Source organism: Equus przewalskii, chromosome 11, assembly GCF_037783145.1.
Source record: "Equus przewalskii isolate Varuska chromosome 11, EquPr2, whole genome shotgun sequence".
In the NCBI taxonomy this organism is placed as follows: Eukaryota; Metazoa; Chordata; class Mammalia; order Perissodactyla; family Equidae; genus Equus; species Equus przewalskii.
Window position 1 is genome coordinate 26656040 of NC_091841.1, and position 249503 is coordinate 26905542.

The following is a 249503-nucleotide window of genomic DNA, read 5'->3' on the forward strand; positions in this document are numbered from 1 at the left end:
AGTGCCTTTGTGCAAGTTAGAAAGAGTCCCACCCCCACTCCTGGGGAGAAACAGCTTCACAGCAGGAGGCACGGCTTGGCCAGCATCCCATGGATTTCAGCACCTCATCTCCACCCATTTGGCCAGGCATCCTTGCTCAGTGAGCAGCCTGCGCAACTGCACCTGGAGGTTCTGCTTAATCACTAAACATTAAGCCGTTCTACAATAGGGGGAAAGCAATTTGGCTGGCTTAACTCAAATCCTGGGAAACGTACTGATAATTCTTAAAACCTCACAGTGATAATTACTTTTAAAAAAAAAAAGGAGACGTTAACTTAAGAGAATCTCAGGAAAATTTCAGGTTATATAAAGTGAAAAAAAAATTTAGACAAGACCCAGAAAGATATATGGGCAAAGGCACAACAGAAGGATAGACGATGTGGTCTCTAGAATCGGCTAGAGGTGAGTTCAGACTCTGGCTGCGTGATCTTGGATAAGTCCTTAGCCTCAGTTTCCCCATGTGGAAAATGGAGGTGATAATGTGTACCTCACAGGGCTATTCTGAAGATTAAAGGAAGTAACACTCTCTCAGCTGATACTGAGCACTTCTTATGCACCAGGCACCGAAACACAACTGTGAATATACAGTTCTGTCTGTGTGTGTCTAGTGTGAGGTCAAAAATTATATAAAATTTCCTTTAGGGGGCTGGCCCGGTGGCGCAAAGGTTAAGTTGGCACCTTCTGCTTCTCGGCGGCCCAGGGTTCGCCAGTTAGGATCCCGGGTGTGGACATGGCACTGCTTGACAAGCCATGCTGTGGTAGGCGTCCCACGTATAAAGTAGAGGAAGATGGGTGTGAATGTTAGCTCAGGGCCAGTCTTCCTCAGCAAAAAGAGGAGGATTGGCAGCCGATGTCAGCTCAGGGCTAATCTTCCTCAAAAAAATAAAAAAATTTCCTTTAGGATAGAGTTCTGAGAGGGTATGATGGAGGGTAAGTGACCTGGTCAGGTGGGTTGGGGATAGTGTCTCATGGGTCTATGACCTAAAGACAGAGTGGGTGCTACCAGGCAATGAGAGGGGCAAAGAGAGACCCAAGCAGAGGGAAAAGCATGTGCAAAGGTCCTGTGGGAGGAGGAAGCTTGGCTTGTTCATGGAAGCAAGGCCACTGGAGCTGCATCACAGAAATCAACGGGAAGAGTAATACCAGAGAAGGCTGGCGGGAGGTAGCTGGGGACAGACTGGGCAGAGTCTTGAGGCCTCGATAAGGATGTGGGTCTTCATCCTATGAGCAATGGGAAGTGAAGGACGGGTCTTATGCAAGATGGGGAGAGAGGGGAGAGGAGGCACGTGTGGCAGGATTACTTCGCTTTTTTAGAGGATCTCTCCGTCTATGGAGTAGAAAATCAATTGGAAGGGAGCCAGAGTGGTGTGGGGACCAATTGGTAGGTCATTCCAGCCATCCAGGCAAGATAGGATGGTAGCCTGACTAGGATGGTGGCGATGGAGAGAGGAAAAGGGCTTTCACTGGGGAGGGAAGAGGGAAATAAACTGGATGAGTAATGTGGCGTGTGGGGCTGGGAGCTTTGTCCAGGTGACTCCCAGACTTCTGATGTGTGGACCTAGGTGGACACTGGTGTCATTCGCTGGGACAGGCAATGCCAAAAGAGGCCCAGGTCAAAGGGGAAGACCATAACTGGGTTTAGGGGACGCTGACTTTGAGATGATTGCTCTCCAAAGCGGTCACCAAGAAAGCAGCTGTGGCTGCACCTCTGGCCTCAGAGGAAAGGTCTGCGCTGGTGGTGAAAATCCCTGAGTTATAACCAACAGGACCTCAACAAAATAAATAAATGAATAAACTCATGAGTGCTCCGTGCAGAGGGGGCACCCGAAGCCACAGCTGTGGACCGGGCCGCCTCTGCCCCACTTGGATCGTTGGTGAACTTAAAAAATCCTATACCTGCTTGTGTATTCTTGTCCTATATTCAAAGCACCAAAGAAATATTTTAAACTTCTTATTCTGCTCCTAAAGATTTTCAATCTCTGGAAGTATGGCAAGAAGTCCTCTGGGGGTAAAGGGACACGTATGTATGGTGACGGATAAAAACTAGATTGTGGGTGGTGAGCATGATGCAGGTGCTACAGAAACTGAGATATAATAAGGTACACCTGAAATTACACAACGCTATAAGCCAATATGACCTCAATAAAATAATTAAAAAAAAAAAAAAGAAGTCATCCAGCCATGGAGGACGTGAGTTCAAGAGAAATCTCTGGAAAGTCGAATGTCCTAATTTCACACGTCACACCTGGTCTCTTTCACCACATTCTATTCTCTAAAAACGAGTCACTAAGTCCAGGCCATGCACGATAGGAGAGGTATCAAAGAATTTGTGATGTGGACATGTTTTAAACCTCTATGCTGAAATTACGCAGTGGAATTCTTGCACGTCAAACAGCTCCCTCCTCTGGGGTTCTCCGTGGCCTTCCACATCCAGGGCGAGTGGACGTGGCACCCATGTCCACGATTCCCCCAGCTCTTCAATAACTACCTGTTGTTAACCCAGGGCTTTCAGTTCATCCTTTTCAGAACAAAAAAGGTGAGATTTGGGGGGCTGGCCCCGTGGCCGAGTGGTTAAGTTCACATGCTCCACTGCAGGCGGCCCAGTGTTTCGTTGGTTCGAATCCTGGGCGCGGACATGGCACTGCTCATCAGACCATGCTGAGGCAGCGTCCCACATGCCACAACTAGAAGAACCCACAACAAAGAATACACAACTATGTGCCGGGGGGCTTTGGGGAGAAAAAGGAAAAAAAAAAAAAAAAAAAAGGTGAGATTTGAGTTGGGAACCAACTCAATAAAGGCCTGGCTGTTTCCGCTGGTTCTCCGTGGGCTCCTGCACCTTCCTCCTCGGGTCTGGGCCTCAGCTCTGCACATCTGCAAACACTACACCATTATGTCCTCAGGGATGGCCAGGCTCTGGGACAGTGGTCACATGGCCACACTTGGTTGCAAGGGAGGCTGGGAGATGCGGTCTTGATTCTGGGCAACCATGGGTACAGCTAAAAGGCAGGAGTGTCTTTGTATAAAAGAGAAATATGGAGGGAGGGGCCAGCCCGGTTGCACAGCAGTTAGGTTCGCGAGTTCGGCTTCGGTGGCCCCGGGTTCACCGGTTTGCATCCTGGGTGTGGACCTGCGCGCTGCTTGTCGGGCCATGCTGTGGCAGGCGTCCCACACATAGAGGGGAGGAGGGTGGCTGCGGGTGTTAGCTCAGGGCCAGTCTTCCTCAGCAGGAAGAGGAGGATTGGTGGCAGATGTTAGCTTAGGGTTAATCTTCCAAAAAAATTAAAAAATAAACAAACAAAAGAGAAATATGGAGATGGGGCATCCAGCGGTTCCCACGTCAGAGTTCTGTCTCCTGCCTGCCCCCTTCACAGTAAGGATCATTTCTGTTTATCAAGGGCGTTCTCGGTGCCAAGCACCGTTTGAGGGTTTGACTTGCATTGTCACACAATGTTCACAAGCCTGTTACCATGACAGAGCAGTAAACTGAGACGCAGAAATATCGGCAGATTTTCCCAGCCCACCCAACAGGACCAGACAGAGCAGCATTTGGTCCCTCAGCTAATTCCACATTTAAACAGTGACCCAGAGCATCGTCGTCCATTGGAACCATCAGGCGAGTCATAAATGTGATTTCAAGTTTTCCAGCGGCCACATTTAAAAAAGTAAAGAGAAATTCATTTAAAATATACATTACAATAAAATATAACATATCTTATTGAACCTAACAGATTCAAAATATTATCATTTCAACATGTAATCGATAGAAAACATTATTCATGAGATGTTTTACATTCTTTTATTGGTCTCTACCCAACACGCCTGGAATGTGTCAGCTCATTTCATTTTTACAGCCACCCTGGGCTCCAGCAGTCCTTCCACACGGGTTTATGCCCATTTGATAAGCAAGGAAACTGCAGTGCAAAGGTCAGGTAATCTGTCCAAGGCCTACGGAGGCCGAATGTGCACCCAGTGGAGGCCGCGTTCTCTATTGACTGCGGGGCCCTAAGCATGTCCCTCCAGCTCCAGCTCCTTCTTTCTTTTGTTCAGTCAACAAGCATCTTCCGAGCGCCTGCCGTGTGCCAGGAAATAAGAACAGACGTGTTATCTGCCCCCGGAGCTTACAGAGAATGACAGGAAGAAATGTGAAATTAAAGCTGTGATAAGGGCCGTGAAGGAGAGCCCCTGGGGGTCAGGGAAGGCGGCGCTGAGATGAAAGATGAAGGAGGAGCTGGAGTCAGCTCCCCGAAGGTGGGGGGAGGGGTGCAAGAGCATGCTGGGGGGGGCGTGCAAGAGCATGCGGGGGGGGGGTGTGTGCAAGAGCATTCGGGGGGGGTGCAAGAGCATGCTGGGGGGGCGTGCAAGAGCATGCTGGGGGGGCGTGCAAGAGCATGCCGGGCGGGGCCCCAGTGGGGACAGGAGCCGCGTGGCAGGTGGACCGGTGTGGCCGGACAACAAAGGCTGGGCCTGGGGGTCAGGTCGAGAGGCTGGATGTGTATCCTGAAAGTGACAGGAGCCCACCGAAAGCGTTCCAGGCAGGGGGTGGGGCTGACACGCTCACCTCGGAATTTCAAACCGGTCACGAGATGGCGAGGGGAGGTGGGCAGCAGCGCGGCCACGCGGGGCCGCCTGAGCAGCGAGGAGGCAGCAGCACGGCGCCGCCCGGGAGGGCGCAGGGGGTCCCCGCCGCTGTCATCGCGCCTGGCGCGCGCCGGGTTCACGGTCCTGGAACCCACCCTCCGTCCCCATCTCTCCGCCACAGGTCCAGCCCAGAGCCTCGGACACGACAGTAACTCAATAAACAGTAGGTAACTGGTTCAAGGGTCATAGCTATGTTTATTAAAACCTTGCCTCCCCCCAATCCAGAAAGCCTGAGTTTCCCACGGCGTGTGTGGAATCTGGGAAGGAGAGACGAGAGTTTGCACAGCAACCCCGAAGCTCAGGCCCTGGGACTGCGCCGCACTGCCGCCACCTGGTGGCAGCGTGCCTACAGTGCTGAGCAGTGCCCCCAGGCAACGTTAGTGCCAAAATAGATCACACTAATTAACTGTACACTTAAAAATGGTTAAAATGGTCAATTTTGTTACATGTTTTTACCACAATAAAAATAATTAATAAGGGGCTGGCCCCGTGGCCGAGTGGTTAAGTTCCAGCACTCCCCTTCCAGCCCAGGGTTTGGCCGGTTCAGATCCTGGGCATGGACATGGCACTGCTCATCAGGCCACGCTGAGGTGGCATCCCACATGCCACAACTAGAAGGACCTACAGCTACAATACACAACTGTATACTGGGGAGATTTGGGGAGAAAAGGCAGAAAAAAGAAAAAGTTTGGCAACAGTTGTTAGCTCAGGTGCGGATCTTTAACAAATAAATAAACAAATAAAAATAAATAATGAAAGGGTTGGGGCCGGCCCGGTTGCACAGTGGCTAGGTTGACGTGCTCCGGTTTGGCAGCCTGGGGTTCAGAGGTTCGGATCCTGGGCTCCACATACACACTGCTCATTCAAGCCATCCTGTGGGGGAGTCCCACGTACAAAATAGAGGAAGATTGGCACAGGTGTTAGCTCCAAGACAATCTTCCTCAAGCAAAAAGAGGAGGATTGGCAACAGATGTTAGCTCAGGGCCAATCTTCCTCACCAAAAAATAAATAAACAAACGTAAGTAAAAAATAAAACTGTAAAATAAATTAAATTAAAAGCATAAAATAAGTCCTTTCTCATTTGACTTAGGATATAAGCCTGCTTATCATGGGATTATGTTGTAGCACTCTCAAATTTTACTCATCACTAATACAAATTACATTATTATATGACAGTTCAAGGTATTTCTGTCCTATCTCTACACTTCCTTCAAGCTCTTTAAAATTTCTCTTTGGCATCCTTGGGGTGAGTGTGTGTATGTGCACAATTACATACTATTATATATATATTATTAACTATGTTATATACTACATAAAATAGTGTATATAGATATACTTTTTTTTTGCTGAGGAAGATTGGCCCTGAGCTAACATCCATGCCAGTCTCCCTCTATTTTGTACGTGGGACGCCACCACAGCATGGCTTGATGAGCAGTGTGTAGATCTGCCCCTGGGATCCGAACCAGCAAACCCCAGGGCCAGCAAAGTGGAACATTAGAACTTAACCACTATGCCACCGGGCCAGCCCCCAAAATAGCATATATTTATATATACTGCTGCTATTTGATTCAATTCTCTTCATTCTCTCTTTATTAAATTTGCAGTTTTCAAACTCATGAGTTCTCAGCACCAGTTCCATCTGATTTCCACTTTGTGTCTGCTCCTGCTGGGGTACAGAACACATGTGACCTGTCCACCCCGTGTGTGCCCACACCAGGGTGCAATGGCCCTGCCTTAACCCTTCCTATCATTTCTAACAAACATGAGGTCTAAGAGGTCCCCATTTGCAATCAAAGTCCAGGAAACAAGTGACAGGAGCAGGTTTTCCATCTCCCCTCATTGTTCCCTGGGAGCTCCCCAAAATCGTTTCCTTAGGCCTCCCACAACTGCAATAAATATAAAAGAACTGGTCTGTGTGACCTCCAGCAAATCACCTAAACTCTCTGAGTTTCTGGAATCAGTAAAGTGGGATTAACAATGTCTTTCTCGCAGGAAGGTGCTAAAAACAAAATGACCAAGTATAGTAGAAACATTGGAAGTTGTAAAGCACTATGCAAATGTTGTATTCCTAGTTCAGATGGTGGGGTTTTCTGGGGGGAGGGGTGTTTGTTTATTTGGTTGGCTACAATTAAAACATGGACTTGGGGTGCAGACCTGGGCTGGACAGGGTCTGCCTCTGCCGTTCAGCAGAGGACTCTCCCCAGACACAGCACTGCCCTCTCCGAGGGTCCGTATTCACATGTGGGAAATACAGGTACCACCACCAATAACTCACGGATTGTGCCATCATGACATGACATGGCAAAAGGCAAAAAGGTGTCCCAGAGCAGGTGCTGGTCTGGAAGCCTCCGCAGGGAGGGGCCCCTTGGACCAGGAGCTGGCCCTCCCTCCACCCTAGGCAGCCTGAGGTTTGGGGAGAAGAGCACGTCACTACACAGGACATTACTCGCATTTTATTCCCTGACCAAAGTGTTCCTTTGAGATGACAAGTCGCACGAAAAAATAATGACAAACCCTCCCCAGCCCAGCCCTTCAGGATAATAAGGTTTATTCCTGGCTTAAGAGGAATTATATTAATTATATAGAATCTCATTAAAGAAAAATAATGAACATCTATATTGGACTACATTGCTTACAAAACACAGCCACATGACCTTTTTTTACAGAAACAAGTGGCTGGTGGAATGTGGCCTAAGGTCTATGATCTAGAAAGACCTTCTGCAACTTGGTAAGAAAAGCAAAAGGTGTAAACACACAAGTTGCACAAGAAGAAATCCAAATGGTCACTAAGCATTTGTAACAGGATGTGGAATGAGATCGTTCCTGTCATCTGAGTACAATATATGACAAATAATCCCACATGCTAGAGAGAGGGTCTTGACATGCTCTTGAAGTCTTTCTAGAAGAGACCAGAACAAGCCCTTTGACTATCAACCCCCATCACCCACCTCCGGACAATAACTGACAACTCATAATTCAGAAAAAGATCGAAAGAGGGAGGACGGTCAGTGTCAAGCCAACCCTACTCGACAGCCAGAACACAGGATTTTTTTTTAACTCTCTCTCCTCTATACAACTATTTCTAGTAATTACCATGAAATGAAAACCATATCCAATATTGAAGGCGTTACACCTTCCAAAATAGATTATGCCATTGCTTCAATAACTTCCTCTTTTGCTTTTTATTTTTGTTCGTTGTGCTCCATTGGAGCAAGGTCTTTTTGTCTTGGGACAATGCCCTCTTCATACGACTTTAGGCACTGCTGCAAAGGAATTTTCCGGATGTAATTATAGTCCCAAATCAGTTGACCTTAAGAAAGGGACATTATCTGGATGGGCCTGACCTAATAACACGACCTCTTTAAAAGTAGTTTCTCTGGTTGACAAAAGAAACCTCTAGAAAGGAATGCAGCTTGGCCAACATCTTGATTTCAGCCTTGCTGCGCGGACAACAGACAAGCCATGCCCAGATTTCTGAACTACAGAACCATGGGCTAACAAATGGGCGTTGTTTTAAGCCACTAAGTCTGTGACAGATTATTACATAGCAATAGAAAACTAATACACCCTTTATTGCCTGTCCCCAGGTGGACCACTCCCATCCTCCGCCCTTGGTATCCACCAGTAAGAGGCCTTGGGGAGAGTGAGGTGGTGTTCCCTCCCCATCCTGCCCCTCATTGTGGTTAATAAGCAAACTACGCCCTACTCCACCCTGCCTGATTGACGCCAAGACACGGGTGCTCCCCTTCCGCCTCACCCCTGTCCCTCATTGCACGCCCTCAGGTGTCTCCTAGAAGTCTCTGGCCTCTTTGGTGCAGTCTTGAGAATCACCCTTTGGTAAATATCCACACTCTCCTTAATCAGTCCCTACCTTTGGATGTTCAGTTTCCTTTTTTTTTTTTAATTGTATGGTATTTTTAAATTGTAAATAAGACCACAAAGAGTATCTCTGTTCATAAAATTTTGTCTGGATTTTAACGGCTAGTTTTCTTAGGATAAGAAATGCTGAGTCAAGGAGGATGAACATTTTGAAGCTCCTGATATATACTGCCCGTCTGTTTTCCAGAAAGACTACCAGTCTATCCTCACATTAGTGGAGTATGATGCCTAAGGGCATCTGATGTATTATGAGCCAGTGGAGATTTTGACTCAAAGAATTGGGAGATATTCCAGGGGGAAGTCTCTCCCCCTTAGTGACCCTTCTTCATTCCTAAGCTTCCAGTCGCCCACTGGGATCCTCTACGTGGAAACCTCAAAGGTACATAAACCAAACACGTCCAAAACGAAGTCATTTGTCACCTCTTCACCCTTTTCCCACCAAAATGACCCAGATCCAGAAAATAGACCTATCACTGTGGCTGGGAGCAAGGCAATAACCTTGACAACCGTGACAGCCAGATTCCCTAACCAAGCCACCCTTTTAAGACGAATCGAGGGCACGCCGAGCGCAGAGATCACGAGGGGGACAAAGAAGGGACGACACGCTCTTCCCCTCGCGCGTTGAGCACAGAACGTTCGGGACGTTCGCGGGCGTGTACAGGACAGCGCCTGCGCCCCCAGGCACACGACCGAAGGACGACGAACGTGCGTCACGGAGCTTCGCCTGGCAGGCGGTACCTGCAAAACAGGCGGTGCACAAACGCGATTTCGGCACGCGCAGCCACGGACGCCGCGCGCCCCAACGCTGTTTTCGCGCCCTGCGGGAGACAACTGCGCAGCCGCAAGCAGACTGCTAGGCGCAGGCGCGGGAGCGGGCGTGTCAGCGTTTGTGCGCACGCGCCCTCAGACGCGCGTGCGCGCGCGGAGTCGGAAACCCTGAGAAGGAAGCGGAGGGGAAGGGGTGGGCTTAAACCCGCGTCTCGCGCATGCGCGCGCTGCGCAAACCATTTGGCGGGTTTTTCTTTGCTGATCTATTCTGTTCCCGTCATTGAGATGCTCAGCGGTAGCTTTTAGGAACCAGGACGTTCTACCAGGGGAGCGACTTCCCGAGATTTCTGCTCCCGTCCTTCGGGCGTTTGGGGGCTTCCCCCACACTAAAAAAAAAAAGTGTTTCTCCGTGACTGACGGCTGGGCCTTCTGGCCGCTTGAGGTCTTGGGCCATTTGGTCACCTTCTGTCTTGGTCCCCCGGAGGGTGCAAAGATCAGAGGGACCTCGTCGTGCTCATCGATCTCCACTCCCGTGATTTCTTGGACTTGGGTCGGAGCTGGCTGGGCCCGGCCCCCAACTGGGTCGCCATGGCCGTGTCGGCCCAGCGCCTGCTGGAGGAATTGCAGATCTTCGGCCAGGACTGCGAGGAGGAGCTCATCGAGAAATGTGAGTCCCTCGCCCCCTCCCGGACCCCAGCCCGGGTCCACGCTCTCGCTCCGTGTTCCCAGCGCCTAGAACCCAGAGGGGAGCGCTTCCACCTTTCACCTCCCCTAGGTCGGACTCGGTGTGTGCGAGATGAGCGGTCAAACTGGGTTTTGGGATTAGGGATGTGGGGGCTTTGAATGCTCACGGGGTGCTGCTTGGATCCCAAGTCAAAGATAAGAAGACGAGGGACGATTTGAAGTCAACGCAGTTCCAGAAAAGGTGGGATTCGGACGTGCCAGGTTCACAACAGACCTGGCGGCATCTCCAGAGTTGGGAAATTAAGCCTCATAACAGAGCAAGAGATGTTGGGATTTTGAAATGGAGCTTTTTACTCCTGCTCCTCGCTTTGCAGCCTGTCCCTAAACTTCTGCTAATCCATCGCTTCTTATCAGAGCTGTGGGTGGTCTGTGCAAATAGGAGGCCCTTGGGGTGGGTTCCTAAAATTGAATTTCAGCTTTGGAAGGAACTTTAGGGAGCTTGTGAGCTGTTTACAGATGGAGAAACACACAAGGACATAAGAGGCTGAGCTGGTCTGTGAACCCACATCTCCTGTCCCGGAGTCCAGTCCTATTAGTCAGGCTCTGGGGCAGCGTAAGGAGTTGTTGGAAGCAAAGTCCTGGGAGACGTGGAACTTCTCAGCTTTAGAATCAGGATAAATGTGCACCTGCCTTAACTGTTCATCAAGTTTGAACTTCTTTTTTAATATATAAAACCAGAATGCAAACAGTTAATTTCTCATGAGAGATCAAAATACTTCAAGTTCTGATGCCCAGTGCATTCTCTTCCTAAAAGGAAACTTAAACGAGAAGCCCAATCATAGTCAGAAATTTATTCAGTGGGCCTAAAATCAAAACAAGAGGAATTAGTTGTGTGAACCCAGTTTGTGAAGGCTTCAGTCCAAGATGCCTGTTGCTTCCATCTCACATAGGACCGACATTGGCAGTGGCACCGGAATTCTAGATTTTGAATTCATAATCACCACCCTCAATGGGACTTGGATATTGCCCGACAGTCATACCGTATTTTTCTGGTCTTTTCACTCTGAATCTTCTAGATGATTCTTTTCCACATTCTCCTCCTTTGACATCCTTCTGTCCCACTCTCACTCTCGGCTGATCAACTTACTTCCTGTTTGACTGACAAAATAGAAGCAATTAGAAAACTTCCATAAGCTATCACCGTTACTTCTTGCCACCTACCTGTATCTGTGCCATATATTGCGCCTTTCTTCCTATTACAGGGAATGAATTCTCCATATTCTTTGCAAAAGCCAAACCCTCCACTTGAGTCCTAAAACCCATTCCTTCTCACCTTCCTAAGGACATCACTCCGGTAATTCTCCCTTCTTACAGATTTACTATTTTCCTCTCTATAGGATTTTTTTCCCTAACAGCATAGAAATGTGGTTCTTACTCCCGCCTTTAAAATACTCTGTAGACCCCACTTCCCACTCCAGTTCTCTCCTTAATTACAGCAGACCTCCTCCAAAGGCTTGCCTGTACTTGCTATCTTCAAATTTTTCCTCCTTAAACCCATTTCTGTGGGTTTTTCATCCCCACCACTTCCCTAAAACTGCCCTTCTCAAGGTCAGCAATGACCTTCACTGGATAAAGCCAGTGGCGAACTTTCAGTCCTCATCTTGACTGATCAGCAACATTGACGCCATTCATCATGTCCTGCTCTTTAAAGCACGTTTTTCTCTTCGCTTCTCGAACACTACTCCTAGTTGTCCTGCCTTGCTTGTCACCACTTCTCAGGCTGTGCAGATTCAGCCTCGTCCTGAGCCTCAAGATACACTTGCTCCCTTGGTGATCTCACCTGGTCTCATGGCTTTACATCCTATGTCTTTGCCGAGGAGTCCCAAATCTATATCTTATCCCAGACCTCTTGCCTGAACCGCAGGCTGGTCTGTCCATCTGGCTACTTGACGTCTCCAGTTGGATGTCTCATTGGCATCTCGAACTCTGCGTGTCTAAAACTCAGTTCTTAGTGTCTCTTCCATCTCCTCAGAGTAGCTCTTCGGGCTGTCTTCCTCACCTCAGTTAACAGCAGCTCCACCCTTCCAGGTGCTCAGGCAAAACCCGCCAGCATCGTCTTTGACTCCTTTCTTCCGTCACACGTCACGTCAGCAGATCCCACTGGCTTTACCTTCAGGGTGTATCCCTTCCGGAGTCCAGCCACTTCTCACCCCCTCCACTGCCTCCGCCTTGAGCCAAGCTACCCTCACCTCTCACCTGGATTTTGCCACGATTCTCTTAATTGGTCCCCCTGATTCTGCCGTTGTCCCCTTCAGATAATGTTACGGTTCTGTTCAGACCCTCTAGTAATTTCCCAACTTGCTCAGACTGAGTACCAACCAGGGTAATCACAGTGGCCCACAATCTGCACCCCCTTTACCCCTTCGACTCATCTTCTGGCTCCTTCCTTGCCGCATTCCAGCCACAGTGGCCTCTTGCTTCTCCCTCAGGATCTCTGCCTGAAAGTTCTTCCCCTACACACTGCATGACTCCCTTCGTCCTTCAGGTCTTTACTCAGATATCCCCTTCTCGATGCAGCCTTCTTCCCTAATCACTGTCTTTAAAATGGCCACCCCCTCCCCCAACTCTCTGATCCCTTTCCCGGCTTTATTTTCCTACATAGCACATTTAGCCATCTAACATACCTATTTTACTTATTTCTTTGTTTTCCGTCTCCCCCCACTAGTAAGCTTCATGAAAACAAGGATTCTTCTCTGTTTTGGTCACTTTTGTGTTCTCGTGCCTAGGACAGTGCCTGGCACTAGTAGGGCTGAATAAATATTGATTGAAGAAATAGAGGATTATTTTCTCTTTTCAAAAAATAAACTAAGTTCTCACATGTGCAATTTTCCTCCCACACACAGTGTTAGAGCTGTGCGTCTACTATGGACAGAAAGAGGAGGACATGGTGGATGAGCTGATCGCCTTCTGCACCAGCACACATAAAGCTAACATTACCTCAGAGACCCTGAACTCTTTTGAGCATGAGGTAAGAACAAAATGTGAGCGATCGAATGATAGAATTCGCCATTTCTGTTCTGTAGGGGAGGCGGTGTGATATCGTGAGAAGACAGTGGGCTTCGGAATCTCAGGCCTGGATTCCAGTCCCAGTGGGAGCTTGGGGAAGCTACTTAACGTCTCTGGGCCTCAGTTTCCCTCCTGTCAATGTGTCTAGTAATCCATATTTTTTATGATTATTGTAATAATGAAATGAGAATGGATATAAATCACCTAAAACTGTGCCCAGCAGGTGGTGGGTCTTCAAGAAATAATTGGCGTTATTATTAGAATTGTTATGTGTTGTAGAGAAACAGTCACAGGATAAGTATTTTTAGCCTAGCGTGTGCATCTCTTAATTCTTACTTTGAGGATTTGATATCTTTGATTATATTTCAGATGCCTGTTATTACCTCATGGCTGTGGAACATACCTCCTCTATTACTTGCCTATGGAATAATATATTTGTTATCTTTTATTCCTCAGTTTCTGAGCAAAAGATTGTCCAAAGCCCGGCACAGTGCCTCCAAGGACAGTGGCCATGCGGGAGCAAGAGACATCGTTTCCATACAAGAGCTGTATCCTTTTCTGTGGAAGGTCATTGCATCAAGCCACATGTCGTATTTTATAATTTTTCTAGAGTTCCATGTGTAATTTAAAAACAAATAATAAAAAGTACCTAATATTCAGATTTCTTATTTAATCAGTCCTTGTCTTAGATTTTGGGTGGAAGTTTATTGTTTTGCTCTTTTTTTTTTTTTTTTTTTTTTTTTTTGCTGAGGAAGATTTGCCCTCACCTAACATCTGTTGTCAGTCTTCCTCAGTTTTGTATGTGAGCCCGTCACAGCATGGCCACTGATAGATGAGTGGTATACATCCATGCCCAGAAACCTAACCCAGGCCACCAAAGCAGAGCACATCAGACTTAACCACTAGGCTGCCAGGGCTGGCCCAGTTTATTGTTTTTCTTAACCAGTGTTTTTAGAATTGAAGTGGAGGAAGAAGAGGAGACCCTCTTGAACTCTTATACCACACCCTCTAAGGTGAGCCTTCGGTGTTTGGAAATTGCATTGTACAAGTAGGATTTTTTTTTCTTTATTCTAAAAATATTATCACAGCATTTCAAGTTCTGAGGGAGAAAATTAACCACTCATACAGTTGCGACTATATTTCACTTATGTGTCGTCCTTTCCGATCATATGCGTAAATGTTTTTTTGCTTTTTGGGTTTTTTTAAATTGCTTGTAGCCCCCAGAATGCACCACACTACCCTTGCAAAGTCGCCCTTTATTTGTAGATTTTTTTTTTCTTTAAGATTTTATTTTTCCATGGTTGTATATTTTTAGTTGTGGGTCCTTCTAGCTGTGGCATGTGGGACGCTGCCCCAGTGTGGCCTGACGAGTGGCACCGTGTCTGCACCCAGGATCTGAACTGGCGAAACCCTGGGCCGCCAAAGCGGAGTGCACGAACTTAACCACTCGGCCACAGGGCCAGCCCCTGCGTAGATGTTTTTACGTCACAGCCGTCCTGTGAACACATATCCTGCTTTTCTCAGTTAACGTATCATAAGATTTCTATAAATACACTTTCTCCACAATTACTCTTTTTAATGGTTGCATAGTTTTGTATCAAGTGGAGATCATTAATTGAATAATGCAGTTCTGGCGTTGGACCCCAGCGTGAGAAGTAGGGTAGGGGAGAGGAAAAGCATTGCCCTCAAAGGCTGAGTCAGAAGGCCTCGGTGATCTTGGGTGAGTTGTTTTCTCTCTCTGAGCTGCGGTTTCCTTAGCTGTAAAATCAGTATTCGTTTGTTGGTTTGGTGAGCAGCTACTATGGCCAGGTGCTGTACCAGACACTGGGCAAACGGTGGGGAATGAAACAGGCGTGGAGGGGCTATGCTCTCAAGAAGCTCCCAGGAGGGCTTGAAGATAAAATGAATAGGTCAAGGGCCAGGCCCCCAGCAAAGCGCTCAGTAATAATGGTTACTCCTTATGCAGAATAAACTTATGGAAACCCATATACATGGCGTAAGCCTTAACTTTTCAAAGTAAATGACGTGAGAAAGAAGGTAAGCAGTTTAGGTGTGCCCATGGAGAGCAGGAAAGCTAAAAATGTGCCCTATGAAGGTGCTAACCAAAACCAGGTGCGCATAATATTAAAGGGAAGAATGAGAGTTCCCTTAGCTTATTGAAGTTGGAGACAGTATAAAATGAACACTTGATTTTCACCTTAAAGTGGTCCTTTCCTAGAATCTGCATCTCTGTAAAGACACCTCCGTTCTTCCACTGCTCAGGCTGGGACCCTTGGAGACCTCGAATCGTCCTGTTCTCTCACACCCCACATCCAACGTATATGCTGGTCCTTTTGGGCCTCTTTTCAGCATCCAGGCCCTCTCATCACCTTTCGCTGCCACCACCATGTCCCCAGCGCCGTCGTCTCCTTCTGCATGAGTGGGGCAGCCTAACTGGTCCCTGGCTTCTTTCCGTCTTGCCCGCCTCTGATCGATTCTCCACACAGCAGCCAGAGTGCTCCTTGCAAATGAAAGGCAGGCCAGGTTTGTGTTGCTCACGGCTCTCCCTGGCTGTCCATCTTCCCTGGTAATATTCAGAGTCTGGACCAGGGAGTCTGAGGCTCTATCTGAGCTGGCCCTGCTCCGTCTGTCCTCCTTCCACTTTCGTCCTTACTCTGTCTCCTTGCTTTTCTTCAAACACACCGAACATGTGTCCACCTCGTCAGTCCCCGTCAGAGGGAACAAATCTGTCTAAAATAGCAACCCCCTCCTCTCTCCTTCCTTCACTTTCTTCTTTTGCTTTATTTTTCTCAAGAAAACTTAATATCATGAGACGTCTTATATGTTCTCTGTTTTCATCTGTCTCCCTGCATTAGAATGGAAGCTCCTTGAGGCCAGAAATGTTGCCTTATTCACTTCTGTTTTCCCAGTGCCTGGCACGTTAATAGTTGTTGAAGGACAGACCTTCCTAATAAGGGCAATTGGTTGGCTCTCTAGGTAGGATCAAGCAGAATTGCAATACCTGGTGGGACTACCACAATGTCGATCTGATTGACAACTTCACAGCTCCAGAATTTATCTGATTTGACTGTCAGTCCAGGGTTGATCATATTCTTGGGGACTGACTCATGGTAACCCAGCTCTCAGTAGACTGATGCATAAATCAGATGCAAATTTACTGTGGAAGTGTAGACCCTTCCAATGGCTGAAACACCTTATTGAGGACACCCCATTCCTGCTACAGAAGTACTTAGGTGGCTCGATTACGAATCAAAGTTTGTGGCCAGGGAGTCAGAGCTAAGTGAGTGGGATTGAAAGGAGCAAACAATTTGAAATATGTGTCTGGAGTTCAGAGGAGACGCAGTATGGGTCCGGGCTAGAGATTTGTAAAATGCTCAGAACGGTACCCATCACGAGGAAACTGCTCCGTCGTCGTTAGGCCAGGCATCAGTGGCAGCATGATAAGAGTCATGCCAATGGCCTTTCCCAACAAACAGTGCCACGGTGAGGTTGCCCGAGCCTTGTCAGGTCTCAGGGGCAGGTGTCCCTCTTACAGAGATGAATGTGTCAGCGGCCTTAGCTTATCACCATGAAATATTTGACGTATGCAATCGGCAGCTCGTCTTTTGCCTCCATCCTCCCCGTGTAAATCTTCTGGTTCTAACTTGGCTTTCCATGTGAAAAAAGAGAATCTGAAGATTTGAAGTTCCCATGCCACTGGCATTATATTTCTGGTAAATTAGTAAGCTGGCATCCGTGGCCATAGTTTGTTTCTGGGTGGTGTGAGAATGTGTTTCCCCAGCATGTGAGAATTTGGTCCGTTCGGTGACTGTGTTTCTCATTACGAATGAATAAGCTGGCGTGTGGTGTTAATCATGGGTCTCGTGAGCTTGGTTAGAGGGAGCACATCCCCAGGGAGCGTGACTGCAGTTGGCTTGTTGACCATCAGGTTTCCCCGCGAGGCTGTGGACAGCGCCCGAGACCGCACGGGTCCCAGAGCACCATCATCTTGCCGAGTCCTGGGAGACAGACTCTTTCTCTGCAGATACCCCTCCCAACATTGGCCCGAGGGTTCTCTGGCCCACTGGATATTAGAAGCGTCTTTTGGGAGAATCATTTGAGAAAATTTATCAAAACCATAAAATCTTTTCCATCCTTTGGCCCAATAATTCTCCCTAGTACGAATCTCTCCTAAGGAAACAATCCAAATTATTTGGATTCTTATTGGGAAAGTTAGATGCGTGAAGATGGGCATCTCAGCATTATTTATATTTATAGTCACCCAAAATTACAAGGAGCCTATACGTCCAGCAGTAGAGAAGTAGTAATGTAGTAATAGTGTAAATTATTATATATCAATTTAATCAACACAGCTACTGTAAAGGATAAAGATTGTGACAATGTGGGAAAATGCTCATAATTAATATAGAACCAAAAAATCAGTATATGTAACACTTAAGCAAAGGTTTATATTAAAACTAAGATTGTATCTATTAGAATTTGTAACTATTAGAATTTTTGAATTGGAAAAATGTTATAATACTAAAAAGAAATATTAAAAAGTAGCTATTGTCTAAGAGTGGTGGCATAGGAGTCTCGTGTAAATCCAGTTTCCATTCCAACTGCTTAAAGATGGTTTTGAATCTCCCGCAGTCGTGGCCAGGAGGCCGCTTTGGTGGCATAACCGACCTACGCAGCCAGGGGGAGCCCAAGAGCAGGGAAAGCTCTGCAGACCAGCCGGCGTCCTGGTTGCAGTCCGGGCAAGGATTTTGTCTTTGCTTTGCCACAGTCAGTTATCCGAGACTTTGGGGAGGAGTAGATCTCTGAGCTGTGGGTGTCCTCCTCCATCCTGGGCATATCTGTGGATTCTTGTTGATGAGCAAAAACCAGAAAGCAGAAGTGACCCTCACTGAGGTGTTTGCTGGTCACTCTCCAAGTATGCGCTCAACCGTGTTATCTGCCTGGAATCATTCCCTTCTTTAATTTTGAAAATGTGTGGTAGACTTTGCCAAAATTACGAATCAGAGTTTGTGACCAGGGAATCATGGTCCCGTGCCTTCTCAGGAAATGTGTCCGTGCAGGTCAAAACTGTAGGCAAAACCCACACTCTCTCTAAAGCAGAGAGAAGCAGGGAAAGGAAGGGGCTGCAGGAACGATTTGACAGGACAGCTACCTGCTTTTCAATCCTTTTTGGTGAATGTTGGGTTACAGCTGCTGAAGATTTCTCTGTGGGATTATGCGTGGAAGATGGGGCCTGAGGAAGAGAACCAACTGAATCCGACCTCACGCCCTCCATTTGGGCACTGTTCCCCCTTTCTTCCTGAGAAATTGTACACTTAATTGGCAACTGGAGTCTTGAGTGACTGGGATTTCGTTTCCCGTTTTGTTTCTAGGGTTCTCAGAAGCGAGCTGTCATCACCCCAGAATCCTCCCTAACAAAAAGGAGGGTGTCTGCTCGGAGCCCCCACCAGCTCCTCTCACCGTCGAGCTTCTCTCCGAGGTATGGATCAGAGTGAATTCAGCTGCCAGAAAGCAGGCTGCCCTCCCCTTTTTCCGGTTACCTGGCAGAGACTGACGACAGAGTGACTTTTGAATGTGTGCACATGATACCTCTGCATGACTGGCTGGAAAGTCGAGTGCTCTCTCCCTCCTGCCTTCTCTTCCAGTGTGGAAAATTACTGTTTCTATGGTAATTAGGGAAACTCACTTTCCACCCACTTTTCTGGGGCTCGTTTCGTAGATCAGGAACTGATATCTTCTACTGAAAACAACTTGTCTATTCAGAAGTCTGGGAGTCCTGAGTCTTACCAGTAGAGGCAAATAGGTTTTCACCTGTTTCTGTTAGTTGGTGTGTTGTTGGGTTTCTCCTTTTTGTTTTTTTTTTTAATCTAAAGTATTTATTTTTTAAAACGAAAAGCACGTATCTTTGTTCATAATGTTGCACAACGTGTTTATTGTTCCTCGCTCGGGTTACAGCTAGTTTCTGAGGGTTTTCTTGTCGCTGTGAATCCACACTGACTTAATTGGTGTTTTATCCCTGCCGCCACCTCTGCACGTAAATCCACAACGATGCCACGTGGTTTTTTGAAATCTGTAAATGACACGTCTCATATTAGAGAGTTCCACAGGCGAGGGCTCTGCCGAGTAGAGGAAAGGTTTTTAGGTGCTGCCACATCAGGATGAGGCGAAGGAAGAGTACTGTTAACCATTTAGGGAAATACTAATGCCAGGGGTCACCACCTCAACTATGGATCGCTTCTTCTAGCCTAAGCAGAGCTCAAGCTTTTTCAGCTCCATCGCTTTCATAAGGAGATGATAGCAATCCTCCAGGATGAGTGGTCATTGGATTCTGAAGGACAATTTGACTTTAATTGGTCCACTCCTGCTTTGGGGAGTTCTCAAACTGTTTTTGGAAACGAGCTTTCTAGACTTAGAAGGGCATCTTTGAAACCTGGTGGATAGAGATGGTTCTCACAGGTGTGCCAGGCCTGTTACAGCAGGATGTTCCCTAAACATGCCATGCTTTGAAAGCTGTGGATGTGTTTACAGCTGACCTCGTGTGAGTGGCTCATCGAGTTAAGGGCCGGCTGTAATGGATGTCCCACGGGGCTTAGTGGAGCGGAGCCTGGGGAAGTTGGCGATGGGCTGCCTCATCATTTTTAAACGCACACTAATAAAGCTGACATCAGAAGGTGGCTTTGTAATTTATGAAAGTAACTTGTAAATTATTCAGGTAGAGGCTGCACTGGAGAGAGAGAGAATTAATTGAGCTCATTTTCTGTAGCCTCTCTGTGGGAAGAAGGACGATGGCACGAGGGTGATGGTGCCCACACAAAACTGGTTCCTGGGAGGTTTGGGTGCATTAAAGGAAGCCTGTTTTAAATAGCCCTCTCTGTAAGTTGCGTTCACAGCAAAGGATTAGAAGCCCTCACTGTTCTAAGCAGATAGCAACATCTGAGTGTTCCTGGAGGTGTAATTTACCAGTCAGCCAGTGGAAACAGGAGAACATGACAGTTGAGCCCCAGAGAATGGAAATGCTTGCCCCCCAGCTCACTGAATTCATTACATCTCCACCGCCATGGACACTAGGAAGGCTGCTTAATTTCATTTAACTTCATTTCCTTGTTCTTTCTACTGTACACTGTATTGTGAGCTATTGTATATATGCACAGCGGCTTTTGGCTTGTCCACAGTTCCAGGCTCTGGTGACGTTCCAGTAAATACTCAAAATTCATAAGAAAGAAAAGAAAATGGTACTTGAAGCTTGCTTTGTAATCAATTCAGAGTTTGGGTTTTGTTTTGCTTTGTTTAGTTTTAAGCCAAGAGAACGACCTTTTAAATATGTCTCTGTCTCGAAACTTCTCTAAACACATTTGCTATTCCTCAGCCTGGTATTCCTCAGCCCCTCATTCCTGAAATTCCTTTCAGGTCTGGGATGTCCAACCCCATTAAGCTGATTAGATTTATAAAATTCAAGGCCAGCTTGACATTTCTCCAATCCCCATTTCTAAGAGGTAACCTCATTTTATTCCTCTCTCCCTTTAGATATGAATACAGTCATGTTAATCTGTTTTGCCTCCAATTAGTGCTACTCCTTCTCAGAAGTACAACTCGAGAAATAACCGGGGAGAAGTGGTCACCTCCTTTGGCTCGGCACAGGGAATGTCTTGGTCTGGGAGAGGAGGAGCCGGTAACATCAGCTTGAAGGTCGTGGGGTGTCCAGAGTCCCTCACCGGGAGCTACAAATCGATGTTTCAGAAGCTCCCAGACATTCGAGAAGGTAATTATTTGTCCCTTTCAAATTCTGGAGGCTACAAAACCAGCTGGAAGGGTTTAGAGTAAGTCACGAAGCTTCAGCTAGGGCTGGTGGAACGAGCTCCGAGGTAGCCTTTGAATAGAAGTTGGTAGATGTCCTCCAGATGCCCCAGTTAGTGAAGGGACAGGAGGTGATGCTCCGAGTGATTCTGCCAGGTCACATCACTTTGCTAAAGAAGAAGCACATAACCATCGCTGAGTAACAACCGCTCGAACTATGTAAGGGAAGCCGATTCAAGTACAGAGGGAAGTGAGGACATTTATGGTTTCTTCCTGAAGAACTGGACACTCTAGGGTGGGCTTGACTTCCGTAAATCTCATCGACGACCTGAGTAAAAGGAAGGCCGGAGGGTGGGGTCCGTGCTGGCTCTCTGGGATTGTGCCACCCAGGGGTCCCCTGTGGCCGAATGGAAGGCCAGATTCAGCCCCCACATGCTGGGAAGTCGGCTGGGGCTTTAGAGAGTATAAATCAGCCAGATGTCCTCGGCACCCTTCCTGCTTCTGGAAGGTGACTGACTGTACTGTTTTACAATGTGCTGTATTTTCTCTTCTTGGCAAGTGAAATGTCTGAAACACGCTTTCCCCCCTGGGATTTCAGTTCTGACCTGTAGGATAGAAGAACTTGGCAGTGAACTCAAGGAACATTACAAGATTGAGGCTTTCACTCCTGTTCTAGCCCCAGCACAAGTAAGAGTTCTTCTAATAGTCCTTCCGAATTGCTGTTGTCTTTTTAAATCGATGGTGGAAAGGCATCCTCTTGCTTCCTTTTTTCACATCTTGTCTGGGTTCTAGTTAAAACATCTGTCTTGGTTGAATTTGGTAAAATGGGTCCTTCTAAAGAAAGACTTATAAGTGCTCTCTGGTTTGGTGACCAGAGAGAGTCATTTTCTTTGCACTTGGATGAGGGTCTTGCACATAAGCAAAGACCAAAGGCCTTAAGCGTCCAAGTGTCGGGATATGACGACAAGAGCAGGGATAGGATTTCCAGAAACAGTGACTCAGTCTCTCCCCTAGTTTGGTCTCTGTCGTTACGGACCAACTGCTGCCAATAATATCTTTAAATCAAGATTTAATCTGGCATATGTTCCAGTGCTTTCTCTCTAGAACGTTTTTTAATCGAAGAGGAGATGTGTTCTAGAAGATTCTGTGAGGTTCCTCTGTCATATGTTTGCTTTCAGAGAAGAATGACCAGTTGGGGAAGATATGCAAAACCACGTGATATAAGGAGGTTTTGGAGGAATTGGGAGGAAGTAGTGGAGGGGAGGCTGGGATGCACGGTCTTGTAGGAAAGGATTAGGCTTCCTCAATTTGCCCCCAGGAGTGGGAACAGGACAGAGGAAGCCACGGGGAGAGAAATTTCAGCTCAGTTTAGCCAAGAACTTCCTGTTAAGAGGCAGCGTGGTATGTGGTTATCAGGTCATGGCTCTGGAGCCTAACTTCCGACCTTCCAACCCAGGCTTCACCCACTGTTTGACCTTTACTAAACGATCTGACTTTTCCATTGCTCATTTTTCTCATCTGTAAAACAGATACAACAATAGTCTCCACTCGCAGTTGTGAGATTAAATAAGTTAATGCATGTAAACCTTTAGAACCAAGCCTGGTACTTAGTAAGCTCAATGAATGTGAGCTGTTATTAACAGAGCTGTCCAGAGATGCATGGGCAGCCGTGGGGGTGTGAGGGCAAGGTCCCCTTCGCTAGAGATACACCAGCTTAGACAGCCACTTAGGGGGCTCAAGCATTGAGGGGTGGGCAGACTAGATGCCCTTTAAGAGTTCTCACCCCCGAGAGTCACTGATGATGCTTATGGTCACTGCAGACTCAAAATGGTGCCCCACCAAAAAATGTTTATTGTTGTTTGGGGTTTGTTTTGCTCTTCACTCCGTTGACTTCAGATTTTGAGCTCCTATCCCAAAGACTGTCGTTCTTATGTTGCACCTTTGGTAGGAGCCTGTCATTCTGCTGGGCCAGATTGGCTGTGACAGCAACGGGAAGCTGAACAGTAAGTCAGTGATTCTTGAGGGGGACCGGGAACATTCCTCAGGCGCTCAAATTCCAGTGGATTTATCTGAACTCAAAGAATATTCTCTGTTTCCTGGACAGGTGAGATGCATTCCAATCCCCACGGGCTTGCAGCCATGCCGTTTCTAGTGTGTATGGTGGGCTGTGGCTTTAAGAATAAGCATTTCATCACTAGCCAGCTGCTTTCCACCTCTGATGCCATGAGGTGTGGCTGGAGCACAGGCCCAAGAGCAGACACTGGTGTAGGGATTCTGACTGTCCCCTGTACGCCCTGACCTGGCTCTGGGACCTGCTGCCCTGGTTCACATCCTAGCTCCACCACATGAGGTGTGACTATCGCTATGTTACTTAACCTCTCTAAGCCAGAGTGTCATCATCAGTAAAATGGGAATAATAATTTTTCCCTCATGGGTGTGTTTTAAAAGTTAGATCATCTGTGGAAAACATTATTATGCTAACGCAACTGCCTTAATTTGTTTTCTAGACAAATACCCTTAAGTTTACAATTACAAAATGAGACTAGCTAGATGATACTTTTGACCATATCAGAATCATTTATTCCAGCCCTCGTTTATCGCCCCTGTTTTGCAATCCTTTTTGCATCTTGTCTTTCAGGTTGTAATAATGGAAGGAATCAACACAACTGGTAGAAAACTTGTGGCCACCAAACTCTACGAGGTACCACAGTGGCCCCCCACCTTCCCTCCTGGTTTGCTGCAGGCCCAATATGGGCAGTTCTGTCTGTCCTAGAAACCAGTCCTTTTTAAGAGTTTGTTTGTTTGCTTCTTGATTCTCTCTCAGTAGAGTGAGAACCTACCCCTGCGTCATGGGTTCGCACACTTTCTGCAAAGGGCCAGACAGTAAATATTTTAGGCTTTGCGGCCCTTACAGTCTCAGTCACGATGACTCATCTCTGCCCAAAGCAGCCAGAGACAACCTGTAAACCAGTGAGTGTGGCTGTGTGCCGGGAGAGCTTTATTTACGAAAACAGGCGGGAGGCAGATTGGTCCCCGGGCCGTGGTTTCCCCCTCCCTGCTCTAGGCGGGAATCCTCCACAGATTTTCACAGGATGCGAGGAGAAGCAGCGGAAACCCTGTGCTCCCATCCTTTCCCAGAGGGATGCTGGGTGTTCTGAGTTTAGCCGTCACCTCCCATTACTGGGTTTCTTTGCCACTCTGAGCAGTGGAGCAAAATGGCTGGTACCATCAGCTCTGTGGGCTTTTAGCTTCAAGGTGCACAACCAAGCTAGGGAGCTTTCTTCCCTCTCTCTCACCCCTCCGCCACCATCCTCGCACGCACACCTGCAGACAAGCCTGCATTCAGGCCGTGCCTGGGGCAAGACCTCAGTTTAGCTTTTCTCCTGTTTTTAAGGGTGTGCCACTTCCATTCCTTCAGCCCACCGAAGAGGACAGAGGTGAGTTTTGGTTCCAACATTGTTTTGCCAACACTGGGGTGGTGGACAAGGGTCCAGGGGTGCGGTTCCTTAGGCCCCGAGAAAGCTTCCAAAGCTGTTTGAGAGCACAGTGACAGAGCGCTAAGGGTGACAGCAGATTGGTGGGGTCACAGGCCTTTGGTGGAACGCAGGGCTCTGAGGCTAGTCAGCTTTGTCCGTGTTCTCACCAGGTTCTGACTTCATGGCGCCTGTTGTTCAAAGATTAATGTTTAACAGGTATTGAACGTTGCTTTGAAAAAAGGAAAGACAGGAGCAGTTTAAGAAAGAATTTCTTTAAGTGCAATGTGGTATCCTGGATTAAATTTTGGAAGAGAAAAGGGACATTAGTGGGAAAATGAGTGACGTCCAAATAAAGTCAGGAGTTAACAGTAATGTACCAGCATTATTTCCTTAGCGTTGACAAAGGTACCACAGTCATGTAAGCTGTTAACGTTAGGGGACGCTGGGTGACAGGTGTACATACAGGAGCTCTGTAGTATCTTTGCAACTTTTCTACAATGCTAAAGTTATTCCAGAATAAAAAGTTTATTAAATAATCGGACAAATTTCTATTTGGTAATAAATCTAGATGGGAAAAGACAAAAGGAAATTTTAACAAACTTCACTTCAAAATAATTCAAAGCATTTTTGTGAGCAAAGTAGTAGACTGTTAAGGCTTAGCAATGCGATGGCCAACGCTGGCATGCTGTCAACACCCCACACACGTTAATACAGTCATGCGTCGCTTAATGACGGGGATGCGTTCTGAGAAATGCGTTGTTGGGCGATTTCGTCGTTGTGCAAACATTACAGAGTGCACTTACACAAACCTGGATGGTGGTGCCTACCACCCCCCGGCTGTATGGTACTAATCTTATGGGACCGCTGTCGGATAGCGGTCCAGCGTTGACTGAAACGTCATCATGCATGACTGTGTCGCGTGAGGTCGTTCTTAGAGACGGCCTGGAATCAGGAATGAAATTTAGGAGTTTATGACATTGCACGTTGTCTCAGAGAATATGTGTTTATGGCAGTAAGAGTGGTGATATTAGATCAACTCCGGGTAATGACAAGACTCGAACACGGCTGAGATGCCCAGGGCCTGAGCTGCGGGCCCAGGAAGCCTTGGAAGCAGCTGGGTTGGTTGTTACCAGACGTCCTGTGTGCGAGGTATGGGGCTCGGTGCTCAGGGAGACACAGAACAAGATGTGGGCTGTGCCCGCCTGCACTTGCTGTTTACTCTGGGGTTTGCATCTCCTGTAGGCTCCTCAAGAACAAGTTCAACTTTCTCCTCTCCCCAGCACCGCATGAAACTTATTCTTCTTGAATTTTCTCTCGGTTCGTGGTATTGCCGCTCTGGTAGATGAGTAATGGCCCCTGATCCCTGGAACCTGTGAATGTGTTACTTTATATGGCAAAAGGGACTTCTGAGGTGGGGAGAGTAGCCTGAGTTATCCAGGTGGGTCCGCTGTAATCACAGGGTCCTTGTAAGAGGGAGGCCGGAGGATCAGAGTCAGAGATTAGAAATGTTAGGCTGCCGGCTTTGAAGCTGGAGGAGGGACCGTGAACCAAGAATGCAGGTCACCCTCTGGAAGCCAGGAAAGGCAAGGAACCAATTCTCCCCTATAGCCTCCAGAGGGAACGCAGCGCTGCCAGCCCCTTGACTTTAGGACTCGGAGCTCCAGAGCTGTATGATAAGGAAGGTGTATTGTTTTAAAGCACAAAGCTTGCGGGCCTTTGCTTCAGCAGCCGTAGGAATCTGGCACAGCTGCGTGGAAAATCAGGGATCTTTGGATTCTGTTGTTGTGAGCTGCAGAAACTGGTTCAGACTAACGTAAGACTAAGAGGATTTGTTGGGGGGAATGCAGGTGGCTCACAGACTGGACAGGGCTAGAAATCCAGGCTTAGAACCAGGAGGAGGACCTAGCAACTCCAGGTTCCAGGTAGCAGGAATTCCCCAACCGTCTCATCTGGTCACCTCTGCTGGAGTAGGTCGGCTCCAGCCTTTTTTCTGTCGTTGGGTAGTTCACCTTGAGATTCCAGAACCCAGGAGGAGAGGGTGAATGGTTTAAACTGGATCCCATGCTGGCATCTTGGCTAGGGGGGGACAGTGCACCTCACTCCCAGTCCCCCTAGACTGCCTTTTGCAGGACGGGCAGCTTCTCCAGAAGGAAAGCAGACGCTGTGAGGAAGAGGGCAGTGCGTGAGGGCGGCCCAGCAACAACGGCGCCCCTGCACCCCGTCCCAGTCGCCTCCAGTCCAGCCTTGCGCCCCAGCCTGTGTTTCTGCGCTCCCCAGATAGCACATTCTGCAGCCCCTCTGGACCACTGATACTCCCTGTCACCACGCCCTCAAATCTCAGCGCTCCCCAGGCACCTGCCTTGCCCTTGCTCCCAGAAAATTCTCCTTACAAGTGTAAGCAAAGTGAGATGAACCAGTCACAAAAGGACAAATGCTGGACGATTCCACTTATATGAGATACTTAGAAGTGTCAAAATCATGAGACAGTGAATGGTGGTCGCCGGGGGCTGGCGGGGATGGGAGGTCAGCGTTTGATGGGGACGGTTTCAGTTTTACAAGATGAAAAGATTCCTGGAGCCGGGTGCTGGGATGACTGCACAACATTAGGAATCTATTTAATACCACTGAAATGTTTAATTAAAATGGTTAAGGTTGTCAGTTTTATTTTATATATATTTTACCACCATAGAAGGCACATCTCACTGATCAGTTCTCTCCTGCCGGCCGCTTCCCTCTCTCACTTATGCACTGCTAATAAAGCGCCTGTCGTGTGTGCCAGCATCCTCATACTTACCTGCCTGTACCAGCCGGTGGAATGTTCTTTGAGGATGGGAATGAGGTCTCATTCATCTCGGATTCCCAGCATTGCACACATGAAGAAGCTCTTGACTAATGTAATCCTGTGTCATTTTTCCCTAATTGTCCTTTTTTACCACCATCCCAGGATCTTCTAATCAACACTCTGATCCTTTCTGTCTTAGATTTTGAGCAAAGCATGGTCCTGGTGGCCTGTGGACCATACACCACATCTGACAGCATCACGTATGAGCCCCTGCTTGACCTGATCGCAATCATCAACCGCGACCGGCCGGACGTCTGCGTCTTGGTAGGAAGCCCTCCTGGGGCCGCTTCGCATGGGGACGCCGGGGAGTCGGCCTTAGAAAAAGGTCCACCGTGGTTCTACATCTTTAGGAAGCATGCCAGACTCTCCTCCTTTATATAAATATTTTTAGTTCTTAGTTGCGTCTTTGGGGGGAGTACATGGTCTGTAGGCCTTTGCTTGACCCCAAAAAGCCCAACATTTTTCCCACCCTTCACTGATTTTGCAGTCTCCTTGCCTCTGTCTCGTTGCTCCAGCCCCTGAACTTAATCTCTTTTTAAAGCTCACTGTCCTGCTGTGGGTGGCAGATTTCCCTCATGGGGTTTAGAAGGGCAGAAGAAAGCCCAGGGTTGTAGGAGCCAATACGACTGGTTGTGGGACCCTGGTGGCCTCCCTCCGTCCAGCTCACGTGCTTCTGCCTGTGATACAGGCTGGGTGCCCCCACCCATCTGCTAACCGTCCCGGGCTCTACAGGCAGCCTGGGAGGGGCAGGGGACGCTGGGCAAATGACTGCTAAGAGAGGTTCTGTGAAGGCCGCCGGGACACGTGTGGTTCTGATTTGTTCTTCTGGTACCTTTGTTTCTCCCCTCGGGCTTATTTGCAGTTTGGACCTTTCCTGGATGCTAAGCATGAGCAGGTGGAGGTAAGCGACGGGGTTGGGAGGGGGAGGTACTGGAAACTTGCATTCAGTTGAGCCCTTGCTGGTACTTTCATATCTCAGCGTTTATCCTGCTTCTGTAACAAACCTAGATTGATCCCTGTAGCAAATCAGAAAAACGTGGTAGCAGGGCATTTTTGATAAAGATACTGAATTTCAGGCCTTTGTTTCACCAGAATACAAGGCCATTTGGAAGCTCAGGGAGGAAATTCATATATACGAGTCCTCATGTTCCTTTGTGACGCTTGACGCTCAGGCACAGGAACACTGGCACAGACGCAGGTGCCCATGGGTCACGGAGCTGTGCATGTGACCGTGCCTCACCTGGCTGCTGCCCTCTGTGCGAGGACCCCCGACTTGCTGTCCTTTGATGCATAAAACACCAGCTCTTCTCCGGACAGCTGCCCTTTGTCTCTGGACAGTTTACCTTCCACAGAAAGGATTTCCAAATGCTTCCTTTGAGTCTTTCTCTCAGCTGACGTTCGAGAGCATTGCTTCTTCTCCATCTCCTTTCCTGCCCCCGATTAGGCTCAGCTCTCGGGGCAGAGACCGCGTCTCTTTCATCGGTGCATCTCCTGCGGTTCCTAGCTCAGCCGCTGGCACCTAGGGTCCTCTCACAAACGTTGGATCAGAGAGCCACGCCAACACCTCCCCTCTAACTCTGCTCTCTGTTCTCACAGAGCTGTCTCCTGACGAGTCCGTTTGAAGATGTTTTCAAGCAATGTCTACGCACAATCATCGAAGGGACACGAAGGTCAGAACTCAAAATGCTTGAGCTTCCTAGGTTTCTCCAGGGCCCCCCATTAAGAAACTGAAACTGTTCGAGTGTAGTGGCGGTTCCGATCCTTTCATCCTTTTGAACTGCGGAGATCGGACAGAAGTCTTGAACTTCAAGTGCACAGACGCCGCGTTAACAGGCATCTTTGTAAAACACAAACATACTTGAAAGGAGCGGCTGCGTGCCCTGTCGCCCCTCCCTTGCTCTTCCTTTACTCCCTCCCTTTTCACTCTCCCTTTGGTATAACTCGTGTTCCATGGGAATCTTCCCGATGATTCTGAGAAGTGTAGGATGGCTTACATCACAGAATCCCAAGAGGCCCCAACCATCGCGTCGTGTGAGTGATTGTTTTGGGGTGAGCCCAAGTCCTTCCCTGAGTCAGTGCTTCCCCACATCTCGTGGGGCGTCGGCAGTGGCTGGAGCAAGCCTGGTGGAGAGAAGCTCAGCGAGGGTGGGGATCTTGACTCCTTGCCAGAGGCCGAGGGGAAGGAACTCTGAGAGGCCACAGCGGTGATGAAAGAGACGTGCGGTTCTCATTTGAGAGAAAGAGTCCAGACTTCAGTGTTCCAGGAAGTCTCCAACTACAGTGAAGTTACTCAGGAAGCTGACGTCCTCTCTTCCTGTCCCTTTTCCTCTGGTGCCAGCGTTTGGGAGAAATTGGTATAGGTGGCGGAACTTCCCCTCTGGGATCTGCTGACCTGGAGCTGAGCTCATAAAAAACAAACACTCCTGAGGCTAAGCTTTTAAAAACAAGTCTATAACAAAGGTGGTTTTTCAAACATGAGGTATAATCTTCCGCCCGTTGGCCGTGAGAACTGATCCCAGAGTCGATTAGTGGTAATACTACCTTCTCGAACCTCTAGTGAGGGCCAGTAGGCTAGGCCTCGCGGACTGGGAACAAATGCCCCTTAACCTACGCCAGAGTCGGGGGACTTGCATGATACCCGTGGCGGCCGGTGGCTGGACCTGCCCTTCTTCTCTCCCTTCCTCTGGTGCAGACCACACCAGCACCTTCCCTCCTGCCTCCCAGGTTTGTTGTGACCCTGAACGAGCTCATCAGACCTGGAGGGCGCCTGGGGCTCCTCAGGAGACAGACCCCAAGAACCAGGAGCAGCACTCGTGTCCCTGTTTGTCATCCCTCAGAGCTCCTCGGGGACAGGCAGGGCCTGGGTAGCCGCGTCCCAGCGCTGGCTGGGTGCTCTCCATTTGAGATTGGGGTCTGTTTTTGGTTCCTCACCCCGTGTGGTATTGACAGCAGTGGTACAAACAAAGAACAGAGCAGGCATTGTTCCCCAGGGTGAGCGCCCAGCACCACCAGGCACTTTCATCTGCGCCCAGTGTGTGCCTCGTGGGAGGGGAGCTGCTCCACCCTTCCCCAAACAGTATATACACGGGAATTTATTTTTATTCCTGAGAGGTCAGAAATGCAGAGCATTCAGCTGATTTATCAGTAAAAGCCAGAGCCAGTGAGGAAGCGCCTCCTCCGTCGAGGAGCTGAGCGGAGCCCGCCGAGTTCTCGGCCCGTTTGAGGGAGCGGCCACGAGGACCCTCCCACCGCGATGGATGAAGTTGTGCAATGCTCAGCATAGTTGGAATTTTCTTTCAGATCCCTCCCCCTACAGCCGGTCTATAACCATGAGCAGGAGGCTGTTTCCTCCTTAACCATTGCTCTTCTGGCACCCACACTGGAACAGAGCACATCTCTCTCTTCACAGTGGCCAGTTGCACGTCTGCCCTTTGTGTCCATCACAGACAGAGCCCTTGGGAGCTTTAGCACAGACTGTCCCATTCAGGCGACCCTCGGCCTGTTTGCCAGACTCCAGCACCCAAATTGGCAGACTTGAGTAATTATAGTGAACTTGTCAGTGTCAGAGGGATTATAACTAATGTGCAAAGTGCCTTTGGGCTCAAGATTCTGGTTTTCTGCTGCAGGAGTCTCAGTTCACACTTTCAGAGGCATGACAAACAAGTAACAAGTGTGACAACAATCACCACTACCTTTGTCCCATATGAGAGGCAGCCACATATCTGTACCTGCATCTGGGAAGGGCACACATTTTAAGCAAGAGAGGGAGCTGGAGTGAGAGCTATTGGTGGATTGTAACCATGTCCCCAAAGTAGCACCTTATGCCTGTTTGGTTTATGATGGGCCCCACTCTGCCAACCACAGCTGAGGGAACCGAGGAAATAGGACTTTTTTCCCTTTCCTCTTTCGTGTGGCTGGGGAGGATAAACCGTGCCCCGAGAGTTAAAGGTTTCCTCTTCACTATATGCTGTAACCCTAGAGACTCTCTTCCTGCCTCCATCAAAGGAATCATCTGCCTTCTCTGCTTTTACTCTTGCTCTTAAATATTTCTTTCGTATTGGCAAGACGGTCTGCTGGGAAATAAAAACTGAGGGCACCTCTTCCCTAGGTGAGAGGAAAGGGACTGGCTCTGGGAGAAGCCAATTGTGTTTGCCCATCCCTCGAAGATGTCTCTGCCTCCGTTGTTGTGATTGTGACCCGGTGCTTGGTTAGTCAGGAGCTCACAGTGTGATCTTCTAAATATAAAGGCGGTCCCCAGATCCACTGAGCATGCCCAGACCCTCCCCGGGAAGGAGCCCACCAGGGAGACCCTGTAACCAAGGCTATAGCCACATCAGTTGGCCAAGTGTGAGGATCAGAACATTGGTTTCAACTCTGGCTCTGAGGTTCTGATTCTTTGGTCACATCCTTGTCTTTCTAGATTTTCTCTATCTCAGTTTCTTCTCTTTTTCTACCAAACAACAGTCGCCTTCCACTTGCCAGTGGAAATCACACAGAGCCAGGAGGAAGTATGTCCTGGGCCACCTGAGCCTTACCGAGGAGGATGTGTGTCAATCAGAACAAATTGTCCTTCACTCACGGGGTCCCCTGGGAAATAGCACCTGTCTTCATGGAAGAGGTCAATTCTGAAATTCTCCCCGGAAAATCAGGTCTTATACCAAGCTCTGACATTCTCAATCTGGCATCCAGCTGTTCTGACTCAACTGCACTCATTTCTCTCCCCCTTCTGATGATATTTCGACAACGTAGCTCCGGCTCCCACCTCGTCTTTGTCCCCTCACTGAGAGATGTGCACCACGAGCCCGTGTACCCACAGCCACCTTTCAGCTACTCTGAGCTGCCTCAAGAGGACAAAAAGGTATGAGCGCCCCCGCCTTGAGCAGCAGGCAGCCAGAGTGAGTGTGCCACAGGTGACCCAGCTCTGTCCCCGAGGGCAGAGGTGCCTTTTTAGGACATGCTCAGGGCCTGAATCTTAGGCTTCCTTTTTTTTTTTTTTTTTTTTTTTTAGTTTTTATTTTTTTTTCTTCTTCTTCTCCCCAAAGCCCCCCAGTACATAGTTGTATATTCTAGTTGTGAGTGCCTCTGGTTGTGCTATGTGGGACTCCGCCTCAGCATGGCCTGACGAGCGGTGCCATGTCCGCACCTGGAATCTGAACTGGCAAAACCCTGGGCCACCGAAGCGGAACACGCAAACTTAACCACTCGGCCACGGGTAGTAAATTTACAAATGTGTTTGTAATTTACTATGCGTTGGTTCGGTCCCCCCTTTCAGTGGTCTCCCCAGCCCTTGGAGGCCCCCCACTTTAATGAGGAAGAAGCTTCCAGTTTTGGTAGGCAAAGGTTTGCCTCGACTCTCTTCCATTTCAGCGAGTCCACTTCCTGTCCGAGCCCTGCAGCTTCTCCATAAACGGCGTGATCTTTGGCTTGACGTCCACGGACCTGCTGTTCCACATGGGGGCCGAGGAGATCAGTAGGTAAGAGGTGTGTCCCTGTCCAGCAGGCAGCGAGGCTGGCCCTCTGGATCCTGGTCCTTTCCTTGGCCAAGCGGCTGCTTGACATTCTTGACCGAGGAGTCCGTTATGCCAAACCCTTGGGCCATTTGAGTTTCTCTGTACCCAAGGGGAGCGGTTGACACATTGTTTCTCTCACCACTTGTCTCTACAGTGTTTGAGGCCCCAAAGAACCACATCCTTTCTGTCTTTGCATTTAATTTACAGCCACAGAAGTTCGTCTACTTTTCTTCCCTTCCCTCATTTGTGACCTAATCAAGAGTGGGTGTCCCTGTTTGTGGAGGACGGACTGTAAATTTGCTCCTAAGGGTGTTCGCCTTTTCAGAACAGCATGTCGCTCTGCAAGGAGCCAGAGCCAGCCCAGTGTGGCGTTTAGTTCGGCAGGTCAGCTCTCCCATCACCGCCGACGGGCGGGGGTGTAAAGCAGTTCCTGTGCTCAGTGTGATGGGTGTGTGCCCGTCGGCTGAGGTGGGAAGTGCAAGTGTCACCCGAACTACATGCTCACCTCGCACTGGGACAGACTGTGTGCTCTTGCACAATGCGGGGCTGGCTAATGGCCTGCCTTGGTCTTGATCTCAGGGACTCCTGCTCTCTCCCTCCTCCACCCAGGGTCCCGCTCCCTTTCTCATGTGGGAACAGACCAAGCCATCTGTGGGCGGGTCTTTAATCTTCCCCGGAGCCACCCTCTTGTCACCGAGCCTTGGCCGTGGAGCTTCTCTCCAGTCTATGAAATCCTCTAGTCCTCCCCGAAGAGAAACGGGAGCCGAAGGACAAGGTTCTACATTCCCTTTCCTGCTTCTCTTCCTTCCCCAGTTCTTCCGGAACGTCCGACAGATTCAGCCGGATCCTCAAGCACATCCTGACCCAGAGAAGGTGAGCTTGCTCGCCGGAACAGCCAACCCCACGGAGCGCTTTGGGGGCGCAGAGCTCTGAGAGATCTGAGAGCCTTCCCCAGGCCATGAGCAGGGAGCTCCACCTGGATGACAAGCCCGCCTTCTGTCCCCCTGATGCAGAGAGGGGAGGAAAAGACGGTCTGTGAAAGCCTGGGGTCAGTGACAGAGAGGGGACCCAGCAGGACGGGCGTCCCCGAGCCAGCCGCTGACTGTTTCTCTCCATCTCTCTAGCTACTACCCGCTCTACCCTCCCCAGGAGGACATGGCCATCGACTACGAGAATTTCTACGCCTACGCCCAGCTGCCTGTCACCCCAGATGTCTTCATAATCCCGTCAGAGCTGAGATACTTCGTGAAGGTCAGTTTGAACTCTGCTTTTTCCCAGAAATGCCAGAAGCAGCCCTTGACTTTCCCTTCCAGACCACCGGCCCTCTGTCTTTGGGGGTCCACTCATGGGGCTGGTGGCCTCGTTTCTTTGGGGGAGGTGGTGGGACGAGAACAGAAGTCTGTGGTCAAACGCTTAAGTTAACAGCTCTCCTCAGACAGCCCCGCCTGGGAGCCCCGGAGGCAAGTGGGAAGGCCCTCAAACAGTGGTTCCAGAACACCCCGGGCCACGTCAGAGTGGCAGGACCTTCACACAGCACTTGCCTTCCCCCCTCCCCCCCAACTCTGCCGTGCCTCCCAGTGGGCTCAGCCTGAGAGCTCTGAGGAAGCGCTTGGGTCATTATCTCTGCCACCCGAGGCCCCGCCCACCCGGGGATGGGGGATCGGCTCCCAGTCCCCACAGGGAATCCACCTGCCAACCCCCTCTTGGCAAACCAGACCCAGTTCAACATCGAGAGGTAAACTCTGCTTCTCGGTGGGAGACAATAAACAGATCGGGTTTGTCTCCAAGTTTGGGAGCTGACTGTCTCCCTGCCAGGTCACCTTTGTTCTGTTTCAGAGACTCAAGAGGTTTCCAGTCATAAGTTAACCTGTTGACTTAAGATGCGTTTGGTTGCCCACGTTTCCATTTGATAAAGCCCTCTTTGGGGTCCAGCCGTTAGATGATTCCAGCATTTCCACCTCAGTCCCTTCCCAAACCCACGGTCTTCTCCCTTCCCCAGGACATCCTCGGCTGTGTCTGTGTGAACCCCGGGCGCCTCACCAAAGGGCAGGTGGGGGGCACCTTTGGCCGACTCTACCTCAGGAGGCAGACTGCGGAGGGCGAGGGGAGGCGGAGCCCCTGTGTGGCCGCTCAGGTGGTCCGGATCTGAGGATCCGGTCCTTTATCGCCCCCCACTGCAAGGGCCCCCGCAGACGTCCGACTGCCCCGGCGTAGGTCTCTGACAAGATCCCAACTGTTGGAAGGTGAAGGAGAGGAGGCAGCCAGCTGGGGAAGAGGCCGCAGGGAGGGGGCCCAGCAGGGAAGGCCTCGTGCAGCTGGACCCCAACTCGGAGTTGAGCTTTTCTGGAAGAAAGCTCTTGTTTTTTCATGGAGACGCGGAGTCCAGGGCAAACTGGCTGTGGATGCAGCATGCTCAGAAAAGGCAAGAAGGCCTCGTGATTTTTTACATGAATCAGACACAGAAACAGCTTTCGGAGAAATAATAATAAATTCTGAGTGTGACTTCGGAGTCTGAGCTTTCTTGCCCTCTTTCTTTTTCCTGGTAGCGAACAGAGAATGTTGTCACCTTGGCCTATGTGCAGAGGAGGCAGAGCATCTGTCACACTGGGTTTCTGGCCAGCCCCAGCCCCAGTCCCCCTTAGGCCACTCCCAAGGCCCCCACGGCCTCGAAGCTGAGGAGGTGCTCTGGGCTTGGGCCACGGGGCTGGGCTGCAGAGCGAGCAGCTGGCCGCGTGCCTGGCCCTCCCGGCGCGGCCCTCACATGCACACTGTGGTCCCAGCCTGACCTCCCCATCTGGAGGGGGCGGCCTCACGGAACTGTGCCAAAGCTGGATTCCCTGGTGCTGGCCCTGCCAAGTTGCGCAGCAGCCCGGGGCTCGCCTAGAGCCCAGAACACTTGGACGAGGCCAGGCCTTCTAGGGCCCCCAACACATCTCCGTGCCTGTGTGTCCTGGCATCTGGCTAAACGTGGAGTGGGTCTCTGCCCTAAGCTGGCAGGCTGTCCTACCTCACATGCCAAAGCCAAGACCAGAAACCCCCAGCGGCTGGGCCCGGGGAAGTGTGTGTGGGAGCAGCAGGTGCTGACTCGCCTTGAGTCAGAGATAAATAGGTAACCTAACAGTGTCCAACCTTTGCCTCCCACCTCCCGCGGTGACGTGGAATGGATGACGGATCTGACCAGGCCTGGGTGGGACTGGTCTCCCTCTGAAAACAAGCAGCTGCTGTTCTGTTTCATTGGTTTCACAGGCGCCTCCTCTGAAGACAAGAACGAGAGACAGGGCCCAGCTTGGGGGGCTGATTCTCTCTCCTCCCCGGCCTCCCCCGCACATCAAGCATCCAGGCGCGGTCCGAAGGGCCATGGGACCTATCAGCCTCTGGATGTGGCATCTTGGGAGCCCGGGCCCCTCTTCCACAACCTGATAGAGTTGCCCTCGTTCGAGAATATCATTTGTATTTCTCCCAAGCCAAATGTCAGCTACAAACCCGCCCCTCCCTGCCTTGGAAAACCCTTGTCTGGGGAGATTAACCAACAGGCCCTCAGCCACGATAAACAAAGCTCCAAGGCCTTATCGGGGGAGCCCATGTGTGGCTCTGGGAGCCCCAGCTCTTGGCTCTTCATGTTGCTGCTAAAGATGCCTTGTGAGGAATGGTGACATCCTGGTCCCCCCTTGGCAAATTACTTTCTCCTTATGACAGACTCAGACCCAGAAGCCCAGGGGGGGATGGGGGCCGGTGGCAGAGGGGGAGGAAAGACCTGCATCCCGGGGGGGCCGGGGAGGCATGTGCAGGGCAGCGGGAGGCAGCTGCACGACCTCCCAGGAAAGACCTCGAGCTCAGCATGAATGGGAGCAGAGCCCGTTGCCTGGATACGAGCCGTGTGACTGTTGGAAATGATCCGGGAGGGCCAGAGCAGGCATTTAAAACTCAAACAAAAAGGAAGCAGGATGCGAACCCCAGATTGTAGACAGGTCTAGTGGACGTGCCTCCACCACCAGATGGTTCGCTTTTGCTCCCGTCAGGAAGTCGTGCCCAGCGACTGCCAGCTGACTGGTCCGAGGCCCCTCTTCAGCTGGGTCACTGGTTTCCTGCCCTGTCATCCCTCTTGCTCAGATGAGGCTCTTGCTTCCACCTGTGCCGGGGCTCCTGACCTTTGAAGCAAGGCTCTGGGAGGGCAGAAGCCCCTCTGGTGGCATCTATCGGGTTCTGGTCACACCCTGTGCCCTCGACACACAAGCCCAAGGGCAAAGCAGGTGGTTCTGAGGAAACTCTTACCTAGTTGGCCTTCCACGCCTCGATGCCCAGCCTGGCCCAGCCCTGCCTGGGCAGGGTGACCGCCTCTCCCTCGCTCGCCTGCCTGGCACAGCCTGAGGCTGCCTGCCCTTAACCCCCGCATGGCCGCCCTTGAGGACTCAGGCTCTGTCTCCAGGAGGGTCAGGGGAGAGCTGCCTAGGGGAACAAAAGCCCCTTCTCGCTCCCCTGTGTGGGAACCCAGATGGATGCCAAGAACGAAGCTGGGGGATTCTGGGGGTGGGAGGCACCCGGCGGATGAGGGCAGGGGGTGGGCCACGACTGCTTCTCCAGCACCTCCATCCTGCTCCCCCTCTGCAGCCACTTCGGCCTTGGCGTTTCCTTTCCCTGACCTAGGGTCACCCAGCCCAGCACAGCCCAACCCTGCTGCTTCCCCTGGTGCTGGGAGGAGCCATTTGGCCTGACTTTTTTTTCCCTTCTCTGTGTGACCTACATTTCCTTTCCTCTGACCCTGAGGCTCCTAGCTGAGCCACCTGAGAGCCAGTCCTGGTTGGACACACGTGGCTTCTCCCTCTAACTAGAGGTGAAAGGATTTGATGGTCGGGGGGAGGGGGGGGTGTTGGATTTTTTTTTTTTTTTTTTTGCTGAGGAAGATTAGCCCTGAGTTGACATCAGTGCCAATCTTCCTCCACTTTATATGTGGGTCGCCACCACAACATGGATGACAAGTGGTGTAGGTCCACGCCCAGGATCCACACCCGAGAAGCTGGGACACCTAAGTGGAGCATGCTGAACTTAACTGCTATGCCACAGGGCCAGCCCCTGGATTTTTTTTTAACACTTTAAAAATTGTTATTAAGATATAATAACATAAAACTCATCATTTCAGTGTGTACAGTTCGGTGGTTTTTAGTATATTCACAGTGTTGTGCAAACATCACCACTATCTAATTCTAGAATATTTTCATCACCCCAAAAAGAAAACCTCATACTCATTAGCAGTCACTCACCATCTCCTCCCACCCCCATCTGCCAGAAAAGATGAATCTACTTTCTGTCTCTACAGATTTGCCTATTCTGGGAGTATCATATAAACAGAATATATAATATGTGACCTTTCGTGTCTGGCTTCTTTCACGTAGCATAATCTTTTCCAGCTTCATCCATGTTGTAGCCTGTGTTGGTGCTTCATTCTTTTTTATAGCAGAAAAATATTCCATTGCACAGACATACCATATTTTGTGGATCCATTCATCAATTGATGGGCATTGGGTTGTTTCCACTTTTTGATTACTGTCAATAATGCTGCTATGTCCTGCAAGACAAAGGAAACCATGAACAAAATGAAAAGACAACCCACCAACTGGGAGAAAATATTTTCAAATCATATATCTGACAAGGGGTTAATTTCCAAAATGTGTAAAGAACTCACACAACTCAACGACAAAAAAACAAACAACCAGATCAAAAAATGGGCAGAGGATATGAATAGACATTTTTCCAAAGAAGATATACAGATGACCAAAAGGCACGTGAAAAGATGTCCAATATCACTAATTATTAGGGAAATGCAAATCAAAACTGCAATGAGATATCACCTTACACGTGTCAGAATGGCTATAATTAACAAGACAAAAAAATAAACGTTGGAGAGGGTGTGGAGAGAAGGGAACCCTTATACACTGCTGATGGGAGTGCAAAGTGGTGCAGCCACTATGGAAAAGAGTATGGAGAGTCCTCAAGAAACTAAAAATAGAACTACCATGCGACCCAGCTATCCCACTACTGGGTATTTATCCAAAGAACTTGAAATCAACAATTCAAAGAGACTTATGCACCCCTATGTTCATTGCAGCATTACTCACAATAGCCAAGACGTGGAAGCAACCTAGGTGCCCATCCACTGATGAATGGATACAGAAGATGTGGTGTATATATATACCATGGAATACTACTCAGCCATAAAAAAGACAAAATCATCCCATTCGCAACAACATGGATGGAACTAAGGGTAGCATGTTAAGTGAAATAAGCCAGACAGATAAAGACAAACACTATGATTTCACTCACATGGAAGATAAACACATGGACAAAGAGAAAAGATTAGTGGTTACCAGGGGGAGGGGGGTGGGGGTGGGCAAAAGGGGTAAAGGGGCACATATATATGGTGACAGATGAAAATTAGACTATTGGTGGTGAGCACGATGCAGTCTACAGAGAAACTGATAAATAACTTACACCTGAAATTACACAATGTTATAAGCCATTATGACCTCAACTAAATAACTGAAAAAACATAATGCTGCTGTGAATACTCGTGTACAAGTTTTTTTCGTGAACATATGTTTTCACTTCTCGGGTATATACCTAGGAACGGTGGGGGGAGGGGCTTTAGATTTATGGAGGAAGGGAATGCAAGGGAGGGGAGGGAGAGGGAGAAAGAAAGAGGGAAGACAGAGGGAGGGAGGGAAGGAAAGAATGGTGGGCCTGGAACGGTGCTTTGGCGCCAGACTGTGGGGTCTAGGATGCCTTGCAAAGGCGTCTGCACTGATTCTGTGCGCCCCAGGGAAGGCTTCTGAGGAAAGCACTGGTGGTGCTGCAAGGGGCAAAGGGAAGCTGGGGGAGGCTGGGGACCAGAGACAGTTTAGGAACTGTCACAGGACACAGCCACCCAGCACCCACTCCCCGTTCCCATGGAACAGTGCCCCAGGAACCACCCCACCTCCACACGCCTCCCTCGCCCAAACCAAACAGCACATTGCATCTCCCTGGCCTCAGTGATTGGCCAGGGATACGCATGACCTCAGACAGTCCAAAGGCAATGACTCCAGGGCTTCTGCTGGAGTGGTAGAAAAGACACAGCTGCAAGGGTGGAGCTGCTGCAGCCATCCTGCCACCAGGAGGGGAAACTCGTCCTGAGTCTGGACTAAACCAGAAGATGTAGAGCCAGGAGGTGGAGAGAGGGGTCAGCACCAGGCCACGTTGTCTGAGCTCTGGTGAAGCTAGCCCCCTGCCCTTGAACCTGAACCACAAATACCACTCCTGCTTTTTTTCTTACACTAGTTTGAGTTGAACTTTCTGTCACTTGCAACCAAAATGATGAGGTCCTTAACCAGGACAGCAGGATTAAGCTGAGCGCCAGGGATGGACAGGGAAAACACTGCTCAGGTAGGAAAGCACAGGAATGAGCATTTCTTTTTTTTTTTAAAGATTTTTTTTAAAATTTTTTTCCTTTTTCTCCCCAAAGCCCCCCAGTACATAGTTGTATATTCTTCGTTGTGGGTCCTTCTAGTTGGTGGCACATGGGATGCTGCCTCAGCGTGGTTTGATGAGCAGTGCCATGTCCACGCCCAGGATTCGAACCAACGAAACACTGGGCCGCCTGCAGCGGAGCGCGCTAACTTAACCACTCGGCCACGGGGTCAGCCCCTTTTTTTTTTAAATTTTTTTTAAAGATTTTTTTTTTATTTGGGAATGAGCATTTCTGAGGACCTACCATGTGTGCTTTAACACTGAGATCACATCAGACCCTCCCAACCACCCGGCTGGCAGGCTCCAAGAGGGTCGAGGCCACTGGCCTAAGTAAGCAATGGGGCCGAGATTGAAACTCCAAACCCCTTGTCTCTCCACCTTGCCATGCTCACCAACTTGGCCACCCAAGACAGACTTAAAAGGAGTCCCAGGGTCCCAGGGCAGCCCCAGGGCCTGAGCCCAGGGGAGGAGATGTGGTTGAGGAGCAGTGCCCGGGGAAATGCCTGGGACTGTGGGGACAGGTTGGGGTTAACGGGGCACAGACCCCCGCAGACCGATGAGATGACAGGAACAGCACTGGTCAGAGGTGGGGACTGGAAATGTTGACCGAGGGGCTGGCCCTGTGGCGCAGTGGTTAAGTTCGCATGTTCCACTTTGGCGGCCCGGGTTTCGCCGGTTTGGATCCTGGGTGCAGACATGGCACTGCTTGGCAAGCCATGCTATGGCAGGCATCCCACGTATAAAGTGGAGGAAGATGGGCACGGATGTTAGCTCAGGGCCAGTCTTCCTCAGCAAAAAGAGGAGGATTGGTGGCAGATGTTAGCTCAGGGCTAATCTTCCTCAAAAAAGAAAAAAAAGGAAAGAAAGGTTGATCGGGCAGTCACCTGGGGAAGGCTCATCACACTCAAAAGCCACAGAACTGGCTGGGAGGCCAGCCAAGGACAGGGAACACCAGAGATGGAGCTGACACTCCTGGCATGGTCCAGAGGTCCCCGAGGCGGCTGTCTCTGAGGTGGGACTCGATCAGCTGTGCTCAGGTATTTGGGTCCCTCCGTCACTCTGGCCTCTGTCATTTTGGGTTTCCTGTCCTGAGCGGCCAGGCCTATCTCTGCTCCCTCTGAGGCTGCCTGGGAATGCCAGGGCCCCAGGGACCAAGGGGCCAGCTGCCCTTGGACCCACCCGGGCCCCCGGCCAGCTCCAGATTCTCCCACCCAGACCCAGCCTCCTCCCTGGGCTCCTCCCCGCACAAGGCCCGCCTGACAGCTGAGGCGCTGCAGCTGCCTGGGCCCGGCAGCCCCTAGAGGTCACAGGAACAGCTGCTGCCCTGTGACCTCGCTGACCCCTGGTCCCTGCACACTGCTTCCTGCAGCCCAGGCGGCTGCCCAGCGACCTGCAGGGCCCAGCCAAGCCCCATCTCCTCGGCCCGTCCTGTTGCTCCCATTGCTCCCAGATCTTCCCAGGGTCTGAAGCATTTCGTGCTGAGAAAGAGGACTGAGGCCAAGTCAGCAGGCCCCACCCAGAGGAGCGGGAAGGGGAGAGCAGGGCGGCGAGGCAGCCGCAGCCCAGGATCTCTGCTCCAGGGGCAGGAGGAGCACTGGACCAAAGTTCTAGAAGGCTCGGCCATTCCTGATTCCCCGCAGGCTCCTCCCGAGGCCCACTTTCCCCTCAAGACTTGAGTCCCCTTCCGATGTGCTGCCCCTTAGAATCTTTCTGGGACAATGGTTTACCTCTGGGGATGGGGGTTGGAGGGCTAGGGGCCAGGGGTTGGGGGGGCTCGAGAATTATTGTCGTGTCCACTCTCAAAAGGTTTGAAATCTTTTGTGATGTGCATGGATGATTTTAAAGGAAGGAAAATACATACATATGTGCACATAACTTGCCAGCCCGCCGCTCCTCAGCCCTCCACATCCTGTCACCTTGGTGATACCCTCCCTGTGAGTCAGTCTCAGAAGGCCCGCTCCCTCAGGACAGAGGTCCTGTCTCGGCCCTGCAGAGCGCCCGGTGCACAGCAGGCCCATGAGAGATGACCGCCGAGGGAACGCCTCGTCAGGATGTGTCCTCCTCTCCACCGTCACAGAAACAGGCGCTTAGAGAAAAGGAAGCAGGGGCCCTGGAGCCATCTGCCTCCACGCTTGCTCTGGTTCACAACCCCTTGCTGCGAGCCGCTCGTCATCAGCATCGGATGCAGAGATGAACCAAACAGACAGAATCCCGGCTCCGCACGGAGCTTCAGCTCCAGCACAGAAACTTCGAACACCGGAGTGCAGAGAGAACCATGTTGGGGAGAGGGGGCCGGGGATGGGTCACAAGCGGCTGCCATGACTCACAGAGGGCTCCCGACTCAGGCTCTTTAACTTCCTAATCCCTTTTCTCCCGTGGCCCCCTTCTTGCTATCCCCAGCCTCCTGCCATTCATTCGTTCCTTCCTTCATTCATTCATCTGGAACCTTCTGTGTGGCATGCACTCTGGAGAGAGTGGTGGTTACAGTCCAGTGGGGGATGGACATGAGTTATAGGATGATGGCCCAGAGACGACAGTGGTCCCGAGTTTCCCCGAGGGAACTTGACGTCGACTGGGGGTCCAGAAGGCTTCCCCGAGGGGGGACACTGCTGCTGAGAGGTGGCCAGGTGAGGGGAAGGGAGAAGCGTGTGCAAGGGGCCGGTCCCTGGGGGCCGGGCATGGCTGATGGGCCGAAAGTCCCGTGTCTGGAGCAGAGGGAGCGGAGAGGTGGCCTGAGGCTGGAGAGGCCAGCAGGGGCCTGCCCAGGGTCAGCGGGCACTGAAGTGCGAGCAGGGGCACGAGGCGATCAGACCGGTGTTTTTCATCACCCACGATGTGGGGTGGAGAACGGGCAGGTAGCACATGGTCTTCGTCCCCCAGAACCCCCCAACTCCCTTGGTGGCCCCACCCCCCTCCCTTTCCTCCCCTGCCCCCCCCATCACCCAAGTCATCACTCTGGCCTGGCCTGACCCCCCTTCTGTCCCACTGTGGCCCCCATGGCAGATCTGTCACCAAATTCCAATCTTGCGACCTCATTGCCTCCAACTCCGGCTTTTACACCACAGATCAGGGCCAGTTCTGTCTCCCTCCTGAACCAACTGTCCCCAGAGTGGCCCCTGCCTCCAGTCAGGTCTCCCTCCAGGGTCCCCTCTCTAAAGAGACCTTCCTAAGCGTAACGCTGCAGTCAGTTCACGGGAAAGGAAATACGAAAGACCCTGAAACTTAGAAAAGATGGCCAAACTCACTCGTCCGAAGAGAAATGCAGACTAAGATACGCCGAGGCCCCTCTGCCTCGTGCGGTGTTTACCTTTCAGACTGACGACGATCAGAAAGTTCAAGAACCAGGGGCCAGTGAGGCTGAGGAGAAATGGGCCCTGTGGTCCGTGCGGGGGGCTTGGTACCTGGCACCTGGCACATCCCCTGAGAAGGACGAGCGGACAGAGCTGACTAAACGACAACTGTGTGCGTCCTTTGACTCCCAAATGCCTAGGGATTTATTCCACAGCCGCCCGCAGACATGCGTGCAGCAGCACTTGCACAAAGTGACACATTGCTATGCTGCTTGTCACAGGAAAGGGGTGGGGACATCCTAAACATCCATCAGCTGAGACCCACTTACGTCGATCATGACACACTGGAACACTACGCAGCTGTAAAAAGTGAACCGAGGACACACTCTGTGGACTGATATGGAGCAGTCAGAAACACAGTGTCACCTGAAAAAAGCAAGACGTGGGACAGTGTGAATAGCAGATGCTCATAAAATGTCATTGTCCATGGCCCCCGCAGAGTTACTCCGACTGCCGCCAACACGGGGTCTGCCCTCCCTCCACCCCCACTTGCAGTACTTTGGGGCTCTACTTGTCTAAATATTGCCATTGGTGTAAAAAATGGGAAGGGCTTTGCTTGTACATGCAGAGACTATCTCTAGAAGTGTTTACAAGAAACTGATAACACTGGTTGTCTATGGGGAGGAGAACGGATGCCTGGCGAGCCAGGGAAAGAGAGAGACTTTTGCTTCTTGTGTCTTCTGAATTTTGGACCACATGAAAGCATTACTGTGTCAAAAAAGTAATTTACATGAAAAAAAAAAAAGGAATTCTGATCCAGTTGCACCTTCACACAGATCCTTCATTCCCTTCCCATAGCATTCAGCAGCTAGCAGGAGCTCCTGCCTGCCTTTAATTATTCTTTAATGGGCAAGATCTTCAGTGGCAAGTGATAGAAACCCAATCCAAACCAGATTAAACATCAGTTGTAATTTGTTGGTATTTATAATGAATATCTGCTTCAGGCATGGCTGGATCCAGCAGCACAAGCAATGTCATTGAGAGTTATTCTCTTGGCTTTGTTTTTCTTCATGAGGGCTTTATTCTTAGGCATGCTCTTCCCTCAGGGTGGCAGAGCTGGCCGCCAGCAGCCCTGGGGTGACATCTTGGCATTTGTAACCCTAACAGTCCCAGCAAGTCCCCAGGCTGAAGCTCATTGGTGTTGTATGCCCATCCCTGAACCATCCCTATGACTCAGATTGGCTAGGCCTGGGTCTCAGGTCCACTTTTAGAGCTTGGGAATTGGGCAGTCACACTTGAGACTAGAAAATTGAGGAGTGGTTACCAGAATAAGAGGGATGAACTCTGGATGAGGAAAACAGTGCTCACCTACTCCTCTCCTGGACTTTCCCCCTCTCCCACGCCGCGGTCTACTGGACATCTCTGGTTTCCCGATCACACCGTGCATCTACCTGCACTCCTCTTGGCCTTTGCCTCCGCCTCTGCCTGCTCCCCCTGGAATGTCCTTTCCTGTCTCTGCCTGGCAAACTCCTACTCATCCATTCAGATCCTGCTCAAGTATCACCTCCTCCTTGAAGCCCTCCTAACTCTCCCTTCGGCTTTCCTACCTCTAGCAGAACTAATGTTTCTCACTGCTGTTCTTTTGGGCTCTTCTTTCAATCCACAGGCACTGACTGAGCCCCATCCTCACTGGGCTGCCATAGACAGAGGTGAGTCAGAGCCGGCCTCTGCTGTCAATGGCCTCCATGATGGTACAGAGTGTGCTGTTTTCGAATTGGTTCTTTGCTTCCCTGGGGGTTATCTGTTCCCTGAGGGCTGAGGCCCAGCCTTGGCCATCCGTGTCTTCTCAAGTCCAGCACAGCCCAGGCACAAGGTAGATGCAAATATGAGTTTTCAAAATGAGTCCCAACAAGGCGCTTTGAAGGGGTGGGAAGTGTGGAAGATGGTTCCTGTTGATTCCATGTTCCCCCGGGCAAAGGACAGCCGTGCGGCTGAGATACTCCCAAAGGCCTCTGGGAGGAAGTGCCTTGGGCCAGTCCCTAGGACAGGGCCGTCACCACTCTGGAAACCCCCATGGCCCTGGGCCTGGGCCAAAATCAAGACCCAAAGGAAAGTCCCCCAGCAAGGCCCAGCCACCCAACTCCCAAGGAGGGGTCCCAGGCAGAGGCTGGGGGCGGCTCCCAGGGGACTCCCATCTCGAATCGCAGCTTCTGCCGGGTCAGAGTTCTCTGAAGGCCATGAAGAGTGAGGAGGGCAGGGCTGGAGCTGGCAGGAGCCCAGAGGAGGAAGGAAACAAGAAACAATCAAGGAAAAAGCTGACCCAGGCCTGGGGTTGGCTCAGGCCACAGGGCCGCAGGCTGGGCTCAGACCGGGATGGAGGACACTTCCCAGGGGCGGGTGGAGCGCCTACCCAGCTCCCGGATGCCTTGTGGCCCAGAGCGGCGGGTTGGGGTCCGTCCAGAGACCTTGCCTGGCCAGATGCCCCCAAGAGTATCACCATCCTTCTCTTGTGACCCTTTTCTCCCAGACCTGCCCCCAGACTCCTGGTCCCCATTGTCCCACCTGCCTCCAGAGCCCTGGGTCCCTGGTGGGCAGGGTCATGGAGAGCTGGCTCCAGCCTGGGAGTTGTTGCCTGGCTGTCTCCCCATCCTCCCCAGCTAACCTTGGAGAAGGGGGCTTCCCGCTCTCTCCCCCAGGGGAGCTGGGGCTGCTGACGTGGGCGATTTCCAGGAAGAAGAGGCTGGGAGAGGAAGGAAGGGCTGAGTCAGTCCCTGTGTGGCGATCACAGGGTCCTGTGTTGGGGGAACAGCCGAGCGGTTGGGAGGGAACCGACTGGGCTCATCCCAGGGCTGGGGAGAGGCTCCAGGCTGAGGAGAAGGAAGCTGCATATCCCTACTGGGCATTCTTCCATCGCAGCCTTCCTCGCCCCTAGCTCCTCCCAAATGTCCCTAGGGTCCTGCCCCCTCCGCCACCAGGGTGTCCAGGAGCCCTTCCAGCAAGAACAGCCCAGGCCCTGGCTGAGGCACCAGACCCTGGACACAGGGTGCAGCCTGGGCGGGGGGAGGGTGGCCCAAGCGTCCATTGGGTCAGAAATGCAGGACGCCCCGGCCGTCCCCTGGCTCAGGATCCCAGCCTCCCCACCCACACTCAGGCCCTTACACACAGTCTGAGAAGTTGCGTAAAAAAGCCAATTTTAGTAAATGAAATCCTGTTTTAGAAATCCTCATTAATTGCAGGGCTCTCACGGCGCCACCGGGTGTGTATGCAAGATCCCGTCCGTTCAGCAGAACCACGAGGAGCCGGCAGCAGGCTCCCCAGGGATTCCTCTGGCCCCGGCCTGGCGACACAACCTCATCTGTGAATGGGGACAGTGACTACCTGTCTGAGCACTTGCAAAGCACAGACCCCACCACCAGGCACAGATCGTGTCTCAGATCTGGTCTTTGGGGGGGCCCCTTGTTGTGGCCAGTGGCAGAAGTGCACCGAACGCATGGGCAGTCAGCACTAGGCGGAAGCTTGTCACATCCAGGCAGGCTTACAGCAGTCCTCAGAGCGCAGATGGCAGTTCCTGTGGCTTTGGGACCTGGTTGGGAGCCCCAGCCTGGCAGCCAGGCTGGACATATCACTAGAGGCTGAGGGAGGGGAGCAGAGGCTTGGGCCAGGCTGAGGGGTCCAAATCTGCTGCTCTCCACCCATCCCCAAGCGCTCCCCAATGGGCCCCCGACCCTCTCCCAGGAGCCCTGAAGTTGGCCCTGGCTTTATGAGGCCCTGGGTGACAGTCTGCCTCTCCAGGCTTCCACCCCTGCAACTTTCCATTTTATCACTAGCTCTGAATGGAGCTCCTGAGCCTTTCCAGGCCCCTCCTCCAATGGAAGACTCCGAGCAGACGGGCAGGGGGTGGGGGCTGCACCTCAGCCACATTCCTGCAGGCTCAGGGGGCTTCATCATTAGAGCCATTCCAGGCCAGTTGGCAAGGCCAGCCGACCTGCCCCCAAAGCTCCTGTTACAATGCTTTCACGAAACGGCCGCCTGCAGGGCTGTGTGTTCCCTTGTCCTGTTTGGGACCCACTTAACTCCCATTTTACAGGCAAGGAGGCCCAGAAAGGGACAGTCCTGTGCCTGTGGCCACAGAGCAAGTCAGCAGCAGAGCCAGCTCAGAACCTGGGTCTGTGGCCCGAGGCAGTGTTCAGGGCTTGGTGCCGGGCTGTCCCCTCTCTCCCAGGGCTGTGCTGTAGGAGGGAGGGAAAGGCAGGGTGACTGGCTGGCGAGAAGCCTGAGTAGGGAGGGGGCTCAGAGCCCGTATGCGTTGCACTATCAGGCTGAGCAGGCCACGGTCAGTACCTGGAGCTGAGATTTCCATCTCTGTAAAGAGGGTCAGTGATGCTGGCTCTGCCCACCTTGCTGGGCTTGAAGAAGACTTGAGGGGCTCAGGGACAGGAGGCACTTGCTAAGGGGCACAGGCAGGCCTGGGTGGGCGGGTGCCTGCAGAGCACAGGTGGCAAGAGCAGGCAGAGGTACAACCCCTCCCCACCACATCACGACTTGGCCCAGGGCTACCATGCCCCTTCCCTCGACTGTCCAGGCCACTTTTCCTCTGAGCCACTGGGCCAGTCCTGGCAGAATCCACCTGACTGAGGCTCCCTGGGGGACTGAGGGAGGGGCAGGGACCACTCAGGGTTAACACCCTACACTTCCCTGTATTCATTTTCCACGGCTGCTGCCACAAATTACCACAAACTTCGTGGCTTAACACAACACAAATGTATTAACTTACAGTTCTGTAGGTCAGAAGTCCACCATGGGTCTCACGGGCCAAAATCGAGGTGTCAGCAGGACTAGTTCCTTCTGGAGGTTCTGGGGGAATCTGTTTCCTTGTCTCTTCCAGCTTCTACAGGCCGCCCGCATTCCTCTGTTTGTGGCCCCTTCCTCCATCTCGAAGGCTGCAACACAGCATGTCTCGGGCCCATCTTCCATTGTCACATCTCTTTCTCTGACTTCCTCTTCTGTCTCCCTCGTCCACTTTTAAGGACCTTGTTATTACACTGGGCCTGCCCAGCTAATTCAGGATAATCTCCCTATTTTAAAGTCAGTTCATTAGCAACTGCAATTCCATCAGCAACTTTAATTATTCTTTGTCATGTAACAAATATTCATAAGTTCTGGAGACTAGGACGTGGATGTTAGGGGAGGCCATCATCCTGCCTACCCAGCTCCCCTTCTGCGGGTCCTTCCCTCCCTCCTGACTTGGCCGACCCCACCCACCCCCAGCAGCCTTCCCTCTTTCAGGACGCCTTCCTGACCTTGCCCCCTGGCAGTCCCTCCCACAGTCACGGTATGGAAGCTTTCACCATCCTGGTCACACTGTACTGTCATGGCTGTCACCCTCCAGAAAGCAAGGTCCCCTCCCCCATCAGGATCCACCCTTCCTCTGTCCCACTCTCCCCAGCACCTGCCCGCCCTGGAGGCTATCCCGGCGTACTTGGTGACTTGGGCTTCCTCCTCCGTCCCTTCCTTGGACTGTAGGTCTCAGTCCAGAGGGGCTGAATCCTCAGCGACAAGGACAGCATCCGGCACCTGGCAGATGCTCAGCAAGGATCTGCTGAATCGTTGAATGCAGCGAGGGCAGTTTCCTGCCCTCTACCTCCAGCTCCCGGTGTAGGGCCTGCCCTTGAACCTTTCTAGTACTGTATGAATGAACGAATGAATGAATGAACCAAGCAACCAACGTTGGAATGTGTCTAAGCACGGGTCCCACCCCCGCCCCGGAAGCCACTTAGCCTGACGGCAAATATGGGCGTGCCCAGGCCACTCAGCTCGCACACCCTCAACGCCCTCTTTTCTATGGGGCAGTAAACTCCTGAAACCTCTTGCAAGTTTGTAATATTTTAATGTAGGGGCTTCCAAGGCCTCATTCATTCCCTTAGTAGCCACTGAACACCCTGGTGCGGGAGCCTCCCCGACCCGACCCTCCAGGGAGGGAACCGGTCCAAGGGCGCTCTGCGAATTCTCAAGAACTCGGTCTTCCGGCTGCCGACCCTTCGGCCTTTCTAGAATCGCAAGTTTTGGCTCCGAGGGGCATAGCCGGAGGCCGCGGAGTGCAGCCCGGGCACCCGACGCCGCCTGGCCCGCGGCCGCCGGAGCCTGGACTGGACCCTCGGCCCCCGCGGCTGCGGCCCCCGGGCGCGGCGCCTCCCCAGGGGGAGCCCAGGCGGGGCCCGGAGTGGGCGGGGCTTGGCTGGGGCAGCCTCGGCATTGGCTCCGCGGGCCGGGGGCGGAGCTTCAGGGGCCACGGTTCGCACAGTAAGTTCCCCGCCGGGATCGGGTCGGAGCGCCGCGCCGTCCAGCTCTGGAGTTCTCGCCGCCCGCGGGCCGGCCGCCTGTGCGCCTCAAGGTGAGTTCGGGCCGGGACTCTGCAGCCCGTGTGCGGCTCCGAGAGACCCCTCGAGGGGCCCATCCCTGTGGCGCCGCGTTCCAGCTCACGCCCCGGCTCCCGTCTCACCTCCGCGCAGGTTCTTTCCTGGGAGCCTCGGGCTCCACGGTGTTTCCCGCCTGCGCCTCGGTCCCGAGGCCACGCCCGCGCCCCCCTCCGCCTGCGGGGCGCAGCGCATCCCGAACCCGAACTCCGGGTCCCGTCCTCCAGCCTGAGCCCTAGCCCCTGCCCCACCCCGGGGACGCGAGAGCGCCCTCCCGCCGCCCAGCGTCGCCGCCCGGGCTGGGGGTCGTATTTTTAGCCGATGGTGAGGTGTTCTCCTATCTTTAGCCACGACCGCGAGTGTCCTGAAACGGATCCGGGCTGGGCTGGGCTGCGCGCGGCCAGAGGGCGGAGAGGGATCGGCGCCGGAACCCGAGCTGGGGCTGAGGGGCCGGACCCGCGGGAGCCGGGGGCGGGGGCCCGCACGCCCGAGCTCTGGCCCTGCGCCGAGCGGACACTCGGACATCTCCCAGCCCGGAAAGCACGGGGGAGGCTCCTCCCAGAGCTTGGAGACCCGAGCAGGGTCCCCAACCGCCCCATTTTCCCCGCCGATTGTCTAGTTTTGAGACCAGACCCCCGCCCCCCCCCACGAGAAGAAGATCCCGCGGACAATCCGCATCTGGTACGCGGGCACACCGCTCCTTGAGGGGCGCCTGCTTGGAGCTGAAGGCGCGCTGGAGACCCCGGGGCGCGCCTGACTCCTCCGGGATGCGGGGCGAGAGAGGGAGCGCGCGCGCCACCCAGCGGCCGCGGAGGCGAGCACGGCTCCGCACCGGGATGCCCGGAGACCCTGTGGCTGGAGAGGGGGTTCTCTGCGCAGGCTACGTCGGGGGGTCAGGAGGAGGCGCACGCTTCGGGCCAGGGCCGTTCATTTTTGGTTTTGTTTGGAGCACTGTCCGTGGAGAGCTAGAATGTTTGACGAAGGCCCTCTAGCTATTTGCTGAATAAATGACGGGGCTGACTGTGACCTCTAACCCCTTCTGTTGCACATGGCGTTCCCACGTGCAGTATCCCAGTAGGGTCTCCAGGAGCCCTCTGGTGATGACTTGTCAGCGCATTTGATAGATGAGGAAGGTGAGGGCCAGAGAGGAGAGGTGTCTCGCCCAAGGTCACAGAGTGAGTCGCAGGTGGAGATGGACTCAAGGTCAGTCTCCTGATTTCAAGGTCGGGGGCGCTGCTCTTTGAACACCCCTGGTGGGGCGTGGCCTAGCATTCCTGTGACTCGAGGGGCTCTGCCTCCCCGAAGTCATTTTCTCTGAAGGAGGCCCAGCGCTCCTGTCCAGAGCAAGCCCACAGAGCTGGGATGGCTCCCATCTGCTCCTAACACTGCTGCAGGCCTTGTCCTGATGGAGAGTTCACTCTCGTATCTCTGGGACACTTGCAAGTTGTGGGGGGGGGGGGGTCGGGCAGCCAAGAGGGAGGACTTAGATAGAGGAGGCCTGGGGACCCCGTGCCCCAGCCTAGCTGGGAGGCTGCTTCTCTCCTGCTCCCCAAGGAGATTGTGGAGGTGGCGTGCCCCACTGCATCGGAGCCACATGGAACCCGCTGGGTACCAGTGCCCACTGTTCCCCTTACTAGCTGGGTGACCTCAGCGAAGTTTCCTCACATCTCTGAGCTTCAGCTTCTGCCTCTGTAAAGGGCAGTAGTGAAACCCACCGCGCTGCGGCTAGGAGCATTCGAATGGAGCCTGGGGTCTTGTGGTTGCCAAATCTGAATACTTAGGGCTTCATGGTTGGAATTCCCAGCTCTCCCCTGGGTGGTTGACGCTAGCCCAGCCCTTCCCCATAGCCTCGGTTCTCCCCACATCTGGAATTGGGCGGTACATCTGGCTCAGAGTGAGACAGCTGTCAGGGACGCCCGACTTGTTGTGGAAACACTCAGGCTGTCTTGGCGCCCCTGTGTGATTGGGGAAGGGCGGGGGACCTGGCCCAGGCTCTGCGCAAATCCCACCAGTCAGCCTCACTCTCCTTGAGTGAAAAAGGAAGGAAAAGCTCCCGCAGGACTTCTCGCCTGCCAAGGGCACAGATAGGATGTGTGTCAGCATCCCCCCAGGCCTGTCATGGTGGGCACCAGTAAATGAACCGGAGCTGGGATTCCAAGACCTCAGGGCGCCCACTGCTTTCTCCACTCTCCTCCCAGCGCCTTCCAAGCTGAGCTGGAATTCCACCTCAGGAGAGTCACTCTTTGGTTTCTTGTTGAGCTGCAGGTGCTCTGGGAGGGGCAAGATGTCCGCTGTCTCTGTGGCTCAGCACACTGACCTAGGGTGTTGTCCTGGGGTGGGGTTTCCTGAGTGAGGGCCTGGGCTGGAGGGAGGAGCTGAGACTCCGCCTCTCCTGCATCCTCCTGCCAAGCCCCAGGATGCAGAAGGGGGCCGAGGAACCGGCAGAGACCTGCCCGCTGCATGGCCCCTCCCAGCGATTTCCCACCTGCTCGGCCCCTGCCAGCCTGGGAGGGGGCAGTGGGAGAAGGTGGGCTCATCTGATTACCCGCTGGTGACCTTGGACGAGTTTCTTTCTTTGCCTTTTGTTCTCTGATTGTACATCTGGGCTCTGGTTTGTCCACGTATCGGCCAGTCCCCCAACATGGGAACCAGACGGACTGCTGTGAATGCTTCCTTTTTCTGGGGGAGCCTCCAGAGTGTATTTATTTTTTCCGCATTAATAATAGTTTTATTTTTTCTGATTACATAAATAATATATGCACATAAATAATACATGCTTATTGTTAAGAATTTGAGCTTGTAAAAGTGTGGACAAGAAAAGGAAAGTCGCCTGAAATTCCACCCCCTCAAGAGAACCACCATCAACATTTTGGCGACCATCCCTTCACATGGATGTATCATGAGCAAATACTACAGATTGTTATTTTTATTGAGGACAGCTTTGCTCCCACGTCACTGAGCCCACACCCCATCCCAATCTAAGTACCCATATGACACTCTGGTGCTGGCCTTCCATATTCTTCTCTGTTCTCATGTCGGGTTTAATCCTCTGCAGGCCTGTATATGTAGGCACATACATGCATATATGGGGAGGCTGGCTGGGGCGCTGCTTGACACTTTCAATAAATGGAATCTTCTTTACTACATTTTTGCTTTTTTCTTCTCTCCCTCTGCAATGCCTTGTGGGAATTCCTCCAAAATGTCTTAATAGCGCTAATTTTAAAATGCGAACAATAGGAGGAGGGTTGTGTTGATTAAATGAGATGTGTTTGCAAAGAACTCAGCAAAATGCCAGGCACAGAGCAAAGCCCCTGAAAAATTTGTACCCCCAGCTCCATCTTCCCCTTAGGTGCTGGGGCAGGAAAGAGGGACAGAAAGTACTTTAGACTCAGCCTCTGCCCATAAGGGACTGCTCACCCGGAGGAGGAGAAAAGGAAACTCCCAGAAAGCGACGTCACTTCCAGGTGGGACATGAGTGGAGGTGTCAGTCATTTGGCACCATTGGCTGGACATCTGCTGTGTGTCGTCCAGCCTGTGCCAGGCCTGGGTGGACGAGACAGGTTACAAGATCTCTGTCCTCAGTCAAGTAGGGAATCAAGAGAAGTCTGTGAGACCCCCGCACAATTGTCACCTGTCGTGTTTTAGGGCACCGTCGATGTGCGGTAGGGGTTGAGTACCCGGCCGTTGGTGAGAAGCAGAGCTGGGGACCCAGGGCAAGAGACCAGAGCCAGGACTCTGTGTGCGATTTCGGGCCTGTCACTCGGGTTCCCAGGCCTCAGTTTCCCCACTTGCAAAGGGAAGGGCTTGGCACTGGTGACCCAGGCCCTAAGGCGCACTGAGTCCATGAATGAACACGATTCTTCCAGGGCTCCCCCAGGACAGCGGCCCCCCTTGGGCTCCCAGGGCTGACACAGGGGATCCAGAAATGAGACAGATGCTTCCGACTTTTGTCTTCTGTCCCTGACTTGTCCCCTTGGTATTTCAGCTCCTCAACCACGGACCAGGAAGATAGTCACGAGAACAGAGCAGAGAGCATTGCTGCCGACGAGATCTCTGCCTTTCTGCTTCCAATTTTCAGAAGCGTTTTCAACTCTTTTGGGAGAAAGTGATTTTTATTATCTCGACCCCTCTGACTTCATTGATCATTCATCTTTCTTTTTCTAATTCCTTGGGCCGACTCTGGTCATACCCCACACGCTAGTCTTAGCCCCTTTGCAAGTTTTGGTCCCTGAAAACCACCCTCTGGGGGTTCCAGGTCAAGGGTGGTGAGAGGAGGCAGCAGGAGGCTGTGAGCTCCACGGTGGACTGTCTTGGCTCCAGCAGCCAGGCCTGGGTGGTGAGGTCACGATGTCCACCAAGGTGCCCATCTATCTGAAGCGCGGCAGCCGCAAGGGCAAGAAAGAGAAGCTTCGGGACCTGCTGTCCTCAGACATGATCAGCCCGCCGCTGGGGGACTTCCGCCACACCATTCATATCGGCAGTGGAGGCGGCAGCGACATGTTTGGTGACATCTCCTTCCTGCAGGGCAAGTTCCACCTCCTGCCCGGGACAGCGGTCGAGGGACCTGAGGAGGATGGCACCTTCGACCTCCCCTTCCAGTTCACCCGCACGGCCACGCTGTATGGGCAGGAGCTCCCCGACGGGCCGTCCCCTCTGCTCAAGAACGCCATCTCCCTCCCAGTCATCGGTGGGCCCCAGGCCCTCACCCTGCCCACAACCCAGGCCCCACCCAAGCCCCCTCGCCTGCACCTGGAGACCCCTCAGTCTTCCCCACAGCCTTCCCCACAGGAGGCAGGGAGTGTGGACATCTGGAGAATTCCGGAGGCTGGCTCGGCCCACAATGGGCTGACCCCTGAGTCGGGGGCAGAGGAGCCCTTCCTGTCTCATGCCAGCTCCCTGCTCTCGCTGCACGTGGACCTGGGGCCTTCCATCCTGGACGACGTCCTCCAGATCATGGACCAGGACCTGGGCCATATGCAGATCCCCACATAGGAACCGAGGCTGGCCAGGCTGGGCACCCAGGCTGGGGTGAATGGTGGGAGGCAGGGGGTGGACACAGCCCTGAGCTAGAAGTTGGAATCCCGAGGTCCCACCTGTGTGGTCACTGGCCAGCAATTTCTCACCTCGCCCTTTGTTTCCCCCTCCCTACCCACTCCCCGTGAGCAGAGCTCGCCTCATTGCTTTCCCCTAAAACCCACCAAGGACATGTGCAGAAGTCAGCCCAAAGTGCCCTGAGCATCTTGGGCCACCTGGTCCCCCACCACCAACTGCTCCTCCTTCCTCAGTTCCCTTGGATGAAAGGTCTGCTGAAATGGACTCCCCTTGGTCTCAGCCCCGTCGGACGCCCTGCCCTGATTCGGGGGGCGGGGGAAGGGCAGGGCACAGTCAGCCAGACCTTTCATGTCCTGGACCGGGAACATGGCATCAGTACCAAAAGTCCCTCTGCCCCATCCCCTCCCACATGACCAGGGATTCTGGTCGCAATAAAAGTTGCTGCTGCTATGGTTGTGTTCCCTGTCCTCTTGTCCCAGGTTTCTTCCTGAAGATGGGTGGGTCTCTGAGCTTGGCTGGCCCTTGGGGAGACCCTAGCCCCAGAGGGCTTTGTGCAGGGCGGGCCCTGCCCTTCGGAAGATGGTACCTGATTCCGAGCCCATCGTGAGAATGGAGCAGGAACCGACCGAGTGCCAAGTGGGGATGTTCCAACATCGATCCAGGTGTTTGGCAAGAGGTGGCTGGGCACTGGTGTAGGCTAGGCGCTGGGGTCTGCCGGGGGAGACCCAAGAGTGAAAGGATAACCACAAGGCCTAGTGCAAGGGACTACCAGCATCTCCAGTGTCAGAGGGCTAAGGGAGCAAGCAGGAGGGAGGGCCGGGCCGGGGCTGGGAGGGATCTGACAGCGCTCATCGCAGCCTCATCCCATCAGTGTTGTTACTGAGCATCTACAGTGCCCTTGGCATGCTCCACGTGCTGGGGATACCAGACAGATAGGTCCTTGCTCTTCCGAAGCTTACTTTTTTTTTTTTTTGAGGAAGATTAGCCCCGAGCTAACATCTGCTGCCAATCCTCTTCTTTTTCCTGAGGAAGATTGGCCCTGAGCTAACATCCATGCCCATCTTCCTCTACTTTATATGTGGGACGCCTACCACAGCATGGCATGCCAAGCGGTGCCATGTCCGTACCCAGGATCTGAACTGGTGAACCCAGGGCTGCTGAAGTGCAATGTGTAAACTTAACCACTGCGCCACCGGGCCAGCCCCTGGAGCTTACATTTTAGTGGAGAGAAGAATATTAAATTTGTAAGCAAGTAAGATGATTTCCAACAGTGGTGAACACTATGAAGAAAACTGTGTGGGGAATGCCTGGGACAGGGGTGTGGGTGGTGTCAGGGCACATTAGAGTGATCGCATGTGATTCTGAACCAAACCTGAGGGCTAACAGACTTATGCTCATGCATATGCAAAGGCACTGAGGCAGCAGAGTGAATGACAGAGAAGAGTATAGATCTGAGTCTGACCTCGCCTGTGTGAGACTCAGTTTCTCCTTCTCTAAAATAGAGTCAGTGATACCCACCTTGCAGGGTTGTTGAGAAAATTAGAGATAATGTTTACCAATTGCCACATGGAAAGTATTCAGAACTGGTCATGGTGTGTGACATAAAGGAACCTGGGGCTCAGGAAAGGCATGGCCGGGAAGCTGGAAAAGCAGGGGCGAGTCAGCTTAAAAATTGTTTGCCAGCTGAAGCTGAGCAAAGGGGAGCTGCCAGAGGATTTTAAGCAGGAGAGACGTGGTCAGATCCAGGCTTTAGAGAGGTCAGCACCCAGGCCATGTGGGAGAGGGACCGAAGGCCAAAGAGGAGGAGGCCCTGGTAGGATGAGGATTGGATGGGGCAGGGAGGGTGGCGACAGAGAGGAGGGGCCTTGTCGACGTGGGGCTTGGTGCCTGAGTGTCACAGGCCACGTGGGCAGCTGGAGGCAAGTTCAAGCCTCACTGGGCCCCTTCTTCCATCTCCACTTGTTCTTTTCCATCCTTTTGACCCTTCAGTTCCCAGACCCCCAGCCCTTCCTGCCTCCAGCCCCTGGGCCAGATTTCTTAGTGGAGGCTGAATTTGACCAGGACATATTTTGTTTGGCAATGCAGCTCTTTTTTTCCTTTTTTTTTTAGATGATGCATTTTTTTGTTCTGATAAAATATATATAACATGGAATTTACCATTTTAACCATTTTTAAGTGTACGCCTCAGTGGCGTTAAGTACATTCACATTATTCAGCAATCATCACCACCATCCATTTCGAGAACTTTTTTCTTCCCAAAGTGACACTCTCCCTATACCCATTACACACCAACTCCCCATTCTCCCTTCCCCCAGCCCCTGGCAACCACCATTCTACTTTTCTGTCTGAATTTGACTATTCTAGGGACCTGACATAAGTGGAATCAGACAGTGTTTGTCTTTTTGCAACTGGCTTATTTCACTTAGCATAATGACTTCAAGTTTCACTCGTGCTGTAGTGTGTGTTAACATTTCCTACTTTTTAAAGGCTGAATAATATTCCATTGTATGGATACAGTGCCACATTCTGTTTATCCATTCATCCATCGAGGGACACCTGGGTTGCTTCCACCTTTTGGCTATTGTGCATAATGCTGCTGTGAACGTGGGTGTACAAATTTCTGTTTGAGTCCCTGCTTTCAGTTCTTTTGGGTGTATACACAGAAGTGGAATTGCTGAATCAAACGGTCATTCTGTGTTTCATTTCTTGAGGAACTCCAGTACTGTTTTCCACAGCAGCTGCAGCATTTTACATTCCCACCAAACTTTTTATTTTCATAGGAAATTTTTGCCATCATTAGAGGTTAGGGGTTCACTATATAGTGGGATTTGAACCCAGGTCCGTGAGACCCCAAAGCCTGTGCTCACCTGCAACCCTGCCCCCCGACAAGGGTTCAGCTGCAGGACCTGCTACAGGGCGAAGGCAAAGGGTGGGCGCTGAAGGGCCAGCACCTTCCTGCCTGCAGGCTCCCCCGTCAGCGCTAGGGTGCTTGTCCCCGTCTGCCTGGGAGGAGAAGACGAGAAAAAAGGACACCTGCCGTAGAGCTTCACCCAGCTGGAAGGCAGCCGCTCACCCTGGACCTGAGCTGAGGCCATGGAAGGGGGACATGCTTGTCCTGGGTCCCTGGAACTGCTCCCCACACGCCCTGCGTCAGGCACCAGCCCAAGGGTCCTGGGCAACCAGTCGGGGCTGCAACGTCAGATGGAGACAGGGAACTCGGCAGGGTACCTGAAGCATCAGGTTAACTAAACTCAGGGTACCTGCTTACACCGGGGTAGCCGGGAGCCGGGGGTGGGGGGTGACGATGATACACAGGGACCTTCCCTCTTCAGCTCATACAGTGGTGTCCAGGCGCCATGTCCCACAAAACCACCCACAGGAAGGACTTCCCCAAAATAGGAAGAGAAGTTGTTGTTGGACAGCCAAAAACCTGACAAATATCTCTACAGTCCACTGTTTTCGATGCCCAACATCCATGCATGTGCTTATTCTAGTATTTACTCTGAAAAATATATATATACTTTTTTATAGGTTTTAAAATACATTTTATATATTATATATTTAATATATGAAGAATAAATATTTATATATTTTAATATGATATAATATTAAAATATAGAAATAAAATTAAATATATACATGTATTAAATAAATAATATATAAATATAGTTTTAAATATAAATATGTATCCTACTAGTATAATGCATCTGTTCCTCTTCCTGTCAAAAATACTTTCACTCTTTTTCCAAAGGGAGACAACTCAAAATCTCGTCAATTACCACATCCGCTTCCAAGTCCAGATTTCTAGATGATGTCTTCCTCCTGCAAGTCCTTTACCAGCCCATCTCAATATTTTGCAAACTGTGAACTACACAGTAAAGTTAATTACCACCAATACACCCTATATACCAGAGCGGAGGGAAAGAAGAATGGGAGAATTAAAATATTTTAAAAATATACTTGGGGGCTGGCCTGGTTGCATGGTGATTGAATTTGGCACACTCCGCTTAGCGGACCTGGGTTCACAGGTTTGGATCCTGGTCGTGGACCTACACCTCTCATGAAGCCATGCTGTGGCAGTGACCCATATACAAAATGGAGGAAGATTGGCACAGATGTTAGCTCAGGGCCACTCTTCATCACCAAATAATTAATAATAATAATAATATACTTGACACAGAAAGAAAAGAGCTATATGTAGAAACTATAGTCTTTTTCTACAGCAAAGCTGTAGCTGATATGAAGAACTTCCCTCCTTCGCTACACAGTTCATGTTCCCTTTGCCTTCAACTTGCATCTTGGCTGTTCCAGGGCGCTTTACCAGGTGACAAGTCCTAGACCTTCTTTTTAAAGAATCTGAGCCCTTGGTGGATTTCCCTGTATAGAATTTACTTTTTCCCCAAACTCTTTATTTTGAAGCATTTCAAACTTAACAGAACTATTGAAAGAATAGTACAATGTACATCCATATATCTTCATCCAGATTTGCCAGTTATTACCATTTTGCCTCATTCCCTCTAACTCTTTGCATGTGAAAAAGCTTTTCCCTGACCTTTTGAAAGTAAGTTGCAGACATCGTGAAATGTCATACCAAATACTTTAGCTTTTATTTCCATGAAGCTTGGGATTCTTCAACATGTAAATGAGTGTCTCTCATCATCTGGGGTAAATGATCAGTCATTTTCTCCTTAAATATTGCCCCTGCCCCTTTCTCTCTCCTTGCCCTCTGAGACCCCAATTCAATATATGTTAGATCTTTCTATATCCCCTGTGTTTCTGCTCTAACTGGGTATTTTCTGTTCTTTCGTCTTTCCATACTGTATTAAGGACAATTTCTTCCAGTTTACTTGTCCTCTCTTCAGCTGTGTCTAATCTGCTTTTTAACAAATTCATTGTGTTCTTAATTTTGGTTATTGTATTCTTCAGTTCTGGAAGTTCTATGTGATTCTTTTAAAATTCCATTGTGGCACTTCTTACTAGGTATTTGTTCCCTGCAGATTTTTTTTTTTAATATTTTTTTTTTTAAGATTTTATTTTTTCCTTTTTCTCCCCAAAGCCCCCCAGTACATAGTTGTATATTCTTCGTTGTGGGTCCTTCTAGTTGTGGCATGTGGGACGCTGCCTCAGCATGGTTTGATGAGCAGTGCCATGTCCGCGCCCAGGATTCGAACCAACGAAACACTGGGCCGCCTGCAGCAGAGCGCGCGAACTTAACCACTCGGCCACGGGGCCAGCCCTTCCCTGCAGATTTTTTTATGCTTGTCTTTTACTTCTTTAAACACAGTAAGTGGTGTTACTTGATGGTCAGTATCAGAGAATTCCACTATCTTAAATCTTCATGGGTCAATTTGTGTTTTCTGTTGTTTGTTTCCATTCTTGCACAAGGTTTCTTGTTTCTTTGTGTGCCTGATTATCTTTGATTATGGGCTGGATATTGTACCTGAAAAAATAGTTTTAGAAATAATTTGAGGCCTAGGATGACAGTACATTCCTTCAGAAAGGATGTTGCTTGGTACCAAATATGCTTGCTTCTGCTGGGTGATGAGGGGCATTATAAATGGGTGCACTTTTTAAAAAAACTTTTTATTGAGATTATGATAGTTTAAAACCTTGTGAAATTTCAGTTGTACATTATTGTTTGTCAGTTGTGTTGCAGGTGCACCCCTTCACCCTTTGTGCCCACCCCCCATCCCCCCTTTCCCCTGGTAACCACTAACCTGTTCTCTTTGTCTACATGTTTAACTTCCACATATTAGTGGAGTCATACAGAGATTGTCTTTCTCTATCTGGCTTATTTCACTTAACATAATACCCTCAAGGTCCATCCTAAGTGGGTGCACTTTAATCTAAGTTCAAGGCTTGAGCTTCCCTGGACCACCCAGATAACATGATTCTGGGCTACATGTCCCTCTTAAAGTGTGTATGTGTCCCTGGTGGGATACCTGACTTCCTACCCTGATCAGGCTCTGGGTTTTTATTTCTGATCCTCCCCAGCCAAAGACTGCCAAACAACAGCTCAATTTGACAGTTATATCTTTCAGATCAGTAAATACCCCCAGAGCAAAAATTGCTTTGGAATTCTGGGCTTACCTCTTTGGGTTTTAGCCTCTAAATGTTGGCCTAGTAATTCTTCACTTTATCAGTAACTTTTCAATACTTTTAAGATTTTTTTTTCCCTTCCTATTTTTTAGTTTGTCTTTAGTGGGAGGGTTGGAACAAAATACCTAACCAGGAACCTCTCTCCCATTAACTACCTGAACGTAATATTAAGAAGATTCATATCTCTATCTATCTGCCCCTGCTGAGTAACAGCAATCCTATCTACCCCTGACAATTAAAATCAATCACCCCAACCAACAGTGGCATCCTCTTTTCACTTTCTTGCCCTGTGGCAGGTGGACTGCAAAATGGTCCATTGGCAGTCTCAGCTCCTAATTTAGAGAAATCATTATTGTGCCCCCTGGTGGAAGCACTCCTTCTTTGCATCCTGAAGACTAGATCAGCCAGAGACCAGAGTTGCAGGAACAGGAAACAAACATTTTACAAAAGAGTCATTAGTTGAGATAACAGGAGGCTGAACCCCTACTTCCACTCCACGGTTCTTGTCTGTAAGAGAAACACTATATATACCGGTCACTGGTTCAGAGCATATAGAGTATCTATTGTTCAGGGATGGAGCATTTCTTAAAAGAATCCTAAAAGAACAGAAAGCCATTGATGCTGGGTTCATAAGCTGCCTTTCCAATTATACAGAACTAGCCTACTTATTATTACTAATAATTTTATTGAAATATATACATGAAGAGAAGCACACAGATCTCGTGTAGTTCAATGAGTGTTTACAAAGTGAACAAACCTGTGAAACCACTACCCGGATGAAGAAAAGGAACATTACGAGCACCTCACTAGCCCTCTTGTGCCTCCTCCTTGTCACTATGCTCCAAAGGTGACCCCTGTCCTGACTTCTACCCCCATAGATCAGGTGTGTGTTTATGTAACTTTATAGAAATGGAATCATACAATATGTCCTCTTTTGAAACTGGCTGCTTTTATTCAATATTTAGTTTTTGAGATTCATTCAAGTCATTGTGTAGCAACAGTTTGTTCCTTTCATTGCTCTTTAATTCATTCTACTCCTGTGGGGATTTGAATCGTTTCCAGTTAGGGGCTGTTACAATTAGTGCTGCTGTGAATATTCTTGTGCATGCTTTTTGGTGTATATGTCCCCGGATGGAATTGCTGCGTCATAGCGTAGGTGGATTTCAGCTTTAGAGCCAGCATCCTGTCTTAGCTGGCTTAGGCTGCTGTAACAAAATACCATAGACTGGGGGCCTTAAACAACAGGCATTTATTTCTCACAGTTCTGGAAGCTGGAATTCCAAGGTCAAGGTGCCAGCAGATTGGGTTCCTGGTAAGGGCCCTCTTCCTGGCTTGTAGACATCTGCCTTCTTGCTGTGTCCTCACATGGCCTTTCTCATGGAGAGAGAGAGGCATCTCTGTCTTCCTCTTCTTGTATGGTGTAACTTCAATATATGAATTTCGGGGGGGACACAGACATTCTGGCTGTAACACATACATCTGCCAAACACGATTTTAAGGCACAGAGATGGTAAGATGTGTCCTGATTCTGAAATACTAAAATCGGAGGAGGGGGCGGGGAATATGTACACCTTGGAATTGATCGAATAAGGTATATGACAAGGACCAAAGACAAAGCCCTGGGGACTCCAACACTTATAGGTGGAACAGAGGATGGACAGCGAGCAAAAGAGGCTAAAGGAACCACCAGTGTGACGGGAGGACAGCCAGGATGGCGTGTGTCTCAGAGACCTGGAGCAGAGTTTGAAAAAGGAGGGAAGGATGAATGGTGTCATGCAGGTTGATAGGTGGATGAGGACAGAGAAGAAATCTCTAAATCTTTTGAATCAGAGGTCACGGTGACTTTGTTAGTCCTTTCGAGTGAACTGGAGAAAACAAAATCCCCATTAAACTGGGCAAAAGGAAACTTGGAAAAAAGTCAACAGAAATAGGGAGTATAAACAGAATATTTGCTCTGAAAGGGTGAAAAGAAATGGGGTGATACTTGAAGGCAGACATGAGCTAAAGGCAGGGCTCTGATTTTTTTTAAGAGGATATTAAGCCATGTTTGTACGTGAATTGCACGATTCAATAGTGAAGGAGAAACGAATGGCACAGAAGAGAGAGGGATAATCGAAGGAGGAAGGTCCTTCAGAACCTAAACGGAGGGAAGGAGCTTAGAGATGAGTAGGAAGCAAGAGAGGAGAGGTGGGTACCAGTGAAGGTGGTGGCTGGGTTTGGTGGCAGGAAGGTAGGTAACTTTTGTCAGACCCGAATATTCAGGCCAAAGAACTGCCCAGTTCTGGGTGTTAATTTTCCTCTCCCTAAAATGGGCACATGTTTGGGAGCCTAAGTGGGCTGTGCACCCCTCACCTTCGCGATCCACCGACTCCCGCCCGTTAGTAAGGGCAAAAGATTTACCACGACGTTAAGGGTCGGCCAGGTACTAGGACGCATGCGCTCCATGCAGCTCAACTTTCACCACCCTGTCGCCTTCCCATCTCTGGACCACGCCAGAACCTCCCTTCCTTTTCTCGCTCCTCCAAATGGAAGAGGCGGGGCTCCAGCGAGAGCCTTGGGGCGCGCGCCCGTGTCCGCCGCGCCTGCGCACAGGGCTCCTCGGCTCCGTGGCCCTCGCGAACACGCACGAAGCTCGGTCTCCGTCGCTCGTTCTCGGGCGCGCGCGCGCGGGGGCGGCGCCTGCGCAGAAAGACAAGGAAACTGGTTCCCCCGAGCGGTCCCGGCGCCTGCGCGCTGCGGGCTCCGGGCCTCCCGGCCTGAGGGAGAGGAGCAGGGAAGATGGCGGCTGTGGTGGAAAATGTAGTGAAGCTGTGAGTGGTCGTTTCTTTCTCTCCTCGGCCGGGAGGTCTTGTGAGCGGTCTGGGAGTAGGGGGCGGTGCGGGGGAAGGACGAGGCGGAGGGAGGGACGTGCCCGGAAAGGCCGTGTTGCGACTTCTAGCGGGGAGGGCAACAGGAGACTCCGGAGAAGACGCTGCGCTTCTTTGGAAACTTGTGAGGCCGTGAGGGGGACCCCCGGGAGCCCGGCGGGCGGGCGGGCTGGACGCCTCCGGGCCGGCGGTGTCCAGAGTAGGGCGCCCTTGCTGCCTGCGGGAGCCACGGCCCGGGACCGGCCCCTCCGCGTCGGCCGCCCGCAGCGGCCCGGGAGCCAGGCGCGGGGAAGGCCCGCGGGGTGTTTTGTTCTAAACAGCCGGTGACGTGGGCGGGGGCGGGGGCGGGGGGGTCTTGAGTATCAGGTCCCCAGGACCAGAAATACTGTCGGGAGGAATTTGTTGAGGAGCAGAGACAGGGAGAGAACTTCAGGGGCGCGGGCCTTTGCGCCTTCCCATCATCCCAGCCATCCAAACGCGGGGCCGGGACGGAAGCGGTCCAGGATGTCCCTGCAGCCCCGACGGGCGGCGGGGTCGGCCGGCCTCGCGCCCTGCGGTCCTCTGGGCTGGGCAGCTCGCGAGCAAAGTTGGTGGTGGTTGGGGAAATGGAGAAGGGCCTGTGAGCTGCGAGTTAAAGATGCTTTGGGACCTGATTTCCGCCAGCTTCCTCCCCGAAGGGGAATCTGAATGAGTACTGAAATGGGTTCATGCCCCCTGGGCGAATAGAGCAAGCTCCTCTTCATGGGTAAATTGCGCTTAGTGTAGGGGTAGGAAAATTGAAAGGCGGCTAGCTGTCCAGTCTGAGCTTCTGGGTTTTGAGTGGATGACAAGATAAATAAAGGTTTGGGAACTGTTGTAAGGGACTCAGGGCTCCTCATCTGCCTTTGTGGTGGGCTGAGCCCCACTCTCCTCCCCAAGTGCCTTTTTGCAGAGTACATTGCTCCCCCGTCCTCCTGCCAGGAGCCTTTTCTTTGAGAATGCTTTCCCACTTCCATTAAGCTAAGTGCCTTCTCTTCTCCTCTTGTGGCTTTTTTTTTTTTTTTTTTTTTACTTGCTTTCAGCTCCATCCTGCTGCCGCTTTCAGCCACCCCTCCTCCCAACACTATTATCTTTCTCTCTGATCTGCCCACTCCAGTTTCCCCAGCTCTCTCTTCAGGCTGACATTTCCCTCAATTTAGAAATGACGCTGTTGATCTGCCATTTATGTAGTTATCCTTCCTGACTCAGATGTTCTTTCTTTGTTTCCCCGCCTTTCTCTTTGTTGACTCCCCCCATCCTGTTGTAAGGGGAGGTTTTACACAGGTTTCTTGCTTCTCGAAAAAGAATCAAAGCTTCTACCTTGGAAATCTTACTTTACTGGGGGGATGTCAGACTTGCCTAGGTTTTGAGAGTTCTCTGTAATGGGATTCTTTATGGTGGATGACTTTCTTCAGGGAAATAGGGCTGCCACCCCTTTCATGTCGTATTAGAAGTGAGGGCTTCCCCATTTAAAGAGAGTATGAATTCTTATTTCTCTTTAAAGAGCTGTGGAGATTGTGAGGGTCACCAGCCACTGGTTCCTGAGTACCGTTCTAGCAATGAGAGACCAACTTGGTCCTCCTCAGTTCTAGCTGCAGAGGGTCGTGGACCACTATTAATACTTTCTCCTACAGAACTTTAAAAAGCGGCTTCCATTCTTTCTATACCATTCTCACCTTGGAAAGAGGTGCTTTTCTGGTGCTTCTCTTGATCATGGTGTGCCTTGTTTGCTGACAGCTGAGGTTACACATTGAGGTCAGGACTCCTAGCTCATCTTTTCTAACTTGCATCTTTTTCTGGGAGAGGAATTTTCCTTTTTGTAATTTCTCTTTCTCTCTCAAACGTGGTGTCAGAATTTAAGCAGTCTTTAAAGGATCTTACTGGGGTACAATAGTATAAAATAGCTGGCGCTGCTGACTGGTTTTGAAACCTTCTGAGTTAGGTAACAAGATACAGAGAATAATGTTAGCTTGAAATTTCTTGCGATAGGAGCCTTCGGTTCTTAAGAGCTCTCTCATTCTCTCTTGCTCTCTCCTCATCACATCCTCTCTCCCGCCAACTTAAGTGTTTCATTCCCAGCTCTCTTACTCACAAGACTGTTTGCCCCACCTTCTGAAATCCTGCTTAACTCACAAGAACTTTTATAGAACCTCTCTGATCCGTTCCCCACAAACCATTTCCAGCCTCCTTGCTCTGACTTTGCAGCTCTCAGCCCGTCTGGCCCTCCTTCCATTTGACTTCCAGTGTCAGTATCAATTCACATCAGCAGAAACAAAGGAGCTGCTGCACTCAGCCTTGTTTATCCAGTTTTGCTCTGTGTAGTGAGGACATGGCTGCCTCCTAAAGGCAAGCAAATGTGAGCCTGTTCCCTTCTCTCCACTCTGCAACACAAGATTCATGCCTACCTCAAATTACAGTCATTACAGCTCATTGACTCAAGCCCGGCTGTCTTGTGGTGTCACCGCCTTGTGTGTAGTATGTGTCTTTCTCAGTTGCTGGGAACATGCTAAGCTGCGCCTAAGTGGTCTATTGTGGCTGCTCAGCAAAAGCCCCCCTCGGATTCCAGAACAGGGTTTGTTGGTGTGTCGAGTTATGGAGATAAGCAACAGAGACTTACGCTGTCCAGCTTCCCATGCTAGGAGCCTCCCGCTCATGGAGTATGTCCCAGCTTATCTAGGCCAGCCTCCCCTGTCTATAGCAGAGGAACCTGAGGTCCACGTGGGTTGACTAAATGTCCGTGTTTATGTGGTGACTAGCAGCCAAGCCAGGTCTTTTTACTCCCAAGTCAAGTCAAGATGTCCTAGACATTTATGGGTAGCAGGATACTTTGGGAAAGAAATCACCTCTACCTTGTTTGTTTATAATAAGATTGACCAAATATGTGAATATGAATTTTTATGGTTAGTTTAAGCTCCAATACTAAAGTACTTGTTAAACCCTGAAGGATGAGAACAAGATTGGTTCTATACACATGCTGCTTAGAACCAGAAAACTCCTGGCACTGTGCAGTTTTCCAGCTTTTTAAAGCACTAAAAGGTTTACCCTTGATTCACAGTTCAAATTGAGTCTTTTGAGTCCAAGAAGGTTCTTTCCTATATAATTTAATGGTGTGAGAATGGAGAAGGGCCTAGGGTGGGCCTTTGAACAAATAAGTTTTGTATCAGTACAATGGTACTCAGTGAAAAGTAGGCTTCAGGGAAATTCAAATGCTTTCAGATGTTTTCCATTGTCTGTAAAATTAGTATATAGAATTCATTAGTTGGCTAAATACCTAGTTCAAAATTCAAAAGATGTAGAAGGGCGTATAGGAGAAAGTCCCCTAGTTTTTTCCCTGGAGGCCTACAGTTTCTTGTTCACCTTTTCGGTACATAAATGGTAGCATCCTACAACACCTCTCAGCACTGTACCTTGCTTTTTTTTTCTAATTATCTTGGAGATTGTTTAGTATCAGTGCATGAAGAGCTTCCTTCTTTTTTTATGGCCAAATAGAATTTCATTGTATAGGTATACCATAGTTTGCTAAATATATTTTTGTAAGTCCCCAGACCTTGTTGAACTCTCTTCCTCGTTTGCAAAAAGGAGCTAACCTCTGCTTCTCAGGGTCATGGGGGTCAAGAGAAATAGCATCTTGCCTAGCACAGGGCCAGACTCATAAGAGGCAGAGAATGAACATTAGTTGCTTTCCCTCTTTGTGGGTTAGACTTAAGTCTGGTTAGATACATGATGAATTATGTGTTCCTGACAGTAATTTATTTGTAAAGTGCCTTTCCTCATAATGGCTTAGTCAAGGGGCTTGGTGTCCCATGAGGCAAAAATGGAGGCAAGTAGAAGCAAAGTGACAGTCTCCTGGTCCCTGGAGCCTTCTAGAGAAGCCAATGGCAAGGGAGAGGGGTAGCTCAGCACCCTTAACCCTGTGCCTCCAGCCCACACCCCAGCCCCTGGTTTTGTCTCCCTGCAGCCTGGGGGAGCAGTACTACAAAGACGCCATGGAGCAGTGCCACAATTACAATGCCCGCCTCTGTGCTGAGCGCAGCGTGCGCCTGCCTTTCTTGGACTCGCAGACCGGAGTAGCCCAGAGCAACTGTTACATCTGGATGGAAAAGCGACACCGGGGTCCAGGTGAGGGTCCAGACTCAGGAGCACAGGAGGAAGACGCTTCCTCATCTTAGGTGACGCCAGCTGAGAGGGTTTTCCTTAGCCCAGGGAGGATGAAGCGGACAGGTTCATACCAGCATCTTTGTGTCTGCAGGGCTGTCCTGCTGAGGCTTTTACGGGCTTCTGGAGAGCCGTGTGTTGGCCAGGGTCCCTGAGCTTACATCTCTTTCTTTTCCATGAACTATCCCTCCCCTTGCTCCCAGGCCCTCACTGTCCATATTCTTCCCTTGCTGTGGAACTCAAAGTGGGGCCGACTCATCTAGAAAGTGTTTGATACTATTTTCTAGGACTGGGTTAGGGCTTGACTTCCCTGTCTCTCTCTTTCTTCCACAGGATTGGCCTCTGGACAGCTGTATTCCTACCCTGCCCGGCGCTGGCGGAAAAAGCGGCGAGCCCACCCTCCTGAGGATCCAAGGCTTTCCTTCCCATCTATTAAACCAGGTAAAGCACACTCCTCCCTGAGCAGGGGCGTGGCCTGCCGCCTGGTAAGAGGCCTGCTAATCAGCTGTTGTACCAGGCCCAGTACTAGATCCTGAAGATACTCAAATGAATAAATAAGATGTGATTCCTTCCTGTAAAGAGCTCAGTCTAAGAGGAAACAGGTAAACAGTTAAGTTATGGTGCCAAGTGAGCTAGGGCATCTTGGTTCCTGGGCAGCCGGAGACCAGAAGACAGTGACTGGCCTGTGGCTGGCCCAGCACTGTGTAGACCCGGAGCGGTGTGCTTTCAGCCCTTCTGAGCCTCGCCCTGTCCTGACCTTGCCTGCAGACACAGACCAGACCCTGAAGAAGGAGGGGCTCATCTCTCAGGACGGCAGTAGTTTAGAGGCTCTGTTACGCACCGACCCCCTGGAGAAGCGAGGTGCCCCAGATCCCCGGGTTGATGACGACAGCTTGGGCGAGTTTCCTGTGACCAACAGTCGAGCACGGAAGGTACACGATGAACACTGTGGCTAAGGGAGCTTGGAGGGAAGCCAGCCTCTTCCTCAGAGGCCACGCAGTGATCAGAATGGGAGCAGAAGCTGCGGGGCAGGAGACAGGCCCCTGGAGTTCTGTTCTGCTTCATTCCCCGGTTGGCACCGGGTACTGACTGGCCTCACTGTCAGTCTCTCCTGCTCCTTTCCTTCCAAGTACAGACTCTTACTCATTCATCTTCTTTTGTCACAAAAGTTTTTTGGTGCCTGGGGTTACACAGGTGAAGCAGACCTGGTTCCTGCCAACAGGGAAGATAAAACTATACATAAAAATAGTAAGAGCTAAATGTCTGCCAGGCAGTGTGCAAAGTGCTTTTCCATCATTTTCTTCAGTCTGTACCACCTTATCAGGTTGATCCTGTGGTCCTCGTTTTACATACAGGGAGGCTAAGGCGGAGCAGTGAACAGAAACTTCCACAAAGGAAGCTGTAAGCAGCAAAGTTCTACTTTAAGTTGAGGAAGTGAGGTGTTGGAAAGGAACCACCAATAGTATGCTCCCAGGGCAGCAGGTCAGAGGCAGGAGAGGGCACGGTTACTTGGGGATCAGAGAAAGCTTTATGAAGACATGGCATTCGATTCGGCCACTTGGAGATGGTGGGAAAGGCATTCCTGGCTTAGGGAACAGCATGAAGAGAAGCAGAGGCGGGAAAGCACAAAGCATTGAGGGAGATGGAACCGGATCATAGGGTGAAGGGTGGCAGTGAGGAGTGAGGCTGGAGTGGAGAGCCGGGTCACAGAGGAGGTGCTGGGCGGCCTGGGCCAAGCCCGTTGCAGGGGAGCTTTTGGCTGTACGATATTTCTGCCCATCTTAATCCTCCTGTCCACTCAGCGGATCCTAGAGCCGGATGACTTCCTGGATGACCTCGATGATGAGGACTATGAAGAAGACACTCCCAAGCGCCGGGGCAAGGGAAAATCCAAGGTGAGGGCCAGAGTGCTGCCTGCAGCCTTTGGCGGGGCCTGCAGCATTCGCTGTTTTGTTGCTTGTCATTGCCATTTTCCCTCTGGTGTGAGATTAGTAGCCGCTTCCAGGAGAGTTTAACTGCTCGGAGCGACACACCTTAGTAAGGGCATCTTTTTGCTCTTTTTGGCAGGGTAAAGGTGTGGGCAGTGCCCGTAAGAAGCTAGACGCTTCCATCCTGGAGGATCGGGACAAGCCCTATGCCTGTGACAGTGAGTGCCTCACGAGTGGGTGGGTAGTCCTTGCCTTGGACCAGCCCCTGCTCAGGATGTGAGAGGAGGGAGGGCTGTGTTCTTTCTAGAGTGGTAAAACAAGCCTGCACTCTCCTTCTGCCTGCTGACTGGTTCCCTCTGAGAGCCCTGGGAACCTGACCTCTGCTACACGACGGGGGGACCTGCATGCTGTGGGAGAGATGTCTGCTGTCCTCTGGGGTGGGGGTGCCAGTAGGGGGCACACACAGCAGGCAGGGTTGGCCTCTCAATAGATGGCATCCAGGTCTGCTGGCCCCAGTGAAGTCAGGGCCCCAGGAGTCCAACACCGAGTTTTTCAATGTCTGTTCTCTCTCCCCCTTTTCTCTGACTTGCCCCACTTCTGTCCCTCCACCCTGGGAGCACCATCGCCGCTGGGGTTTCTCTCTCGTCTGCTCCGCTTTCCTGCTGCTGCTGCTCCTGTCTCGAGTGTATCAAGGCCTCCTTCTCATGACTTTTCTTTCTGTCTTTCAGATAGTTTCAAACAAAAGCATACCTCGAAAGCGCCCCAGAGAGGTAGCTCTCTCGACTTTTCAGACTTTTGGTTTCCTATCCCTTTTTCCCTCCTTCCATGTCCTCCTGCCTTTCTCATTTCCTGTGATGCTAGTTTAAATATCTTCCAGATGGCGTGGGGATCAGAGCAGTGGACCTTCCGTTGTGCTCTGCTCCTCACGGTCCTGGAAGCTGACTTTACCACTGCTTGTCCCCCACGAACTTGCTTCTAGGGCTGCTCGGCCCACTGCATGGGGTGGCTTCAAAAGCATTATAAGGAACCCGTAACAAACAGATCCCTCTGCTCTCCCTTCGCCAAAACAGACACTTGGTGGTCACCCAGTGTTCCCCACCATCCTGCCACCTCCTCCTCCCGTCCTCTCCCCACTCCTTTCCTGCTGGCCCCTTGCTCTTCTTGGTATCACAGCTCAAGAGTCAAGATGCCTGGGGATCTGCTTTCCTTGCTGGTTGGTGGGGGTTGGGCAGGGCAGTGATGTGGGAGTGGCTTTGAATTTCTTTGGGGGCCAGCTACCCTAGCAGACACAACTGATAGGTTATCCCTAAGAGATCCGCCCCCAACTCTTTTATCCACATCGGGCAGAGATGGGCTCCGTGGTGTATACAGGGTAGCGTGAGCTCCTGCATTTACTGAGAGGTAAAAAAGTTTGGAGTCTCTCCCTTACCTTCTCTCCTTCCTGCCATATTTCAAGACTATAAAAATTCCCTTCCTTCCTGACCTGGAGCTCCTCAGACTATTCCCAGGGCAAGTGATAGTGGGGTAAGGGCAGTCTGCCAGACAGCCAGTGTGGACGAGTGGAGGGGCCATGGGCCAGGGTTTACTGGGGAGAAGGACCACAGAGGCTGAGAGCCCCAGGGCTTGATGCTCCTGGCCAGGGAGAGAGAGCAGTCACTAAAGGCCTGTCCCAGAGCAGAGCTGATGGGGGCGGGGATGGTTCCCTCTGCCTCAGGGGGAGCCTCACAGCTTAGAGGGCAGGGATGTGGCACTCTCCAGTCCTGACACATTTCTCTGCAATCTTCTTCCCACTCAGTTTGTGGAAAACGTTATAAAAACCGACCAGGGCTCAGCTACCACTATGCCCACTCCCACTTGGCTGAGGAGGAGGGCGAGGACAAAGAGGACTCGCAGCCGCCCACCCCGGTCTCCCAGAGGCCTGAGGAGCAGAAATGTAAGCTGAGGGCTCGGAGGTGGGACAGGCAAGAGTTGCCTGCTTATGAAAACCCTCCTTGCAGGGAGGAGAGGCCCCGAGGCCCCCGTGGGTATCATCGAAGTTCTCTTTCTGCCTGTAGCTAAGAAGGGTCCTGATGGATTGGCCCTGCCCAACAACTACTGTGACTTCTGCCTGGGGGACTCAAAGATCAACAAGAAGACAGGACAACCCGAGGAGCTGGTGTCCTGTTCCGACTGTGGCCGCTCAGGTACCTCCCCCCGGGGGTAGGGCTGCCCCCACCAGCACCCCATCCCCGAGGGGCTCCTGGCTTGCCAGTGTCCAGTGGCTGTCAGTCAACCCGGACGCGTTGCTTCTCCCCCGTTTCCCACCGCCGGTTCCGCTTGCTCCCCCCAGGGCACCCGTCCTGCCTGCAGTTCACCCCAGTGATGATGGCGGCCGTGAAGACCTACCGCTGGCAGTGCATCGAGTGCAAGTGCTGCAACATCTGCGGCACCTCTGAGAACGACGTGCGTGCCCCGCCCCCGCCCCCGCCCCCGCCGCCCCGCCATCCCTGTCGGAACTCTGATTTGTCCAGCTGGTGTTTCCTGGGCACCTGCTTGTGACAGACCGTGTTCTAGGCACTAAGGACACGAAACCAGACAGACCTACTTTCATGACTTACATTCTTATGGGGACAAGCAGTAAGCAAGGAAATGAGTGACGTTTTTGTGATGTGCCGTGAAGACAGTGAAACCAGTAACATGGCCAAGGGAGGCTGGATGACTGATTTAGAGAGTCAGAGAAGACTTTTCTGAGGCTATGGTAGTGGTGTTGAGGTGTGGATGCTAGAAAGGATCCAGTTGAAGAAGATTTGGAGGGAGAGCATTCCCAGGAAAGGAGCAGTGAGTGCCAGGGCCTGAGGCAGACAAGCCAGGTGTGTGTGGGCCCGTGCGGCAGGCCGGAGCCTTCCCGTGGTGGGAGAGCTGGTAGAAGATGAGCTTGGAAGGCTGGCACACCAGGTCTGAGGGTTTAATCAGGGGAGTCATGTGGTCTGTCTTACATTTTACAAAGATAACTGGCTGCTCTGTGGAGAATAGACTGTAGGGGACGCTGGAACCGTGAGATCAGTTAGGCAGCTGGTACGGTCCAGGTGGGATGACAGGGACTCGGTGTGGGTGGCCTTGGACAGCACTGGTTTTCTATCCAGAGATTCCCACGTCTGTCCTTACCTGCTATCTACCTCGCCCCTCTTGGAAGTAGCAGCAGTGTCTGCACAAGCCCTCCTTCCTCCCTTCCTGCCTTCTTTCCTTCCTCCCCACCCCCAGTGGCCTACCAGGCCCATCAGTCACTTACCTCCCTCTCCTCTTCCATCTTACGTTCTCCAGGACCAGCTGCTCTTCTGTGACGACTGTGATCGCGGCTACCACATGTACTGTCTCACCCCGTCCATGTCTGAGCCTCCTGAAGGTAGGTGGCCCCGATCTCTTACTCAGAGCACTTATTTCATTAGTGACTTGGAAAATTATGCATCCAGTAAGTGAGTTCTGTTATCAGTGCCGTCTTCTTCCAAAGTAGGCAGTAGGCACTGAGCCTTCACTCAGTTCAGAATGCCACTCAGTTCAGAATGCTTTCCTAGCATGTCAACTTCAAGAGTTTACTGTTTGCACTTTATCGCCAGATGCCTGAGAGAAAACAGATGCTGAGCAGAGATCAGTTACCAGAAGGAGTGATTTGTTTTCCACCAACCAGTCCAGGAAACTCAGTTCGTAGCTTGTCCGGTGTGAAGCTTCAGTATCAGCTCTTCAGACTTGACAGACCTGAGTGTAATTTCCGCCCAGGCTAGAAGAGAGTTGAACCTGGAGCCTGAATGGGTCACTCTGCCCCTCTAGTAGTTTGCTTAGTAATGCTCCAGGTATATGGAGCTCTTTGATGAAACCAGTGGTGGCACCAAAGAGTGGCTGCCTCTCCACAAGTCCCCTTCCAGCCAGACCTCTGTGCCAAAACTCCTCCTTTATAGAAATTCGGAAGCTTACTCAGAAGCTATTACTGTGCACGGAGGATGTAGGCCAGCATCACAGGCGAGAGAAAGTGGCTCACTGTGTGGTGTAAGCTGACTTGTAATATAGGTCAGACTGCTGTCACCCCGTAGAGAAGGAGGCCACTAACAAAACCTGAGAGTCTTTTAGCAGCTGCAGGGGAGCAGTTAGCTCTTGTCATCTGTCATGCTGAGTTTATAAATCTACGTTGGGGACACGTAGTGTGTTTTATTTTTTTATAACCATAAAATATCAATTTACCAACGAAATTCTACGTTAACTGTAGAAGGGCTTTCCTACTTTCCTGTTGAAGTACTGTCAGACCCTGAGTAGTGGAGAGCTGCACGTGGCTGAGGGGGCTCTCTAGAAGCCATCAGATGGTCCAGCGTCGCCGAACGACCCACAGGCCAAATCCAGCTGCAGCTATTTTATATAGCTCCCAAGCTACGAATGATTTTTGTATATATATATTTTTTAAAGATTTTATTTTCCCTTTTTCTCCCCAAAGCCCCTCGGTACATACTTGGTATTTTTAGTTGTGGGTCCTTCTGGTTGTGGCCTGTAGGATGTCACCTCAGCATGGCCTGATGAGTGGTGCCATGTCTGTGCCCAGGATCCAAACCGGCAAAACCCTGGGCCGCCGAAGCAGAGCACATGAACTTAACCACTCAGCCATGGGCCTGGCCCCTAATTTTTGTATTTTTAAAGCAAGTTAAAAAAAAAAGATGTGGGGCTGGCCCCGTGGCCGAGTGGTTAAGTTCGCGCGCGCCGCTGCAGGCAGCCCAGTGTTTCGTTGGTTCGAATCCTGGGCGCGGACATGGCACTGCTCATCAAACCACACTGAGGCAGCGTCCCACATGCCACAACTAGAAGGACCCACAACGAAGAATATACAACTATGTACCGGGGAGCTTTGGGGAGAAAAAGGAAAAAAATTAAAAATCTTAAAAAAAAAAATAAAAGATGTGACCGAGACTATATGTATCTCCTGAAGCCTAAAATATTTAATACTCTTTCTGGCTCTTTACAGAAATGCTTGCCAATCCCTGTGAGTTGACCTTTGGGTTGGAAAGGACCTTCTTAGATATTTGAGAGTCACCTATCTCTGAGGAGCTGAAAAAAGCTGTGGATTCTTTCCCCTGGGATAATGTCCAAATACACATGTGTACAGCTATGCTGATAATTGAAGGCATTACGGGCTACTTTTGTTTCTCAAAAAAAGTAAAGAAGGATCTGACCATAGTGTATGAACCAGTTATTTTCTTATAAGGGACATTATTTCATGTTTTTCTGTGAAACTAGACTTGGGTTGTAGCAAGGTGGGTCATCATAGTTCACCCCCTTTTCCTCTGGTTGGGTCCTCAGCCTCTGCTCGAACACCTAGTGATGGTGGGGAGCCATTCTCGTCTTTCCGTTGTTTTCTCAGAAAACTGTCTTAGGTGGAATCAAAATTGGTTTCGCTAGAGCCTCTATTCATGATCTTTTTTTTGGTAAGGAACATTCGCCCTGAGCTAACATCTGTACCAATCTTCCTCTTTTTGTGTGTGGGATGCATGGGATGCCTCCACAGCATGGCTGATGAGTGGAGTAGGTCCATACCCAGGATCTGGACCCGCGCACCTGGGTCGCCAAAGTGGAGCGTGTGGAACTTTAACTACTCGGCCAGGGGGCTGGCCCCTATTCATGGTGTTTGTTCTAACCTTTGAGGTCTTGGTTCTTCTGTAATCACAAGTCTAAAGCTGGGATGGTTTGAAAAACCATATCTGCCAGGCCCTCCTAGAGATTCTGATTTAAGAAAGGGCCTAGGAGTCTATATTCTGAAGTAGTCCTCCAGGTGATTATTTCTTTCATCTCCATTGGGAATTATTTTTCATAATATTTGAAGACCTAGAGCTCAGGATAACCGTGAAATTTGCTACTGCAGAACATCTCCCATCCTGCCTGCTCCTGGAGGTGACGTGTGGGGATGGAAGGACAGCAGGTCAAGATTGTGGGGACCCACCCTAACCCCTCTCTGCTTCTCTGCAGGAAGTTGGAGCTGTCACTTGTGTCTGGACCTGTTGAAGGAGAAAGCTTCCATCTACCAGAACCAGAACTCCTCTTGATGTGGCCACGCCCCTGCACCCCCATACACCCAGAGCTGTTTCTCTCCTCCTCTCTTGTTTTTCATACCCACCTTGCCCTTCCTCTTCCTCTCTTTCACAAGTCCAGAGAACCTTGGGGTGGTTGTGCCAACCTGCCTTTGGCAACAGCAAGCTGAGGTGGCAGCTCTGACCGCCTCTGGCCCCAGGCCCTCAGGGAGAAGGGAGCAGCACACTGCCCCAAGGCGTACCTGTGGGCCCAGCTTCTCACTGCTCTCCAGGAAGTGCATTCACTCTGCCTGCCTTGGGCCCTGGCCCTGGTGATCACAGGGTTCAAACCGTCCTCCGAGAAAGAGTGGGAGAGCAGCTCGCTCCTCTCAGCTCTGCCTCTGCTCTGCTCCCAGGGTTTCCCTTCCCCCGGAGGTGAGCCGGGCCGGGCCATTTTGCCAGGAGCAGCTGGGAGTGAGCAACTGAGCAAGCTGCGGTGGCGCTGCAGGGAGCTTTCCATGCCCTTCGTGCTGCTTAGCTTTGCCGCCTCCTTCCCCCAGAGTGGCTCTGTGGCCCTCTGTGCCTGCCACCCGGATCCTTTGCCCGAGCCAGGATGCTCCTGGTCACCTCCTAGTTCTGCCCTGTCCTGCTCCGCCCCACCCCAGGGGGAGCAGCAGCTTCACCCTGATTCTTCCTCATGCTCGCCTGGCTCCCTCTCACAGACGGTTTCCAGTGACTGAAGCATTCCCCACCCTTGGCGTTTCCTATCTTCCGCCTCCCCTTCTTATTCCCTTTGGTTTTGTGGGGAGAGGGGAAGCATCAGGGGGCCAGGCCAGCAGCCTGGGGGCCACAGGGAGACGTTGGATAATGTGCCTGTTTTTTAACTCGACGAAAAAGCCTACCTCCGAAACCCCCTTTTTGTTCTTCCTGGACCTGGGCGTTCAGCTCCTGCCCTTAACTGAATCGGGAGCCTCTGCCTCCTGCTCTGTGTCTCCTGGCTCCTGGATCACGGGGAAGCCACGTGGACGTCCCTTTCTTCTCTTGCACGCTCGCTAGCAGCTGGTAAGGTCTTCACACCCTGATTCCTCAGTTTTCTGTCTGGTGACACTGACATTAAGTAGTGGGGGGGACAGTCCATTCCAGGACACCCTGGAGTGGCCTTCCCCTTGGCCGTGGGCAGGCCCTAATTCACTGTCGATTTGGAGTTGAGGTGTCTTTTTTTTCTTTCTTTAGTTCCTGTATTCTAAACGTTAGTACAAATAAACGTTTTTACACAGAGCCCTCTGCTGGATGGTTTATCTCCTGACTCCATTACCTGGTTCAGAAGGCCACTTCATCCTAAAACTTGTCATAGGACAGTGGTTTTTAAACGTTTTGGAATACAGCTTTTCCCCCAAATTAAATTTTTTGCTGAACCCCAATATGTAAAATTGGGTATTTTGTTACTTGTAATATCGTACGTAAATTCTAGTTATAACAATTCCTTATTATAAAGAAGGAAGTTTTTTGTTTTTGTTTTTTTGAGGAAGATTAGCCCTGAGCTAACTATTGCCAATCCTCCTCTTTTTGCTGAGGAAGACTGGCCCTGAGCTACTTCCTCTACTTTATATGTGGGACGCCTACCACAGCATGGCTTGCCAAGCGGTGCCATGTCTTCACCTGGGATCCGAACCAGCGAACCCTGGGCTGCCGAGAAGCGGAATGTGCGCACTTAACCACTGCGCCACTGGGCCGGCCCCATCAAGTTGTTTTGATAATACAAAATTTGGGTGAAAAGTCAGCTTTAGCATCCTGTTTACTTCTGTGTTTTGGTTTGGAAGAAATTCTGCTAGACTTGGATACATAGATGCAAATAGTGGCAGGTTTATAACAGTTGAACTTGCAATTTCAGATACATAAAATGGGTCCAGAAGCTTGATTATTATATAAATTTAAAACACAATTAGTGACACAAGAAAACTAATGGTGTCATGATGGGAGACGTGAAAGCTTTTTGCACGAGGAATGAGCACAGGCAGAGGCTCCTTGGCCTTGCTTGCCTGGCATTTGTTGGTCTGAGTGCAGCGTGTGTGGGAGCAGCGCTCCTGGGCCTGCACCGCGGCCATCCTCAGGGCACGTTTTATGTGCACAAAAATGAGTTTGAATTTCCCTTACCAGCAGCCAACATTTTTTTTTCCCCTTTTTTCTCCCAAAGCCCCCTGGTACATAGTTGCGTATTTTTAGTTTTGGGTCCTTCTAGTGGTGGCATGTGGGACGCTGCCTCAGCGTGGCCTGATGAGCGGTGCCATGTCTGCGCCCAGGATCCGAACTGGCAAAACCCTGGGCCGCCAAAGCAGAGGGCGAGAACTTTAACCACTCAGCCACGGGGCCGGCCCCGAGCAGCCAACATTTTGACAGCTTCCATAGTAGATCTTAAGTATCTCACCTAAGTGTGTTTTGAAGTCCTTGAACTATTTTTTTTAAAGATGTGAGTCAATCAGCCCCCCGAAGTATCCTTAGGATTTTCTGGAACAGTCTGAAAGCCACTATTACAGGAAGGCTGAGGCCTGGGCCATGGCCTTCAGTAAATAAGCAGGCTGCTCTGGGCTGGGGGTGGTGGTAGGAACAGCACAGCCCCTGTCCTCATGCTTTTACACGGCAGAAGGCCAGGAGCAGAGTGAAGCCATGATCCTTGGGTGATTGAGTAGTCTGAGGTCAGAAAAGACGTGTAAAAAGTGAGAACTCTTTAGCAGGTGCAAGTGAGAGGAAATTTGGGAAGAGTTTGCGGGAGGTGGGTTTTAGAATGGGACATAGAAGGATGGAAGAAGGATCAGCCGGCAGGATTGGGGTGGGGAGAGAAACCGTGAGGAAGGCAGAGAGATGGGGACTCTGGTCTATGGCTCCAGCCTTCCAGTCAGATCTGTGAGAGGAGGAGGGCAGCGAGGCTGGAAAGCAGGTGAAATTGGGGGTGCGGAGCGCTGGGCGCAGGTTAAGATGTCTACGTTTAACTGCAAAGAACAGGCACAGGCCAGACGGAAGGTCGCCACGGGAGGGCATGATCTCACATCTTGAGTTTAGGAACCTGAATCTTGCCAACAGGTACCAAAACTAATAAACGTTTGTCCTTACTCGCCCTAAATCGGACCCGGCCCCAGGCACGCCGTTTGTAGCGGGCCGATGGACGTGAGGCCAGCGCTGTCCATGGTGACGGCTTTTGTGTAGCGTGACGCTTGCATCCATTTTCTCAAAACCGCTCGTGAGGGGCATCAGCCCTCTCGGTAGACGAGGACGCTGAGGCTGCCTTAGGGTCACGGCCGGGAAGGCCTTGCGACGCCAAGTCTGCTCTCCGGCCGCCACGCTGCCCCGAGGCTGTCAGGCCCCGAGGGCCAGCGCCCAGCCGCCCGCAGAGCTTCCGGGACTCCCGCCGGGTCCTGGCTCCGCCTCGTCGCTCCCTCGCGCTGGGAGCTCCGCCCCCCGAGGGCCCGGCGAACCGCCACTTCCGCGACGGCCAATGAGACCTAGCGGAGGGCGGGGCGGGACGCCGCTGAGAGCCAATCCGGTGGGGGGGCGGGGCTGCGGCGGGTGGGAGCCGAGCGGCCGCCCCGCGGGCTTCCCAGCCGGGAGAGAGCCCGGCGCGGGCGGCGCGCACGGGGCCCCGTTGTGCGCGCGCCCGCCCGCCGCCCGCCGCCCGCGCAGTCCCCCGGCCGCTCCGCCCTCCGGGTCGTGGGGCCCGTCCCTCTCCTGCTGTCCTGTCGCCGCCCGGACAGGGGCTCGGGAGCCGGGCCGGGACAGGGGCGGGAGCCGCGGGACGAGCGCCTGAGGTGGGTGCCGAGCGGGAGGCCGGGAGGTCGGGCGGGCGGGCGCCTGGGTCTGCCCCGCAACGGACCCCGCTTCGAGGTGGGGAGAGGCCGGCCGGTTGCGGAGCCCGCCTCCCGGCCTGCCTGCGTCCCGAGCACTGCTGCCCGCGCCCTGGTTCCCCTCCCAGGCCAGCAGCCTCCCCACCGGGGACACCCCGCCCCTCTCGCTGCCCGCAGCCTCCTCACCCCTCTTGCCCTTTGTCGCTGTGCACCTGCCCCCTGGGCCCTGTGCCCCCACTCCGCCTCCAGGCCGACCCCAGCCCAGCCTTACCTCCTTAGGACCCAGCACCAAATTACACTCGCTCCTTCAGCCCCCATCCGTCCCTCTTTGTCGTCTGTACACCTGTCACCTCAGTTCTGTTCATCCACTCCACCCCATCCCCCAACATCTTCATCTCAATCCAGCCCAGGCCATCATCCCCTCCCTCTCCCTGGGACTATCCCCCACACCTGCCCCACTCAGTCCCAGCCCCACGTCCTCCCCATCCTACTCCTTTGTTGTCTCTGCAGCTGTCCCCTCGGCTCCATTCATCCTTCTCCCCCAATTATGCAAACCCCAGCCCAGTCTCCCATCTCCTTTTGACCAGTGAGCTCCCCCTCCCCAGCTCTGCTCTGGCATTCCTGGGGATCAGTGCCCAGCCCGCTGCTCCCTCAGCCTAGCCATTTCCCCTGCTCTTTGAGCCCAGCCCGCTCACCCCCTCCCCAGGGTGACCCTGTCCCCCTCTCCCAGCTGGTCCAGTCTTCCCTGCTCTCTCCCACACACAGCCTATCTCCCTATCCTCATGGATTCTCTTCTTACTGTGCTCCTCTCCCATCCCGCCTGGCCTCAGCTGTCTATACCGCCCTCGCTCCCCCACAGGTGCCTGTGGAGACGCCATGGAGCTTAGCAGCAAGAAGAAGCTTCACGCCCTATCCCTGGCTGAGAAGATCCAGGTGCTGGAGCTCCTGGACGAGTCCAAGATGTCCCAGTCGGAGGTGGCCCGGCGCTTCCAGGTCTCTCAGCCCCAGATCTCACGCATCTGCAAGAATAAGGAGAAGCTGCTGGCCGACTGGTGCAGCGGCACGGCCAACCGGGAGCGCAAGCGCAAGCGCGAGTCCAAGTACAGCGGCATCGATGAGGCTCTGCTCTGCTGGTACCACATTGCCCGGGCCAAGGCCTGGGACGTGACGGGGCCCATGCTGCTCCACAAAGCCAAGGAGCTGGCCGACATCATGGGCCAGGATTTCGTGCCCAGCATCGGCTGGCTGGTCCGCTGGAAACGCCGAAACAACGTAGGCTTTGGGGCCCGCCATGTACTCGCGCCTCGGTTCCCCCCGGAGCCGCCTCCTCCGGTCCCCACATCCCAGGCCCAGCCACCTCTTTCCCTCAAGGACTTCTCCCCAGAGGACGTTTTTGGCTGCGCTGAAGTGCCCTTGCTGTATCGCGCCGTGCCTGGCACCGTGGGGGCCTGTGGCCACGTCCAGGTGCTGCTGTGTGCCAACAGTAGGGGCACAGAGAAGCGGCGGGTGTTGGTCAGTGGGCTCCGGGCCGCGCCGAGCTGCTTCTTTGGGGTCAGCAGCGAGGCTCTGCCTGCCTCCTACCACCCCGACCTGGGCATCCCCTGGTCAGAGTGGTTGGTGCAGTTCGACCGGGACATGGGGCGGCAGGGCCGGCAGGTTGCCTTGCTGCTGGCAGCCCGAGTGGTGGAGGGGTTGGCGGGCCCGCCCAGGCTCCACCACATAAGGCTCCTGCCTCTGTCAGCTGCCAGCACCACGCCTTCCCTGCCCACCTCTGTGGTCCGGGCCTTCAAGGCCCATTACCGGCACCGTCTGTTGGGCAAGCTGGCTGCCGTGCAGAGCGAGAGGGCTGGCACTTCGCTGGCCGAGGCTGGGGCAGGGATCACAGTGCTGGACGCTGTGCACATGGCAGCGGTCGCCTGGGCCAAGGTGCCCCCTCGGCTCATTGTAAGCAGCTTCATTCAGGAAGGGCTGGCCCCAGGCAAAACGCCTCTGTCCCCGGACAAAGCCTCTGAGATGCCACCAGTCCCCAGTGGGCTGAGCCTTGAGGAATTTTCCCGCTTCGTGGACCTGGAGGGTGAGGAGCCCGTGTCTGGAGTGTGCAAAGAGGAGATGGGCCCTGAAGACGAGGAGGGGGTCAGAGAGGATGCCTTTGCGCCCTTGCCCACCAAAGCTGACGCCCTCCGGGCCCTGGGCACGTTGAGGAGGTGGTTGGAGTGTCATGGCACCTCCCCTGAGCTGTTTGAAAAATTCTACGCCTGCGAGGAGGAGGTGGAACGGCTCTGCTGCCTGTGAAGGGCCCCCCGCTGCTCTCCGGAGCCCCCTCTCCTGTTTCCCATGGAAACGCCCTCTCGCAGAAAGCAGATTGTAGGCTGGTCTTTTTCCCGTGGAAATGGAGCTCTTGTGAAAGGTGGAGAAGAGAGACAAGTTGGGAGACCGAGTCTAAGCTCTGAGCGGAAGTTGTCCCAGCCCTGAGGAGAGGGGTCCAAGACGGGGCGTCGGGGGAGCGAAGCTGCGGAGTTTCTGAACCTCCAGGGGGGCTGGGACGTGGGAAGGTGGAATTTGGGCTTTCCAGACAGGCTGATCCCGTGAACTCTGTCAAAAACAGATCTGCTTTTGGAAATAAAGTTTTTAATCAAAAAAGAGGCGTTATTTTCATAGGAGAAAGGTGAAAACTTTCAACTCAGATTCTTTAAATGGCTTGCTGAGGGTCGCTGCGGCGCAGCTGTCTGCTGCTGACCAGTAGGGATCTTCGTCTAGAATTCCAGCAGGCCGGACTCCCGGGGATAGGGCCTTTTCATCAGCGAACAGACAGATCCCCAGGATTGCCCCAGACATTCTGCTGCTCTGATAATTTCCCTCTCAGATGGGGGGGGGGGGGTGCATCAGGCAGGACGAGGCCGGCTAGGGACATTCTAGGACAACAGAAAGGAGCCAGAACTTGGAATAGTTGTTTATTCATTTGATCATTTCACAACATCTCTTCAGCAAGGCCTCCTGTGTGACAAGGCTGTGACAATTGTGTCCCTGCTGGGCAGGACCTTGCGGACAATGACTGTGGAGCGTGATTAAGGGCTGTCACAGAGGCATATGCAAGGTCCTGTGGCCCCCTAGAACCTGGGGAGACTCCTGGAGGAGGTGAGCCTCGAGCTGCCGCTGGAAGGACAGACAGGAATGGGAAGGACAGTTCAGGCCAAGGGGCGGCAGGCGCAGGCCGACTGGGAGTGAAGGAGCCCAGTGCAGCTGGCAGAGGCAGGTAGGCCCGCCAGCGCACAGCGGGAGGCTGGGGGACAGGAGGGGTCTTTAGCCTACCGAGCTCAGTGGTGGGGCACCCCAAAGAGTTTCAGTCAAGGCGGGGACAGGTCATGGGTGGAGTTCTAGAATAGCTGAGAAGTGGAAGGTGGGTCAGAGCTTTGAGCCCTAGGTTCAGAGAGACTCCGATGGGTCCAGGTGAGAGATGGTGAAGCCCAAGCCAGATCGGGGAAGTAGGGTGTGAAGAGGATGGTCTTACCTGGGAAGCGTCTGGACTTTGCATGCAGACAGACTCTGGATCATAGGGAATCCGGCTCGGGGCCAAAAGCCTATTGTGGCCTGAAAGGCAATAGCCCCTCAGAAGCCAGCACTTCTGGAGGGCACTGCAGCCGAGGATGCGGGCAGCTGCGCACATCTGCATTCCCAGCCGTGACACCTCCTTACTGGGCCTCAGGCACTTCCCAGGTGCCTCTGCTGAGATGTCCTTATTAGGAGCGTTGGAGGGGACACTTTCTCCACTTGGACGAAGTGCCTTTCACTCCTAGCCCTTCTCTCTCTCCCTTCCCCCGTCCACAGTCCCCAAAGAGGCAGGGGACTTTGATTTGGGGTTCCTGACAGAAGGACATTCCCTGATCTGCACCGCATGTCATCTGCCCTCCCCCAGTGCTGCTTCTTTGGGGAAAACGGAACCCTGGGAGCCGGCGCCCCCCTGCCTCTTGCTTGCACTCTCACTGTGAATAAAGGCTGACTGTTGTTCCGGTTTGGCTCATTGTCCCGGTTGACCACCTCCACACCTGGCAGCTCCCCAAGGACGGCTGACTTTTAAGGAGTTCTGAAGCCGCCTGCTGGTCTTCCATTTCTAGGCAAAGATTCCAAATCATTTAGCCTTTCCTCACAGCTTCTGTTTTTCCTACCTGTATTCATTTAAAGTGTCCTTTGTCTGAAATCATTCCAGTTCTGACGTATCTCTTTTTAAATGTTGAAACCAACATTACGCAATCCCTAAAGGCCTGATGAAAACAACGAAGAGGGGACCGGCCAGCCCTCTGCTCTCGGGTGTCCCAGTCCTGTCACAGCAGCAACTCATTGCGGACATCTTCCCAGAGCTTTTGTTTCAAAGCCACAAGTAATCTCCTCCTTTCTCGCAGTGTTCTCACATTATCACACCTTGCCTCGTTGTAGGTGACTGCTACGGCTCATTCAGGCCATGTTTCCTGACTTCTTTCTTGTGGAGCAGACCCTGGGCTGGGCCCCCGGAGCTGGTGCAGAACAAGACAGAGAGGACCCTTTCTCTCAAAGCCCTCACTTTCTAGTAGAGGGACATAAGAGGAGACAGGTAAACAAGCAATCACCATCATTCCGGATAGTGATAAGGGCCAAGATGAAAATAAAATAATGTCAGAGAGAGCAACTCGGGGAGGGGAGTCAGGGAATAGCCTTTGGGATCAGGAGGAAACACCCCTTCTTCCGAAGGAAGAGCATTCTCTGCAAAGGGAACAGTAGGTACAAACATCTAAGGGTAGAAACAGCTTGACAGGTTTAAGATCAGAGAGCCATCCTGTGGCTGAAAGCGAGAAAGAGAGACAGAGAGAGAGAGAGGGAGAGAGAGAAAGCCACCCAGAGGAGGAGGGCAGGGGGTGGGCGGGGCACTTCCATTTCTGTCCAAGTGAGACAGAAGGGATTTTTTTTTGGAGGGGGAGATTTAGACAAATTGGTGTGTTTTATGTTTAAAAAAAATCTAATTCTAGTTGCGGTGTGCAGAGCAACTGGTGGGACTTCCTCGTGGGAAGGGCATAGGTATGAAGGGGTGAGAGGAAGTGGAGGGGACGTCTGCTCTTCCCACGGATGGAACTGTTTACCAAGGGCAGGTGGTCCCGTCCAAAGGTGCACATATCGCCAATTCAAAGTGGGAAGGACCCAAAGAAATGATGTGCATTCTTTCAGTTTATTTACAAGCTTGTAAGGAACACCCTCTGTGGTCAGAAGGCATGCAAGGCTCCAGGGCAGCAAAGATGACTCAGACAGTCCCTGTGCCGGGGATGCACACAAACCAGAGGGGGAAATAGACGGGACCTGTAACACAGCTCAGCCGTGAGGATTGACCAAGTGAATATTTATGGAATGCTTACTCCTTGCCAGGCACTGTTTTAAACACTATGCATGTGTTGGATATTATTGCTGTTATTATTATTATATTCAGCAGCAGCAGCGTTCAAGAAGGTGGTGGACTGGATGCAGGAAGATCGCTTCTCATCTTCTCGTCTCTCTGCATTGCACTCTGAGTCCTTTCTTCCCGACGACCTTCCAGTTCTCTCCAGCTATGACAGTTCTTTTGTCTTTTCAAATATACATAATCATTTTTATACTTTCTGGTTTCTTCTCTTTTAATTCTTTTATATAGTATTTAAATATTTCATGTATGGTTATTTCACATTTTTATATCGATCAATCTAATATCTTAAAACTTTGGCGGACTAAATCTGTTGCTTTTGTTTCTACTGATGCTTGAATTCAGGGTGGCTTTTTACCTTGTGGGTCTGGTAATTTTTTGATGTGGGAATTTTTTCATTGGTTGCAGTTAATCTCTGGAGAACCTGAAGATCGTGTAGAAAAACTTGTAGTTACTCCTACCAGACACAAGGGGGCGCGCCTACCATGATAAATTAACTTCTGGGCCGAAGGTGTCCCAGACTGAAGGTAGCGTGGCGACTAGGCCCAGGGTTCGTGGTTCACGGGGGAGCCCATCTCATTCTTCATTTTTTTCCACTACAGGGAGAGGCAGGTTTCTTTGTGCGTCCCTTTACCAGTGGTGGACGTTTCCAGTTTACCTTTTCACTAAAGGTGCAGCCCCTTCCAGCATTTTGACTTAAGTTATGAGTCTTGGTTCGGCTCCCTGCGGTCTAAGGTCTAGTCTTCTGTTCCCTGTGGTTCTGTTCCAGGCGGATCTCCAAGGGGGCAGCGTCAGCGTTTGCCCCAAGGGCGGACTCTTTCCGACAAGTGGCTTGCACTCACTTCCTTGTTTCGAAGGGGTCTTTGGGAAGTTCCCTCATTTCTTGCAAAGTTAGCAATGGTTTCAACATCATGCTTATTACAATGGGTCTGGAGTCTAGGTGCTATATAGTAGGAGGGCTCTGGGGAAAATCCCGAGCGCCAGCCTGCCAGTGGGGAAGTCGGGAAGACCAGGTCTCTTTCCTTCATTTAGTCATTGGTTCAACATGATTTATTGAGCACCTCTGCATGCCAGCTAGAGTTTTGATGATGAGCAAAAACAGTTGCTTCTGGGAGCTCATAGTTCAGAGGAGAGACAATTATAATCAAGAGCTAGACAAATGAAAGTACATAATTAGAGACTGGAGCAGGGGAATGACATGAAAGCACAAGCCAGCGGTCTCAAACTGTGGCCCATACCTGTAGCCCCAGCAGCATCTGGGAATTCAGTGGGATGCAAATTCTTGGACCCTCCCCAAACCTCCTGAATCAGAAACTCCGGGGTGGGACCCAGCAATCTCCATTTTAGCAAGCCCTCCAGGTGATTCTGAACCATTAGCATAAGTGAAAGGAACCTGACCTAGACAGAGGAGCTAAGGAAAGTTTCACTAAGAAAGAGATGCTGAACTGAGAGCTGAAGGGTGAGCGGGAGCTACATAGGCAGTGAGAACAGCACGTGCAAATGTCCTGTGGTGGGAGAGAACCTGGTCTTTTTAAGGAACCAAGAGAAGGTGGACATCCAAGCGCCTTGGAGGCTGTGGAAGGAGCTTGCTTTGATCCCTCAGAGTAATGGGAAGCCATCGAGGGGGACAAGAGGAGTAGGGTAACTTGATCAGAATTGCATTTGAAAAAGTGGAGTTATTTGTCCAAATTTGGGACAGGATCAGGGCTGTAGGATTAGGAGTGGAAAAAAGGGAGTGACTCTTAGAATATTTTAGAAACAGGGCGAAGAAGAGTTGGGAACTCCTGCGCTGTGGAAGGAGGGCGGAAGGAGAGCTTCTCTGAGCTGTCTGGCCTGGGGGTGGACCTGGGCTGCAGAGCAGTGCAGCGGGAGCAGGAGGAGGGGAAACCCCAGGTGCCTTGGGATGCTCAAGGATCCGTGACCAGAGATGGTTGGCAGCGTGGGCCTGGAGCTCAGACGGTGGTCAGGATGGAGACTCTTGTCACTCCTCTTGGTGCAGCTGTTTAGCAAGTCTGGCAAAAGTGGTTTGACCCAGGATCATCCCAAGGTTGTGTCATTGCCCCCTTTCCTGGCACATGTAGCCTTAGTGTCACTACACACATAAGTTAGTCTCCTGTAATTTCTCTTCCTGCGACAACTGATATAAAAATAACCATGACGTTTGGCAGCATGAATCCAATGAGACATTATTTCACAGTTTTCCCAAGTTATGAGCCCTTTACGTGCGACCCTCAGACTCCACCCCCATTTTTAACCTCGAAGCAGGTTCATTTACTATTTCCTAGTTCTTAGGGATTCAAGTTCTCAAAAATCATGCTGACCTGGGGCTGGCCCCGTGGCCGAGTGGTTAAGTTCGCGCGCTCCACTGCAGGCGGCCCAGTGTTTCGTCGGTTCGAGTCCTGGGTGCGGACATGGCACTGCTCATCAGACCACGCTGAGGTGGCGTCCCGCATGCCACAGCTGGAGGGACCCACAACTGGGAATATACAGCTGTGTGCTGGGGGGCTTTGGGGAGAAGAATTTAAACATAAAAAGAATGGCAACAGATGTTAGCTCAGGTGCCAATCCTTAAAAACAAAAGAAAATCATGCTGACCTCTAATAGCATCTGTTAATTCCTTTAACGTGTGTCCCTTGCTGATGTGAAAACATCCTGCTTTTAAAAATATTGTCAGTCATCTCCTGCCTTATCTTTGTTTGTCTTTCCAGCCTCCTTTCCAAGAAGAGCGGGGTGTTTTCTCACTAATCACACCAGCTTCACCCTAACCTCGCCCCAGCCTGTTCTCCCAGTCCAGCGAGCAGCCCTGCCCGGGGCTAGAGGAGGAGCTTGGGCCCAGAACTGCACGGGCCCGGCGTGCGGCCTGCCACACTCTCTGGTTCTAATGAGCGTAGAGGGAAAAGCTCTAGCCCCCTCTGGAGATGCCTCTGGAGAGAACCACAGAGGGACACCGGAAGCCCACGCCCAGACTGTGCAAAGGCAGCCTTACAGGCGTAGTTACTACCCCAAAAAGGACTTAATGAAAACAAAACCAAAAAAGGATTTTAAATTTGATTCTCTTGCTAACTGGTACTGTGGTGAGAAATGGCAAACTCCAGAGGACCACTCTGACCTCCTGCTCTTTTCTTGGTCCATTTCTAAGAGCCAGCTCCCCTTTCATGTGCATACTGTTTGCTCCCTTCCAACCACTGACTGCCCCCAGAGGTGTTCCAACGGCTGCTGTACCATCACCGCTGGTTCCAGCCTAAAATCTCTGGCACTGCAGTGGTGCTGGACGGTCACTGGAACTCACGGACTGACCAGTTGGAAGAGATCTCAGAGGAAACTGAGGCACAGAAAGGGCAGTGACTTGCTCAGACAGACCCTGTTTTTCCACAGCAGGAATGTAAGCTTCGTGAATCTGTGCCAAAGTGGAGGCTGCTAGAACTAGGAGTTCAAGTCACTTCCACCAGACTCACAACTTTCTCAGCTTGAAAGGGCAGCACGTTTCTGCTATTAGGAGCAGCCAGAGCGCCATTTCTTAACTAGCGTGTGTAAACGTCACAGGAGACCTTTTACAACACGGATTCCTAGGCCCCAGCCTCAGAGACTCTGATTCCATTCCGGGTGGGGCCTGGGAGTCTGCATTTCTAACCAGCTCCAGGAGGGCCCGAGGCCGCTGACCCACGGACCACACCGGGATCACTCCTGACCTCGAAACTCGCATTCCCTTACCAACGACGTTAAGTTAGGGTGAAGGCAAAACTGTTGCAACAAAGAGATGTCAGGACGCAGCAGCCAAGGGGGTCAGGTGGGCTGTGCCCCCAATGTCACCCGGGTTCCTGGCCAGCAGAGCGTCTCCTGCATCCACAGCAGTGCCTTCCAGGTCACCATTTCCAGCCAACAAGTGAGGCATCTCCTTTCAAGCAAGCGATGGGCAATCTGCCCGCATCCCTTCTGCTCACATTTCTCCAGCAAGAGCCCGTGCACAGGCCCCGCCGAGCTGCACGGGAGAATGGGGAACACGGGCTGGCCCAGCGGCCATGCTGACGATGCACACGGAGGGGCTGACGCTGTCACGCTTGGCTCAGGGGCAATTTGAACTTAGGTGACCCGTGGGAGACTGTCACAAGCCAGGGAGAGCAGCATAGCAGAGTAATTGGGCTCTGGAGCGGAGGCTCAGATGCGTCCAGGCAACTCGTGCGACATACCAGCCATGTGCCCTGGGACGAATTACACACCGTCTCTGAGCCAACGCCACCTCCTCTGTGATAACAGCATTGTGCTGGTTTCAGAGGGAGCCCCCAGTAAATGGCAGGAAGTCCAGGCATTCTGATCTCAGACCAGATCAGGACATTAGCGGGTACAAATTCTGCTCACTTTATTGTCAGTTAAATGAACCCTCTTAGTCAGTTTTTAATTCCCACTTAGCAGTCGAGATGGGTAAAGAAAACAAGTCCCATCGGATGGGAGTGGGCCAAGTAGACACCCTTGACTCCTGGACCTCCACTGGAGACAACCTCGAGAGGGGCCCCGGGCAGGGCAACCTCTCAGAGATGGGGGAGCAGGACCAAGGAAGCAGGTGGGGGGCTGCAGTGGGAGGAGAGGGGTGCGGAGTGGAATCGGCACTTCATTCAACAACCATTTACCGGCAGCTTATGCATCAGGCTCCTTCCTGGGAAATGATCAGAAGACCCCAGACTTCCAGGAGCTCCGGGTCCAGCGAGGACAGCAAGAAGTCAACAACCTTGATAAGCGCAGGCGAGGGCTACGAGCAAGGCATGTGGGCGGCGGGGTCTGCAAACCCCACACTCAGTCTGAGGCAATGAGGACGCGAGCTGAGGAAGGACTCCAGGAGACAGTGGTCGGCCTCAGGGGCTCAGCCAGAGGGACGATGGAGTCACCCTGCGGCCACTGTTGGCCAGGAGGGAACAAGCCTTCCAGGCTGAGGGTGACGGGAGAACACAGCTTGTTCTCCACGAGCGGGGCTGGGCTGCCAGGGCCACCAAGGGGGAGGAAAGCTAGTGGGCAGGGAGGGCCCAGGAGCTGGGAGAGTTCCGGCTTTTTCCTGAAGGTGACGGGAGCCACTGAAGGACAGGCAGAGTCGTAAAGGCTGCTCTCCAGCGGTGCAGGGAGAGGTGTGGAATGAGGTGGGGTGGGGGGCCCACCAGGACAGGATGGCATCACAGGAATCCAGGGCCTGGCTGGCGCTGAGGCTGCCCAGCGGGGCCTCTGAGAGCTCTTCAAGGAGTGACGTCACAGGATGGGGCCGGAGTGTCACCAGCACTGCTGGCTAGTGAGTTCACTTCACAGACTCGGGAAGGAAAGGAACCAAGGCAAGGGCTGCCAGCCTTGGATTCTGGGCTGCGTCCAGACGGGGGAGTCCTGGCCCGGCTGCCGTCTCCCCAGCCCCCTCTGCCTACGCGAGGCTGGGAGATGCCCTGATGAGGAAGGGCTGAGCTTCCTGCATCCATATCGGAATCACAGCTGGTGCTTTCAACTTGGCCTCCGGTCCAGGCAGTTGGGCGGTGGTCTCGCTGGGGAGCTGCCAGCTTTGCCTGGCCAAGCTCATTGCCACAAGTGGAGGAGGTATTCGTAGCTGAGGAAGGTGACGGCGTTGACAGGGAAGGCGCGGGCACTGTTGATGGTGAGCCCCCGGAAGAAGACCCCCAGTCCTTCCTGCCGGGCGCTGCTTACTATGCAGTCCAGCACCCCTCGGTGAGCCCTCTGGTTTAGCCCAGCCATCTGCATCCGGGACTTGATCACGTCTAAGGGGGTGGCCGTGACCCAGGAGGTGATGCCGGCAAAGCCCCCTGCCACCAGCACTGTGGCTGAGCCTGGAGTAGAGGAAGCCCAGGGTGGGAGTCAGGCTAAGGCACAAAGCATCCGCCCCCATCACTAGCCTCCCCCCCCATCCTCCACTGCACGGCCAGCTCCCCTGCCTTCCCCCTCTCTGTCCCGCACCCTCTCACGCCACTTCACTTACTGGGATTCTGGCCCTCTGGCGTGGACTGGTGACAGAGACATTCGTAGGTGATAAAATAGATCCCCATGGTGGGGGTGTCCCTCAGCGTCAGGGCCCAGGCCCCTCGGAACAGCCCCCGGGGCCCTTCTTCCTGGAAGATGGAGGTGGCACAGTGCACAGGCCCCCGGTACCGCGGTGGGGGGCTCCCTGGCTTCGCCCTCGGCTCTGTCTGGTTTTGCAGCCGGACTTTGATGAGGTCGAAAGGGGCCAAGAAGTAGGCCTGTAGGGAAGGAAGCGTGAAGGCCTCAGGTGGGGCCGTGGGCAGGAACAGTCAGCTCATCTTAACAAGAGACAAGCGGTGGGCAGAGGGGCAGCATCTTCCTGGAGGACGTTGCCGGCTCTGCTGCCAGCTCTCAGCTCTTGCAAGAGCAGCCGGGGATGGTCCAGGGCCACCGCCTTTAGCGTCAAGACCCTGACAGCGAGCAGCACCGCCCCTCTCCTCGGGCAACAGCACCCAACTTGCCTGGCATGCACATGGCACTTGGGGACAAGCCAGGATTGTTTTTCCAGGGGTGGGGGTAGGTTGCTAGCCGCCCGAAAGCAGAGATGAGCATCTGCAGGGACTGGGTCTGGAGAAAGGGTTCAGTCTGTGCCCACGAAACAGCAAAGGACTAACCTCTCCCCAGGGTCAAGGAGGCCACCTCGTTAGTGTTGGGGACTCAGCTTCATGGGGTCTTCCTCTTAGGGCCCCTGGGGGGGAACACAGGCCAGCCTTTCCTGCCTCTCACAAACTCCCAACCACTACACTCCCAACAGAAGGTGGGGGACAGGGTGGCACCTGCAGGTCCTAGAACTCTTATCGCCTGGCTGAGGCAGAGGGGGGCCACAGGTCTGGAGCTGGGGCTGTGGGGGGAGGTCGGGGGAGGGGGAGGTGTGGGCCAGGGATGCAACCAGGTCAAGGCGAGCTGTTACTGTTCAGGTGAGAACTGAGGCCCAAGCTGAGGTTAACATATCATTTGGGGCTCATGTACTTTTTTCTTCCTTCCTTCCTCCCTTCCTGTCTTGCTTCCACGGAAGGTATGTGAGCTCAGCTCCCCAGCCCTGGAGAAGGCTGATGGCAGAGGATGCTGGCGGTTGGCCCTAGCGGTAATCTTTAGAGGGTGGCAGGCTAAGTTTGCCTACTTCCTTCCCGCAGGCAGGGCAGTGGGCTGGGGACCCTCCCCGTGAGATGGGACTCTCCTGTCACCCTCCGGAGCCTGTGGGTGGTGCCGAGCGGGCTTCTCCAGAGGGTGTTCTCCTGAGCCCCGACCAAAGGTGGGGTGGCAGGCAGGAGCTGGTTAGGCCCCTCCCCTCCACATCCCGTGCCCATGGGGGCAGTGGGGACATTGGACATTACAGCACCATTTGATGGGGTCCACCTAAGCCCAGCCAAAAGCAACTTTTGTGCACACAGAGGCTGTCAGTTCCTGCCCTGTGCTAACAAGAATTACTTCCCGCCTCTTCCCCCGGTCTCCACCCTATAACTCATTTTCTTTTTTCTTTTTCTTTGAGGAAGATTAGCCCTGAGCTAACATCCATGCCCATCTTCCTCTACTTTATATGTGGGACGCCTGCCGCAGCATGGCTTGCCAAGCAGTGTGCAGGTCCGCACCCAGGCTCTGAACCGGCAAACCCCAGGCCACTGAAGCGGAACATGCAAACTTAACCACTGCGCCAGTGGGCCAGCCCCTGTAACTCATTTTCTGCTCCAAGACCCTGTGAAACCGAAGCCACGGGCTCCAGTTTGTCCCTGGACCCAGGCCCCATCAGTGACTCTACAGTCCCCAGTTCTGCTATCGGTTCTGCTTTCTAAAGAGCTGGAGAGGAGGGTGACTGAGGAGCTGGGCCTGGCTAGGCCTGAAGCAGGCCGCTTGGCCTGGGGGCTCAGTTCTCTCCCTTGTTTTTGTGGGGTGCCAGGTCTCGAGCCTTGGGAAATACACAGGCATGAGTCCCACACATGAAGGGGCAGGAGAAGAGCCAGGCCCTTTGGGGCCTTATGAATCATTAATTCACTTGAGTGAGCCTCCTGACTCTGTCCTTTCTCCTTGCTCTCTGCCCGGTGAAGTGTGTCAGGAGCATCAGAGCACGTGCCAAACAGATGGTGACCTGAGGTCCCTGGCTGGGGTGTGGGACAGAGCCAGGCACGTGTCCCTCTGCCTCTATGCCCAGGCCCCCATTCAGCTGGGGTTCTCCCTGGAGCCGGAGGCCCCTCTTCCCTCCACCCCACCCCTCAGGAGCTGGTACTTAATTGCTGAGAACAAAGACCAAAACCAAATGATCAGAGTCACTTAATGATTAACACCCTGGGCCTCTCCCAGTGAGGTCTGTGGACTGGAGCCCGGTAAGGCTCACCGACTGAGGCCACCCAGAGGCTGCAGGTAGAAGGGCTGAGCAGGGCAGAGGCTAGGTGAGTGCCAGGACCACATCAAGATCAGAGGGCTTGGGCTCAGAGCTCTGTGGGGGCTGTCAGTTCTCCAGGGTGAAAGGCCATCTTGGAGAGAGGTCATCCCACAGCCCTAAGGCTGGCAGACCGCTCTGGAGGTGGGCAAGCCCTCAGCCTCAGACTGGGGTGTTGGCTGCTTCTCCATGGGTCCTCTTGTCACCCTCCCCTCCCCGCCCCTGAGCTCTCTGCCTTTGCCTCCTCTGTTCTCCATGACCCTCTGCTCCAGGCCTACAGCCTGGAGGGCCACTGCTCAGTCTGGCCAGGTCATCGGGACCAGCCAGGAGCTGGCCACTTCCCCACAGCTCCTGATCTTCTGCCTGGGGAAGGCCTGGGGCCTGCAGCTGTGGGTCGCCAGAGGGGGCTGGGAAGAAAAAGAGGGAACTGACCATCATTGCATCCATGTGTGTGTGCACACGTGCACCCCCAGGATGCCTTCTCACCTGCAGGAAGCCCCCAGTGCAGCCGGCTATGAAGATGTGTGTGTAGCTGGGCGGCTGGGCCCGCCGCTCCTGGTGGGAGGTTGCTGTGAGAGCCAGCAGGGTATTGCTGTAGATCCCGAAAAGGACGGAGTTGACCACGGCGATGCTCGCGATGGGGAAGCTCATCCCCTTGAAGAAGCCCAGGAGCTGCAGAGAGACCAGGCTAGAGTGGGTAGGGGGCCATAGGGGTCCCCTTTGCCCTTTCCAGCCCTGCAAGGGCCTCCTCTGGCTGGAAACCACTCCCGAGCCCAGCCACAGGGCGGTGGACTCAGGGTGAGGCTGAGGATGGCCTCAGCTCCACCCTGGGGCACTGAGCTATTACCGTGCCCCCCATTGCCCCAGACTTGAGTCTTCTCTCTTCCAGGGGCAGAGCTCTGCCAGGGGGTGGCAGGGAAGGAAGCTGGAGCTGACTGACTGCCCTTGATACCTCCCACCCCAAAGCCCCCAAAGAAGCAGGCCACCCACCGACTCATGGCGGTAAGTCTTGACCATGCAGTCGACGATGCCCCGGTACGTGGTCTGGGTCTGTAGCCGCACCTGGGTGGGGAGGACAGAGCTGGAGGGCAGGCTGGGCTCCCTCTGCCCCTTTGAGCAGGATGCCAGCAGGGCAGGAGAGGGGGGAAGGGGCCTTGTCAGCCAGTTCCTGCTCTCAGGGCGCCCTGACATTTGGTTCCAGCGACATTTTTCATTCTTCAGGTGCCTCCCCTAGACTCACCTTTACAGTGTCAAAGGGGTATCCCAGGACCAAGCCCAGAGCTCCTGTGGTGACAAGAAGGTGCTATGAGTGAGGGCCCTCGAGCCAGGCCAAGGAAACAAGTCTGTGCCGAGAGGAAAGAGAGTCAGGCAGGAGGCAAGAGGGCAGGGCCGTCTCAGACCCCTGAGTCCAGCCTTCCTGCCAGACCCCAAAGAAACTCCAGCTGGCCCCCTTGCACCCTCCTCCACACCAGGCACTGGGGTAGCAAGGCATGGGGACAAGGGGACAACCAGAGGGAGCCCCGCCCTGCGTGGAGGATGCACATGCAGAAGGGAGGAGAAACCATAGACACGCTGTGTCCTCACTGGGAGCTTACACCCAAGTGCCTTGCTGGCTTATGGGACCCTGGGACTCTGGAACAATCTCCAGTGCTCCTGCCAGCTTTACTCCATCCTTCCTTCAACTCACAACTTCTGTAGAGGGTGGGGCCTTGATCCAGACCAGGCCCCGCCCTCCTAACGCTCTGCCCCCATCAGCAGGCAAGGGGTCCTTGGAGGAGTCTTGCTGGTACCAGGGAAGGGGGCCTGCCCCCCCCCCCCCCGCCCCGGCCATCTCCCCACTTCCTGGTCTTGCCCTCCCTGGCACAGGCTGGTCCTGGAGCTCTGGGCGAGATCATATCCCCAGGAGGCAGGTTCAGAATGTCCTTTTCTTTTTCCTAAGAGAAATGTCACCCAGAAGCTGGCCTGGGCGTGCAGCCCATTGCCAGGTAGGGCAGGGCCCAAAGGGGAACTCAGGACAGCAGGTGAGGTCAAAAGTGAACTTCCTTTCTGAGCCCCACAGGGTGGGCCTGGAGAGTGGGGTTCGTGGTGCAGGTGCTGTGGGTGGGAGAGTGCTCACCTTGGCTCCCTCTCTCTGCAGGTGTGGGGCAGGGTGGCCTTGGGACACAGCCAGCACCCTCCCACCTGCTCTTCCTTCTCCTTCCCCTCAGGCAACTCCCAGGAGGCTCAGGATGGCTGGCTCTGAGCCTCCAAGGCAACTAGGACTTTGGCCTCAGCTTCTCCTATGTCACTCCCCCCTCCACCGCTTCCCCAGGAAGTGACCCATCACTGGGGATAAGGTGACAGAAGGAAGAAAAACATCTCACCAGAGATCCAGCCGGCCACAAACTCCTCCACAGGCATTGTCAGGCAGGGCGGGTACCCGTGGCTCCAGCAGAGGAGGCGCTGGTCAAAGTGAGATTCTACCCTCCCTCTCCCTCGGACCCTGGACTGATAACCTGCCGCTAATGTTTAACCGTGGCGGGAGGGTGAGCAGTGGCCCGGTGCCCAGGAGAGGGGAGCAAGCCAACTTGGGTGGCCCTGACGGGCCGGGGAGGTGTGCAGAGTGTGAATCTCATGGGGCAGGAATGATGGCCCACGGCGACTTGAGCCCCTGCCAGCCAACACGGCCTTGCAGCGTGACCAAGCGGGGCAGCCGGGCTCAGGCCCCAAGTCAGGCCGTCCAGGGCTGCCTCAGTCAGCTAAAGTCTAATAGGCCTGCTCCTTGCAAGGCCCCGCCTGCCCAGCCCAGCCCGGCCCACCTCCTATTCGTCCCCACAGCCCTACGTACCAGGTGGCCCACCCTCCCCGGAACAGGCAGCGACGCCAGCGAGAAGGAGCATGGCCACCAGGGGGCAGGCCCAGCCCGCAGTTGCAGTTGCCTGGGCATCGGGGAACCGCCCCAGTCCAAGGAGGGGAAACAACCCCCAGGGGAGTGACTCACCAGGGCCCGAAGCTCCACCCTCTCCCTGGCTTGTTTACCACAATGACAACCCGTGTGAGTCACAAACAGCCTCCTCTTCTCCGAGCCTTTTTCCCAGGAGAAAGCTGGGGATTTTGAGTGTATAAAGGGTGGCGTGTCTCTCTGCTTGGGGCTGACCAGGTTGTGACTGCCCATTTCTCTTTGGACAACTACTATCAAACTATCAAACTATCAGGACAGGACCTGAATCCCTCTCCCTGGAGGACAGCGGGAGGTGGAGGCACAGAGGAGGGGGTCCTTCTTTCGAGGGTAAATAGATCCAGTGCGGAGGCGCCACTGCCCGAGGAATGCTAGGAAGGCTTCAAATGGGGGCGCCAACCCTTGACCCCTGCCTTTCTCTCACACCTCACCTAATATTAATATGACCTTCAAAACACATCCCAAATCCAACCACTCCTTGCCTCCTCCACAGCTACCACCCTGGCCCAAGCCACCATCACCTCCACTTGGATTCCTGCCCCTCACTGGCCTCCCCTCTTGCCCCTTTCCCGTCAGTTCTCCACACAGCAGCCAGAGCGATGCAGTGGAAATCTAAGTCAGACCATGTCTCCCCTCTGCCCCACACCCTGCAATGGCCCCATCGTACTCAGAGTCCAAACCAAAGTCCCTCCTAGGCTCCAGGAGCCCTCACACTGCCCCCCCCCCCCCCCACTCCTCTGATCGCATCTCTGGCCACGCCCCTGCTCGCTCTGCTCCAGCCACCCTGGCCTCCTCTTCAAACAGGCACGCGCCTCCAGGCCTTTGCACTGGCTGTCTCTTCTTCCTGTTGGCTTCCTCTAGCCTGGGCTCAAACGTCACCCACGCAGAAAGCCCACCCTGACCATCTCTTTGGATATTGCCCTCTGCTCCCCCGCCCCCACCTCGCATTCCTCGTGCCCCTTCTCTGGCTCTACCTTTGCTTTCTCCCATTGCACACATCACCTTCTGACACGCTGTGGTTAACATGTCTGTCTGGGCAGGGATTTCTGGCTGTTCTCTTTACTATGTGGCACAGAGTTGGCACCAATAAATACTTGTTGAAAGATTGAATGAGTGGACAAGTCAGGGAGCAGCATTAGTGAGCAGGCCCGCAGCCAGCCCTGGGGCTCCTGTTCTCTCTCCCCATCTCCAAAAGGGACATACCCCCCTCACCCTGGCATTCACCCCCACCCCCAGCCTCACCTGCTGTGCTCTGACTGCCCCGGGCTTCCCTGGGGTCCTAACCATGCTCCTGCGGCTCCCGATGCCTGGAATGCCTTCTGGAATTTCCTCCAGTGCCCCTCCTCGCCAGACCTGGGTTGCCGTCTCCTCACCCTACCACACATCCTGCCAGATGTCAGCCTTGTTATTTAACCTTTCTGATCCTGTTTTCTCGTCATAAAATGGAGATATAAGACTTACCTGTTAGTGGTTATAAGGATTGAAGCGCTTAGGAAAAGTCTGGCACATTGTGTGTGCTCCACAAATGGCAGCTACTATTACGCCTATTTCCACTGACGGGGTCCCCGGGGATGACAAGAGGAAACACACGGGAAAGGCCTGGACACAGTGGGTGCTCAGGAATTGAGGACCCTTCTCTTCCTGCTTGTAGCAGTTTATAGCTCTTAAGGCAATTCTCTCATCTTATGTAGTTTTAAACATGCATTTCTCCTGGGCTTCTTTCTCTCTCCTCTCTCCCTCCACTCCCCAATTAAAGCAGAATATAAGCTTCCTGAGGGCAGGGGCCGTGTCCCACTCAGGTCTCCATCCCCTGCGCTAGCCTGGGCCCTGTATCTAGCAAGTACTCAACAACACAGAACTATATTCCCAGCTGGTTTAGGGAGGCCACCGAGACATTGTGTCCTGCTCTGAGGGGCCCAGGGCTCAGAACTCAGAGGGAGATGCCTGTTCCCACTGCACACTCTTCTCTCCGGCTCACGTCTGAGCTTCCTCGAGCCCTTAGGTCATGCTAGGAAGGAAGACATGATGTAACGGGCTCAGCTGTGGGCAGTGTAGGGCTGGGGGGCAGGCAAAGGGCTGTTTGAAATATTGAGGAAACTTGGACTAGGTTAGGACCTGGAGCTGCCTTCCGATGCCGGGGAAGCGGAATGGGGTGAGCCCACTTCCCCCTCCCGACATCCCTGGTCTGATCGCCCACCCACTGTTGTCACTTGGAACAACCTCCGATTCCTCTGGCTCAGGAAGGTGCCCACGGACCCGTTTTTCTCCTTGAGATCTACACCTCAGGCACACACAGGCTAGTGTTGCCAGGACATGTTGGTGCCCTGACTCTGGGGACAGGTGGGTACACACCCGCCTCTTCCAGCTGCTACAACTCTTCCCCTCCTGGGAATATTCTCAAGGTCTCAGGTTGTGTGCCTAAGACAGCGAGGGCTCACGTGAGTGCTCCATGGAAAAACAAGTGAGCCTGGCCTGGGTTTGTGACATATAATTTGAGGGTCCTTGGAGGGTATGGAGTCCAACCTCCTCATTTCACGGATGAGGAAACTGAGGCCGGAGGAGAAGGGGCTTGTCCAGGATGAGTCAGGACAGGGACCCAGTCTACTGACCACAGCGGCGAGCCCATCACCCCCACGGCCTGAGGGCGCTGCAGTACAGGCCGTTGCTGCGTCTCCTTCGCCCGGGCCCAGATCATTGTGGATCCCTGACACGGCCCAGGAAGCATCTCCATTCCACGGGTGAGGGGTCCGGCCCCAAGTCACACGCAAAGGAGTGCCGGAGCTCGCGTCCCTATCCCCGACTGCCTTGAACCTTCGCCACACCCTGTTACAGGCCATCAGTCTGGGCCTGTGTGTGGGAGCCATCGCCCTCGGTCACTGGGGTTGGTGGCGGGGCCGCTTCGCAGCGCGGCCATCCCTCAGGCGGAACCAGACGCAGACTAGCGGATCGGCGTCCCGGGCATGCGCGGGCCCGCGAGGGGCGTGAGCGCGCGGGCGCGGCCAGGGCGCGTGCGCGGCGGCGCCGCGCTCCGATTGGTTCCCGCGGGCCGGGGAGGCGGGGCCGTGCGCGCAGCGCTTCCTCCGCCCCAGCTTCCGCGTCGCAGCCCCGGGAGCTGGAGTCCGGGCGGGAGCCAGGGGGCGGCGGGGCGGGAGTGAGGGGTCGCAGTCAGGGCAGAAGCCCGGGCTGAGGCAGCGGGCTCTGCGTCTCTGCGAGGTGAGAGCGCGATGGTGCCCTGCCCGGGCTCCCGCCCCGGCCGGGGGTGCGCCCTGCCCTGCCTGCATCCCGGCAAGCCGAGCTCCGACCCCGCTCCTGACCACCGCGGCCCTGACCCCTCCTGTCAGCCCTGACCTCTAGTCGGCTGTCACCCCCACTCCCACCCCCACCTCCCTAGTCTGCACACTAGTGCCCCCGGGCACCGTGGTTCACCTTCGCAGATCAGTCTAGGACCCCTCCCTCCCTGAGTGAGAGCTGAGGGGCTCCCCAACCTCGCATCCCCAGACCCCAAGTCACTGCTCTTTCTCTCCCTCTGCAGATGGACGGCACGGAAGGCAATGCCGGGCAACCTGGCCCCGCTGAGCGGTCCCATCGAAGCAGTGTGTCCTCCGTGGGAGCCCGAGGTGGGTCCTTGTCCCCATCTCCTCCTCGCCATACTCTCCTGGGGCCCCAGCCCTGGGGAAGTGGCCCTGGCTTGTCATCTCTTTCACCGAAAAGAATTTTCTGTATTCATTAACAAGTAAGGTATGTTGAAGCGTGAAAAAGTGACAGAAGTCATTCAGAGGACCTAGGTTTTGTCATTAGGCGCTGACCAAGTTGGGGACTCTTCTTGAATCTCTCTGTCCTCCTTTGTAAAATGAGCGTGTCTCACGTAGCTGAAATTCAGATAGAATCTCATGAATGAAAAGTGACACACTCCCTTTCTTTGTTTACTTTCTCACAAACAGCCTTTTGAAAGCAAGGATTATTATCTTCATCTTATGGGAAGGAAATTGGGCCCTAGGCAGGTTAAGTCACAGGGTACTGGAGCCTTCCATGCCTCAGTTTTCCCTACTTGAAAAGTGGGTCTGAATCTCAGCCTCCTGGAGATTATTTTGTGATCTCTCAAGAAAGTAGCTGTGAGAGCAGAACAGACTGGACATCTGAAAAGCGCCCTCACTTGTGTTAGTGATAAACCCCACCGTTGCCTTTCACAGGCTTCTCCTCATTTGGTTCACAGCCATTCTTTGAGGGGAGGAGTCTTAGTGATAATCTACAGATGAGGCAATTGACATACTGACTTGCCGAAGTCAGCCAACAAGCGGGAGGCCAGGCCAGGATCGGAACCCGAGCGTCCTGGCCTCCCAGCTCAGTGCCCTTTCACGGCACCCACAGTTCCAGGGGATTGAATCTGGCTGCTCTTCCAAGGGTCTCCCTTTGCCTCTGGGCTCCAAATAGGAATCCCACAGGCGGTCACAAGGGATCGCTCAGCATTTTGGATTGTACTTCTCCTGGCCGGTTTAAGACTGTCCTGAAAGGCCATGGTACTGAGTCCTGAGCCTTGAAAAGTCCTCAGGAAGCTGAGGCCTGGAACTTGCTTTGCCCTGAGAGGACTCTAGGAATCCTGGTTCCATCTTAGCCTGGGCCAGAGAGAGGCAGCGACTTGGCTAAGGACAGTGGGTCACTAGCTCTCCCCGGTCCCAGGCTGGTAGGGGTTAGGGTGGGGCCAGAGTTGCTGGGTTTCTGCGTGGTTTGAGGGTCTTGAGTAAGTCCTAACAGACTGCACTCTTCACAGGGTCCTTTGGGGACACCAGGACTCTCCCTCTGGAGTTGTAGCCTTGGTCACCCCAAGGGGTGTAGGGTGGGGGCTCCAGCCCCGGTGGAGGGTGGAAGGTGCCTGTTAGTAGGCTTGTGCCTGGGCGGTGGGCCCAGCTGACCCCGCCTGCCTCCATTGCAGCAGCTGACGTGCTGGTGTACCTGGCGGATGACACGGTGGTGCCCCTGGCCGTGGAGAACCTGCCCTCGCTCAGTGCCCACGAGCTGCACCGTGCTGTCCGTGAGGTCCTGCAGCTCCCGGACATCGCCCTGGAGGCCTTCGCGCTCTGGCTTGTCTCCCCTCTGCTGGGTAAGGCTTGGCAGGTGGGAGGGTTGGAAAGGCGCTGACCACTGGGCAGGGAGGGGGCAGCTTCCAGAACCTCTGGCCGCTCTGCATCAGGAGAAGATGGGATTTGTGTGTGTCCTGGAGCCGTGCACCACTTTCAGGACCCAGAGCCCTGAGACAATGCCCGGCTCCTCTGCCCCTTCTTTCTGCTGGTGGCAGAGGAGGCCCAAGCCTGCCCCTCAGGCTCAGTGGTCCTGGACCCAGGTGCGTCATCAGGAGGAGCAGGACTGGGGGGCAGGGAGGGAAGGGGTCTGTGTTCACTGAGCACATGGTCTGTGCCACAACCTGAGCTGGCCTTTGGAGAGCAGACTTTCACCTGATGCCCGCGGCTCAGCCTTGTCTTGTAGATGAAGAGGCTGAGGTTCAGAGTGGTGGGACCAGTGAGCGGCAGGACCGAGGTCAGAAGGGAAGCTGGCTGGCCCCCCAGCGGGCCTCTTTGAACTGCATCCTGCTCTTTGGGGACAGGGAGGAAGAGGGGACCAGACCCAGGAAGCAGCCACCCCTGAGGAGGAGGCTTTTCCTGAGGGTAGGGAGAGCAGGACACGTGGGAACCCGACTTCTCTGGTTTCTGGCCCAGGGACCACTGTGTCCTGCCTTTTGGGCTGAGATCCCAAGGCGGGGATGGGGTGGGAGTCGGGGCCATGGTTCTCCAGACTTTCAGGCCTGGGGGAGGCGGAGGGTGGGAGCTCCCTGAGGCCTCTGAATAGGGTTTCTAGCCTGCTACTTGGACAGGAAGGGGGCCGGGGAGAGGATGCTCCAGTTGGTGCCAAGACCAAACATGTTTTCGGAGCTTAGATGTTTTCCTGCCTTACAGAGGAACAGGGGCAAGAAGAGGACGACGGGTGCCTGGGGCCCCTAGTGGTTCTGTCCTCTCCCAGGGCCCCTGGGGCTTGTGCTCCCCCCTGGGAGGAGGATACCAGCTGGCTTGGTGGGAGAGGGAGCGCCTGTCCCCCACCCCCACTGGCCAGTTGGAGCTTCCTGCCCAGCTGCTGCTCTCGCCCACCCTCTTCCTGCTGACCAGTCTCCTCCGGCCGCTCCCCCAAGCTCAGCTGCCCCTCCTTCACCCTCTCGGCCGTTGCTTGGGGCCGTGGCCCCTTTGGCCTGTGTCTTTGGAAAGCTGGGGGTGGTGTCCCGTGTGCTGCCTCAGGCTCCTGGTCCCTCCAGCAGGCAGTCTGCGGCCTCCTCCCACTTCCTCTGCCCCCACTCCCTCCTCCTCACATTCCTGCTCCCCCCTCAGGAGAAGGTGAATGGACTGCCTGTGTGGCTTGCTGGGTCACCCTGGGGCCCCACCCCCTCCAGTCAGTGCCCACTTTGTTCCCAGGCTGGGTTCAGAAAGGCTGAAAGGCCACTTCAGCTTTGATTTGGACCCTCAGAACGCTTGCCCCTCACCCCCCCAGAGTGGGTGCACCAGTGACAGATGCCCCAGGGCTGTGAGGCAGGGAGGGGGTGCCATCGCTGGAGCCGCCCTTCAAGCTGATGTTTGGGAGGGTTTGACCTTCTCAATGCCATTGTCACTCTGCATGGAACACGGCTCCAGGGACTGCCAGTCTTGTTTGGGTGACAGCCTCCAGGCAGGAAGGCCCCATCTGGATGTGTGTGGGACCACACACTTCTGATAATGGGAGTCCTCTGAGCTGCTGGGGCTCAGGGTTTAAGGCTGGTCAGGGCTGGGCCGTAGGCGGAAGGATGGGCACCCTTGTCCCGCATCCACCTCCCCCACAGGGTGTCAGGGGTCCCCACTAGTCAGTTACCTGGTTCATCTCACAAGTGTGTGCAGAGCCCCCCTCATGCTGGGCAGCGATCTGGACGCTGGGGATAAACATGGAACAGGACTGAAGGGATCCCTGTGCTCAGGGACCTCCCAGGTCAGAGCGTGTGCAGGAGGCTGGGCAGGTGGAACTCTGGTCCTGGTTTAGCCGCTCCTTCTGGTGGCCGCGAGCGGGCACTGTCTTTGGGCTTCAGTTTCCCACCTGTAAAGTGGATGCCCTCCTAGCTCTGGTGTCCTGTGAACATCCAGATGGAAAGAGCCTGCAAATGGCACGTTCCCCTCCTGGCGAGTGGTGAGGCAGGGGTGGCGACACATGGCTGTGGCCAAGGATGTAGGTTGGAAATGAGGGCCGCTGGGAAATCAGGATCAGAGAAGTGACGGGAGAAGAAAGGAGTGTGAAGAAACTGAACATGGGGTTGGATGGAAGAGGCTGTAGGCAGGGAGGGCGGCCAATGTGGAGGCTGTGGCTGCCGTTTTGGGTTAAGATTAGGGTCCAGATGGAAACCCAAAGAGCAGAGGCCAGGACCCTTGGCATCAGGCTGGCGGGACAAGGTGTCTGGCCCTCTGATGGGAGGACGGAAGGGGTAAAGGGGAAAGAAGGGTCAGAAGGCAGTGGTAGCTGGTACATGGCATGCATATGGCCCTTCCCCCTCCTGCGCTTCCTCCCCCGCTCCGGCAGCCATCCTCATTCATCACCAGATGGACTTGGAAATGGCCTCCGACCTCTCAGACCAACCGTGGGCGCTGGTGTGTGAGATGAAAACAGTTGTCATTCCTGGCCTGGGGACTTGAGTCCTGGGGCTGGCTGACAGCCCGGAGTTGAGGGGTACATTCAGTCGTTCTGCGGATCCATGGTAAGGGTCGCGACAGGTCAGGGGCACAGCAGTGAACAGGACAGAGCTGCTCCTGGATGGTGAGGCAATGTCAGCTAGTGATAAATGCTGTAAAGGCAATCACATGAGGGTGCGATTGGTGTGACAGGTGATGAGGAGAGGCTGCCTTAGTTAAGGGTCCAGGGAAGGTGACGTTTGAACTGACACCCATGACAGCCAGCCATGTGAGGATCTGAGGGAAGGGTGTCTGAGGCACGAGGAACAGCAAGTGCAAAGGCTCCATGCACAAACAAGCTGGGAATGTTCAAGCAATTGACGAAGGTGCGAGTGGCAGGAGCAGAGTAGGAGACGGAGTGAGAGAAGGCAATGAAGCGGGCGCTGGATGGCATGCTGCCTGTGGGCCATGGAGGCAAGGAGCTTGCAGGATGGAGGGTCAGCTAGAGCTCCCAGGGGAGATGCTGGGTGGGCGTTGGGGCTGGCGATGGGGAGGCCCAGGCTCCAGCAGGAGCAGGAGAGAGCAGCCCCTCGGGCTTTGGCTCTCAGTTACCAGCTTCGGGCTCTGCTTCCTAATGGCACCACGGTCCCCCCAGCACCTGTCTGCCACAGCCTCTCAGCTCCAGCCCACCCTGGGCGCTATAAGGAACAGTCAGAGGCTGGCTGTGCCTGGAGTCTGACCCCTCTCACTTGCTGTGTAACTTTGGACAAGCAGCTTGATCTCTCTGAGCCTCATTTTTTCCTATGGGTGAAATGAGGATAGGATTGTTGCAGGGCAAATGCACGAAAACCACCTGAAATGGTTTTGGACGCTTAGTGCCTGCTCAGTTAGCATTGGCCGTGGCTGCCGCTGTCGTCATTGGTGGGCGGCAGTGGCGCTGGTCAGAGGCCGCATGGGCCGCTTGCCCTCCCTCCCTGCAGAGGTGCAGCTGAAGCCCAAGCACCAGCCCTACAAGCTGGGCCGCCAGTGGCCAGAACTGCTGCTGCGCTTCACCGACGCCCCGGACGACGACGTGGCCATGGGTCAGTGCTGCCGCCTGCGTGTGCCTGTCTCGGGGGTCCCCTGGGCCCAGGGAGGAGCTGTCCCCCAGGCTCAGTCAGCCGCTCCTGGCAGGGGAGCGAGGGATCCCTGAGGGGAACCCGGGAGAGGGAGGGCCGGGGGGACAGCGAGCACATGGAGACAAGCCGCGCAGCCCCCTCTCTGGACAGCCCTCGGGCTTTCTCAGTCGTGGTGGGTGAGGGGTGGGGACTGGGGACTGGGCCAGTCGGGAGAGGGCTGGCTGGCTGAGCGAGGCGGCCAGGCAGCGATCCCAGCCTCTCTCCCCAGATGAGCCTGCCCTGCAGTTCCGAAGGAACGTGTTTTTCCCAAGGCGGCGGGAGCTCCAGGTGAGGTGGCGAGCCCCAGGCAGTCCCGCCCAGTCTGGGGCCCTGTGTCCAGCCTCCCCTTGTCCCCAGACCCCTGGACACTGGTGCTGCGGCCCAGCTGAGCGGCCTTCCCTGCCACCCCGGCCCGCAGATCCACGACGAGGACGTCCTTCGGCTGCTCTATGAGGAGGCCAAGGGCAATGTGCTGGCTGCTCGGTACCCGTGTGACCTCGAGGACTGCGAGGCCCTGGGCGCCCTGGTGTGCCGTGTGCAGCTCGGGCCCTACCAGCCTGGCCTGCCCGCTGCCTGCACCCTGAGGTGAGGGCCAGTGTGAGCTGACGCAGGGGCACAGTGAGGGGGAGAGTTGCCCCGGAATGCTGCTTACAAGTGGTCTTGCAAGGTCCTGGAGTCCAGAGGCCTCAGCCTCAGGGCTGGTGGACACTGTGTGACCTTGGGTGAGTCATTCTGCCTCTCTGAGCCTCCTTTTCCTCATCTGCTGTGGGCTGAGGGCCTGGGCAGCAGAAAACTTGGTGAAGTGACATCTGTGAGAGGAGCCCCGGATGTGCGTGAGGGTGGAGCCCAGCCTCCGTCTGAGGTCAGAAGGGAGTTGGGCTTGTTCTTTTGGGGTCATAGCTGGGGACTGACCAAATCCTCACCCCCAGTCACCGGTGACAGTGCAGCTTAGTCCCAGACTCCAGAATGACGCTCATTCTCTAGACACTCCAGCATCCCGGCTCTGCGCTTCCGGCCCCTCCCTCAAGAAAGAGAAACCGGGCTCTTTGCTGTGTGAATTGGCAGGGCTCTGGGTCACGAGGATTCAGTCTGCCCCAGAAACAGACCAGGCTGGGCTCTCACCTCTGTAGACGATGACCCTGAGGTTTAGATATAATTCCAAAGAAAATGAACTTTCAGCCCAGCCTTTTTCTAGACCCCAGGGGAGAGGACGTGCAGAGACAGGGCCCTGTGCCTGGTGACTAACCGCTGGGGCCCAGTGGGGACTGCCCCTGGCCCAGTGGAGCCTGAGGGCTCTCAGCTGAGCCTGCTTGAGACAGGTGGCCTTGGGGATGCTGGCCCTCGTGATGGGCATGTCTCTTCCTATTGCAGGTGACAGCAAACCAGGTCCAACTGTTTGGATTGAGGGACCTTGTCAACTCGAGTAATGGACAGGTCCGGGGTGGTTGAGGTGCAGGGCCTCCGGACCCCTGTCCTTGCTCTCCTCACCCACCGGTGTGTCCTCTGTGGACTAGGTTGTACTCAGGTAGGCTCTTGCCTCGCAGTGGCCAGGTGGCCGCAGCAGTTGCACATTGGCAAGGAGAGGCCTCTTTCCTTATATGACCAGAGCCCTCAGACTCACTTTGATGACTGGATGGCTGGGTCCCAGGTCCACCCAAAGGAGACACAGTGACCAGGGCCCTGATTGGCTGAGGCCAAGCTCCTCCCTTGGGGCCCGCCATGAGCTCAAAGTGGGGAAGGCTGGATTTCCAAATGAGAAGTGAGAGCTGTTGCTGGGAGAAGGGATGTAGGGGGACAAATGATGAAAATGCCAACAGTAGCCCTAAGGGGGATGGGCAGCCTCTGGACACCCGACCTCATGCCACTCTACAGTTGCTCCCCTCCAGGCTAGCACAGGTTCCTTCCTCGTGTCAGCCTTCCCGCTGGGCCGTTGCCCTTCCCCATGACATGCAGTGTTTGGTCCTCCAGAAGCCCAGCAGGGACCCCTCCTCTCTTCAGTGAAAATGACAACCTCAACTTGTTTGATGCCAGGTGCATGGCCAGGCACATGCCAGCCCTTCCACATGAGTTGGGATTAGTGTCCTTATTTTATACATGGGGAAACTGAGGCTCAGAGAGGGTGCTCACTGTGCAAAGACTGAGTGTCCAACTGCAGTTCACCTGGAACAGCCAGTGCTCGGCCCGCAGGATCACTGCGCTGCCCGCGATGGGGAAACTGCGGTTCCACCAAGGTGCTTTCCTAGTTTGTGTGTGGGGGGTGGAAGATGCCCTTGCTTTCATGAACCTGTGCTGATGGCGTGGAGGTTGTGTTTTCTTTACATCTTTATTTGGCAGAACAAAACATGCATAGCTCTAGCTCACTTGTCCCAGTTTTTGGTTGTGAAATTCCACTGGTTCAGAAACCAAACCTTCCCGACTCAGTGACACAGACGTTGCTCTGAAGCCCTCCTGCCAGTCTGGTCCCGGGCTGGGCCTGGTTTCCACTCTTATCTCTGTCTCCCGACGTTTCCTTCAGGCCTCTCATCAGCCAAGCATGCCGCTGGGAACGTGGGCAGTGGGGTCCCTGGCGGGCCATGTCCACACTTCACCTCCCCTCCCCTCCCCTGTGAGCGTGGCCGCACCCCCAGGACCTCGGTGGCTCTGGCCAGCTCCCAACCTTGGGGCCTCTCATGCTGAGCGCCCATCTTCCTTCCTCCACAGGGAGAAGCTGGACTCCTTCCTCCCTGCCCACCTCTGTAAGCGGGGCCACGGGCTCTTCGCTGCGCTCCGGGGCCGGGGGACCAAGGCTGGGACAGGCGAGCAGGGCCTGCTGAATGCCTACCGCAGGGTGCAGGAAGTAGTCGGCGAGCACGAGGCCTCCCTGAGCACCCACTACCGTGCCTACCTCCTCAAGTGCCACGAGCTGCCCTTCTACGGGTGAGCCGCTCCCTCGTGTCGTCGTCATGGCAGCCACAGCCCTGGGTCTCCTCCATCCCTTTCCCCTGACAGCCCAGCAGTCTCTCTTGGCCTTTGCTAGGACAGGCAGCCAGTGAGCCCAACTCTGCCCCAGCTGAGCTCTGTCACGAGGTGTGTCGTAATGTCAGCACCTCAGGCCCCACGGGTCCCAAGCTGGACACTTGTCCTCTGCTTCCTCCTGTCACAGGCCAGGACACCCCGGGCAGGTCCTCTCCTTCATCTGCCCCAGTCACTTGGTCATTGGACCTGCTGACCTTCCCCGCAGCCAGCTCTCTCATTCACGCAGTCAGCGTCCAGCCCACAGCCCTTGTGTACCTACTATGTGCCTGCACTGTAGGTGCTGGTGACACCTCAGTGAGCAAAGAGACTGTAATCCCTGTCTGGTAAAGCCATCGTTGTAGGGGAGAGGGAGACAGGTGGGTGGGGGCAGCAGCCTGGTGACCAGTGAGGATGGTGTGACAATACTCCAAAGGGGCAGTGTGGCTCAGGCCAGGTGGTGATGACATAGGAGGTGAGACGTGGTCAGATTCCGGAGACGCTGGGGGCAGAGTCAGCAGAATTTGCTGGATGGATGTGCAGTGGAAGAGGTGAATGAGAGGGGCAGGGAGGACTCCAGGCTTCTGGCCCGAGCAGCTGGAGGATGGCGTTGTCATCAGCTGAGATGAGACCACGCCGGGTGGAGCTGGCAGGGAAGGTCGGGGGCTTGGTTTTGGATGTGTTGATTTTGGGGTACTCGCCATATACCTGGGTGGTGATTCCGAGTGCGCATTTGGGTTTCTGGGTCCAGAGTCGGGCGGTAATTGGTGTCTTCAGCACGTGGATGGAGTTTGAAACCGGGAGCCCCAGGAGATGGCCAAGGAGGCGAGTGTGGACCAGGCGGGAGAAGGACCCCAGAGCAAGGCGGGAGGGTCTGTGTCAGCCAAGCGAAGGGAGATGTTGAGGAGGAATGACCCAGCGTCCCATGCTGTGCTCGAGGTCAAGCTCAACATGTCGTGTGTGGCTGATGGTTGACCTTGGCTCCAGCACTGTGAAGGTGGCCGTGGGTGGAGGAGAGCGAGAAAAGGACTGAGACAGTGAGTGCAACCCACTCTTTCGAGGAGCTGCGTGGGGAGAGGGAGTCAAGGTGGAGGAGCAGTTGTGGATGTGGTGGGGACAAAGGTGTTTGCTTTCCGTTGGGCAGAAGGTGCCCGTGCTATAGGGACGATCCAGTCAAGAGGGATAAATTGAGATGAGGATGGGCCAGTGACTGCTCTTCTGGTTCCATCAGTTTCCTTGGGGACACAGGAATCCAGTCCCAGCCATCATGGAGCCTGTAGAAGTCCAGGCGCAGGGACAGGAGTGGGGCTGCTCTCGGGAATTGAGGTCGCAGGCGCTGGTCTCCAGGCCTGTCACGCTGCGCAGGGGCAGGCAGTCACTGCTGGGCTTTCACAAGGCCTCTGGCTTAGCCAAGTGCAAGCCGGGAGAGGCCAGGGCAGCCGCAGGAGTGGGAGAGGACATGATGGGGCAGGAGGGAGAGGGTGGCAGCTCAGTGGGTTGGCGTCCTAAGGCCACTGCATCCCTTTCGCCGTCTCAGTATTGAGCCCTGGAGCTGCTTCCTTGGGCAGCCCCCACGCCCTCTTGGGCCCCAAGCAGGGGCAGCCTTGACCCTCTCGCTGCTGAAGGGTCTTGGCCTGGCGGGCAGTGGGCAGCGGGGCTCTCCCAGCCCTGATGTGGCCTGGCCACCTCCAGAAGCCTCAGCCCCAACCCCTGGAGCCCCGAGTCCTTGGGCTCCTGGCGGTCCCTGCATGTAACTTGCTCTGTCCGACACCCCATTCATGCTCTTCCCTCTGCCTGTGGCGCCTGCCCTTCTCTGTGCCACCCCATTCCCCCTCCCACCTGTTGAAACGCTCTTGTCCTGCACGACAAGCTCAGATGCCACCACCTCCACGAAGCCTCTCTCTCGTCCCCACTCAGTTTCTTCCTCGTCTGGGATGGGTTTCTGTTTAACCTCAGTCACCCGAACAGCTTCAGCCTCTCAGCTGCCTGGGACAGGGCCTGGCCGGAGCACTCGCTGGAGGGCACGGGCTGACGCCACCTCCTCTCCCCAGGTGTGCCTTCTTCCATGGTGAAGTTGACAAGCCAGCCCAGAGCTTTTTACACCGGGGCGGGCGAAAGCCAGTGGCCGTAGCCATCAGTCTGGAGGGCGTGCATGTCATCGACAGCAGGGAGAAGGTACCTCCGGCTCCTCCAGGGTGGGACCTGGGGGGACCTCAGTGGAGAGGAAGGGAGTGGGGTCCTTACGCAGGCCTTCCGGGTTCCCCTGGGCCTCTGGTTGGCCTGGGGGCAGGGCAGCGTGGGTGGCCACTGTCATCCTGGGGGCTTCCCTGGGACTGCTCTGGACCAGCTTCTCTGCCCAGTGTGCTAGGCAGGGGGATGGCCAGGGTAGGGGGAGGCCGCAGCTAGGATTAGCGCCTCTGAGTGGAGGGAATCTGGCAGGGCCTGGTGGAGACTAGCTGGTGGTTTTCCAGAAAAGCCCCACGACTGGGAGCCCTTCTGGGCTGTCTCTGGGCTGCCCCTGTAGAGGTTGATGTCAGCAGCCCACCCTGTGGGGCAGCCTCCTGCATCTGGGCAGGAGTCCCTCCTAGACCAGCAGAAAACTTCTGGATGACTTCTGGTTGTCCCCAAAGAGGGACCTCAACCCCTCCTGGGCATCTGTGCCCCAACATCCCGGGCCCAGCTGAGCCTCCTGGTGAGATGCTGCCCAACTGATCTCACGGAAAAGCTCTTCTCCCCACCTGCTTCTTACCCCATGTGACCGGCCCAGCGGTCAGGGGCTTGACCCGCTGACGAGAAGTGCTGTGGGTTAGGGGTTCTCGGCCTCCCTGGACCACAGCCCCCTTTGGATAGAGAAACTCACACACAAACTTAGAGGTAAATAGCCTAGCCAGGTGTCTCCTCCTGGTGGCAACCGAGCGAGATGGGATTGGGGATCAGGCCTCTGCCCAGGGAGTCCAAACTCTGCATCTCCCGCTGGCCAGCACGTCCTGCTGGGCCTGCACTTCCAGGAGCTGTCATGGGACCACACCTCCCCTGAGGAGGAGGAGTCCGCCCTGTGGCTGGAGTTCGACGGGGACAATGAAGGCACGCCGGTCAACAAGCTCCTGAAGATCTACTCCAAGCAGGTAGTGGTGGGTGTGGCCCACGCCAGGGGTCGGGGAGGCTGGGCTCAGAGGGTCCCAGACCGATGGAGGCTCCAGGCTGGCTGGCAAGGAGGTGAGAGGGCTGCTGACCAGGGCAGCTGACCTCTGCTGACCAGGAGCCACCCTGGCGAGTCGGGAAGGCCTGGTCTGGAGACACCACATCAGGGCGGTGGCAGCCGCAGTCAGAGAGCTGCTCGTGGTGGGCTCCTGGTGCTGTGCGGGCAGCCCGGACTGGCTGCCCGTCCTCCAGGCCCCTGTGATCCGTGCTCTCAGAGGAGGAGCAGGCATGGAAGGGTTAACGTGCCTTTGTCCCCCCTCCCTTGGTCCAGCACCTGATCCCGCTGCAGCCTCCACCCCGCCCCTTCTCCTCCCGCCCTGGTCAGGCCAGGCCTCCCTCCGACCCGGCCCTTGCAGGACAGTTCCTGGCTCCTCTCCTCTCTCAGCTCATAGACACGCTCCAGAGACTCCCATCTCCCAAAGCACACGTCCCCTCCTGCCACCATCTCGGGTCTCTAGGCCCCCCACAGCCACACTTCTCTCTGCTCTCTCTACACCTCGCCCCTTCGCAGCCAGCCTCCACCCCTGCACTCCCCGAGCTCCAAGCCCCAATGCCCAGCGCCCTCCGTCCCAACTCAGCCTGACCACACGCTCCTGGAAACGCCCCTCCCGTGCCCTGTGGCGGCCCCTCCAACCTCCAGGCCTCTCCCCAATTTCCCTTGCTGGCCCTCTTTCCCGGGCCTCTCTCGAGGGAGTCTCCCTGCCCTGCGTCCATGAGCTTTTCCCTCTCACGACTTTGAATACTCAGCTCTCCTCACCTTTATGCTGATGACTTCATAACTTTGATATCACTAGTCTGGGCCTCTTTTCTAAGTAAATGTTTATTGAATTACATGTACAGAAAAGTTCCCACATCCTAAATGCATAGCTCAACAAATTTTCCCCAAACAAACCCATGTAACAGCTTTTAGATTAACAAATAGAACCAGGACCCCAGGAGACCCCTCAAGCCCCCTCCCAGTCCTGCCCCCCAAGAGTCACCCTGTGCATGCTTGAACCTTAGAGCGGTGGGTCCCCACCGCATGGCCTTGCTGTCTGGTTTCCCCCACTCGGCGTCCACTTCTTGAGCTCCATCCTTGCCGCTGGCAGCAGCGGTTCCATCTCGCACCACGCTCTCTGGTGTTCCAGCGCCTGAATTTGCCAGGCGTCACTCTTCCATCCTATTGCTGAAGGGCACTCGGCTTTGCAGTTTGGGACTGTTGCAAACAGCGCTGCTCTGACCGTTGCTTTGCAGCTCCTCTGTGCGCACGTGTGGGTGCACACCCAGGGGCGGAATGGCCGGGGCACGGGCAGGCGCTTGCTCAGCTTTAGTAGACACGGGTTCCCGAAGCCCTCGCCGTTTGCACGCACCAGCAGCAAATGAGTGCTCGTGGCTACATATCCTCTCCACCAGTTGGTTTGCTAGCATCTTCCATTTTAGCCACGCTGGTGAGTGAGTAGCGATAGCTCCTTATGTTTCTTTCCTTTATTTTTTAGTCAATTTCACTGAGGTATAATTTACCAGAAAATGTACCCATTTTAAAAGTGAGTTTTGACATGTTTACACACCCTCGTAACCACCACCACCGCAGTCAAGGGGTGGAGCGGCTTATGTGCTATCCATGTATCTTCCCAGAGGTGAAATGTCTGCCCACATCCTTTGCCCTTTTTCATTGGCATTATTTCCACCAGCCTTCAAACGTCTGTATAGTTTTAGTCGGCATTTCCCCCCAGCTAATGAGGTTGAGTACCTTTTGTGTATTTATTTGCCATCTGGATATCCTGTTTGTTGAAGTTTTTGGGCAATTTTTCTTTGGGATTGTCTTTTCTTGTCTTGTACATATTTCTTTCTTTTTTTTTTTTTTAAAGATTGGCACCTGAGCTAACAACTGTTGCCAATCTTTTTTTTTCTTCTTCTCCCCAAAGCCCCCGGTACATAGTTGTATATTCTAGCTGTGAATGCCTCTGGTTGTGCTGTGTGGGACGCCGCCTCAGCATGGTCTGATAAGCGGTGCCATGTCCGCACCCAGGATCTGAACTAGTGAAACCCTGGGCCGCCAAAGCGGAGCGTGTGAACTTAACCACTCGGCCACGGGACCGGTCCCTACATCTCTCTTCTGATTTCAGACTCATCTCTTCACCTATTTGACACCTCCTCTTAGCTATCTCTAAAGTTTTGCTTTCTCCAGGATGTCATATAAATACACTTATCATACAACTCCTACATATTTACCCAAGAGAAACGAAGACATATGTCCACACCAAGACTTGTGCTCAAATTTTCATAGCAGCTTCATTTGTAATAACCAAAGAATTGGAAACAACACAAATGTCCATCACTGGTGACAGAGAAACACATTGTGGTCCAACCCTGCAGTGTATATTCTGTGTGCAGCCTTTTGAGACTGGCTTCTTCCACTAAGCTTCAGGCTCTTGAGAGTTGTCTGAGTCGCGTGTTGTATCGTCAGTTCATTCCTTTTTACTCTGGAAGGGTCTTCCGTTGTGTGGGTGTACCACAGGTTAGCTCTTCACTCACTGAAGGATGTTTGGGTTGTTTCCAGTTTGGGGCTTTTGAGAATAAAGCTGCTGTAAACACTCATGTACTGGCTTTTGTGTGGCCATATGCGTTCATTTCTCTTGTGTAAATACCTAGGTGTGGGACTGCTGGATTGTATGATCGGCTTTATTAGACACTACCAAGCTGTTTTCCACAGTGGCTTTTTTACCATTTTGCATTCCCACCAGCCAGGTCTGAGAGTTCCGGTTGCTCTGTGTCCTTGCTCAGCACTTGGTATTGTCCGTTGCTGTCTGTTTGCCATTCTGATAATCGTACAGTCGTGATATGTCATTGTGGTTTGTTTTATTTATTTAGTTAGTTAGCTAGTTAGTTAAAGGTATCCTTTTTGGTGAGGAAGATTGGCCCTGAGCTAACATCTGTTGCCAATCTTCCTCTTTTTTTTCTCCCCAAAGCCCCAGCACATAGTTGTATACCCTAGCTGTAGGGCTTTCAGGTTGTGCTGTGTGGGACGCTGCCTCAGCATGGCTTGATGAGCTATGCTGGGTCCACGCCCAGGATCCCAACTGGCGAACCCCAGGCCGCCGAAGCGGAGCACGTGAACTTAACCACTACGCCACCGGGCTGGCCCTCATTGTGGTTTTACTTTGCATTTTCCTAATGATTACTGATTTTGATCTTTTTTCCACGTGCTTATTTGCTACCCATATATCTTCTTTGATGGAATGTCTGTTCAAATCATTTGTCCATTTTTTACTGGCTTATTTGTTTTCTTACTGAGTTCTGAGGGTTCATTCTATGGTCTGCATACCAGTCCTTTATCAGGTACGTGTTTTGCAAATGTTTTCTTTTAGGCTCGGAATTGACTTTTTCTTTTCTTAACGCTGTCTTTTGAAGAGATGTTTTTAAGACTTCTAGTCCACTTACTTGTATACCTCCATTTGTTTGTCTTTGATTTATATGTATATATGTATGTGTGTATATATATATATATATATCTTTTTTAGGAAGATTAGCCCTGAACTAACATCTGCTGCCAATCCTCCTCTTTTTGCTGAGGAAGACTGGCCCTGAGCTAACATCTGTGCCCATCTTCCTCTACTTTATATGTGAGATACCTACCACAGCATGGCTTGCCAAGCGGTGCCATGTCCACACCCGGGATCCAAACTGGTGAACCCCGGGCCGCCAAAGCGGAACATGTGAACTTAACCACTGCGCCACCAGGCCGGCCCCTGTCTTTGATTTCTTTCACTAATATTTTATAGTTTTCAGCATACAAATCTTGTTCATCTTTTATTACATTTGTCCCTAAGTATTTTTCTTTTTTTTTCCTTCCTTCTCTTTTTGCTGCTACCATAGGTGGCACTGCTTTTAATTTCAGTGTCCGGTTGTTCGTTGTGGTCTATAGAAATACAGTTGGTTTTGTGACCCTTATATCCTGCTCCCTTGTTAAACTCACGCACTAGCTCTAGGAGCTTTTTGCAGATTCTTTGGGGTTTGCTCAGTAGACAGTTATGCAGTCTGGGGACAGCTGTCCTCGGACTTCTGGTCCGTGTGCCTCTCGTTCGCCTGGCCTGCCAGCAGTCGCTTAGCCCTCCGGTACAGTACAGTGTTGCCTGGTGCGAGCGGATGCCCTTGACTTGCTCCTGCCCTCGAGCAGACGGCGTTTAGTCTTGCTCTAAATAAGTGTAGTCTTAGCTGGGGGGTTTTGTAGACGCCCTTCATCAGGTTGGGGAAGTTCCCTTCTCTTCTGGTTGCTGAGTTTTATCGTGAATGGATTTTTTTTCCCCTTCTCTCCAAATCCCATTCCCTTCTCGCCAGCACATAGTTGTGTATTCTAGCTGTAGGTCCTTCTGGCTCTGCTGTGTGGGATGCCACCTCAGCACAGCCTGATGAGTGGTGCTAGGTCTGCGCCCAGGATCCAAACTGGCAAAAGCCTGGGCTGCTGAAGTGGAGTGCGTGAACTTAACCGCTCCGCCGGGGTTCGGCCCCTTGAGTGGATATTTAGTTTTGTTGAATGCAGCTAAGTTTTAACTGCAAGCTCCCTGAACCTCAAAAGCATCACACGGCGTTAGAGGAATTTAGAGGGCTTCCCTCTGGTGCTCACAGCTCAGGACCCTCACCCCCTGGCTGCCCGCCTGCTCATCAGCCCCCTCCCAGCTTGGTGGAGCTCCCCCAGTGAGGAAAGGGGGCGGTGTGGAGACCGGATGCTGGCTCTTCCTTCTGGGCTGGGCACAGTTCCCTGTGCATCTCCCCCTCCCCAGGGGCGTTGTGTTGCTTCAGAGAGGCCTCGGGCTGCAGTGTGGGTGGGCAAACACCTGCCACATCTCCCTTGCCATCTCCATCGCTCAGGGGCCATCCCCCCATTGCCCTGGGGCCACCTCCTGAGCCTCTGACCCCACTCCCCGCCGTGGGTTCTCTTCTTGGCAGGCATTCTGTCCGCCTCGGGCCCCACTGCATCCCATTGCCTACAGCAGCAGCTGGCACAGGTGGGCAGTCGATAAATATGTGTTGCCTGACTAAGGGACGCCACCCACTGACAGCTCTCTGTGAATCTGTCAGCCCCTGGCGTCCCGGTCAGATGGTGCCCAGACTGTGCCCACTGATATCTGATCACTTCACCTTTTTTGTCAACATGCATCACGCTTAAAATTTGTTGAGAAGGCATCACTTTGGAAGAATGCTTGCAGAGGGAGCCACCCCTACCTCCCCCTACCCCCCGTGACCTCACCACCACCCTCTTTGTGGGCTTGCAGGTTCTTCTCTCGACCAACACACATGCGGTTCCTTCAGCCCAGGAAGCCCTGCCCGGACCTTCTTCCTCCCTTCCTTGTCCTCCCTGTAGCAGCCGTGCTTCTTTCCCTGCCTGGCCTGACCACTCCAGCCCACTGCGGTCAGCCTTCTGGGCTGTGCCTTCTGACTAGAATGCTCTTTCTTTCCCACCCCACCCCCTAGACCTGGGACCCCTACTCCTCCACCAGGACTGACCTCTGAAGCCACCCAGATGGGCCGTTTCCCTTGCCCCTGGCCCACAGAGCACCTGCCACCTCCCTTGTATAAACGTGTTTGTTTCCTCATCTGCCTTCCCCACCAGAGGTTCATCTGGCTCTGCAGGGGTACAGGAAGTGGGCGTGGGCCGTGGCCCACCCTCCAGGCCTCCCCTGGCCCCTCTCTCCTCTCCAGGCTGAACTGATGAGCAGCCTCATTGAGTACTGCATTGAGCTGAACCACACCGCCGAGCCCGCCGCCACCCAGGAGAGCGTGTCTGGTCCCACCGCGGCCCCCGGCTCCCTGCCACCTCCTGCTCAGCGCCCCCAGCTGCGGAGGCAGGGCAGCGTGGTGTGCAGCCGGATCCAGCATCTTTCCACCATTGACTACGTGGAGGAGGGTGAGTGACCCCTACGTGGTATACACATGTGCGCACACACGTCTACATGCGCACACGCATGCCCCGGGGGAGCTCCGGAGGGTAGGGAGATACAGAGCAACTCCAGACACGGTGTGTTAGCCTCCAGCCGGCAGGACGTGGCTGAGAGACGGGCTGGGGGCTGAGTGTCACATCTTCTGAGCTCTGTGATCGGGACTGCAGGCCTGGCGCTAGGAGCCCTTTGCTCCCTTCTCACTGCTGCGTCCACAGATGTTCACTGCAGCATTGTCCAGATGGAAAAACTAGAAACTCCCAATGTCTGTTATCAAAGGTGTGGGTGCAGAAACAGTGGGACCCCGGCTGTGGAATCAGGGCAGCTGGCGAAGATACCTTAAATGCAATGTGGCCTCTCGGATCCGGTCCCGGCACAGCCAGCGGGCCTTTGTGGAAGAACTGGTGAACCCCAGTCCGTAGTTTAGTTAATAGTACCGTACTGTGTTCATTTCTCAGCGTGCACAAATGTACTGTACTTGATTGTCACACACGGTGCAAACATCATGAGGATACGCAGGAACTCTTTCTATTACCTTTGCAACTTTTCCATAAATCTAGACTTATTGCAAAATAAAAAGCTTTTTTTTGGGTGGCCGGCTCTGTGGCCGAGTGGTTAAGTTCACATGCTCCGCTGTGGCGGCCCAGGGTTCGGATCCTGGGTGCGAACATGGCACTGCTCATCAGGCCACGTTGAGGCGGCGTCCCACATCCCACAACTAGAATGACCTGCAACTAAGATATACAACTATGTATGGCGGGTGTGTGGGGCGGGGGGGGGGCGTTCGGAAGATAAAGCAGAAAAAAAAAAGTTTTGTTTTTTTTTAACACAATAACAAATATCTACCTTTAAATGGTGGATGTAGACAAAATGATACTGAGTAGAAAGAACCAGGTAATAAGTTGGCACCATGCAAGACTGCTCCGCGGGGGGAGCGACGGAGGGGTCCCAGTGTGGGGATCGCTTGCTGTAACTTTTCCTTTTCTCTTTGTGCTTCTCTGTAGCATTTCAGGCTTTTACCACAAGCATGTCATGTTTATAATCAGAAAAAGCAAAATAACTTTTCTGTAACAGAATTGGTGTTGGCACCGTTGTAGACTTTCTCAATGTGGTTGGCGCACACGGTTGTTTACACCCAGTCCCTTCTTGTCGGACATTATAGTGATTTCCGGTTCTCAGCTACTACAGACAGCATACCTGTAGCTAAATCCTTACTTGGAATCTGAACCGTCTCCTCGGGTTAAATTCCTAGATATGGGGCTGCTGGGTCAAAATGTGTACCCACTTGTACCCCTTGCAGAGGAGAAGATGACATCCACCTTCTGTACCCACTGTGGATCTTAACGTCCTGAGAGAGAGAGAGAGAACTTGTTTGAGTTGGTGGTTGAATTCTAGTGAAGGTGGACCATTTTTGTGTCCTTGATCCTTTCTAGTTTCTTCATGGATTACTGTTCTTTTCTTTCTTTTTTTTTTTTTTTTGAGGAAGATTGGCTCTGAGCTAATACCTGTTGCCAATCTTCCTTTTTTTCCTCCTCAAAGCCCCAGTACGTAGCTGTATATCCTAGTTGTAAGTCATTCCTAGTTCTTCCGTGTGGGATGCCACCACAGCATGGCTTGATGAGCAGTGTATAGGTCTGTGCCCAGGACCCAAACTGGTGAACCCCAGGCCGCCAAAGCAGAGTGCATGAACTTAACAACTCAGCCACGGGGCCAGCCCCCAAATACTATTCATTTTTGTTGCCTGTTTTTCTTTTGTTGCTTGATTTTTTTTAATTAACACCTTACATTAATGTAGTAGATTTGTGGGGCCGGCCATGTGGCACAGTGGTTAAGCTCTCATGCTCTGCTTTGGAGGCCCAGGATTCACCAGTTCAGATCCCAAATGTGGATGTATGCACTGCTTGGCAAGCCACACCGTGGCAGGTATCCCACATATAAGGTAGAGGAAGATGGGCACAGATGTTAGCTCAGGTCTCTAATAAATAAATAAATAGGTAAAAAAAAAAAAGTAGATTTGTTACAATTAATGAACGAATATTGATACCAATATTGGTACAATATTGAACAATGTTAATACAGTATTATTAACTAAAGTCCTTAGTTTTAACTTAATGTCCTTTTCTGTCCCAGAATCCCATCCAGGACACCGCACTACATTTAGTTGTCCTGACTTGAAGGCTCCTCTGGGCTGTGACAGTCTCTCAGACTCTCCTTGTTGGATGACCTTGACAGCTGGGGGAGTCCTGCTGGGGGAGGTTATAGGATGCCCCGTTACTGGAATCTGTCTGATGTTTTTCTCCTGATTAGACTGAGGTTCTGGGTTTTTTGGGGGAAGATCACAGAGGTAAAGTGCCATCGTCATCACCCCCCCCCATCACAGATGTGTTAGCAACAAGATTCATGACCGTTGACATTGACCTTGATCACCTGGCTTGAAAATTTTAACTTGTAAGAATATTCTCCTGATCTTACCGAGGCTCATCTTCAGTCAGTCATCTGGGTTGAGGAATTTTGTTTCTTTGGTCTGTTCCTGAACAGATTTTAGCAAAGATCCTCAGACGCCACAACCGGCTAGCATCAAACCCCGATTTGCCTCTGATGTGGAAGCCTGGCCACACCACACGGCCCACCCACGTCACTGGTGGGAGTTAGGGTCGGGGGACTGAGGCTCAGAAAGTTGGCGGGTGTGAAGCGGGGAGCTTGGTCTGCACGGGTTCCGGAAGGAACCTCTCACTGGAGCCGGAACCCAGGCTCCCAGGGGCTTGGGTCCCCTCGCCAGGGAAGCCCTCTCTTCAGCGCGTTCTGCTTATTCCCTGATAGGCGAGAAGATCAAGCGGGTGAAACCAAAGCGCACCACGTCCTTCTTCGGCCGGCAGCTCTCCACGAGCCAGGGGAGCTACACCGTGGTGCAGCCCGCCGACAGCCTGGAGCAGGGCTGAGGGCGGCAGTGCCGGGCAGGAGGAGGGCACAGCGAGCCCCCCGGACCTGGCCCAGCGCTGTCCTCCCTGAGGGGCAGGGCCAGCCTGTGGCCCTCATGTTGGGAAGGAGGGCTTCCTCAGCGCGTGGACAAGCGACTTCTGTGGCCGGGACGGTGCCTGGGCTGTGCAGAGCTGGCCGGGCCTTCCGCAGGGCCCCTCCTGCAGCCTGCCTGTCGTTCCCCTGGACTCTGGGCCCCACTGCTGTCTCAGGACCATCTGATCAGTCCCCGCCCACCCCCTCCCACCCAGGGACATGCTTTTGTGCCCCTCTCACTGTGCCCCTTAAGGGACATTGTCCCCTGCTCTGAAGTGCCCGGTGGCAGCTCTGATGGCAGGTAGCTGAGGAATAGGGCTCAGGACCTGCAGGTCCCACATGCGTCTTTGGTCTTTTCCCCGGACTTGGGTGACAACATCCCCGCATTCCTTCTGCTGGTATTCCACCCCATGCTGCCACACTGGGCCGATGCTCTGTGGGGGCGGGCAGGGGGCTTCCCTGGATTGAACTACAGCAGGAACAGAGAAGACAGGGCCCCCCACCCAACCCTCCCTGGCTGGATGGAACTGGAGGGAGCCAGGCAGGACCCAGCTCCCCTGTGCCCGTACTCAGGCCTCTCCTGCAGGCAGGAGACACTGACCAGAAGGAAGGTGCCTTTTTGCTAGCCTTTGGCGACGTCACTGTGCTGGGAGGTGGCTGTCCTATGGACCAACAAGCCCACCAGACCCACCCTCCAGAAGCTCCCAAACCCCCTTGGGCGTCAGGTTTTAGTTTTGTTTTTTTCTCATCTGCTTTGGTCCCGTGAAGCCTGTGAACTCTGGGGCAACTCAAGAGAATGCCGGCTGTCTCAGCTGCTGGCTTTCCCCCGGAGACAGCGGTGTGGTTTCCATCTGGCCTGACCCTGGGCCACCCATGCCTGGGGCAGTCCCACCATGAGAGCATGGATGAGGTAGGAGGTTGATGTGGCACGGGTCGTGGCTGGCCCAGGAGCGGGCTCCTCCGTGGTGGGTCTCACTGGCGCGCCTGGGGCTTCCCCCCCCCGAAAGAAACGCTGGCTCAGCACAGGGCTTTGCTTTGTCTCCCGCTCCCAGCGGAGAACCGTGGGAGAGGAAACGAGAACCTCTTGTCTCCAGATGCCAGAGCCCACTCACCTCCTCCTCCCTTTGGTGACTTTTGAACACTCCAGATGTTTTGAGGTGGGCTTGTCTTCCAGCAGCAGGGACTTTGTTATTTGTCATAATAAATAGGTGTCCCTGGCCTTTTGGAATGTCGCAGCCAGAGGACCTCTGGTCTGCCCTCCTGGTGTCACTCGACATCGCTAGCTGCCCAGCCCGTCCACTCCCAGCCCTCTGGGTCTCTCCTCCCACTCACTGTTTTGATTCCAGGTGAATTCTTATCCGATGTGCTGATGGCAGCCTGTATGTGGGGTGTCTGTGTGTACACACAAATCACTTGTTTTTATTCTTCAGCCTCTTTCTCCTGTTTTCTAAGCATCCATTGTGCCTTAACCTTTTCTGCCTGCCCTTTGGGACAAAGCAGGATTTTACTAAGTGCCCTTTGAATATTCTCATTCTTTTATATCACGTGATTTATTAATAATAAAATCAGTTTCCAGCAGACTTTGGTGCGGTTTATGACGTGAAGTAACAAGAGTGTTAATTACAGCCTGGGAGTTGATGACAGGCTGCGCAGTTGCTGTTAACTCTGCATCAAGGGATGCGGCCCTCCGGGCTCGCCCGGCTGAGCGTTGATGGAGAACCCGGGTGAAGCTCTCCTGTCCTGGTGGTCGGTCAGGGACTCCCAGGGTACGAAGGCCCAAGAGGGGTTTGGAGTTCACAATGGGAACAAACAGGAGCTCTGTAGGGAGGCAGGGGCACAAGGAGCCAACAGTGGCACCTTCATCCCTGTCCCTAACCTCAGCCACACCCCCCTCTGCCTGTTAGACCTGGTGGGTCCAGGTTCCTTCTCACACCTGGGGCTGGAACACAGGGCACAGTCCGGAAGCCAGTGCCCCAGGGGAGAGACCAGAGAAACCAGGAGGTTTGGGCAGTTCTCTGGGGCTCTTTTTGTCTTGGGCCCGGCCGGGAGGCAGTTTCTTTCCCACAGGTCCTGTTGGGGGTGGGGGCACAGGACGGGGACAGGACAGCATCAGACCTGACCTCCGGAGCGCTGTGGGCCCTGCAGAAAGCCACGTAGCACATCACCATTTGGGGATTAGAGTTCACACTGTGGATGTTTCCGGAGCTAGAAAGAGCAAGCCATGTGTCCCCACAGCAGCACCGTCCTGGGACTAGGGCCTGTCTCCTCAGGCATCGGTGACAGTGAGTGGTGCCTGTGGGGTCCTCTGCTGGTGAGAAAGCATGATGCCATGACCATGGCCACTTATGTGAGGCGCTGACCTTGAGCCTCCACTTCTTGACCTTTAAGATGGGAATAATAATAGGGGCCACCTCACAGGGTTGTTGGGGTGCCTTAGTGTCTGGTGTAGACTATTGGGTGTAAGCTACTATCGTCTCTAAATGTCCTGTGTCTGGAAAGCTGGGAGGAAGAACGGGGCTACCTGAGAGGCCAGGGCTTGCCGATGGCAGAGACACCCCCTCTGGTAGGATAGGGGGCACAGCCTGGGGCCGGGCAGACCCAGAGCCGCTCCTCCTATCCAGGCCCCGTCTGCCTCCACCACCTGTGGTAGTTTCCTAGAGCTACTGTAGCAGGTGACCACAAGCTTAGTGGCTTAAAACGACCCGCATCCATTATCTCACAGTTCTGGAGGTCAGAGGTCAGAAATGAGTCCCACTGGGCTCAGATCAAAGGGTCACCAGGGCTGCATTCCTTCTGGAGGCTCCAGGGAGAATCCATTTCCTTTCCTTTTCCTGCTTATGAGGCTGACTTGGGGACCCCCTCCCAGCACCATCCAGGAGCTTCCTGTCGGGCCAACCTTTTCCGTGGCTCACTCTGCCCCGGCCTCCTCCCAGGAGCACCGCCCGGTCTCCACTGCTAGTTCTCCAGTTGTTTCACGGCCCTAAGTGCACGACGTGTCTCCCTAACCGTTTAGGTCGTCAGCGGGCTCTCCCCCCAGGGGGGCCTTCGTGCTCTGTGCCCAGTCATCCCAGCACAGGAGACCGGGAGAGGGCGCCACCTGCCCCGACCACGTCTCTGTGTCAGCCCCCAGCCCCATTCTCCTGGGCCGAGCCCAGTCTCCACTGCACAGCCTGCATGCTGGCCATGGCCATGTGCCCCAGGTGCAGCTGAGCAGAGACCAGCTGACCCCTGGAAACGTCCCCTTGTGGCCTGTAGAGCAACTCGGCAGAGGGAAGGGGGAGAGGCTGCGTGCTGGGGATGCCTCTTGGTTCTCTGAGGGCCTGAAGCCCAAGATCCTAATTCCAGGCACCCATCAGATGGCCAAAGAGGGACAAGGAGGGAGCCCAATTGGGAACCACATCCTGGTGAGGAGCCCGGCTCTGCGCGGCCAGCAGGGTGGCTGCTGGAAGGTCCCCTCGGAGTGGGCTTCCTGGTCTCCTCCTCGCAGGCGCACTGGGGTGTTTTCCCACCGCCTCCCCCATGGGCACCCCGAGGTCGGGCCCTAGTTTACACATTTCCGTGAGGTGGCACCAGCCCAAATCCAGGCGCTGAGTGGGTGGTCAGCAACGTGAACTCTGGCCCGCACCCCACCCTCTGCACAAGACATGCCCTGGCCCAGAGGCTGACTCATTTGGAATGAATGAAGGTCAGGATTCAGGGCCCAGCAGTGGGTTCCATGGTTTTCTAAAATTTGAAAAAGTAGGATTTAAAAAATTATTTTCCTTTATTATTTTTTTTTGATTGACACCTGAGCTAATATCTGTTGCCAATCTTTTTTTTTCTTCCTTCTTCTTCCTCTCCCCAAAGCCCCCCAGTCCATAGTTGTATATTCTAGTTGTGGATCCTACTAGTTGTGGGATTTGGGACGCCTGATGAGCGGTGCCATGTCCATGCCCAGGATCCAAACCAGTGAAACCCTGGGCCACTGAAGCAGAGTGTGCAAACTCAACCACTCAGCCACGGGGCCGGCCCCTAAAAAATTATTTTTCTTAACATAGGCCCATAAAATTATTTAAGCTTCAGGCTGCACAAGTGCTGAATTGATCCCTGCCCACTACACATACTGGCTCCACTTGTTTCTGGAACACACCCTTGTGGGGGCCTGGAATTGGCCACCCCAAGATATGTCTCTTTGGCATGAGGATTATTTAGGGCTAGTTATTTTGCAGACGGGAAAGCAACTGAAAAGTAGAATTTACTTACCCTTTGTAAGAGACATTTACACTGTAAAGGAAATCTCCATCTGTAAAGATATCTCCCCCTCTGTACCAGGAAGAAGGGGAGATGACCTTACCCCTAGAAACTCTTAATCAATGGGGAAGGCAAGGACTGAAATCTGCATTTGTTTACTGTGCTTGTCTGGTAACTTCCTGTAACTGACTTCCCCCACCCCCAACATCCTCCTTTGTCTTCAGTTGGATATGATATTTAGGGTGGTGGTTTCAGCCATTTTGGCTAGTTGCTCAGCTTGCCTGAGCCTTTCCCATGTATACATTTGACAAATAGAAATGGCAAGCAATAGGATATATTGGAGTACATGAGGAAGCCATTTGGTGTAAACCTAATTCAGCCTGACTTTGTTTTTTTCCCAAAAGGGCCTGACTGTGGCCATTGAGCACGCATTGTATATCTGCTTTAAAACATCTACTATGGCAAGAACAAATGGCCTTAAGATAAAGGTGCAACTCCCCCCCAACCCCATTGGCATTTCCTTAAGGATAAGCATCTTTCCTTAGGCTAGGAACTGATTGCTGCACTCACCTTTGACCACCCAGCTCAAGACAACAGACCTGCCACCCTGCTGTGTTCACCGAGACAGCAGACCTATCTACTGTTTCCATCAATTGCTGTGCCGACAGAGCAGTCTCACAACTATTGTAAAAGGGACATTTCAATCCTATGTGAAACATCCTGTTTGGGGGTACATAACCACTCTATGCACCCCACTTCTTCAGTGCCCTTTCTTCCTTCGGGAAGAAAGGCCCCGGGCCATGGTCCTCAGAACATAAAGCTTTGTTTAATTTTCTCCTGCTATTCTGTCTCACGTGAATTTAATTTGTTCTCTGGCCAGACAAACCCAGAGAGGGTAGAGGAAATGTCTTCCTGCCCTACATCCTGCAGTCTCCCCTTTGCTCAGCATTCTTGGACCCCCTCCCCAACTTGGCTTCCCAACAGGCACCCAGCCCACATCCCCCTCACCCTAGCCTGTCAGACTGCATGGCCATCCTCTCTGGGACAGACCTGTCTCCTGGAGGGCCAACACCCTACCCCTGGTCTAGCCCCCCTCCCTCCCTGCTGTGTAGCCTTAGGCAAGTTATATCACCTTTCTGGGCCTCCATTTCCACGTCTCTCAAATGGGGATGGTCATACCTGCTTCTTCAGGTTACTGAGGGCTATGGTGCCTGTCTGATGACTTCTTCCCAATCCCAAGGGCAGAGCACAGAGGTTAGGGGTGACACTGGGTTACAGATGGGAAAGCGCCTGCAGCCTGCGATGGCCGCATCTGTGTGCCATCACGACAGGTTTGGTGAGTCACTCGTCCCTTAAGACCCCCCACATTCCAGAGGTCATTTCCACGCACCCCTGTTCCCACCTGCATTTGTTTCCTGGGGCAGCTGTAACAAAGTACCACAAACTGGGGGCTTAAAACGACGGAAATGTAATCTCATAGTTTTGGAGGCTAGAAGTCCAAAACCAGGGTGTCGGCAGGGCCACGGTCCCCCCGAAAGCTGTAGGGGATCTGTCCTTGCCCCTTCCTAGCTTCCGGTGCCTTGTTGGCAGTCTGGGATTCCTTGGCTTGCAGCTGCATAAATCCGATCTCTGCTTCGTTGTCACCTGGCTTCTCCCCGTGCGTGTCTGTCTTCACACGGCCATCTTCTTATAAGGACAGCAGCCATATTGGATTAGGGACCCACCCCACCCCACTTCATCCTCCCTAATTATATCAGCATCGGCAATGACCCTATGTCCAACTAAGGTGACGTTCTAAGGGTGGGACTTTAACATATCTTTTGGGGGTGACACAAATTCAACCCATGATACCACCCACGTGGTTTACTGCCTTGGTCTTCTTTGGGGCTTTTTAATGCATCAAAGGTTGTTATTTTGAAATACCAGCTGCCCTTGGGTTGCTGGGAGAAGCAGGAGGCTGACCCCCGCCAGCCTGGCACACGGCCTGGCTTGGCCAGCACCTGGCTCCAGAGGCCCCCCAGGCCAGAAGAGGCCCTGCCGAGACTGCCCCTGGGGCTCAGTGAAGTGGGACAGGCTCTTCAAGGCCCCCAGACACCCCCTAACTCTTCAGAATTCTGGTAGCAGAGGTCACTGGAACAATCAGCACAGCCAATCCTGTTGTCCCTCCTGAGGCTGGGGCATTTCTGGGTCCTCCTCTGCCACTTACACATCGGGACACTCCTGCAGGCCTTCCCAATCCTGGCCTCTCTGGGCCACCGGCACAGGCAGCTCGTGCCACAACTGCGGCCCACAGGAGGCCAGCTCAGGTCCACAGCAGGGGAGCTCGAGCTCTGTGCTGCTGTGGCCAACAGTGTGCTGACCCATCAGAGACCCCCCAGGGGGCCAGAGGCCCTGCTGGCCTCAGAAAACTCCAGCAGGGCAGCCGAGAAAGCTTTCCCGCTCAGGTCGAGGGACACATCAGACAGAACTGCAAAGGAGCGGCTCGGAGTGACGGCGCCAGGGGGCAGGAGTTCTAGGTGCCCCACACAAGGAGTTGCAGAATTAATGCCCAAGTTGCCCAAGAGGGTGTCAGCTCAGAGTCTACTCAGCTTTTCAGGGGACACTGGGGATGGGAACACAAATGACCAGGAAACAAGCCGCTCTATATAGACAGGATGCCTCTGACAGATGAGCTGGCTACATCCAACACGAGACAAAGGGGAACAGACAACAGATGGCAAAGGGGGGTCAGTGATCAAGGAAGGCTTCCTGGAGGAGAGGCCCTGATAGGCTCAGTAAGATAGAGGCGAATGGAGCAGAGTGAGAGGGCGTGGGGGCAGGGTGGGGGAGCCAAGCAAAGCCTGTGACTTTGGGCCTAATGGACACGGACAGTCCTGAGCCGAGGGACGCGCAGATTCTTACTGCTCCTCCTGCTCCCAGGCCAGGAGGACGCTTTAAAGCCACACGGCACTTTCTCCCTGTCCAAATCAGCCACACCTTTCAGAGAAGGCAGGCAGATTACCCAACATCACCCAAAGCGAGTGGCAGGGCCAGGCCTGGGTCAGAAGTTCAGTTTTAAGCATCACATCTGGTGCCCTGTGGTCAGCTGCTTTGCTTGCCTCTACTGAGCTGACAATTTTGGGCTGGCAGGGGTCCAGGGGGCGGGAGTGGGCAGGGAAGGGAGAGGTGAGTTGGCCAAGGTCAGCGCCCACAGGTTGCTGGTCCGGCTGCGGCCGGCAGGGGGCAGCTGAGCCCTCCCTTTCCTTCTCCAGCCCAGCTGCAGAGGTGGTGAGCTGGCACCTCCCGCCCAGAGCTATGCAGCCTGGCCCGCAGGGCAGAATCTGGGCGGCCTTTGTTCTGGCTCTGCATGCCCACCCAGTCTCAGAGCCGGCGCGCTGCCTCCTCACTGCCACCAGCTACCTCTGGGCCATGACAGAGCAGAGACAGGGTTTCCCACGAGGTTCCCTGCGTTGTGATGAGACTCACATTTTCCAAAGATCAGGATCCACATCCTGAAAACACATTCTGCTTTGGAGTTTTTTGTTTGTTTTTCTGTGAATGACAACCGAGTCAAAATATTTAAAACTAGGGCTATTTGGGGAAATCCAGGAGGTGCGGTGGGCACACCCTGGGACTAGTCACCTTCCTCCTGCTCCACCCTGTGGTCTGCCCCATACCCACAGGAGCTGACTGTCCCAGGCCCCCTCCCCCTTCTCAGCTGTCCTGGCCCCTCTCTCAGCACCTCCCTCTCCCACCCATACTGAGCCCTCCAGCTATTTTAAACTATTTGTCATAAATATAATTTGCGAGATGATGAAGAATAGTCCCAGCTCTTCTCTAGGACTTCTGTGTCCCCTGCCCATTTTGACCTTGGCGTGTGGTGGACGGGGTGGCGGTGACCGCTGACGCTCTGGCCAGCGAGAGCACAGGCCTCCCTCACAGTGCCAAGGTCAGCAGCCTCCAGGGAGCGATGGAACCACTCAGAGGGTCTCCGCTCTGCCTGGTGAAGCCTGGTGCCATACACACCTCGCTCACGGATGCCACTCAGGCGGGCCAAGGGGGTCAGAGCAGAAAACACTCCTTCAGAGGTTCAAGGGCAGTCTGAGCAACCAGTGCTCCGGTGGGATCACTGCAGGAACAAGACAAGGCTCGGGTCTGAGGACGTTCCCATCCGCAGGGCCCCAAGTTTAAGAGGGAGGCTCTGGCGGGCCCTGGAGAAGGGAGAGGGTTTCTTGCCAGCTGTGCAAACCCAGGGGTGGGAGGTGGTGGATGTCAGCACTGCCCAGCTCCCTGCCCAGAGGAGCTGTCACCAGGATTCCTGATGGGTGGGGCTTGGAGAAAGGCTGGCAAGGTGGGCACAGGCCAGAGGCGGGGCCTACAAAAGCTGGGACTTGCTTAGTGGGGAACAGAGGAGCCTAGGAGGTCTGGGGACCACTGGTGGAGCACAGCAGTGGTCGAGGGAGGCAAGGCTTGTGGGACCCGGTCAGCCCCTCGTTGCACAGGCCTTCCCTCTGCTGGGGGCTGGGGAGCCAGGCCAGGGGTGCTCAACACAGGGTGGGGAGCAGGTGGGTTTGGGGAGCACTTAGGAGCAGGGGCTTCAGGACAGAGGGAAGTGACCGTGAGCCAGTGAAGGAGTTGGCAGGAGAAGGGTGGGGCTGGCTCCAGGCAGGAGGCCAGCTTGGGCAAGGCTCAGGGAAGGGGGGCGGTTCAGTAGGGCTGGGGCACCGAGGACCTGATGCCCAGGAGTTGGAGGTGTATGTGGCAGGGAGTTCCGGATCCAGATGCAGGGGACTGACACCATCAGAGTTATTTCCTGGAGGCATGGCCCGAGGCCTGAGGCCTGGCCCTAGGAGGGGCAGGCCCCCAGGAAAGGGCATCAGGGACCCAGAGCCCACAGGCCCTGCACTCCCCGGGGGAGACAAAGGTGAAATGTCGAGAAGCCCTCTCCTAACTTAGGATCGCCTCCCCGCTTCCTCTCCCTCTTTTTGGCCCACGTGGGCCAAGGACACGGGAGCATGAAATGCAGCTGGGCTAGCCCACCTCCTCCTCTGGCTTAGCAATCAGGGTCGGGGGAGTCTCCACCCCCGACGCCCTCTCCCCCAAATGCCTTCTGCCAGCTCTGGCCGAGACAGGCTCCCTGGTTCCTTAGCGGCCGTCCCAACATTCCACAGGAGCTGCTGGCCCCCTTTCTCCTTGTCTGCTGACCTGGGCGCCCAGGCCTGGACAGAACCCCCAGAGCTGGGCCTGTCATCGAGTTTGTGGAGCTGCGGCTGCCCTGGGAACTCAGTTCCTTCCTTCAGCCTGTCCTCAAATATTTACCGAGAGCCTAATAGTGGACAGAGTGACCTTTACAATACACAGACCGGTCAACACATTTACTGAGGTCGGCTACGTGGCAGAGACTGCGGGTCCAGTGGATGACAAAACAGCGGGAAACCCCTCCCTTGAGGAACTCAAGTCCCACAGAGGACGGCTCACTGTGAAGGTGACCTCCAGGCAGAGGCCTGAAGGAGCTGAAGGAGGGCTGGGCCAGGTGGCCACTGGGTGGAGAGCCTTCCATTGTCATAATCTGACAATAGTTGTTTTGATTATGACGTGGGGTTGAGGAGAGCAGGCTGGGAAAGGTTAAAGATGTGCCCAGGGTCATGCTGGGAGGTGGGGACCAACCTGGCAAAGTGCCTGTGGGGGCTGGGGTGGGGGTCCAGGTTGTGGTTCCTGATGGGCTGCTGTGAGGTAAGCCGGGGCAGGAGGGTGCCCGGCCAGCACACGGTGACTGTGCAGTTCCCTCACCCAGGCCCTGAGACAGGGGGGCCTCAGGACTCAGAGGGAAATGGCCCCAGTTGAGTATCTCCTGTGAGTGGAGAGCTCAAGGTGACCCAAGGCCATAGCTCTGGAACTGGACCTGTGGGGGATGGGAGGGGTGGAGTTCTGGCACATTTTCAAACAGTGGCAGCAATACTGTCATTGTCCTGCCCTTGGTGTGAGCCTGAAGTACCACCCGGTTCTTAGTCCTCTTCTCTGCCTTTCCCAGCAGCTCCTGCAGGAAATCGCCCAGGTCCTTTCCTGGGCTGGTTTGGAAACAACAGCGCTGGGCTGGTTTCAAAACAAGATGAGGAGGCAGCCACGGCCATGAGAAAGGGCTTGGGCCTCGGCCCTGGCCCTGCAATCCGGATGTTGCCCAAGGGGCCCTCTCCAGTCTTTCCTTCCCCTCCAACCCCCAGCCCCTGAGTGGAAGGAGCATGCTTCAACCCCGCACTGGCTAGGGCGGGCCCATCTCCAGCCAGCCCCAGCCCGGGATCCAAGGTCCTGTTTACTGCTGTTTCCTGGAACAGCTTGTTTTGATCTAGATGAAATCTGCTGAGTTCTGCTGCCCCGCCCTCCTCGTCCAGAGAGTGGAGCTATGTTTAGCCTTATTTGCAGAGAAAGAGGTGGAACCCAAGCCAGATGTTTGTCCACCATGCTGTGAGCGCTGCCTTGGCCCCCCTAAGGCAGGACAGAGATGTCCCTGTGTGGCTTTCTACCCTCCTCTCATCTTCCTCAAATACATTCCCCTCCCCAAGAAAACTAGCTGTGTGGAACTCGGAGGCCAGGAGACCTTCTGTACAAGGCACCTCTGAAACTGTGCCATCTTGTCCTTGAAAATGGAGTGGGTGGCCAGGGCGGCTCCAGATACAAGGCCACAAATGAGGGCCTTAGTTCCTTTTGTGATGAAGAATCCTATGATCTGTAGAATCCTGATACTTTGTGTGGTGTTAATTCCACCTACTCCTACTCTTTTGAAAAATAAAATCTACGATTGTTTCAGGGATTTGGGAATGATACATGTGAAGGAGGAAGATTTTTATACCAGAGATAAGAGAAGACCAAGCTAAGGCACCAAGCTGGGCCCAGGAAACCGCACACAGCAGTTAACACCACCACTCAGGCATCTTGTAGATAAATAAAGGGCTGACCCCATAGCTTGGTACTGTGACACAGCAGCGAAGGCATTTGCTGGGTATCAGCCACACCTCCCAGCTTTCTGGAACATTCTGACAGGCAATTCCCTCTTTCCACACTGTCCTTTCAGGCCAAGTCTCCCCCACCCAGCCCTGGGAACGTTGCCGGGACTAGACTGATGAGGCAGATCTCGGCGAGGGTGAGCTGCCCCAATCTTTCAGTGGCAGGAGAGCTCAGCCAGGCACCCAGTGGTGAACAAGTCTGGGCTTGCCACACACTGGACCTTCTGTGCTGAAGGTCACATGGGAGTCGTCAGTTTTCCGAGAATCACGAGGAGGGTGCGGCAGCTGGGCCCAGCCCCCCCCTCGCAGATGCCATCTCACAGGGGTAAGGGGAACAATCTTCCCCAGTTTCCTCCCGGTTGCCAAGGGAGCCTGTGGCATGGGTGGTTTTGTTTGGGGTGTGGGTGGCCGCCCTGGGAGGAGACCTCCGGGCAGGGAGTTGGTCCAAGAAGCTCCTCAATTCTAGTTACTCTGACCACTGTCAACGTTCCACCCTATACCCCAGGGGGCCAGGGCTGAACAGAGGCCGCATAGGGGTCTCAGGCTGTGCCTCCTCCTCACTCTGGCCCCACTCCTGGCACAAGAGACGCCAACCACCCTTTTCAAAACCCTCCTCAAGCGCTCAGGCCTTGCCTGGCCTTGTGCAGGGGACAAGCTCACCCGGTTTGTTTCCGCCTTTCCTTGGAAGACCCAGGGTGGGGGCCCCCAACAGTCAGCAAGCAGCTCCCTGAGGCCCATCGCAGGCTGCAGACTGCCCTAAACAGATTAATTTTTTCAAAAACATCTCCTTTTTCCCCACCTCCCAATCCAAAAGCCAAATGGGTTGAATATCTATGCCCTTTTGGACTTGTCACCCTGCAATTACAAATACTGTTTTCTGCACAGACAAGATCTTGCTTGTCATTATTCTGCAACTGCCTTTTTCCACTTACTACATCCTGACCAGTCACTAAGCATTCCATCCTGGCGGGGATAGCTTTTCTTATGAAATGCTTCAAACCTCCAGGCCCCTGGTAACAAAACCATGCCAAAACCATGACCCACGCCCCTCAAGCGGCAACTTCGGGAGGTTTAGCTTTTTAATCAACTTGCTCCCAACCATTTTTAAAACAACAAAATCACAGCAGGGTTTCTTAACCAAAGACCCCGTAAGCACAGCAGCAGGTACAGCTCACTGGGGGCTGCCCGGGTGCCAGCGTGGGGACACGCCCCGCTTCCCCCAGGGGCGCCTGGGCGCTGACGTCACCGGCGCTCACGAGGCGGCGCGGCCGCCCGCGGAGTCACGCGCTGCAGCCCCGCTCCCGCCCCCGCCCCGCCCCGCCGCCGCCTAGGGCAGTGACGCGCCCTCCGCAGAGATCCCTCCGCCGCCGCCGCCTGGAATTTTCCAGTCGCCCTGCCGGCCCTTTTTTCGGACCTCGGCGGGGAGGGGTGACCTGAGGCGACCCCCGCAGTTCCCTTCGCCCCCACCGGGAGCGGCCCCAGCCCGCCTCCCCCACCCAGCCCCCTCTCGGGGACCGGTGTTCCCTCACCCCAACCCCCAGGAAAGGGCATTTCTCCTCCACGGAATCCGTCTCCCAAATGTGACCTTGAGACTTGTCCTCGATCTCCTGAAGCACTGCTAAGGGGGGTGGGGGGTGGTAACTGGGGCAGCTGAGGGGCGGACACCCCGGGAGACCGAGAACCACCTCGAGGCGTCTCCTTGGGCAGGGTCGGGGAGGGACTTCTTTTCCGGTGGCAGTGGAGGAATCGTCCCGTTGAGCAGTGCCCCGGTGATGCGGCCCTGGCCTATAAAAGCAAAAGTTGGGGCCTGTCCAGCAGGAGTTAGCCACAGGGAGGGTCGCGCTGCTGGGCTTAGCTGTGGGGTGGCAGTGGCCGGTTTAGGGCTTCAGAGGGCAGACGGGGGAGATGACAGAGTTAGACGAGACAGGGGGCGTGGGGGTACAAGGAACAGGAAGGTCGAGGAGGAGACCAGGTTTGGGGGGCGGCTGTGCTGGGCAGAGCTGCGTTGGAAGTGCCCGCAGTCGCCCAGGGGGAGGACAACCGTCTAGGCCAGGCTGTCGCTGCCGCCCGCTGGGGATGGGCACTTGACCTCTGGGAGGACACCGCTCCTGCGCGGGCTGAGCGGTCCCCCAGTGCCCTGGTCTCTGTGGAAGGAGGAAGGCAGTGAGAGACAGGAGGAGGTGGAATTGGGCAGTTGATGCCCTGAGAATGATCGGGAAGGAAGGCAGTGGGGTGCAGGGCCGCAGGTGGGCCGGGAGGACAGACCTTGACCTTGTCAGTACCAGCAGCCCCCTTTTTTCCCCAGACAGAGGGTTGTGAACCCGCCCGGGGATGAGGCCTGGTGTTGTGGAAACCGCACTTAGCTTCGCGGGCCGGACAGCTCTGGCCCCGGGTGGTATGTTATTTTGGCTGGGCGTGGGACAGGGGCCAGGCCAGGCCCAGCCTAGTGCAACCCAGGTCTGGGTGTGAGGCGAGACGCCTGGTCGGAGGTGAGGGTGGCCCGAGTCATTTCCAGGGAAGGTGCCACCCTAAGCCGTTAATGGTGTGGCATCTTAGGTATCGGACAGGCGGGGGCTGCTGAGGCAGGATGTTTGTGTGTCTGGACAAAATTGACCCACACTTTATTTTCCAGGTGGCAGCGCTCCCCTTTGGACTTTCCCTCTGGGTTCGGTGCTAACCTCTTCTGTGAGCTTGCTCTGCCCCTCCTCCTCCCTTTAACTCTGTCAAGGTTATCACTTCACTTAAAACCTTGCTTCTGGTAACCTGGTAAGCCTGGGAAAGTTGCTGAAGTCCCTGTTGGAGTCGGTATTGTTGGTAATCGCAAGGAGGAAGGGCCTTCCCGCTGAGACTGGGGTGGGGCGGGTTGGTGTTGCTTGCTGGTGGAGAGGGTGGGGATCGAGCCCACCCTTGGGTGGGCCCGCAGCTGTGGCTCCAGCCGAAAGTTACAAAAATGCCTCATGGACCGTGGTTTGTTATAGTGTTCATCATGGCGACCAGATGGCACCAGGAGAAATGGAGCCCCTGGCCAGTGTGAGTCATAGCAGTGCAGGAGGGGAGACCCTGGAGGAGAGAGCCCGCCTAAACGGATGCCTGCAGATTGAATTTCCAGAGGCTTAGGAGGAGGAAGTTTTCCAGTGTCGTGTTTCCAGGCCTTGCTCAGGAAGCCCTGTATTCAGGAGGCCATCACTTCGGGTTTTCAGATGAGCTTGAGGGGGCAATCTTAAGTCCAAAGCAGATGCATCCGGGGCGTCGGCAGATGTGTTTGACTGTTTGATCCAGGAGCACCAATCTCCAGGCGCATGAATGCCAGCAGGCGCCTCTCCTCTCCTGGGGTGGAGGTTTTTCAGATGCTGCATCTAGGTTGAGCCTCCTGTCATACTAGTTCTTCTGTGCTACGAACCTTGCTTCAAGAAGATTCTTAAGCTGTAGGACGTTTCAATGTGATGCCACAACACCTTGTAGATGGAGCTGGCAGATGGAGCCCAGTGACCCTGTCACCTATCCGCCTACCTGCCTGCCTGCCTGCCTGTGTGTTGGTCGGAGGAATTCTTAGTGTGATGATGTCATCTGTGTGGGAAAGTGTTCAAGTTTGAAATGCCTCAGACGAATACGTAGACGAAGCAGACTGGCAAACTGGGAGGGGGGTCATTGTTGTGCTAGAGTCTGGGAGGGTACAAGTTGGTCATGTGCAAGTTCTGGTAGAAATGGCAGGTCTAGTTTGGGTATTCGGATTGCGTTGTGGATTTCTAAGAGAAGGGAATGGTTAGGGTCCCAGTAGTGATCTTTGATTCATCTTGCTCTGTATGTTTTTTGACTTGAATTTCACCTGATTAGATTTCAGAATAATCTTGGCTTTCAAAGGGGAGGACCCTGAGGTGAGGGTTGTAGGTGAGGGGGAGGGCCCAGCTTGGCACTGGTACTGGGGAGGGGTGGTGGGGGTGAAGAAAGGGAGAGGGTTGGTTGGGTGTTTGTTGCAGAGGGTGGGGGTGGCAGGGAATGTGGGTTGAAGGGGGAATTCTCTGGAGAAAAGATCAGTAGGCAGGGCTCTGAGGAGTTTAATAGAGTTCATGGGCAAAGAAAAGGCTGGTTAATACTAGTAAATTGCTAATGCTAATTGTTGCTTGGAAGCACAGAAATTGCTTGGGAACTTTCTAAAGAGCTTAGAACTCTTAAGTGCAAGGGAAAAAGCAAAATTGTTTTGCTCTGCTGCAAGGTGGGGAAGTCTGAATATCAGTCACTTGAAAGAAGGGTGTCCAAACCTTGCATCAGCAGGGGATTAAGGTCCTTGACTGCTTCGCAAGCTTCTTAAGTGGTATATCTGAAGCTGAATGTGTTCGATATTCAGGAGCAGTTAAGTCTTAGGAAAAAAACTTTAAATGCCCAAATTGTGGGCTTTTAAAGTGGTTTTATTTTTGGTGTGCACTTAAGAGATTAGATGTACTTTTCTGGGTTTGTAACTCATACTTGTTCACCAAGATATTTTGTGATTGAAATTTCTGAGCAAAGTGAAAAACAGTGATCTCTAAAGGAAGTTTATGTTACGTTGTGCCTTATAAACACATCTCGTCTTTGTGGTCAGTATTAATAACAGCAAAAGTTGCCTGCTGTCCTCTCTTCATACTCATTGTAACCAGGAGAACCAAGTAGCCTTTTGTGGTCACTGTAAACTTACTGTAATATTCGGTAGCAAACAATCCACGTGCCCTTGCTAAGGCTGGAGTTAATAACCATTGTATCTTTAGTTTGAATGTTTGTGCCTTTTAATGATCCAGTATTAGAGGGGAAACTGAGCGAAAATCAGTTTGGGGAATAAAAGCAAAACTGGGGTGCAAGGGGGCCCTCACTAAAAGTGATCTGTGTGTAAAAATTAGGGGAAAGATCTGAAAACCCTTCATGATAATACTTGTTTGCGAGATGCATCTATTGAGTTGGTAAATTAATATCAGTGGGTTTTTATCATGTCCTTCACCTTACGTTCTACTTTAAAAACTTTAAATCCACAATACTTTTTGCCCTTGGGATTTCTTTTTCTGTCTTCTGGGGTTTTTTTTGTTGTTTTAATGTTTAAAAATATGTTGGCATCATAGTTCCGTTCTTAACCTGTGACTTGGGCGTGGTATAATTACTGTCATTGGCGTTTACAGAGTGTTAGTCATGGGTGTGTGAGGAAATATGTTCTGGTACGCTGTTGTGAAATTGAAACTGTAAAAGTAGATGGTTAAAGTAATTGTATGTTCTGTATGGTAAGAACTGGTCGTGTTGCATCATGTACGTGATTACTAATCATTTTTCTTCCCCTTTACAGCACAAATAAAAGTTTGAGTTGTAAACTCATTGGAATTGTTGTATTGCTATGTTATGTTTTTCGGCCTTTATCTTTTCTGTAAATCAAGTTGCCTTCATAATGAAATTCGATGTATCTTATTGTAGATTTAGGCCTAAATTCACTTTTCAGTAGCTCCGGCGAATTGGGGTCACTCTGTCGAGTGTGGTAACCTTGAACGGAACTGGAACGTCCTGAATGGTGGGCGGGGAGGCGTTCTGCCCTCTGTTGGGAGTGCAAAACAGATTGCGGAAAGTGTCAGTGCTGAACCACCTGGCCAATGAAGGTCAGTGTCAAGGTGGGAGAGTACTTTGTAGTATCCTGGGGGTTTGTCTGGTTACCTTTCGAAATGGTATTGTCCTAAAGGGGACCTATTTTTATTCTCATTTGTTTAGGAGAAGAGAAACAGTCTAAATAAGAGGAGAATGGGACGTGTAATGTGTGTTTTTTCCATATTTGTGGGTCTTTGGGACACGAATGTATCTGGGATTTGGGTCTAAGCACAGAAGTCTCAACTTACTAAAGAGTTAGGCTTTGGCTTAAATTTTCTTCTTCGGTGCGTGATGAAAGTTTGGGCTCGATTGTGTAAGCGGTGTCCGAGCTGGCCAAGACTGCCAAGGGCCTGAGTAGAAGCTCTAGGAATCCACAGCTGGGTCATGAGTAAATCCATTCTGGGTCCTGGGTGGGGATGTGGCAGCAGCGTGTCATCCTGGGAGCAGATGCCTTGTACTGCTGTTAATGTGTGTACTCAGGCTGTAAGGTTTTGCCTCACAGGAGACAACTGCTAGACTCGGAATAGAAGCCACTGTCAGCCTCTGGCTAAGAACACTTGTTTCCCAGGGAGTGGAGAGGAACCGTTGACTGGGCAGGGGAGATGAGACCTGAAACGGGACCAAAACAAAGGGGTGGGAGAGCATGGCCTGAAGACTTACTCCCCTTGGAGAGAGTAGCCCTGGGGCTGGCTGCTGTCCTCCCTCCTGGGGTTTTGTTTGCCTGCCTCGTCAGTCCTTGGTCCTTGTGAACCGCGCGTGCGCGTGCAAAGAGAAACTGCAGTTAGGTGCTGGGGAGGAGGCAGCTGCTGTGCCCATCAGCAAACCGCCTGCCCAGCTCATGGCTCTGCCGAGATGCGCACTGCCATGGGCAGGTTCAAGGCTCCCTTCCCTGCTCACCACCCCGTTCCCCACCCCGCAGAACAATCTAGGCCTCCTTTCCTACCTTACCACTTTGCTTTTTACCCCAACCCCACCCCTGCCCACCTGCCTTGCCCTCTTCAGAACTTGTTTCTCGTCTTTTATACAATGGTTAGAAAACTCTTGCTTCCGACCTTGAGGGTCACTCTTGTAAACCCCTCTGTGCAAGTGGCCTCTTTCCTAGCAACTGTGGCGGGCTGATGAAGAATTTGTCCACACGAGTATAAATGTTTGGCACTGGAGAGGTTGTGAAGTGGGGTTTGTTAATGGAGCAGAGAGCAGGCAGCGGAAGGCTGTGCTCACACCCTCCTGGCCTCCACCCAACCCGGGAGCTCCTGAGATGGTGCCGCCTGCCTGATCTTTACCCTCAGATATCCACATGACAGGTGGGATGGGCCGCAGGTGTTGATGGCAGCAGTTGGTTATTATCGCTAATCAGCTTGCATCCTTGTGCAGAGATCTGAATTCAGCTTTTCCCCTGGACTCCCAGGGGCGCTGAATGATACAGTGAAACTCAGTGGGCTTGTGGCAGTTAGTAGAAAATGGTGATCTGATGCAAATTAAAAGGAGTGGGACATAAGAATAGCAGAAGTAAGTATCTATGGAGGCTCCTCTGTGTGCCCAGGTTGTACACACTGAGAACTGCAGAAATGGCCTGTGTTACGAAAAGGGAGCCGGGACAATCACTGACCCCCACTCCACCCTGTTGGCTACCCTGGGTTTGTCTTAAGTGACAGTGGCCATTAAGGGACTCCTAGGATCTTTTATGAAGTGCCGGGGCTAACCTCTGTGTGAATCCTGGAGGAAATGGTAACCTCTGGCCTTGCAGAGTACTTGTTGTGTGATGCTGATACTAAATGAAATGCCAAAATAGGCTTACAGGTGTTTGTGGTATGTTATAAATTTTCGTATTTAAAACACAAAAATATACTGATACAGTCTGGAAATGGTAAAATGAACATGGCAAAATAACCCCAAATAAGAAAGACGTGAAGCTGTGTGTCCCCAGGAGTGTGGCCGTGACTCTCCTCTGAGTGGGATGGCCCTCCACCACCTTCTAGCCTGCCACAGGCCTTCACTCTCCAGGCCCCTCAGCTCTGCACCGCCTTCCCTCGCTTTTAAATAACTCTTGAATTCTCATGTGTATAAAGGGTTTATTGTGAAGTTTACAAATAAGACAATTGAAAAAACGAAGTCCTCAATAATCTTCTAACAAATTATTATTGGCATATTTGCTTCTAGAGTTACTTCCTATGCATAGGACATATGCATTCTTATACAAAAATGGGATTATACTGTAAATTCTGTTTTGCAAGTCTTTTCATTTAATATATAGTGAACATCTTTTCCTGTCATTTGAAGCGTCTTTTTTAGTGGTGACATATTGTTCCATTGTATGACTGTCTCCATTTGAACATTCTCATTTAGGTGACATGTAAGTTATTTTCCAGTGGCTTTTTTGTCTTAGGAAGTAATGCTGTGATGACCTTCGCTGTGCCTCAAACTTGATCACGTCTGTTTTTTCTGTGGGAGACAGGAAAACTAGGTTCCCATTGCTAACTCGCCTTCAGGAGAGGGGTTTCTAAATTAGCATTCTCTCTAGTGAGGTGAACTTGCCTTCCCTTTTCCTTAGAAGCTAGGGTATAACCATATTAAAAACCTTTGCTCCTTGGGTGGATCCAGGCTGCTTTACCTGTGGATCTGAGCACTGCTCCTCTGCTGGTGAGATGGAACATCCCCTACGTGTTGGGCCATTTGCACTTCTGGGTGTGCATGTGTGTGAGTTTCTGCTGTTTAATTGCTCATTTTTCTATCGGTTCTTTTGTAAAAGCAGTTACACATGAAGGAAACTGATAATGCTTGGTTATGTTTGGTGCAAATATTTTCCCCAGTTGTAGATTGCCTTTTTGTTTTGTTTATTGTGTTTCAGACACACAAAAGTATGCAGTTTTGCTGAGGTGGTCACTCTGGTTTCTGCACTTGCCGTTAGCTTAGCTCTCTCCTACCCCAAGAGTATGTAACTATTAATCTGTGTTTTCTGTGACACTCGCATGGTTTCATTTTTTACATTTAAACATCTCATCCAGCTGGAGTTTCTTGTGGTCTGCCTGTGTGTGCGTGGCAGGTCTGATGCCCTCTCAGAGCCCCAGAGCTCTCTCGCTCCCAGTGCCCACCTCCCTGTGGCCAGATGGTGGCACAGAGTGGCAAGAGAGCCCCGTCAGCCTGAGGGTTGTCACAATGGGACAGTTCACTGGAGAAGACCTCGGGGGCAGGCAGGATGGTCTCCTCAGGGGATCCTGGTGGTTGCTCCTCTGCGACTCACCATTCCCCCATCTTAACTGGTTTGGACCTGTGGTAACCGGAGTGGGTGGGTGGGTCAAAAGCAGGTGCAAATGCACTGGTCTGGGTCCTATTCCTAACTTGGCCACTTAGCAGCTTTATGACTAAGGAGCAAGTCACTGAAGCTCGCCGAGCCTGTTTTCCGTGTCTGTGAAATGAGGGTCAATAAAGGTAGGATGTGTGTGGCACACGGCTGTTCTTCACCCAGTGCTTCCAGTGACCCCTTCCTCTCCTGTGTTGCGCCCCCTCAGATCTAGCCACTTTCTCCCGGTTCCCTCTCTCCGTCCTCTAGCTGCCTGCCCTGCTCTGGGCCTTTCTTTTTGTAGCGGTGATCACCGTGCATATTCTGGTCTGTTCCGGTTCTCTGTTTAGTTTTGCTACTGTTCACATTTCCCTGTATCAGCCGAGTCTACCAACACGCTGGAAGTGGCTTTTTCTCAGCATTGTTAATTCTCCCACAAGAATTCCATGGATGGGCTTCTAGAGGTCTGTGGTGCTCTGAACTTGTATATTTTTCTGTGGAAAGTAGAAGCTTGCTGAAGGATCCGTGCCCCTAAAAAAGATCATGAATGAACAATCGTGTTATTTTCTCCCATTGTGCTTATGCTGTGGGATGTTTAGTCAGCCTCTCAGGTTGTAAACAGTGTGTGTTGGCTAACTTCGCTTGTGCTGCTGTGAGCATCTCTAATTTGATGTGCTTGCACACTCCCCAGAGTGGCACTGCCTGGTCGGTGAGCGTGCACAGACTTAGAACTCCTGTCACCGCTCATATACTCTCCAGAAAGCTTACACCTCCTCGTGTGAGTATCTTCATTTCCCTGCATAGTTGCTACCATCAGGTTTTTTCTATTTTATTTACTCATTGCTACTTCCTAAAAAATTTGTGGTAAATTACACGTAACATCAATTTTACCATCTTAACCATTTTCAAGTTTACAATTCAGTAGCGTCAAGTATATTCATATTGTTGTGAATATAACCAATCTCCAGAACTTGTGCATCTTACCAAACTGAAACTGCATCCATTAAACTACCCATTTCCTTCTCCGCCGACTCCCTGGCAACCCCCTTCTACTTTTCTGTTTCTATGAGTTTGACTACACCAGGTACCTCATACCAAGTGGAATCATACAGCATTTGCCTTTTTGTCACTGTCTTATTTTCCATAGCCTAATGGCCCTTAGGTTCATTGATGTTGTAGCATGTGTCAAATTTTTTTTCCTTTTTAAAAGAGCTGAATAATATTCCGTTGTATGCATATACCACATTTTGTTTATCCCTTCATCCATCTGTGAACACTTGGGTTGCTTGCACTTTTTGGTTATCGTAAATAATGCTCTTATGAACATAGCTGTACAAATCCCTTTTTAAGACTCTGCTTTCAGTTCTTTTGGGTCTATACCCAGAAATGGTATTGCTGGATCATATGGTATTTGTCTTTTTAACTTTTTTGGGAATCACCATGCTGTTTTCCATAGCCGCTGCACCATTTTACATTCCCGTCAACAGTTTACAAGGGTTCCGGTTCTCCACATCCTCACCAACGCTTGTTACTCTGTTATTTTTTTATGGCAGCCTTCCTGATGGGTGTGAGGTGATATTTCATTGTGGTTTTGATTTGCATTTCTCCAATGATTAGTGATGTTGAGTGCCTTTTCATAGGCTTGTTTTGTGTATCATCTTTGGAGAAATATCTTTTCAAGTCCTTTGCCCATCTTTAAAAATAAGTTATTTTTTATTGATTTGTAAGAGTTCTTTATATATTCTGGATATTAACCCCTTATCAGACATGTGATTTACCAATATTCTCTCCCATGCTGTAAGTTGCCTTTTCACTGTTGGTTGTGTCCTTTGATGCACGGAAGTTTCTCATTTTGATGTAGTCCAGTTTATCTATTTTTACTTTTGTTTCCTGTGCTTTTGGTGTCATGTGCAAGAAATCATTGCCAAATCCAACGTTATGAAGTATTTGTCGCTACTTTCAAAGGTACTTTGGTAGTCAGTCTGTATTTGTGTCATTACAGGCTAGTCTGACTTTTACCACTTGATTTATCGTCTGCATTTATCCACTTTGACCACTTAGCATTTGAAATTTCTGTATTGATTTTTGTACTGATCATGAATTCTTTGTAGTCGGGAAGGTAAGCTTTTGCCAATTGTGATTGTCAAACTTATTCTCATTTTTCCTTTTATTATTGAAGCAGAAAGTGTCTACTATACAAGGACTTTTAAGAAATTAGTCTGTTAAAGTCTAATAATGACTAATAAGTCTGTTGGGTTTGTTTCTGACTACTTTTTCTTTAGTAGCCACACATGGATGTGCTCCCAGAGTTACAGTAAATACTTTTCTCCATTTAAGGAGTTATGAATCCAACCTAGGAATGGGTCTAAATTAATTATTTACATGGATAAAGTTGAAATATCAAACTTTTATTGAGTAAACACTGTCTTTGCTATTTTACTCTAGGTCTGTCAATATTAGCTTCTTAGAATTATCTGCCTGCATCTGTTTCTAGAATTTTTAGTCTCTAGTTTTTATCGTTTCTAATCAAATACAATGAATTTTAGTGACTGTCACTTAATTAATGCTTTAAAATCCATAAGTCGAAGCTGTGATGCCCCTCAAGGTAAGAGGTTCTCTCTCCTTGTCGGAACTTGAGTACACAGAACTGGCTTAATCTTGGCTTCATGACATAACGTGGCTGTCTTTTATTGACTTCCTTGATGTTTTTCATAATGTGGTAAGCATTTCTGAATCTTCTATTCAGTATAAAAACTGGGACCTTAGACAGTAGCTTCCTCCACCTGTGTGGTCGCCTCCGCGCCACCCCAGGCCAAGGTGATCGTCATCCTGAATACTGGCTTTATCTTTTACTTGGTTTCTTCATATAACTTAAAAAAAAGAATTCTTACCTAAATGTGGTTTTTAAAATATGTATTTTCATTTTAGTTATTTCTAACTTTATACAACACATATTATGTTGTACGTAATCTTCTGGAATTTTTCTCATTTGATATGGCATTAAGGTTCATCTCCTGCCTGGTGTGTATTTCCTTTAGTTGCTTGCTGGGGAGAGGCCATCGTGTGACTCTGCCCCAGTTAGTTCATCGATTTTCGCATCGCTTCTCTTCTTCTAAGTGCAATTATATAAGTGATTGGGGCTGCTTGCTTCTTACACAGAATTAAAACTTGAGCAACAAAGTTGGCACTGCCTATCCTGTCCCCCCACCGCCAGTGGTGCCCAGTGTTACCCCTTTGCTGTGTTTCCTGCCAGACCTTTTTCTGTTCATTTATTTCCACATCTAAAAGAGAGATTGTTTTCTTTTCTTTTTCTTTTCTATATAAGTGGGGAAAATACCACTGTAAAACTGTGTGTCATTGTTGACTTGCTTTTTCAGTTAACAGTGTGAGACTCATATGAGTACAGACGGAACTGCCATCGTTCTGTTAATCACCTGCGTGTTGCTCATTGACCTGGTTGTGCTGTGAGGGATTTAGCTGTTCTGAAATTGATGGACTTTTAGACTGTTTCCAATCTTTGTGAAGTGGCAACAATACTGTGTGATCAGCACAAACACCCCCTTGTGCCCACGCGTGAGTGGTTCTCAGAGTAGATACCGAGGAGTAGAATTGCTGGGTCCTGGGACGTGAATTGGACCTGTTGCTATATTCTGCCCTTTTGTCTCCCCGAGTGGGTGTACAAATTTGCCTACCTGAGGGTAAGAGTATCTGCTTGTCCATATCCTCTTCGACACTCTACACAGCAAACTTTTCCATTTCTGTCAGTTCCCTTGTTTGATCTGTCCGTGTGTTCACAGTGACCTACCGAGACTTTAATTGGTTCAATGGATTCTTGGCATCTGTGGGTTTAACACCTGTGGGTGTAAAGCTGATGGGAGCCACAGGTTCCTGGACACATTATCATGTTCCTGAGGTGTAATTTTTTATATTACTCATGTCTTGAGGCTGCTGAGGATGCCCAGCCTAAACTCCGCATCCGTGTCACACTGTGGCTTTCTTCTCTGCTTATCTCTGCATTGCAGCAAGTCCTCAGAGGGACCAAAATTTTGCAAATTTAGGTAAGGCCATGACTAATGTTGCTATATTATGTACTGTTGTATGGATGGGGCTATGGAGTGTATGTTACTGGCAGAATTTATTTTAATCTCTTTATAAATTACTGGTCTTGTATTGAAAATTCAAACACTACAGAAAAACAGTAGAAAAAAATTCCTCTATGATTCCTCTCCCAAGGTAACGACTAATAGCAACTTAATTTATTTTCCTTCCGTGGACATACTAATATTTATCCTATTACTATCTCCTTTAAAATGGAATCATACAATATGTACTGTTCTGCAACTATTTATTATTTTCATGGCTCCATAATATTTAATCTTGTGCATGTTGCTATAGTTCTTTTAACCATTTTCCTACTGATGGGGTTTTAGGTTATTTCTGGGGTTTTCTGACCATTGCCAACAGTGCTGCCGTGAGCATCTTAAAATGCCTCTGTGCAGATGCTCATGCGTGCCCTGGGCTCATGAGGCCTGGAGGAGGAGTGAGGCCTGTTTTCACAAGCTCCAGGGTTCGCACCCGCTCTGGCACAGCCCATCAGCGCTCCCTCCCTCGTGCTGTCTGGGTCTGAGGTGCTTGGTCTTCTGAGGTGAGTTGAGAGTTTCTGCTGCCAAAGTCGATGACTGCCGGCATTCTCCTACGTGCCGTGGAATTCAGGTAAAATTGTTCAGTTGCTAAAACTGCTTGTCTGTACAAGAATTTAGCATAGGATGGTGCCAGACTTATTTTAGCACAAAACCAGAATGGACCCAATAAGCCTCAGAGTCCACTTCCTGGTGGTCTTTCCCCTAAGCAGCTTGAAAAACAAATTGTTCTAGGAAAGCGGTTAAGGTATTTGCAAAAAGTATTGTTCAATGACAGCTTGCTTGTTGGGGCTGTTGAAATCTTCTCCCCTGGCATCGTCTGCAGGCGTTTCTAGGCCTCAGTGGAACAGGAAGCCCCCTCCTGCCCTGCCACACAGCACAGCTTTGGCTGCTTTCTGGTTTACGTACATGCTACCTCTCTCCTTTAAGAGGCCACCACGTGCCAGGAACACGGTATGGACCCCACTCTGGCTCTTACAGGGTCCCAGGGAGCTTTCTGTAGGGAACTGCAGGGCCCAGGATCTGCCCCAGCGACCTGGTTCTCTCCCCTCGCAGCCTCTGGGGCGATCTGTGCACTGTCCCTCTTACTCTTCTGTCGATGTGACAACTGTGTGACCCACCAACTGTGTGTCAAAGCAAGGCCCTGCCTCTGCCCCTGCTGACCCCAAGGGTAAAGGCTCTGTGAGTTTTCTTCCAATTTATTTAACTGAGGGGTGTGAAATGTTCCGGGTGATCCCTGCACGTGGTGACAGTTCAAACCCTGTCGGAGATACGGTGAGGTTTCTCTCTACTCCCCGCTTCCCTTCCTACAGAGGCAACTGTTGTGGCCAGTTGCTGGTTTCTTTCTAGAGAGTTCTGTGTCCATATTTCGCTACAGTGGTCCTGGTATACCGCATACCCTGGCTTGCACTTTGGGTTGTGCAGTTAACGGTATGTCTAGGAGCTCACTGCGATCTGTATTTATGGTCTGCATTGGGTTTTTCAGTGCTGTATGGCAGTCCATGTTGAATCATCCATTTCTCTTTCAGGGAACAATTGGGTTGTTTCTAGCCATTTTTATTGTGTATAAGGCTATCCTGGGTACCTGTCTACATGTGTTTTTATGTATAAGGGCAACTCTGACTGTGTGGGAAAGTTTCCTTTCAGGGGAATTCTGGGTCCCAGTCCATGTACCTTTCTAAATATGAGGGACGCCGCCAGCTTACACGTCCTTAGGGAAGTTGTTCCAATTGACATTCCCTACACCTTTACCGACATTGTGTTCTTGAACTTGGTGATTTATAAATATGAGAAGTGAAAATAGCATTTCATGGTTGTTTTGATGTGTATTTCTACTAGGCTGTGTACTTACTGATTTTTGAGCTCTTTATATATTAAAGAAATTAACCCTTTGTCATTTGTGTTGAAAATACTTCCCCATTTGTCGTTTGATCTTTTTAAATTTTATGCTAAAACCTTGCTGTTTAGAGTTTTAAATATATACATACTCATTTATCAGTGTTTCCTTTTATAGCTTTTGGATTTTATGAGTAGTTTAGAAAGGCTAATCCAGCTCAAGGTTATTTTTTTTTGTTAAACTCCATGTTTTGTCCCAGTTCTTTTAAGATTTTATTTTTATTTTCTATTTGACTCTTGGATCTATCTGGACTTTGGTGTAATGAGTGTTTTAGGAATAGTTAGCCATTGTCCCTACATAATTTACTGATGAGTACGTCTGTTCACCATTGATCTGTCAATTCATGTGCTGGTTCCATCTTTAGATATCGTAGTTCTCTACTCAATACATGGTAAGGACAGCCCTACCTCATTACTTCACTCTTCCAGAATTTTCCTGGCTATTCTTCCACGTTTACTTTTCCTTCCCTGCAATGTCTTCATGCTGTTGTCTTCCTGTGCGAGAATAAGATGTGTCTTTTCATTGCTCAGGTGTGCTTAGTGGGGCTCTGTAGTACGTGGAAAGCTGTGATCAGTGATGCTGGTCTTGGTCTGTCTGCCCTGGTGTCCGGGTGTCCTACCCTGCCCCCTGGCAGCCCCCATGCCCATCTTAATGACCACCCCTGTCACAGAGCACCTTGTGTTTTTTGCTGTGCCTAATGATTACTAGCTACTGTCAAACTGACAGTGTCCAACTCAGTGGACTTGCAGATGCAATGCTCCTGAACACACTGGCCTGCTGAAAACACCCATGTGTTTGTGCAAACTCAGCTTGGGGACAGAATTGGGCCCGTTCTACGTGGAGGCCGGGAGGGTTTCCTTCTCTACCTCTGCCCCTGTGTGCTGGCTCCTGTCACTGGGAGGTTGTGTACCCGTGATGTCTATATGGAATCCTGTTCTGGTGGCCAGCACCTGACCCCGCGCTCGACCCCTGAATGGCCTTTTTCTCCTGTCCACAGCCGACTGGAAGTGTTTACATAATGGGTCGAGTGCTTCCCTGCCTTATCAAAGAGATTACGCAGACCAGAATTTGCCATTTCTTCAGTGACCCAAGGCCACTGTCATGAACAGGTTGTCCTGTGTGGCACAAAGTGGTTCCTTTCGGGGCTGCTGAGGCGGAGTCCATTTGTCCCCTCACTGACTGTCCTCACCGGCCCAGCCATTCTAGTTAAGGGGCTCCTGTCGCTTTCTTGTGGTCAGCCTACCCGTCCTTTACCGGGCTTGTGTGTGTTGTAGTAGAGGCCGAACTGAAGGTGCCTGGAAGCGAGACAACCAAGCCTTTGCTCCAGCTGCACCCCTAGGTCGGAGGTGGCCTGCATCTCTTCGGAAGTAATGTGTGTGGGCCTTTTTTTCTTTTTCTTTTTTTTATTGAGTTATTGATAGGTTACAATCTTGTGAAATTTCAATTGTACATTAATGTTTGTCAGTCATGTTGTAGGTGCACCACTTGACCCTTTGTGCCCACCCCCCACCCCACCTTTCCCCTGGTATCCACTAAACTGTTCTTGGTCCATAGTTTTAAATTCCTCATATGAGTGGAGTCATACACAGATTATCTTTTCTCGCTGGCTTATTTCACTTAACATAATTCTCTCAAGGTCCATCCATGTTATTGCAAATGGAATGATTTTGTTCTGTTTTGCAGCTGAGTAGTATTCCATTGTATATATGTACCACATCTTCCTTATCCATTCATCTGTTGATGGGCACTTAGGTTGCTTCCACGTCTTGTGCGAGCCTTTTTCTTTTCAATCAAACTCTTTTGCTTTCTGATGATTTTTTCTGACTTACTATTGAAATATAGTATGATGCTTTTCTGTTTTCTAAGACATTGTTGTGCACAAATATGATTATTTCCTCAAGGGAATTTCTTGGCAGTGATATTACTGGCTCACAGACTGTGACCAGTGTGAAGGTTCGACTCAGGTTGCCAAGTGTCCTCCTTAAAGTGGGGCACAGCTCAACCTTTGCCAGCCAGCAACATCAGCGGCTCTCCCATCCTTTTCCTGGCTCTTTTTGTTTTTATGTTGACTGATTGGAAGGCAAAAAACAGTGTCTCCATGGTTTAGCTTGTACCTTCTGCTTCTGTGAGGCTGAATGAGCACTGTTTGTGTTTGTGGCTGATCTCTGCATCTGCTTTGTGCTTGTGCGAACTCCTCACATTGAGGACGCTTACCCTCATACGTCACAGAATGTTCTTCAAGTCTGTAGTTTGCCTTTTTAATTTACATGCGGGATCTTGCCGACAGTTTTTCATTTTGTGGTCAAGTCGATTTTTATTATCATGCTTTCGTCCTTTGGTGTTATGCTGTGTTTTCCACTGGTTCCTTTGTGGTTTTGTTTTTGACATTTAACTCTTTCATTCATCTAGAAGTTGTTTTGGTTACAGATGAGATAAGAATCTAATTTAGTTCTTTCAAAATGGCTAGTCAATTTTCCCAACACCGTTTGCTGAATAATTCTGTTTTTTCTACTGATTAGAAATATCACTTGTTAATTATTGTTAATTAAATACTTTAATATAATTGAGTCTGTTTCTGAAATTTCAAGTGTATTCCACTGATCTGTCTTTCCTCATAGTTAACCCAATGTTTTTATTATTTTAGCCTTATAATATCTGATTTGACTATATGGTAATAGAGGTCCCTGTTATCCTTTTTTAAAGTATTCAGATTTTTATTGGAATTGTATTTCCTTTATAAATATATCACACTACTAAGACTTTCTATTTAGGAACTGGCCTCCCTGTTCATTCAGGATAGGATGATTTCCATGTCCCTCAGGAATTTTAGACCTCTCTTATGCCAGTTACGCACATTTATGAAGTTTGTTCCTGGAAATGTTATATTCTGTATGTATATATGTATATATTCTGGCAATACAGCATCTCGGCTAAAAGTGTAGGCTTTCGAGTCAGATGACCCTGCTCTCATGCTGGACCTGCCTCTTACTTGTTATCTGTGTGACCATCTCTCTGCTTCAGTTTCCCCATCTGATAGAGGGGATAATCATATTATCTACTAAGAAGCAGGGTGAGGGTTAATGAAATACCATGAGCATAGTGCTTGGTGCTCTCCTGACAGCGAGCGAGCACTGTTCTCTTGGGGTTTCCAAGAAAGTGACAGTCATCTGTAATGATGACATTGTCCCTGTGATGCGTTCCACTTTTCATGCGTCTCCCTCCTGCCGTGTTGGGATTGGCTGTAATGACTAATGAGCCGTGAGCACTATGGTCTTGTTCCCACCTGAGCCTCTAGTGGGGTCCATGACAGTGGAGGAGGAGGGGCGGGCTGGGCCCGGGAAGGGCGCATAACCCCTAGCAGCCCGCATCAAGTCACCCAAGGGGTGACTGTCCTGCTGGTGGTCCTCAAGACCAGTTGGGTGATCTTCCAATGGAATTTTAAATTTTAATATTTATTTATTGTAACAGGTATTTGAAAATGTCTGGTTTCCCATTCGTGGTGGTAATTATAAAGTTTCCTTTTAAAGTAAATTTCTTTTTTCTGTTTTTAATTGAAATATCATTCACAATACCATAAAATTCACACTTTTGAAGTGTCCAAATCGGTGGGATTAGGCTGTTCACAGTGTTGTGCAACCGTCACCGTTGTTCGTTTCCAGAACGTTTTCATCGTCCCAAACAAGTTCTCTCCCCATAGAACGATAGCCTCCCATCCCCCCTCCATCCCCAGTCACCTTTGTTATACTTTCTGTCTCTGAATTTGCCTGTTCTTGGTACTTCCTCTAAGTGGAATCAGACAGTGTGTATCCTTTTGTGTCCATGTTATTTCACGCGGCATAATGGTTTCAAGGTTCTACCTTGTTGTGGTGTGTAACAATACTTCATTTCTTTTTATGGCTGAATAATATTTCATCGTATGTAAACCACACTTTGTTTATCCATTCATCAGTTGGATATTTGAGTTGTTTCCACTGTTGTGGCCATCATGAGTAAGGCTGCTATGAACATTTGTGTACAAGTTTTTGTGTGAACATAAGTATTCAATTCTCTTTAGTATATACTTAGCAGTGGAATTGCTGGGTCATATAATACTCTGGGTTTAACTTTTTGAGGAACCACCAAACTGTTTTCCAAAGTGGCTGCACGATGTTACATTCCCACCAGCAGTTTATGAGGGGTCCGGTTTCTCTACAATCCTCCTAACACTTGTTTTTGTCTGGCCTTTTGGTTATAGCCATGCTCATGGGTGGGAGGCGGCCCCTCAGAATTTTGATTTGCATTTCTCTGATGACCAGTGACGTCAGGCACCGTTTCATGTACTTGTTGGCCGTGTGTCTGTCTGTCTTTGGACAAGTGTCCATACTGATGCCTTGCTCACTTTTTAACTGGGTGTTTGTCTTCTCATTGTTGAGTTGTAAGAGTTCTTTACTCTGGATACTAGACACTTATCAGACATATGGTCTGCAAATATCTTCTCCCATTCTGTAGGTTGTTGATTCCACTTTCTTGATAGTGTCTTTTGACATAAAATAAATTTATATTTTAAAAATGAATTGATTTAAGGAGAAAAGAATAGGACTGACTGTACTCAGATGTGGCATAAAAATCTGAAGGTGTCATGTGAATGACTAAGGTGTGGAGGCTGTCCCCTGTGAGGCCACAGGCGCCTGGAGGCAGCGAAGAGGGTGAAGCTGAAAGGAGAAGTGCTGCCCGGGGGCGGCAGTGCGAGGTCAGCGGCTCCCCTGCTGGGTGCGCTGCGACCGTTGTGTATTCGATGGCTCGGAAGCGGTTTTGTTAAGTCAGTAATAGATACTGGATGTATTAAAATGTCTTTCCTTCATCTTTTGGGATAAGCATCAGGTTTTTCCCTTTCATCTTCTGACGATTAACCATATTAATGGGATATTAAGCCCTCCTGTGATTTCTGAGACAGACCGCTCCCGGACCTGGAACTTTGGTGACACAGAAATGAATGAGAAGGCCCACTCTGACTTCAGGGTCTCGTCAGGCAGGTTTGGTGTCACATTATCAGGAAAGGCAGAGACACAGTCAAGAGCAGAGGCTAAGAGGACAGCTTTGACAACTTGGTCTCTATTCCCTGCTTTGCCACTTAACAGCATGTGTTTTGGGCCAAGTTTCTTAAATTCTTGAAGCCAGTTTTCCCTTGGTTTGTGTGACGCTGCAGCGAGGTGGCACGGTGCAGGCGCCCAGTGAGTGAGGGGTGCGCTCTCTCCTGTCCCTGTGGTGACAGAAACACCGCAGGCAGGTGCCCAGGCGACTCTGCAGGGATCGCACAGCCTGGAGTGTTCTGTAACACCGCCCGGGGCCGCCGCTGCTTTCTGGAGGTTCAGGGCTGCTTCGAAAACTTTGTCAATTTCTTCCTGAGTCACTGGGCTGGTCAATATCTATTTCATCGTAAGTTCATTCTTCAAAGTGATGTTTTCTAAGAAAATTGCCTTTTCATGTTTATTAGTCTAGAATATCTATTTACATTTTCATATCCTCTTTATGAATAGTTTTTTCACTTTGTTCTTATTCCTAGTTTCTCTTGCATAGACTTCCAAGAAATCTATTTTATAGGGCTTTTCAAAGAAGCAGCTTTAGATAAAATAAGCCATGCTCCCGCTTTCATTTTGTAATCCATTGACTTCTACCCTTATTCATTAATTCTTCCCTCTGCTTTCCTGGGATTTTGTTTTGTGGCCCCTTTTCTGGAGTCCTGCAGTGCATGCTTCATTCATGTTCAGACGCGCCTACTTTGAATGGTAGAAAGGAGAGGCGAAGTGTGGTGACAGAGGCTGTGGGTGACAGCCCCCTCCAGCCCTGCTGTGCCGTCACCGCTGTGACATGGACAGGGTCCTCCGTGTTGAGGTGTGGGGCCACCCAGGAGGGTGTGGGCGTTCCTGCTGGTGCCAAGGCCCAGCAGGAGTTCAGCAAAGCGAAGCAGTGAACTGCTGTTGCCTCGTCCCATGGAGTTCTGATTTCTCATGGTCCCTCCAGCAGCATCCTCCGCGCCCAGACACTGAGCTGCTCCCCACAGTCACAGGCAGACAAGATGACCTGTCCTGCCTTCATGGTGCCCTTCTCACGGGGGACAGGCCTCAGGTGGTGATTATACAAATCATGAGTTAATGCAGTTGCTGTAACAGCCACAAAGGAGTGTAGAGCAGCCTGAGAGTGACAACAGAAACCCCCAACCCCGGGGAGGGAGGGGACCTTTGGGCTCTCACTTGAAGGGCAGGAAAAACTGTAAGGAAGAGCATTCCCAGCTGAGTGAACGGTGTGAGCCAAGCCTTTGAGCTGTGAAGGGGACTGGCTGGAGCCAGGGGGAGTGCACGCTGAGGCTGGCGGGGCCCTGTGTGAGGATTCAGAATGGGACCTCTGAAGGCCCATCTGTATCTGGGAAGGGTTTGTCCTTATTTTCTATGTGCTTTGTAGTTTCAGTTCAGATATATAATTTTGCCGTAGTTATTTAAGAGTATGCTTTAAAATTTCCAAGTGTTCAGAAATTTTTGTTTTAACTATTGCAGTCAATTTCTAGTTTAATGAATGATTACCTGAGGACGTGACCTGCAGAGTTTCTGCCTTTTTGAATCTGTGACTCCCTTTCTTCATTGCTTGAGGTATGATTACTTTTATAAATGTCCCGTGGCAGGTGAGAAGGTATTTCTGTCATGTTCCGCGTTCTGGACCAGCCTCTCTGGGTGGTTTTGGGTCCAGTCCAAATCCACTGTATGCTTGTGTGCATCTGTCCTCAGCACCACCTCTGGTCCTCTCCCCTTCCCCCGGGACGCCTTGCCAGTGTTGTTAATCCACTCAGGGCCACAGGGCCCACCTGCCCCTGCACCCCCTGCACCCCCATCCCACACCCTGGCCCTCTTGTTTGCATTTGACTGAAGTACCTGTCAGGGGGTTATTTTCAATTTTTGAACATTGGAATTATTTTTACATGTCTTCTGCTTTCTGCCCATATACGTGTGTGTATTTTACCCATTGTGATTGGCATTATTTTGCTTTTCCAGTTTCGGGTCATGTTGTGGGCATAGTTACCCATGCTGAAAGAACCCACCCGTTGTGATTGAGGCCCTCTGGGCCATTCCAGGGTGTGAGCCTGTCACTTGTGGGCCCTGGGGGCCGGTTCCAGCATTTTGTGATGAGAAATCCCGCTGTCACAAATGTCTTTGGACAAATCCCCTTTTAACCCTCAGGCTGCTTTGGGTTCACGTTCCCCACTGGCCTGGGTCTCCCTGCTCCCCGCCCTGCGCCCTCCACGTGGTTCTGAGTGGCCGGTTACACCTTCCTGTCTTCCCCACCGCCCTGCCGACACAATTTTTAAGTCTTTGCTCAGTGACTGTGTGTGTGTAGTGGGTCCTTGAAGCCATTTTAATGTTCACCCTTTTAGCCGGTGGCACGTTTCCCTGTGCAGCTCACCCTCTGGGTTCCCCACGGTACGGACCGTGAGGGTCTCGTCACTGACATGTTAATTCTTTGCTCATCTCACACAGGATGTTTTGACTCCCCCCATTCCTCAGCCTTTTAAGGCCAGAGCTTTGTTGCTTTGTCGTCAGGTTGGGACTAGAAGGCCGCGCACGTTTCCTCTCTCCTGCTACACTCAGTAAGTGCCTGCTCGTTGTGGTGTGTCTGGGGGCTGAAGCTGAAGGGAGGCTGTGAGGAGATGGGCTAGGAGGAGGGACAGGGGTGTGAGGGAGATGGAGGCTCTGAGCCACCCCGGTGGTCCCCAGACCGTGGCGGGTGTGTGTGAAGTGAGGCAGGCTCTGCTCACATTCCTCGGAATGAGTAGAGGACCCTGTTCTCAGCCTGACCTGATGCTCTGTGACCCTGAGCAGGTTTCAGCCTTCTCTGAACCTCAGCTTCTCATCTGGACCTTGCTGGAAAGGGGCTTCTCAGCTCCTCAGGCTGACGGGGGGGTCCAGGGGCCCTCTCCCCATGAGAAGCCGGGACAGGACTCCTGGACGATGACCGTAGAGCTTGTGGGGGGCGCTCCCACTTGACCCGCCGCCAGCCCAGGGAGGGCAGAGCGTGGTCTGAGAACAGTGGGTGCTACAGGCAGCGGGCTGGGAGGGTGGCCAAGGGTCCAGGGTGGGCTTCGTGTACCCCTGGGGCTCTGGTGATTTAGACTTGTCCTCCCTGGAACTCAGACTCTGGGGTGAGAGTTCGTGCGAGGAGAGAGGCTGGTGGGGGCACGGTGCTGCCGACTTCCGGTTCCCAGGAAGATTCCACAGCTGCCGATGGCGGAGAGACCCGAGGACCGCAGGTGAGGCCGGGGGCGCGTCTGTGAGCCCGTGCGGCAGGGGCACAGCAGACCTGGAGGGCCATTGGTCTGTGAGCGAGGCCAGAGTGCTCAGAGTTCCCCCTAGTTCTTAGATTTCCTGTTCTGATGAAAAACTTAAGATTTTTGCCTTTAATTATAAAAGTAATCTGCATAGCGTTAAAAATTCACGCCACGGAGAAGGTATAAAATGAAAGTAAAATCCTCTCCCCTCACCCAGCCCAGCCCTACTACACAGAGGGAGCCTCTCCGGTTTCTTAGAATCTTTCTGGAACCTTGTATACACACACACAGGCTTGTCACTGCTGACGCCGTCCTAGAACAAGCAGGATTGTAACTGGTTCAGTTTGCCTGTCTGACTTCACGCGCTCCGGCAGTGGGACGTGCAGCCCGCACAGCGGGAAACACGTGGACATGGAGCCGAGGGGACATGTGTCCCCCCCGGCTGCACTGTGAAAGGGCGTCAGGGTGGGGAGGCTGAGCCTGGGAGAGAGGGAGGTGCGGAGCCGCCGCAGGTGTTTCTTTTACTGGATGTGGCTCATGGCCGCGTCCAGGTTTTGCTTTTCACCTTTGAGTCTGTGAGAAAAGGAGCAGGAAAAAGCAAAAGGCGCTGGTGGCGGCACACCCAGCACTGCTGGGCCGGGGTTCAAGTCCCCGTGGCGTCCCTGCTTCTTTCCTGCTTCCGCTCCAGGCCCTTGCCCACCCCCCCATCAGGGGCTTCCTGGTCCCCCAGGAGAGAGGTGTCAGGGTGGGGTGCCTGGGGCCCTCTCCCAGGAGCACTCCTGCTCACCCCCGTGGGGCAGTGGGGCCAAGACGAGAGGGCAGGGTCCTGCGGGTCCTCTCAGGAGCTGCCCGTCCCCTGGGCCACATGTAGCAGGTGAATTAGCACCATCTGCCCACTCCTGTGGGAAGGGGAGGAGGAGAGCCTGGGACCTCCGAACCCCAAGGCTGAGGGGCCCTGGAGTGACCACACTCCTCAGGGTGTGCTCCCCACCTGGCCTCTCCATCCCGGGCTCCCAGGATCAACTCACCACCACCCTCATCTCTGACTCCGAGGACCAGGATGGCTCTTCCAGGGAGGACCGGGTGGATGAGGTCAAAGGGGAAGTGGTCTGGCTAGAGGCTAGTAGGTCCAGAGTGGCCCTGGGGGAGCAGGAAGAGAAGGACCAAAAACAGGCCCTGGTGCAGGAAATGCAAATGATGGTCGGTGGCAGGAGGGGCCAGGGTGGGCACTGCGGTCTGAGCCTGTACTCCAGGCACCTGGGACCTGGAGGGGGATCCAAGGAGACCCCCCCGCCCCCTGGCCCCACGGCTTGGGACCCAGCAGGAGCAGTGTGCTGTGATCTTAAGCTCCCTCGCAAGCTCACAGCGGCTGCCTCCTCCTTCAGTCTCTGACATTCTCTGCTCCTCTCCCAGCTTGGGCCAGCCTCCCCATCCCTCCCACCCCCCAAGAAAGAGGTCAGAGGGTCACAATCCACTTCCTTGGCCATCATGCTGATGCTTCAGCACCTTGGAACAGGGCTGCTGGGCTCCAGCCTGACCCCATGATTCCCCAGGGGCCCCTTCCATCACTGCAATCATCTCTTCCTTTAACAGCCCGCCTCCCAGAGGGAACAGCTCACCCACTAGCCAGACGTCTCCCTCTCTTCTCACCTGGAGCTTGCTGTGGGTGGTCCTTGTAGATACGGTGGGTGATGTTGGGCACCTGGAAGCATCTCATAAAGTGGGGCAGGTTGGGTGGGAATGGGGGGTCTGAGAAGGGTAGAGATGACAAGGCAATTCTCCCTAGGCCTCATCCCCCCAGAGCTGAGGACCTGTCCCCTCGAAGAGTCTGCAGAGGGGCAGGGCACTAGTTGGCCAAGCCACCTTCAGATTCCAGGTCAAGGGCCTCCCGTCTCCCTAAGTTTAGAGTCAAGACAAGATAGTTCACCCTGGGACCCCAATGTCCAGCACAGGGCCCAGCACTGAGTAGGTGCTCAATAGGCATCTATGGAATGAAGGAAGAAATGAATGTATGAAGAAAGAAAGCAGGGCCACAGCTGCTGTGGGTCTTTAGGTGGCCCTCTGAGAATGACCTCTCCCTTCTTTAGGCCAGGAAGTCCCACATAGATCTCTGAACAAAGGAACAGCATTCTAAGTGACTTACGTGGATCTTCATTTTATCCTCCCAACAGCCCTCTGAGGTCAGGTGCAGCGTTAGCTCTATGTTGCTGAAACTGAGGTTGGGAGAGGCTAAGTGACTAACTCGAGGTCACACTAGCAGTTAAGTGGCAGGGCCAAAATCAAACCCAGGTTCACTGACTTCCATGCCTGTGTTCTTCTCAGCATGCCACACGTCCTTGAATTAGAAACCACAAGAAGGGATGGGAGAGGGAGGCTACGGCAGCAACACAGGCCTGCTGCGGGCATCCATGCCCTTGGTCCTCTCTGCGCTTCCCTTTCTCCCATCTGGGAAGGCCCTGCCCTAGTTGTGGGGGTGGGTACCAAGGAAACAGAGGCCTCTACTTCTGGGCCCTACCACAAGCCTGAGGTAGATGCCAGCCCTGGGGGATCTTACCACAGGTCCTGTTTCCACCAGGCAGACCACAGGTTAAGGCAGGAGTCCATGGAGTGTGGGGGTAGGGCTCTTCTACAAATTCCAAGGGCCAAGGTGATGGATACTGCTGCCCTCACAGTACCCTTAGAGGTCCCCCAACCTGCAAGCTACCTCATGTCCTGGGCTCACATGAGGTGGAGGTGCCAGGCATTCAAGATGAGACATTGTGTGTGTTTGGGGGCTTTGGGATGCTTCTGGGAGCAGCAGGAGCTCCACAGACAGCACTCAACCACAGGCTCCACCATGGTAGGGTGATTAGGCAGCCCCCGGGTCTGTGTCTGAAGCAAAGAAACAACCATCTTCCTCTCAGCCGCTGGCCTCCAGGGATGGGCAGAAACTCAACAGGTGAAAGGAGAGCATGCCAGGTGGGGAGCAAAGCAGCAGCAAAGGCCTGGAGCTAGAAAAGCATTGAGTTCAGTTCATCAGGAGCCCGGGAGACTGGTGGGACACGAGGCTGGAAAAGGGCTGGGCTCTGATGAGCCTGCTTCTCCAGAGCATCTGCGGGGCTCAAGTGAGGAGATGCATTTGAAGAATTCTGAAAAAATGTCTGGATCACAAGTCTAACTCAACATATTTCCATTTTATTTACTTATTAACAGTAATTTATGTTTCGCTTACTCTGTGCCAGACATTGTTCTAAATATATATAATTCTCACAACAATGAGTAGGTTCTATTATTTCCATTCTCAGATAAGAAACCTGAGGTACCAAGATGACGTGACTTGCCCAAGGTCATACAGATTGTATGTCATGGAGTTGGGATTTGAACTCAGTCTGGCTCCAAAGTCTGAACCATCACACCAGGCCAAGATCTAAGGTTTTCAATATTTAAAAGTCTATCTTTCTGGGACAGGCTTTTTCCCAGCTTTCCCCAGTTTTGGTTTTATGCTAAGTGGGAGTCATATGTATTTCTTTCAATCTTACAAGACAGTAATTATTTCTACCCAGCTTCACAGAAGAGAAGAGTTAGGCCGGGAGAGAGTAAATTCTGAGTTGGGTTTCAGACCTAGATTTTGTCTTAAGGATCTTCTTCGAGTATTTTTCTTTCCAACAGCCCCCCACCCCCACCCCACCCATCGCTGGACTAGGCCTGATGGCTACAATGGGAGAGGCAAAGCGGGACGGGTTGGGGGTCCGAGGCTCTGGGACGCACTGATCCTGGTCAGTCTCATCTCCCCCGCTGTAGCTGGAGCCACCTGGGACGTCCCGGGCCGCCCGCTCCCGGGTTGCGCCCTCTACATCCTGGCCGCACCTGAAGCCCCGCCGCGGGACCGTCTGCCTCGCGCACCCGTCGCCAGCCCGCTCGCTAGCTCTGCACCCTAACTCTGTGCTTAAACAGAGATGTCCACCTCGAATGAGAAAACCGAGGTTCCAGCGGAGCACTCTGCTCCAAGGTCCCGACAAATAGCTAGGCTTCCGTCCGAGCGCTAGGCGAAGCGGCTCGCATCCTCTGCCGCGTGCCAGGCCGGCAGGGAGCCCGCTTTCCACCTCTGCGGGACCGACCGGAGCGCAGTCGTCACTATCTCAACCCGCCCCTCTGAGAGGCTCGGCGCGCCCTGGACAGCTCCTGCGCCTGCGCAGACCGCGGAGGGGCGTGGCGAGGAGGACGGGGGCGTGGCCTTGGAGGAGGGCGTGAGGCGGCGCGGGGCAGTGACGCAATGCGCCCCTAGTGGCGGGTGTCGCCCTCGCTGTGTACCCTGGGGATTCGGTTTCCATGGTTACGGCGGCGCGAGGCAGAGTCCCAGGTAAGATCCCCGTAGAACTGAAAGGTGACACCTGAGGGACTGCAGCCAACGGGGCTCGGGAGAACGGAGAAGCAGGGCCGGACCCCGGGCCGGCGGGAGGCCCGGCCCGCCCCGCGCGTGTCCCTCCTGCGCGCTCTGGTCCTCTCTACCCCGCGGGTCCCGTAGGATGCTGTCCCGTCCACAAGCGCCCTTCGGCCCCACGAACTGTCCTGGACTCCCACGCCCCTCCTCCTGTCTCCCCCAGCTGCTGACCTCACTCTTCTCCGTCCTCAAGTCGCCAACATGCAGCTGTTTGTCCGCGCCCGGGAGCTGCACACTCTTGAAGTGACCAGCCTGGAGACAGTTGCCCAGATCAAGGTGAAGATAAGAGTGTATCCCTGAGCGTCCGTAACCCACGGCCCTTTGCCTGTCCTCCTCTGGCTTCCTCGGAGAACATTCTTGACTCTTCCTTTCTTCCTTAAGCCTATGTAGCCTCCTTGGAGGGCCTCACCCCTGAAGATAAGGTGGTGCTTCCGGCGGGTTCTCCCCTACGGGATGAAGCCGCCCTGGGTCAGTGTGGGGTAGAAGCCCTGACGACCGTGGAAGTGGTTGGCCCTATGCTAGGAGGTGAGTGAGGATACAGAGGCCCCAAACTGGTGCCCAGGGACTATTCATGACTTATTTTGATTGCCCTGCACGATGTCTAACATTTTTTGTTTTAATTCACAATATCTAAAAGTCAGCCGATTTTTGTGTTAAAATTCATGGCTGGCTTTGCTTCCAAAATTGGGAAGATCTGGCGACAATGGGCCTGTGGTCCCACATACCAATAGCTGACTAGTGCCAGCCGCCTTTGGACAGTTCTGCAGTTTGCTGCAGTCCCCACTCCTTCCTGTTGCTCCTCACAACCAGTGTCAGGTACCATTTAGCATCAGGCTTGTGCTGATGTTTCTCTTATAGTAAAGAAAAGTGAACTCTCTTTTTGTACCTATGTCTCTATGAAAAGTGGGAAAACGAAAGATGAATTGAGAGCGTCGCATGTTTCAAGAAAAGTGGGAGCGAGCGTATTTCTTTGTGGAAGTAAAGAATAGCCCTATGTGTTTAATATGTAACCAAACTTTGTCGGTGTCAAAAGAATACAACTTAAGACACCATTATGAATCAAACCATAGTAAGACTTTTGACTGGTATACAGAAAAGATGCGTGATGAAAAACTTAGGGAACTAAAAAAAGGACTAAACTTTCTCCAGCATTTATGATCGAATGCAAGTAAAATAAGTGATGCTGCTGTGAAATGCAGTTATGTAATAAGTGAAAAAATTGCCGGGGCATCAAAACCTTTTACAGATGGTGAGTTTATCAAAGACTGTCTATTGCGTGCAGCTGAAATCATGTGTTCGGAACAGAAACAAGCATTTGCAAACATAAGTCTAACTGGAAATACTGTTGCTCAGCGAGTAAAAGATATGGCTGAGAACTTACAGGACAAGTTGTGAGAAAAAGTGAAGTCATTTGTGACATTTTCTATTGCAGTTGATGAGAGCACATACATAAATAATACAAGCCAGTTAATTATATTTATCTGTGGTGTTGATGAGAATTTTGACATCACTGAAGAACTTTTGGACGTGGTACCCATGACAGACCCAACATCTGAAAATGACTTATTTTTATATGTTGAGAAAAGTCTTGAAAAGTTTAATGGTGACTGGTCAAAATTAGTGAGTGTGACCACAGACGGTGCTCCTGTGGTCTGTGAGAACACTGGACTTGTTGCAAAACTTAAGTCCAAGGTCAGAATGTTTTGCAAGGAAGCAGAACTTAAATCCATTCACTGCATTATTCACCAGGAATTGTCTTGAACCAAAAAGTTAAAACCAGAACATGTCATGGATGTGGTGATTAACACAGTGAAGTGGATACGTTCCCGTGGCTCCAGCCACAGACAGTTCGGTGCTTTGCTTGAGGAACTGGCTGCGCGATATGGTAATCTCCTTTACTATACAAAGGTAAGGTGGCTTAGTCGTGGCATGGTGCTGAAGAGATTTTTTGAATTGATAAAAGAGATGGATTCGTTCATGTCATCCAAGGGGAAATCCCTTCCCCAGCTCACCAGCAAAGACTGGCTCAGAGACCTGGCCTTTTTGGTTGACATTACAAACCATCTAAACATTTTGAATATTTCTCTGCAAAGACATTCACAAGTAGTTACACAAATGTATGGTACAGTTTGCTCTTTCCTAGCAAAATTGAGTCTTTGGGAAACTCATTTGGCAGTAAATAATCTGGCACGCTTTCCTACACTGAAGTCAGTTTCCAGAAATGAAAGTGATGGCTTAATCTACATCCTCAGAATTGTAGAGTTGAAGATTGAATTCCAAGAAAGGTTCTTTGATTTCAAACGCTATGAAAATGAACTCACATTGTTTAGCTCACCTTTTTCAATTAACATTGACAGTGTTAATGAGGAATTACAAATGGAAGTTATTGAACTACAGTGTAATACGGTACTGAAAACTAAGTATGATGCCACTGGAATACCAGAATTCTACAAATACCTCAGCAAGAGTTACCCTAGGTATAGAAACCACTGTGCAAAGATTCTGTCCATGTTTGGAAGCACCTGTGTCTGTGAACAGCTGTTTTCTGTTATGAAATTGAGTAAAACTAAATTTCGCTCCCAGTTAAAGGATACAAGATTGAATTCAGTTCTGCACATTGCAACTCGAAATATGAGACCAGACATTGACATCCTGGTGCAGAAAAAAAGGTGTCAGGTTTCAGGTTCCAATTCAAGGGAGTAACAGATTATGAAATAAAATTTTAATAATTAAAGATTTCTGTTTTTTGATATGTATTTTAAAATTTTATATTTGAAATATCTAGTATTATAAACTTTGTATATTACGTGCTGGCACTGTGGTTCAATAAAAAAATAAGTTTAGGTGGGTTTTTTCTCCAGGCATTTGATTTTTCATAAACCTGGCCCATTGTACTTTTTTTTTTTTACCTACTTGGCTGACCAACAGTAGTTTGAGACTTCTGCCTAATAGAGTTAGTTACCATGACTAGTTTTTGGTTTTTTTGCTGAGGAAGATTCGCCCTGAGCTAACATCTGTTGCCCATCTTCCTCTATTTTGTATGTGAGCTGCCACCACAGCATGGTCACTTATACATGAGTGGTGTAGGTCCACGCCTGGGGACCAAACCCGGGCCACCAAAGCTGAGTGCACCAAACTTAACCAGTAGTCTGCTGGGGCTGGCCCCCATGATTAGTTTTTATGGATTTTTTACTTATCTCAAGCCAGGGAAAAACTCACTTGCTGCCTTGAGAAAAATGTGCCTGAGCTGTAGAATTTCTGTGGATGTTGGAGCCAGGTTGTGCTAGTTATCAATTTATTGCCTCTCAGCTCCAAATTCAGCCTTCATTGTCTGCTCTCCAAAAGCGGATCTGAGCCCTTTAAATATCTTTCCTCTGACAGCAGGCATGATATTAAATTTTGTCAGTAGAGGGCACTGGAGACACATTGCAGAAGAAAGGCGTTTTCTTTCCTGCTTTGCCCACTTGGCAGGCCTCTGCAGTGTAGGTGGCTTCTCTTGCGCCAGGCTCCTGCAGTGCCCAGCAGTCAGCAGCACCCAGGAGCCAGCAGCGTACCCCTTCAGGCAGTTTTGTAATGGAGTCCTTCTGCTGAGACACTTCCCCTTGAACAGCTTTCCCCAGTACCCTAAAGGGCAGATTTCCAGCAAATTCTGTCAGTGTGGCACTGCAGTAATTTCTCTGCTATTCTATAATCCTGAACCATGTCCTAGCCAACAAGGCCTGGATTACAGCCCTTCAGTGGGGAGCCTTTTCCTTGGGCATCTGCTCAGCCCTGGGGTAGTGGCCACTCCTTATACCTGCTATTTCTTCAGAATTCTTCTTACAAACCAGTTCCTTTTTATTTCAATCACTTGTTGTAGTTAATAACTTTTATATTAAATCACTGTTCAAATTACTGTGTGGTTTCTGTCTCCTGCTTGGATCCTGACTGATATAAGCCCTATTTCTTAGCTGTCTTGGGATTCCCCCCAAAATAAGAACATTTGGATTCTGGGCAACAAAGAGGACAGATGTCCACACACACAGGCCTTGGCCTTTCCCTGGGTCAGTGAGTCACCTAATGGAACAGATGTCCCTGGGAGCCATTACACTTGATTAGGCATACCGACTCTTATTGTGGTTATAATAGTTGGTTTTAACTGCTCACTGTTGTAGCTCAACTTTAACCTAACTTGATATCAGAAAAATATGATTGGTTGAGCCAATTCAGTAAGTATCTGTTGACAACATACCACCTGTAAGGCCCTACTCTGACTGCAAGCCAGTTCTGCCATTTGTTCATTCCAAGACCTTGAGCTGGTCGGTCACCTTGTCCCTCTGAGCTTCACCTTCTTCATCCATAAAACGAGGCTCTTACCACAGGTATTAGTTATCTGTTACTGCGTTAAAGTTACCTCAAAGTGTAGTGGCTTAAAACAACAACTATTTATTATCTCACTGGTTTCTGTGGGTCAGGAATCTGGGAGTGGCTTAGCAGGGTGGTTTCAGCTCAGAGTCTCTTAAGAGACTGCAGTCAAATTGTCAGCGGGGCTTGCTGTCATCTGAAGGCTTCACTGGGGCTAGAGGATCCACATCCAAGATGGCACACTCGCATGGCTGTTGGCAGGAGGCCTCAGTTCCTGGTTACATGGACCTCTCCATAGGACTTCTTGCAACTTGGTAGCTGACTTTCCTAGAGCAAGATGAGAGAGAGAGCACACTGAAGATAGACACAGTATCCTTATAACCTGATCTTGGAAATGATATACCATCACTTCTGTCATATTCTGTTGGTCACTGTATTAACCATGTCTTTTATTTTCTGTATTCTAATACTTTGATGTCTGGGGCCTTGCTGACCCTGAAGGGACTGCCCCTCCCAGGATTAGCCAATTCCCAGGGATAGTAAATAACTCTTTGAGAACTTGCCCTTCAAATACGGACCAACCAATCCAGAGTCCACATCCCCAACCTCCTCTTTTATCAGGTTCTAGGCCACTGTCCATCTACACTAATGACCTCAGGGCCAGGTAGTAGACAACTAGGGACAACCCCTATGCCCCAGAGCCTGACAAAATTATTTAAACTAGCTAATCCAAAACCTGTTTGTCCTGCCTCACCCCTTCCTTCCCTAGAAACTGTAATAAAAGCTCTTGTCCACAGTTCCCCCCAAACTGACCCCAGTGCTACCCTGTGTGCCTCCCCCACCCCCTGGTGTTGCATGCCCTCTCCTCTTGGAAACTGTAACAAACTATCTCTTTTTTCCTTTTTTTTTTCTTTTTTTTGCTGAGGAAGATTCACCCTGAGCTAATAATCTTCCTCTCTTTTGCATGTGGTCACTGCCACAGCCACCAATGAGTAGTGTAGGTCCGCAGCTGGGAACCGAACCTGGGCCACTGAAGTGGAGCATGCTGAACTTAACCACCGGGCCACAGGGCCGCCCCATGAACTGTCTCTTCAATGGCAGTTATTTCCTGATCTTTTGGCCTTACTGTACCTCAAATTTTCTGTTAATACATTGTATTTTAGAACAGTCAAACAGACTGTTCTAATACGGTGTGGAAGGGGACCACACTAGGGCGTGAATACCAGGAGGTGGGGATCCTTGAGGCCATCTTAGAGTTTACCCACCACACCACATATCCCCCTGGGAGAATTAAACAAAACAGGGTAAATGTGGCAAAAGCCCCTCCTACTACAGTCTTGCATCACTTAACTATGAGGGTATGTTCTGAGAGACGCGTCGTTAGACGATTTCATCGTTGTGCGAACATCATAGAGTGCACTTACACAAACCCGGAGCCTACTGCACACCTAGGCTGTATGGTACTAATCTTGTGGGACCACCGCACCAATGTGGGGTACATTGTTATGCAGCACATGACTGCCCAATGACACAGACAGTTGGTCGTACAATCTGACTCTAAAATTCAGATGACTATGATACAGTCACTTATCCCCAGGAACTTATGACCAAGAGACAAATTCCTGGGTTTATTTACTCATATAACAAGTATTTCCTGGATGGTTGGGCTATACCAGGCATTTGTGTGCCTGAGGCTCATTGGTAAACAAACGCAGGATCTTTGCATTCACAGTCTGAGAACTTTGACTAGGTCTTACTTCATAAAATCTCACAATTTACCTCAAAACTTAGTGGCTCAAAACTACAATTTTACTTTGCTCGTGGTTTTGTGGGTCAGGAACTCAGGAAGGTCTTGACTGGAAAGTTCTCTCTTGGAGTCTGTCGTGTGGTTGCAGTCAGATGTCTGCTGGGGCTGCGGTCAATCTGAAGGCTCAGCTGGGTTGGACGTTCATGACGCTCATTGACGGGGCTGCCGTGGGGCCTGGTTTAAGCTGGGAGCTCCGGTGGGCTATGGATGAGCTCTCCACATGGTGGTCTCAGGGAAGTTATAACAAAATCTGACACGGTTGACGTCGCCCTCCTCTGAAAACACTTCCTTTGCTTTCCTCTCACATGGGCGACTCTTTCATAGCCTTCCTTTCTGGTTGTTTTTCACCTCCACTTCTAAATGTTGGAGCTCCTCAGAGCTCTGCTCTTCCCTGTGTACACTCCTTCCCTTGGTCTTGGTCTCCTGGCTTTAAATTAGTATTAATATGCTCCTGACTTCCAAATTTGTACCTCCAGCCAGACCTCTCCTTCCTAACTCCAAAATGGAGCTGCTGGTCTTTCCTCAAAATCTGCTCCTGCTGCAGCTGACGGCAGCTCCCGCTGGAAGCCTTGGAGCTGTGCCTGGTTTCTCTCTTCCCCAGAGCCCACAGCTGTTGAAAATTGCCCACGGGGTTTAGAGACTGGAGTGCCTGGTGACCTTGGGGAGAGCCCTTTGGTGGCATGATTTGAGGCAACATCAAATCTCACATTTCTCAAAACCACTAGACCATTTATTCACTAGGCACTGACTGTGCCACTGCCGTTGGTGAGGTGATGCTGGGGTCGGGCAGGTGGGCAGGTACTACATAACCAGCAGCTGGCCTCCCACACCCCAAAAGGGAGCCCTGGAGGCCTCTGAGCAGTTAAAACCAATAGCGCGAGATACAGGAACGTAGCTCCCGGAATCCCCACCTCTGACCTTACTGACTTCTGTTTTACGCACCTTTCTATCAAGTAGAGTCTGATTCCCAAGGCCAGAGCCACTAAGAAACAACCAGTTACCAAAGGGTGGCAGGACCGCTGCAGATGGGCTGTTGGCTGCCTGACCCAAGGGGGCGGGGGCAGAGAAATTAAAAAGCAGAGTTCAAAAGGCACAATTGCTGAGGTCACTTAGTGTAGGACAGACAGCCTGGCATACTTCACCAGGTGGCAATGGTGTCAAATGTGGAGAAGGTGCCAACAGTCTAGGGACGGTCTGGCCTGTCTCCTGACAGTCACAGCCTCATTGTGTGACCTCCAGCAACTCACTGCACTTGTCCACAGTGTTTTAGTTTGTGAATTAGAAATATTAACCACTGCCCTGCCTATTAATTAGAAAAAATACCAAAAATAGACTATATAAATACAGTTAAAATGCAGCATAAACACAGGGGTTATTATAAGACACTGGACAGGATACAGTCTGAGAAAACAGAAAGGGATTAACGTTTATTTATTTATTTATTTATTTTTTAGGAAGATTAGCCCTTAGCTAACTACTGCCAGTCTTCCTCTTTTTGCTGAGGAAGACTGGCCCTGAGCTAACATCCGTGCCCACCTTCCTCTACTTTATACGTAGGACGCCTACCACAGCAAGGCTTTTGCCAAGCGGTGCCATGTCTGCACCCGGGTTCCAAACCGGCAAACCGTGGGCCACTGAGAAGCGGCACATGCATACTTAACCGCTGTGCCACCAGGCCAGCCCCAGGGCCTAATGTTTATTGATCACCTTCTATGTGCCAGGTGCTGGATGCTTTCATCCTCCGAAAAGCCCCTTAGTATAGTTTTAGTGATGAAAAAACACAGGGTACAGAGAAATTAACTAGCTTTCCAAAGTCACACTGCTGGAAAAGGGCAACAGTAGGTCTTCTCAAAAGATCAGAAGTAGCCTCCATCTTCAGGTCCAGCTGGATCCAGCAATGAATGACAAAATCAATAGAATTTTATATCCTTGTATTAGTTTTCGGAGGCTGGCATAACAAAATACCACAGGCTGAGCAGCTTAAACAACAGAAATTTTGGGGCTGGCCCCGTGGTTGAGTGGTTAAGTTCACACGCTCTGCTTCAGTGACCCAGGGTTTCACCGGTTCGAATCCTGGGCGTGGACATGGCACTGCTCATCAGGCCATGCTGGGGTGGCGTCCCACATGCCACAACTAGAGGGACCCACAACTAAAGTACACAACTATGTAGCGGGGGGATTTGGGGAGAGAAAACAGAAAAGCAGAGGGGGAAAAAAGAAGATTGGCAACAGTTGTTAGCTCAGGTGCCAATCTTTAAAAAAAAAAGAAAAGAAATTCTATTTTCTCACGGTTGTAGAGGCTGGAAGTCCAAGATCAAGCTGCTGGCCAGGTTAGGTTCTTCTGAGGCCTCTCTCCTTGGCTTGCAGATGGCTGCCCTCCTGCCGCCTCTTTACGTGGCCATCCCTGGCATCTCTTCCTCTTCTGGTAAGGACAGTAGTCATATTGGATGAGGGTCCCACCCTAATGGCCTCATTTTAACCTAATCATTTAAAGACCTTCTCTCCAAATACAGTGTCATTCTGAGGGTTGGGACTTCAATGTAAGAATTTGGGGGGGGACACAATTCAGCCCATAACAAGCCTACATACTAAAAGATAAATGCCGACCTAACAGAAGGGGTCCTAAACATTTTATTCCCTTAAACAGCGTGATTCACTTTACAGATTTCTAATGCCATAGTTCTCCTTATTCTTCTGGACAAGAACTTTGTTTCCTTTCAAATGTACATCTACTTCTCCTTCCGGTTTTATTTTACCTTATTTACTCTGACTCTGTTTTCCAAAGGTACTCTTGAAGTGCCTTTCCAACTGTCTATTATCAGCCTTTTGAAGCTCTGTAGTTTTAATTCAAGGGTCTCCCTCCCCTGTGGATGTCCAAACGATTTCTGGAGTGATTGGGAGGCATCTTGAGGGTACCCATGTTTAAAAGAAAACCTATAAAGTTGGTATGTTAAAAAGTCTGAGCAACACCAAGTATAGGCAAGGGTGTGGAGCAGGAAGAACTCATACACTACTGATGAGATTGTAAAGTGATACAACGGAGAAGGATTTTGCCGATTCTTATAAAGTTAAACATATACTTACCACATGACTTAGCAATTTACTTCTACATATTCGCCCAAGAGGAACGAAAACATATATCCACACAAAGACTTGTACCTGAGTGTTCGGGGCAGTTTTATTCATAGGAACCCCAAATTGGAAACATCCTCAATGTCCATCACAGATGAATAGGTAAACAACTTGTTGTTCATCCATGCAATGGAATATTACTCAGCAATAAAAAGGAAAGAACTACTGACACATGCAACAACGTGGGTGAATCCCAAAAATGTCTTGAGATAGAGGAGCCAGACACAAAAGTCTTGCATATGTTTGTATGACTCCATTTATATGAAATTCTAGAAAGCCACAACTAATCTAACGTAACAGAAAGCAGATCTGAGGTTGCCTGGCTGGGTGATGGTGGGCAGACTGACTGCAAAGGGACACAGGAAACTTTGTGGAGTGATAGAAATATTCTCTGTCTCGATGATGGTCATTACCTTTGTCTACTCATTGAACTGTACACTTAAAGTGGGTCCATTTTGTATACATAGATTATCTCTCAATAAATTGATTTTTAAAAGACTGAGATAGGATATTCTCCAGCTGCTGTTGGTCATTCCCCTTCATAGTAAACCTCTGCACACAGATCTTATGGAAGAAACAAAAGCCGTGTTGCAAAGTTTTCAAGTCTCTGGGCTTATCATCACAACAGTTTGACGTGGTCTTCACAAGAATTGGAGCGGCAGACTGTGAGAACAAGGGAGCCTGGCAAATCTCGGCGCACCCGGTAAGGAAGGAGATTGTGACAGATAAATAGGGTCAAGCTGAAATAAGAGAAGCCATACTAAGAGGGCTCCCGCTGACCAAAGTGAGACTATTTGAGCATCAAAAGCAGACCACTGGCCAAGACCACCTGACATACAATAAAGCTGAAAAGTCATGAGTCCGTTTTGATATACAACAAGAGAAAAAGTTAGCATAACGTATCTTGAAAGAAGGTAATTGGGATGGAATGTATTCTTGAATCTGCCATTAAATCATATCAGTATTATTGATTCACTTATTGTTTGGAACAGTAAGTGAAGTAAATGTAAATACATTAAATTCCCACTTCCAGCAAAGAAGGGGCAACAGGGAGGGGATTTACCATGCTGCCTCAAACAACTAAAAAACCAGACAAAAGATCAGAAACAGCAGTTTTTAAGATATTGATCATCAGGCAACGAAGGACTGTGAACTGTGAGAGGCAGGACAAAACACGGTGAGCCCTGTAAATCTCCCCGCTTACTGTCTGAAGAAAAGTTCCAGGCCACAGCATAGTGGGGGGAAGCCAGGCAGAAGGAGCTAGGAGAACAAGGAGCCTAGAACTCACAGGGCAGAGAACCAGAGAGGAGAAAGGACTCCGAAGGTCTGCAGAGGGGCTCCCTCAGGCGTTCAGGTGAGTTCTGATCGGTGTGTGAGTGTGTGGAGGTTATCTGGAGCCAGGGAAAAAGCCACCAGAAGGGATTAGAAGGAGGAATTCCCAGAGACCACACAACACTGACATCCCACCAGCGACGGTGGAAAAGCTCATGAGTCAGTGGCATCAGGTAGGTACTCCAAAGGGCTTTGCCCAGACAGTGAGACAAAGTTAGCCTGAGATTAATGCCGCCCAGTCTTAGCTCAGAAAGCTCAAAATCAAGATCCAAAAGCAACAAACTGTTTCCAAACTATGAAATTGCATCTCAGAACAAAGTTCAAGAAGATTTATGATAATATAAAAAATATTCAGGGGCCTGCCCAGTGGCACAGCAGTTAAGTGCACACATTCCGCTTTGCTGGCCCAGGGTTCCTGGGTTCGGATCCCGGGTGCAGACATGGCACCGCTTGGCACGCCATGCTGTGGCAGGTGTCCCACATATAAAGTGGAGGAAGATGGACACAGATGTTAGCTCAGGGCCAGTCTTCCTCAGCAGAAAGAGGATTGGCAGTGGATGTTAGCTCAGGGCTAATCTTCCTCAAAAAAAAAATTATCAGAAACAATTAAATATTGCATAGAATCAGTGAACCAGAGAGTAATTATGTAATGCTTAAATAGATAACGGATCCTTTTCAGAGATGAAATGAAATAATCCTAAAACAAAGAATATTTTTTCCATAGGTTTGTAGATACACATTACTAGAAAAATGTTTAATTCTGTTGTTATGCCATCTTCTTTTAGCATATATTCATCTTATAAAATTATTTGATTATATATCAAAATTGGGTTATTTTAATTTTATTTCAAGCCCTCTTTTGATTCACGTATGTGTTCTTCAAGTGCTACTTGTTTGGTCTGTTGATAAATAATAAAGGTGTTCGTTTGTGTCCATGACCCATGATGAAGAGAAAAAACTGAAACCGACTCAGAAATTACATGGATGATAGAATTAGTAGACAAGGACATTAAAACAGTTATTATAGTTTTATTCCATATGCTTAAGAAGCTGCAGGAAAGATTGATCATGTTAATTAAAGAGAATAAGAGGGAAAAAAAGACTCAAATCAAACTTCTAGAGTTGAAAACTACCATGCCTGAGATGATAACCATATTAGATTAGATCAACGGCATGAAGGACCCAGAAACGCAGGAAGAGCTCATCGGGACTCAGCTGGAAAATGGAAAAGTGCTAGAACAAGAGGCAGGATGCAAACATGAGGTATGTGAGACAGAGCAAGCTGCAGGAATGGAGGAGGCCTGCGTGAACCACATACTGGGTTTGTGCGCTGCAGCCCTCCAGTTACAGAGCGTGGGAAATGAGTCAAGGTCACGCCGTCCTCACCTTTGACTTAAGGCTGAGCTGGACCCATGTTCACAAAATGGCGGCATTAGCACGATCTGAGGGTGGGGTTTTTAGCCTCTTGATGTGAAAAGGTCACTTAGACATCTGCACAGGCCCAGTTGATGAGTTGGTGGTCTCAGCCGGCCTGAAGTGGACAAGAGTTCTAATTCCTGAAGAACAGCTCACACACCCATTTCCATGGTGACCCAGGCTCCAGGGAGATGGTCTCTATGGGAGCCTAGTGGAGTCAGCACATTGCCTGACAGCACAGTTAACAATGGGCGGGTTAAACAGCTAAAAGCTACAATCAGCAACTGCAAAAAGGAAAGAAAAACCTTCAGTTCCTGGCTACCTAATCATCACTGGCTGTTGCTTGTTTCACTACCTCTGGGTTTTTTAGTTACGTGATACAATAAATACCCTTTTTTTCTTAGGTTCTTTTGAGGTGGGGTGGGAGTTTCAGGTGAACCGAAGGTCTGGTAGACCTAGGCCTTGGCCTAGTGCACTAACGGTGGCACCCGTGGCTGGGTGACCTCGCGATTTGGGCATGTCTCTTAAGGGGGAAAAAGACCAGCCGTAAACCTGACCTGTCTAAGGGGCAGGAAACCTGAATTCCAGACGGGCTTCTTTTGCTTCCTCACTGAAGGACCAGGAGCTCTTCAAAGGGACTCCCAGGGTCAGAACTAGCACTTATGACTCAGGACAAAAACATCTATTTGCCAGTTGATGAGATGGGAGAGGGGGAGATGGGAGAGAGACAGGAGGCTGATCTGTCTCGCCCACCAGCTCCCACTGACTGCCAGTGGCTGCCTGCAGAGCCTCGGGGCTCCCCTCTGGGCGTGCCCTGGGTGGAGGGGGCTGCCTGCAGAGCCCCGGGGCTCCCCTCTGGGCTGTGCCCTGGGTGGAGGGGGCTGCCTGCAGAGCCCCGGGGCTCCCCTCTGGGCATGCCCTGGGTGGAGGGGGCTGCCTGCAGAGCCTCGGGGCTCCCCTCTGGGCCGTGCCCTGGCATGGAGCAGGCTGCCTGCAGAGTTCCAGGGCTCCACATGTGGAGTAGAGGGGGCTGCCTGCAGAGTTCCAGGGCCCCCTTCTGAGTGCCCTGGGGTGTAAGGGGCCACCTGCAGAGTTCCGGGGCTCCCTTCTGAGTACCCTGGGGTTGAGGAGCTGCCTGCAGAGTTCCCAGGCTCAACTTCTGGGCCGTGCCCTGGGGTTGAGGCCAGGGTTGCAGCATGAGTACCTCCCATTTCTGTGCCAAGCATGTTCCCAGCTCCGGCATTCTGGAAAGACCCTTTGCAGGGAACAGACATTTCCTCTTTGCAGTGAAGAGGAGCTCCTCTATAGTCCCCACTCTGAGGGATGCAGGAGCTTCACAGCCTGGATTTTCCTGTTTCTTGGAACTGGAACTCCAGCCCCCTGTCTGGCTGTGGCCACAGGCTTCTAGACTGGCTCAGCCCCACACTCCTCTCCATGGGCCCTCAGTCTCATCCACAGTCAGGCCTTTGCCATGTAGAAATGATTATCCCACCTCCAAACCAAGTGTTCTGCCTGGAGAGTCCTGCCCAACTTATCCCCGACTCATCCTTCCGGGCCCAATTAAAGCGCCACCCGCCCCCAGCCCTGGGCTCATGACTGCCTTCCTGACGCAGGTTCCCAGCACACAGGGCGCCTCAGCTCTGGCATTTCACAGGCCCACGCTGCGTCACAGCTATTTATAGATGTGTTCAACTCCCTGTAAGCAGGCACCTTAACTCAACTCCAAAAGCAAGTTCCAGAAATACTCCGAGAAATGTAGAGAAGAAGCCTGGTCAAATACAACGCTGTTGCCTTGGGTGGGGGCTGTGTCTGTGTACTTTTACTTTTTGCTCCATACATTTCATTGTTGTTTATAAAATTTGTCTATTACAAGGTTGTAAATATTACAACCTTTTGTTTTAATTTGTTATAAAATAACAAAATACTTAACTTTCTACATAAAGTTTTACATTTCTTAAGTTTATTCCTAGGTACGTTATGGTCTGTGTTACCATGTTACTGGTTAAAAAGAGTAACGTTGGTCTTATGTACCAAAAGAGACCTCCAACCGTATTTTTTTTTTGAGGAAGACTAGCCCTGAGCTAACATCTGCTGCCAATCCTCCTCTTTTTGCTGAGGAAGACTGGCCCTGGAGCTAACATCCGTGCCCATCTTCCTCTACTTTATATGTGGGATGCCTGCCACAGCATGGCTTGACAAGCGGTGCCATGTCCGTACCCGGGATCCGAACTGGCAAACCCCGGGCCACCGAAGCGGAATGTGCGCACTTCACTGCTGCGCCACTGGGCCGGCCCCTCCAATGGTATTTTTAAGGAGAAAAAACAAGTCGCAAAACAGTATCTCCAGTATCATACCATTTATGAAAAAAATCCAACCACTAAAATGATAATACATTTCTGTATATGTATATACCATACACATATACTAAATAGGGTGTCTATATGTGTATATGTGTGGTATCTAATATACACACATATACGCACACCCTATTTAATATATGTATATATGATCTGGAGTATATATATCCTGCACACTGCGATATAGCTATTCCAGGACAGCAGTAGTCAACTTTAGGACAGGCGTAGGATGGGAGGTGATGGTCCAAGGGACTTTAGCTTTTTAAACTTTATAACAGGAAAGTATCTGTGTACTTCAGTATTTCTAAATAAATAATAATAATAAACAGATCACAGAGTGGAGCCCAGAAGCCTGAGGTGGGAGAGGCAGTGTTTCAAATGAGTCCACTGGAGACACTTCTGCAACAAAGTTTAATCGGCTCTGCCAGCTGAGTCCAAACGGACCTCATCGGGAGGCAGTCTCCAAAAGTGTCACAGTCTATCATTTTCAAAGGTAGAAGCAGTGACTCTCCTTCATGCAGAGTATGTGTCAAAGATTACTTATGCTTTAAGTAGGGTACCAGAATGGTGCAAGAGCTAGTTCACAGAGGACTGGAGAGGGGCTGGCCCAGTGGCATCGTGGTTAAGTTCGCATGCTTCACTCTGGTGGCCTGAGGTTTGAAGCCCGGATCTCCAGCACCGACCTACACACAGTTCGTCAAGCCATGCTGTGGCGGCATCCCACATACAAAATAGAGGAAGATGGGGCCGGCCTGTGGCCAAGTGGTTAAGTTCTCATGTCGTGCTTCGGCAGCCCAGGGTTCGCTGGTTTGGATCCTGGGCGTGGACCTAGCACTGCTCATCAAGCAGTGCTGTGGCGGCATCCCACATAGAAGAACTAGAATGACTTACAACCAGGGCATACAACTATGTACTGGGGCTTTCGGGAGGAAAAAAAAAACAGGAAGATTGGTAACATGTTAGCTCAGGGTCAATCTTCCTCACCAAAAAAACCCCACAAAAAAACAGAGAACTGGAGAGACAGAAGTATTTAGAGGGACCAAAACAAGGTGCTGAAGTAAGATTTCTGAGTTACATACAAAACTGGCCAGTGACCGACAGGGCAATAAGTAGATTGGTAAGATGTAAATAACTTCTGTCATGGAGGAAGGTTGACATGTAGATAATGGTTGTATCATCTGGCCCTCAGCAATGGTGAACAGGTCAGCGAGGTACCTTCTCCTAGAGAATCCCAAAGAGCCCCCTCTGGCTGACCTTTTGGGCCTGACAGTCATCCTTCTGCCTTATTTTCAAATTTGGAATTTCTTCTTAACTGAGGAGTGTTATTTAACTCTAAATCTTGCCTGCTGCTCCCAGTGACTCTCAGCGAACCCAAGCTTTCCCAGAGTTTTTGGTTTGAGCTGGGTGGAAAGTGGACTGACCACACTTGGTGACAGCTCTCTGAGCTCTGAGGAGCCCCCCCGGGCCTGCTGCCATTGGTCCCCTTGTCTGGAGGCCTGAGCTGGGCCACAGGGAGCAGGGATGCGCCAGCTCTCTCCCAAAGGCAGGCAGCCCGGCAGCCTGCCCCTCACACCCACATCTTCAAGGAGGCTGCAGGGCTGAGCTGAGATCTGGGGACAAACGGGAGTTGGCCAGGCTTGGGGAGGGGGTGTCTAGGGTGAGCCAGGAGCACCAGGAGGAGCCGGAGCAGGAAAAGGCAGCCGAGTCCTGAAGGGCCTGATGTAACCCAAGAGAAGCCTGGGTTTATTCAGGAGGGCCATGGATGAGACAGGACCAAAGAGTGGTTTATAAAGCACTTCTAAAGGCAGATGATGTGGGGCTCAGGGGAGGAGGTAGGAGGTACAGCGGAGAGAGACTGCGGAGAGGCCCAGGCCGGTGGAGGGGAGGGTCGGGAGGGGAAGTGGAGGCCACAGAAGCAGCAGAAGTTGTCCGTGTGAGGGAACAGGGGATGAAGAGTGGGAAGGGAGCATCAGGGTGACAAAGCTGGGACAGTGGCCCCGTCTCACCCCCTCTGTCCCTGTGGTCGTTCGGAACCCTGAGAAGGAGCCCCGGCCTTGGGCTCTTCCCACCACACTTGAGGCCCCACAGGGGCGCCCCCGCCCAAGTCCCTCCCGTTTCCACGCCTCTGGATCAGGGACCACGATCCCGGCCCCAGTACTATTAAGGGACCAAGCCGGCAGGAAAAGCGTTCTCAAAGGCCAAGTCTGACATGGACGCTGGGGTTGCCTCCCCCGAGGCTGGAACCGCGCGCAGTGGCGCCGCCGCCGCCTCCCCAGCCCCTGGGAGTACAGCCTCCTTCCGTGCCGTCTCAGATGCCGCCCCGGCCTCGGGACACAGGCCGCCCCCAAGTGACAGATGCAGGAACCGCTCAGGCAGAGGGTACCTCGCTGATGGGAGGCGGCCCGCCCGCCCCAGGCCCATTGGGGCCCGGGCGAGGGGGGGGGGTGGTTGCGGGGGAGGGGAGGCAGCGGGTTTCCCCGAGGCCCTGGGACTCCCGGAAGCCCCGAAGGTGTTTACACGACAGTCACGTGAGGCGCCACGCGGACTGAGTCACCAGGAAGGATCGGGCGGGGCGCTGGGGTCAGCCAGGCCAACCTCGGGGCCCCACGGCCTTCTCCCCTACCCCGCGGCCTCGCAGGCTGGGAAATCCAAGGCGTGCCAGGCCCGGAGGCAGTCCACGAGCAGACGGGGGCTCCAGAAGGAGCAACTCGGGGGTCATCACACCATGCCCTCAGTTTCGCACATGAGAAGATGGAGGCCCAAAGCGGCTCATAGCTGGGGTTCAGGACGGATGGGGGGTCGTCAGGAGTGACTGGAGAGAGAAGAGCGTCCCAGGTTTGGAGAAAGGATGCGGGAGCAGCTTGGGAGGGACACTGGGGTGAGACCCAGGATCAAGTGCCGGAGAGGTGGAGAAGCGGAATGTGTGTCCTCAGAAAGGTTGTTTACACTCTGAGCCCCGCCACCCCACCCCCACCCCCACCCCCGCGCTCCAAAACAGTTTCCACACCCTTGCCGTGCCTCAGCTGGGGCTGGCATCTCCCGCGTTGTCGTCTCCCAGTCCCCCTTCCCATACACTTACAGGCCAGCGGCCTTCCTTGGCACCCAACTCCACCTGCCGCCTGGCATCGAGCCCTTTCACATCCCCGCCCTCTCCAAACCTTCCTCTCTTCTGCACTCTGCGCACGTTCCCCGCCTGTTGCCACAGGGGCGCTCCTACACACCTCTGAGCCTTTGCACATGCTGTTCTCTGCACCTGGATTGCCCTCTCCGCACACCCTCTTCTCTCCCTGGTGAACTCTGGGGGGCCGTACCCAGCTCTAGAACAGTGCCTCCTGCAATGCCTTCTCTGGGGGCGTCTACCAGCTCCACTCTCGGCCCCACTTGCTTTCTGACCTCCCCAAGACCGGGAACGCACGCGTGTGTGAACCCCGGGGCACTGGACCTGGCACTTGCAGTGAAAAGGCTTTGGGCCCCGGGAACCGCACAGAGCTGGGAGCTGAGTGGGCAGGTCACTCGGCCTCTGTGGGAATCGGGTGTCAAGGGACGCTCGCTCGAGAGGGGGTGGAGGGTAGGGGGTCATCGTCGGAAGGAAAGAGGGGTGGGGCGCCCGAGGGCTCCGCTCTGTCCCAGGTTGGGGCCGGGGTGGGGTCCAGAGCTGCGACAGAGGCTGGTGCCTGTCTCCTCCTCCCCCTGCCGCAGGGGCGCGGGCGCTGGATGCCGGCTGCATCCCTGGGCGGAGATGACGCGCGAGTTCCAATTGCGGCCCCCGCGGCCCGCCTCGCCCCCCCCCCGCCCCCCCCCCGGAGCCCGCGCCTGCCAAGGATGCTCGCAGTGGCGTCATCCGGCCGCCCTCCAGACGCCTGTCTTCTCCAGCCTGAGCTTCGCGAGGGGGAGGCGCGGGGGAGGGGGCCTCTCAGGTCTGGGGGTCCTGGGGGGCAGACGCAGCCTCCAGTGCGTGAGTGCTTGCACTAGGCCGGCGCCTGCGGAGGCGCAGAGCGGTCTGGGGTTCGAAGGGGTTAAGCAGGCAGTCTCAGCGAATGTGGATTGCTTTGTTTGGACTCGAGCCCCGCTCCAGTTATTCTGAGTTAGCCTCACACCGCTCTGGGATGGAAGGTTCTCCTAGGCCCTCACTACTTCTCAAGACGTGACCCCAGACATTTAGTAGCTCCTTGGTCCCTCCCACTAATAGGGAGCTCACTACCTATTACTACTAAGAAAGTTCTTAAATTAACACCCTCTTATGCCTGGCTCATTCATTCATTCAACCAATGTTTACCCAGCCCCTACTGCGTGGCAGAGACTAGGCACTGGTTTAAAGAGGATGTAGCCGTGACAAAACCAATGATGTTCCAGGATTCTTCTGTGCATGTGGATCTCCAAGCTCTGACCTCCGGGTTAAGCCCCTCTTCTGTGTTCTGGTAGCTCCCAGGCTTCTCCCCATGAGCAGCAACCACACCTGGGTTCCATAAGCCAGACAAGGGGAAGCCTTTTCTGGTTTGGACTTGACCGAGGTGTTTGGTGATGACTAATGCACCAACGCCCGGTGAAAGCTGAATCCTGCAGCTCTGAAATCTCCACAGATTCCATCTCTTCTCTCTGGAGGCAAAGTGGGGTGGGGGAGGGGGCAGAGAGGGGTGGCTCCCCTGGGGCTGGGCTGGTCCATGAAACCTGGCTCCAGACCCGTGGCACAGCCCCTAGAGCAGGCATCATGGGCAGAGCACGCGTGGTGCAGGAAGCCAGGACTCTGGGAGCTGCCTGCCTGAGGTTAAGCCCAAGGGTCAGAAGGCCTGGGGCCCCCACCCACTAAGAAGGAGGTGGGCATGTGTTTCCTCACAGGTGGTGGTTGGAATCTGGGGGCAGGGAGGGCAGATGGCCTGTACTGGAGACTTCCCGCCTGGGTTCAGGGGAAGGACCTCCCTGTCCCCATCTGGGGAGCAGCCCACCTCCCAGAGGGACATCCCTGTGGTCCTGGCTTCACCTGTCCACCCTTGTTCTTTTCTCCACCTGGAACTCCCCCATCTCTTCTCAAAGCTGGTTCATTCTCATCCTTCGACTCTTCTCAGCTGTCACCTTCCTTGACCATCCTATCTAGATCAGGTGCCCTCTGGCTCTCTTTGTCCCACCACCTTCCTTTCTTCAGATCACTCACACTGCAGCTCTTCACCGGGACTGTTGCCTGTGGACTCCACTAGAACACAACTCCGGGAAGGCAGAAACCTGGCCTTTTTCCTTCCTTATTTTCACTAGCTGTGCCTGGCATGGAGGGTGCTGGTGAATGAATGAAGTTCTGTTCCAGGGTCATATAAAGAATTAAAGCTAGAGGTCAGGAAAACCAGGTCCTGTTCTGCTACTCGTTTTGTAATTTCTCTCTTTATAGCCACCTTTTACACAAAGGATTGGAGTCAGCTTTTAAACAGACAGCGAAGGTGAGCTAGCTAGCCAGCTAGATAACGATCAGGCGGAGAAAGTTCAGGCAGGCTTAAAAGACCAGGGGAAAGGCCATAGAGTCCTGTATCACTGCCAACGTTGTGCCTCAGTTATGACTTTGAGCTTCCTGGGGGCCAAAGAAAAAAGGAATAGAATTTGTTACGTGATTCATCTTATTCATAAGGAAAAGCATCTGAATTCCTCAGGGAAAGTGAACATTTTGCTGGCAGTTAAGATATAAGAAATTTCTTGGGCTGGCCCCGTGGCCGAGCGGTTAAGTTCTCGTGCTCTGCTGCAGGCAGCCCAGTGTTTCCTTGGTTTGAATCCTGGGTGTGGACATGGCACTGCTCATCAAACCACGCTGAGGCAGCGTCCCACATGCCACAACTAGAAGGACCCACAACGAAGAATATACAGCTATGTACGAGGGGACTTTGGGGAGAAAAAGGAAAAAACATAAAATCTTAAAAATAAATAAATAAATAAATAAGAAATTTCTCACTAGGTCTTCATATAGGGATGTGGTTGCTCTCCATAGCAGCCTTCCTAACTGAAGGCATTGTTCCCGGGGCACTGCAACATCCAGCGAGTAGGATGCCAAGAACAACTCAGCACACGAGCTCTGCAGGGTCGAGGAAGGAGTTCTCCGGGGCTCTGGCTGGACCCGGGGACGAGGCCTAGAGTGGAAGAGGAATGGATGAACTGAACTCACTTCAGGGCAGTGTGGCTCCCAGCTTTTTGGTTTACGTGGCTAATGATTTTATTTTATTTTTATTTGTTTTTTTGTTTTTTTTTTTTGGAGGAAGATTAGCCCTCAGCTAACTACTGCCAGTACTCCTCTTTTTGCTGAGGAAGCCTGGCTCTGAGCTAACATCCGTGCCCATCTTCCTCTAGTTTATACGTGGGACGCCTACCACAGCATGGCTGCCAAGCAGTGCCATGTCTGCACCCGGGATCCGAACCAGCGAACCCCAGGCCACTGAGAAGCGGAACGTGCGAACTTAACCGCTGCGCCACCGGGCCGGCCCCCTAATGATTTTATTTTTAAACTAGAGGTTTTCAACACCATCTATAAAATATTCTTGTAAAAAAAAAAAGGAATCCAATTGGATCAAGCTTCTAGATCTAATCACTTGTTTATAAGAAACACAGAGGGGATGGGGGAATATGTTGCGCCAGACCACGGGGATGCGGTCAGCAAAATCCACAGCATGGAAAATTCCAGGGGCAAACAACCCAGATTCTTCAGCAAATAAATTACAGGGGAAAAAAGGTGGGGAGGGGAAGCCTATAGAATATAATAGAGTCTTCAGAGACATAGATCAAAGGAAATGTGTGGACTCTGTTTAGATCTCGATTGAACAAACCAACTGCCAAAAAATTGAGACAAATTGTATATGTGAAGATTTATATTAAAGAAGTGTTAATTTTTTTAAGTGTGAAAATGCTAATGTGGTTATGTTAAAGACAAATGTTTACAGATGAATTTATCTGATGTCAGGGATTTGCTTCAGAATAATCCAGGGCATGGTGGGATCGGGGAATTGGGGAACAAAAGTGGCCAAGAGTGAGTGGTGTTGGAGCTGAGTTACCTGGGGATTCATCAAACTATTCTTAATACTTTTTTATATGTTTGAAACTTTCCAAAATAAGAAATTTTTAAAAATTGGGTATATTGACAGAAAGTTAGCCAACTTTTCCCAATTAACCAATGTTTCCCAAATAAGAACATCACAACAAAATAGCTACCATCCACTCCCACCATCATTTCATAAGAAAAGGAACTTCGTAACGGCAAACACACAGGAAGGGCTTAATCTCTGAATCAAGGCCAGTCTTCAAAGGGAATGTAAGTTGCTTTCTGGAAAAATCACAGCAGACACGACCAGAGACTGGCACTGAGCTGTGGGCCCCAGCTTCAAACAATCATCCCCAAATTTTTAAAAGGTTTACATGAAAGCTGGTGGACAGGCCATTTGAGGCTGTCCTTGCTTGCTCTGGGACTCCGGAAGGCTGTCACTTGTCTCCTCTGGACCATTTTTCCTCTCTCAAAGACTCACAGTGTTGAACTTAGAAAGGGCCTCAGAGACCTGGTGTAACCTCTTATTTTTACAGATGGAAAACAGGCCAAGAGAGGAAAAGTGACTTGCTGGGGGTAACACAGTCTGACTCAAGCAGGGCTTTTGACTCCTAGCACAGAGTTCACTCCACCCAATGATTTACCTCCTCTGTGTTGACTCACGTTGTTTTTGTCTTCAATTGGTGCCTGGAAAGATAATTGCAAAAACTTGGTGCCAGACCACCAGGCTTTAAATCTTGACCTTGCCACTTGCTGGCTTTGTGACCTTGGGCAAGTTTCCTTAACTTCTCAGGGCCTCAGTTTCCTCATCTGTAAAATGGGTAGGTGCTGCATAACACACTCACCTTGTAAGGTTGCTCTGAAGATTGAGTTAACGTGCGTGCAGTGCCTGCCACATAGCAACTGCTCCGTGTGGGCTGTTGCCTGGGCTTTCACCTCCTATGAGGAAGATGAGCTGCACAGATTGATTGTGGAAAGGAGGCTGGCCTTTAACTTCGGATCATGGAATTTCCCGGGCTGGAAAGGGTCTCCTGAGATCATACAGAGGAATCCTTTTACAGAAAGAGGAAGTGAGTCCCCGGGGGCTATGTGAGCTGCTGATGGTCCGGGAAGGCAGTTGGTGACAGAAGATGAAATAAACCCTAAAGGGGCCCCAGGGTCCTGGGGCTCTGGGCTTTGCTAAGCAAGTCAGTGAGGCCCCCAGCTCCATCTCATAGGCCCATTCCACCCTAAGCTAATGTCAGTGCTGGTCAATTAAAGGCACATGGTGAGTGCACAGAGCTTTACAGTTTATGATAAGCATTTGCAGACTTTGTCCGGTGGGAGCCTCACTCCAGCCCTAGAAGATTGTGAGTCCTGGAATGAATACCCCGTTTCACAGGAAGAAACAGGGGTTGGGGGGTGGAGGGGAAGGGATTGGTAACCAAAGCCACAAGTAAAGACTCAGAAATTCCTTGAACTATGGAAGATGAGGGAGTTCTCCTTCAAAAGAAGAAGGTTAGGTCAATGTAAAATGGCTGACGCCTCCTCTGCCTTTGGAAAAGTACTTGAACTACCAAGAAGTCAACTTCCCAAAGAAGTCCTAACTCCAAGGAGGGCAGGAAGGAAAGCAGTTGTTATGGCAACATCTTTGGCAGCCTATTTTGAGTCCTCCCCAGGTTCAAAACAACAGCTTCCAGCAGGTTCCCTTGAGGAAGAGGAACTCCAGCCCAGCAACTGCCCTTGGCCAATCTCCTGCCAGATTTCGGTGGCAAGAGGAAGGTGGCAGCCAATGAGGAGGGCTGCAGCTTCTGTCATCGGGCCCTGAGCCAGACTGGAAGAACCAGAAGGCAGGTGCACGTGACTGTTTCCATGGTGACCTCCCTGAGCAACCTGACTGGTCCTGTTTTTGAGCACTGGAAAATTCCACCCAGCCTCTGGCCTGATTTTGTTATTTTCTCTGCCTCCTTCCTGCTCCAAGGCCTGATGAATTCACTGCCAGTGGTTAACCCCTTCCTGAGATGTGCCTGGCTCCAGTCAGATCTGGGGGTCTGCGCAGGGGGGCTGTGTGCCCTGCACTGTGCTTAGTGCTGGAGTGGGGAGGGAAGGAAGCCCGAGACATGGTAGTGACAGCCACCATTTATAGGACACGTTGTTCCAACCAGGCACCTTCCTAAGCTGCTGACAACCTCACAACCCTGAGAAGAGTGTACTACCCAGATAATTTCTATTTCACTGAGGAATAAACTTGATTCAGAGAGGTTACGTAACTTGCCAGCATCAGGGAGAATAGCCAGCAAGTGGAGGAACCAGGCCAGACCTAGTGTGTGGACCCCTGGGGCCTCTCTCTCCGTGGCCCCTTTATAACTCGCACAGTGTCATAGAACCAGATGGTATTGGGGACAGGGTGCAGAGGAGAGAGAGATCCATGGTCTTGGGGGAGCTGAAGGAAGGTGACATTTAGGCTGTGGAAGAACAGGGAAAGACCCGTGGGCTCCAGGACACCCAGGTTGCCAGGCTGGAGCCGGAGGCTGGTGAGCGAGGCCACACTGGCCCCAGGGAAGGCTGCGGCCAGGGCCCAGGGCCAAGTCCTCACCATTTGGCCTCCAGAACTGGCCATGCTGGGATTCTGGCTGGGGGTAAGGAGGGAAGTCAGGCCTATGAACATTTCTACTGGACTCTGGCTGGGGAAGGGCTGGCTTGGGCTGGGGGTGGAGCTCAGAGCCAGCAGCAAGAACCGGGAGTGAGCCTCTCAGAGTCCCTAGTAGGGTCGCACAGATTCGACTGTGTGGATGCCACATAAGCTGCATGCAGAGCTGCTCTGAGCTGAGGCAGGGCTATAGGAAGACTGAGACTCTGTTTTTAAGGATGTCAAATGACGATGACAAATAATAAATCATGTGCCAAAGTTCAAGGTAACAGCACACAAGTCACCGAGTAGAGGGTGTGACCATAGGAGTGCTGGTGAGGTCACTGGACCACGAGGGCCACAGGTATCTGCAGGATGGACTGACCATCCAGCAGGGCGGGCTTCCTGAAGAAGGAAAAGGGCCCCGACCTGGTTCCTAAAGTGGGGGCTCCCACTGGCAGCGACAATGGGCATGTCCTTGGGGGAGAGGTGGTAGGATGTCCCAGGCACTAGGGATCTGCCAGCAAATGGGGCTGGAATAGAGGGGCACAACTGATTGAGCTTTATGGCCCCGGCTCAGGGTGGGGCAGTGGGTGATAAAGATCTGGGACACGTTGGGCTTCAGCTGAAGTCTTTGCCTAAGCAGAACAGTCATGGAAATCTCCACCTGGAGTCCCCTTGACCCTCAGAGGAGTGAGGGGACATGTTAACAAACAATCATCCAGGAAAAAATAGGCTGTGTTGTGACAGAGAGTAACTATGGGGTGGTGATGCACGACGACTTTGGATATGCTGGTCAGGGAGGCCCTTTCTGAGGAGTGACATCCAGGCAGGGTGATGAGAATGAGTGTCATCTGAAGAGTTGGGAGGGACATTACAAGCAGATGTGTCATCAAGAGTAAAGAACATGAGTCTGGAAACGGCCAGGGCCTCTCTCAACTCGGAAGCCATCCTTCTGCCCAAGGAGCAGAGTCCAAACTCCCTCTCCAGCCCGTTCAGGCCCTCCCAGACCTCACTCCGGTCTGCCCTTCCTGCTTCCCCTGCTTTCTAGGGAGTTCCCACCACCTGAGGAGCTTTAAAGTCCATTCCGCCTCAATCACTGTATGGCTCTCCTATTACATTAGCCCTGGAGAAGGACCCATAATGCTATGGGCTTCTGCTTCTACCTGGTGTGTGCTGAGGAAAAGTTCCTGGAACTGAGTGATCTCTGCCCCCTTGTTCTGCGAGACTTGTCTGTGGGATGTGGGCCATAGTTGTGTTGAGGAAGAATAAAGATGCTTCTGTGTGCGTGTAGAAGGTGTGAAATGTTTAATAAGCATCATCCTGCGCATGTGGTGTTAACACAAACATCCACGTGACACCTCAAGTGGGTGACTGCACAGATGAGGGATACAGGAATGCGATGACTCACCAGGAGGCCTCACTGTGGCTTCAGGCAATTTCCGAAGGTCCACTCAGCAGGCCGTGGAGGGTGAGTAACTGGAGGCCCAGTACAGGTGAGGGCTGGGGGCAGCACCTCCCGCAGGGAGTCACCCAGACCAGTGACAGCGAGGCCTGGGCCTTGGGCTCCTCCACCCCGGAGGGCGAATCTTCACCTGGAGCTCCGTGGGGAGGGAAGGCGGCCCTGGGGTTCCTCCCCCACCTTTGCGGATCCCAGTCTGTCTGCGAGTCTGTCAGAGAGGAAGCGGCTCCCACTTACCCACGCAGTTGCTCTCAACGCGATTTCACTCCATCCCGATGGGCAGGCGTTTGCGTCAAATCTAAACGCATTTTGTTCCCATTGCAGCACTTCGGGTCTGCCTAGTCACTTCCTTCTCCCTTACTAACACCCTCCAATACCTAAACGGCACGACAAACTGCTGAGAACCTCACATCATGACAAAGCTGATTTTCACAAGTGTCTCTGGACCAGACATTCCGGGAGGCGAATGCGTCGTCCCTCCGCAGCCCCTCCTGCGCTGGGTCATCAGTGACGCCGCACTCAGGGGGTTCCACCACCCGCACTCTTTTCACTGTGCTGCTTGGGTTTTAATTCTAAGAGCTACCATTCCAGTTGGTTCGCTTAGCCAGTACTCAATAGACATACTGAGTTTCTATTTTGTGCCAGGCACTAGGGAAACCAAGAAAGACCTCCTAGGCCTCAGTTTCCTCATCCGTCTAAGGGGACAGCAGCAGCATCTCCTTCACAGGGTGGTTGGAAGAACTGAAGGGAGACCATGCACGGAAAAGGATGTAGCACAGTGCTCCACAAATGCTACAGGAAAGAAGGCTTTCTGCTGGATTCACTGTCCTGCAGACCCAGCAGGGACAAAGGAGGGAGCCAGGAAAGCACGGGAGACTCTGTTCTCTGCTGGGGAGAGGAGGACAGTAGAGTCTCCACTGAAGACTAACTGGGCCCAAGAGGAGGGCCCAAAAGGAGGGTGGACAGCCTGGGAAGGAAGGCCTAGGAGTGCGGGGGTGAAGCCAGTGAGGGGCCTCGCTGAGCTTGAAGCTGGGAGAGATGGGGCCGGTGCAGCTCCTCTGGAGAGTCGCCTTCCGCCCTTTGTCGTCACACTGTCCTCCCACAACCATGGTGCTACAGATGGGCTTCCAAGCCAGGCCTTCTGGAAAGATCCACAAACAGGCTGCAGGGCCCAGCGCCAAGGACATCATGTAGTGAATAATGTGCTGCATAAACTAAATTATGAATTTATGTGGTGAATAAACTAAAGAAGGGAACCGGCAGCAGGGAGCTCTCAGGCTGGGAGTGGGGAATGTTCTTTCAAGATATTCCCCCCGCCCCCCACCCCCAGAGGATTCTATCTCACAATGGTTCCTTCCTCTGAGTCTTAAAGGAGATGATGAGTCTATGAGAAGATGGATGCCTCTCTCAGGAAGCTAAGAGGAGAGTGTTTCCCTCACTCTTCTGCCAAGTGATGTTCGGTGCCTGTGAGGGACAGCCCCAGAGCTGCCTCTCCTTCCTGACAGCATTTTGGGGAAGACCAACGACACAGCCACTTCTAGTTTCTGCAACTCGTTTTTGCTGGAATTGCCCTCAGCTCTTGCCTGCTAACGGTGCGTCTGAGGGGTTTCAGTGGTTGATTTTAGACTTTCTCCAGGGTACGTTTTTAACTGTCCAAAATCCCCTAGAAAACAACCATCTCCCTTCCGTGTAAGAGCTCTGAGCTGCGTCATCTCTGTGGGTTTCTTCCTGCCGCCAGGAGCTGGCTGCTGTGCAAAGAGGAGGGAGCCGAATGTGTGTGCGGTCATTGTTCTAGAAATGAGCTCTGAGAAGGTGGGCGGCAGAAGAGGGCTAAGAACTGCAAATTCCTGGAGTCTTTAGAAAACAAGAAAGTTGTGTTTTTGAGACTCCTCTTGCCTTTTATTTCTGACCTGCCTTTCCAGAACAGTCTTTGGTACTGCAGGACTAGATAAAAATCACAGGATTAGACAAAATCGAACAAGAGTCCTGGGAGAATCTAAGTGTAGCTGACGACTCACCCAGACGGGCCTCTGGACCCCAGACCCAGAAACGGAGGGCCTCAGGAGCTCTGACTAAGCCTGCTGGCCTTGCTAAAAAGGGAAAGAGGTGGAATGGATTCTGGCATTCTCTGGAGGTTTCTGGCCTGACGTGAGTCAGGAGGATTAGGCAGGGCCTTGCTGACAGGAGGCCTGATTCTAAATTTTTGCTACTTCAGTCCTTTCAGTGCCCCAGCTCCTTGAAGCCACACCAGGAGGCCTAACATCTTCCGCGTTCTCGTGCCATCTCTTTGTTTACTGCATTTTATAGAATCAGCATCATCACTTCTTCCATCTAATCTCCTCATTTTACACAGAAGGAAATTGCCACTGAGAAGTTATTTGGGTTCGTGCCCAAGGTCACAGGCTGTCTGTCAGGGGAGTGACTGCAGAAACCAGAACCAAGGGCCTCCTATTTTTAGCCTGGGATTTTTTGAGGGTGGGGAGCAGGGAGCACGAGATGACTGGCTAAAATGGACTTGTCCTCTTAATTCGTGTCCCAGGGCCCAAATGAAGACTAGGTTTCAGACTGAGGCGCAGGGCAAGAGACAGAATGCTGAAGCACCAGTGGAGAGAGCAGACGCAATGGGACATTCTGAAGCTAAAAGGACCACGGATGCAGGCCAGAGCAAAGATGCCTTGAAAAAATTTAGTTTTACATAAAAGGGATCCTGAGCTCAAAGAACGGAGAGGAGGGCACATAATCAAATGTATTATTAATCTCCTCACCAAAGAACATGGTGATTTTAGGCTATCTTGTTTAAATAAATCTTCCAGAAAAGAAGAGACTCACTATATAAAAAAGACAAGGAAGGAATTCGAATATTTTGGAGACAGCCAGACATTTTTGTGAAATGAAAGCTAGGAGAGATGAGGGCAGTAAATGTTTGGGCCGAAACAGTAAAAACAGGGGTTAATACTGCCCATAATCTTCTCTAAAATATTTTTCATTTACCAACTGGGGAAAAACAATTAGAATTTTCTCTCCGGCCTTGGCAAGCCATCTCTTTTGGCATAAGAGATTCCTGAGTGCTGAGCTTCATTCAAATCTCTATTTCTTTTCCCAAACCCAGAGCAAATTAAGCAAATAATATACAGTTCAGCCATTTTAACAGTATAAGGAAAATGCTATAATCTGTAAAAGGAATGGAAATGACTAGTTTAGCGACACTGACAATTACTGGAAGCATCTTAGGGCTCTTAACATTTACTTCATGGGCTCCACAGTGGGAGAGGGAGCAGAGATAACAGAGGGGGTCCTAAATCCACCCCCAGCCCTGGAGAAAGAAAGGGGAAGGGACAGAAGGGCTGGGAGACGGCAGCAGCTGGGGGCGCAGAGCAGAGACAGGGCGGCAGCGTGAAGTCAAATCTGGTGATTCCAGAATCGGTTCTGGTACTAATTAGCTGCGTGTGATTTTAGGCAGATCACAAACTCCCCAGGCTCCCAAATTCCATTTGTAAAAGGAGGTGACCCAACTCAGTTTTCCTCCTTCCAGGGCTCAAGTTCTACCAAAACTTTTCCAATCCCAGAGCAAACATCAAGACTGTGTCTGAAGGGAAGCTCTGCGTCTCAGGAATATTCCACTCTTCAAAGCAAGCGGGGCGGGGAGAAGAAAGAAAGATGAAACAAGAACAGTTTTGGCAAGGTCACCCTAGAATAGCTGCTTTAAAGGCCCTGCTTCTTCGGGGGTGAGGGGAAGGTGGGGCATTAGCATACGAGACCCCCCCAGGCGACCCCCAGGCCGGCTCCCCCACCTTGTCACAGCCACTGTCACTTACAGGAGCCTAAGGGGTTTTTAAAATACAGGGTAGCAAGTTTAGACACGGCCCATCACTATTTAATTGCCATCCTAACCAACACCACGTCACTAAACTCCTTCTTCCTCTCTTTGAATTTACTGCCCAAACACAGGCCGTTTCGGAGGTTCTAGAATAAAGACCCTGGAGGTGAGAGAGGAGGGGAGGGTGGGTGTCACCACCCCGTCCTGTCCTGGGCTCCAGGCTTTAAACGACGCTGCGCCCGGAGCTCTCTCCATTTTCTCTCACTGCTTGTTTCTTGGCTGCTGGTTGCAGAGGAAGGCGACCTGCTGACAGACCAACACCCAAGGGACGTTACAATAAAACATGGCATTTGCTAATTACAAGGGGGGTGATGTGTGAATTTTTAATTAGTGGGTGACTGAGACGATAATGAGGGAATGACAAAGGACAGGAGAGGGGAAAGAAGGGCCACGCGGGGCTGGAAACGGAAGGAGGGCGGCAGCCCTCGGCGGGCAGGATCCGAGGGTCGACCGGGAAGCCCCGCGCCCCGCGCCCCGCGGCCACACCCTTCTCTGGACCCGCACAGGCCCCGGGGGCGGGGCGCGCGTGCGCACTGGCGCGCTGCGCCAACCGCCACCGCTCCCGGAGGCGGCTGGGACCGGCTGGAGCCGGTTAGAACCGGCAGCGCCCGCCCGCGAGCCGACGCCTCACAAAGGCAGGCGGCGGCTCACGGCCCGCGGATCCCTGCGCGGGGCGGGGTGGGTGAGGGCTCGGGCCGCACCCCTCCCCCAGCCTTTGTCCCGGTGTCCCGGCCGCCCCTCCCTGTCGTCTCCGCGCCCCGCCCGGCCTCGCCCGGTGCTTCTCTGCGCCGCCGCTTTAGCCGTGTGGAAACCGGGGCCGGGACCCCCACCCGGCGCCATTTTCATTTCCAAACCCTCAGGCCTCGCCCGGGCCCCGGCTGTCTTTCGAGTCCTTGAGGCGCAGTGGCAGGTCCTGGCGTCCCGGGGTTAGGTCAGCGTCCCTTACGGGGGGAGGGCAGAGGATGTTCCAGAAAGGAAACTGCTGGAACTGCAGGAGAAGGCCCGCAGCTCTCCGGAAGGGCTTCGCTTCGCTCTCGGCTCCAGTTTTAAATGTCTTAAGAATGAAGCCAAAGCAGAGAGAACACAGAATCTGTAAAATAAACACCTGGAAAAACAACCCCCTAAGCGAAAGGTCACAGACATTTGGGAACGTGGTCCCAGACTGGTGCCCCAGGTCGCTGTCCTTGCAGCAAAAGCACTGACTTTCCTGGTAAAGAGGACACTAAACCTAGGTGTTCACAGGGGACGTAGATTTGGCAAACTTTAAAGAGAGGGAAGCCTGGAAGTGTAGACACGGGTCACTTTTGCAAACAAAAAGCTACTCCAGGCTTGATGTAAAATGTCACAGCAGGCAACCCAAAGCCGAGGGGTCGAGCTAGCATTTGGTAACTCCAGAAGCTGCCAGAAGGACATGAAACATGTAAGACAGGGAACAGCCCAGCCGCCACCTCAGAGCTTAGCAGGCCCCCGATATGGGTTGTGGCTTCTGGAGACATTTTCTTAAGTGCATTTCCAAATTTAGGAGAATTTTAAAGAAGATAACCCAGATTTCTGGAATCAAAGGGCCATCCAAATGTGTACAGAGCCACAGGACAACTGGCGGGAGTTGACGCAGTTTGGGGAGACCCCCCCCCGCCCCCCACCACTTTGTTACAGCTTCTAAAATGGCTGGGGTGTTGCAAGGCTGAGGCTCAGCCACGTAATGGAAACTCAGGCCGTCAGAAACGCCGTTGTAACCCCCCTTCAAAAAGCACTAACGAGTACCTACCGGGCTCCAGAAAGCCTTAAAAGGTACTCAAGAATTATCAAGCAAGTCCCAAGTAATGGCTCTGAGTTTTTGTGAACTGTTGGAGGGTTGACTTCTATGTGATTTTCACCTAAATTTTGAGCTCAAATCTACTTGCTAATAAGTCTTAAATATTTCTGGGTACATAGTTTACAGACAAGTTGCATAAGCTTTTAGAAAAATCTAGAAAGGCTTCTAAACGAAATTCTATTTTTAACACTTCCGAGGGACTATTTTTGCTTCCCTCACAAAGACGGCGGAGGGTTATTAAATTCAGCGGGGTGAGTTGTCCTTGGTCTATAAATACGCGGCTCCGGACGCAGCGGCAGGCATTCAGGCAGCGAGCGCAGAGGCGGCTGGGGAGGGAGGAGGAGCTGCTTAAGGAAACCGCAGATAAGTTGCGTTATTAGAAATAATAGAAGTTAGTACAATTCTTTAGGAGATGTAAATAGCGAGAATACTTAAGTTAATGCTTAGCATTAAATTTTTAAAGTAGTTTCGATAATAAGATCTTGCCGAAGGGAAAATAATGAAGACTGACTTGAAAAGTAGTTTGAGAAAGGAGGAGAGAAGAAGAAAGATATTTCTAGAATATGAGGGAGGTTAAGAGATGAAGCTTAGTAATGGAGTGAAATAATTTTAAATAGCTGAAAGGACTGCGAAGTCCGAAATCAAAACGGCGTTAAATTGAAGAGCAGCGTTTTAGATTAACTTTAAAACGTAGATGACGTAAATAGAACCTAAACGTTTTAGAAAATGAGGTTTTAGATGACGAAAATATTTTAAACGCCGTCTCTTAAAAAGATTAAAGGTGATTTAAGAGCGAGACCTTCATGTTCGTGGCGCAGGAAAGGTGATTTGAAGCCTAGTTGGTCTTATGGCATTATTTGCTAAAAAGTGATAGTAATTGGGAGTGGCAGGATAAAAATTTGGAGAAAGAAGATTAGAAATTAGAAGTGGAAAACTCAGAAGACAGAAGTACAGGAAGGTGAAGAAAAGACTTAGAAGATAGGAAAAATAGAAGATAAGACGCCTCTAGAAGACAGAAAAACTAATTTCAAACCCAAAAGGTAGGAAGCAGAAGAAAAAGTATTTAGACAAACTAGGAAACCAAAGCAGCTAAAGGACCAGATAGAAATTAAGTAGAAAACCAGAAGAGAGAAAAAAACAAGGTTGAAAATACAGTCAAGGAGAAGTGTTTCAGATAGAAAATGAAAAGCTAGGACAAACTATTGGATACGAGCATACAAGATAGACATGACAAAATTAGAAAAATTTAAAGCTAAAAAATTGGATAAAGTACAAGAGCAGAAAAACAGAGGAAATTAGCTTTTTATAGTGATAGGAATTTTTTAAAAGCCTATCAATTTAATCTCCGGTGATGCGGAAGTTAGAATTGAGAAGATGAGGGTTAAACTACTGTAGACCAGGACCAATTTAGAAGAATTTTCGGAAGCTAGAAGAGAAATCAGTTAAAAATCTCAGCCAAAAGCTACTAAGAGGACTGAAGTAATTTAATAAAAATTAAGAATGGTTTTGGAAGAGTTGAAAATTTGAAATGCCTTAAATACAGTAGCTTAGTTTTCTTTGGAAAATTTAAAGGACTTTGATAACAATTCAAGATCAAGAATACTCAGCAATTTAACCATTTGGCGCTGGACTTTGAGCTCAGATGATTTAAATGCCGAGGACTAGCGTTAATTGACAGCTGACGCAGGTGCTACGCAGAAGTGGATTCAGTGATCTAGGAAGACAGGAGCGGCAGACAGGATCCCGGGAGCCAGTGTGCTGAAGCTAGGACGGAGGCCGAGCGGCCGTTCGCGGTGAAGATAGGAAGGAGCCCGGGAGCCAGTGCTTGTGGTGAAGGCAGCTAGGAAGAAGGAAGGAGCGCTAACGCGTGGAGGCGCAGCTAGGCCAGAGCCCGGGAAGCAGGAGCCGGTGCTGTGTGATGAAGCTAGCGGGCGGCTTGGCGGCTTGGCTTGGCGACCCCGCGGCGGCGGCGAGCAGGCGGAGTGGAGGCTAGCTAGAGCATCCTAGAGCAGCGCCCGGTGTGCGAGGCCGCGGGGAGAGCGAGTGGCGTGGTAAAGATCCGCGAGGTCGGCAGTACCGTGCTGGGTTGTTGTTGGTAACTTGAGCGTGGTAACCTTTCCTTATTTTCCTAACGGTAACGGGGGAGTTGCGTACTTAAGCGTCAAGGGATTTACTACGGGGATGTAGGCCGATTTCCGGGTGTCGTAGGTTTTTCTTTTTCAGGCTTGTTTTCTCATGCATCTTGTCTGAAGCTTTTGAGGGCAGACTTCCAAGCCCGGAGGAATGGTAGATGGCAAGTTTTTTTTTTAAAAAAACCGATCTGAGGGAAACCAAATGAATTTGATAGAACAACTTTGAGACAAATGTTGGCAAGTTTTATACGCAGTTTCTATTTTTAGCTTGGAGTAATGAAGCATTTCAGTTCTGTGAATAGATGACCTATTTTTCTGTCCTCACCCTGTATTAAAGTTTTCTAAAGGTGGAGTTGGGGTGTGTAACTTTGGGGGGAGTTTTTGTGGGGTTGGGGGGCAAAATATGTTTTGAGTTCTTTTCCCCTTAGGTCGGTCTGTCTAGAATCCAAAAGGCAGATGACTCAAGTTAACAGAAAAAAGGAAAATCCAGTATCAGGATAATCAGAACACCACAGGTTTACAGTTTCTAGAAACTAGAACACGAGCAGCTCTCACTTTGAGGTGTGTGGCGGAATTATCCATTGGAGAAATGGCTGGTAGTTATTCTTTTTTCCACCCCTTAATCAGGTCTTCAAAGTACGTAACCCCTTAAACATTATTTTTACTTGAAGTATTTTGGAGTGGTCTTACCAGGGAAGAGGGTGGGGGAGGAAATGTGTTTTTTCTAAGATTTCCACAGATGCTATAGTGCTATTCACAAACTGGGTTAGAGAAGGATTGTACTGCTATGCTGTTGGCACGAACGCCTTCAGGGATTGGAGCTGCTTTTTCCCTTGGAAGAGTATTCCCAGTTGAAGCTGAAATTACAGCACAGTGCAGCTTTGGTTCATATTCAGTCATCTCAGGAGAACTTCAGAAGAGCTTGACTAGGCCAGATGTTGAAGTTAAGTTTTCAAATAATGTGACTTTTAAAATACCTTTCTTAAAAGGGGGTGGGCAAATTTTGGCAATTAGTAGTTGGCAGTGGCCTGTTATGGTTGGGATTGGGAGGGTTGGGTTTAGGTAATTGTTTAGTTTATGATTTCAGATAACTCATGCAGAGAACTTAAATACTTAGGATGGAAAAACTAAGGAAATCTCAACTTCCAAGTTGGCAAGTAACTTCCCGTCCTCTAGGTTTTGTTTTCCCCCAATTTTTGAATTGGGCAACTGGGGAAGTTCATAAAGTTCCTCTGGATTCAATGTGTAGGGCCTGGGGAAGGAAAATGTTAGACTGGGGGTTGGTCTAGCCCTCGGGGCTGACTTAGATAAAATCTTGGGAGTATTTTAAAATGCCAAAGTTGTTCAGCTATGGGAGTGTGTGGTTCTCTTTTGGAATTTTTTTCAGGTGATTTAATATTACTTAATACTGCTATAGGAGCTTCAGAGCAAAGGAAGTGGCTTAATGATCCTGAAGGGATTTCTTCTGATGGTAGCTTTTATATTATCAAGTAAGATTCTATTTTCAGTTGTGTATAAACAAGGTTTTTTTAGTGTAGGAAAGATTTTTCCTTCCTATGAATGCAAAAGGAGATGTTAAGGTATGCTTCAAAATTATTGTGAATTGTGTATTTTACATTTGTATCTTAACTATTTGTAAATCATAACTGATAAAAGAGGGCGGGCTTTTGTTGATGAGGGAGGGGAAACCTTTTTTTTTCTGTAGACTTTTTTCAGATAACGTCTTCTGAGTCATAACCAGCCTGGCAATATGATGGCCTAGATGGAGAGGGAACAGCTCCTTGGTGAATGATAAGTAAAGGCAGAAAAGATTATATTTCATATCTCCATTGGGGGAAAAGCGTAACCCTGAGATCCTTACTACTGATGAACACATTGTCTGCATATGTCAAAAAAAAATTGAGCCAATGAAAACTACCAATTTAAAGTTAATGGAATCTACCATTTTAAAGTTAATGGAATCTACCAATTTAAAGTTAATGGAATCTACCAATTTAAAGTTAATGGAATCTACTATTTTAAAGTTAATGCTTTATCAAGCTTATACCTACAAAAATAACGAATTGATGAGAAATACAATGAAGATCAAATGTCCATCTCCAATTACTGCTTTTACAAAAGCAGAATAAAAAAGCGAAATGAAATGAAAATGATACTACATTAATCCTGGAATAAAAGAAGCTCAAGTAATTCAGAGATGAGTGGGATCAAGTGGATTGAGAGGAAGCTGTGCTGTTGCCAATCTTTCGTTTACCTCAGACAGGTTTCTCTTCATTATCAGAAGAGTTGCTTCATTCCATCTGGGAGCAGAAAACAGCAGGCAGCTGTTAACAGATAAGTTTAACTTGCATCTGCAGTATTGCATGTTAGGGATAAGTGCTTATTTTTATTAAGAAGTTCTTAAATATTGAACTTGGCCATTTTTCCTGATCCCTTCCCTAGGGGATTCCAGGATTATGAGGAATTTTCCCGTCTAGCCTTTTTAAAATTAGACACAACTCGTGCCTGTGGGCTTCCATGATGGGCTAGCACACCTCACTCAGAGGCAAGTAATTCCTTAAAAGCCTCTTGAGATTAGTGCCTTATTCATAAGGTAACATAAACTAAGAGAATTTGTTTAGCATTGAATCTCTGAAAACCCTATGAAAAGATAGCGTAAAGTGCTGTTAAAACAATCAGATATTTTAATGTTGCTAAAACTTAAATGTGATGTATATTGTATAGAAAACCATTAAATCGTTCAAAATAAAACATTTTAATAGAGAATGTATGCTTTTAGAAAGCTGTCTCCTTATTTTAAATAAAATATTGTTTGTTTGTAGTTAGTGCTGGGCAATCTTGGGGGGATTCTTCTCATCTTTCAGAAACTTTGTCTTCGAACACTCTTTAATGGACAAGAAAGATCAGGAATTGAGCGGAAGAACGAACTTAACTTTCTTAAGGCAGGAAAGACATTTTATCCTTCGTAAAGTGATGAGCATTTTAATAATTCCAGGCATATGGCAATAGAGGCCCTCTAAATAAGGAATAAATACTACTTAGACAGGTGGGAGATTATGATCAGAATAACAGGTAACTACACCTACCCTGTTTCTGGACAGGAGTCTAAATTGAGCCTTGTTACACGAGAGTAATGATTCTGTCACGTTTCCAAAGTTTGCATGTTAACTTTAAATGCTTATAAACCATCTCATCTAGTGTTAGCCAGTGTTTGTACTATTAGGCACTTGGGGGTCTTGTGGGTTTTTAAAGAATTTTCCTTTGCAGAGGCTTCATTTCATCCTTCATGAAGCTGTTCAGAATATTGACTTGCATATAAGCGCTTGGCTCTGCCTTCTATTCTCCTAGTGAGTGTGTGAGAGACCTTGCAGTGAGTTTATCAGCATACTTGAGTACATTTTTTCCCCCTGATTTTGGAGGGAAGGGAGGAGGGGGGTGGGGCTTACTTGTTTTAGTTTTTTTTTGCAGACTACAAAGAGAACGCAGTTGTCTTGACCTCAGGTCTGTCTGTTCTGTTGGCAAGTAATAACGCAGTACTGTTCTGATCTGCTGCTATTAGAATGCATTGTGAAACGACTGGAGTATGATTAAAAGTTGTGTTTTCCCCCACTGCTTGGAGTAGTGATTGTTGAAGGAAAATCCAGCTGAGTGATAAAGGCTGAGTGTTGAGGAAATTTCTGCAGCTTTAAGCATTCATGTTTGTGATTGAAGCCAAGTACCTTTTGCTGTGCTTAGGTAAAATGCTTTTTTGTTCACTTCTGGTAGGGGGGTGGGGAGGGCACTGAAGCCTTTAGTCTTTTCCAGATGCAACCTTAAAATCAGAGTCAAGAAATAAATTCCAAACAAGCCACAGTCTTCAGGAAATTTAACTGGCAAGTGGAAATGTTGAAGAGTTCAGTGGTCTTAGTGTATTGTCTTTGTGGGTTTCTCTCTCCCCTCCCTTGGTGTTAATTCTTACACACAGGAACATTCAAAACAGCAGACGTACACGAAGGGCCAGAGAAGCCAGACCCAGTAAGGAAAAATAGCTTATTTACTTTAAACAAAGATTCCATTTTAAATGTGGGGATTGGGAACCACTAGTTCTTTCAGATGGTATTCTTCAGACTATAAAAGGAGCTTCCAGTTGAATTCACCAGTGGACAAAATGAGGACAACAGGTGAACAAGCTTTTTCTATGTTTACATATTAAGCCAGATCCGTTGGGTAAATCCTTTAGCGTTACAGACTTGCAGCTTTATGCTGGAGTAGATAGCATGTGAGCAGGTTGGTTGTTGGCCTGGGGGTGGAGGGGTGAGGTGGGCGCTAAGCCTTTTTTTAAGATTTTTCAGGTACCCCTCACTAAAGGCACCGAAGGCTTAAAGTAGGACAACCACGCAGCCTTCCTGTGGCAAGAGAGACAACAAAGCGCTATTGCACTAAGGTCACTGCAAATGGCGTCGGCCTCATAACGCGCCCCGTCTTCTCGTAGACCTCTGAGGACTTGCCTCAGCGCCCTTGGCAGACATGCACTGAGGCTCTTTGGGCCTGAAGCATCCAGAGGAATGCTTGAGTACCTTGTATACCCCTGGGCTTGTCCTAACCCGTAAGCTGTTTTTATAGCAGCTGTTACTAAAGCCCAAACTTCAAGTGATGCTTGAAGGGGAGGGAAAGGGGGAAAGCGGGCAACCACTTTTCCCTAGCTTTTCCAGAAGCCTGTTAAAAGCAAGGTCTCCCCACAAGTGACTTCTCTGCCACATCGCCACCCCCTGCCTTTGGCCTAGCGCAGACCCTTCACCCCTCACCTCGATGCTGCCGGTAGCTTGGATCCTTGTGGGCATGATCCATTGTCAGTTTCAAGGTAACAGTGGTGCGAGGTCTTCCGGTGGGTTGCACTACTAGAAAAGGCCATTAACATGCTTGCAAATGGTTAAGGTTATTAAAACCACAACTAAAACCTCTGATGTTTTAAGTGTACAAATTTAAACCAGTGAATGGAGAGCAACGTTTAAGAACTGTAATGTTGGGTGGGAAGATAGAACGTAAAAACTGAAGGAGATAGGCATTTTATTTCAGTGGTCGAGAGGGCATTGGGTGGGATTGCAAAAACTCTCTGCTAAGACTTTTTCAGGTGAACATAACAGACTTGGCCAAGCTAGCAGCTTAGCTGAAGCAGATTCTCCAGCAGTGCCCTTCCGTAGGGTTGTAAAAGGTTTTTCTTTTCCTGAGAAAACAAAATCTTTTGTTTTCTCAGGTTTTGCTTTTTGGCCTTTTCCTAGCTTAAAAAAAAAAAGCAAAAGATGCTGGTGGTTGGCACTCCTGGTTTCCAGGACGGGGTTCGAATCCCTGCGGCGTCTGTGCTTGACTGTACCCTCTGCCTTCAGGACTCTCCTTTCTGTTTCCGTTTCCCTCCTCCTGTTCAGGAGGCGGCTCTGGAGTCGGGGGAGGGACAAGCTGCAGTGAAGGAGCTTCGCGAGCGTTAGCTCGGCTGAATTGTCAGAGCCTGGAGTCCATTTGCGTTCACATGGAAACTGGAAAACCTCATATAACTGCCCTGTCTTTCATTTTCAGGTGTTCCTTGTGCATCTGGCGTTTAGAGAAGCCTCACTCCTAAAAACTTAAGATTTCATATTAATAAAAATTGAAAAGCTCCTCATTGGTGTGATTCTTGTGTGTTGTAAAACCAGATCTGCCATGAACGTAGGTGGGAGAAGATGGGTGTTTGGTGGGGGCTCCGCCTTGTTCCTGGGTAACTTGTGGGCTCATCACAAGCAAGTACACACAGCACAGCGATGCAGCCTGATGCAGCCTGAACTTCGTAGGGGAGGCACTTGGAGGGGGAAGTGGCGGAGGTAGTGGGTGAGCGACCTCAAAGACCAGTAACATCCCCACAGAAAAAAATGGGAACTTACAGGGGATTGGTGGTTATCGGAGGGTGGGTGGTGGGCACAGAGGGTGAAGTGGTGCACCTGCAACATGACTCACAATGTCCAACTGAAATTTCACAAGGTTGTAAACTATCATAATCTTAATAAAAAGGAAAAAGAAATTGGAACTTCCTTTAAGCAGCCTACTTTCCCAATGTTAGCAGTTGGCAGTGAGCCGCGCTGCGTGGAGAGACGATGGGGGATGGGGAGGAGGGGTGTTTCTTTGGCTTCTGTGAAAAACCTGAAGTTTAGAGCCACTTTCAGCCAATAGAAAGCAAGCTCTGGTGTTTCCTCTTAAGTCTTGGGTGACTAGGTCTCACTGTCCTTTTTCAGTTGTCAGTGCCCAGACAACTACAACTCAGTCGTGGTCCCCTGTTGTCCCGTGGAATGGCCTGGATACTTAGGTGATGTTCCCTCATTCGCAGATAAAATGTTGAAATACCCTCACCATCCCACCTGGTGTCTACTCAGACCCTGTTCCCTGGGCGGTTGGGGGAGGCTAACCCCAGTAAACCCAGAGTGGGGCCCAGGTGTGAAGAAAGCTGCAGCCATCACACATCTCCGTTCCGCGGAGCCAAGTGGAGGGACCTCAGTGAACAGCTCTTTCCTGCATTAGCGAACCCACCGCTCAGGAAGGTATTATTCATGTGTTGTAAATAGCGAAGCAGGCTCTGGTGGGGCCACTTGGCCAAGGCAGCAAACCTGAGATTTGAACCCTAATCCATCATCTTGTTGCTATTACTTCAGAGCATGAATGTCCTCAGATGAAGCCACTATCCAGATGGGTCAGCAGCAGGTCAACCCCCAACCCCCTTGGCCTGGGCAAGGCCCGGGCAGAGGATCTCTCTCTTTCCGAGGAGGGATCTAACCCAGGCAGGGGGCAGAGAGAGGCTGAACCGCACACTCTGGTCTTGCTTAAATGCTTATTCTGAACTGATGCTGAGACCCAGCATCTTATGGAGAAAGGTCTCCCATGTTTTTCCAGAGCTGGAAGCCTCCCTCGAAGCACAAAGACTTCATTGGAGAGCAAAGAAGTAAGAAACAGGGCTGGGGATTCGCCCGGAGTTACTTGGTTCCTGGTGTGGAACAGGGTTAAAGTGGGCCAGGATTGGAAATGTAAAGGCCAAACAGAGAGTCATGACAGGAGTGGGCAGGAAGGTAGACCAGAAGCCACTTCCACCTTCTGAGCACAAAGGGAGCAGAGAAGGAGGCCAACGTGAAATTCCCCCAGAGTCTGTGTCCCAGTAAAGGGGCAGGTCTTGATAACACAACCCCCAGGTATGTCCTTTTATACTCTTCCAGCTGTGCAAAGGGCTCTCACACCGGTTTTTCTGGATTCCATCGTTTTGATAATCCCAGTAGGGCTGGCTACAGCAAACCTGAATTCAAGTGGTAGCACCACCATTTCCCAGCCTCTCCAAGCTTCCTTTCATGCCTCAGGGCCCAGGGCTAGTTGGTGTGGACTTGGGCAGCAGACTTCTGACTTCAGTAAAGGGGCCATACCAGGAGAGTGAAAGGATCTGAGGGGAGGGGACAAGGTGTGGAGGAAAGCAAGATGTAGGAGTGTCTACCTGGGTTGTTGATGCAGAAGTCCAGAAAATCTAGGGGTCATGGGTCAGGCCGTGGCTCCTAGCTCAAACTTGGGGTGTCACCTGCCATTTCCAGGCCTCCGTTTTCCCACCCATTAAATGGGGATAGTGCCCTGCCTGCCTGCTGTGACACAAGACGTGAATTGATGGAACTAGAAATGATTGGGCTTTTGCTGCCATCTAGTGACTAAGTTCAGTATTGGATGCACCGTCCTTGGAATGCCTCATAATACACTTCAACAAACATTTGTTTTTATTGCTGGGTAGTATTCCATTGCATGGATATTGTAATTGGAGTGGTTTCCAGTTTGGGGCAATTATAACAAAAGCTGCTATAGACATTTGTGTGCAAGTCAGTGTGGACATATGCTTTCCTTTTTCTTGTATGTTGCATAATAGGTGTATGCATAGTTTTTAAGAAATTTCCAAACCGTTTTCCAAAGTGGTTGTAGGATTTTGAATTCCCACCAACAGTGTATGAGAGTTTCAATTGCTCTACATTCTCTCCATCATTTGGTATGGTCGTATCTTTAAATTGTAGCCATCCTAGTGAATACGTAGTGGTATCTCATTGTGGTTTTAATTTGCATTTCTCTAATGACTACTGATGTCGAGCATCTTTTCATGTGCTTACTTGCCATTTATGTATCTTCTTCGGTGAAGCATCTATTCAATTTTTTTTTGCCAATGTTGTTATTGGGATGTTTATCTTTTTGTTGTTGTTGTTAAAGATTGGCACCTGAGCTAACAACATCTGTTGCCAATTTCTTTCTTCTTCCCCTTCTTCTTCTTCTCCCCAAAGTCCCCCAGTACATAGCTGTATATTTTAGTTGCAGGTCCTTCTAGTTGTGCTGTGTGGGACGCCGCCTCAGCGTGGCTTGATGAGTGCTGCTGGGTCCGCGCCCAGGATCCGAACCAGCAAAACCCCCGGCTGCGAAGTGGAGCGCTCGAACTTAACCACTCGGCCACGGGGCGGCTCTGGGATGTTTATCGTTTTATTGTTGAGTTGTAAGAGCTTTTAGATATTCTAGATACAAGCCATTTGTCAGTGTATGTTTTGAATATATTTCCTCCCATTATGTGCCTTGAGTTTTCATCTCTTGTAATTGTATTTTTGAAGAGTAGACATTTTAGATCTTGAACGAATCATCGATATGCACAATAACATGGAGGAATTTCAAAATAATTATGTTGAGAGAGAGAAGCCAGTTTTTAAAAAGTACATATGGTCTGGTTCCGTTTATATGAAATTCTCAAAAAATGAAAACCAATCTAAAAGAACAGTGGGTTAGGAGTTACAAGGGGGCACAAGGAAACCTTGGGGATGATGAATGTGTTCATTGCTTTTCTGTGCTGTGGTTTCATGGTGTACACTGATGTCAAAACACATCAAATTATATCCTCCAGAAACTTGCACTTTATTGTACATCAACAAAGCTGTAAAAGAAAGGGTACACACACACACACACACACACATGAACAAGCATCTGTTGAATACTTACTGTGTGCCAAACCCTGAGAAGATGCTGCGGGTGCACAAGAAATGATGGACACTCTTCAGCAGCTCCAAGAGCGATTTAAAGAAACAACGATCGGGCCGGCCTGGTGGCACAGCGTTTAAGCACGCACGTTCTGCTTCAGCAGTCCGGAGTTCGCCGGTTCAGATCCCCAGTGCCGACATGGCACTGCTTGACAAGCCACGCTGTGGTAGGCGTCCCACATATAAAGTAGAGGAAGATGGGCATGGATGTTAGCTCAGGGCCAGTCTTCCTCAGCAAAAAGAGGAGGATTAGCAGTAGTTAGCTCAGAGCTAATCTTCCTCAAACAAAACAAAACAAAACCCAATGATCTTTCACCTCCATACAACAAAGTAAAACTCCAGCTCCAAACTTGGCTCCTGCACACACTGGCTGTGTGCACTTGGGCAAGTTACTTAACCCCTTTAAGCCTTATTTTATTCTTCTGTTAAATGGGCATAACAATACGTTACCCAGGGTGCTGTTGCAAGGAACAGGATGTGTGTGTGTGCACGTGTGTGTGTGTGTACCTAGCACTGAGTACGAGCTTAATCAAAGGCTCTACTAGCATTTCCCGTGAAGCGCACACGGGAGGAGCAGTGAGGCGATGCTCTCTACTTGAAGAATTCAGGGAGGGCTAGAGAGAGGCAGGAGCTCATGGGCTGAGCCTCAGAGAATGAATAGGAGTTTGCTGGATGGGCAAGAGAAAGGTGGCCTTCATCCTGGGAGAGCGGTCTGGTGTGAAAATGCAGGGCATTAGCAACCCAGGGCGGCTGCCGGGAGGCTGAGAGAGGGGGAGAGAGCGAGAAGCTGGGGTGGCTGGTTGGAAGCAATGGTACGGCCCTAGCACACCAGAGAAGTTAGAGCTTTGCCATGGGGAGCAGATGGTCAAACAGGTGCTTCTGGCTGCAGTGTCGGCAGGAAAGAGAAAGAGGAGGCCTGGAGACCAGGGCATGGAGGGAGCAAGAGAGCCAGGCCAGGACTGCGGGAGAGAATGGCTTTGAGGAAGGTCCCTGGTTTCCAACTTCAGGGATGCGGGGGATGGAGGTGCCATCCCCGAGACAGAGGCGGGGCGGGAAGGAGCGGGTTGGTGAAGACAACGAGGTGAGTACTGGGCGGCTGAGTTTGACAGGCCCGTGTGGAGATGTCCCGGGGTGATTGGAATGGAGTGGCCAGAGCTCAGCAATGGGTCTTGGCTGGATCTGCCAGCTACCAGGGACCACCCGGATGGTGACATCGGAGTGGTTACACGCCGGGGGACCGGGTGCAGGAGGGGGCCTGGGTGGGCCTTTCTGGCTTCTCTGGTCATTCAGTCAGCTTTGAGCTGTTTCCTCTTCCTCCTGCCTCTTGACTGTAGTTTCATTCATTCATTCATGCATTCACTCATTCAATGATACTGAGCATGAGCTAGGCACACTCACAGGGCCTGGAGACACTGAGATGGACCAGGTGTAAAGGTGTGTACCCCTGTGGAGCCGACACCTCGGGGGATGAACAAATGACAAAGAGAGTGTTTCGTGGTCACGGAGCCGGGAAGCACGGTTTGGGATGGAGAATTGGCACATGGGCAGGCAGGGAAGGCCTCTCGGAGGTGGGGCCATTGGAACTCAGTTTGCACTCTCTCTCAGTAGCTTTGACGTGGGATGTCTCCCGTTTGGAGATTCTCAACGCCCCCATTTCAGCTCCGGGCCGGACACATCCACTTGGGTGTCCTCCTTCCTCCGAAAGGTGCTCCCTGACTGCTCCATTCCTCCTGATGGCATCTCCACTGCCACCCTGACAGCCCAAGCCGCCTCCTACTTCTCACTCGCCTCTCCTACCAGCCTCCCGCCCTGCTCACTGTGGCCCTGCTGCTGACTGTGGCCCTGGCACTAGGCTGCCATGTCATCTCCCCAAGGCTACTGCCACCACCTTCACTGACTCCCTGTTAGGATTCCCATCCAGATTCTGTCCATGCCCTCCTCACCTGCGTCCATCCAACCTCTGACACCCACATCCCTGCTTGACCGGCAGTCCCTTCCTTGCCCCTAAAGGAGCCACCCACTCCCCACACACAGCCCCTCACTGTCCCATCTCTCGCCTTCCCTCATGCCTTCCTCCCTTTCTGGAATGTTCCCTGCCCCCCATCCATCTCCAGTGTAAACCCGACTCCTCCTTCAAAGTTCTGCTCAGAAGATCCCTCAGTAATGAAGACTTACTCTGCCCTCTTCCCTCACTACAGCTGCTCTCACCTCGCCCTCCCTCCCAAATGTTCCCTGAGCCTCTGGCGGCCTGTGTTCTGGTCTCATGTCCAAGCCCTGCCTCGGCACTGACTGGACCTGAGGCCATGCTCTGGTTCACTCAGCTAAGATAGGAGGAACTTCCCCTCCTGAACAGATGTCTGTACACGTGTGTGTGTGTGAAAGCCCTGGTCACAGACCCCGCGTGTGGCTACACACTTGCGTCACATAAAGACCCTTCCCGTCCCAACTTTTCACCGGAGCAGCTCTTACAAAGTTATGCCATTTTGGGACACTGACTTCTTTTTCAGTATAATTACCCGACCCCCCAGCTTTTCTTTTTCATTTTAATAAACTTTTCATTTTATAATTTGTTTGTGTGTATGAGGAAGATTGGCCCTGAGCTAACATCTGTGCCAGTCTTCCTCTGTTTTATGTGGGGCGCGGCCACAGCATGGCTTGATGAGCAATGGTAGGTCTGCACCTGGGATCTGAACCTGTGAACGCTGGGCTGCTGAAGCATGGCACGTGAACTTAACCACTACCACCGGGCCGGCCCAATATAATGATTTTAGACCTACAGAAAAGTTGCAAAAAAAGTATGGCGAGTAATAATGACTTTTTTTGGTTGAGAAACTCACTAAAAAAATGCACTATCACATATGATATTTCAACATTATGGTTTCAGGCAGAGAAATTCATCACTGAACTCAACACAACAGTTTGGAACAATCTGGAATGAATGGGATCACAGACCACATTTGGTTCAACCCACAGTGCTTTGCTTTGGACAGCAGTCCTGCCAAGCGACAGGGTGGGCAGAAAGGAAACGGGACCAGGTGGCACTGGCCTGGCAGGCCAAGGGCAGGAGACTGACTTCACGCTGAGTGAAATGGGGGCATCGGAGGATCTTATGCAGTGGGGTCGTGTGACCTGACTTACATTCTCTAGAGATCTCTCTAGCGGCTGAGAGGACAGTAGATTGCAGGGGGTGAAGATTGAAGTGGAGAGACCATTGAGGCAGCTGCCACTGGGGCCCAGGCAAGTGAGGATGGTGGCCTGGCAGAGCCAGTGGTGCCTGGGGGCTGCAGCCCGAACCACCTGCTGGTGGCCTGTGTGGGACATGAAAGGAAGAGTTGGGGTGACTGTGGCTGCTGGCCTGGGAGGGTGGAGTTGCCATTTGCCGCTGGCCGAGGCTGACCTGATTTATGGGGATCCAGAGCTCAGTCTGGGGGGGGGCCCGTTGCATACCCGGGAGAAACCACGGAGGCTGGGCTCCTGGGAGGGTCCCGCCGTGGCTGGGGTGCAGGTGGCAGTTAAAGCCCTGGAATCTGAGATGACCTGGGGGCTCCTGCCTGGGCCAGATCACCTGCCTGGCCTTAGGTCTCAGCTCCAAAGCCCTGCCCCCAAGCCACCCTCCTCCCCCAGCCCACCTCAGAGCCTGTGCCCGAGACACTGCCAATGCCCCGCAAATAGCACGGCGAGAGGGACCGTGGCCCAGCGGCCCCAGTTCTCACCCGAGTGCCCTGCCCACCCGCAGCCCTCTACCCTCCCCCTCTGCTCTCTGCTCTCCCTTCTCCTCGGACCTCACCCCTTCATTTCCCACTAGAGAGGGAAGCCCACACCCAGCCTTCCTGGCAGCCCAGGCGCCCCCAGAGGTGGAGTTGAAAGAGAAAATGGTGACTCATCTGTGGAAGAGAAACAAATACAGGGACAAAGAGAACAGATTAGTGGTTACCAAAGGGGAAGGGGGGCTGCGTGAAAGGGGCAAAGGGGCACATATTTATGGTGACAGATGAAAACTAGACTATTGGTGGTGAGCACGATGCAGTCTATACAGAAACTGATATATGATAATGTACACCTGAAATTACACAATGTTGTAAACCAATGTGACGTCAATTAAAAAAAAGACATAAAAAATAAAAAAGAGAATGGTGAGGTGGTCCTGGCCTCTCCTGAAGCCCAGCTGCCTCCCAGGGCCTTCCTGGAACCTGAACAATGGCACAGCGAGATGCAGGGCGATGGGGGGCTGGCAAGCCTGGGCAGGAAGACGTGAAGATGTGGAGCAGAAGGGTGAGGGCGGCTCCCACCCCTACGCTGACCAGGGCCTCTTTCCTTGGAGAACTGATGTGGTGGTTGGGGAAGAGCGGCATGAGTGGAAGTCAAACAGGTTCCCAGGCTAGCCCACCTTGAAGCTGAAATGGGTATCCTGAGGACCTGGTATCCCTGGGAACCAGGCATTCCTGGGCCCAGGCAACTGACAGGCAAACAGGTGGCTAGAGCTGGACCCATTTCTGCCGAGGTGGAGCCAGGCCAGGGGGTGACGATGCTGTCCCTTCATCCCTCACCTGCCAGACTGGTCCCATCCCGCTCTCGCTGCTCATTCACTCACTCATAACAGTAGCACACATACTGCCAACAGTCAGTAGCTGAGATTTGAACCCAGGCAGCCTGGCAAACACCCACTCACACCCTCAACAGACATTAGCCAGCCAACTGTGGCCGGGCCTGGTGACAGGGCAGACATTGGCTCTGTTCTCAGGGAGCCTAAGCCATCAGCCCTAACTTATGCTCATGAATGCTGAGTGCCCAGGAGTCAGGACAAGGGCCAGAGGGGCTGGGAGGAGGGTAGGCTTCCTGGAGGAGGAGGCATCTGAGTTGGGCCTTGACGAAATGTTGGGACTCACCCATGCTAGGACAAGAGGAAAGTCGCCCCAAGGGAGGCGCACAGCATGAGCCAGGGCAGGAGGCTGGAAGGCTGCTTGTCTGTGGGATCACGCCCTCGATTCCAGATGGTTCCCTGGTCTAACCCCCTCCACTTCTCCCCTAAGCTGTGGGGCCCCCCAGCTCCCCACCGCCACCTCCCTTCCCAAGCCTCCCCCACCTTCACTGTCTCTTGATTCCTTTTTTCCTCTCCTTCCACGACTTTGAAAGCCACATTATTGCCAATCTCTTTTTTTTTTTTTTTGAGGAAGATTAGCCCTGAGCTAACTACTGCCAATCCTCCTCTTTTTGCTGAGGAAGACTGGCCCTGAGCTAACATCCATGCCCATCTCCTTCTACTTTATATGTGGGACGCCTACCACAGCATGGCTTTTGCCAAGTGGTGCCATGTCTGCACCTGGGATCTGAACCAGCAAACCCCAGGGCACCGAGAAGGGGAATGTGCTAACTTAACCGCTGCACCGCTGGGCCGGCCCCTATTTCCAATCTTTTGATGCCACCCTTCCAAATGTAACCAGGGCACTTGAAACCGCAGCTGGCTCTGCACCCTCCTCCCCAACACAAGAACCCAGCACACCCCTGCCTCCTGGTACGTTGTTGCTGGGGTCTCGTGCCATTTTGTTCCTCCGTCTCCACTTGTCCGAGCAGCAATGCTTTAGACCGACCCACTTGTGTCCCAGCCTCTCTGCTCACCACTGAATTCTTCAATCTTGTTCCTTCCTTCTGGGCTCAAGGTCCTTCTTCCTAAGGTGCTTCTGGAAGTTCTTTCAGCAAGGGTTTCTGAGTGGCAAATACTCAGAGCCTTTGTGGGAAGTGTCTTTGTCTTGCTCTCCATTTCCGTTGATGGTTTAGCTGGGTATGGTGTTCCAGGAAGCCCTTCCTTTCCTGTGGCACCTGAAGATGTCGTTTGCATGCAGTTGTTTTCAGAAATGGCCTTCTGTCCCCGACACTGCCCCCTGACCCCGACCCCTCACAAGCTGCTTCTGCTTTGTCTGAACCTTTGGTGGGGGGCCTCCAGATGGGAACCCTTCCAAGTACGAAGCTCTTGACACCTTATGCTGCCCCAGCTTCCTGGAGCCACTCCTCAGAGCTGCCCTCCGACACCCCCACATCACACAGCCTGCCTCTCTGCCCCATGTGGTCCTGCGGCCTCCTTCCTTCTCCATGGCTCAGCCCTGCCCTCCACCCACTCTCCTGCTCCCCGCCCCAGGCCCCCTTCCCATTTCTGACCCTCCACCTCCTACACAGCTTGGGCACTGCCCACCGCCTCTGCCCTGCCCAGCCACCAGCTCCCCTCACTGGACATCCGCAACCCTCCTGGGCGTTCTCTGGAAGAGACTTTCACTCCTTCCCGGTCCTGATGGCTGTTTCTAACGTGCAAGTCTGATTGGGCCACCCCCCTCAATAGCCTCTGTTTTCTTCCAGATAGTCAATCTCCATAACCTGACCAAGAGGCCTTCCATGATCTGCCTGTGTCTACCTCGTGGCTCCATCTCCGCCCCCCACCCCTCCCCAAACCAAGGGCTCCTTCCAAGTCTCCCCACAGGAATCATCTGTTGGGACAGATTTTTATCCACAAACAAGCATCATCAGATAAGCTAAAAGCAGAGAAATTGGTACATTGTCATACACCACAATCTGCTGTGGGTAAATGTGAAACTTTGGGGCTGAGTGAAACGCTGAACAACACGTGCTTTGTGAAGATTCTGTTGTATTTGGTTTTCCTCTCTGAATCAGGAGGCATTTTTTTTTTCTTGGTGAGGAAGATTGGCCCTGAACTAACATCTGTGCCAATCTTCCTCTATTTTTGTATGTGAGTCACCACCACAGCATGGCTGATAAGTGGTGTACATCTTTGCCCAGGAACTGAACCTGTGAAACCCGGGCTGCCACAGCAGAGTGCTCTGGATTTCACCACTATGCCATGGGGCCAGCCCCCAAATTCACATCTTTTAAGTGAATAGGTTGATGAGTTCTGACAAATGTGTGTACCTCTGTAACTGCCACTACAGTCAAGATATTTCAGGACTCTTCACTCTATTCCATTTCTCTATATGTTTATCCTTATGCCAGTACCACACTGTCCTGATTGCTATGATGCTGTGGAGTAAGTTTTGAAATCAGGAAGAGTGAGTCCTCCAACTGTGTTCTTCTTTTTCAAGATTGTTTTGGCACCTCTGAATCCCTTGCAATTCCATATGAATTTTAAAATCAACTTCCCAATTTCCACAAAGAAGCCACCTGGAATTCTGATCAGGATTGTGTTGAATCTGTAGATGAGTTTGGGGAGTATTGCCATCTTTTTTTTTTCCCTTCTCCCCAAAGTCCCCCAGTACATAGTTGTATATTCTAGTTGTAGGTCCTTCTGGCTCTGCTATGTGGGACGTCACCTCAGCATGGCCTGATGAGTGGTGCTAAGTCCACGCCCAGGATCCAAACCGGGGAAACCCCGGGCCACCCAAGCGAAGCACACAAACTTAACCACTCAGCCACAGGGCTGGCCCCATGCCATCTTAATATTAAGTTTTTAATTCCTGAACATGGAGTGTTTCCCCATTGACTTAGATCTTCTTTAATGTCTTTCAACAATGTTTTTGTAGTTTTCAGAGTATAAATTTTGCACTTTGTCAAATTTATTCCTAAATATTTTATCTTTTTGTGCTATTGTAAATGGAATTGTTTTCTTAATTTCATTTTCAGATTGTTCATTGCTAGAATATAGAAATAGAATTGATTTTTATATTGATCTTGTATCCTGCCACCTTGCTGGACTCCTTTATTAATTCTAATAGCTTTTTCCATGAATTCTTTAGGATTTTCTATTTATAAGGTCGTGTCATCTGCAAATAGAGACAGTTTTACTTCTTTCCTTCCAATCTGGATGCTTTTTATTTCTTCTTGTCTAATTTCCCTGGCTAGAACCTCCAGTACGATGTTGGATGGACATGGGAGGTGGATATCCTTGTCTGTTCCTGACCTTAGGATGAAAGCACCAGTCTTTTATCGCTGAGTCTGATGTTAGCTGTGGGTTTTCTGTAGATGCCCTTATCAGGTTAAAGAAGTTCCAGTCTATTCCTCGTTTATTGAGTGTTTATATCATTTAAGTGCGTTGGATTTTGTCAAATGCTTTTTCTGCATCTATTGAGATGGTCATGTGCTTTTTTGTTTTGTTTTTTATTACATTAATATGTTGGATTACATTAATCAATTATCAGGTGTTAAACCAACCTTGCATTCTTAGGATAAATCTCACTTGGTCATGGTATATAATTCTTTTCATATGTTGCTGGATTCGCTTTACTGGTTTGGGGATTTTTGTGTGCATATTCATAAGAGATTTTGGTCTGCAATTTTCTTGTGATGTCTTCAAGTTTTGGTATAGGGTAATATTGACCTGATAAAATGAGTTGGGAAGTGGCCCCTTCTTTTCTATTTTTTGGAAGTGTTTGTGAAGAAGTAGTATTAATTCTTCTTTAAATGTTTGGTAGAAGTCACCAGTGATGTCACTTGGGCCTGGACTTTTCTTTGTGTATAGTTTTTTTGATTTCTAATTCAATCTCTTTCCTTGTTATAGATCTATTCAGATTGTCTATTTCTTCTTGAGTTAGTTTTGGTAGTTTGTATCTTTCTAGGAATTTGTCCATTTCATCTAAGTTATCTAGTTTATTGGCATATAATTACTTATAGCATTCCTTTATAATCTTTTTTATTTCTATAAGGTCATTAGTAATGTCCCCTCTTTCAATTCTGATTCTGGAAATTTGAGTCTTCTCTCTTTTTTAGTTGGTCAACCTAGCTAAAGCTTTATTAATTTCACTGATATTTTCAAAGAACCAGCTTTTATAGATTTTTCTCTATTATTTTTCTATTTCATTAATTTCCATTCTTTTTTTAAATGACTTTTTTTTAGTTTCAGGTTTCGATATGACTTGATATTTGTGTATATTGCAAAATGATCACCACAATAGTCCACTTAACATCTGTCACCATAGTTACAAAGTTTTTTTTCTTGTGATGTGATGAGAACTTTGAAGATCCCCCTCCTAGCTACTTTCACATCTGCAATATGGTATTAGTAACTCTAGTCACCATGCTGTCATTACCTCCCATGACTTATTCATTTCACAACTTGAAATTTGTACCTTTGACCCTCTTCACCCATTTCCCCCACCCTCCAATTTCTACTCTTTATCATTTTCTTCCACTTGCTTTCAGTTTAGTTTTACGTTCTTTTTCCAGAGTTTTAAGGTAGAAGTTTAGGGTACTGATTTGAGATCTTTCTTCTTTTTTTTTTTAAAGATTTTATATTTTTGCTTTTTTCTCCTCAAAGCCCCCCAGTACATAGTTGTATATTCTTCGTTGTGGGTCCTTCTAGTTGTGGCATGTGGGACGCTGCCCCAGCGTGGTCTGATGAGCAGTGCCATGTCCGCGCCCAGGATTCGAACCAACGAAACTCTGGGCCACCTGCAGCGGAGTGAGAGAACTTAACCACTCGGCCACGGGGCCAGCTCCCTCTTCCCTCTTTTTTAATATAAGCATTTACAGAGATAAATTTCCCTCTAAACACTGCTTTGGCTGCATCTCGTAAGTTTTGGTATGTTGTGTCTTCATTTTCATTCATCTCCAAGTATTGTCTGATTTCCCTTTTGATTTTCCTCCTTGACCTTGAAATTGCTTATCTAGGAGTATGTGGTTTTTAATTTCCACATATTTAGGTTTCCCAAATTTCTTCCTATAATTGATTTCTAATTTTAGTTGATTGTGTTCAGAGAACACACTTTGTATTATTCCTATACTTTTAAATTTGTTAAGGCTTATTTTTTGGCCTAGCATCGCATATGGTTACCCTGAACACTGTTCCATGTGTATTTGAGAAGAATGGATATTCTGCCCTGGTGGGTCTCCGTCACTTTCAAGGACTCTTGTGATTACATTGGCCCACCTGAATAATCTAGGATAATCTATTTTAAGGCCAATTAATTAATTAATTTATTTATTTATTTAGGAAGATTAGCCCTGAGCTAACATCTGCTGCCAATCCTCCTCTTTTTGCTGAGGAAGACTGGCCCTGAGCTAACATCCGTGCCCATCTTTCTCTACTTTATACGTGGGACGCCTCCCACAGCATGGCTTGCCAAGCAGTGCCATGTCCACACCCAGGATCCAAACCAGTGAACCCCGGGCCACCGAAGTGGAATGTGGGAACTTAACCGCTGTGCCACCTGGCCCGCCCCAAGGCCAGTTGATTATTGCACTTAATTTCATCTGCAACCTTAACTCTTCCTTCGTCATGTAACATATTCATGGGTTTTGAGAATTGGGTTATGGACACTTCTGTTTAGAGGTGTCATTACTCTGCCCGCCACAATAGGCCAGAACCACACACAGCTTCATTTTTAGGCATCATATTTGCTAAAAAACAAAACAAAACAAACAACCATTTTTGGAAAGGCAATAGTTTGAAGGCAAAGTAACTTTTACCTTAAAGTTATTCTCATGTGTTCTTGCAGACATTGAAACATTTTCTTTAATTCTCAATATTTAGACTTAGGACAAAGCACAATTCAAATACTTTCCAAAATTACATTTGGTAAACTGCCGCATAAGATCCACCATTGTGTAATAGCAGCTTTTTCTGTTTCATGACTTAAATCTCATAAAATAAGTAGAACACAAATGACAGGTTTTATCCTATGGTAAGTCATCAAGAAACAAAGTGTAGACCATTAGAAAGTAGCTCTTAGGAATCTGCAGTGGCTGGAACAGCAATATTTTTCCCTGAAGTCTTTGGATCCCTGTTAGCTAAGCTTCAAGTTTCTATTTTTTCTTTATTCTTTAAAGATTGGCACCTGAGCTAAAAACTGTTGTCAATCTTTCTTTTTTTATGCTTTATCTCCCCCAATCCCCCCTGGTACGTAGTTGTATATCTTAGTTGCAGGTCCTTCTAGTTGTGGCATGAGGGATGCCACCTCAACGTGGCCTGACGAGTGGTGCCATGTCCGCGCCCAGGATCCGAACCAGAGAAACCCTGGGCCACCGCAGCGGAGCGCACAAACTTAACCACTCAGCCACGGGGCCAGCCCCAAGTTTCTATTTTACTGGAGGGAAAGATACCACTACAGGAGAAAGACAGTGAGAGGGAAGACTTCCCAAAACATACATACACAATACATACATTTATATTATGTATCTATAATGAAATTATATGTATATATTAATATACTGTATAAGTATGCATATATATATATATCATTTCCTGTTTGTAAAAGTAATTCACACCTGTGGGAGCTTTAAACATCACCTCACAGAAATAAATGTTATGTTGAACTATATGAAATTGCCAATATTTCACTATTTTTGACATACAAACAGCAATTTCATACTGTTCCATCCAATAGGAGAACGCCGTGCAGTCCCCATGTCCTGGAGGGAACGCTGGCATTGGTGTGCATTCTTCCAGGCTGGAGAGGGTGTCTGGGCAGGCTCATGGTTCGTGGAGTTATTACCACAATGATGTAACACGGATAATTTTGCAACCTGCTTTCTAAGCGCTTTATAGAGCAAAGTCAATCCTAGCACACTGGTCGTGCTGCTTCCCCTCTCTGGAGGATCCGTTTCCTCATCTGTAAAAATGGAACTAGTGAGTCTGTGCCAGTTATTAATTTACTGCCTCTGGGCCCCAAAGTCATCATGTTTGCCTGCTCTGTGAAAATGGATCTGGGTCCTATAAATGTTTTTCCTTTGCTGGATGGCACAATGTTAGGTTTTGCCAATAGAGGGCGCTGAGGGCCATTTCTTAGTAAGAGGTTTGCGTCTGGTTTTGACGCGCTCCTCTCCTGGCCGCGGCTGCCCGGGGCTGCATGCTCTCCAGCTCAGCGCCGCCACGGGGCCGCTTTTCCAGCACAGGCTCCTGCGGCCCAGGTGGCCAGCGGCACCCAGCGGCAGCTGCTTCGCTCAGCACCCCACTCCCACTTGAAAGCAGTTGAGTGCCTCTTCCCCAGCACCCTAAAGGACAGCTTTCCAGCAAGTTCCATGGGGCCTGCGCAGCACTTCAGCAACTTCTCTACTACCCAGTGAGCCACGGCCATTCCCTCTCCAGCCAGGTCTGGATCTTAGGCCTGGGGCTGGACCCGGGGTCTTCCTTGCGGGGGGGGGGGGGGGGGGGGGGGCGATATCTCAGCCTTAGCAGTGGGCTGCTCTTTACCTCTGCTATTCCTGTATTCTTTAGACTTCTCTTTACTTCTTACTAGCCAATCTTATTACTCCAACCCCCTCCTATACTAATAATTCTTTTTATTAGACTTTCCCTGTTCGGATTGCTTGGTGGTTTCTCTCAGACTGAAGCAGATCTCCCATATTTCTATGAGGATCAGAAGAGAGAATAGTGGAAGGGCAGCTCGCTCAGGCCCAGACATGCAGGGCGGACTCAGAAAACAGCTGTGATCTCCTCCTCCTCCTCCTCTTTTCTCCACTCAGTACCCACAGAGCAGCCTCTTTCTTATTGACTGTTGCCGTGGTTCCACAGTATGGACCGAGTTTTGAATCACTCCACTGCTGACGGGCGTTTGGATTATCCCACGATTCCACTATTATAGACAGTCCAGGATCCACATGACAGCTGTCATTTATCGAGCGCTCACCGTGTGCTACACGCTGGGACAACTGCGACATTAACACACGAATGCTCACAACGTGCAGTTGTGTGAGTTTCCTGTGGCTGCTGTCACAAGTCACCACAAACTTAGTGCTTTGAAGCAACACACACATTCTCTTAGAGTTCTGGAGGCCAGAAGCCTGAAAGGAAGGGATCCGCAGGGCTGCCTCCCTTCCGAGGGCTGCAGGGGAGAATCTGTCTTTTTCAGCTTCTGGAGGCCACCTGTGTTCCGTGGCTCGTGACCTCTTCCTCCCGTCACTCCACCCTCTCGCTCCCATCATCATACCTCCTACTACTCACTGTGATCCTCCTGCCTCCCTCTAACTAGGACCCTTGCGACTACATCGGGCCCACCCAGACAATCCAGGATAATCTCCCCATCTCAAGATCCTTAACTTAATCACAACAGCAAAGTCCCTTTTACTGTACAAAGTAACGTCTTCACGGGTTCCAGGGACTAAGTGGTGGACATCTGAGCGGACATCATTCAGCCTACACACCTATGGAGTGGATACTATTATTCCACCCATTTTACAGGTGAGAAAACGGAGGTGCAAGGAGAGCAAGTAACTTGCCCAAGGTCACACAGCTCCTAAGTGGCAGAGCTGGGATACAGGCGGTCTGGCTTCATAATCCGGGCTCTAACAACTACACAACTTTGCATAAATGTCTGCATACTTGAACGAGAGTTTGTGTAGGGCACGATTCGAGAAGCGGAATTCCTGGGGCAAAGAGTTTAACAGGTATCGCCAACTGGTCCTTCCGCACAGCTGTGCTGATAAATTCCCAGCAGCGGCACCTGAAATCTCAAGTCCCTCCTCGCCTCAGCTCTTGATGCGCTGAGGGCAATGTTACCTGAATACACAAAACCCAAGGATGTTTGACAACTTATCAATTTAGTAACTGAGAACATTTCTCTTTCATGAAAGGAGAGGAACATTACTCTCCTAATAATAATAATAAAAAAAAAATTGCAGTGGGAATAAAGAACATCAGTTTCCTGGAGAAAATAAAAACATTGGGTCGCCCTAACATATTTCAAGGCTGAAAATACTGTCCTGGTGCTGTCCAGGATTCCAGCTCTGTTTCCGCACGCTCTCCTTGTCGGATGTTCTCGTCTTCCGTGTCGTCTTCTGAAGGTCTCTGGTTAAGTCACTTCCATCACTGCGCCTTTCTGGTCACTCCCTCTTTATTTTGCATCCACACCACAAGTCTTGTTTGCAACCTCCTTTTCAAGGCCTTCCTTTTCCCTTCCCAGGGTGCTGTGTATATGCGGCCGAACACGTCTTCTAACCACAATGGCAAACACCTAGAAACTTTTATAGCCTTCATTTTGCAGACAGGGAAAAGGAGTGACATGATTTGCCCAAGATCCCAGAGAAATGGGATTCAAACCGAGGCATCTGCCCGCAGGTTCTGCCTGCTGGATATCCCGCTGTATCTCCTCTGGAGCCACTGGCTTCCTGGCGTCCCTGCAGACCCCATGCCCGCCTGCCCTGGGACATCCACAGATCGGATGGGGCTTGAAGGGCTGTTTGGACGCAACCTGGCTGGTGAGGGAGGCGGCCAGCAGCACAGTGGCTCAGGCCTGGCCACTTCCTACTGCATGAGTTTGCAGTGCCTCACTTTCCTCATGTGTAAGATGGAAACAACACTGGTCTCCTCGTGGGCAGTGATGAGGAGCTGGTATTATCCCCATTTTACAGTTGATGAAATGGAGGCTCACGTGTGAAGGCAGGGCAGGCGCAAGGTGAGAACTTGGGAAAGGGCTGCTGTCCCCTTGCTAAGACGGCAGCCTCTCTGCGCCGAGTTCCGCTCTAGAAGCAGCGTTAGTTAACAGAAGCGATGGGGCAGCTCCCTTTTCTGACTCTTCCTTTGTCACTGTGCTCTCTGGCGTGCTCTGGCCAGCCTGTCCTAGGCTTGGCGCCGACCTCCTGCCATTCTTCTGTGCGCTGGGGTCTCCCAGAGCTCCCCCAGCCCTTCCTGCACCCGTTTCCTCTCCAGGGGAGGTTCCGTGCACTGCACATGGCTACCATTTGGTATGTGCTAAGAGAATGTGCCACCAAGTAAATGCCACCACGTGAACCCTACGTTCTTAGACCCTCCCCTTCAAGTATGACTTCCACCCCACAGCGCCACCCCACCTAGCCTCTCCCTCTCCATGAACACGCAGCTCAGGCTCACCTCTTCAGTAGCATAAAGTTCTAGACTCTGTGTTCTGGGGTTCAAGACCTCTACTTGCTCCCTTCCAGTGACAGGATGCTCCCCACTCCACAATATTGCCAATTCCACATTCACAATGTTGTCACTGTCTTCCTATTGAAGCCATTCGGGAGCATCTGTAGTTGTTATTTCTATTCTGCCCCGAGCAGTGAACACCGTGTCTGATCCTCCCTCTGAGTGACTGTCCCACACAAGTCTCTGGACAAGGAAAGGGAGAGGAGGAGTCTCTGCTGAGTAGCTGTTCTGTGTCAGGTGAGGTGGAGGGCATCATTCACCCCAATTTATAGATGGGGGAACTGAGGCTCCCAGAGGGTAAGGTGAGTTCCCACAGCCAGTGAGAGGGGCTGAGCCATGAGTTGAACCCAGCTCTGCTGATTTTGGCGTCCCTGCCCTTGAATCTGCTCCCAAAGGCATTCCAACCAGACACTTCAGAATCAGTTCCAGGCTCTCACCCATGCTCTGTAGGGTGTGGCTGCAGGACTGTCCCCAGCCCTGGGTCCGCTGAGACCCTTCCTGCAGAGGGGCCAATGCCTGCCCAGCCCTTCCTAGATACTGGGCTCTGTCCAGCTAATGGGCTGAGTCCCCACCAGTATGACTGGCATTTGAACTACTGACCCTGCTTTGCCACTGATAGCCCCTATCTGTACAGGCTCTGGGGGGCCTAGGGGAGATGCTGGTCCTGTAGACCAGAGAGCCAGGTCTGCTGGGCCCAGGAGAGCAGGGGCCCCTCCTGGCCCTATGGCCTCCTCTGCACTTGCTCGGCTGTTCCTCCTTCACTCTTCTCCTTTCCCGGGGTCACTGCCTTTTCTCTCCCCAGGTCCCCTCCCTCTGCCTCAGGGTTCCTGAATCTCTTCTGGACCTTTGCTTCACTCTCCCCCTCCTCCCTTCTCAGGGGCTGCCTCCTTGTGCCTCTCCCCTTGTTACTCTGTCATTCCACCAACACTCATGCCCCACTGGATCCTGCAGGCGCTCACTGGCTGGTGGGAGAGAGCGTCTGTCTCGGGGACAATCGCCCTCCCGAAGCCTCCACCTCACTCCTCACTGCATCCCTTCTTGTCTGTCGACTTCCTCTTCAATCTGCCTCCCTATCTCTCCTCCTTGCCTCGGTTTCCCCATTCTCTGTCTCTTCTCAAGCTCTCATCCTCATAATAACGCAGGGAGGTGGACTCTATTACCAACCACATTTTAGAAATAAGGACACAGAGGCTCGGAGAGTTTCGGTGACCTGCCAGGGCCGCGCAGATGACAAGTGGAGGCGTCCAGCGAGTGCCCGCTCCTCCCGGCAGCTGGAGGAAGGTTGGATTCCGCGCTGCGGGCCGTCCTCAGGCCTCTGCTCCGCCCACCGCCCCGGGCCCAGCCCCACCAAGAGCACGCCCACCTCCCCGACCCCGCCCTCGCCCCGCCCCACCCCGGCACCTCTGCTCCGCCCACCGGTCTAGGCCCCGCCCTCGACACGCCTACCTGCCCCGCCCCCGGAGCATCTCCTCCCTCTGCTCCGCCCACCGGCCCCGGCCCGGCCCCGCCCTCGCCCCGCCCCGCCCCGGCTCGGGCGGCCGGAGGACCCGGAGCGGAGGCTCCCGAGCCCGCGGCGGCTGCGCGGCGGCGGCGGGGACGATGTGGTTGTTTGCCCGGGACCCGGTCCGGGACTTCCCGTTCGAGCTCAGCCCAGAACCCCCCGAGGGCAGCCCACCCGGGCCCTGGGCCCTGCACCGCGGCCGGAAGAAGGTGAGCGCCGCCCCGATCCGCAGGCCGCGGCCGACCTCGGCCTCGCCTAGTCAGCGCCGCCGGCCCCTCCGCGTCGCGCCCCGCCTGACGTGGCTGCGGAGCTCCTGGGGCAACAGGCCGGGGGAGGGGGATGAGCCGTGCCGACGTGGCGGGCGGAAAGACCGAAGGACCGACAGGCGGACGGAACCGGGGTCACGTGGGCTTGGCTCAGTCCCTAAGGGCTGACCTGAAGAGAGCCCGGCTGGCGGCCCTTCCTTCTGCACTCACAGCTCTGGGGACCGTCTCGGAGTGGGAGCGGCCAGCCCGGGGGAGCAGTCAGCCCGGCGCCCACCCCTGAGGCCCCTCTGCCCTCCCCCAGGCCACAGGCAGCCCAGTGTCCATCTTCGTGTATGATGTGAAGCCCGGCGCCGAAGAGCTGACCCAGGTGGCCAAAGCCGCCTTCAAGCGCCTCAAAACTCTCCGGCACCCCAACATTCTGGCCTACATCGATGGGCTGGAGGTACCTGCTGCCCGGCCTGCCCCACCTCTGCCCTCACTCTCTCTCTCCCAGTCTCCCACTCCTGTCTTCCTGCCCCTGGGTTTCCACCCCTTCGGCCTCAGCACCCCCAGATTTGATTTCTCCTTCTCCACCTGTCTCTCCATCGTGTCTCTCACCTCCCCTTCCTCTCCCCCCATCCCACCCTGATACCCCTGTGTCCCCTTCTTCAGACAGACAAATGCCTCCACATAGTGACAGAGGCTGTGACCCCACTGGGAGTGTACCTCAAGGCGCGAGCGGAGGCTGGTGGTCTGAAGGAGCTGGAGCTCTCCTGGGGGCTGCATCAGATCGTGGTAAGATGGGGGGCAGCGGTGAAGAGGACAGGGGTGGGGGCCTTAGGTGCTGGGTGTGATGGCTCCTTCTGTCCCCAGAAAGCCCTCAGCTTCCTGGTCAATGACTGCAGCCTCATCCACAACAATGTCTGCATGGCCGCCGTGTTCGTGGACCGTGCTGGTGAATGGAAACTCGGGGGCCTGGACTACATGTACTCGGCCCAGGGCAATGGCGGGGGACCTCCCAGCAAGGGGATCCCCGAGCTGGAGCAGTACGACCCCCCGGAGTTGGCTGATAGCAGTGGCAGAGCGGTCCGAGAGAAGTGGTGGGTGACTGAAGGTGGCATGCCCTGACCTGCCCTGTTCTGGAAGCCCCTGCAGCCTTGGGACCCCTAGGCTAGCTGGCACTCCCCTGTCCCCTGCTCAGCTGGGGAGGGAACCATGGTCCTCAGGGTAGAGTCTGCTCCTCCGCTCCCAGGATCCTCAGGGAAGGTAGGGCAAAATAAATACGGCTTTGAGGTTAGGTGGTTCTGAATTTGAAAGTTGTATGACCTGGGGCGATGTCCTTGCTTCTCTGATCCTCAGTTTCTTTATCTGTCAAATGGGGCTAAGGAAACCTGCTTCTCTGGGCTGGGGGGAGGATCAGCTCAGGGACACAGCCCAGGGTCTGCCATGCAGTGAGTGCCTGGTGCCCAGGCAGGTGGCAGGGCCTTGAGCAGCTGTGGTGCCTGCCTCAGGTCAGCTGACATGTGGCGCTTGGGCTGCCTCATCTGGGAAGTCTTCAATGGGCCCCTACCTCGGGCAGCCGCCCTGCGCAACCCTGGGAAGGTGAGTGTCGGACCCCATCCCAGCCCCTCCCTGCCTGCCAGCCAGCCCTGCCCTGACCCTGGCTCTTCTCCTGCAGATCCCCAAATCGCTGGTGCCCCATTACTGCGAGCTGGTCGGAGCCAACCCCAAGGTGCGTCCCAACCCAGCCCGCTTCCTGCAGAATTGCCGGGCGCCCGGTGGCTTCATGAACAACCGCTTTGTGGAGACCAACCTCTTCCTGGAGGAGATTCAGGTGAGCCCCCTGACCCACCCTGGGCTTTGGCCCTACGTTTTTTATGCCTGTGTCCCCTCCCCACTGTGCAGGCTCCCTCATAATTAGACCCTTGGAGACAAGCATGGACTGCGGAGCTAGGCTCTCTGGGGTCAAAGTCTGGCTCCCAACTCTTATTTCCTGTGTGACTTCCCTTGGCTGAAGCTCAGTCCTAATGATGCTTGACTACCTACTTCAGAGGAGCATGATGAGGATTCAGTGAGTTCACAGGGCGTACTATGGTGTCTGGCACATAGTAGGTGCTTTATGACTGCTCCTGGCACTTCATTGGTGCCACACATATATTCTGGCCCTGTCTCTGATGTGGGCCATGCCTGGCGCTGGGCTGCGATATGGGCAGCAGAGAGGGGAGGAGGGGGAGTCGGACCCAGATGCCGGCCCTCAAAGATCTAGCAGGGAGTAAACGGACCAGGTCCCCACCCTTGGGGACTCTCGTTGAGGGCAGAGGGTCAGAAAACACACATGAGGAAATGTGTGCTCCCTGGGATGGGGCTACGTGCTGGGAAGAAAGAGAGCTGGGGCAGGGTGCTCAGGGCAGCGTGCTCTCAAGGGTGACATTTCAGCTGACACCTGTCGTGCATGAAGGTGGGAGCCGTGGAGGTGGTAACAGGAAAAGCGTTCCAGGCAGAGGGAAGAGCAAATGGAAAGATGGTGAGGCGGGAGCCCTCGCCTTAACTCCTTTGAACCTCAGTTTCCATATCTGTATAATGGGGATAACAATACAGTAGTTCCCCCTTATCTGTAATTTGGCTTTCTGAGATTTCAGGTACCTGTAGTCAACCATGCTCTGAAAATATTAAATAGAAAATTCCAGAAGTAAACAATTCGTAAGTTTTAAATTGCGCACCGTTCTGAGTAGTGTGAAGAAATCTTGCACAACATGAATCATCCAGTGGATCCATGTCGTATACACCACCCACCCATCAGTCACTTAGTTGCTGCCTTGGTTATCAGATTGACTGTTGCGGTCTCGCAGTGCTTGTGTTCAAGTCACCCTTATATCACTTAATAATGGCCCCTAAGCCCAGGAGCGGTGATGCTGGCCATTCAGATATGCGGAAGAGAAACCATAAAGTGCTTCCTTTAAGTGAAAAGGTGAAAGTTCTCAACTTAATAAGGAAAGGAAAAAAATTGTATGCTGAGGTTGCTAAAATTGACGGTCACTTTTATCACAGTATTTTGTTATAATTGTTGTGTTTCACTGTTAGGTTATTGTTGTTAATCTCTTACCGCGCCTAATTTGTAAGTTAGACCTTATCATAGGTACGAATATATAGAAAAAAAACATCGTATATATAGGGCTCATCCCATCCATGATTTCAGGCATCCACTGGGCATCTTGGAATGTCTCCCCTGCAGACTAGGGGGTCAACTGTAGTATCTGCTGGCCCCTGGGGTCCTTGTAGGGAATGAGGGAGGGTGACTCTGCTCTGGACAGCTGCTCTGACCCAGCCATGTGTGGGGCACAGAGAGGTGACTGAGAGTCTGGCCTGGGGGAGGAGTGACAGACAGCTCCACAGACCTGGCTGTTCTGTGGAGTCCTGACTCAAATGAGAACTGGCCAGCCTTCAGAGGGTGGGAACCTGCGCCGCGTCTTGAAGGAGAAGCGCTGGCAGCGCAGAGCCCTGTTGCCTCTGGGCATGTGGGGACAGCAGGAACTCTGTTACACGGAGTGTGCCACACGGCTGGCTCTGCCCGGCTGCCCTTCTCCTTTAACTGTGCCCCATGGGAAATGGGCCGCTCCTGGCCAGTGCTGGGGAGAATGGGGCAGGGCAGTGCCCAGAGGCCCCTCTCCTGTCACTGGGCAGAGCGGTGGAGAGAGCCCAGCTGTGACTCCCCGTATGTGACCTTGGATGTGGTTTGGTCTTTCTCTGGACCTTGGCTCTCTGAACCCTGCTGTCAGAGCACCGAGCCCGCCTCCCACACTGGACTGAGCTGCTGCAGGGCCAACCAGGTCCTCCTTGTCCCCAGCCAGAGGCCGCCTCTTTTGGGCCAGGCATAGGCTATGGGCGTGAGGGCACAGTAGAAAGCACAGGAACTTTGGAAGCATATAAGACTGGGTTATAATTCCTGCCTGGTCACTCTTGGGTGGTGACCTTGAGCCTCAGCCTCCTCATTTGTAAATGAGGGAGTGACGGCACCTCTTCACAGGGTGCAGCACAGCAGAGGTGCCAGACCTCTGGGTCAGACCCTTCCCTGACCCTCTTCTTAGCTGTGTGACTTTCGACAAGTTCCTTGCCCTCTCTGTGCCTCAGCTTCCTTGTTGGACTAAATGTGGATTGTTTTGGCACCTACCTCGTAAAGCTGAGGGGAGGATTGTTTAATCTGTGTAAAGGTTTTGGCGTGACCCTGCCTGGCTCATAGTCTGTGCTCAAGAAATGAGAGTTGTGGGTATTACCACCTCAGCGGGAGGTCAGGAGGACTAAAGGAGACCATCTGGGCTCAGTGGGAGGATCAGGTCTGGGGGTAACCTGCACCTGCCTCCCCCTGACTGCCGTGAAGTCCACCCTGCATAGGGTTGCAGGTATGCCCGACTCAGCCAGGGCCAGGGGAATGGATTAAGCCCCTTCACCTCTCTGAGCCTCAGTTTCCCCATCTGTGTGATACTCACACCTTAGTTGTTGTGAGGAGGACAGGCAACCCTGAGAAAGGGCCTGATCCTCCTCGTGACTGCTTTCCCAGCAGCGGGTCAGGTGGCAGTGGTGACAATGACAGTTACTGATTGTGCCAGGCACTGTGCTGGCAGCTTTCACGTGCATTTTCTGGTTGAATCCTCAGAACCGCCCCCTGAGGTAGTATCGTTATTATCCCATTTTACAGATGGAGGAACTTGTCCTAGGTCACACGGCTAATAAAGGGGAGAGTTGGGATTGGAGCCCAGGCAGTTGGGTTCCGGAGCCCACAAGCTCAAGTTCTCCTTCAGGCTAGGGGTGACTCGCTGTCCTTGCCCATGGCTGCAGGGGGCTGTGACCAGGCTGACTTCCTCCTCCCCACACCCTGTCCTCGATCCCCCAGATCAAAGAGCCTGCTGAGAAGCAGAAGTTCTTCCAAGAGCTGAGCAAGAGCCTGGACTCATTCCCCGAAGATTTCTGCCGCCACAAGGTGCTGCCCCAGCTGCTGACCGCCTTTGAGTTTGGCAACGCGGGGGCCGTGGTCCTCACGCCCCTCTTCAAGGTGAGCGGGGCCAGGAGCCTCAGCGAGGGGAGGCCTGGAAGGCCTGGAGCCTCAGGAACCGTGGGGCCCAGAGACTGGTTGGGCAGATCAGAACAACAGAAGAGCGGGCCCTGGGGTGGGGGCCAGCCCTGCATCCTGGGGAGGGGCAGCCTGGTTAGGGCAGACCCTGGCCCATGTGAGGAGTTGCTTCCTGCTGACATCCCGAGGGTCAGCAAGCCAGGGCCACCTGACCAGCTGTCAGGGAGGCTGTGGGGACTTCTTGCCCTTGGGGAGCGGAATCCCTGTGCCTCCAAAATTCTTCTTCCAAAGACCCCATGCTTCAGAGCCCTCAATCCCCCCTCTGTTTCCCCAAGAGAGCCCCCGTGGTCTGACCTATGCACCCTGCTTTCCAGGGCCCAGGGGAATATCTGCTCACCACCCCACTTCCCATCTTCCCTCTTCTACTCGGCATTCAGCTCTCCTGGTTTCTAGGGGCTGGATCCTTCTCCCATTCCTCAAACCCTGGCTCATCCTTACCTGGGCACCTGCCCTTCCCCTCTCTGCCCACCCTAGGAGAAGCCCTTCTTCTGAAGGAACTTGGCTTGGGGGGAGGGGGAGACAGCAAGCTAATTCCGTAGAGCTGGGGATCCCCAGCAGTTGTGGGCAGGATGCCGCGTGCATGTGGGTTCCTGTTGGCTACAGGTACCTGGATGTAGGGAGGGGCACAGAGCTTTTCGTCAGCCTCCTAAGAGAGGCCTTGACCCAGAATGGTGAAGGGCAGGGCTAACAGAGGGCGTGTGGGCGGAGGGGCTGCTGAGGAAACGCCTGTCCCCCCACATCACCCGATGCCCACTCTGGGAAATCAGCAGTGGGCCCGAGGAAGTTGCAGGGGCGGGTGAAGCCGTCCCACTCCTGTGGATGTAGCTGAGCTCTGTGGCTCCTTCCCTCAGGTGGGCAAGTTCCTGAGCGCCGAGGAGTATCAGCAGAAGATCATCCCCGTGGTGGTCAAGATGTTCTCCTCCACCGACCGGGCCATGCGCATCCGCCTCCTGCAGCAGGTAGGGGCCGTGGCCAGACCCTCCCCGTCCCCTTCCCGGCCCCCGCCCCCGGCTGCTGGTGGGCCCCTGCCTCACCTCCTGCCCTGGCATCCCAGAAACCCCTCCCGGAACATACACCCAGCTAAGGGACCAGTGCCCTCAGGAAGTGGGCATAGTCACAGGGCTCATGGCAGCTTTGGCAATGCCCAGCCTGCCCAGGCTGCAGGCTCAAACGCCCCCATCTTCTCAGTCATGGCCCTGCAGAGTGGGGTTCGTGTCTCTCCTGCCAACCCCAGGGTAGCTGGGAGCATCAGACAGGATTGATGGGCTCGAGGATGGAGCCCCCTGGTGAGCCAGGAAGTGCCTGGCGGCTCCCGGGTCTCATTCCCTCTCCCACTGCCAAAGGCACCAGCCCCCCGCAGAGCACTCACCTGGGTGGGGGTTACCGCCTTTTATAGAAGAGGTGGGGGGGCCGCTCTAACAGGGGTGTGACACAGTCTGCCTGCTGAGCAGGACCAGAAGCCAGGCCCTCCTACTCCCCGTCCCTGGCTCTTCCAAGCCCTCCTGGCCCCTTCTCACCCCTCCACGTGGGCTCGAGGCCAGAGAGAGGCCAGATTCAGGTGGGAGTTCCAGAGACTCGCCTGGCCTGCGGTGCCTGCCAGGTGGAGAAACCAAGCCAAGAGTGGTTCCGTGGCTCTGATGGGCGGAGCTGACTGTGTTCACGCTCCCCGCCGCCGGGCCACAGATGGAACAGTTCATCCAGTACCTCGATGAGCCAACAGTCAACACCCAGATCTTCCCCCACGTCGTGCATGGCTTCCTGGACACCAACCCTGCCATCCGGGAGCAGACAGTCAAGGTGGGTGCGGCCAGGCTCAGCCTCCCCTGGTTTTCCAAGGCTTGGAGGGGGCTTATCCCAGGACACGGAGGCCTTGGTTTCGGCCTGTGGGTCTGGGTGGGTTATGGGCAGGGCAGGCCTGGGCCTGCTGTGAGTCCAGGCTGTGGGTTCAGCTCAGCAGCTGGTGGGGGGCGCAGGGTGGGCACGGCCTACAGTCCTCCTTTCAGCAGACGCTGGCTGAGCACCTGTCTGTGCCCAGGCAGACCAAGTTCCCTGCCCTCATGGAGCTTCTCTTTTTTTTTTTTTTTTTTTTATTGAGTTATTGATAGGTTACAATCTTGTGAAATTTCAATTGTACATTAATGTTTGTCAGTCATGTTGTAGGTGCACCACTTCACCCTTTGTGCCCACCCCCCACCCCACCTTTCCCCTGGTATCCACTAAACTGTTCTTGGTCCATAGTTTTAAATTCCTCATATGAGTGGAGTCATACACAGATTATCTTTCTCTTGCTGGTTTGTTTCACTTAACATAATTCTCTCAAGGTCCATCCATGTTATTGCAAATGGAATGATTTTGTTCTGTTTTGCAGCTGAGTAGTATTGCATTGTATATATGTACCACATCTTATCCATTCGTCTGTTGATGGGCACTTAGGTTGCTTCCACGTCTTGGCTATTGTAAACAGTGCTGCAATAAACATTGGGGTGCACAGGACTTTTGGGATTGCTGACTTCAGGCTCTTTGGATAAATACCCAGTAGTGGGATGGCTGGATCGTATGGTAGTTCTATTTTTAGTTTTTTGAGGAATCTCTCATGGAGCTTCTTTTTGAGGAGACAGGGAGTGGGCTTGGTAGACAATAAACAGAATTAGAAAATACATATTGTGTTAGAAAGTGATGGAAAGTGGGAAGAAAAGAGTTTGCAGTTTTAAGGACAATGGTCAGGGAAGATCTTTCTGGGGAAATGTCATTTAGGGAAAGGAGGCAAGGGCTTGAGTTATGCGGAGATCTGGAAGAAATATGCTCCCTCCAGAAGGAACAGCATGTGTAAAGGTCCTGAGGCTCGCATGTGCTAGAGTGTAGAAGTAGCAAGAGGTTTAGCGTGGCTGAGGGCATGGTTGTGGGAGGTGGAGTCTGAGAGGTAACGTTGGGGTTGGGGGCCCGGGCAAGGACCTGATGCATTCACTGGAGTGAGAGGAGCCACTGAGGGCTTGAGTAGAGCACTGACCTGGTCTGACTTGTTTTAAAAGGATCGCTGTGTTGCTGTGTGAGAACTAACTGTCAGAGCAAGGGTGGACACTGTTAGGGGCTATGGCAGTGGCCCAGGGGGAGAGATGTCAGTGGCTCAGATCTGAGTGGTGGCAGCTGGTGGAGAGAAGGGGTCATGTTCCAAAGGTGGAGCTGACAGGATTTACTGATGGATGTGGAGTCAAGGACGGTGCCGAGGTCTCTGGCCTGAGCAACTGGAAGGTTAAGTTTCTGAGAAGACTGGGAGGAAGAGGTTTGTGGGAGGAGGTCAGGCCGGGCTTGGCCGTGTGTTAGCCAGCCAGCTGGAGATGTCGAGTGGGCCACTGCTTATGTGCGCGTGAAGTTTAGGAAGAAGTCTGAGCCAGAGGCGCCCCCAGGGGCTCTGTCAGCGAACAGGGGCTTTCAGAGCCATGAAATGGGCGAGATGACAGCCCGCCCAGTAAGATCTCAGCAAAAGGAGACTGAGAAGGAGCAGCCACGAGGTCGGGGGAGACCCAGCAGAGGGTCCTGGAAGACCAGGGCAGAAGTTTCGAGGAGCGGGGGAGCTCGGGGGTGTCAAAGCAGCTGAGGGGTCACGGTCGGTTTGGATGGAGAATTGGCCATTGGATTTAGCAACAGGAGGTCACTGGTGATCTCAACCCAAGCCAGTGGGTAGAGAGCGTGTGGAGGGGGTTTTTATGAAAGTCTTAAGGAGAGTGCATGCAGGAGAGACACGGGAGACAGGAGTGCAGACCAGCTGTGGAGGTTTTGCTGTAAAGGGGACAGAGAGATGGGGGTGCCCTTCTCAGCATTCTGGGTGGGGGCCAGGACCCGGTGGGGAGGGCTTTGGCAGGTCTCCTCAGCACCCAGGGCCACTGGTGGCCTCCATACCCTCCCAGGAGCCCACTCCTGCGTGTGGTCCTTTGCCGGCCCTGGCCCACAGTTTCCGCTGTCCCCAACCCTGCAGTCCATGCTGCTCCTGGCCCCGAAGCTGAATGAGGCCAACCTCAACGTGGAGCTCATGAAGCACTTCGCGCGGCTGCAGGCCAAGGATGACCAGGGCCCCATCCGCTGCAACACAACTGTGTGCCTGGGCAAAATCGGCTCCTACCTCAGCGCCAGCGTGAGTGCCCTGCGCAGATGCCAGGAGTTCTGTCACTGTCACGGGACCACAGCCTCCTCCAGGGCCGAGCCTCCTGCTTTGTGGGCCATCATCCTCCCAGAGGCTCTCAGCCCTGATGTCTAAGGGGTGGCATGAATTGCACCAGGTCACACAGCCAGTAGGCAGTGGGTCTGGGACCACAGCCTGTGTGCATCCCCTCTGCCAGGGTTTGTAAATGCAGACACCTGCCGGCCTGACAGTTAACAGGAATGAAGGAATCAGGTCAGCAGGGCAGGTGGGAAGGGAGGCACAGACCCCAGCCCCTGTGGCCCTGAGGCAGCATGGGCCCAGGAATCAGGGAGGAGAAGCCAAGATCCAGAGTTTTCAGTAGATTCTCCCCATTTCAGTTGTCTGTGATTAACTCCCATTTTCCCGACCCTGGGGGCCCCGTGGACAGCCTCTGCTCTGGGAAGGAAGGCCTGGCGGTTCTGGGCCCCAGTACTGACCCTACCCTCAGGAGCCCTCCCTCTCTCTGCCCCACCCAGACCAGACACAGGGTCCTCACCTCTGCCTTCAGCCGGGCCACTAAGGACCCCTTTGCACCATCCCGGGTCGCGGGTGTCCTGGGTTTTGCTGCCACCCACAACCTCTACTCGATGAACGACTGTGCCCACAAGATCCTGCCCGTGCTCTGTGGCCTCACTGTGGATCCAGAGAAATCCGTGCGGGACCAGGTGAGGCACGGCTGGGGCCAGGCCCTGGAGCTGGGCGCCGGGGGATATCTGGGCCCCAGCTGGCCTGGCAGGCTCACGCCCCAGCTCTACCCCTTGCTACCCCGCAGGCCTTCAAGGCCATTCGAAGCTTCCTGTCCAAACTGGAGTCTGTGTCAGAGGACCCTACCCAGCTGGCCGAAGTGGGTGAGTGGCCCACACTCGTGTTCCCTCTTCCTCCTGCCACATCCTTGACTGTCACCTGTCATGGCCCCCTTCCACCTCACTGGAGTATCTAACAGCTGGAAGAAGCCTGGAGAGCAGACTTGACAGCATTCCTCCCCCTCCCCCATCTCACAGACGGGAGAATGCAGGCCTGGAGGAGGGGGCTCCACCACAGGTTGCTCTGTCTCACTTATTAACCTCCTGTCACCCGCCCCATGGGAGCCTGAGGTGCCTATACCTTCCTCTCTCTCCATCACTGCCCAGAGAAGGACGTCCACGCAGCCTCCAGCCCTGGAGTGGGAGGAGCCGCAGCCAGCTGGGCAGGCTGGGCCGTGACAGGGGTCTCCTCGCTCACCTCCAAGTTGATCCGTGCACACCCTACGGCTGCCCCGGCCGAGGCCAGTGTTCCCCAGAGACCCACGCCTGAGGGTGAGTGTCCCAGACTGGCTACATCAGTGGGTGAGAGGGCTTGGCAGTGCTGGCACCCAAGAACTGTTACTGTCTGGAGTGGTAAAGGGGACATAGGGGACAGTGTAGGGTCCAGTTCCCTTGTGAGCTTCCCCCACCCCTACCAGCAACATCTGCCCTATCCTGAGACCTTCCTGGGGCCCCATGTGTGGGAGCTCAGTGAGTCTCTGCTCCCCAGGTCTTCCTGCCCCGGCCCCCACCCCTGTCCCTGCCACACCCACGAGCTCAGCCCACTGGGAGACACAAGAGGAGGACAAGGACACAGCAGAGGACAGCAGTGCTGCTGACAGATGGGATGACGAAGACTGGGGCAGCTTAGAGGTGAATGGGGCTGAGGAGGCCTCCCTGGGGGGACCCCAGCTCAAAGGTCACAGGCTGCCATTCAAGGAGCCCAGGAGGGTGTGGCTGGAGTTGGGCCTGTCCTTATCTGCACAGCATCCCTGGTGCGTAGGCCTCATGGAGCAGCCATGGTGGGCCAGAGCTGGCAGCTGAGGCCCCGCTCAACTTCAGGGGCCTCCAGGAGCAGGGTCCAAAATGAGAAGCCAGGTGGGCGGTTGGTTGGGGCAGCCCACTGGTCTTCCTTCTCCTCCACTTCCTGTCTCCCCTCCACGAGCTCCAGTGCCCACCCAGCCCCAGTGGCCAGCAAGGAGAGGCCACTCCCATGCCTAGAACCAGACCCCAGTCCTGCCTGAGGGGTGGGCTTGGAATGGGCTGAGAACAGAGTGGGGCTGCCCTGAAGGGAATGGGGGCAGAGCTCTGAGCCCAATTTCCCCACCTGGCTGACGGCAGCCTCTGGCCCCTTAGGCCGTGGGGAGGGCTGTGGAACATCTAGATTTCGTTCCCCGAAGTGTCCACTTTATAGATGGGAAACAGGGCATGAGGAGCAAATGAGACGGAAGGCAAAAGAAGAAAGAGTGGAGCCGTGGCTGGGAAGGGATGGGGGGCTCCCTTGCCTTTTTTGGTGGGGCATGGTAGGGTTCATGGTCCTACTCTCCTTGCCACACTGCAGCAGGAGGCCGAGTCTGTGTTGGCTCAGCAGGACGACTGGAGTTCTGGGGGTCAGACCAGTCGTGCTGGGCAGGTGAGTGGGGTCAGACGGCATATATGTATGCATGGGGGGCGGGCTGGCCCTCTCCTGGTCTGGCGCTACCTCCCCCTCCCACTTTTCTGCAGACCAGCAACTCTGACCATAAATCCTCAGAGTTGGACTGGAGCAGCTGGGAGGCCGAGGGCTCATGGGAGCAGGGCTGGCAGGAGTCAAGTTCCCCAGAGCCACCCCCTGAGGGCACACGGCTGGCCAGCGAGTATAACTGGGGTGGCCCAGAGCCCAGCGACAAAGGCGACCCCTTTGCTGCCCTGTCGGCGCGTCGGGATGCTAACACCCAGGTACTCAGCGCCAGCCAGGCGGTAGTGCAGACCTGGGGTAGACCTTAGCCAGGAGGCCGCCTCCACTCCAGCCCACACTTCTCTTTTCAGCCGAGACCAGACTCCTGGGGCGATGACAACTGGGAGGGCCTGGAGATGGAGAGCCGTAAGTGTCCCCCCGGGAGGGCTGACTAGGGCTACCCACCCTGGCGCAGGCGTGGGTTGGGAAGCTGAGACCCCCTGTCGTCCTGACGCCCTCAGCCCGCCTCCCCTTCCTGCTCGCAGGGCAGGCGAAGGCTGAGTTGGCCCGGAAGAAGCGCGAGGAGCGTCGGCGGGAAATGGAGGCCAAACGCGCCGAGAAGAAGGCGGCCAAGGGGCCCATGAAACTGGGGACGCGGAAGCTGGACTGAACCTCCGATGTGGCCGCTTCCCGGCCGCGGAGAGCAGGCACCGCGGATGTATTTATTGTACAAACCATGTGAGCCCGGCCGGCCCGGCCAGGCGCATCCCACGTGTACATATTCAGAGCCACAATAAATTCTATTTCACACTCCCTGTGCTGGGCTCAGTGTAGCCCCCCGAGGAGGCTGGGGGCTGGCGCTGCCCTGCGGATGCTGCGCCCACCACAGACGTGAACATCAAATTTGCTTCGAAAGCCAAGAATAAAGTGGCACGATCGGATTTATCAGTTTCTAGGAAAGGCCCTCTGGGAGGAAGGCCGGCAGCGCCGGAGACCCAACATCCGCCTGTGAACCGGGGCGGAGCTCGTATGGGCGCCCTCGGGGCACCGGGCGCGGGAAGGGGTCTGCGGGCCGGAGGGTCCCTGGGTCCGAGCCCCGAGTCGGGACAGAAGCGAGAGGCCGAGCTCGCCCCGAATGTCGGGCGGAAACCCTACGGTGACAGCCGAGGTCCGGGCCGAGGGTGGCGTCAGCGGCGGCGCTGGGGCACGCAGGCCCCGTGCGGGCGGCTGCGCGCGAAGCCGGCTTTGCAGACGCAGCGGAAGGAACCGCTCGTGTTCACGCAGCGCTCGCTCTTGCACAGCAGCCCGCGCTGGTTCAGCTCTCGGCACTCGTCGATGTCTGCAGATGCGGGGAACAGGTGCGGACGTCGCGACGGTCCCGGAGCGACGCAGCCTCAACTTCCGGTCCCGGCGGATTCCGCAGGGCCCCGCCCCCCGCGGCCCGGCCCCGCCCCCGCGGCCCAGCTCACCGACGCAGCGCGCGCGGGAGGCGTCGAGCTGGAAGCCGCCGGGACACTCGCACACGGCGCCGCCGGGCCGCGGCACGCAGCGGCCGCTCACGCAGCGGCACTCGTCCGAATCTTCCTCCGAGCTGTCCTCTTCTGCGGCGCCCGGGAGAACACAGAGGTCAACACGCCACCAGCGGAGCGCCGCCGACTCCGCCTCTGTCCCCTCCCACTACACTCACCTCGCGGGGGCTTCCCCAGCAGCAGGGGGCTCGCGTCCCAGAAGGAATTGCTCTCACTCTGCGACGTCGGGCACTGGGACCCTGGGAAGGGCGGGGGCAGGCAGCGGTCAGCGGCGTCGATGCACCCCGGCTCCCGCCCCCCATACCCTCCCAGCCAACTCCTCTCGGGCCGGCTCACCGGCGCCGCGCGGCGGGCACGGGCGGCACTGGGCGCCCCAACCGCGGCCCTGGCGACAGCAGCAGTCGTCGAAGGTGAGGGCGGGCCCAGCCAGGGGACCCGCGCACATGCCGTCCTCTCCGCGCTGGCCCCAGCACACGTCCCGCCGCTCCGGGGCACGCTCTGCGGAGGGGGACCCGGCATCAGGGAGAGGCCCGGAGCAGGGACAGCCATCCCCTCTCCAACCCATCCGCGCGGGGGCTGCGGCCCCGGAGCTCCACACGGTGGACTGGGCCCTGGAGTCGGCCCTGGCCGACGCTCGCCCTCACCGGCCGGGCTCTCGGGGAGCTGGCAGTCGCGGCCGGAGGGGCCGGGCACCCAGGGCGGGCGGCACTCGCAGCGGTAGGAGCCCGGCAGGTTGACGCAGCGGCCAGGACGGCAGGCTGCCGGGTCCTGGCACTCGTCCACGTCTGCGGGCAGCGAGGGGATGGGTGGGGGTGGCGGTCACGGCTCGGCCCGGGCCCCCGTGCCCTTTCTGTTCCCCCAGCCGGCAGGCCCGGGCCTCACCCATCTCCTCCGGGCTCAGACACTGGCGCTGCGCCGGGCTGTACTCGGCCGGGGGCGTGCAGGCGCAGCGGTAGCCGCCGCGTGTGTTCTCACACACTCCGTTCCGGCAGTTGGACTCGTCCAAGCACTCGTCCACGTCTGCGGGGAGGAAAGGTGCGAGAGGTAGGAATGGCCCGGGCTCGGGGCTTGTGCGCGTGTCCCAGCCGCGGTCCCACGGCTGCACTCACCCACGCACTCCAGCAGGTTCCCGTCGTAGTAGAAGCCTTGCTTACAGTAGCACTCGTAGCCGGGCTGCGTATTCACACACTTGCCCTCCTTGCAGATCTCTGCCCCGAACAATATGCACTCGTCGATGTCTGCGGGGAGACAAGCCGTGGGCGCCCGGAAAACTCTACCAGGCGGCCCGCTCAGGCGCCGCAGCGGGGAAGTATGGGCGGGGCCTGCCGCCGGGGAGGAGCGAACCCAGTGACGTGCGCGGACGTGAGTGACGGGGCGGGGCTTACTGGGGGCGGGACAGACGGTGAAGTGTGGGCGGGGCTTATCCCAGTGCGCGCAACTGACCTAGCCAGCACGGGCGGGATCGCGGCGGTCCAAACCTCGGGGGCGGAGCCGTGTTGGGGCTTACCACGGTGGGCTGGGATGCCGTAGTTGACAATGTTGTTGTCCTGGGTGTAGCCCTTCCCGTCCGGGCAGAGGCTGTGGAACTCAGCTGCGGGGAGAGAGCGGACGTGGGAAGGACGCAGGCAGGTCTGGGCGCGTGCGTGGGGGCCCTCAGGCTCAGGTCGGAGCTCTCCGCCTCATTTCCCACCCACCGAGGGAGGGGCCGTTCCCCCCAGTCTGTTTCCAAATGAAGAAACTGAGGCTCTGGGAAGGGAAAGGGCCCGCCCGGCTCCTGACCTGAGCTGTAGACTGGGCAGGGATAGATCTCGCAGTGGTCTCCCCAGCCAGCCCCCAGGGAGCAGCAGCACTCCTGCTGGGTGACATTGGTGGCCAGTACACTGTCGCAGAACACCGTGTCATCGAAGTTAAGGTAGCACTCCTTCTTGTGGTGGGGCTGCTCCACCTCTGAGGGGAGGGGAGGGCCGCTGACAGTCAGGCCGACTGTCTTTGCCAGTCGGTGCTGCCCACCCACCTCATCCCTCTGCTCCCCCACGTTCCCAGGCTCCCCTCAGCCGCACTGGGAGAGCCAAGCTCCATCCTCAATGTGGCATTCAAGGCCCTCCTGCGAGGTCCGGCCCCACCGGACTCTCCCAGGCAAAAGAGATTTCTTCCTGTTCCTCAGATTCCAGGGGGTGAGACCAGGATGCATCTCTGAACCCCAGCTGCAGCTCAGAGTTGTCTGGTCGGAAGAGGGAGCTGGGAGGGCACTCACCCTCACAGCCATGCTGGTCCTGGGTGGGCGTGAAGCCCTCATCGCAGACGCACACGTAGGAGCCCTGCAGGTTCTCGCAGGCCCCGTGGGGGAGGCAGAGGCCCGGGTCCTGGCTGCACTCATCTATGTCTGTGGGAGCGAGGGGAGCAGGAAGAGTCGTTCAGAGGGAAACCAGCCCCCTTTTCCCTGAGTCTGTGCCTCAAAGGCCTCACACAAGTTCAGAACCTGAATCTCCACTTTGATTTCCAAGTACGGCACAACGGGAAGTCTGCTCCTGTCTGTGCATGTGGGAGATGTGTGCCATTCACTGCATTATTCTTCGTAAAGCCTCCAGTGGCTCCCACAGCCAGCAGAAGGAAGTCCTAATGCTCAGTTCAGCAACGGAGGACTCTCAGTTTGGCCCCCAACATCTTTAAGTCTCATCACCCTTTACTCTAAACCACCAACCCCCTCCACCCTGTGTGAGGGCGCAGGTGTCTACTCTTCCCCCAAAACCCAACTGGCTCCCTCCAGATCTCTCTGCTTTGCAAATACTGTTCTTTGGGCCCGGAAGACCATCCCATGTTTTGGTCTGCTTAGGGAACCTATTTATGCTTCAAGTTCCAATTCAGCTGTTGCAATTAATCACACTAGTTCAGGCCTCTCTTGGCACCCAGCACCCTGAACTGTAAGAATTAATTTACATGTCCGCCTCCCCTAGCTGGACGCCCTGGGTCACTGCTCAATACCTAGCACATAGGACAGAACCTGGCCAATAGTAGGTTCTTAGTAAACTTGTTGGATGCCTGCATGTAAGGGTGAGATGGCACATAGTAATTACTGTCATTATCATTGTTATTCTAGGTGAAAGAGTGGAGGAATGAGTGAATGGAAAGATGGATGGAAAGACACATCAACAGTGTCTCTAGAAGATTACTGCTCCCTGCCAGTCCTCCTCAGGAGCTCTCAGCCAATGCCCCCATACCTTGGCACTTCCTGCCGCCTACCAGCCGATGCCCCTGGGGGCAGAGACATCGGTAGGAGCCATTGGTGTTGATGCAGTCACCCCCAATGCAGGCTGCAGGGAAGTCACATTCATCAATGTCTGTAGGGGATCAAAGAGGGGAGATTCTCAGGGGCAGACCCCTCTCACACAGCCTGAGCCTATCGAGGCTTCCTGCAGAGTCCTGGGTCAGGCCCACGCCCCATGCCCCACCTTCGATCTGGATGGGGACTGGACACGGGAGTGCCTGGCTTGTTGACAGGCCCCTGGGCTTGGGGCCCGGGCAGTGGAGGTCCTAGGGTAGGGAGGAACAGGTCAGCCCCCCAGCTCTCAGCCCCCCTCACCCTCACAGCGGCTCCGGTCCCTAGACAGATGGTAGCCAGAGAGGCACTGACACTGGAAGGAGCCTGGCGTGTTGGTGCAGATGCCATTGTCACACACGTCCCCAGCCTCACACTCGTCCACATCTGCAGGATACAGGGGGTGTCAGAGGGCCAGGATGGGGTGGTGTCCAGCCTCTGCTACCATTTTCTGATTCCTGTCCATGGCCTGGAGCACCAGAGCTGAGGCCGGTACAGCTCGAGAGAAGCACGGGACCCTCACCTCGCTTCCGTGTGGCACACCATGCACTAGTGACCAGTCCAGGTGCTGCCAGGGACAATGGGCCATGTCTGACTCCAAAGAGCTCGGGTCTCCCCATCCTTCCTCCATCTTCACCAAACAAGAGGCCCCTCCCATACCCCGTTTTTCCTCTCCTACCCTGGGCTTCTGCCCCAGCTGCTCTCATTTCTCTCATTTCTGTTCTCACCCTTCCCCCACCTGCCACGGCTCCCTTTCTTCCCATGTAAATAAGCTTCCCCATGTGTTTGTCCCTCTCATAAAATAATTCCTTCTGCTTGTGCAATAAAGGATCTTGGCTCTCCTGAGAACACAATTCTCTGCCGTCCTTCCTGGTGGAAGCGGGTCCTTGCCCATACCCCAGGCCCTTCCCAACCACGCTCTTCCTCGGAGGGGCTCTTGGCCCCCACATCAGCCTCCATCTCCTCTACTGCTGTCAACACCCACTTCCTAGTCCCGCTCCCTCTGTTCTCCCCACCCGAGGAGTTGTCAACATCCATGTGGACAGCTGGGCTCAGTTTCTGACCTTACATTCCTTGATCCCTCGGTTTCTGTGACCTTCACTCAATGCCAGCCACTCTCAGGACAAGGGGCTGGGATCTGCCCCTCCTCGGGCATCTCAGATGTGGCTTCCTTCCCCCTGCCTCTGCTGTTCGCAGGGACCCCTGAACACCCCTCCTTCCTCCTCACTGGTCTGGCGAAGTCAGACACGGCCTGCCTCTCAGCCTCCAGATCCTGGGGAGGGGCTGGAGGCAGCTGCCAAGCTGAGCACACTGGGCCACAGCCACTCCCTGCGGCCTCTGGCCCGGCCAGATCCTCGGCGTGGCCAGCACCACCCTCTCTCCATCCTCTCCAGCCTAGACTCCTGGAAAGCCCCTAGGCAGCTCCCATGCCCTTGGGCAGTTCCAAACCTCTACTGTTTCCCTCAAGTCCCCTACTCAACTCAGGCCCTTCACTGTTTATTGAGAGAATTAAGAGTAATCTCCTTTAACCTCCTGAAAATCATTACCTACATCCATTCCCCTCTTGCTCCTGTTAGAACAAGAGATGTCCCTTCTCCTGTCCATGGCTCCTCTCTCAGTTGCCCCTACCATCCCCTTGCCCGCTTTCCTGGCATCTCCTCCTCAGCCTACAGCCCTAACCCCACTCTGGTGACCCCAGGTCTCTCTTCCTCATTTGCTGCCTGCATCTCCTGGCCTCTCGTCATGCTGCAGAAGCCACCCTGCCAAGGCCACCAGGGACCTTCTCATCTCTCCAGTCAGTTCCTATTTCCCAGGAACTGCCTGTTGCATTTAGCTCGTCCTCCTCTGCCCTGGAAGCCTCCCCTCTCCGGCTTCCCAGCTGGTGCTCCCTGGGCCCTCCCCCGACCCATCTCCCGCTCCTATTCTGCCCTCTGCTGATGTGGCAGTGTCCACAGGCTCTGCTGAGGCTCCCCTCACTGGACCCTCCTCCTTGGCTGAGCAGGCGCACCCCAAGGCTCCACATCCCACAATCCACAGCTCCGGGTGAGAGTGTCTGGTGCAAGGCTTCCAATCCGTATGGCCCATCCTCTACTGGCATCTCCAGCTGAGAGGCCCACAGCGACCACCTACTCAGCTTGTCCAACATAAAACTTAGGATCTTCCTTCTCAAATATGCCCCAGTCCTGGAGACCCTATCCCAGTGAGCAGCACCACCCACTGAGTCACCCAAACTGGAAGCCTGGAGGGTGCCTCACTCGCATCTCCCTCGCCTGCCCATCCAGTTCAAAGCCCAGCTGATGTGCTATGCTATTTCTCTAATATCACAGCTTCTCGGGACCATCCTGAGGCCACTACTCTCGTCACGTCCATCCACCACCGTCTCTGTCCCAAGTTGTTCCAAGAGTCCTCCAGCCACTCTCCACACTCGACATCAGGGAACTTGCTAAAACAAATGGTGACTCCTGTCACTCTTCCCCTTAAAATGCTTCAGGTGCCTCCTAACACCCTCAGGATGAAGCTCAACCTCCTGGGCAGGGCTTAGGGGGCCCTCCAGGGAGTGGGGACCTGACCCTCACCAGCCAGCCTCAGCCCCCATCCCCTGCTTGTGCCTTACAGCTCCCTGCACACTCCATGCTGTTTTTCTCCTCTGAATCCTCTGGTGCTGAGCCCTCTGCCTGCCATGCTGTTCCCTCTCACCTTTCTTTGCTTGGCTAGTTCCTGTTGATCTTTAAGACAATTCAGGCCTCCCCTCCTCCCAGCCCCACCGGCGTTTCCCAGAAGCACCCAAACTCCATCTAGGCCTACCGCCCTGCGCTCTAGGGTCTGTGTCTAATGTTCCCCAGTTTCTCTGAATCCCAGCCCCCTGCCTGCCTCTGGGTGCGTAAGAAACACTAGCGCAGGAGGGACTACCAACGCCTCCCTCCCCCATTCTTTTATATCATTTTTTCCTTCAAATTTAAGTAAGATGCTTTGCAAACGCAGCTTCAAGCCTTACCTCTAAGACCCTTCCTACGTAGGAATTCTGGTGGGCCCTTTCTCAGTTTCGCTAAGAAAATGGGTGAATGATCAATGAACTGCGCGGGGTGCGGCGGTGAATTAGCTACTCCTGCCCACCTGTGTGACAGACAGATGTGACCCCCCCCCAGCTTCGGCGCGTGAGTGGGTGCGGGTGGCCTTGGGGGCAGGGCTGGAGCTCACCCAGGCAGCTGCGGCCGTCCGGCGCGGGCGCGTAGCCCTGGGCGCACGTGCAGCGGAAGGAGCCCGGGAGGTTCTCGCACCAGCCCGGTGAGCAGGGGCTGCCCTCGGCGCACTCGTTCACGTCTGCGGCGGAAAAGGCTCGCCTCGGACTCCGCCCCACTGGATGCTGCACTGTGCCGGCGTGGGGGTCCCCTCCACCGGGAATTGGGGGGCCTCCACTCCCAGGAAGCCCCTCCCTCGAGGCGACTCTCACCGCCACGAGCCCCGCCCCCGCCCCACCCAGAGCCCGACTCCGCCCCACCGCGGGGGCAACTCCAGGACGGGTCACGCCCCCTTGCCTTCGAAGCCCCTCCCCTTACCCTACTCGGGGCCCAGGCCCCGCCCCTCACCGCGGCAGGCCCCGCCCCCCTGGCTGCGGTAGCCGGGCTGACACGCAATGCACTTGAAGCTCCCAGGTTTGTTCTCGCATCTGCTGTCCGGGCAGGTGCCAGGGTCTCGGCACTCGTCGATGTCTGCGCGGGAGGGAGAGAAGGAGGACACCTTTGGCGACAACGTGGCCGGCCGAACGCTCAGAGTCCTCGGCAGGGCTTCCCTCCATCACAGATCAACAAGGAGAACCGAGCCCTCTGGGCTCCCTGAGAGCTCCCGGCGCAGAGCTGGGCAGAGACAGGAGTCCAAGCCCCCCGCCCCCACTACAGGTCGAGGGACAGCTGAGGACCCTCCCGGCGGTCTGGACGGGGTCTCCCCCACCTTCGCAGACGGGCGGTCGGGAGGCTTTGAGCCGGTAGCCGGGGTAGCAGTTGCACTTATAGTGACCGGGAAAGTTGATGCAGAAGCCGCCGTCGCCGCACAGGTGGGGCTTGGCGCACTCGTTCAGGTCTAAGCAGGAAGAAGGGGGCGCGAGGGGATGCAAGGGGTGGCGGAGGGGATTACACCGCGGTCGGGAGGGGAGCCCCCGCCTCCACCTAGCCCAGCGCCCCCAGCCCGGCGCGCTCACCCACGCACGAGCGCCCCCCGGCGCCCACGTGCAGGCGGTAGCCGCGGTTGCAGTGGCAGTTGTAGGAGCCGCCGGTGTTCATGCAGATACCCCTGCCGGCGCCGCACGGCTCCGCCTCGCACTCGTTCACGTCTGAGAAGGACGCGCGGGCGGGGAGACGTCAGACGCGGGTAGCGAGCCAGGGCCGCCTCCGGGCCACCCACCCACCGCGCTCACCCACGCAGTAGCGGTGCTGTGGGTGTGACCGGTAGCCCGGGTTGCAATGGCAGGAGTAGTCCGAGGGGCCCGGGACGCACTCTCCGTGGCCACAGATGTTCTGGTTCAGTCGGCACTCGTCTGTCTCTGCGGGGCGGGAGCCAGGTCAGGGGGCGAGCAGGGAGCACGCGCTTTCTGCCCCATCCCCAGGGCGGACCTCCATACCCCATTCCTAATGACCCAGATACCTGAGCCTGGTGCTACCACGACCTCAGGTCCCTGTACACCCATCCTCCAATCCTAGAATCTCCTACACCTTCATCCAGTAGCCCCAATATCACCACCCCAGGTTGCCCCAAACCATGACTCCAGGTCCCCGACAGCTTTATCTCCTCAATTCCAGGACCTTTGATACTTCTGTCCCCCTCACTATACCCTGACCCCAGTCACCCCAAACCCAAGCACATCCCCTGGGGATCCCTCAGTCATCCCAATACCCTACCCAAGGGGCTCTGAAACCCCCTTCTCGCCAGTCACCTCAATACCTTAAACCCTGCAGCCTTACTCACACCAATATCCTCTAGCCCAGTGACCCCAACACCTCTTAACTCAGGGACCTGGGGCCCTGACTGCAGAATGGCTGATTACCTCCCCGTCCCAAAGCCTACCGCCCTGTGGTAGCAGGAGCTGGTTTCTGGGGAATCCTGGCTGGCGCAAGCTTGTGCATAGGTGGCCAGATCCAGGAACCCCCCTCACCCTCTTGGTCATCAGTTCCAGGACTCCCTGCCTCCTGCCTCTTCCTCCTTCTGGTCTCCCCGCTGCTCCCCCGCCACAATGCAGCCCAGGCCTCGATACTGAACTCTGCCCCACCCGGAATACACCAGGCCAGTGGGCTTTTGCAGGCCCTTCTCTTTGCCTCCAGCGCTTCCTCCTGGATGTCCTTAACACCCCCTCCTCTGAGAAGCCTCCCAGGGGGCCTCTTTCTCCACACTCCCACAGACCCCAGGGCTGTCACTGGGTTGTCCTAACCTGTGCAGGCCTCCAGGACAGCTACCTTCCTCCCAAGCCCTCACCCCAGGAGCTCAGCTAGGCTCTGGGTTTCAATCTGGCTGGCAGCTCCCTTGTGGCTTGGGAGTCCACACAGACATGGGTTTGAATCTGCCTCAGCTGTGTGACCTGGGGTAAGTCACTGAACCTCTCTGAGCCCCAGTTTTCTCATGGGAAAATGAGGCTGACAGTGCCCACTTCAGAGTATGAGATGGTTAAATGAAATTTAGTCTGTAAAACTCTTCCGTCAGTGCCTGGCACAGAGTAATGGCTCAGCCATAGCTAGCAGTTATTATGATGCCCCAGACCCTGCAGACACCTCCCACAGCCTTTGGGATCAAACCAGTCAGTGCCTGGCACAGAGTAATGGCTCAGCCATAGCTAGCAGTTATTATGATGCCCCAGACCCTGCAGACACCTCCCACAGCCTTTGGGATCAAACCAGTCAGTGCCTGGCACAGAGTAATGGCTCAGCCATAGCTAGCAGTTATTATGATGCCCCAGACCCTGCAGATACCTCCCACAGCCTTTGGGATCAAACCCAAGCCTCTTCACAAGGCTCTGCACGCCGGCCCTGCCCTGGTCAGAAACACTGATCTGTGTGCGGTTTCTCCCTCCTCCCCTGTTTCATGGCTTCGGGCCTTTGCCCAAACTTCACCTGGAGTGTTCTTTTCCCCAACCTGCACGCTCATTCCTCCCCCGCTTCTCCTCGTTAATCTCTCAGAATCTTTAAAGCCCTGCTCAGAAAGCCTTGTCTCATCGCCCCCCCCCCCACATTATCACAACCCTCAGACTTCCTTCCTTCTTCTGATTTATTTCTTTTATAGCTCTTATGAGACATGCTAGATTTTTACTCATTGACCTTTTGTCTGTCTACTGCGCAAGGACAGGGGATTTCTGTCTGTTTTGTTTACTACTGTATCCCCAGCACGTGACCGTGCCTGGCACACAGGAGGTGCTCAATAAATATCTGTTGAATGAATGAATGCCTTAGGACTGGGCTGACCACCATAATACCTGGCTCATTTGAGGGCAGAGTGGGGTCTCCGCCGCAAGCGCCCAGCCCAGGGCCAGGCACACAGTAAGCCCTGGATAAGTGTTAGCGCTCTGGAAGGCCTGGAAGGGAGGTAGGGAAGGAGAAAAACGGGTGGGGCGTGGTTTACCCGGGGCGTGGCCTAGGTGGGCGGGCCTTACCGGTGACTTGAGTAGGGGCGATCTCCACCGCACTGCGGGACGGGGGCAGGTCCGGCAGGAACCAGCGCATGGTGGGCGGCGAGGGCCTGGAGATCAGCTCTGCGGGCAGCAGCGCACACGCGTCAGGGGACGAGGAGGGTGGGAGGGCTGCCCCTCTCCCCGCAGGTCATCACCTGGGAACTTCACACCCAGCTTCACCGCCCCCTAGTGCCTAGGCTGGGAACTTCCCCCTCCCGCAGCGACAGCTGCAGTGCCCAGCTCACCGGGGTAGGGCCGGGCAGGAGACGTGGTGGCGGTCGGGTGGCTCTGCTGCGCTGCCTGCTCCTCCATCGCTGGCTGCGGGTGACAGCAGCATGAGCCCTCCGCGTTTCCTTCGCCTCCCTGCCCCTCCCGCCTGGGCTCTCATACTCACTGAGTCTGTGCTCACCCCTAGGAGGGAAGAAGATGGGGCCATTCAGTGTGGGGCTGGGAGAAGGGAGTCGAGTCAGGGGTTGGCAGTTGGGTATTTGTGGTCAGGGTCTCTAGGAGCTCAATGATCATGTCTCTGGGTCAAGTGTCAAGGGTTAGATCCCGGGGTCGGAGTATTTCCATCACAGGTCAGGGGAGCAATGGGTGGACAAGGTCCTTGGGTTAGAGAGCAAGGGTTAGCTTATATCAAGGGTCAAATCCCTGGATCAAGGGTCAGGGGTCAGATCTATGGGCAGCATTTGGGCTGATCAATGCCCTGGTCTGGAAATCAAAGTGGCTCTGGGGTCAGAGGGTTGGATCTGGAGGGCAATGGAGGGTCAGATCCTGTTGATCTGGGGTTAAATCATGGGGTTACAACCTTGGTTAGGGGTCAGAGGGTCAGGTTTTGGGGTCAGTGGTTAGGTGAGAAATTAGGAGTTAGAAGTTAGACTCTGAGGTCATCTCTGTGGATCGGGGGGAAGGGGTCAGGTCTAGGGGTTCAGCATCTGTCAGGACACAGAAGGGGTCAGGCCAGACCTCTCTCTTCCTCTGTGTCCTCAGGTGGTGGCACCCGGCTGGGGCTCTCAGGGAGCTGCTGGGGCTTGGGGGGCCCATCAGGGTGCAAGAAAAGAGAAAAGTCACTTTCGCCCTGAATGGTGAGCGTCTGGTGGGAGGTGAGGATGTGGTACCCCTTCCCAGCTGGACAGATCTCCTTGAAGGCAGCTGTGGCCAGAACAAAGGGTAGAGAAGTCAGCGTATCCTGGACAAGCATGCAGACAGCCCCCCCGGCTCCACACTCCCCAGGCTCACCGGTGCCATCAGCCGGGCAGCGCTGGCACCTCGCACCCCAGGCCTTGCCGACACTGCAGCAGCAGAGCTGGCGGGTGAGGCGCGTGGTCAGCGGGTGCTGGCACTGGTGCTCAGGGCTCACCAGGCGGAAACACAGGCTCTTCTCCTCCGGCTTGTCTGCTGCAGAGGCCAGTGGTGGGCATGGGCATCTGGGCCTGCACACTACCCATGTCCCTCTTCGCAGCTGCTCCAGATCTTGCCTCTCTGGCCCAGACAACCCTTGACCCTCACGTGGCCCCTGACTCCAAATGACCCTGAACCTGTGTTATTCTGACCTCATGTGACCCCTGAAACCTCTGTGACCACTGACCCCACTGCCCCAATTCTAGCTGCTCCAGACTTTATCCATTCTATCCATAAAGCCCGCGATCTCATATGACCCTGACTCCACATAAATCCTGACCCCATGTGACCTCCAACCCCAGATCTCATCTGACTCCTGACCCAACTGATCCCTGCTCCTATCTGCTCTGGGCCTGGCTCCTCCTGCAGTAACCTTTGACCCCACTCTGACCTCTGATCCTTACTGCTTGGAGCCTTATCCCTCCCACCCATGCCTTGTGACCTCCCAGGGTCCCTCAGTCTCACCAATGCACTGCGTGCGGGAGGGGCCCAAGCTATGGCCAGGTGGGCAGACGCAGCGATAGGAGCCTGGGTTGTTGAGGCAGTCACCATGGCGACACATGCCTGGCATCGCACACTCGTTGATGTCTGTGGTAAGCAGGAGTTTGGTCCCTCTAGTCTGGGGCCATAGGGTAACAGCAAGCTGCTCCAAGAACCTCAGGGTCCTGCCCCAGCCCCGCCTCCTCCCTTGCCCACCTTGGGACTTCCCCCAGTGACAAGTGGCCTGCCCCTCCAGCCCGCAGAATCTCCTGGATGGCCATACCCTGGCAGTGGGTGCTGTTGAGTCTCTTGTAGCCCTGGGGGCAGTCAGCGCCCACTTCCCCACGTACAGGCCCTGGCTTCTGCACCCCTGTGTCTGTAGAGAGAGGAGGGCATGGTGGCGGGGGGTGGGGGGTGGGGAGTGTGAGGACACGAGGACTGCAAGGAGAGAAGGGAGGGCACTGAGGAGGGCAGAGTGGGATGCTGAGAGGAATCTGGCGGGCAGTGAGAGACTCAGGCTGCACGGGGCTAGGGCCCCCTCACTGCAGGGCTGGGAGGGGTGAGGTGGGGGGGGGTCCCTGAGCCCAGGCACTCACACTGCAGCTGGGGGCACTTGTGGCACTTGCTCTGGCCCCAGGCGGTGCCGATGCTCCCGCAGCAGTCTTCCTGCTTGGTGAGGCCAGGGAGGGGATTGCTGCCACACTAGGGGGAGGAGGATGGGCAGGGTCACAAGGTACCCAGCCCCTGCGGGCCTCCCTCCTGAGGCCCTTTTCCTCCTCCCCCACTCAGCTTACGACCCCGGATTGGGAGCAACCCCGATGAGCTGGGACAGGGCATCCCCGAGGGACGGAAGGGCCGGGGCGGGCGGGACTGTGGATTCACTCACGGGCTGCTTGGGCAGCGTGTCCTGGAAGCAGCGGCCCAGGGGCTTCTGAGTGGGTGGCCGTGGGTGCGGGGGCTTGGGGTGCGGCAGCAGGTGCTGGGAGGGGGCCGGACCCTCGGCGTTCGGCCCCTCGATGCGGTGCACTTGGACCGAGGCCTCGGGCGGGTGGTGGACGCGCACGTTCACCACGGGGGGCGGGGCCTGCACTGGGGGGCAGGGCACGGTGGCCTCAGGGCTGTCCCGCACTGTGCCGGTAGCAGTGCGGAGCTCCTCCAGGGGTGGCCTCCACCCGGTTCCCGCCGCCCTGGTGCCCGCCCACCTCGGCCTCCCCGGGTCAGCCCGTCGCCTGGTACCTTCCGCTGAGATCTGTCCTGGCCCGAGGGGCACCAGGAAGGCTGCGTGCTGGGCAGGGGGGCCCTCCCCGGGGCCCGGTGGATCAGCGATCACTTGGACCGCGTAGATGGCGTGCTTGCTGGCCACAGACTCGCCCTCCGGGGCTAGGGGCGGCAGCGCACCTGTGGACAGGGCCCCGGCCCGGCCCAGCCCAGGGCCTGAGCCGCCGGTGCCCCCCCCAGCTCCTCCGGCAGGCACCTGGCAGAAGCGACCGGTGAAGTCCGGGGGACACAGGCACTGGTTTCTGGAGGAGCACTGGCCGCCGTTCATGCAGGGCAGAGGGCACACCACTGGGGAGGGGAGGTGGATCAGGGCCCAGGCCAACGCGCACCCGCAGCCCCCTGGCCCAGCCCCTCACCCACATCCTGTCTCTGCCCCCCTCCTCCCTACTTCCTTGCCACCCACTCGTTCTGTCCTCCTTGGGAAGCTGGGTTTTGTAACACATCACCCGCACAGAGAAACTACCCTCTGGATCCCCCAACATCGTTCTGCCCATGTTGGATTCTGGCGTCTTAAGTCTTGGACTTAAAACCTAGGAAGGAGGCCATGTGCCAGCTGTGTGGCCCTGAGCAACTCACTTCCCCTGGCTGTGCCTCCGTGTCCTCATCTGTAGGGATGTTGTGTCTGTCACCTGAGGTCATGCCTGTACACATGCTTAGCACAGTGTCTGGTACACAGAGGGTGCCTAGTAAGTAGCAGTAAACGATGCTGCTGCTGATGGAATAGCCTTTCTTGGGAATCCCATCTCTACCTGGTGCTTCCTCCTGTTCTAAATTCTCTCCCTGCTTCAGGCCACAGCTCTCTCCGGGCTCTCCCGTGCTCCCTCCCTCTGTCTTGCCATCCCAGGACCCACACCTCACCACTGCCATTTCCAGCTCCACCTCTCCGACACCTTTCTTGGGACCTCCACTCTGTTGGAAATCAGCATCCTTGCCTCCCCACCTCCTTGGACCTTGGACCACCACTGGGACCTCTGCCTGCCCCAGTCATTCATAACTGAGCCTCCAGGGTCCATCTCTCCCCCTCCCACCCCACCCAGTTCCGGCCTCTGCACTGTCTCATGAATGCATCTCCTCTCCTCCCCATGCCCTCTGCGCTGCCCCTGCCTTTCCCCATCCCAGCACACCCCCAGAAACCTGCCGCAGGCAAAGCCCTGGCAGAACCACACCCCTACTCACCCCTTGCTTCCATATGGGGCCGTTTAAGGCTCTCCTGGCCCAGAACAAACCTTCTTTCAGCCCATCCCCCTCTGTGCTTTCCTGCATCCCATGCCCCAGGGCTCATCTCCCTCCTCCTGCCAATATGCCACATTTTCTGCCGCCAAGGCCTCTTCATGTCCTTCCTGCCGCCTCAGAGCCCTGTCCCCCTACATATTCAGATCTTATCCTTCCAGGCTAAGCTTCTCCTCCAGGAAGGGTGCCTTTCCTCATGGCCCACCCACCCTGTTCCCTCTCCTGAGTTAGCACCCTCTGCCCCAAGTGCCCTGTGGCGCTTGACTTCGCTATATGCCTGTCTGTCTCCCATACCATAGCAGGTGCTCTGGGGCTGCCTCAGCTCTGCGTCCCAGAGGAGGTGCAGGGAGAATGAATGAAGGCGTGACTGAGTGAGAGGATGGGACTTGTGTCTTTCTGTCACGCACGCTCACATCTGACATCCAGCCTTGGGGGTCCTGAGCTCATGCACCAGCCCCAGCCCCTCTCCTGCCTGCCCATGGCTGTCCTCACTTTCCAGGATGGGAAGGTCGGGGTGCTGCTCTCCTGGACACCTGAGGGACAGCCGACATCCATGGCCATCAGGGCCTGGCTAAGGGCATCCCAGCCCAGCCCATCCTGCCTGGCTTCTCGGGGCCAGGACTCTCAGGGCAGGAGGGGTGTGTCCTGGGCCAGGGGGAGGCAGCATCCTCTCCTTCCTGCCTCCCAGTGAGTCACCCATAGCGGTGAGGGTGACCTTCCAGTGACACCCGCCCACTGTGGCCTGGGCACTGAGCCTGGGGGATGTGGGCAGCACGGATGGAGACAGCAGCCTGAGTACGATGGCCAGGGGGCCTGGGAGACCAGGCCCACGTACACTCACACGCACAGTCATCTTGACACACACACACATGCACAGACTCATTCTGACACCAACACAAGCTCACATAAACACTCCCATAGTGATGGGAGACACGCACCCAAGACGACAACACAAAGAAATAGGTACTTAATCACAGTGTGCCACTCCAAAGCCCATGCATGCCCCATGTGTGTGCCATGGTGCACACACACACACACACATATGTCATGAGACCTGTGAACCACATCAGTGGGGTTCCTTGGGCCTGCGAGTGGGTAGGTGAGTACAGGAATGTATAAGAGGGGCTGTTTTGCTGGTGCCATCCAGGGCCTGGCCTAATTACCCTGTCCAGGAGGGTAATTACTGCTGGGACACCTCCCCCTGCCTGGCCCACAGGGCCCTGAGGGAGGAGAGCAGAGCCCCAGGCTTGGCCCTTTGAAGAGGGATGCTGGGGAAGGGGTGGGCTCCAGCCAGAACTGGGGACTCCTAGGCCTTGTTGCGGGGAGACGCTGAGGGCCCCTGAGGCAGAGCAGGTGAGAGCTTATGGGAGAGGGATGGATGGGCATCAGGAGAAGGAGGCACCAGGACCCGAAGCAGTCCTTGCCCCCAGGCCTGTCCCCTGCTGGTGAGGCCTCAAACCCCTCCCCTCCCAGAGCTTGCCAGTAACTAACTCCCTCACCCCCAGCCCTGCCCTTAACTCCTCCTCCTAGAGAATGCAGGTGTCTACCCCTGGCAGGCCCTACTTTAGACATTTTTTAAAGACTTTTCCTGTTTCTTCCAGCAGATCTCTCTCAGGGAAATATTAATCCCTTCTCTGAGACCACCTGCCTCCAGCTCACATCCCTCAAAAGCCCTTGTGTGCTGACCCTGACTCCTTCTCAGAACCCAGCACCTTCCTAGAGGCCTGTGTCATCCGGGACCCCAGCATCACCCCACACCTTAGGCCTCAACCCTAAGCCAGAGCTGTGGAGTCCGGGGGGGCCCGCGGCCCTCCCAGCTCTGGCCACAGGGCTCCAGCCTCCCAAGCCCGCTGATGCCCGCGGGGCTCTGGGCCGGAGCTCTGCTCTCTGGCCCCCTGGCCCCCAGGGTCATGTGGCCTGCTCTGCCATGGATCCCGCTTGTGCTGGGGCCTGCCGGCCGCTCCCCGCGCCCGTGCCCCCTGGCCCTCACCCACGCGGAAGCCGGAGCCCGTGAGCGTGTCGGTGCTGTGGCCGTTCTCTCCGATGAGCGTCATGTTGGAGCCCTGCTGACAACTGTCCCGACACTGGCCCTTGAGACAGGTCCGCTTGCAGATCACCGGCGCAAAGACCACCTTGAAGCGCTCGCGGGCCAGCGCCCCGCCCCCGCCGGCGCCCCGCTCGCCCGCCGGCCCCCCCGCGGCCCCGCCGCCCGGGCCCAGCAGCAGCAGCAGCAGCAGCAGCGCCCGCAGCCCCGCCGCCCCCGCCCCGCGCATCTCAGGGGCCAGGCCGCCAGCAGCCCCACGGGGCCCGGGCATCCGGGGCCGCAGGACCCGGGGGGCGCGCCCGGGCGGGGGCGATGGTCTCGGCGCCCAGGGGGGAGCAAGCCGGGGGCCTCGGGGGACGGGTGAGGGGGCAGCGGGGGAAGGAGAGGCACGGAGGAAGCGCGCGGGGAGGGGACAGCAGGCAGGGGCCGGTGAGAGGCCGAGAGATGGAGGCTGGATGGCGGGGAGCCCAGAAACTTCCACCGCCCCGGGAAGGAGCCCAGCCACGAGCCGGGCCGGGGGCCTGCGGAGGCCCCAAACTGCGGCCGGAGCGCGGAGGCCGGAGCAAGTTGAGGCGGAGAGGAGGAGCGAGGGGGAGGGCCGGCGGCCGGCCCGTCCGCGCCTCCCCCGGCGGGCTGAGCTCGCGGCCGCGGGAAGCAGGGAGCGCGCGGGGCGGACGCAGGGAGAAGTGAGCAGTTGTTTTCCCTGGCGGAGCGGCGGCGAGGGGGCTGGGACGCTGGCCCCGGGCCAGAGAGACAGCTTTTTTCTCTTGCAAGCGTCGCCGCCGCCGCCCGGAGCAGCGAGGGTGTGAGGGCGGGCGGAGGCCTGGAGGGGGGAGTACGTCGGGGGGGGCGGCGGACGGGGGAAGGCCCCTCCCCAGCTGCCCGCCCCCGCCGGAACCCGCCGCCCGCCGCCGCCGCCGCGCGGGGCCCCGGCCAGAGGGCCCTCACCTGGGACCGCCGGCGGCCCGCAGATTCCTCCGGGCGGGGCGGGGAGGCGGGCGCGGACCTCCACCCGCCGGGCCCGCCGCATCCAAGCGGGAAACCGAGGTCGGGGGAGGAAGCCGGGCCTCGCCCGGGGCACGAGGACGATGGGAGGCCAGGTGGGACTGGAACCCAGGCTCGCAGCCCTTCCCCAGCTTCCCTTGCGCTTGTGGGGGTCTCACCCCAGCCCAACCCCCAAGTCAGTTCTCATGAGTACTGATCCACTCCCCTCTGAGGAGAGGACTCAAGGAAGGGGCACCCTTGGACCAGGTCCTAGAAGAACCTGGAGTCCAGAAGAACAGTAAAAACAAAGCTGGAAACCCAGCTTCCCTGCCAGCCCCCCTCTAAACGGCTTCCTGGTGCCCACTCTGCCTCCCTCCCTTCGCCTTGTCTGGCTGGGCTGGCTGGGCTGGTGGGGCTGGCTCTGGGCCTCAGACACTCTGGAATCGCCAAGGTCTGAGCTCAGGGCCTGGCCCCCTTCCCAGGCTAACAGCCGGGAGGAGGGGGGTGCTGCCTGAGGGCTCAGGGGGCTGGGGAGGGGCACAGCAGGGCCCCAGGGCAGGGGTGGGCAGGGGCTG

General features: G+C 52.8%; 8 protein-coding genes and 9 long non-coding RNA genes across 45 annotated transcripts; 11 read left to right on the forward strand and 6 right to left on the reverse strand.

Annotated features, from left to right (window-relative positions):
* Positions 1-3822: 3822 nt before the first annotated feature.
* LOC139074505 (uncharacterized) lies at positions 3823-4932 on the reverse strand. Its single transcript, XR_011524157.1, has 2 exons — positions 4601-4932; positions 3823-4111 (listed from the first exon to the last, which is right to left on the reverse strand). It is a non-coding gene; the product is annotated as an uncharacterized lncRNA (long non-coding RNA).
* Positions 4933-9186: 4254 nt separating this feature from the next.
* POLA2 (DNA polymerase alpha 2, accessory subunit) lies at positions 9187-35208 on the forward strand. 2 transcript variants are annotated; one of them, XM_008544702.2, is made up of 18 exons: positions 9187-9994; positions 12915-13039; positions 13534-13625; positions 14033-14090; positions 18450-18556; positions 20643-20836; positions 21470-21558; positions 22820-22975; positions 23510-23572; positions 24266-24308; positions 27329-27453; positions 28052-28090; positions 28786-28859; positions 31939-32047; positions 32557-32663; positions 33513-33572; positions 33824-33950; positions 34699-35208. In XM_008544702.2, exons 1-18 carry the CDS (start codon positions 9916-9918, stop codon positions 34846-34848), a joined length of 1797 nt encoding a protein of 598 aa, XP_008542924.1. In that variant the 5' UTR covers positions 9187-9915; the 3' UTR covers positions 34849-35208. The 2 variants fall into 2 exon arrangements, with proteins under 2 accessions (XP_008542924.1, XP_008542925.1); XM_008544703.2 differs by lacking the exon at positions 22820-22975 and having other exon boundaries at positions 9529-9994.
* Positions 35209-37840: 2632 nt separating this feature from the next.
* Positions 37841-49658, reverse strand: LOC103567944 (uncharacterized). 4 transcript variants are annotated; one of them, XR_011524154.1, is made up of 4 exons: positions 48969-49658; positions 48264-48564; positions 43819-43915; positions 37841-38262 (listed from the first exon to the last, which is right to left on the reverse strand). It is a non-coding gene; the product is annotated as an uncharacterized lncRNA (long non-coding RNA). The 4 variants fall into 4 exon arrangements; XR_548816.2 differs by lacking the exon at positions 37841-38262 and having other exon boundaries at positions 43667-43915; positions 48969-49643; XR_011524155.1 differs by lacking the exons at positions 37841-38262; positions 43819-43915 and adding an exon at positions 44440-47718 and having other exon boundaries at positions 47831-48564; positions 48969-49164.
* Positions 49659-49686: 28 nt separating this feature from the next.
* Positions 49687-55404, forward strand: CDC42EP2 (CDC42 effector protein 2). The gene is made up of 2 exons (XM_070565441.1): positions 49687-49880; positions 53888-55404. The coding sequence occupies exon 2, from the start codon at positions 54250-54252 to the stop codon at positions 54892-54894; it is 645 nt and encodes a 214-aa protein (XP_070421542.1). The 5' UTR covers positions 49687-49880; positions 53888-54249; the 3' UTR covers positions 54895-55404.
* An 8180-nt stretch (positions 55405-63584) lies between these two features.
* DPF2 (double PHD fingers 2) lies at positions 63585-77319 on the forward strand. 4 transcript variants are annotated; one of them, XM_008544698.2, is made up of 12 exons: positions 63623-63863; positions 67897-68057; positions 68427-68534; positions 68862-69025; positions 69896-69988; positions 70161-70239; positions 70750-70791; positions 71817-71954; positions 72076-72204; positions 72351-72463; positions 73322-73403; positions 76001-77319. In XM_008544698.2, exons 1-12 carry the CDS (start codon positions 63832-63834, stop codon positions 76075-76077), a joined length of 1218 nt encoding a protein of 405 aa, XP_008542920.1. In that variant the 5' UTR covers positions 63623-63831; the 3' UTR covers positions 76078-77319. The 4 variants fall into 4 exon arrangements, with proteins under 4 accessions (XP_008542921.1, XP_008542920.1, XP_070421553.1 ...); XM_070565451.1 differs by lacking the exon at positions 63623-63863 and adding an exon at positions 64278-64665; XM_008544699.2 differs by lacking the exon at positions 70750-70791 and having other exon boundaries at positions 63585-63863.
* Positions 77320-79632: 2313 nt separating this feature from the next.
* On the forward strand, positions 79633-82519 carry TIGD3 (tigger transposable element derived 3). The gene is made up of 2 exons (XM_070565450.1): positions 79633-79841; positions 80737-82519. Exon 2 carries the CDS (start codon positions 80754-80756, stop codon positions 82167-82169), a length of 1416 nt encoding a protein of 471 aa, XP_070421551.1. The 5' UTR covers positions 79633-79841; positions 80737-80753; the 3' UTR covers positions 82170-82519.
* A 1571-nt stretch (positions 82520-84090) lies between these two features.
* Positions 84091-85491, forward strand: LOC139074509 (uncharacterized). Its single transcript, XR_011524163.1, has 2 exons — positions 84091-84462; positions 85327-85491. It is a non-coding gene; the product is annotated as an uncharacterized lncRNA (long non-coding RNA).
* Positions 85053-99551, reverse strand: SLC25A45 (solute carrier family 25 member 45). Of its 4 annotated transcripts, none has more exons than XM_008544691.2 (6): positions 96037-99551; positions 94914-95016; positions 94664-94735; positions 94160-94345; positions 91259-91517; positions 85053-91109 (listed from the first exon to the last, which is right to left on the reverse strand). In XM_008544691.2, the coding sequence occupies exons 3-6, from the start codon at positions 94688-94690 to the stop codon at positions 90841-90843; spliced, it is 741 nt and encodes a 246-aa protein (XP_008542913.1). In that variant the 5' UTR covers positions 94691-94735; positions 94914-95016; positions 96037-99551; the 3' UTR covers positions 85053-90840. The 4 variants fall into 4 exon arrangements, with proteins under 4 accessions (XP_008542913.1, XP_008542912.1, XP_008542910.1 ...); XM_008544690.2 differs by lacking the exon at positions 96037-99551 and adding an exon at positions 95790-95908 and having other exon boundaries at positions 94914-94957; XM_008544688.2 differs by having other exon boundaries at positions 89629-91109; positions 94914-94957; positions 96037-96757.
* Positions 90571-137101, forward strand: FRMD8 (FERM domain containing 8). 7 transcript variants are annotated; one of them, XM_070565443.1, is made up of 14 exons: positions 90571-90990; positions 92315-92383; positions 94563-94675; positions 95881-96124; positions 100144-100228; positions 101542-101709; positions 105262-105363; positions 105668-105726; positions 105857-106023; positions 108139-108354; positions 110481-110604; positions 111411-111554; positions 117310-117514; positions 130801-131574. In XM_070565443.1, exons 5-14 carry the CDS (start codon positions 100144-100146, stop codon positions 130992-130994), a joined length of 1464 nt encoding a protein of 487 aa, XP_070421544.1. In that variant the 5' UTR covers positions 90571-90990; positions 92315-92383; positions 94563-94675; positions 95881-96124; the 3' UTR covers positions 130995-131574. The 7 variants fall into 7 exon arrangements, with proteins under 7 accessions (XP_070421544.1, XP_070421548.1, XP_070421543.1 ...); XM_070565447.1 differs by lacking the exon at positions 130801-131574 and adding an exon at positions 120366-122135; XM_070565442.1 differs by lacking the exon at positions 92315-92383.
* Positions 137102-152657: 15556 nt separating this feature from the next.
* Positions 152658-155134, forward strand: LOC103542224 (uncharacterized). The gene is made up of 2 exons (XR_542656.2): positions 152658-154293; positions 154838-155134. It is a non-coding gene; the product is annotated as an uncharacterized lncRNA (long non-coding RNA).
* A 2465-nt stretch (positions 155135-157599) lies between these two features.
* On the forward strand, positions 157600-163285 carry LOC139074507 (uncharacterized). The gene is made up of 3 exons (XR_011524161.1): positions 157600-159310; positions 159555-159667; positions 159773-163285. It is a non-coding gene; the product is annotated as an uncharacterized lncRNA (long non-coding RNA).
* A 511-nt stretch (positions 163286-163796) lies between these two features.
* Positions 163797-177004, reverse strand: LOC139074506 (uncharacterized). 3 transcript variants are annotated; one of them, XR_011524160.1, is made up of 4 exons: positions 176859-177004; positions 171393-171537; positions 167832-167964; positions 163797-164062 (listed from the first exon to the last, which is right to left on the reverse strand). It is a non-coding gene; the product is annotated as an uncharacterized lncRNA (long non-coding RNA). The 3 variants fall into 3 exon arrangements; XR_011524158.1 differs by having other exon boundaries at positions 171393-171706; positions 176859-176970; XR_011524159.1 differs by lacking the exon at positions 171393-171537 and having other exon boundaries at positions 176859-176970.
* Positions 177005-179125: 2121 nt separating this feature from the next.
* On the reverse strand, positions 179126-185512 carry LOC103542226 (uncharacterized). Its single transcript, XR_542659.2, has 3 exons — positions 181631-185512; positions 179709-179883; positions 179126-179333 (listed from the first exon to the last, which is right to left on the reverse strand). It is a non-coding gene; the product is annotated as an uncharacterized lncRNA (long non-coding RNA).
* On the forward strand, positions 184781-189032 carry LOC139074508 (uncharacterized). The gene is made up of 3 exons (XR_011524162.1): positions 184781-184864; positions 185501-186447; positions 187395-189032. It is a non-coding gene; the product is annotated as an uncharacterized lncRNA (long non-coding RNA).
* Positions 189033-213481: 24449 nt separating this feature from the next.
* Positions 213482-215308, forward strand: LOC139074510 (uncharacterized). The gene is made up of 2 exons (XR_011524164.1): positions 213482-213741; positions 213939-215308. It is a non-coding gene; the product is annotated as an uncharacterized lncRNA (long non-coding RNA).
* Positions 215309-217989: 2681 nt separating this feature from the next.
* Positions 217990-230830, forward strand: SCYL1 (SCY1 like pseudokinase 1). 8 transcript variants are annotated; one of them, XM_070565482.1, is made up of 18 exons: positions 217990-218240; positions 218599-218739; positions 218949-219071; positions 219150-219376; positions 219788-219878; positions 219955-220110; positions 223165-223323; positions 224253-224360; positions 225085-225198; positions 227375-227530; positions 228055-228243; positions 228351-228426; positions 228709-228873; positions 229091-229233; positions 229922-229993; positions 230086-230298; positions 230389-230443; positions 230563-230830. In XM_070565482.1, exons 1-18 carry the CDS (start codon positions 218130-218132, stop codon positions 230685-230687), a joined length of 2424 nt encoding a protein of 807 aa, XP_070421583.1. In that variant the 5' UTR covers positions 217990-218129; the 3' UTR covers positions 230688-230830. The 8 variants fall into 8 exon arrangements, with proteins under 8 accessions (XP_070421583.1, XP_070421585.1, XP_070421587.1 ...); XM_070565486.1 differs by having other exon boundaries at positions 218036-218240; positions 230114-230298; XM_070565483.1 differs by having other exon boundaries at positions 218036-218240; positions 229925-229993.
* On the reverse strand, positions 230680-248737 carry LTBP3 (latent transforming growth factor beta binding protein 3). 4 transcript variants are annotated; one of them, XM_070565474.1, is made up of 28 exons: positions 247891-248737; positions 244629-244958; positions 244279-244481; positions 243989-244094; positions 243676-243768; positions 243378-243500; positions 242751-242906; positions 242478-242663; positions 241906-241922; positions 241757-241829; positions 241494-241592; positions 239274-239399; positions 239058-239189; positions 238811-238939; positions 238450-238572; positions 238061-238183; positions 235127-235249; positions 234765-234884; positions 233801-233929; positions 233326-233493; positions 233054-233137; positions 232656-232784; positions 232429-232566; positions 232191-232331; positions 231883-232044; positions 231705-231785; positions 231487-231618; positions 230680-231356 (listed from the first exon to the last, which is right to left on the reverse strand). In XM_070565474.1, the coding sequence occupies exons 1-28, from the start codon at positions 248213-248215 to the stop codon at positions 231205-231207; spliced, it is 3903 nt and encodes a 1300-aa protein (XP_070421575.1). In that variant the 5' UTR covers positions 248216-248737; the 3' UTR covers positions 230680-231204. The 4 variants fall into 4 exon arrangements, with proteins under 4 accessions (XP_070421575.1, XP_070421574.1, XP_070421577.1 ...); XM_070565473.1 differs by having other exon boundaries at positions 242751-242909; positions 247891-248736; XM_070565476.1 differs by lacking the exon at positions 232191-232331 and having other exon boundaries at positions 242751-242909.
* Positions 248738-249503: the final 766 nt, after the last annotated feature.

What these genes read in the sequence shown, in the direction of transcription:
- POLA2 (XM_008544702.2), top strand. Translation starts at nt 9,916, where the DNA reads ATGGCCGTGTCGGCCCAGCGCCTGCTGGAGGAATTGCAGATCTTCGGC. An exon ending in GCTCCCAGACATTCGAGAAG is followed by an intron (nt 20,837 to 21,469) that starts GTAATTATTTGT and finishes CTGGGATTTCAG; the next exon opens with TTCTGACCTGTAGGATAGAA. An exon ending in ATTCTCTGTTTCCTGGACAG is followed by an intron (nt 22,976 to 23,509) that starts GTGAGATGCATT and finishes CTTGTCTTTCAG; the next exon opens with GTTGTAATAATGGAAGGAAT.
- CDC42EP2 (XM_070565441.1), top strand. Translation starts at nt 54,250, where the DNA reads ATGTCCACCAAGGTGCCCATCTATCTGAAGCGCGGCAGCCGCAAGGGC.
- DPF2 (XM_070565451.1), top strand. Translation starts at nt 64,628, where the DNA reads ATGCCCCCTGGGCGAATAGAGCAAGCTCCTCTTCATGG. An exon ending in GAGCAAGCTCCTCTTCATGG is followed by an intron (nt 64,666 to 67,896) that starts GTAAATTGCGCT and finishes GTCTCCCTGCAG; the next exon opens with CCTGGGGGAGCAGTACTACA. An exon ending in GCGGCACCTCTGAGAACGAC is followed by an intron (nt 72,464 to 73,321) that starts GTGCGTGCCCCG and finishes TACGTTCTCCAG; the next exon opens with GACCAGCTGCTCTTCTGTGA.
- TIGD3 (XM_070565450.1), top strand. Translation starts at nt 80,754, where the DNA reads ATGGAGCTTAGCAGCAAGAAGAAGCTTCACGCCCTATCCCTGGCTGAG.
- SLC25A45 (XM_008544688.2), bottom strand. Translation starts at nt 96,073, where the DNA reads ATGCCTGTGGAGGAGTTTGTGGCCGGCTGGATCTCTG. An exon ending in TGTGGCCGGCTGGATCTCTG is followed by an intron (nt 94,958 to 96,036) that starts GTGAGATGTTTT and finishes TTGTCACCACAG; the next exon opens with GAGCTCTGGGCTTGGTCCTG. An exon ending in ACCCCTTTGACACTGTAAAG is followed by an intron (nt 94,736 to 94,913) that starts GTGAGTCTAGGG and finishes CTCCCCACCCAG; the next exon opens with GTGCGGCTACAGACCCAGAC.
- FRMD8 (XM_070565443.1), top strand. Translation starts at nt 100,144, where the DNA reads ATGGACGGCACGGAAGGCAATGCCGGGCAACCTGGCCCCGCTGAGCGG. An exon ending in CACGAGCTGCCCTTCTACGG is followed by an intron (nt 108,355 to 110,480) that starts GTGAGCCGCTCC and finishes TCCTCTCCCCAG; the next exon opens with GTGTGCCTTCTTCCATGGTG. An exon ending in TGAAGATCTACTCCAAGCAG is followed by an intron (nt 111,555 to 117,309) that starts GTAGTGGTGGGT and finishes TCTCCTCTCCAG; the next exon opens with GCTGAACTGATGAGCAGCCT.
- SCYL1 (XM_070565482.1), top strand. Translation starts at nt 218,130, where the DNA reads ATGTGGTTGTTTGCCCGGGACCCGGTCCGGGACTTCCCGTTCGAGCTC. An exon ending in TCTTCCTGGAGGAGATTCAG is followed by an intron (nt 220,111 to 223,164) that starts GTGAGCCCCCTG and finishes TCGATCCCCCAG; the next exon opens with ATCAAAGAGCCTGCTGAGAA. An exon ending in AGAAATCCGTGCGGGACCAG is followed by an intron (nt 228,244 to 228,350) that starts GTGAGGCACGGC and finishes GCTACCCCGCAG; the next exon opens with GCCTTCAAGGCCATTCGAAG.
- LTBP3 (XM_070565473.1), bottom strand. Translation starts at nt 248,215, where the DNA reads ATGCCCGGGCCCCGTGGGGCTGCTGGCGGCCTGGCCCCTGAGATGCGC. An exon ending in CTCCCGCACGCAGTGCATTG is followed by an intron (nt 242,910 to 243,377) that starts GTGAGACTGAGG and finishes TGGCCTCTGCAG; the next exon opens with CAGACAAGCCGGAGGAGAAG. An exon ending in GCTCCCCGAGAGCCCGGCCG is followed by an intron (nt 232,045 to 232,190) that starts GTGAGGGCGAGC and finishes CCCCCTCCGCAG; the next exon opens with AGCGTGCCCCGGAGCGGCGG.